This window comes from Amphibalanus amphitrite, unplaced genomic scaffold (genome assembly GCF_019059575.1).
Source record: "Amphibalanus amphitrite isolate SeventyFive unplaced genomic scaffold, NRLGWU_Aamphi_draft 000525F_arrow, whole genome shotgun sequence".
Classification (NCBI taxonomy): domain Eukaryota; kingdom Metazoa; phylum Arthropoda; class Thecostraca; order Balanomorpha; family Balanidae; genus Amphibalanus; species Amphibalanus amphitrite.
The window spans coordinates 1-286462 of NW_024882019.1; the positions used below are offsets into that span (position 1 = coordinate 1).

A 286462-nucleotide genomic window follows, 5' to 3' on the forward strand; every position below is an offset into this window, starting at 1 on the left:
GAGAGAGAGCGAGAGAGGAGGGAGATAAAGAGAGATTAAGAGAGGAAAAGAAGATAATGCCAACGTTTCCTAAGATTATTTTTGTGAGAAGCAATCTTACTGAGAAAGTTTTGTTAAACATTAGATCGAATATAAATCAGAATAAATGGCAGTAACGTCACGGGTAGCTATACATAAGTAGCTTTATCGCACAGACTGTAATGTTAGACGAGGTGCGCACAATTAGCAGCAGCACCCGTGCAGCTTATGCACAGCAATGTGCGTTGCGTAATTATGAGAATCGTAGTGAGTGAGTAACCAAAAATAAGAATCAGATAGTTATAAGCACATTAGATAAATAGCTCTTAAATCAGATGGCTATACGCACATAAGATAAATAGCTCTTTACGTGCCGAGCATGAAGTCAGCCAAGAGCGCACCTCGAATGTGCTAAGATGCACCTAAGTAACGGATGTTTTATCCGTCTTAACTTTCTGGTCGCCACCGACAGCTCTCAACGAACAATGAGCCTGCATTGCTTTCCAAGTTGGGGGACCACTTGGCCATTTCATACGAAACAATACTGTCGTAGCAAACAGCCGTACTCGGGTCGAGGAGAGGGGAGAGGAGGGGCGAGGGAGAGGGGAGAGGGATGTACAGCACCACAGGGAGACACCGGGTCTCTTCGTCTCTCCCGCGCCGCCTCCGGGGAGCAAAATCAGAGAACCTGTTTGTCCGATTTCAGCGTATTGCCTCGGCTCTCCGGCAGATCAACAATAAGATTGCAACTTGTATTCCTCTCAGTGTTTTGTTTGTCATGCTATCGCCCATTCAGTGGGGCGTATGAAATTAATTTTAGCGTTATTTGTTGATATCTATGCCAGGTACCGAATGACTTGAGCCAGGATGAAACCTTTGCTTACTGCTTGCTAACTGGGGCAGACGGTTAAAGTTATCTTGGGTAAGAAACTCAGTGACAGTACTTGTGTATAGGCATTTGAGTGTATACGTAGTACCTTTTGGAGATAATCTAGTAATATAAATTATCACCTCATGAGGAAAACGACAACGCATGATATTTTGCAATTTGTAAATCGCACCAACACCCGGCCCGCGTCGGCTTTCGCCATCTTATTCTAGCGTGATTTGATATAACTTACATACAAAACCACTGGCCTGGAGATGCGTCTCCCCCCGTCAGTCGTCAGTAAAAAACGCACTATTATCTTCCAGACGGCGTCACCGCTCTGGCAGTATCACCGACTCAGCACCCGCTGACTCCCCCCCCCCCCTCCCCACCCCAACCTCTGCTGACGTCATCAGGCCAATCGCCACCAAGCAGCCGGCCGGTCTCGGCAATCTTCAGCGATCAGCGCAATGTGAACGCCGTAACTAGGACGACCCCTCCGCGGGGGGGGGGGGTGCTGACAGGCACCGGCTCAGTATATGTGAGGGCATCGGCTGCTGGGGAAAGGATGTGGACACCCGCAGTCGTGGAGTGAATGTTCTTCATATTCATCACTCTTTCTTTTCCTCCCTCGCTCTCTTTCCGTTTTGTTCTGACTGTTCTTTTTTAATATTTCCTCTTCTTTTTATGAAATAAGCCATTCAGAGCCCAGAGGAAAATATATTTCTCTACACACTGCAATTTCGCAATTTCTGATGACAACTCAACTCGAGGACGTGGACAATTGAAGACGGAGATTCGAAGCACGGGCACGACGGGGGATTGAACCCAAATTTGGATGCCGAATTAGTAAAGCAGCCATTCGGGAGATTAGCATGCTGATTCACTTATCGGTTCATTTGAATAGTTTCTTTGATGAATTTCTATGATTATTCTAGAAATTGTTAACAACTAGCTAAATTAAGATATAAAAACTTCAGGTACCTAACGGCTAACTGACAACTAACTAAATATCACTCCATAATTTATATGTGTTTCGTACTTGACATTTTGTTGGCGGGCAATCCATTTCTGCAGTATTTCTCAGCCCGATATGCATTAAGTGTCGGATGTTCAATTTGACATTCAATCACACTGACGTGCTGAGCACTGAGGGCAAAGCTGTCCAATTCATGCAAAGGTCGCTGTACTGAGAGAAACTAACCTGCACTGCCTGGACCAGACGGAGACTGGTGTTTACTGATGGCCCGATCACAGCGTAAGTATTGGCTGGTTGGTCTGTTACGTCAACGTGCTTTGGTGCTTATGATCATTTACGTTTTTCTTTCTCACAGCGTGCCCAAATGGTGATATCTGGTTTCCCACACCCAGAAATCGGGCGATGTAGTGTAAGGCAACGAGCCACGGCTCAAATTATCGTCCTTCTTGAAAGCTGTTTCCTTGCTTCTTGCTCAATCAAAACGTGTTTTACTCCATGCTTTAGACAGAGGATCCTACGGTAACCATAACATTTCAAAATGCTTCGTCGCAGCAAAAGGCATGTATCGCCCATTGCTCGAGCACAGCTTGTTCAACGTTCAGCGCTCACGCATTCCACCGGCCTCACCAGGGCGGCCGCCTGACTACGTATACTGCGCCGGGTAGACAGGGAAGGGCTGCGGCACAGCCTACCAGTGCAGAGCGGCCCGGCGCCCAGCACCGGGAACGGAGCACGCCGATTAGCACGACGGTGCGTGAACTGCAGAACAGCCAGAGCCAGAGACAAAGGTGGCGAGATATTTGGGCGTAACGCAAGGCAGATGCGTGCTTATATTTAAAACGTCTTTTTCCCTTTTGCATATATACCAAAACATGTCATTCCTTTGAGCGGGTAAAAATCGAGAAAGTCGATATGTATAGCATCAAAGTAGCCTCGGTTCAGCCCAAGGCACCCAAAAACACTTTATCCAATATCCTTTTTTATGGCCTTAGCATGAGCTTATTGCGCACAGGCACCCTAAAAGAAAGCGTAGTAACGAAAGCCCTCTCCACCTCAAATTCCCACTAGCGTCTTCATCACCCCCCCCCCCCCCCCCAGCGCCTTGGCGACTGAGCGGCGGGCTCATGGACTGTAAGTGCTGCCGTCGTTGTTCTCACTTCGCTGGAAGAGATATGTATTCACTTCTCGGCAATACCATCAATTGCCCACCGGCCGCATCTAACTACTGTAGAAGAGTGATATACAGACCACGGTATTGGCATACAATGATCCCTAATGCGGGGAGTGAGGAGCGGCAAAGCCGGGGTAATATGATGCCCCGCTGCTATTGAGTGGTCATTGTGAAGATCATTGCCGTCCATTAGGTTATAGCTATTGGGAAGAGGTGAGGTACAAAAGGAACAGACATGCATCCCGAGCGGCACGCGAACCCGAACAAAGCTTATGCCATTGGTACCGTTACTCAATAATGTAGGCGACCAGCACCTTAGCTCCATATCACCTACCGATGGCATCGGATATTTTGAATTATTCATGCAATATGGACGTTCCCGCTTCATGTGCAGTCCCCTATTAGCATTATTGGAAGGAATAACCAGCTACCGCTTATCTATAAGCAATCGCTATACTTGCACAAATATATTTTTCTATAGGTACTTGGTCTGTCAATAAAAGTCATAACTAATTAAGGGTAGGTGATTAACGATACCTCGAGGTACATTACATATATTAACGGTACCTTATAACGCTATGGTAACCCAACCGTTTACATACAAAAATAATAAAGGCGCATGATGATCTAAATGTTACATAACTATTGTGGCTTTATTGTAGACATTATTACTTTAGTACGTTGCCTACATTTATTTCAATAATTCATATTTTATTCGAGAAGTGCAACAATACGATAATCAGATAGGTAGGCATTCCTCTCCCTCCCTCTGATCCCAATATTCAGGCATAATGAACAAAAAATAAAACAATAAATGTTGGGAATAAGGCTCATAAAAAGACAACCGGATATGACGTAAAAGTGACGTCACCTTTACCATTTTAGAACATAAGCACGTACGTCCTCGAGAATCGCTTACACCATAACCCAGGAAAAAAAAACTTGAAAATGTAATTGTTTAATTATCATTCAAACGTCTGCGAATATATGCAATTCAGGCATCTCATATGAAGCGAGATTACTGATGTCACGTTAACGTAGACAATGCAGGAGGATGCCAGCGCATCCGCTCGAGATGATGCGACACTTTCAGCCACCGGGGGTTTTCTTTTATTTATGTCAACTCAATTCCCTTTCTCAAGGCCGCCTCGGCGACCGGTATGACCTGACTGGCCGCCAGTTCAGATCTACACTGAATCTCGCCATGCCCTGTGTCCTGGGACAATACCGATTGAAGTACAATTTCCTAGTTCTTCAGTGCAGACGTTTGGTGATGGCATACATGATGTCAATGATTGAAAACCACAGCTCCGCTTGGTCAATGACGATGACAAGTATCCACGCAGTGTCGGTTTGACTAGCAACAATTACGGAACGGAAGTATAAAATAACTTCAAGCATTTCACAAAGCAATGAAGCATGACAATCAATCAGGTGCGTGATTATTGGGAAGTGGTGCCCGATTTCAGTTCCTGTTCAGACATGCTGTGCTTAGGTAGGTATCCGTATCTGGGAGTTTTCAGACAAAACCACTGCGATATTGAGCTCCGCACTCGCAGTAGGTACTGGACACCAAGATGGCTCAGAAACCCGTACGCACTTACCTAGCTAAAATGAAACATATCCCGCCCTATCTACCGTCACTCAATCTCTCCTGAAGTTCTGCGAAAGAAAGTTAACCCACGCCGTGCTAGTGGCCCGTGTTTTCCGTGTCATGCTGGGGGGGGGGGGGTGTTTTCACGCCCCCCCCTCTATCTCGGGTCCTGGGACATGTAGCGATTCGATGACCCTTTTACAGATCTTTCTGAACATTGTTCTCAGATTTGACCTCAGGTCAACGGTTTAGCCTCCATAATGCAAAAACTGTAAAAATAGCAGTTTTCTCGAACATGTTTTTCGGCCATAAATATTGACTCAGGAGAGCCACGACATTTTTTTTGGCAGCATCGTGTTCCTCTCGTCGATACGCGTCGAATGACATATACTTTGACGTTGACAGGTCATTTTGAAAATTTGACCTCAGGCCAAGGTCATGACCTGACTGGGAAGGGTCATGATGCATATCAGTTGATCCTTGTCGTCGAGCTGAACACATCTGACGTGTTTTTACCGCTCTAGCACGTCTCTATCAAAAGTTATAGTAAAAAACTGCTGGTGACCTTTCATGACTTAAGATGACCTCAGGGGCACACAGAGGGGTCACAGGTGCATTTTTACGATTCAGTGTGTCAGGTTTACCTATGAACCGATATTTGAGAGCGTTTTGAACGACATTCGTCCAAAAGAGGCGCATTCAAAATTTCCCCCATTGACTTACAATGGAAACTGCAGAGGTCCGGCAAAATTGACATGACCTTAGGTCACACATATAAAAAATACGAGATATACATTCCATACATACTGTTATTAATATCAATCGCGGAAAGTTTCAAAGAGATCGTTCAGTCGGTGTAGCCATAGCGAGCCTTTGAACCTTTTCTGAGGTAAGGTCACTTGACGTTACCTGACCTTTAACGACCCGGGTCTAAAATTTTCACAACATATGCAGAAATGATGTCTGAACAGCTGTCCAAAACGTATTTGCGAAAAACCTGAGGGGGAGCGTAACCCCCCCCCCCCCAGCACGGCGCGGGTTAATGTCCATTGACCTCTGCTGAACTGCATTGTGACGTCATTTCCATTGTCCGACAAGACGCGTATTTTGAAGGTTATATCAGAAGTCTTGTGAAACCACTCACTCAGATTGTCCGAGCGCGGAGAGTGCGTTTACAAGTGTAAACACTTTTTCAAATGCCGTCATTCGAGTGTTCCACAGCTTCCTTTTCTGTGAGTGCACCTCATTTCACGGTGCTGGAAGCCCACTGCAGCAAACAGCCGACAAAGAGGCGTGACGTCATTATACATTTCAACCAGACGTCAATGGCTGTTACGTCTTTTGTTGCACTGTTGCAGAGAGGTAGGAGTGCATCCGTGTTCTTACTGAAAATGGGACTTCACATGCTATTCACTGTAAAAGTGTGATTCAAATGACAATCCAGGAAAGTTGGTTGTAGTAAACGTCATCATCGAAGGACTCATCGAAAGTCAATATATAAAACGCAATAATGTATTGAAACAATTCATTACGGCAGACTTCAAAAGCACAGGAACATGGGCAGAGGGGAAAGGCAACGGTAATTCGGGTAAAATTCTGCTAAAATCTTTAGTGAATAACAATATAGAGCCGCGAATATTTTCGTAAAAAGTTAGACATACGAAAAGTGAGATCACATTTTACTGTCCGTTTCTTTCGTATCGCTCCTACACTCATGCTGGAAGATCACATCAAAATACAGACTTGCCAACAATATCGGCCAAAACGATTTTTAGACAGAGAACACTGTATGAGGACACACTAGTAAGAGCCATTCACGGCCTTTGATGACGTCACAAGAGCGAGGGATAAGAAAGATCATCTTAGAAAAACAGCAGAGCATCGGTGGGCGCAGCGACAACACGATGCGGTAAAACCTAGTTACTACCAGGACAGCCTATGTACAATTGGGGTGCACCAACTATACATTGTATGATGTGCATGGAAAACAGAAGCAACGATACGTCGCTAGGGAAACGAAATCCCACTTTGATACACTACACGAGTCCACTTCTAAAATCCGTCTACCACTTGAAACATCACCGATCGATCAAAGTGAAAGCTGGCAGTTGTGATCGACAAAAGCACTACAAAGACAGACACACTAAAAGGCACTACACCTCCAACACTGCGCTCCAATCACTGGGCGAAGCTAGGCTGTCCGACGGCGGGTTGGCACACACCGGCCGGAACAGCGCGCAGCGGCAACTCCATTTGTACTGGGTGTGAGTCCGGGCGTCCTGGGGGCGCCCTCGACACCCGGGTGTCTCAGAGGCGCCCTCAGCTCAGTCCGGGGCGTCTCCGGCGCCCTACCAAGGCATCCCAAAGACGCCCAAACGCCCGGGCGTCTCGGACGCGCCGCTCCGCCCGCCCCACACACGGTCGAGGTAGTGAAAAACGGCCTCGGCGGCCACCGCGGTCCCTAGACAGATGACTGGGAACCAGAGCCGAGCACAACATGCTCAGAAATCTCAGTCAGCAGACTACAAATGGGCGACATTTTCAAACAACTTCATCTAATACCGTTCGTCATAGTGACATTAGCAAGTTCAGAAATTGTGCCAACTGTGTTTTTGTCGTAGCACGCTCTGGAAGAACGCAACTTTCGTGTCGCCTCGATGAGACGAGCTAAAAACGTTTGAGCAACGACCCTAATTACTGAGCGAAGACAGGCTTCAGAGTTCCTAACTCAGAACCGTCGTCTTGGACACAGGCAGTCCAAAAGGGTGGATAACAAGTTATGATGAAAAGTCGTGGCAATTTTAACACAACTCAATATCAACACGCATCCTTCCGTGTAAAGTCTGAAAGCCTACAAGTCAACTCTGCGACAAATTGGAACTCTTTAACGTTGCCCTTCTTGGCAACAAAACGGGCTTGACTGTCCATTCACAGACATCCGTAGCCAGCCTCCTACTGACATCCTATTGGTCCAGTGACGTCACTTCAGCTAGGCGGCTTCCTGCTGTCAGTGTCACTACCAAACCAACCCGGTTGGTGACGTCACCACAGCTCGGCCGCCTCCCGCTGATGATAGTATCACTAAACCAATAGCGTCATAGTTCGACACTTGCTGATGACGTCACCACCGAACCAATGACGCCACAGTTCGACACTCCTACCGATGACGTCACCACTGGTCTTATGACGTCACTACAGTTCGGCTGCCTCCTGCAGACAGAGGAGGGGCTCCTCGAACGCCGCCGAGGAGCCAGGCTGTGGCATCATCTCGTCCTCGGTGTCATCGGCATCGGTGCGGGACGCGGCACCCTCCCGCGCCACCTCTGTCGGCAGAGGGCAGAGGTCAGGGGGTTAAAGGTCAGGGGGTTAAAGGGTTAGAGAGTTAGACGTTAGAGGTCAAGGGGTCAGGGGTTAAGGGATTTGGGGCTAGGGGTCAGAGGTCAGGGTAGGAGCATGTACTCTGTAGTCAGAGGTCAGGGCTCAGGGCGTTAGAGTCTAAAGGTTAGGACTCAGAGGTTTAGAGGGTAGGGACAGAAGTTGGGATTTTATGGTGTTGGGTTGGGGTTAGGGTCATTGTTAACGCAAGGCTAAAAATGCTAGAAATTACAAGGATATAATTTTCAACGCGCGATTCGCAATGCACGATTTTCAACGCAAGACACCATTTTCAAAGCACGCCCTTTCAAAACCATCTGTCTGCCCCCCGTCCCGCGCCGGGCGCTAGACTCCATCAGGCACAGTGCGCTGTCGACACTGCATTACACGTGGCTTTGATGGGGCAGCCACATCGCCGCCTCGCTGCGCGAATGATAAACACCCCGCGCCGTCCAATATTGAGGAGGACGCCACGAGCCCGCATCAGAGGCCGGCCCAAGGACGCATGCCCGGTGTTGACGGGAAAACCGGCTCTCAGTTGGGTCAGATCTCACGGCAGCGCGGGGGTGGAGCAATATATATCGTGTCTTCAGCCTTCAGAAGTCTATATGCATTGCGGTCGATGCGTCCTGAAAGCCTTACCGCCCACAAAGTACACTTTGGTCGATTCGAAATAAACTGACAGATGTGTCCACACCTATTGAAGTTCACACAGGAATGTTTCAACTAAGACATGCCTTAGAGCTGAGTTATCTTAACCCGCGCCCCGCTGGGGGGGGGGGGGGCAGAATCTGCCCCCCCTCCCGTTTTTCGCCAATAACTTCTAAACGCGTTACGCCAGCGACGTCAAACTTTCAGTACCTTATCATACATCAATTTGACACGTTCCCTGAAAATTTGAGCGAAATCCGTCGGAAATTGTTTGAGAAATTGACGTTTTAGTGACGTCATGTTCGCCATTTTCGCGCCAAAAACGGCTAAATTTCAAACGCCGCTAACATCTTCATTTTTAAAGGAATCAAGACGTAACAAAAAAGGTTATACGTGATTCTACTTTGTCTATCAAATGGCTATCTCGGATTTTTGAAAATTTTGGATTTTGGTCCAAATTTTTTAAAAAAACTGACTTTTTTGGGAAAATAATTATAAAATCCAAAATTTTGAGTGTATCGAAAAAACCGGAATATATGTCAGAGAAGTGGTCTATGTGCACCTACATACCAATTTCTAGAAGAATCGGTTCAAAAATGTGGGAGTTATTTAAAATTTTATGACGTCATGACGCACAAAAATTTTGAAAAATGATTTTTTGAAAGTTCTAGACCTCGTACGTAAACAAAAATAGCACCATTCGATTCGCCGTGAAAAACTGCATCAGATAGACACCTTTTTAGGCCTTAACAACCAACTTCAAAATTTGACCTCACTTGACCTGACCTTGACCTGACCTCGACCTGAAATTTATCCAGAGGTGGTCCATATCACTTATTGAGTGTGCCCATTGAATTCTATGAGTAAAATGACCCATAAAACATGTGTCGCACATGCCATTTTCTATATTTTGTTTTTGGTGACCTGACCTGACCTGACCTGACCTTGACCTTGACCTTTGAATGACATTGTATGCAACGAATATTGTCTTGGTAGTCTAAGAACCCGTTTTGGGCAATCAGTCTCAGTCCATTCTTCGGCAACTACGGTGCAAGGCCGATACTGTAGAAACTTGCATTTTGTACCCTTGACCTGACCTTGACCTGACCTCTGACCTACTTAAGCAAAACAATTTGGGCTCTTAAGATCCGCCTTGTTGAGAGCTTTCGATTGCCGTTTTCCCCGTCTTTCTACGACCATCGGTTCGGAAGTTAGACAGGGGGGGCAGAATCTGCCCCCCCCCCCCAGCAGGGCGCGTATGGCTGAATAGCCCAGCGGGGCGCGGGTTAACAACGTTCTTCACTGCCGCTAAGCCTTGTACTGATGTCAGTACACCAGTAAGCCATATTACACTCCTCAGACAGGTAAATCCCGTCGTACACCGCACCTCGCCAATGTTCAAAGCGAGACAGTCAGCCTAACGTTAATCAGTCACCAGTTGTACAATCCCACCCCAATCACCGTCCCGTGCGGCCCGGCGCGGCGGCGCACAAACCCCGGCTTCGTGCTGTGAGGCGGCACCTATCTCTTCCAAGCCGGTGCACAGTCTACAAACAACGTCTCCTCCCCCTCCCTCCCCTCCTCTCTTTCCCCCGTCATCAGCAGGGCGGGCCTGATTGTAAACGCTCCACGCAGGGCCACAAAAACGCTCGGCGCAATTGCACTCCGCGGGAGGCCGTACTTCACACAGCGGTGGACGAGATGAGGGCACGCCTCACGCACACGCACGCGCCGGAGGGCGGGCGGGGGTGGTGTGGTTCGTGTCTCCATAACCCCGCACCGGCTCCGCCCCGTGGCTCTGCGACTCCGTGGATCCGAGGCTCCACGGCTCCGCGGCTCTACAGCTCCGTGGTCCAGCCGCGGCGCCCTGCTGAGCCGGCAGATATCCGCCGCCCCCCGCAGGGGTCACGTCACGGTTCGACACCGCACTATCGATCGTACCGACGTGGCGGCTCTGTTTTGGGCGGGCGCGCCACCGTCGTCTCCGCTGCGCCGCCTCTGCCGGCCGGCCGCTGCGTCTCCAGTAAGCCGGTTATCGGTGCGGGCAGCCGCCGCCTACAGCGCGGTCACAAACACGTACAAATAAACACCGTCAGAGGCGCGGCCGGCGCCGGTGAGCGCCAATGGTGCGACGTACGGTGGCTGGTGGGCGCTGCGAGGTGTCGGTACAGAGTACGGACACGGTATAGGGCTATAGGCAGACAGCACGGACAGAGAAAAAACTTGAACGGGGTTTCCAATTCCAGTGATCCATGCGAGCGAGCGAGAGCGAGAGAGGGAGAGGGAGAGGGAGAGGGAGAGGGAGAGGGAGAGGGAGAGGGAGAGAGAGAGAGAGAGAGAGAGAGAGAGAGAGAGAGAGAGAGAGAGAGAGAGAGAGAGAGAGAGAGAGAGAGAGAGAGAGAGAGAGAGAGAGAGAGAGAGAGAGAGAGTCCAGGAAAGCTTATCAAGAAAATGTTAACTGTTTCATTAACTTTGTTCGCTCCCATAATTCAGCCGGAGGACGTTGGATTAATGAACTAACAACTCCAATATAGCTGGCTAGCGCAGCTGTATTCGGTGTGACTCGAATGCGGCCAGAGTTATAGCTACCTATGTACATGGGCCTTAAATGCATGTAATACATTTCTTTACGACTTTATCAGTATGCATACCCACAGAAAACGGCATTGCCGAGTGAGCTAGCGTCAGCCACCGGCTAGTAACTAGGAAAAGTGGCTCCAACTAATGGCGCTATTTACAATTAAGATGAAAAACAACATCATCAACCAGTTTAGCGGGACATACTAGCACAATAATTTGGTCAAATACCCCAGCCTAACAGCTGAGCGAGCATGCACCTCGAGCGAACATCTCCAGCCCAGCGACACCCACCAGCCCATTCACATTACCCGCGCGATCATTGGTCCGTGCAAGACGGCCAGCCGAGTCGGCCATCGGTGGGAATCGCAACACCTGCCCGTAACGACCACCTCCAGCGAACAAACGGCCACAAATGATAGCCGGAATCGCACAAAAGACAACGGCAATCGACCAGTTCCGTGCAGCGTGCGTGTGCATGTCCGCCAGCCATCGGTGGGCCGCGGCGAGCGCTCACACCTCTAAGTGTCACCTGCTGTCCGGGCCGCCCGGACCACACAGTCAGCCGATCCATACAGCTGATCCATAAACGATCATCGCTCTAAGCAAGACCCATTCAAACGTCTAACACAGCACCTGCCACAAAAACCCGCAGCGGCAGGCGCATTCAGTCGGTATTCAGCATTTTCAATCAGATGATTTATTATTATCAGTTGATTCATCAACGTAATTGCATTTTCGTCTACTCAAAAGCACGTACGATGAAGCACTTACAAGCACCTTCGCCACGAAAAGAAACAGGAAAACAGACTCACGATCGAGGAAGGCAGCGAGTGGCGGGGGCAGCATGCTCTTGGCTTTCTGCAGGTCGGCCTCTGTGCTGGTTCCATTCTCCAGCCCTGTAACAGCAGAGGCAATCCCATCAGCCCGGCGGGGCGGCTCTCAGTCCCGTCCGACACCTGTTCCCCTCCCCCAGCGGGTCTGATGCCACAGAACGTCATCACGCCGACCGCAAACAGAGCCGGTAAACAGGGGAAGCCTGTCAGACAGCGACACACACAGACAGACAGACAGACAGACACACAGCGGGGGATACAGGGAAGCCGCGCGGCCATCCCAGGTCATTAAATACCGCAGCCGACCGTGTGGCCTACATCACAGGCCGGCACCTGTATATGAGGTGAGAGAAAGGGAGGGAGAGAGAGAGGGAGAAGAGAGTACGAAGAGGAGGATGGAATATTTCCACTGGTTTCCATGGACGGTTTCAGGTAGCCTGGTTACCGCGCCAGGCGTTGTATAATGAGGTCACCCTCAGACAAGCGGAAATACGCTGTCAAAGGACGGCCGCCGAGGTTTGTTGCTGTCGGCAAGTAAATGGAACGTGAACCCCGGTGACAAGTTCAGGACTCGCACTGATTCACGGGATATTATGAGCCGACTTTACCGTGAAGCTTTCAGAGGGATCGCTGGCTGAAACTTTTGCCTCGTCGCCTTCAATCGAGGCTGCTCACTGATCCTGTTCCGACTAGTCAGCCCTGATATAGATAGATAAATCGCCTGATCAGCTGGCGCCGCACGGAACTCCGGTTTGCAACGCGCCCAGTCACGTGGCGCGGTGCATGTCGTGACAAACAACTGTGTGAACAGTCAGTGACCGTCACAAGTTCCTCGACGAGCGCACCTTTCATCAATCCCACCAGTCAGTTTTCAACAGCCACCAAATACCCGTCGTCAGCTATCCACCAAACGTCCACGAAACACACGGGACAGCAATCAGAACCACACTGAGTCCACTCATATCCAGAGAACAAACACTCATTAGATCCGCGATAATATCCGCCAAGCAGATATCCACTCAATACCCACCCAGTACGAGTACACACTGACATCCACTCGATCCACCAAATAGATTCACATTCAGATCCATTGAGCACCCACCCGACCCGACAACGCACTCGATCCATACTAACACCCACCAGACCCACCCAACACCCACCAGATCCACCAAACACCCACCAGATCCACAGTGACACGGCTCCGCCGTCGTTCACCCGATCCACCCACTCGATCCAGCCGCTCCCATGTCGACACGGATGACACCGTTCCCGCGCCATTCGGCTCCGTCGTACACGACGATCCATCGGCCGTGCCCGCCGTTCGGCCGACGCCGAAATGCGCCCGCCGCCGAGTTCATATCATTCCCGGCGTTCATGGTGATGAAAATTGCCAGCGTCGCCGCACAGGCGAGTTGAACCGTTTCTCGGCGACTATGGATAAAGTTGATCGGGCCGACGCGAGGTCGGCGATCGATCAGACTTACTAATGCCTGGCGACTCGGACTGATCATGCTTTTACGGCGCGCCCGATGTGATTCCGAAGTTGGTGCTAATAAGTGTCCGACAAAATGACGAGCGATGAGCCAAGTTCACGGCAGGGGCGCTACGTCGCCGACGGCCGCCGACGTATACGGAAAGTGACGGTCTCACTTTTCGCTCTAAGGAAATTATAAACAAAAGCCTATAGCAAAACCAGGGAAAGCCATCGTTAATTCGTTACGCATTACATAGCTGGCAATGATTATCCACACAAAAACGATGCAAAATCGCAACAAAATTCAATGGTGTCCAATCGTTGGATATTTAAGACATTACCACAACGAACCGGCACTTGCGAAATAAGACGAACAGACCAAGCACACACTAAAGCCAAAACACTTCTCAAAGTTGGCCCCTTGGCGTCAGTCACATGCGAAACTTGTGCTGACATCTGACATCTTAGGCTGTCAGCGAAGGCGGCTGGGGCGAGACAGACCAAAGGCGGGTGTCGCGCCAGCGCTATACGCGCGCCTGTGTTGAACATCGCTCAGATGAAAGCGTTCCACATTTCAATTAATGTGAGTGCTTGCAAATGTTTCGACACAACAGAAAAAGATGAAATTGTGATAGCACGCTGGGCCGACAAAGTATGCGCGCAATAAGACGGGTGACGCTTGTTTTCCCCAGCACCCTGCAGCTGTCGAATGGAGGCCCGTCTAATAACGGGTTGACAGGCCGTTTCAGATCTAGCACGGGCATGGTGGCGACAAAAGTAAAAATGTTGTTAGGCGTCACTAATTGCTAAGCATATCTGGTTCACCCCACGACTGGTAATGTTGCAATCTAACTAAAAGGAAAAAGAAATGTTTCATAATTATAGACATCCTCATATTTCATGATCGTCATCGAAGCAAATCTTGGTTCCCATAAATAAAGTCCCAGCATTCTGCACTCAGCATCAGCAGCGCTAAAAGGCAGCAGTGGCTCGCAGTAGCAAAGCGACCATCGTGACCGCTCGAAATTCGACAAAAAAGGACACAAACACACCTAAAGCGGTATGGCAATCGGTAGTCGGTACTACCAGACCACTAGACAGTGAATAGTCGTTTGGTCTAAGGACCCACTGTGCAGCCGGTCCAACTCCGAGTCCTCCGACCCGGCCATCTCGGCCCAGTTTTACATTCATCGGATCCAGGATTAGGCTCGTATGAATATGCAACGCCAGTGCGAAGCGGCCATGAATTCCGCCAAGTCGGCCGTGCTCGGCTCTGAAGGAGTTCAGGATATTGGATAAGGAGAGCTGAGGATGACGCGGAACTTGGACCAGCTTCTGACGCGCTCATAACGCAGGAGATGTGGGCAGATAATGCTGGGAAGACGTTAGTCGCATGAGCAAGCAGCAGCTGCACTGTACTAGCTGATGACCACTAAAAACCATTCGTTAGCTGATCGTAGCGAAAAAAAGAACAGCTGTAAATTTTCAGCGTTTAGCACTAAGTACACTACAAAGAATAGGTACCTATACAAATAGCACACAGCTTCATTCCAATCATCCTCGGCCGAGATAACTGAGCCACCAAGGCATTCAGTCAACTTACTGCCCCAAAATACCCGCTACTACGCCAAACCGCCTCGTCCACCGACTAACCCTCTCCCTCCACCCTTCCCCAGAGTTCCGGGCCCCGGAGCGAAGCCGAGGGGAGGGGGCGGAGGGGGGAGTTAGTGGCACTTCTGACGGTCATATCCGACGTTCATCATCATTCCGACGTGCACTGCAATACGGGCTAATGGCGGAGGCCGATCGCTGCGCCGATAATGAGTCTTTACGGCTCGGTTTCACGGCCGGACCGCGTCCTTCTCTGAGCTGTCCGGTGCGGATGGAAAGTCCCGGGTAGGAGACGGGTCAGCAGGGGAGCCGCCGGGGTCAGCGGGAGAGCCGCCGGGGCAGCGGGTATTTTTGGTTCGGCCGGGCGACAGGCGGGTGGCAGAGATACTGGGAAACGCAGCTGGCTGGACTGGTAGACGGTGGAAGAAGATATTCAACTGGTAGAAACAGCCGAGGAGGTGCATGTTTGTGTAATGCCATATCAAATGCCGAAGCGGTGTGATCCTTATGATTTGAAGTTTCTTTTTAAGCTCATGAGGAATACAAATTAAGAACGAACAAAATTCCTAATTGGGATCCTAGTGAGTATAAACACTTTCTTTTGTGTTTCGTTGCAAACAACAGTAAGCTAGTAGTTTATTACAGAGGACGACACCAAACAACCATGATTATCATTTATCAACGGCCAAGCGGGATCCGCGAATTGGTGGTGCCAGACACAGAAGGGGTCATGTGAGGCTCTTTGTGTTGGTTAGCCTCAGCGTCATTGGTCATGGGTGCCAGCTTCGCTGTCATAGCTTGCAGTTGATTTAACGACTCAGCCCCGTCAGCAGCAGCACGCTATGGGAAAGTCACCCTTGGGCAAAGAAAAACACATGACAAAGTGAAGACGTGAAGTTAATTACAAATACAGTTCTGTGTATTTATTCTTATGTAATTATGTGTAGGTGGAGAGGAATAGGTACCGTCGCGGATAATGTCAAGCTATCTTTTTGTTTTCAAACCCAAATGGGAATCCGTAGCAAGAGTTGGCCGATTCTATCATTTGGAGCTCGAAACACCCTTATCACAAAGTTGATTTTCACTTATGACACCAATTACAGCTAATTCACTCCAACGAATCCATTTCACAACTCGGGTAGTTTCCTGGACAGCCAAATTGGCCTAATTACCAGCGGAAATCGGTCTACCCTATGGTCGCCGCACTGTGGTGACCAATCGGGACTCCATTAAACAAGATTAACTGTCTCCGGTCATAATTCGACAGGCTTTTCGAATGGCTCCAGCGCGGCCTTGACACATGGCCGATCGGGCGGCCGATGGCAGAACTCGTTATACCGACTGTCCGAAATGCAGTCTGAATTCTGAAAGTGACCCGGCCCGGCGCCGGGTCCGGCCCGGCCCGGCGCCGGGTCGAACCATGCCGTGCCGATGGGTCGGTGAGAAGTGGTGGCTGGTCACGAAGGTGGGAACAGAGGGTGTCAGGAGGGGAGAGGGTAGGGGAGAAGGAAGAGAAGGGGACGGGTGTGAGACTCACCGAGTGCCATCCCCATCCGCTGTAGCACCTCGATGTCATCGTGGATCTCGAAGGCGTCGTCGAAGTTGAACAGGTACTCGGTTCTGAAGGGGAGTGGGGACAAAGGTCAGTGACGTCTACTCTACTAACTGACCTATCACTGCGACACTTGTCGGGGTAAAAAACACACAGGGCATGAACTGACTGTCATCGATAATAGCAAGCTGCTTAGTACTGGTGCGATTAAGTCTTTCGCGCCAAGCTGGACTAAAAAATACAGCGTGGATATAACTTGAACTCACGACCCTCGATGACAAACATGACATGGTATATCAGAGACAACCTGAAAAGTAGGCTCACACGCATTTATGAAACGACACATTCAAAAGCTTCGACCATTAGCGACAAGCTGACGGTACTGTTCATACAGAAAGTTTCTGCATATATTTGAAAAGTTCTACTCCTCTTCTATTTCAGACTTGTTTCAGACACCCACGTTGGCATGAGCACACTTTGCAGGACGGTCTCCAGTGCAGAAGGGACCAACTTTTCACCAGGAAGTTCACATTTTCGTCAAAATTAAATAGATCCCGGCATGGGCGGACTTGCCTGACCGTACTTCTGAGCGTCATATCATTTCCAGGAGGGTTACATAATATCTCGGATATCGACCCTCGTGTCAGTAGCAGCCGGTATTATCCGAGATAAAGTGTGCAAATCTGGTAAAGCTGCAACAAACATTGCAACACATGTGCGGACCCATTGCTAAAAGCTCAGCCATCGAGAGCTCTCGCCCGACTGCTGAAACGAGAACCGGTCTGATCTTGTCTAATCTTGAAGTAGCAACAAATAATCCTGAGCGCTCGCCGTTTTCCAACTTTCGTCAGCCAGCCAAAGTTCAAGCCGCCAATGGGCTAATGAGCGCTACGTTAACGAGCCAAGCGAAGCCGCTCTCCGTCCGCAAAGTGTCTCGTCCCAGCGAAAAAAGCGTTCGCAGAAGTTGGGCTCCAGCCCAATTGGAGTCAGAAAATCGCAGCTGTTTACGACTCGACCCAATCGGATGGCGCATATTAGCATCGCTTCAGGACGAACGCGATGAATGCTGCCGAGCGGATGAATGGTCCCTCGCGCACAAAGCCCCACCTCACCGTCCCCATCCCCGCGTCGAGCGTTCAAAGACCCGAGTTACCCTATAGCCGACTGAGGAATATCAGCCGAGCCTGGCGCAGCTAGAAAGCTGTTTAATCTTTTATCAGCATTCAATTTTGGAAGTGGCGACGTGCAAGAATATTAATGTTGCTACGCATCCAATTAAAAAGTTTATCAAACACGGGTAAAAGTAGTTAGCTCCCCCAAACACAATTCATTTCTTTCACACGTTCAATTTACCACAATGACGAAAATTATATATCATTCTGGTGACACAAAACAATTTTAGCACTTAACACTTTTCGACACTTTTTTAACGCCGGGTAAAACAACTGTGGTGTTCCTGTCCCCGACTCCCCGGTGCATTTTCCGCCGCGTCGCCCTCCCACAAACAGCCAACCGTGACTCGGCCTGTCTCGCCGCCTCTGTGAGGTCGGTTCTTCAGGTCGCAGCGGGAACCAGCGCTGGCCGCAGTCGTTCCCTGCGCGGCCATTTATATATCAGCGACAAGAAGTGGGTCGGCAGCAAGCCCCTGCGTCCCGGCGGGGTCCGTGTCGTCTGCCGAGCGCGACACGACGACACCACACCCTGCGGTCACAGTTTCACAGAGCTGGCTGTTTTTCCGCCGCCGCCGACACCGCCGGCCTCACCACTGGCGCCGCAGGTCCCGGTGAAAAATTGCCGACACTCCAGACAGTTCCAAATTGGCGCGATGCCAACTTTTTCGATTTACGTCACCACCGGTCGTTTGATCGCCGAGTTCGAGGTCTGAGCCGGCCCGAGTCAGCGCCGAATCAGCTGCCGATTGTGAACGGACGCCGAGTGTGCCCTCCCTTCCCATCGTCCTCCTCAGGGAGCCAGCCGGAGAGTGGAAAAAGCGGCGCACAAGTCGAACGGTTAACTCAGCAAAGTTCGAGTGGCCGACCGGAGCTCTGTTGGCCGAGAAGAGTCGCAAATGAGCCATAAAGGCCGCTTTTTGTCGGCGCCAATCGCATCTCCGCGCTGGAGGCTGTCGGACCACGTGAGCATCCGAGCGTATGGCGCCAGCCGCCGGGTAGCGGGAGATATCACCAGTTATATCTCCAGCGCCGGGTACGTGATTGAATAAAGAAAACTCCACTAAACCGTAAAAAGGATGAATGGATGATCAATGACAAGGACACTTCTTGGAAATATGTATTACTGATAGCACGCACATAAGTAATGGTCATTGGTCACGGATAAATCATTTCTCGCAAATATTCCCCTAAGCGTGAAAATTTACACTCTTGGAGAGGACAAGAAAACTGAGATAAATCACCCTCTAATTCACAGCCGCCTTGAAGACTCCGTTCATCGCATGCTCTTTTCCGGCCAAGCTCAGAGTCTGGAGCGTTGCGTCATCATTGAATCATCCAGCCGATTGTGCCCCGATGTCCCAGTCTAGTCTAGTTTAGTCAGCCCTCACGAGATGGCACTAGGCGCACTACCCTGCATGTGTATGCTGTACCGCGAAGCACGATACTTCTTTACGAGCACCGCCGCGTGTTCCTGCGGAATCATAGACAGCAGACACTATATGGCATCAATTTCTTACCATCATTTCAAGATTCTGCACAGACACATTGCTCCGTCTGTCATAACCCGATCACCGTCTGAACGGCACTGTTTCCGTGACCGTCTCAGTTCCGGGCTGTGGGCGTAGCCGAGCCCTGTGAGAGCTGGCCAGGTGGTCCGCCACTCGGCACGCGGGCCGAGCCATTCTACCCAGGGTTCTCTTCTCTCTAACCCAGGCCCAGCTGCACCGGATGCCGCAGAAACTCGCTGAAATTACCGCCGCCAGCAATAGGATTGTCGTGAGCCGCCGTCATCCGCCGTCCGCCACCGTCGAGCGAGCTGAAACACTGCCGCCGACCTATCTGCCGGATCTATGGCGCCACGCGCACGACAGACGTGGTCGCGCCGCCCGCTTCCCCGCCCGGCAGGCAGCGGGTGGAGACCGGTTCCAGACGAGAATTTGGTGAATTGTAGCGCGTTTTGAAACATAATGCGGAGCTGTTAAGCGCGACTATGACGGATTTCTTGCTTGGACGTGCGCCATTCAGCAGCGCCACCGGACGAAAACAAAACAGCTGGGCACATTTGAATGCATATGAGAGGATATTCTATGATACGCATGCATACAAACAACCCATTCCACTAATAATTCTGACCATTATTTCAGGAGGTAAATTCAAAAGGAACATATGCAGGAAAATGTGGTTATTCTCCGTAACTTCTCTTCAATTAAGCTTCTGATTTTTTTATTACAGACATAGCACTCGGCGCGCAGTGCGCCGCTGCTAACGCGTTTTAGCGAGGCCCGCCACCGAATCTGATTACCCGGCCAGTGGGACAGCTGGAAGGCTGGATCAGAATACAAACTCGGAGGCCGGCACGAAACCGGCCCAGGACACCCGTGAAATCAATACAAGCGCATCCACGAAAAAGAACGCGCACCACGCAAGACGAGATGAAGGACCACAGCCGAGCGATGATTTGTCAAAGCCTGGGTACGAAAGGTTGGGATTTCCAATGAAATAGAATGCATTGGTTAACAGCAAATGTGTACGACCAATCTGACTGCATAGTGCTGTATAGTGCATATGCGATGCCTTGATCTTTGCTGGTTGCATTACGTGCAAAACCAATGATATCTGCCATCTTTGACTCAGGATTGGACGGGAATTCACATAGCTGTCATGTTTTTTTCGAATTGTGTATAAAATGCAGCATGATTTGAGATTAAGAAATGAAAACCTAAAATGAATGCCTATAAACAACAGAAAAAAACGAGCATACTGCATATCTTTGAGCGTTATTTCTATTTCTCGTTCTAATTCTTGTTAAAGGTGGCTCAAATTTCGAAATTTTGGAGGCGTGCATTCAACCCCCTCCAGTCTCTATTAAATGCTGGCTTACATCCGGTCAGTGCGGTAGCGGTTCAGTCCAACATAGAAAACAACTTTCCAGCTGATTCTAGCATTGGAGCATTTCGCAGCTCAGCCGTAGGTATACCCTTTAGAAGGCTGGTTCAAGATTTATTTCACGCAGCATCGATTGGAGCCAATCACTCAGTCGAGCTGAATTACGTACAGACTTCGCGGAAGCGATCGGTCCAATAGGCCACCCATCACCCCAGGTTAATCGTAATGCCAGTCCACTTAATCATAGTAACATAACAATGAATTGATTTAGCTTGTAATTAGCCCGACGCAAGCAATGCAGCATTACGCAATACTGGCCAGATAATTATTTATATTATACAAAGTTACAAGAGTGTGAGAGACTCCTATAACATTCATATAATATAACATACAATAATTCAAATCGATGCTAAACTCTTGCCCGATTTCCACTGAATGAACTGGACTACATAAATATCAATTCAAATAATGGATGTCGCATGAGCATTGAGCGATGATAAATTTACACGATGTGAGGAATATCTAAAACGCACTGATAACTGAAGGGGCATCTCCCGCACTTAAATGCGGCATAGTGAAAGATTTTCTCTCGCATAGCTTCAATGAAAATATTTCGTAGTCTGGTACAAACCATTGAAGCAGATATGATATAACATGTTGCTAAAAAGCTGATGAAAAGAGGAAAGCCATTAAGAACACCTACCCTCATAATATCTGGGGCAGTGTAGTGAGAACTTCATGGGGTAAACACTAGCATAACAGCATATTCGAGTTCCGACGGGACCGGCTATGCTGGATCAGGAAGGCCATTGCAGGGCTGGGGCACCAACACGACTATCTCAACTGATGAGGCGAATGTTTAAACGTTAGGGAGAAGCAGCCACTTTAAATGCTTGCTTTCCCAACAAAACGGTCACTCCGGTATCGAAACCGTCCGTCTGTGTAGCCAATCCCGATAATGTAGGAACGGGAACACTCGCAATGTTTACAAACGCCGCACCGGAACCCTAGCCCGGCGCCAGTTGAGCCGGCGACAATACATTGCAAATTGACAAAATTTGCCGGCGGCCAGCGACTTCCCGCTCCGACCGGTGCGGATTTCCAGAGTGATTGCCACACTTTGTTTGCGGAAAGTTTCCGGGGGAGAGCGGCCGTGGCGGCGTGGCTTGCCGCAGGCACGCTAACTTGGTCTGTTCGTTGCGGTCTGAGGGAGAGCGGACGGGTGCCACTGCCGTCCACCGACGACAGGTCAGCAGGTCAGGCGCGCGCTGCCGAACGGGCAACGAGGGGACCGACGGCCGAAGGAGGAAATGGACAACAGGCATCCCAACACATGCTGCTGCAGTTATAAATTACCCTGACAACTGATGATCCTTTTGAGCTGAGCATCAAAGCACGATAATATTGATAAAAATAGCCTAAGGGCAGGAAAAAACGCCACCAGGGAGAACACAACTATCCACGGACGTAGCACCACATACTGCATTAACATATTGCCCTGCCCGAGGAAATAAAAGAGCCGCAGGCATTCGGTAGATGATTAAATTGCGTAGGATTAACAAAGGTAGAACAAACGCTTGCGAGCAAAACGCGCAAGCATTTAACGGGAGAATGCATAATGCACGTCCAAATCTGCCAGGCATACCGCCAAAAGTCAGCAAATACTAGTGCATTGTTGGTTTTGTATGATCAAAGAAATCCCTAAAACCACTGTGCGATGTGTTATCCGTAAGAGCAGCAAAACAACCGCGTTGCGATGGGCGGTGTGAATGAAAAGGTGATTTTTGAACGATTCCCCTAGATCCAAGCACAATAACAGAAGGTAAAAATTACATCTCTAGCATGCATCCCGCATCCGGTTCGTTATTCTAATGCCCTGTGTGATTAAAATAACAAAAAAAGACGACGATAACAAAAAAAAACTCAAAATACAAGCGTTGAGATTCGGTGTCCGTCCTGTATCACTACCGCGAGTCGTAACTGACCCGTGCCGGGTCACCGGGCCACCGTCCGCTCGGCGACCTCAATACGCCTCGGGCATTTCGGCTACTTAGCCTTTGGCCGCACAGTCGAACACTCCGAGCCCGCGTATTGTGCAACACAATACACAGCAACTGTACATACATCTGCATTTGACTGGGTGCATCAAAAGTTCTCTCTCTTTAAAGTTTGTTGGAATAAACCGGATCGAGCCAGGTGAGATTCAGACACATCTGGACCAGTAACTGCGCCTTTGCCATGAATAACCTAGTTAAACGACACTTGGACTGCCTCCAGAGCAAGGAAGAAGATTCCGGGTCGAAGACTGAGTTAGTTGATGAACGACATTGACATCAAGACAGAACGTCAGAGATGCCGGTGATGACCTACATAGACAAAAGATACGAACAAAGCTCCCTGAGGGCCTTCCGAAACAGTTCGTCTGTGTCACTCACAAAACTGAGCAATAGTGTGACCAACGTATCCAAGCAAACAAGAATGATACGCAACTGTCCAGTTGAAAAGACAACGTATCCAAGCAAACAAGAATGATATGCAACTGTCCAGTTGAAAAGAATGTGTACATCTCGTCATTGAACTACAAATAAGGATGTATGTTGCACCAAGGCTCAAAACGAAGCATCAAATCATCCACAATAGACCAATGCTACCTACCTCAAATCACGACATGTCTCTTTCCAACGAAACCGAACACCTCTCAGACGGGGCGCTATCTGAGACAGAGGGACAAATGAGCTCGATGGTTAGAACTAGTGTGGCTGTGGCTTCTCAGTTCGCTCATTTTTCCGCATTCTAAGTCTATAGGAAGCTCTTACATCAGTTGAGGGCGGTGGTGAAAGGAGCCCATATTACTACAGACAATTGATTATATCCCTTCAGCTGTGGCACTCACTTGTCGTTAGACATGCTGCAGTCGATCACCGTCTTCTTGTCGGTGTTGACCACGATGAAGGGCAGTTGGACGGACGAGCTGGGCTCCGGCGCGCCGTGCGTCTGCTCCAGCTGAGGATAGACGGTCTGACGTCATACACAGACAGTCTGACGTCATACACCGGCAGGCGTGTCACAGACATCGGGCGTCACCAACAGCCGAATGACGCTACAGCTTCTCTTTTTTATAGTTTTTTTTTTTAGTGATACATTTGAAAAATAGACATGGTATAACCAGACACATAGCAAAGATCCGTACTTACATCACCTAGTTAAGGACAATCTATACGTAGTGTCTTCCCTATTCTTGGCTAAAACATTTCAACTTTGGAGCGAAGCTCACCACCACCCTACCAACCAGCAATGACTGGGCCATGAGAAGCCTCCTTTGTGGGGACAGTCTTACGATTAAGCTGCCGTTTCTGAAGGCGGCCGGCCCCTTCCACTACTCTACATACATATCAGAATTTATGGAGAGCCCATAAGTCTGCAATCTCCATAGCTGAGCCCCGGCTGGATCTCCCCGAGCCAGAGAAAGGGTAGGTCCGGCCGGCTCTCCGCTCTCAGTACCGACAATACCGCCGAGTGGCATGCAAACACACACACAATGCTCCACACAAGCTGTACATACAGTGAGACAAGGGGTAGGTTAATTAGGTGTGCTAGTTCACGGAAGGAGGGCCTTACCACAGGTCAAGTCGAGTATCGACAACAAACTCTGAAACAATTTCCATATTGAGCCACCAACGATTCTGTTCCCAAGGAAGTGAGATTCCATGCCCAAGAAGCAATAAAATGCGCTTTTAGAGCATTGAATCGAGAGAGAGAAAATGTTGGGAACTTTTCTTGCCTTATTTTAAAGCTAAAGCCATCCTTAATCGCACTAGAATCATGCTGGCAAGGAACATTCGTGGTACCCGGATGAAAAGCCACGCGCTCACCAACAGTATTGTCACATGAACGCTTTTGTTGCCAGAAACACAATAGCTTTGGAGTTATCCCAGTAGCGTCGTATGGTTCGAAGGACTTTTCTACAGACTACCAGCTGTTCAGCGCGGGGTCGTAACCATGGCAACACGAGCCGATTCGCCGCGTGCTCCAGTGACCCAGTGCACTTTGAGACAGCCGGCGCACCGCAGGACGCTGCAGCCGGCCGCGTCGTAAACCGAAGCCAGTCCGATGTACCGGCGGCGAACAAAACAATGGGCGAGCGCACAGCCGGGAATCGGATGTCGGGTCAATTTGGTGATGCATGAGGAAAAACAGGAGGCTCCCGAGGCGGCCGGGATTCCTCGATCGGCGGACGGAGACGCTGTTCAGATTGCTCACAAGCCGTGCTCTTGTTACCCCGGACGGCTAGAAAAACGCGTGCAGTCAAAAGTGCCAGAGGTAGAAAAGCATCCAATACCGGAAATATGTAGTGCACCGCCCTGACGACCTAGAACCGAGCATAAGATCAATATGCGGGGGAAAATACTGACCGGATTCGCCAAGAAAATCCCATTCGTTGCCATGGTTAAAGTTGCTTTTTGTCCAATTCACCCTCAAAACTAAATACAAATAACAAATATGGACAAAATATGTATTTTGTACCCAAAGAAATACTTTAAAGTACAAAACATTCCCCAAATAATGTTGCATTTGTACAGGCGTCCGCGAACAATAACGCCAGTAAATGAGCCAAAGAAAACAGTCTTCGAGAAAAATATGTCTTGATACAGATGTGCGGACTGCGGAGCATTGTAACTGCAATGAACGTATTCATAAAGCGTCTTTATTCCACACAATCATCGCCTATTTATGAAAGTTTTTTCTTTCGAGTAATCGACGGTGCCTAAATAACTAGCGCGTATGATTGGCGATCAAAACATTGCTGATTGGCATATCTGCAGCTCGATCTGGTCCACACAGGGGGGCGACACGGCTATTCGCGCAATGTATTCAGTTATGGGCCGCGCGGGGCCTCGCGATGACGCGGCTGGAGGCAACTGCTCAGCGCGCTAGGATACTTCTGGCGGGGCCGGGCGCTGAACGGCGTGCAATGCAATGAATGGGTTATGGGCGGGCAGACAGAGATGAGGTATTGAATTTGAATTGACATCACCAATCGGGTGGGGAAGGAGAACGTTTCTAATCGAGCTTGGGATGGGGAAAGCCGAAAATGTCATGATCGGCTCGAAGCTCCGTCAGGGCCGGGTGCCGTACCATGTGTAGTATATTTAGGCGGGCAGACAGAGATGAGTTAGTGGATTTAAATTCACCTTACCATCGGTTTCTGGTGGGGTTTGAAGACGTTTTTAGTTAAGCTCGGGGCATGGCAACCCACTGGCGGATCCAGGGCAAGGCATTTGGGGCCAACCGAAATCGCTTTTCGAGAATAAAAGAAAACTTCACAACTTTTCTTAGGAAATGTTGGTTAATCACACTGCACAGCAGTATGCAAGGAATCAAAATCCGTGTTTTTTAAATTAATTCGGAGAAACTTTTTTGGGGTAAGCCCCCGCAGTGTCCAAGACCGCTTCCTGGATCCGCCACTTGTGAATAAGTCACGGTCGATACCGAGCTTCAGAGGTGGACAGACACCTAACCCCACATCCTACTGCTATACCCGTGCTTCTGTGGGTGAAGCACTGAAGCATCACGGACCGCTTTGGCCGCCGGGTACTGCAGCTCCCTGGAGTTGCCTGGGACCGATGGTAAAACAACAGCTCCGGCGGTGCCCCTATGGGCCGTAGTAATTAGTGAATTCCCGTAATGTAGAGATCATATCCTCAATAGTCTCCATTAAGATTTTATATTCCTTAACAATATGACAGACCAATTATGCTTGCCTACGTTCAGGCATTACCTCTGTCCTCTGATGGTTATACGCCCAGCACAACATGTGTTCGGACGGGGTGATCTTTCTACGAATGTACGCACCATCCAGGCCTAGGATGCATCGAGGTTTAAAATAATGCAGTCTGTAGATCAATCAACATAACAAATGTGGTATACAACCACATTAAAATATCTCCCCCGCTCCCGCAGCGTTCCAACGCCCCTCCGTTATGCATTCGCCTTATGTGTCCGCCGAGCCGGCTTGCCTCCAATGACGTCATCGGCCGGCCGGCGGCGTTCAAGGTCAAACGGCTGGTGTCCTTACCTGGAGTTTTATAGCCTTGGGTCCACATCCCAACACTGAAATGAACGTAATTCCGTCGGTGCCGTCTCTTCCAGCGCGTAAGCCTGGTTAACAAGGCAGCGTGTATGTCTGACGGTCATTATCCGTCTGGTGAGGCCGCGGCCTCCGCCACCACGCCGCTAACCCGCGTCCAATTTATCGAGATCAGAGTCGGAATCGGCTCAAAGAAGACGCCCTTTGGCCTGTTGTAGCGGCGGCAGCCCGCGCGCCGGTCGGCCGGGCGGGTGCCCGCAGCCGTCCGTGATTGCCAATCAGCCAGAGAGGTTTGTGCAAGCCGCCACGGCCCGAGACTGGTCCGTCCCGGGGCCGATGAACCGGCCGATATAGCCTCGGCGCGGCCGCCGCCAGCCCGGCCCGCCGCTGTCGACGGCCAGGTCAACAAGGTCAACACGGGGGCGGGCGGGCGACACGACTGGAAATGACATTGGCCCGGCCCGCTGAAATAGCCAGTGACGCGCTTGGGGCCTGAGATGCAGCGTAACTGTCCAGTGTCCCCACGTCAAGAGTTACAAATGAAAACCAAGATTCGGAAAATAGCAGCATCCCACGAAACAATCCTTAGCTAATGTCCGATGGCCACGGTCAATGGTCAGAGATATGGGGGTTGGTCTTAAATAAATAATGCAGCTAACCAATGGACGCCAAAATTCAACAATGATATATATCTAGCTCAATCGGCAGTATCAACGCAATAACATCACTAGCTAAGCCCGATGAACAAATGATGAGCACCAATAAATAACAGTAAAGAGCAGCACAAACTACCGGAAAGGAGTAAAACTTGGCAGCAGCTACAATCAACACGCGGCAATGTCCCAAAATTTGTCGATTTGGGTGGGAAACGACATCCAAATGAAATTCATTTTCCACTCTCACCACCAATTTTTAAGAACAATTTTCCACTCCTAACCAAGAAAACCGAGAGTTTTTACCTATAGAAAGAGCAGTTGTGTGGATGCCCGGTTTAGCATCAAGCATCCTACACCTTAGAATAAAATGCATGCTTTTTGTTGTTTTTCACTCTTTTTGGATATAATCGAATCAGCAGTTTTTCACTCTCTCCCCTCTTTTTGGTGGGTAATTTTCCCCTCTGACACCCAAGACAAAACTGAATTTTGGGACACTGACACGCGGAAACAGCAACACTCAGGTCTGACCTTTACCGTTCCTCGTCCACTGGAGGATACTCAGGAGCCTCCGCATTTCTCCTGAAGAACCCGCTCCCCAGTGACCTCGCCGCACCACGGCATTCTGTATTGCTGGGTGAGCGGACCACTGCGAAGGTTCGTATTTTCACACAAACCTACCACTGCTGTTTTCATGAGAAAAACATCTATCGGATAGATACTACATTTCAGCTTCATCACATTGTCCCAACCTCTCGTCTCATGCAAGCCAGCATCCTATTCTCTTTCACAAAGAAGCCATCCTCTCACCTCAAAGCCCCCCCCCCCCACATCCCCAGCGGCCCGACCTTTGTCCCCCGCTCTGACCTCTGTCCTATACGGCAGGTCCGGTCACGAAGCCTCAGCTTTGGAGCGGCCGGGCACTTCCAGCTCCCGTAGCTTCGGAGGCGCGTGCTAGCGGCCGGCCGGGGCGCCGGCCTTAGTTCATGGTCCAGACATGTGCCTCATAAAGGGCCATTACCTCACAGCCAAGGCACCAGATGCTTGGGACGTAACGTGACCGGGGTAAGTGCGGAGGACGGGGTGGCTCCACTAAAAACTACAGACTGACGAAAGAATGTCAGCTTCGATCTACTCAGAATTGCTCAGAGGCATCATTATCAAATTAAAACGAGAGCCATGGTTCAAAGTCAGCATCAATTCTGCGCGGAATAACATAAGTTGCATTCCGCCATGCTTTCATCCATTTGATTCCAATGACACTACCTTCTCCCAGGCGCTCGCTAGATGAGCATCCATATATAAAAGCTGACCCGTTCGCACATATCATATGGGACATTTTCATTCGCCACTGAGCACATATTCTACGGGAACGAGGCCGCAGGAAGCCGACTAGACACCACCGCAAATCACGGACTGCATTAGATGGGCGCCGCGTTCGTCCGCCTTATTTGGCCCACTAATGCCGCGCGATTTGTCCACTGTGCACTTTAGGGAGCCCGGTGGCACATTGAGCGGTTATGCCGCCATCCCGGCGAATTTAGTGCCGCCGTTTGATGGCTCCCGAGCCACCGAGCCACAATCGCGCCGGCCATGAGGCCAACAACAGATCGCAGCGCTATGGCTGCCGTGCGGACATTAGTTCCGATTTCAGGGCGAAATTGGCGTGGCGGCTCGCCATTTCCGGCCGCAAATACTTGGCCAAAATGTGGGGCGGTCGTACGGGGTAGTTACACAGTGTGTAGTAACTAGGTCAGGAAAGAGTGGATAGAGGGGGAAGTGCCCTCGCATCTCTTCATCTAGCTGGGGTCGCTCGAGTAATTACTTAATAGCAATTACTCTGTATTAGAATACGTGGGAATAGGATGTCCTCACGCACACACCACAAAAAAAAAATAGCAACGCGTCAGCACGCATTATCGTCCATAGACTGAGACACCATGATCTGGCGAACACAGCTCTAGGGCGATCCGGTTGGTCCCGCCAAACTGGCGAAAACCAGCCGCCAGTCCACTGAGACCAGGGACCTGTGGGGACGGAGTCGCACCGTGCCCACACCGCTGCGGCAAATGGAGAGGAAGGCGCACCGATCACAATCCTGGTCACGCGCACAGGGGCGCTCTGTCGCCCACGGCGCCCCTTGCCCGGGGAGAGCGCGCCGCGCCGGGATCCGCGTGCCGGCGCAATACGAAAACGGCCCGGCGAATACCACGCGCCGGGAGCGAGGGGTCGGCCCAGACGCTGGCGAGACTGAATGTGCATTGATTCTCTTCAGATTGGATTACCCACGCTACCTGGAAAGGGTTTCATCTCCACGTCGACTTCAGTGACCAACACTAACAGGAAATAACAAAGTTAACGATTTAGCGCGCGATGCGGCAGCTTTCCTGGTAAAGTACATTCAGTAAGCATTTCAGCATTAGGCGGAGTCTAAACGAAATGAGAAGGCCCAGATTCGTACAGCTTCTCTCGCTTTTGACGGCAAATAAGTATCTCGAGAAATGCTTTTACGGGAGATGAGTTCGCAGTCTCAATCTTCGGTATTTCTCCACCGGTACTTACAACGAACGTTATCATTCGACCATGGCCGACCACTAAATGGACAATGGCCGATAAAACGGACAATAAAATTATGCCATCTCCGAAATAAAGAAGTCCAAAGAGCGAACTTTATATACCTTTCCTGATACCGCCATCACATATTTTACCCGGCTGAGACCCTGCGAACGGGCCGATAGCATTGTGCGCTGAATGAGTGCCTGAAATAAAGTGACCTTCACCCTGCCGATAAGAACTTCATAGTTCATTCAGCAGAACTTCCGAGCGGGCCGCCTGGAAATCGGAAAACGCTCGCCAGGCGCCACACAATCAGTCTGTCCAAGACGGAAGTCGGCGGCCGCTGTTGTGCCCCCCCCCCCCTCATCCAGCCCGCTGCCCCATCCCCGGCAGCGCTGCCAGCTCCTTACCCTTCTGTTGCGCTCCACGAGGTTCTTGAAAGCGATCTGACGGAGCACCAGGTCCTTGAGCTGCTGTGTCTTTTCCTTGATCCTCTGACGACAGGCGGCTTCCTCTTCACTGTTATCAGGAGGTTCCTGAAGCAAAGGGAACGGCCGGGGTCATAGAAAGTCACCGCACCAAACTATCCATCAAACATTGGTGCATAAGCAGAGAGAGTGGCGCAGATTTTTCCGTGGCACTAATGCACGGTTGTTCATAGCTCCTGACCTGTAGCTGGACTGTCCCAAAGCACCGAAAAGGTCATGGATGTAGTTACCTATTTGCGTACTACATATTTGCGTGACAATCTTATCAACACACAATCGTTGATCAAAATTATAGAATATCAAGTACATCCGTACCCGTAAGAAATATGAATTTAAAACGTCAATTTGCTGAATGCAAACTACAGAAACATCAAATTAAAGGTCAAAATTTCCTTAAACAATAAGGTAATAAGGTAACCAATCACAGCCTATGGCAAGGGTCATGAGGTCGATGTTGCATTGTCCCTCGGCATATTCACGTCCATTGAGCAAGACAATGCTATTTTGTATCGCGAAAGCCGGGCATTCAGCGGCACACAACAATATCACAGTGTGTTTAGGGTTGTTAAGCTTCATTTGTGTGCATAAAGACAAAATATGCAGCAATTTCACACGAAAAAGCAGCAGAGTACTGACGATGTTTCAGACATCAGCCGCTTCCATGGAAAGCATTTGCCGTTTACGGTCGGAGTCGCCGTTTCCGACCGGTCCCGGGCCCATGTCGACTGTCGTTCTGCAGACCAATGCAGCCATTATCCGGCTCAGCACCGGAGACCAATGCCGACGACACACATAAAGCCACAGGGAAGGAGGAGGAGAAACTCCGGTGCTACAGTCGCTTCCGCTACCGCTGCCGCTGCCGCTGCCGCTGCCGCTGCCCCTGCCGCCGCCACCGCCACCTTCCCCATCCCAGAGAAGCACTGAACATTTTGTCCCCGTTAGTCTGACAAAAGGTTCAGTTTTCACTGTTCCGTATGGTGACAGTATATCCAGACCCGTCCGTCGTCTCAGCCGGTGCCAAACTCGCTCGCCGAGTGTCCTGTCCGTCCCCGGCGTCCACTGTGGAGCACATAGAGCCATTCGGGAGTTCCGGGGTCGCGCAGGGTTCCCCGGGGCATCATTGAGTCACCGGAGCGTCCCGAAGGCCGGCCCGTAACGGCCGGGTCGCCGGGGGTCAGTTCAGTGGGCAGAGTCCGCGCTGGGGCCACGGTACCGTCTGCTGGACCCTGGGACCGCGGCCCGGCTCGGCCCGGCGGACCTGCCCTGAAGCCGGGGACCGCGGTCCGACCCGGCGGAGCTGACCCGGACCCGCGGACTGTTGTCTTAGAGAGGAGGCACTGACCCAGACCCTGGGGCCGCTTACTCGGTCTGGCGGCACTGATCTGGACCCTGGGATTACTTACCCAGTCTGGTGGCAGTGGTCCGGACCCAGAGATTACTGTCCCAAACAGGAAGCACGGACCAGCCCCCAGGAGTACCGTCCCAGGGAGAATGGGCTCGGCTCAGGGATCTCGGACAGCCGTTCTGACCCAGCAATGGCTCTTAGTCGGCTGCAGCATCCTATTCCGTCCCTTCAAATGCATGCCAATCATGGTATCGTCCAGAGAGCCGAGAGCGGCAAGAGAGAACATAATGGCCGTATGAGAACCGGAAGAGAACAAGCGTGATACGACGCTGACTGAGTTCTATTGAAAGACACGCAAACGCAAGCAAGGGCGCTCATATTTAGCATAAACACATCAAGTGAGAAAGCGCTCTGATAGGTAGCAGCTTCGCCAAAGTAGGTACCTTACTGAATGAGGGATAAATGGCTTATCAAAGAACCTGCTTTATATTCATAGCCCACGAAAGAGATTCACGCAATACGTGAGAAAAAATATGAAACGAAAAAGTAGAGCGAATTAGAGACTCAAAATAAAAACAGGTCTTGGAAAGGTAGGAAAGCGCTGCTGACTTTACTAACAAAACGCGGCACATACCGCTAGTCAAGTGCAGCCAATGATCCGACAGTAAACATTGGATAATGAACAAATAAGGATGAATCACACACTACTGAAGTTTCTTTAGCCTGATTCAACATGGGTGTGTACCAAGAGGTAATATGTGACAATGGTAGGTACTAGGCATGCATGCCATGTCACAAATTGCTAACATTTCTCATCTCGTTTCATGCCAACCAATAAATAAATCAATAAGAGCACGCAAAAAGCGAGAGCCAATCATCGTAGAGACCATTCTCAAGAACCACAAAACACAGAATATAAACGGCACTCATAAATGAGAAGCCTGAAGTCCCACAGCAGATGGTTCCATGAGACGTGGCTGGCATCCAAAAGAAGAGATAGGAGCCATAAGATATAAAATCCGCAGGAGGCACTTGCCATAAACATTCCCCAGAAGACCGAGCAGAAATTATGGCCATTGGAACACACAAAGAATAACTGATGCATGGCTTATGGCGAATAGGCATTTACAAAAAGATTGAGGAATGATTGAGCACTATAGACAGTGGACCATGGGCATACAACAACTCAGTTTCATACCTAGGTCGTTCTGCTTAACGCAGTGGCGTCTTTAGTGCTCGACAGAAACAAGCCAGGCCGTCTTTTACACAGCCCGCTATTTCGTTCCACATCCGGTATGCATGTGCTCCGCCCTCGTATCGCCGTAAACCTGTCCTGAGTGTTCAGACGTGGGCTGCGGCACCGGTCCGAAAGGCAATCCTTTTCTCTGGATCGTCTCTCCCCTTATAACCGGACCCGGGCCAGTCCCCGAGCGGGTCCGAGCCAGCACCCGAGCCTCCCCCGCGTGGGTTCGAGCCCGCCCCCCAGCAGAGCCCAGTCCACCCCGTGGGTTCCAGCAGTCCCCGAGCGGGGCTGACCCGATCCCGAACCATTTCCAAACCGTCTAAGACTCTCTCCGACGAATCCGAACCCCTCCACAGCTCTGTCTGAGCGACGTAAACCGCCTCGGGCGCACATCCGTCAGCCGAATCTGCGGCCATCGTGCGGCCCATGGACGAAATGAGCGGCCGTTTGGGCGGCCGTCGAGCCCCAGCGCCGCCGGCAACGTGCAGGAAATGTGTCCATTGGCTAGACGATGTGGGTGGCGGGAGAACGGCCCGAGCAGACGGCTTCCGGCTCATCGGCATGCGAGCAGAACGGAATGGCCAAACATGGAATTGAGCCTCTGAGATGGGCCCGTGAAAATGGACCGTAAGATGAGAGACCGATGAAGGATGGAGACGGAAGCGGTTTTGTGGCATAGAGTTGGCAGGAAAAATAGGCTGTTCACAGTGACGGATACCGGTACTTATTAGATTATTGCTACCTGTAAAGCATGTGAGCAAATAAACACTTTCCAAAAAGACGTTCTGACTCATGACAGTCTTACAAAATGCCATCATCTAGCCTAAAGCCCAGGAACTGTCTGCTCATGGCGCAAAACCGTACCGTACAATGTGACGAATTAGGAAGATCACCAGCGTGCGACATATCTTGATTACGCTCGACATTACATCCTAATGGACGGGGAGAGATCATTGCTATAAACATAGACTCAGTCAGCTGTGACGTCAGTGCCGTAACCTACGGCGGTGGACTTCTGGGAGAAAACGCAGGGCTCCCCACCGACATGTGGTATGGATACCTGACGGCATCGCACTGTGCTTAGAAGAGACCGCCGCTGCCTTCTATGAAAGTAGAAAACATAAAAGCGTAATTTTGCCGAGATGGCAACAAAACGGAGTGCCTACAAAAGATCGTCAGCGAATTCACACTTCCGAGGCCGACTGGAGAAAGAACAGATTGAAAACGGAAATGCTGTAAAAAGTCCAGAACCGGTTCAATGATGGAGAGGTATTTGAGGCCGTTCAAAGTCGTTTTCACTCCCGGCCGAATACGGAGCGGATGAGGCCAACAGCCGGGTATTTGGTGGCAAGTAAGCCATCTGCCGTGAAATCCGTCTCTGTTCCATTCGACGGGAAATGGAGTGCTACATAAGGCAGCAAAGCAGCAGCTTTCAATGAATAAATTGCAATAGTATTTACCAAGAAGGCGCGGAACAACAAAGAGTAGAACTTATCACTTATTCAAAGGTTAAGAACATCTTTCAAATACCACAATACGAGGAGCACAAAAGCCTGAATTCATTTAATATCAACAAAATGTATCAACAAAAATATCAACAAAAATACAAAAATATCAACAAAATCACAAGTGATCGCGGTGAGTCCCGCTGGAAAATGAAAGTTCCCCAATCGTATTACATTCCTAAAAACAAGCGATCATAAATAACGATACTATACTACCAGCATGTCAGACAGCCTGTGATCCGAAATAGCAGAAACTGCGTCACAAAGCGCCACCGATCACGATTGCCAGCGTCCGCAGGTCACGCCAAACAAATTTGTTATCCCGATTATCCGTTTATCCGATCGGCTGGACACTGCCGATGTCGGCTGACGATGCATCAAAGCCCAGCCGAAAAACAACGGCCAAATGAACTCGCAAATGGAGCGATCTGATTGATAGCACTGATCTCTCTGAGGTCTGACAAGCAGCACATCATAACGTGATGCCACTAAAAACAAAAGTTCATAGAGACAGCGACGCGATGTCAGCCAAAATAACGTACGTTGAATGATACCGAAATCGTTTGATGAAAAAATTATGCCAACGACATTAAAACGTTTGTGGTAACGACAAATCACGCACAAAAGTTCAGGAAATGGAATACGTCAGGACCAGGAGCCCGAACATCAGGAGCTGAAACTTCATTGCGCCGCAACTCTCTTTGAAAACTACATTTCGTATTTGGCCCTTTTCACTTTTTATGCATCTAAAAGCCCACGAAGCCTTCAAACACCTTCAAATTATGTTCATCAAAAAGTTCGCAAAGCTTGCAACATCAGAGAAAATGTACCGCACTCCGCAGGTCGTGTACCGGCAAACAGGCACAGCATACGTTGCACGTTGTTTATGCATATCAAACAGCCGAGACATCCATTATTCATTGTTGTCATTGCAGGGCGACCTATAAGTGGCATCACCCCGCGGCGCTGTGCAGTGTGCAGCCTGCCGTCGGACCAGCGCACCTAGCCGGGCGACCTGCCTCAATGGTGCTCTATGGAAGGTCTCGCTAATGGTGCACTCCCGGACAAATCGGCGTCTGAAACACTCGGCGCAACAGCCGGCAGCCGCTCCTCTGCCATCAGTAATGGGGCCGAACCGATGGTTACCTCTCCAAACACAGTAAATCACGCACACGGTGAATGGTAGGTGATTATTGGAGGGAGCTATAGCTCGTCAACTGCAGCGCAGCCGATATAGCAGGCCTAACAGTTAAAAAGTTGGGCTATGGAAACTTTGGAAAATTATGATGATTGTATCTGTTACAGGCAATGTGTGGAATCAGGCATTCTATAGAATGCCTAGGCATTCTATAGAATGCCTGACCGACCAGGCATTCTATAGAATCCCTAGGTATTCTATAGAATCCCTGACTGCTTAGGCATTCTATAGAATGCCTGGCTTAAGCTCCCAGGCATTCTATAGAATGCCTAAGTATTTTGATTGTCCGAAACACACTTCGAAAATTAGGGGGTCAGTGGCAGTAATGCTATTTGTTTACCTAATTTTCAGACCATTTCAGGGCAATGAGTTGAGAGGAAGCGAGGGAGAAATTGGGCTATGCCGACCACCAAATTGTGCGCCGCAAGCAGCAACTGATCCAATCCCGTTGGCACGCGAGAGCCACGGCGCAAGGCACCCGGGAGAGCCACAGGCCAACCAGTCGCTTCAACGGTTACCCTCGGAGGATTATGCTGCTACAGATACGAAGCTGCATTAGAAGAGTGTTGGCTGGGAGGGTGGACCGTAGGCTTGAATCGAAAGTGATTGCGAATGACGATGGCTTTGTTCTGATATTAGAAATGAAGGTGAAGAATACACCAAAGGTCACATTTTATGTCCTCATAAGCACTTCGTGTAACGACTCTCAATATACATGGACAATGGACAGCTCAACCCACACTGTAATGGCAGGGAATAACCTGAATAAATGGTTCATTATTCCACGTCCGGGCGGTGGCCCGGCCGTAACAAGAGCCGGATTAGGTGTTGTTCGATCTCCCCTTCCAGCTTGACTTCTGGGCCATGCAGTATTCGAAAGGTCGTCAAAATTATGAAATTTTACTCCAGTTCTTTGGCAATGTTCGAAAGGATGCCATATCTAAAACAAATAGCTAAGCCATTTTTGGGTCAGGCCAATTTTTGTCCATTTTTGGCTCGTATCCGTTTTCTCCAGTTTGACCTTAAATCAATTCCTTAGAAGGCAAACACCTCCAAAAAATGGACGATTTGTCAAACTTTTTTTCTGTGTATTTTTTTTTTTTACCAAAGGCGTTTCCGATATTGACATTACCACCATCGTCTTTCTAGCGTTAAGATAAATACTCTGTACTCTCAGAATGAAATCCTGATACAATTTGACCTAATAAGGTCAGATTGAATACCTGACCGGAAAATTTGACTGAATGAACATGAATAACTGAATGAACATTTGACTGAATGAACATAAATAGCTGACCGCAAGGTATAGCCTGGCAGAAAATAGTAATGTTACATGTCGGTCTGTGCTCATAATCTTATACAACATACACTGATATGTTGGAAAGATTCGTGTATTTCCTAGGCATTCTATAGAATGCCTGAAAATCAGGCATTCTATAGAATGCCTAGGGATTCTATAGAATACCTGGTGGGTCAGGCATTCTATAGAATACCTAGGGATTCTATAGAATGCCTGGTCGGTCAGGGATTCTATAGAATGCCTAGGCATTCTATAGAATGCCTGATTCCACACATTGCCTGTAACATATCCACAGGTGTCATCTTGACGTTGCCGGTCGATGGCCGATCGATTGCCACACCTAAACATTGGTTACCTAAACCAAAAAACAATGTCGTACACAATATTTATCATATGTTTACCACATAATACATCAAGACACATTCGTCAACCTCGACTTTACTGCATGGCGATAGAGTGAGACAGGCCGCGAAGAAACATCAAATATCGATCCGATGCCCCCACTAAAAAAAAAAAAAAACTTTGCAGCTTGTGCACAAAAACCATAGATCGGCAGTTCAATCCCTAGCACTGCACTCAGGGACCTCATCTCAAAGTCAGTGTCTAATAACCCTGGTAAACTCATCACACCATAGCCTGGCGACAGGCTGACCCCGCCACCTTTCGGTCCCAACACCCGACGACCCCACTTTATTCAACCTCGACACTTCCTACCGGATCCGACCCTCGCCCAAGCGCGACTCTCCAGCTGCAACGCAAGCCAGCGCTTCTCCGCAGGGTGCTTATTTCAAACAGATGTGTTTTTCAGCGTCATTCAGCGAGCCTGAGCCGGCCGAATTCAATCAAAGACCGATTGCCTGAGAGGCGCAGGTCGGCCGGCCGGCCGGTGGCGTCTATTGGGAGTCGCGCGCGGCGCTGGCAGTGCGTCCATCATAGAGTCGAGAGGGGGGTCGGGGTCGGGGTCGGGGTCGGGCCACCGGCCTGTCCCGGCTCCAGCGCCGACCATCCATTGGCCGGCGAAATATGACGGCGTCCCACGAACAGCGCCGGCCGCCCTCCGCCACAGATAACTTAGAGAAATCACGACAGCACGGCAAAATGGAAAATGAAAATGAAAAATCACGACCGGTGCGATGAGAATGTTCATGAAGCAGCGCCGGGCCCCAGACGAAACCAAAGCACGGTGGTTTCCATCAGACAACACGACAGTTTTAAAGAAATATAAAACAAACTAAAATAAGCGGATGCAGGTAAAACTTGAGTCACAGTTATACTGCCATAGACTAGTTTCCGAAGGGTATACAGGATGACTTTTCGGGTTTAGAGTCACCGTAGCCTGAAAGTTATATGGCGGTTTATTCCATTTGAGCGTGCCATTCCTCGCCACTATTTTATACGTTCCACCTGTACTGCATAGTGCATTGGTCAGTAGGACGGAAGCTTATGCGCTCCGAAACTGGGAATTGCCAGCTACGAACGGGACATAAAATAATATTTGAAGTCCTCGTGCTAAGACGACGTACGACCAAACTCGGTCATAAAATGAAACCCGGAAGGAAGGAATGAAACTAATAGCGAAAGTCAAACCGTTCGATAGCAATTTATGTATGAGTATGAAACCGTTTCGAATGTCTTTTCAAGAAAAACTGTCCAAGTGTCCAGCTGTCTGATTACACAGCTCTCAGACCTTGGTGGCACGCTCTCACTTCCCACACAGTACACCATTTCTGAGGCTTACGTAAAGCTTCACTTGCCTTTCTACGCTTGAGGATGCAATTAATGGCAGCTTGCATAGTCCCACTTCTGAGTCTGGCGGGCAGATTCCCGTCATTTCTTACCAGTGTCATTTCTCACAGTGCGAAGTAGCAGTGAGTTATACCGGACGGGTATTATTATATCGCCATGGGCAGACACGATGACGCTGAAATTAGACTGTGTCGCAACGCACGAGTGAGAAAACTCTGAGTACCATACACTTTAAGCTTCTGAGATGGTGACGAATTCTGAATTGTCCTCCCACGATGCATCGAGAGCAAAGTTCAACAATGACGCATGCAGTACCCGAGCACGTCCCAAACTCGCCATACGTGCAGACGAAGGAGATCTTGTTTCAGACAAATTTAAGCAGCCTTCGTCTGCATTCAATAAGCGATTGTCTACCCTTTACCTCACCACCGCTTCAGCCACCGACAGATTTCAGTTTAAAAATAAAGTGCGCTGATTCATGGGTAATACCCCCGAGCCGCTCTGCGCTCAATCTAGCGGTGTGTCACCGGGAAAGCCTACAATAATTGTAGGCCATGCAGGTGGCAGAAAGGAGAAGACATATTTATCGCTGCAAGAACGTAGAGTAGCAATCGAGAGAGCGCGATGGTGCACCTAGTTTGTGGTATGGAACAACTACAGTAATGGGCTGAAGTACGTAGATATATCGATATATCTACGTACACAAATAAATAACAAATGTGTTCACAAATAAAAATAACCATTTTATCACTAAAAGAACCTTGACTACAAGCCTGGTACCGATTACGGCCACTTGATGCCTAGCCGAGATGATTAGGCACGAAGTAAATATGAGAGGAACCGGACTTCAGGAGGCAGATATTGGCTTGACGTGTCACAAAGCCAAGGTAATTATTAAACGCGTTCGCAAAACTGCAATGTCACATGACTGAATATTGCAGTTCCTAAAAGGATTGACGACAACAAGCATTGAGCTTCAAACGAATACGCACAAAATGCAACGGCGAGTTACAAGCATTGCAACTTCTTTGAAGCATGCTGTAAAGGTCTGACATCAAAAGATACGCCTCGTCACGGTAATGCATAAAAGAAAAATGTAAATGCAATGCTGGTTGTTGCACCAGTTATATTAATGAAATATTTTAATAACTACGGGAAAAGCTTTTGCATTTTGCCCAGGCAATATAAAAAGGCCCTTTCGCGTGTTGCAAAAGGCAAGCCCGTGGTTTGACCTCGCAAGACATCAAAGGCACTTATCCCACAGCAACGGTTCGAACAAAAAATAGCAGTCCGAAAATACTTGCCAAAAAATACCGCTGGCTCACGCGGCGGAAACAAAACACGTTCTTTCTATGAAAGTAATTGTCTAATGCACATACATGTTTTAAGCCCAAATAACCCTAATATATCTCACAGGGACTTTTTCCAGGGGTGTGGACCGTGAGTTATTGGCGTCAATACCATTAGAAGTAACATGCAGAATTGCGGACATAAGACAGACGATGATCCTTCCGTCCACCTGCCAATATGTGTGATGAATCGGCCCAAAAGGCAATATTACACAAAGCAGTTCATGCCAGCGCATATTAGTGTTTTCAACGATCCAGCCTTATGTCATTGAGTTCAGGGTGGCAACTGCAGGTCGATAGGTCCATTTTAATGGATAACCCCTATTTCAACCCTCGGTGAAAACTGAATTCAGCTTTATGCAGGATTCTCAGAAATATGCAGCCGACAGAATTTTGTACAGCCCTTAAATTAACATTAATTGACGTTGTTTTTTTTTGTCAAACAAGGAGGTAGCGTAAAACCGCATCTTTGACGTAACCAAGCCATGTCCAGTTCCACGGTGCCAACCCATTGATCTATTTCACGCGTGTGCTCCTCACCTCCACCGGAGCCGTCATGGGCGCGAGGCCGAGCCACTTGATCTGTTTCCTCTCCTTGCTGATGATCTGCATGGCCATGAGGACGTTGAGCGCATCATAGACGCGCCGTCGGATATTTTTCTGTTCATACTGCTGATCGGGCGACGTGCCTATGATGGCGCCGGCCGGCGGGCACAGCTCGGCCACCAGCTCGTCTGCCACCTGGCGGTAGAGGCGTGAACTGAGTGCGGGCGGCGCGGTGACACAGTGATAGGAGGGAGGGCGTGTGGACACAGCTAAGTGCCGCGGCCGGTCGACCGGACTGCTCCGGCCGTGAAAGGCCCCGAGGTGACGGCCTGTCACACGAGCCGTGCGGACGGGTTCGCCGGAGCCGACCTCGCACCGGTCAACACTCGACAGAACGGCCAGGCAACAGGTTTCAAGTGGCACTTTTGACGAGGAGATTCTCGAGTTCCGTCTTGGCAGTCGGGCGGCTAGAAGGGGTGCGAAAAAAGGATGGAGCGCTCGCTTCAAAAGTACCCGTCGCAGCAAGGCGAGCGAAAAATGGAGATATGTCAGTGGTAGCTGCCGGGCGTCGTAAATGCTCCGGACAAGGCCCATCGACCGAGGCACGCCCTGTCTGCCTACGCTGTACACAGACCGAACACACAGGCGAGCGCCTAGAGACTAACCACAGTGTATGGGCGGAAATAGCATCTGCATCGACGTAGTTATAAACGTACACATGCAAATACAATTATTACATCTAGCTAGGTGATGAGCAATCAGCAAAATGGCATCATCCTTCACTTCCATCTTCTGCTTTACATTGAGCAGCATGCCACTTACGCGTCAATTCTTTATCCATATTAATAATCACCCATTATCTAATCACAAATAGCACACGCACGTTCTAAATAACCCCATACGATAGCCAACACGTTTCGATGTCAAGTACACCCCTTTCCCCTAAGCAAACATCCTTCTGCTACGTAGATATAACCCCTGCCCCTGTCACGGTCGCCGGGCGCCGCGTCCAGACCTGGACGGCTACTGCAGCGGCTCACTGCCCGTCCTGCCCGGCCACCGGCCTAAGTAGGGATCATCGTATCCTCATCAAACCGGGCCGAGCCGTGTCAGCGCAGAAGCGGATCGGATCAGGCCCGGTGAACGGGGCTCATCATTTATCACGGCGCAGGAGAGGGAAAAAGGAAAGACGCGCGGAGTGGGTGTCTAGAGAGGGAGAGAGTGTAAGAGGGAGAGGGAGAGGGAGAGAAGACGGGGACAGAGTGGCGAGAGTGGTGGGATCAATGGGAGTGGGTGCGACCGTGATGCCAAAGATAGTCGATACGCTGGTCAGGACTATACATACAGAGGATTCTATCTCTGGTGCCAATTGATTGATGACGCATCAGCTCTTAGTGCCTGCATAGCGAATGCCACTATGACAACGTATTCGTACCACGTGCAATGTGTATACCAGCATAAGATTTGTTTGACCAGCTGATACGCAACTACAATATGGTATATGTTGGGTAAGAATCTCAGCACATTCGTACCTCGTTGTAGGTAGTGATGCCCTTTTCTCGGACCTTCTGGCACACTTTCATCGAGAAGTGACGCAGGCCCTTGGCATTTCTGTCGTACCGACGGCGTTTGCTGCAATAGAACACTCAGTGTCAATGACGTGTTGCGGAAAAGTCGCTGGGAATACACGTATTTCATTGATATTGCGTAACGCAAAGACGACCATTCTGATGAAATGCACTCATCCAAAATCTAGTTTGAGACGGAGAGAGACAGAAGAACGTTGTTAGGCAGTGCACGCCCAAACAACACACCACTTCACTGCTCAGTGGACATATTGACGTTCATATAACATTACATTGCATAAACATTGACATACTCATATAAATACACATAAACCAAAAATTGATATCAGGCAAGCGATGATCAGGCAAAATTGGCGCTCGTATGAGATTTCATGCGAGCAGTTGCGTGAGAGGTGCTTAATAAGAGTTCAATGGAACACAGAGAAAGACCAGCCTCCAAGATCAGATCCTCCATGTATTATTTCCCGCCATGTATTATTTTCTACAAATTATCATTCATCATGTAAATTTGGTATAACGTGTCAATTCAGGGAGATGTCATTCGTTCCCTTTCCAGGTCAGCCCTCAACGACATAGGACATCCACTCGTCAACGGTTACCAACGCCGAAAGCTCACTCTTCCAATTCCTCCCACCTCACCTGCCGCAACCTAATTTGTGCTAAAGTTAAAGACGTTAAGAGAAACCCACGAGTGTCTTTCAGAGAAGTTTAGGAAAGGCTTCAACAATCGACCACGAACTGTATTACGTTTCCGAAGACAGCCAGAGTCGTTCAAAGAAGCCCCGAAGAATTAGCTCTACTGTGCCACGACGTCCCGACATTATCCTCATTCGTCGTTAGCTGGGAAGTGAATTGGGGTTTGCAAGCGCATCGACTGCGGGATCTTTTACGACAGTGTAACACAAGCTTGTGTTGATTTGCGCCTTGCGGTATCTTACCGTCGCAGCGGAGTCGTACCCACCTGTCAGACCAGGAGAGGTGTGGCGACTGGGCGGAACGTTTGCCAGCAGAGGTACCCGGCGTGGGGCGCGCAGCCGGGGTGGCTGGGGAGCCTCCGGCCGGCAGAAGGAGACGTCCGCCGCCAGTCTGAGACGTTAGAAATTACGTTAGATGTGCGTTACATTGGGTAGAAGGGTGTGGCAGGGAAAGGAGCAGCACTTACATGGGTACATTAATGATTCCTGGTGTCGACTACTGAATAGGTAAGTCACTTTTCATGGTTCGGTGGCACAGAGTCGAAGACTGGAAATTGTTAGGCCTGCAATGTTCTATTCAGTTAGTTGCAGTCACCCATAATAGAGTTGCACCAAATTTTGGGGAACTGAGACGCCATTAGCGCGGTATATAAGGCACGTTTTCGGTCTCCTTTCATACCGTTGAACTGTGCACGGGAAAAAACTGGTCGGGTGAAGGGGGTGCTGTGCTGCGCAGCAAGCTCTACTAAACGAGCAGCCGTGATCGGAGCTGTGTGAGGGATGTAACAATACAAAAGACTTACGAATACGACTAGCCATGGTGTCAAAAAGGTACACATACAGTAGTCAGTATTCATTATTCAATATGGAAAAAATGAACACTTAAAGTACATGACGTCATAATGATACAGCCAATCGATGTACTCAGTGGGTGTCTGAAAATTTGGAGATTCTACGGAGAATGGTAAATGACGTTTAAGGATACATTATGCACTGTCATCCCCGATCGTACTGCAGGTAACGGTTGTTCCGACTTCAATCATGTTGTTAGCGGTGTGTAACAAGAGGCGCACAGTTGCGTCATTTCGTGCGAATCGTGCGATCATCCGCTATTTCTCAATAAATGGTCCATGGAACTAAGACCAAAAGAGGAAGATAGCACAGCATCATATTACTAAGCTCGTCATGCGCAATCATGGATCATATACCGTCATTAACCATGCCCCGACGCTAGTTTATATACGATCAGAGGAAATCAAATGCATAGCAGCACACGAAATCAGCTCGTAGTACAGACAGATATTTACCTATCACACAAGGAGAAAAGCACATACAACATCCATCGCTCACCCGCCCACCACTCACCCAACCTCAGTACCTCGACTACCCCAGACGCTCTCCTGAGCACCTCCAAAGGGGACAGGGCGAGTCCCAGTGACGTACCGTAGGTGTGCGGTGGATGGCCAGCTGCTGCTGTGACCCCGGCCTGCCCGGTGTTCCTAGACCGGCCATCTGACGATCTGAGAACAACGTAAGGAGGGGTGAGTTAGTTTAGCGGCACCACTGCGATACTCGTGGTATTGCAGGGATTTGCTGGCTAAATTGGCTAAGTATTGTCCGGGGGGAGAAGAGCATGAACTAAAAACACAATTGAAACATTGTAAAATAACAGCATACAAAACATTCATGCATGCATTCATCGTTCATCATGCATCACAATTCACATTAGGTACATATGTCACCCTGCATCTAGCCACCTAACTCCGCCTATATCTGGCCACCTTACTCCCTGTCCCAATAAACTCACCCTGCATCTGCAGTCGGGCGATGGGCGAGTTGACCGCCGTCGACGAAGTTGACGGTGTCTCCTGAAACCGGTGTGCATTTGTGAATAGATAGTACATTTAGATGTATGTAATACTGCGCTGAAAGTGATAAAAATCATATTCATGACAGCTTTAGTAGGCGAGGAGTCATCAACAAGCCATTCAACAAAACCACCCACAACAATGGCTAACAATCCCCATCGAGATACAACTGAGGTCTGAGAACATGAATCAATGAGACTACTCATCAAACTCGTACTTCGTCCCTCCCCCCCCCCCCTTACTCCTTCACCACCATGTAGTAGTAAGCTGTGTAGCGTTCAACTTCACCAGCATAGTGTAGTGTCTGCTCACCATTTTGACGACAGTGGCGGACGGGGCCGCTCCGGCAGCGGCCGGCTGAACCTGGATGGTCCTCTGGACCACACGCACGGCGGGCGCGCGAGCCGCGGACGACACACCGGCCGCACGCACCACCTGGGCCTGACCGAGCCCAGAGCCGGACGGACGCGGCACGAAGGTCGGCTGTAGGACCCGCGGGCCGCCCGAGCTGGTGGAGGCAGCTGCGCCGGCGGAGGCCGTGTTGACGATGGCGCGGACGACGCCAGAGCCGCCGGCGGCCCGAGCACCCCCACCGCCGGCCGCCAGCGGCTTGGTGGGGGTGACCTGGAGCACCCGCACCTTCCGGGACACACCTGGAAACAGGGGCGAAACAGTAGGAGTAGCAAGATGAAATAGAGATGGCTGGCCTGAATGAGTGGACTTAATCTAGAATGATGACTTTAATATAAGCTTGCAAGGTGAATATTCAATACCTGCTATATTCTCTTCAGTAGCAAGAAATATAGCCATTAAAATAAAATAAAGCAAGAGAAAGACAGAGAAAGAAAGAGCTAAAAAAGAAAAGAATGAGAAGGGAAGATGGGAGAAGATGGGAGCTATGGAGGGGTGAAGGGATAAGGGGGGGGGGGGCTAGGGAGGCAAGGAGAAAGACGAATAGAAAAGGTGAGGTAAAGAGATACAGCTTAAAGAAAATAGAGAGGGATGATGCAAGAGGGAACAGGGGACAGAAAAAGTCAAGCATACAGAAAGGAGCATACAGAAAAAGACCAGGATAAATTGCAAAGAGTTAGTTAAATGGCAAAAATTAATGAAATCCAACTAACATATGTATTTAGCTACAGACAATAGAAAATGCATTTAGTACTTTCCTTATTTACATTGAAGTTTTCTGTTGAGGCAAAGCTTATTGAAGCAACCCCAATAAGGAACCTTCCATGAGAAGACAACACAACATTTCATTGATTTCATTTCCATTTATTTATTTTTTATTTATAGATGGAAATCAGGAATCCATTAAAAAAACAAAAATTTAATCAAACATTGACAGCTAAGAACCCAAAATGACCCTAGACTTCATTAATGTATAATGTAAGATTCACATACCATTGGCATCTTCAATCCAAACAGTTCCAAACTCCTGCTTCACCTCATTCTTCACAGCAGGAATTTCAGATGGGTTTGACATCACTGGAAAGCTGTGACACTGGGTTGAACTCCAACAGATGCACACTTGACCAATTTCTGGTTAGAACTGAAAAGCAGAAACTTTTAATTAGCCACATAACTTAAGATGCAAACACATCAACATAGGCAGCTTCAGAGAAAAAGTGTTTTATCTTTGTTCTGCAATCATTAATCTTTGCTCTCTTTACTCTGTAATCTTTGATCTCATTACAATTAGATTTTTTGTTGGCTTGATGACAAATTTCAAGACCTAAATGTTTAAGTTTAAGTTTAAGTTTAATATAGTGAGCTATGGTAGACAGGGTCTATTCGGTGCTCACTTCGAGCATTAAACTGGGCCAGACTGGGTAACTTAGGTACTGTGGATGTTAAAGAGAGAGGATAGCGCCGTAGTGGTCCTGAGCTTGTCTAGCCGGTTCTTGAAAGTGTTTGTGTTTTCAGACATTATGATCTCCTGAGACAGCTTGTTCCATGCTGAGACTACTCTGTTTGCAAAGAATTTTGCTCGAGCTTGGGTCCTGGACCTCCGTATCTCAAGTTTGAGCTGGTGACCTCTGGTCGTCCTTCCGTGGTGGCTAGTGAAAAATTGACCTGGGCGTACGTTCAATTTCCCCTTAAGAATCTTAAATGTTTCTATCAAATCTCCTCTTCTGATCCTTTCTTCCATACTTGTCATGTTTAGTACTTTCAAACGTTCTTCATATGGTACTCTTTTCAATCCATGGACTAGTTTAGTGGCCCTCCTTTGTATTTTTTCAAGTGCTTGCATGTCCTTATTCAAATAGGGACCAGCCGCTTGCACACAGTGCTCAAGATGAGGTCTAACATACACCGAAAAAAGGGTTTTGAATTTCTTCACTGTTAGTTGACCAAAGGTCAGCCTCAGTACCCTGAGGGCAGACATGGCCTTGTTTGCTGACTTAGAACAGTTCAATGAAGGTTTCAGTGTGTTGGTAATGTACACTCCAAGGTCCTTTTCTACAAGAGTTTCCTCAAGCATTTGTGGCCGCCCAGTTACTGTTTTCATTGTGTAAGTGAATCCAGGATTTTGGGAGCCGCAATGCATTACTTTGCATTTTTCCAAATTGAATTGCAACAACCACTCTCCAGACCACTTGGTGAGTATATCCAGGTCAGCTTGCAGCTTTAGAGCATCACTTTGATTACTAACAGGTCCATACAACTTGGTATCGTCTGCGTACATTTTAATCTTGCTTCTGACCAGGCTTGGTAGTTCATTGACATAAATGATGAATAATACAGGACCTAACACCGAACCTTGGGGTACCCCACTTCTGACTCTGGACCATGTGGACAACTTGTTACCAACCGAAATTCTCTGGGTACGGTTACTCAAGAAGTCTGATATCCAAGCAAGGACTTCTCCCTTGATATTATAACCTTGCAGCTTCACACAGAGTCTTCTGAGCGGCACAGTGTCAAAAGCTTTCTGATAGTCCAGGTAAATTATGTCAAGTCCTGCTCCCTCATCTACTGTCTTGGTCCAATCCTCGAGTGATTCTAATAAATTCGATTGACACGATCGGTGTTTTACAAACCCATGCTGGTGAGGTGATATAAAGTCATTCTCTTCTAAGTGGTTGATGATGTGCTTCTTTACTATTCTTTCTAGCATTTTGCAAACTTGACTTGTAAGGCTAATGGGCCGATAATTATTGGGTCTTGCTCTCTTTCCTTTCTTGAACAATGGAATGATGCATGCCTGTTTCCAATCACCAGGGAGCTCGCCAGCAGACAGAGACTTCTGGAAAAGCATGGTCAGAGGAGAAACCAGTACCTCAGCACATGATTTTAGCACCACAGCTGGTAACTCATCAGGTCCACCTGCTTTGCCTGGTTGCAGCTTTTGTAGCTCGCGTAGAACTTCTTCGGAAGTGATTGTGATGCTGTTCAATACAGATGAATCACTGACGGCCTGGGTAAAGTTTGGGATGTTTGTCATATCCTCATCAACAAATACAGTTTGAAAGTACTTATTCAGTTCTTCAGCTGTTTCATAATCGTTTTCAGTTAACATCCCATCATCCTTTTCCAGGGGTCCAACCTGTGCTCTCACATTTGAACGACATCTTACATATTTGTATAGCTTACCGGGGTTTGTTTTCAAGTCTTCAGTAAGTTTTGCCTCATATTCGGACCTCGCTTTCCGCAACATACAAGTAGTTCGGTTTCTCTGCTTAGCATATGCTTTGTACTCTTCACTTCTCTTGGTTCTCGCATATTCCTTCCAGGCTTTATGCTTTTTCTTCACTTCTTTGGTCAAAGCTTTGTTCCACCATGGTATCTTCTTCTTTCTTGTCTTCTTCGTGAAAATGGGCACATACTTGCTGATAGCCAGGTGCAATTCCCTTTTGATGAAGGACCAAGTTTGCTGCACATTCATTGGGCTTATCACACTCCATTCTGTCCTTCTCAGGTGATTTGACATATCTACATAATTCCCTTTGCCGAAGTTGTATCTCTTGAAAAATTCACATGCCTTCATCTTGTCATGCTCTTCGTAAATGCAATTCCAGGTAATCACAACATGGTCACTTTTACCCAAGGGTTGACTAGCTTCCAGTTCATCTACTAAGTGTCCACGGTTGGAAAATATTAGATCCAATGTTGATGGAGATTGACCGATTCTGTAGCGAGTTTTAAAATTAACATGCTGCTGAAGGTACAGATTTTGCATAGTTTCAAAGAAAGTTGCCTCCTCACTATCCCCTGGCCCTTCAACGTATCCATCTTCCCAACATATACGAGGAAAATTGAAATCACCCATAATAATAACATTTTTCATCTTCATTTGCATGGCTTCTTTAACTAGTAGTATCAACTTGTCATTGTTTACTTTGCAGGAGTTTGGGGACCTGTAGCACACCCCTACTAGAAGCTTTTCAGCATGAGACAGATGTATAGTACACCACACTGATTCTTCAAAGCCAATTTCATTTAACTGAGAACATTCAGTAGTCTGAAAACAATCTCTTACAAACAGCATGACTCCCCCACCTTTCTTATTTGCATCTCTGTCATGCCTCAGTACTGGGTGGTAACCATTCAGCACATAGCGATCCTTCAACCACACTTCTGATATCCCTATAATGTCGGGGCTTTTCTCTTCCACTAGGCCCTCAAACTCATCAATTTTGTTTCTTAAACTACTGATGTTTGTGTACAGACACGAGACCACTTTTGGGCACCACTTTGCCTCGAAAAATGGTGTGTGTCCCCTTTCCCTTTTGCAGGAGTTCTTCCCTCAACCTTTTCTGAGCCTCTCTTTCCTCAGGAGACAAATCTTTCGTCAAGTACACATTCGGATATCCTACTTCTTTCAGTTGTGTCCGTCTTTTAATGAGCTGGTTCACAAGATCCCTGTCTTTCAGTTTTATCATCATAAGCCTTGGTTTCTGACTGGCATTGGACCCAGATGACCCCTGAGTCTCCTGCTTCTTCCCCAGTCGAAAAACTTGGGCTATCTCAACTTTCACATCCCCTAGAAGGGAGGAGACGACACCCTTGAAACTGTTTGTGTCATGTTGCTTACGCACATCGGGATCTGGCGACATACTCTCAGGTATGTTATGTAATATGATATTGCTTTCCCTCTCATCTTTGTTTTGAGCCTGCACTATCTTTTTTATCTCGGCCGCACTATGTTTAAGCTCTTCTGTATACCGAGGGACTGTCTGTACTGCCTCCTTTTGTTCCTTCATAAAAACTTCTGTTTTTGCCTGTTTTTCACAAAGCTGTGCCACAGCTTTCTCTAAATGCCCAATTTTCTCTGTCAACAGTGCTCGACTTTCATCCTGTGTCTGGTCCTTGAGAGTATCCAAAATTTTCTTCTCGGCTTCAGCTATCCTAGACTCTAAATTGTTTCCTAAATCCAGAAGAGCAGTGACCTTGGGCCTGCATGCCGAACACAGCCACAGGAAATCATATTCTGACAGGGCTATAAATGCCTCCACAGACAGGCCCTGGCACTTTGGATGAAACCATTCTTTGCAAGCATCGCACATAATGCTATCTTCTTTGCTAGAGATAGATAGTCCACATACCTTTTGTCCTCCTTTGCACGTGTACCTTATTTTCCTGGACTTCCTCGCTGGACTCCAACCCTTCTTTTCCTTCCCACCTACCTCTTCACCCTCGCTTGCCTTGCTTTTTTCACAATCACCGTCTTCATCTTTTGTCTGTTCCTTGGTCTGTTCCACAGTTGCCTGCGCCATATTTGTCCCGGCCCGTTTTGGCGGCATTTGAAAATCTCCACAAGTGCTTTTGAAATAATTTTAATCACCTTTTTTCTTGTTTTTGTATCTTCTTTTTATATTTTTTTGTCTCTTTTCTTTTGTTTCTTATTCTAAGAAATGTTCTACTTCTTGAAAACACACCGGCACTTGCTGTGACCTTGGCTGTGAGGAGCTAATCTGGCGCACGTCCAAACAGGGCGAGGACCGGGAAGGAACTGTTTTGGAAGGAACTGTAAATGACAAATTTCAAGACCTAAATGTGCGTTGGTTTCAAGTATTTTTATTTCAGGACTGTATTTGCTTTGAAAATTGAAAGGTTTTAGCTGCACGCTACTGATAGAGCTCGAGATTGGGGTATTTCAAGTTTATTGATGCTTGTGCAACATTTTGAGATTAATTCAGATTGAAATCACACTTAGATATTTTTACAATGTTATCCTAGACAAGATTTACGCCTGACCTTTTTCAAAATACGAGCACAAGCCAGGAGGATAGATTCATAGGCATTAGGTACTTCAGTGGCTAAGATCAAGATCCTACTGATTTGGAAATTGGAATACTCCCCATTGCAATGCCCTTGAAACAAAACATTTCAGTATTGGTATTCTTATGGGCTATAACAATAAGAATACCAACAGTTCCATAAAATAAAATAGTTGACAGCGCCAGCTTCAAATGGGAAATATGCTTCAATTCACAAACTTCGCCGAATTCACACAAAAATAACTCAAAAGCACTTATGTGTACAAAATAACCTTGAGCAAGCACAAAGTAAACTTGGCATGGCGATGCAAAAATGGCGCTGCGATATTTCAAGTGTTTTCTACTTCTGTCATCGAAATGAAGAAATGAATATTACGATCGCTGATTCGTCTTCTTCTGTTAGTAAGGGAACGGAAAGCAATTTTATTGGTGCAATCTTCTTGTTTTCATTCAATCGAACAGCATAAAATATTTCGACATTTGTGACGCGGATGCGAGTTCTTCGTCGTCATACGTCTTTACCCATTGCCCTTGCCCATTGCCCATTGCCCATTCAGTCCTTGATTCAGTCATCAGTGGACGCGGTAGGTTGAATAGGTAATTAATTTTATTTCTATATTTTCATTTAAGCTTGTTGCTTCTTCCTATCTGTGCAACCTCATTCCAAATATCGTTTCTGCTGCCTTATGGAGTAAAAAGTTCATTATCATTGTATTTTAGACAGCTCAAGCTTGAGCTGGGGCCTGTTCAACTCACCTGTTGGGTTTCCTTGACTCACCAGTGCATGAGGAGAGGCAGGAAACCGTGTAGGAAAGAGACGCGCCAATTCCCCTGGTTACGCTGGGCGCTGAGAGATGGACCGCAGGGGATTGGGGTAGTGCGTCTGCTTGGAGTTGGGGGAGGAAAGATTCTAGATGTGATTAGCTGTGCGGTATCAGTTCAGTACCGGCTGTCACGGTACTGTTTGATTCGCTCCTTCGCGGAATCTGGAGTGCGCGGCGATGATCAGTAGCACCTTGCAGGAGAGCTCAGGCGATGTAGTCGAACAAACGATCACCAAGAACCTTCAGGAGTGATGACTTGAACTCGGCGAGGGAAGTGGAGGTGACCGTCGAGTCGGGCAAGGCGTTCCACTCGTTCACGACGCGTTCCGAGAAGAAACGTGATCTTGTGTCCAGTTGGCAGCGCCGGACTGTGATTTTGATAACGATTTGTCTTTCAATTTGCTGATTTTTGTCATTACTGTTTAATTTTGATCATGATAGCCTCAATCACCCATTTTACATTTAATTTTATGTGCAGATCAGATACTTAAATTCAACAGTCCTTGTCTGTAGTTTGGTTAGCCTGAGTGCTGTTCACGGGCACCTGCGGTGACTGCGGTAGCTGCGGTAGACCGCAGGCTGTAAGTCACGCCCACTTGTGTATACATAGTCACCGTGGTGTATACGTCATCACGTGTTCGTCTGCGGCGGCTGTGTCAATTTTGCGCCCAAGTAACACGAATGTGCAACTGCCGCGCCACTTTGTATGACAAATGGTTCCTGCGGCCGCTGCGGTCGGATCGTTTCGACCGCAGGAGACGCAGGCAACCGCAGCCGTATGACGTCACACCACCCGCCCCATCCCCACTTTCTGTGACCGTGACGTCATTACCCGGCTGACCGCGAAGCCGCAGCTACTGCAGGTGCCCGTGAACAGCACTCTGGTGAAGGCTGCTAACGTGGACAGAAGACAGTTGCTTATTTTTTGGTGGTTGGTATGAGCTTTCAGCTTTATCTTTTTTAGGTATCGTTTTCTTTGGCCATTCTAAAAAGCTAAAAATATTTTTAGTGAACAATCAGCAGTGCATTCATGTTTGTACATGTTGTGCCTATGGGTGAATAATCAGGTCAAGAATATGGTACCTATTCATATTAGCACTCCATTGATGTGACATTTGTTTGCACCATTATATTGGTTTTTCTAGTCAAATATATCTAGTTTCTGTTTGGCACTGTTTAATCTTAAGCCAGCTGAACTAATGCATCTGCTAGTTTTTTCAGGTTATCTCAGGCAGCTTATTTGGTATTAGTAGAGCAGACATCACACGAAAATGGTTTTCCAACCAAGGAGAGGCGCCATACCCGGAGGTGCTTCTTTCTAGGAAAACCTAAACAAACCTAATGTAACCTACAACTTACAACCTAAAAACCTACAACCTACAAACCTGCAAACCTACCCTACAACCTACAAACCTACAGCGCCTCTCCTCGGTTGGAAAACTTTGTGTGACGTCTGCTCTACTAATGCCACTTATTTTGGGTCACCAAAGAGCAGAGGGGAGAAGTGAGACAACTGTGGATCATTGATTCAATTCAAGCCTGGCTTCTGGGCCAGGGGACTGGAGTGCTTAAATATCCTATTCCTGAAGTCCAATCATTCTTCAATATGCACATGTCTTAACCCTCGCACGACCAGGCCATTTCTCATAACACGAACGACCAGGGGGGGGGGGTTGTTACGACCCCCCCCCCCTGGCGTTTCGAAACGGAAGGTCGTAGAGCTTAGCGGAAAAAACCAACGGATTGCTCTCAACGAGATCTCGCGATTGGTGGTATATTTTTTGGTCCTAGGTCAACATTTGACCTACTTATGACCGGTCAAAGGTCAAATTTTCCGAAAAATCAAACTTTTTCAACTTTCCGCGGCGATTGCGGCAAAACGGTGGGAGATATCGACTTGAAACCTTCACTATCGTGTTCCTTGATCAATTCTCTATCGTTTGGTATGTATTTCGTTTCCCTAGCTCTAAAAATGGCGCGTTGGGAGCGCCGGAGGTCGGCAAGGTCACAGTCGGCGGCAGAAATTCGAAAAATCAAAATTTAAATTTTTGAAATCTGATTGTATTTTTGGATTTGGGAGGTCCATTTGCTCCCTATAGAAGCTAATATTGCTGCATATTCCCATTGAGGTGACAAGAATTAGCAAAATAGTGGTTCGGGCGCTTTTCAAAAATAGTACCGGACGCTGTTCCTCTTGTGACGTCATAGCTCCGTGACCTGACCTGACCCGGTCAATTTTCTTGCACCACACGATAGCCAATGCTTGCCCCAACATGCATGGGAAGTTTCATCATGATCCATCAAACAATGTGGGTATCACCGGCAGAAAACCTAGGGATTCGGCGCACACGTTTGGTAACTGTCGGCCGGAGGCTGTACCTCTTATGACGTCATAACTCCGTGACCTGACATGACCCGATCAATTATTTTTCGGCAAAAGATGCGCAAAGGCTGCCCCAGAGGGTATTGAAAATTTCAGCCCGCTACGACAAGCCGTTTAGCGTGCACTTCGAAAAAACCTCAGGGGGGGGGGGTTGATACAACCCCCCCCCCCTAGGCGTTCTAGGGTTAAACATTAAACATATCTGCTCTTTATTATTTCCAGAGGTTTTGACAGACAAGCTGAGTGTCTCTTAAAAAGTGTTGGTTGCCTTGCACCATGACTGTTCTTACAAAGGTGAAGGTCAGCAAGAAGGAAGATGAGCCAGCACAGACCCATTTGGTTGAGCACAAATCTGAGGACAAGTTAGAGAAAGGGGTAAGTGGTTCAGAAAGATTACTTGGTCAGTGATAATATAATTTGCTGTTTTTGCGTTTTTTTGTGTTTATGCTGCTGCGACGCTTACCATTGTGGCTGCCAAGTTCCTAGGGGTGGGGGTGTTTGTGGCTGGGAAAACACTGCTTTTTAGTAGGTGACTTCCGGACATAAAGGGACAATTTTTTTGAAGTTGTGAAATTTTGCAACAGTGCAGACTGGGGAAGGGAGGCTTACATATGATGTCATAGCTCAGTGACCTAACTTTACTTTGATTTGAGAATGTGGTTAATGCCAAGATATTTAGCTTGGCAACTTTCAGCTGCGAGACCCTGCGAGTCATCGCAAAAAAAAAACGTCAGGTGGTCCCTTTACTCACTCTCGGAAGATAATAGAATCGAGTATCTAACTCCGAGAGGTATCATTATCATTGCACAGCTATTTTCGGACGCCGTCCATCACCCCCACTCCTTCCCCAGCTGGCGGCGGCCGGTGATGGCGAGGACGAGGTAGATGCCGACACGGTGCGCTACATGGTGCTGTCGCAGCGCGCGCGCCGTGTCAACGGCTCCAGCATCTGCGTGCTGACCGGCATCCTGCTGGTGTTCTCGGCCTGCCTGCTGTTCGGCCTGTTCTACTACCGACAGTCGCACCAGGTCAGGGTTAGTAGACGTGACAGAGACGGAGACGGAGCGGGACGACGGGACGTGTAACGCTGTGTGTCGCCTGTTCTGATTGAGCGGGGACGTGTGGGAAGGGATTGGGGACCAGTGGCCGTATTCACGTCGATCATTTTCGTAATAATTTTCTTAAGTTTGACCTACTTTTTAAGTATTTTTTTTTTAATCACGTTGAACTCCGTCGATAAAAACCTATGAAGTGTCGGCGTGAATACCAAATTAGACTTACGAAAAAAATCGACTTACGAAGTCGACGTGAATACGGCCCCAGGGTTGTTTGCGGGAAGGTAGGATATTGCAACTTTCAATCTTTTGTAGTGACCCTAGTGATGCGACTAGCATTTTGCGATGCTTGCATTTTTTACCCTCGTTAATTTTCTGCATCTACCTACGTTGATTTCGCTCTTCAAGCATACATACTCAATTATGATCAATATAACAATAATACTCAATGTAAATTACAATAATAATCGTTTGGTGATATCTACAAGCACAAAATTCCTAACTACCTTTGTCATATTTCATTTCACGTTAGCGCCAAGTTGACATGTTGACAGCGCCAAGACAATCATGTTGCAGAGTTTGTCGTTATTTGCGTCCCTTGTATATGCCGCATGCCTCTCCCTTGTGTTGCAGAGTGGCCGCCTGCACTCGTGGTGCAGCGTGCCGTTCCAGGTGGACCAGCCGACACTGCCTTCCAGTGAAGTCGAGGTGCTCTTCGACTCACCGGTACGTCGCAAAATTAGAGGGGCGTTTAGAGAATCGTCACGGGAGATGGGTGTCGTCGAAAGTGCTGAGAGAGTGTAGACCGACGGGATTCCCCTTGGTCAAACACGACGAGTTGTTTGCCTGGGATCGGCTGCGGCGTTGTATGTTGTAGATAAAGGGGATTTCCCATGGGGAGGGAAACCCATGGAGTTTATCGATCGCGATATAGGTACGTTTTCTGGCGTGCCGCCCGATAGGCAATCGATGAATTAACGACTGACATCGCGTAGGTCGGGAACCTAGTGTTATCTGTTCGGCGTATTGTATAATATTTCCTCAATCACACTTGACATTAATTGATATCCATTCAACTTTGACTTTGACGGCAAACTTTGCCCAATTATTCATTCACAAAACTAATCCCCAATGTGCACTCTGATATCAGCTATCATATAAGCTATCGTTGGCATGTAAGATTCATCGTGCATGTCATATAGTTGACGTTGCGTTTTCCTTGATATCTAAATGGCATTCGTGAACGTCTCGTTGCGCCGATGACCACCGCAGTCCGGGCGCCCCCCCCCCCCAACTTATTCGCCTGAATTATCTGTTGACCGCCCCCCTCCCCCTCCCTCAGCCCGGCGCCGAGCCTCGCACTGGCCCAGAGCCCATCCAGGACATGCAACCCATCTTCCATGAGGAGTTTGACATCGACTTCGAGGCTGACACCGAGTCCATGTTCGTTCCCAACTTCGAGCTCGGCTCCGGCGCTCGCTTCTTCAATGACTTCAAGTTTGTGAGTGTTGAATGCTTGAGAATGAAATAGGAGGCGTTAGGAGACGATGTGTTGGGTTGAGTTTTAGCATGATAGGTATTTTTGGGAAATGTGTCTACGATTGATGAGCAAGAAATGAGTAAAGCACTTGGGCGTTGGCTGATATGTCTGAATGTATTCTCTGACTGATACCTATACCGTGAGTGCGTGACAGCTAACGTGACTGGCATCTCCCGGCTCCACTGTGTGTAAAAGTGTCCATCGCACCACCACTTCCACCACAGTGTAACTGTACACCCGGCTCTAGTCTAACGCCGCGATGCCGCTCCCCAGACGCAGACGGCCATCATGCCCGAGGACCGCGACCTGTTTCCCGTCTGCCTGGTGATGGAGCTCGATGAGACCATGTTCCTGCGGCCGCGCCCGCTGGCCGAGCGCGTCCGCCTCCTGGAGCAAGGTACGTACGGAGGTTTAGGGCCAGCGGTGGGCTGATATCAGCCGCTTACATTTCGGTGGCTATGACTTTTTTGAGATTTTACGCGGTCTATTTAGGCATCTGTTTTACTTAGTTTTGCATGTCTGTGAGGAAGTTTCTGGTAAGTAACAGCATCAGGATTCCTGTAAGTCTTGTTTTTTTTTTTTTTGTATGTTTTAAAGGATAGAGCAACTAGCAAGCATAAAAATGTGTACTGATATGTCGCATATGATCGGCGTCAATTCAAAAGCAGTTGTACTATATGCGCTAAATTTATCATAATGGGTAGCTAATTTGGAACCGGTAGGAACTGTTCATTTGCCATTAGCATGACGCATGTTTAACGCTCTACCCGCTACCTGACGTGCCTTCGTAACATAAAACTAGAGTAAAGGGCTTGAGTCAGGTTTCCGCGAGGTCGTTACTTTCACCGGATCAAAATAGTTCGCTATTCGTTTTCGGCTTGGTAGAGCCAGAACCATCCGCCTGCTCGCTATGCCGTCTCAATCTAACATCGACACATGTCCTTTAGACACACTCTTCCCCACCTGCCCGGTTGCTGACATCTGACCTCTTCTCCCGCTTCCCGCGGGCCTCAGGTCTGGACGCTTCGCCGCTGGAGGTCACCCAGGAGAAGCTGGTGATCCAGTTCCCCGCTCTGACTCCTGAGTCCGGCCGGCTCAGTCCGGCCATCAGCCGGGCCTGCGACGGCGTCTCCATCTTCAAACTGGAGCGTCGTGACGGTAAGGAGCGGCTGCTGCATCATGGAGATGATGTGTCTCGGAAGGCAGTCAAACGCAGTAAACGTAACACGTATCAATTATGCATTATGCAATGGATGGACACTTTTGGGGGAAAAGTACTGGTTCGAAGATTTTGATCGATCGTTGACGTGGAATAGCTGCCAGCTGCATCGCGATTTCTTATTTCGACTCTAGTTTTATTTATCTAGTATTTTTGTCCGCATACGGTATCCACATTTTGCACACTCCGCGGGTGTGAGCATTTCACGTTTGTTTCATGGTGCATATGAGTGACATCTTGATGGCCATATCTGACCCCGGTTCCGTTCTGTCGCAGTGTTCAAGCGCTCGACGGAGGCCGAGGCGGGCACCCACTTTGCCGTGTTTGGCGGCAAGTCGGTGGTCCGATACACCATCACCAACCTGTCTGAGCTGCTGAAGAAGGAGTAGACGGGCCGATCGGCGGGGCACCACCAGAGGTCACCAGTGGTGTCAACGGTCACCAGCGATCACCAGCGGGTGCAGTCGGAGCAGACGGCACCCGCTGGCTGGCTGCCCTGGCGACGGCCGTCCGTGGAGCCTGCCCTGTAAGCTGTGCCCCGCCCGCGCCGGCGGCGCTGCTAGGTTATTACTCTGGTAGGGCGCTGCTAGGGCAGCCGCCGTCAACTGGCGGCCCGGCTTCGAGGCGAGCGGCCGCTACTTCTGTGGCGCCGAGCGTTTGCCGCCGCTTGTCTCGCAAGACAAATGTTTAGTCGTTTGCTTTATGCTCCCCGGGGTCTGTGTCCAAGTGAGTGCATGGGTTGATTAGTCACAATTTACTGGTGTCCGAGATCAGAAACATTCAGCATACACAGTCAGTATTGGCACTGAACACATTATCATCGAAACAGAAATATCAATAAGTGAAGATTGGGTCGCATGTCAAAACGCGATCTCAAAAACATGTATTGTTTCGAGCGTATAATGCACTCACTTCGGACACAGACTCCCAAGTTATAAATATACATCTTATTATACGAAGCCATCATATACCGCGTATGTTTCTCGTTAGTTAATGATCTCCCGTAGCAAGCGTGGCTGTGTGGCGTATACTTTCCCACTGTCTGGCTCGCTGGCTACCCGTGGATGCTTTGCGGGAAGTCTCTAGACTATGGCCGTTGTCTAATCATGTTTTGGGCATCGCAAATCATTGTCATGTTTATTCAAGCGGGGTATGGCGTGTTAAGCGCTAAAGCTGGCCGACCGTGACGAATTCGTTCAATTGGGTCATTCTAGCCAAGATTCATTTTGGTTTGGGTCATTCAATGCAGGTTTTATTCCGCTTTTCGTGTTGTCCTTCGACCATAGGACTGGGATCACAGGGGAAGGGGAAATGCTATTTCAATTACTTCTTGCTAATGATGTGGATATATTTTCGTCTCTGTGACTCCGTCTCCAATTGTCCAGCTGATAATGGTTCTTCATCAGGCATGTAGTGAATGACCCCATTCGGGGTAGAGTTGTGCACGGGAGAGTTGTGCACTACCTGTTTTGGGTATGTGTTTTGAGAGGCAGTTACCAAAAGGATTGGGCTTGCACGGAAATTGTGCGAATGGTTGCTTGGTGCTTCAAAGCTTTCTTCAATGTTCTATGTAAGCCGGGCTTACATGTAGTTAACAACATATTTTATCTTAGCACACATACATGGCTCGAAAATTGTCTCGTGTGTCCAGGATGTACAAATGTTATGCATTCTTTCGGTTAAAAAGCTAACGTGACTGTTGTCGACACTAATTCGTACAGGGCTGTGGAAGCACATGCACGTTAGGGTTAGCAACACTTAAATCGTAGTCAAATTGGACCATCGTCATTGCAGCGCCGTTTCACATTATTGGATGTTATTAATCATGTCTTGCGGTCTGTCTCAGGGCGATGAGATTTACGCACATTTTATCTTCATTCGGCTCTTGCTTGGTTCACCGCCGTTGCTGTGGAGTATCTGATCCGTGGGGATCTGTAGTAGTAGATCCGTACAGATGCCCTTCACAGGAGGTGATCGTATCGTTTCCGACGGTGCGAGAACTCCCGAAAGGTCCGAGTATCTGCGGGACGATGCCTCCGCCTAAAAAACAACGGGTGTGCCCATTGCGCGCTGTCAGTTATCACCAAATACAGACAACCCTACTGTCGCCGGCGTTTGGATTGGATTGTTCGCTGATGTGTTAGATGATGAATTTCGGGCGTGTGGAAGTGTAGGGCGAGTGATTCGCTTTAGTGGGGCAAGGGAATTGCTCATATGAGATTGAGTCAAGACATGTTTGCAGTTTGATGCGATTTGGTCATCCTCGCCTGTCGTCTGGTTCGGGTCTGGGCCCAAAAATTTTCAACTTTTGCCACCTCGAGGTCTGTCCCACTCAACTGACATCAATTGGCTGCAGCTGCTCCCACCAACGTCACCAACCGCAAACTGCATAGGTATCGTTCCTTGTTGCAAGCGTGAAGGGTCTTTGAGGGGATCCGAACCTGGGCTCTCATCACCAGCAGTCGAAAACTACTATCTGTAGTACAGTACTGGCTTATGTGAAATAATTCTGAATTATTTAAATCAAAAAACGTCCATTAAAACAACTGAAATGTGTTATTATGCCGTTATCTGCGCTGGGAAAACACAGCTTCACCAGCACCGTTTTATTTGGCTGCCGAGACCTTTTGTTTTGACACGTCGTGCGCCACATATGTATTTGTAAAGCCGGCCCGCTTGCATTTCAATTTTGAGAACAGGCCGGTGCTGAATTTTTACATAAAAAGTAATCAAATATCATCAAGATGAAGGTCATATGCTGCTTAGCTTTGCTATTCGCAGCTGCATATGCCAACAAAAACACCCTTGTGTTACTGGATAGTCTCACTGCGAAGGAAACTCATTCTATTTTCTTCAAATCTCTGAGTGGTAAGTCAGCGGATCAGGATTTTGATTTTGATTTGGGTCTGGGTGTGTTGTAAATTATTTTGCTGTTTTAAAAATATAAGAGCAATTGATTACATCTTAAATTTTATGAAGTCTTAACAGGATAGCTCTCAGTAATTTCATGACAGCGATTTAACTCTTCAGTTTGGTTACATCATGTTTGCGCAAATGCGAAGAAATGAATTTGAAAGCAAAATGTGCTACCTGCTTCAACTTTGCATGATTCATCACTGGTTTCTGTGGAAATGTTATCACCACTAGCTCTTAATTTGTATTTGTTATCTGGCTGTGAAATGTGAAGCTTTTTTCAATTATCACAAGAAGATAAAGATAATATCCTAAACACTAAAACGGGAATCTGAATCTTCAGGCTAGCAATTGATCTGCTATTTCCTAAGATCTCTGTTAACTGACAGTTCAATCACAAGATGCAATTGCTACTGAAAAAGTGCAACCTGTTGAAGTTTTACAACCTTTTGTGGGTACTGAAATTTATGCAAATTGCCAGATTGAAAACTCACTCTCTCTCTCTCTCTCTCTCTCTCTCTCTCTCTCTCTCTCTCTCTCTCTCTCTCTCTCTCTCTCTCTCTCTCTCTCTCTCTCTCTCTCTCTCTCTCTCTCTCTCTCTCTCTCTCTCTCTCTCTCTCTCTCCTCTCTCTCTCTCTCCCTCTCCCTCTCCCTCTCCTCTCCCTCTCCCTCTCCCTCTCCCTCTCCCTCTCCCTCTCCCTCTCCCTCTCCCTCCTCCCTCTCCCTCTCCCTCTCCCTCTCCCTCTCCCTCTCCCTCTCCCTCTCCCTCTCCCTCTCCCTCTCCTCTCCCTCTCCCTCTCCCTCTCCCTCTCCCTCTCCCTCTCCCTCTCCCCTCCCTCTCCCTCTCCCTCTCCCTCTCCCTCTCCCTCTCCCTCTCCCTCTCCCTCTCCCTCTCCCTCTCCCTCTCCCTCTCCCTCTCCCTCTCCCTCTCCCTCTCCCTCTCCCTCTCCCTCTCCCTCTCCCTCTCCCTCTCCCTCTCCCTCCCCCCCTCCCTTTTTGTCTGTCAATGCCCCTCCTCAATCCTCCCCTCTTCCCTCCCCCTCCTCTTTCCCCTCTCCTCTGTCTATCAGCTCTCTCTCCCTCTCTCTCTCTCTCTCTCCCTCTCCCTCTCTCTCTCTCTCTCCCTCTCTCTCCCTCTCTCCCTCTCTCTCGCCCCTCTCTCTCCCTCTCTCTCTCCCTCTTTCTATCCCTCTCTCCCTCTCTCTCCCTCTCTCTCCCTCTCTCCCTCTCTCTCTCTCTTTCCCTCTTCTACTCCCTCTCCCCACCCTGTCTTTCTCTCCTCTCCCACTTCTTATTCCTCTCCTCCTCACACTTCCTTCCCCACTTCCTTCGCTTCTCCTCCCCTCTCCCTCTTCCCATTTGCACACTCAACCAAGTTACTGGGATAAGAATAGTTAGGTACTTGTGGTTATAGGCACAGTAAGGTATCTACCTCCTAGTCATTATGGTTGCATGTTTATGTCAGATCTATAATTTTAGTACATCCGTCCATACCTAACATAACATCGTGCCACTATTCCAGAGCGTGGATACAAGTTGACTTTCAAGACCGCCGACGACCCCTCTCTGAGCCTGTCCAAGTACGATGAGTACCTGTACCAGAACCTGGTGATCTTCTCGCCGTCGGTGGAGGAGTTCGGCGGATCGCTCAGCGCGGAGGCCGTCATCAACTTCGTGGATCGCGGAGGTAAGGATCGGGCTGGATGATCAGCAGGATTCAGCTCTTAGATGGATGTCCCATAGTCCATGCTATACCTCATGATTGCCATCGGACCTTTAGACTGTGGTTCAGTGTGATGCATTCGACTGAGGTGTTTGAGCTGCCGATTCGAGCTGAGTTCTTCAGCGTTGTTGATGCTGTACTGTTCATGTCGCTCATCTTTCATAAGCCTTTATAGCAATTATGTTTTGACTATTACAATTACTGCCAGACTAGGGTTTTTATTAAGTTTCTATCGTGATAAAGAACAGCCTTGCATATCTGTGAAAGTGAGATTGATGGGAACCACTCGCGCAAAAGAAAAGTTTGTCCTTGAATGGTGCATGTCTCAGCATTAAAATTGGCGCGTACGACTCCACCGTGGCTTGGAATTATGTCAGCATCTCCGTCTGGTGCCCTCATGATATGCACACCCACGATCGACGATCTATTACGTGGGCCGTGGGCGTGAATACATAGACATCCTTGTCCTTGTCTTCACAGTCATGATTTACGTCGCTAGTAAGGGTACAAAAATATCCGACTGTGCACTGTCTGGCATTTCTATTGTTAATCATAGTAGGGCATGGCATTGCGATAGATAATAACCGAGAGATATCAACGCAATATATGCAATGGCACAATTCATCCAAATTTTGCAGTGACATTACTGAAACGTTTATCACCTTATGCTTCATAAAACACAAATATAAATTGAGTTATTTAGGTCTCTCGGTTTTAGCCAAACCGATGCTATCCGGATGAAAAACAACTAACATGAATTTTTAAGATGCTGTTATTATTGTTGTTTTGGCTTCTGGCGGATCAAATCAATGCACATTTTAATCGTCGGTACCTGTCATCAATCATCATTGATCAATTTCAGCCTGTGGTTTTTCACATCGCTGATTTAATTGGAGCTTTTTTCGACTTGAATTTAAACATTGTGGTCGTCAGTGTATGCTCCTTCACATAAGCTGTCATTATTCCGATTTCTCCTAAACGCAAAAACAACGTCCAAGATGCAAACGTTGTGAGCCTGGGATGTAAGAACCGATAGTTAATCAAACGCCATCAGCGCTGATTACGCAACCATAACCGATGGCCGGAAACGGGCTTCTTTTAGAGACGTTTGTCATTTTCAATTTACTTTAGAAGATTGTCGTCGTTTTAACTCTGTTTTCTAGATAGGAACAAAACATATATGATTTGTCGGTATTTTTATTTCACTCTCGTCCCTGAGATTTACAAAACAGACCGTAGTGATTAAAACAAAGGCACGCGGTACCTATTATAATGCACCCGTCCACTGCAATAGTTTTCCTTAGTCTTCCAGGACTACTCATCTCAATTCATGCGTCGTTCGGGCGAATCAAGCATCACTCCCAGTCCAATTTTCATTTTCATTCATTATTTCATTAGCTCCAGCGTCCATCGCCCGCATCGGATTCTCCCGCCTTCCCTCTACCGCCGACACCGACCTGCTAGTCGGTGGGCACGACCTCGAGCGCCTTCTGACAGAGCTCGGTCAGGCGCCGCATGCCAGGCGCCGAGTGGCCGTAGAAGACGCACGGTGTGTACACGACCACCCCAAACAGCAGGAAGCACAGCACGTACACGTACTCGAGCTTGGGCGCGTCGGCGATCGGGCCGACCACCAGGTACATGGAGACCAGCAGCACCACCACCGGGATCCAGAGGTGGACGCGGTACGGCCGCGGCAGCTCCGGCTGCGTGCGGCGCAGGATCAACAGAGCCAGCATCACCAGTCCGTAGAAAATCCACACGCTGAAGCTGAAGAAGTCGATCAAATTGTCGATGTTGCCGGCAGCGATCATGCCCGATGTGAGCACGGCGTTGAAGAGCAGCGCGGGCGCCGGCGTCAGGTGGCGTGCGTGGATAAAGCTGAGGATGTCCACCATGTGGCCCTGCCGCGCCGAGGCGAAGCAGATGCGGCTGGTGCTGAGGATGGTGCCGTTGAGCGCGCCGGCCACCGAGAGCGCCACGCCGACTGGGATGAGGAACGCCACCGGTCCTAGCACGCGGTCGGCGAACGTGACGGCCACGGCCGGCGAGGCGAGCAGCTCGCGCGGCGAGAGCACGCTCAGGTAGGCCACGTTGATGAGCAGGTAGCAGATGGTGACCAGCGGAAGCGCCACCACGATGGCCAGCGTCAGGTTGCGCGCCGGGTTGACCACCTCCTCGGTGAGGTAGTTGAGGTTGTTCCAGCCGTCGTAGGCCCAGAGGCCGCTGTAGAAGGCGGTGGCCACGTCGCTGGCCGAGCTCGTGCTGCCCTGGAAGCCGGTGGCTAGGTGTCGGGTGTTGCCCTGGTAGAGCGAGTACACGCCGCCGGCGACCACCAGCGCCACGGCGCTCAGCTTGGAGACGGTGAAGAGGTTCTGCATGCCAGTGCCCATGCGCACGCTGTAGCAGTGCGCGATGGTGATGAGCCAGCAGGCTGCGGCGGCCACCAGAGGGATGACGGCTGGCGGCGGCGGACACTCGACACTGAAGAACGGCTGTACACAGTACTCTGCAAACGCCAGGCTCAGGATGGCCGTCGATGCCGGCTTGGTGATTAGGTTGATGCTCCACGATGCCAAGAAAGCCGGTAATGGTCCGAAGAAGCGATGCAGCGGTCCAAAGCCGCGGAACAGATACGAGAACTCGCCGCCCGACTCTGGAATCACGAGGCCGAGCTCAATGTAGCAGAGCGCGCCCAGTGTGCTGAGAACTCCGCAGCCGAGCCAGACGAGCAGCGACAGCGCCACCGAGCCCGTCCGCTCCAGCACGCCCTTGGGCGACACGAAGATGCCGGAGCCGATCATGGTGCCCACGATGATGGCCGTGCCTGAGAAGGCGCCCACAGTGCGCGGGATGCGCGTCTCGTGGCCGGAGTCGGCAGCAGACGGTTGGAGACCATCTTTAGCTCCACTGCCCTTGCCTCCCTGCCTGCTCCGAACTCCATCGTCAGCCGTGAAGGCCGGGTTGTCCATCGCTGCTGAGCTGCACAGTAACGCGCCGTCAGCAGTGACTCGCGTCAGGCGTCCACCTGCAGTCCTTGACTAAGCTGAAATGACACCACTAACCACCGGGCTGTCCTCCGACACCTCTGGTGTCCGCACCTGCACTGGCGGAGCTGTCTGGCCGAGTGGGTGCGGTGCTCCCTCAGACGTGCTGGCGGTATTGTGCTCTCGCCGCCGATGTGACCGGGTTTGCCGGTGCACGTAAAGCGTGACTGTCGCTGCATTCGCCGGCCGCTAACGCCGCCTCATCACAGAGGCAGGAGTCTGACTGGGGCCACAGCTGGGGCTCTGCTCAGTATGGGCTTGAATAGACCATGCGATAGTCTGTCAAAATATGGCTTTTGTTTGAACAGCTGTTTACGGTGTCAGTATCTTCTATTCGTTGAATTTAGACGAAACTTTATGTAATAATTTCCAACATGTAGCCTGAAATCAATTATAATTGTTAGAAAACCCCCCTCTCTGACCTGGTGGGCTTCATCCCTCTCTAACCGTCATCCGCTGCACGCGAAATGCTGCTGCGTATTCAAAACCGGTTTTTGACAGCAGGAGCACAGCACCCAAACGTTATGGCGCAGGTACAAGTTCATGGCCAACGCCGTTCTTTTCCGCTGTACCCTGTATTGGTCTAGTCATGTAAGAGATATGCACTGAATGTCAGGCCCGTAAAGCTAGGTTCACAGGAATGCTGTAAAGAGGGTTACCCATTACCCAGTTGTTAGGGAATGGACGACAGGCCAGATGTTGAATCCAGCTTGGCCGTGACGTGATGATTCCCGGAGACTCGTGTTTAATCGTCTGTGCTTCAATCATGTTAGGTGACAAGGCGTCTTTTGAGTGTTGTTACCCGATGTCTGTAACATGGCGTAGGACAAAATTCTGCTGTTTCACTGGGATGCGTCGATGTCCAGCTATTCATTCGGCTAGTATTCGCCAGTTTTCTTCTCTAGCAAATAAATAACATAATAAATCGAATCTCGGCTGCCCAAACACCACCCAACAGCCTTACCATTGACCACCCGTCGCCCCTCTCCACCAGGTAACCTGCTGGTGGCCGGCAGCGCCAACTCTGCCGACGTTCTGCGTGAGATCGCCTCTGAGGTGGGCTTCGAGCTGGACGAGGAGGGCGCCAGCGTCATCGACCACCTCAACTACGACGTTAAGGACGAGGGTCAGCACACGCTGGTGGTGGCCGAGCCGGAGAACCTGGTGAAGGCGGTGCCGATCGTCGGCAAGCCGGGCACCGCGCCGCTGCTGTACCAGGGCACCGGCATCCTGACCGATCGCGAGAACCCGCTGGTGATCGAGGTGCTGACCGCCTCCAGCTCGGCCTATAGCTACAACCCCGACAGCCACGTCACAGAGGTACGAACCGGGGTGCTAGTGATGGAGAAAAGGGCTGTTTAAGTGAACATTGTGGAATTTAGGTTTCGGTAGACACAAATGGGAGCTGTTGCTACGAGAGTCGGATAAAGACTAGAAGCAGGATGGATCCGTTTGGGTTATTGATGTTTTTGTTGAATATCTGTGATTGGGTTTGATCCCCAGGGGAATAGAGGGTGAAACGTTTAGGATTTGTAGATGAATAGTGCCTTAGCGACATCTTTGTTGACGTAATTTTCTGGCGTCCTGTTTCAGTTCCCGCACGCGGTCGGCAAGTCGACGGTGCTGATTGCCGCGCTGCAGGCCCGCAACAACGCCCGCGTCGTGTTCTCCGGCTCCCTCGACTTCTTCTCCGACAAGTTCTTCACCTCTGCCGTCCACAAGGCCGTGAGTTGTGGCGCCGAGGCCGCGGGAGTGACGTAAATTCTGCGATACCTGACACGTTTGGTGTCTAGCTGTGATTTATAAGCCCTTTCTAGTAAAAAATAACCAAGTTTGCCGCTGTTTCATGAATTCAACAAGTTGTTAACTTCCTCTGCAGAAGTGTGACCTTTTCACCTTTCTCGATTATGTTGAATAATTTTGCCATCGACTTGCTAGCCACTGCTGGACGTAGTTTCCCCTCTGCCCCTCTCTCTCACCTTGCTCCTTTTGCTGCAGGGCGGTCGCCAGTTCCTCAAATCTGGAAACGAGGCGCTGGCTACGGCGCTCTCCAAGTGGGTGTTCCATGAGACGGGAGTGCTGCGCGCCGGCAACGTGAAGCACCACAAGAAGGGCGAGACCCAGCCTCCGTCCGAGTACACCGTCACCGATCAGGTGGTAAGTGACGGGGGCGGGGAACAGCGCCGGGACTGGGCAGGTGGGGCAGAACGTGGGAATGGCGGGATGGGTGGAGGAGGCTGGGAGGGGTTAGTGTGACGGTCGGGAGTGGGAAAAGAAAGGCAGGGCCGTTGCTGATGCTGATATATAATTTAGAGAACTGCACACAGGAGTTGGGATTCCAGGAGTCCCACCCGCCATGAAGATATTGTGTTTCCAAGTCTAAAAACAGCTAACTTTCGTAAATCATTAATCGTGAGGATATTTTGTTAGCCCGTCCCTGGCCGGAGTTGACGTAAAGCAATTAAACGCTTAATTTATTATCGTGCCGCGGAAGAGTAAAACCGCGTCACTCGACTTTCTCACTAGCAGTGACCTCTGCAGCTGTCCGTCTCCCGTGTGCCGTCCGCCAACCGTTTCCCTATGTCCGTCCCCAGGTGTACAGCGTGGAGCTGGAGGAGCTGATCGCCGACCAGTGGGAGCCGTTCACTGCCTCCGACGTGCAGCTCGAGTTTGTGCGCATCGACCCGTTCGTGCGTACCGCCCTGAAGCCGGGACCGGGCAGCATGTACAGCACAGAGTTCAAGGTGCCCGATGTGTACGGCGTGTTCCAGTTCAAGCTGGAGTACCAGCGGCTGGGCTACACGCGCATCTACAGCACCACACAGGTGAGGGAGAATATGGGGTGGTGGATTGACAATGAGTGGGCGTTGTGATGAAAGTGGGGCAGGGGTACAGAAGAAAGCACGATGAAACTGACAAAACGATGAATATCGGGGATCGTTGTGACTCTGCAGTCTGCTTAGTCACAATAATCCCTTATGCACGCAGAAGGGGAGTTTTTTTTTTGCGCACAAATTTGAATATCCATTAAGCATCATTTCGTTGGTCGTCCTGTTAATCGTGCTTATGCTGTAGCCATCGCGCCTGAATAGTATATGTGGATTATGGAGTTATTCTAGCAGCTGATAATGCTGCGTTTTCTACCACTTTTCTGACCAATCATGCCCGACGTTCGCAGGTGTCGGTTCGTCCGCTGCTTCACACGCAGTACGAGCGCTTCATCCCGTCGGCATTTCCGTACTACGCCAGCGCCTTCAGCATGATGGTCTCCTGCTTCATCTTCAGCTTCGTGTTCATCCACTTCAAGGAGGAGCCGGCCAAGTCCAAGGCCGAGTGAGCAGGGAAGTCTGTGATGACGTGCGTTCCCACTGCCTCCTAAACGGGACAAGGGCAAGTGCTGTTTCGAGTGAGCGCTTGTGAACGGGGATAGCACAGTTGTGTTGCTTGTATGTGAGTTTGTTCGTTTTGTCCAGGTGAGAGATTCCGCGGATATGTGGTGGCTTTGTCTTTGAGGAAGATATTTGATTGGGGGAGGGGTTCTGAAATATGCGCTTCGGGCACTTCCTGAGGATGAGACGATGTTTGCAACTAAAAAGCATTTAGGCCTGTTGGCACGCTGGTTTGGACTGATGTGCATATTATCAGCTTTCGGAACATACATACAGTTGACAGCATTGAATCAACTAGTCATTCGTATTTCGTGGTATGGCTATGAATCGAAGCACCAGTGATGATTTTTGAAACACCTCGAACTTGTCATTCCAGCGCGTGTGGTACTAGAAATAAAGAAAATTTTACTCATTGAAGTGTTTTCTCGCTGCATTGGGCGATGTCGTAGGTGTTAAGGTGGCATTCAGACAGCGATGCAATTAAATGGGGGGGGGGGAGGAAAATAAAAAATGGGAGCAAGGAGCAATCGCGGATGGAACTCTACTTTGATTGGGGGAGGGGTTCAGGTTCAGTGTGATAGGGCGCGCTCTGCTACATCGACGTGCCTGAACCCGACGTGCCTTGGAAAAGTAGCCCATTGGGAATAATTCAATGTGATATGAACGGCCATCTAGCGGTACTTGGCACATACATGCAAGTAGTGTGGTGATGCACCAACAGTTGCCATACCACTGATAGTCAGGACGTGTAAAAAGCTATCTGTGATAGAATTGTTAATGATACGGATACAATTGTAAAAACACAGACTGCCTATATTTATTTTGGATCGACTGCATTTTTTTTTTTGTTACACGCCTCAGACGAACGTGACGCAGCATGCAACGCCTTAATTCCGAATGAGTAGAGGCCTAATCAGTATTCAATTCAGGCACCAAGGTTGCCTCCATTATGACGGGTTAGCGGACACGGTGAAAGCGGCGACCGCCAGGCTTTACGTGCACCAGCACCCGTCCGCAGTGGAAGTGAGAGTATCATGACGGTAGCACGTGTGTGGCAGCGTCTCCCGGCGTGGCCGTCTGAACAGACGTGACCGGACCGCGGATGCGTGACTCGGAGGACGGTAACGGTCGTGGCTGGTGTGCTACTCGTATGGGCCACATAGTGCAGGTTTCTTGAGCTACTGCTCACAGCGCATTTCTGTGCAAGTGCGCCAAGTGAGCATCGATGGACAACCCGGCCTTCAATGCCGACGATGGAGCCTCTCCTCGGAGCAGGCAGGGAAGTAAGGACAGTGGAGGTAAAGATGGTCTCCAACCGTCTGACGCCGACTCCGGCCACGAGACGCGCATCCCGCGCACGGTGGGTGCCTTCTCAGGCACGGCCATCATCGTGGGCACCATGATCGGCTCCGGCATCTTCGTGTCGCCCAAGGGCGTGCTGGAGCGGACGGGCTCGGTGGCCCTGTCACTGCTCGTCTGGCTCGGCTGCGGAGTTCTCAGCACACTGGGCGCGCTCTGCTATATCGAGCTGGGCCTCGTCATTCCAGAGTCGGGCGGCGAGTTCTCATACTTGTTTCGTGGCTTTGGGCCGCTGCATCGCTTCTTCGGACCGCTGCCGGCTTTCCTAGCCTCTTGGATCATTAATCTTATCACTATGCCGGCATCGACGGCCATTCTGAGCCTGGCGTTTGCCGAGTACTGCGTGCAGCCGTTCTTCAGTGTCGAGTGTCCGCCGCCGCCAGCCGTCATCCCTCTGGTGGCCGCCGCAGCCTGCTGGCTCATCACCATCGCGCACTGCTACAGCGTGCGCATGGGCACTGGAATGCAGAACCTCTTCACCGTCTCCAAGCTGAGCGCCGTGGCGCTGGTGGTTGCCGGCGGCGTGTACTCGCTCTACCAGGGCAACACCCGACACCTGGCCACCGGCTTCCAGGGCAGCACGAGCTCGGCCAGCGACGTGGCCACCGCCTTCTACAGCGGCCTCTGGGCCTACGACGGCTGGAACAACCTCAACTACCTCACCGAGGAGGTGGTCAACCCGGCGCGCAACCTGACGCTGGCCATCGTGGTGGCGCTGCCGCTGGTCACCATCTGCTACCTGCTCATCAACGTGGCCTACCTGAGCGTGCTCTCGCCGCGCGAGCTGCTCGCCTCGCCGGCCGTGGCCGTCACGTTCGCCGACCGCGTGCTAGGACCGGTGGCGTTCCTCATCCCGGTCGGTGTGGCGCTCTCGGTGGCCGGCGCGCTCAACGGCACCATCCTCAGCACCAGCCGCATCTGCTTCGCCTCGGCGCGGCAGGGCCACATGGTGGACATCCTCAGCTTCATCCACGCGCGCCACCTGACGCCGGCGCCCGCGCTGCTCTTCAACGCCGTGCTCGCTTCGGGGATGATCGCTGCCGGCAACATCGACAACCTGATTGACTTCTTCAGCTTCAGCGCGTGGACCATCTACGGGCTGGTGATGCTGGCTCTGCTGATCCTGCGCCGCACGCAGCCGGAGCTGCCGCGGCCGTACCGCGTCCCCCTCTGGATCCCGGTGGTGGTGCTGCTGGTCTCCGTGTACCTGGTGGTCGGCCCGATCGCCGACGCGCCCAAGCTCGAGTACGTGTACGTGCTGTTTTTCCTCCTGTTCGGGGTGGTCGTGTACACACCGTGCGTCTTCTACGGCCACTCGGCGCCCGGCATGCACCGCCTCACAGAGCTCTGTCAGAAGGCGCTCGAGGTCGTGCCCACCGACTATGGAGCTATAAAGGGGCCATGCTGATGTCGGCTGTAAACTGAGAGTCTAGAGAATAGAGATGGTCTCAGAAACTGAATTAGAGGTGGGAGCAATAGGCACTAGGCAGAGGAGCAGCAGGGCTGCCAGTTGGCAGCTTGTTTTACTATTTACAGGCTGTCTTTGCTTATCTCAGGGTCGGGATGAGTGCTAATAAATATCACGAGTCGAGACCGCTCCTTAGACCCGGCTGAGTTCTTCAGTACCGCCGTGAAAAGGCAAAAAGAAAAAAGGCAATATACGGATCGCTTCTCAATGCGACATAGGTGTGATTTTACCTGATTCTTTGCAAGTTAAAAGGCGCGATGTGTGATAAATCTTGCAATATTGTCTAGGAGAAGCACGTTGAACATCAGAAAACGCGTTGCTTATTTATTGCCGAATACCTGACCTAACTTTTCTCTAACTAACAGCTGACTATTTTCTAGAGATCGTGGGCTTTCGATGTATCGTTTGGACAGTCACGGGCAGACGGCTCCCGCCACTACTCCCCTGTTATTTCCTCCCCTCCGTCCCGGTAGGTTTACTGGAGCGTGGTTCCGCTCCGGGAGGCGGGGAGGGCCGGACGCCGGAGGCCGGGAGGGAGTGACTCCCGCTCTCTCACCTCCCTCACCGCGACGGTGGCCCACGGGCTACCTATCCTCCTCGCCAACAGTGACAGTGAAATTTGAATGGCAGCCGCTAAGCCCACTTTCTTTCTACCGCTTTGTTTGTATACCTAAGTGCCACCGGTTGACGTTCTTCAATGCCTTTCACGAACGAGCTGTAACAGCAGCGAGAAAGAACGTCTTGTCGCTGGTCGGACTAGAGCTTATCCGGACTTTCACATGTCCCGACGAACCTGACAATGTATACTGTGTAGTATTTTCTGCTAACAAAAAAGGTAAAAAAGGTATAACTTATCTATTTTGATTTTCAATTTGATCATGCGAAGGGTTTTCAAGTTTGCGTCGACATAAATGTCGACTATACATTCATCAAAATTTTGTACTCCCAGCGTCGATAATTATCCAAGCCGTCCTGATACCATGGTATCTGAGAAACGTCATTGCAATGACCATTCTCAGTGCCCCATTTGATTTTATTCGTAAAGTTCTCACCTCCACCCAGGCACCCACCTCTCGTTCACCGTACCGGCAGGGGGTCAGCCTTCGACCTTTCTGCTGCACCGGACGTGCCCTGTCGGCAGGTGGCGCCACCGACGGCGTCCATCGGCATACCCCGGGGGCATCCGACGGCCGACCCGCAGTGTACCCGGCGACACAGACCAGCGCGCCGCGCTGGGAAGGCCGAGCCGTCGAGCGTGGCGCGTGCCCCGAGCGAGGGTGGCTCCTCCACGCGATCAGCCGAGCTCGACAGTGCTGCGTCGGCAGGCGTCAGGGAGGGTGGCGCAGAGGCGATACTGGCGGCGATTGTGGCGAGGAGGGGTGACGCGTCACGATTGTGATGGAGTTGTGATGGGGGTGATGGAGAGAGGGACCTCGTGCTCGGGACGGATGTGTGCGATGGGGCTGATGGGAAGGGATAGGAAGAGACGGACCTTGAGCCGGTGTTGGACTCAGAAGGCACAGCTGTGTCCCAATGTGCGGTGGCTTGGACTGCTGGGATTCGTAGTCACAATGCTTCCCGGAGCTTTCAGTCAAGGTAAGAACGACCTGATTTGTTCGCAAAGTTATGGTTACGTGTCGTTAATAAAAATAGAAAGATGTGTCAAATTATATCGGTATGCCCGATGCCGAATCATTCTTTTCTTCTAGCTGCCTTTGTAACAGCGTCAAGCTTGGATGCACCTTACAGACGTGTGCATAATACTGTTGGTGTGTCCATAATACCTTTAATTACCTATGGTAAGGCAACAGCTTTTTTAACCCTCGCCGGCACAGGGGGGTCGATGCAAACCCCCCTAAGGTTTTTCGCGAATAACTCGCGTCAAAAGCAGCTGATCGCGACGAAACTTACAGTACCCTCGCATTGCTCAATTTTACACCTACTCTGAAAATTTCATGACCCTGACCCAAATGACCTTTGACCTGTGACCTCTTTTCCGAGACCATGTTTGCCCGGAATCACGATTCGTATATGTCGGCTCGCATTAGCCGCGCGTTTGCAAGCTTTTCGTGGTTTCAAATGCTCAAACATGTGATTTGGTGTTGCTCCCATGCATTAGGGTGGGTGTCAAGGTCACCTGAAGGTCAGGTCAGGTCATTGACCTTTGGTGACCTCGGTTCACTTTTTCGAGTTTTACATGTTTCTAGGCTAGTGTTTGGAGCTGAATTCGAATTTAGCAACCATTTGAACAAGTACGAAGGAGTTTTGGTGCCTTCGTAACATGTTACGCGAATCTGTCAGAGGCGGATGACAGGTACTGCGAATACCCGTCACGACCCCTACTGGTTGACCTGACCTGACCTGACCCGACCTGGTCTAAACGCTTAACGACATCATCTGTGATCAAAACTAACACGATATTCGTGATCAGCATCCCCGAAAATCCCTAAACAGCCACACTTTACGACTTTCTAACAGGTCCCGATATTCCCGATTTTTGGGTCATTGACCTGACTTGAAAGGTCAACTGATGACCTAGGACCCTAAAATTGGGTATCATTGGCTTCCTCTCGTGACGGGCAACACGCTCGTTTTTTCCGCGAAGCTCTAGCTCCATCAGGGGCCAAACGCGAGGGGGGTCGTAACACCCCCCCCCCCCTCTTGTGCCGTCGAAGGACTCAAAATGGCCTGTGCCGGCGAGGATTAAGCTTACCCCTTATGCTAGTAAATTGAGGATGCACATGTTATTGCATTGGTAGGTATGTTTCAACTATCTCACTGATTTTTCACGACTTCCCCGATTCATTTGGAGTTTCGAGGGGCCAATTCTGGCACGGCATCCCTTCCGGCCATTGGATCGACCACCGAAACATCCATCATCCAGATTCCAGTATCATTCTTCATATCCCTAAGTTGCTATCATTGGATGATCGGGCTGCCTCGCTTATCTCTTTGCTGGGACATAGGCTGTGCCGCACTACATCCATGCGTTGCGGCACAGCATGCTACTGCATTCTAGCGGACCAATGCCGCAATGATCAACGCAATTTAGCCAGTTTGCGTTCGCAATTACCTCTCACTTTTAAGCAACATTTCCACACAAGAGCCGCAAGGCCTGAGGTGTTGAAAGATGAAGTGACGCTATATCTAAGACGTCTGCTATCTAGCGTCTAGAAAAGAAACATTATGTACCGATACGATGGTTTAAGGCTGCATTGCATGCCCAAATGACCCTTGACTTGTGACCTGTTTCCCGATACCATTGCATGCATTTATGATTTACACTAAAATGGCAACCAATATCGTTTGCCTGTCAACTTCAATGAGAGCACGCGGCCTAAAGATATACTCGAAATCAGGCCATTTTGGTGGGCCAGCGGCCCAGCTGACCAGAGCTATTCGAAAATGTAATGTTTTTTACACTAATCCCTGAACGTCTCACTCGGCTGAGCCGGCACTTTCCTCTGCGAATAGTCAGTCCTGATGGTGATAAAGTGGAGTGGGCGCCCCACTCGCAAGAACCCTAACTCAAATGACCTGTGGCTTGTGACCTGTTTCCTGATACCATTTCAGGCCAGAATGGCGATTTGGCAAATGTCAGCGCACATTATCCAAGCGTTTTCAGACTGTTGTCTGTTTGTGCTTAGAAACACGCTAACATATGAAATGACGTTTTTCCATGGTTTATGATGGGTGTTGAGTTTAGTGAAGGCCAGGTCACGGCCATTGACCCTGATGGCCTCGGTTGAACCGAGGTCATCAATAATAGCCACCTGATATGCCTCAATTATATTCTTTCTGCTCAATTTGTAACGAAACGACGAAAGGAATCGTATAGCCCAATTTCCTCTCGGCCTAACGTCCGCATGTACGAGTATGTTATAGACTAGTAAGCTTTGCGAAAATATATAACACAATTTCGGAACAGATAATTCCTTATATGTATGAACATGTTTTGTTGCAAATCTGATACCGAGGTTTCACTTCGTGAAGCATCATAGCAGTAACTCTGTTTCACTTCGTGAAGCAAGCCTACATTTGCCTACATTAGTGCCTTTGTTTTATGCGGTTGCTGTGATCGTGGCCTGTAATTACAATAATCATAGCCATCTCAGCCGTCACTATCGCACACCCCGGTTGATGGTGTTTGTAAATTACACTCGGTTACCGTCGGTGATTGTCGACATTTTCTCTAATACCGTCGCCACGCGCCGCCGCTGGCGCCGGCACCTCCACAACCACGACACCACTGAGCACAGACAGTTAGCGAAACCGCAAGGTCTCGGGGAGCGTGGTGCAAAACCGCTCGTCTTGCCTGCGCCTGGCCATCACACGATAGAGTACCAGAACAGCTCCGAGGCTGGCGTGGCGTGAGCTCGAAGATGACACGGTGCAGGCCCCAAGATGACACCCTGAGGTTTGGAAAGTGACACAGCAAGGTGCTGAGATGACACGGTGTGCCGATGCGACGCACTCACCGGGACACGCCTGTTCCGACATACCGGTGGATCCGGTGGGTGTTTTGACGAATCACGCTTTGCCGGAACTAGACGAATCACGGCACTCAGGAACCGGAGAGCACCAGGCGAGAAGACGAACCGTTCTTGATCTGTCAGCTATTTTATGTTTACATTTAAACCATTGAAGTCGATGAGCCATTTGCTGTTATTGTGACAACAACCAACGTGACGAATGCTTGCTTATGTAGAATATCGACGTCACGTTATTTGCCTACGATCCTACCCGTCACGCCTCTGTTGATTGGCTTTCTGGACCGTGAACAACAATTGACATACCACTCGAACACGACTATACCCTCGGCCACGGTGTCCTGGCGGGCGGTGCACACTGCCCTCCGTCCCTCCCCATCCCGCCCTCGGCGGCCGCAAACGGCAGCGCAGCGAGCCATTCGGGGACACGGAGCGGGATTTTAATGAGCGGAACCGCGCGGCGCGACAGGGTCCAGTTAGACCGCCGTCCGTCGGCTGTGACGACGACGGCTGCCGACGACTTGCCGGCGAGGAGCTGCAGTCAGTGAGACGGATTCCGGCGCGCGGTGAGGGCTCGGGCCGCAGGTCAGACAAGTGGGCGGTCGTGTGGTGACAGTGAGATCCCGGAGTGGACGACGGGGAGTGAGGGCCGAAAAGATGCTTCGAGAGAGGGGCAGAACGTCCTTCTTCAGAAGTGATGACGTACAGAGGGACAGAGGACGCAGGAGAGAGTGGCGGAGGGATAGGGATAAAGGTGAGAGAGATGAGGGCATTAGCGGTGGAACACATTCAATTAAGGGGGGCACTACCGACTTTTGGTCCCATTCTTTCCATGCAACGCCCATAGGGCTAATGTTAAAATGCCAAAATCAAAGAGGGGCACGGTGCCCCGGTGCCCTCCCCGTTCCGCCGCCTATGGATGAGGGGACGTACACATATAAATATGTGACCAATGATGCGCGTGATGATACTGTTGAAGATCCGATTCGTGCTGATTGAAAGGTGAATGAGACAAAAGCACGATATTTCCCCTTTAGTTCTTTTCCTACGCAATCAACAGTGTAGCCGTAAGGACAGATTGACGTGATCCTAAATCAATGAAATGATACTTCCATTGAATGTCCTCTTCAATAAGTTTTATTTTGTGCGCACAAGGTCGAAAATTTAAGTACAAATTACATTCGAAAGGAAAAATATTATTTGTCTTATTTCATGGAACATGAAACATATGTGTTTTGGTAAACATGTTTACCAAAACACATATGTGCCCAAGTGACCTCCATGAAGTATGTAACCGAAGGTTTGTTGTCAATAGTTAAAACACTATTCTTTAGAATTGTGTTTTTCTATTGAAAAACAAATCTGAGTTCCCTGACAACTTGGCAAAAGCTGCCTGAGATCATAAGCTGCTGGCCGCTTATGCGGTACCTGGGCTCTAAGAAAGCTCAACGTAGAGCCCAGCTACGAATATAGTGTTCTCAATGTCAAGAAAAAATATGAAACATGGCACCGGCCCATACCTCCCGGGCCATGGCCCATACCTCCCGGTGTATTTTGATTGATCGAAAAAGCGCGTGATTTATTTAAAGTTATCTCGAGACAAAATAGTTGATCCCAGATGCCTAATATCAGGCATACTTTACAGGCGAAAGGCAATTTCATGTACACAGAGTGAAAACCCCGGGTCTAGCCAGTGCCCACTGGAAGAAAATTGCCCTTTCACAAAACCGGCGCATACCTCCCGGGTCTTCCCTAATTCAATCTTTGCGTCAGGACTTGAGACTGGAATTGAAATTAAAACTGGAATGAATCGAAACTGGCATAGTAGAAAGTGCAGTAAGTACATTATTTCGCTATTGTTTTCAACTGTATATTTGTTTTGTGGCCTAGAAATATTGAAAAGAATTCACTTTTTCGTCTGTTCGGATTTAAGCAGTGAGCAAGCACTCCAATCTTAAACTTGCATTTTGAACATTTGATTCTGTGGAGAGTGAAGTAACTTTTTCTGTTCGTAAATCTTTTTTAACGGCGAAAGGCACCCAAATGCCGTGTTTTATTTATTGCCAATAAGATATCGGACACAAACACGTAGGTACAACAGTTTATAGTTAAGTAATCTCGTAAATCTCTATCTATATTCATAAATCTCTATCAAACATACATACATAGAGCTTACAAAACATCAAATTTGCATCGCGGTTCTCTCCCCTGACAATACATGTGTTTCATATTGATAAAGTTGGTAAGCAGACATGTGCACGGAACCAAGAAAATGGATCGGGATCTGGTCCATGGATCTTGATTTCGGATCCAGTGGGATCATAGATCCATCTCTCTGATTTGTCGAGGTCCATTGGCATTATAGCCACTAACCTATTTTTTTGGAAAGAGTTCCGTTGAAATCATAGATCCTTGCTCACTTCTGTCAACATGTGAATATTCATGGATCGCTTGTCCCAAATTGCAGTGGTTCTTCTTCAGGGATTACATATCGTAATTCATCGATTTGAAGCACTAACTGACGTGAAATCACATGGAAACATGGTTTCACAGGATGCATATGATGGGATCCAATCAGATCACATATTCCTGTTCTTGATTAGTCGTCAGATCCTATAAGATCATAGATCCAGGATATATTTTCTACGTGGGATCAGTAGAATCATAGATCATAGTAGGTATGTCGTTTGCTTTGCTTTGAGATCCACTGAGATCGTAGATCCATCACTCGGATGCATGAACGTGTCTGGTGGTAAGGCTCAGCAGTGAACAAATCTGTACTTTACTAATGATCAAGAGTGCATTTGGTTATGTACAAGGAAAATGTTATAGGAGAAAGAAAAATCAGATTTTCCAGCACCTTTAAACAGCTTTAAACAGAAGTCATAGCTTCATTGCGAGATTACCCGATTGTATTGAATGGGATTACCTATTTGAAGTTGAATCCTATTGGAACAGTCAAAACGAATGCCAATGATAAGAAATTACAGAACAAATTTGACACCATACGGTGCGCACTTTGCAAAATGCCTTTGATAAGGTGCAATATGACCTCGAGACAACTGCTGTAACCCAGAGGGCATAAGCCATAAAGATCCGGTTAGGCCCCAGAAATCATGCAACGCTGCCCACGCCTTTTCCAAACAATGCCTCACATTTGCAGTGGACACTGCACAGAGTCACGCGCTGGCAGCTAGCGAGTTATTCACATCCATTGTTGTGCATGACCTTGGCAAATATGACTCTGACTCGTTAGCTGCAATGCGTTTCAAGATACGGATTGTGTAGAAACTGCCAGATGTGCCTGGCCCGTATTTGAATACAGTAGCTCATTGAGTTGAAAATAAAACAACTATATAGTTAAAATTGGTAATTGTAGACCTGTTTGGGTACCTGTGCAATTGTGCATTCTAAAAAAAAAACTGAACAATTCACAATTAAGGCCGTCCGAGTCGGGTGTTATTTTTATATGCAAATTATTTCATTTTTACCCCCTCCTGTCCTACTTTCCTACCACTGCTGTCTACCTTCTTCAGATGCTCTCCGTGTATCGTTCTTAATGCCAGTTTTGTTACGGTATCATTTTTCGTTTCCATGAGACATCATAAATCAGAAGATCGTGATCAGTTAGTAGAGATGATCACGGGGCCTACCTTTACCTTACAGATGGCCCGGAGTCCATTCGTTTCAGCCTCCGGTACATTGCGCTGCTGATGAAGGCGTTAGCGCCTTGCGGTTGGCAGGAGCAGCCGCAGCCCGCAGCTAGTTGAAGTCAGTGAGGGAGACATGCTCTCTCTGGCTACGTGACTCGTATAAACCCGTAAATTATCTGCCCTTTCTTTATCAGATCATGTGTATAGGTACACACAAGAATGCATAGTATTTAGCCCGGCAGGCGGTGGGCCTCCCGGCCACCTTCCGCGCGGTGGGGGGGGGGGGGCATTTTATGCCCCCCCGTGCCTCCGAAACTACTGGACGGATCCGTAAAATTCAAAGGGCATTCGATAGCCCTGTCGCATTTGTTTGAAGGAACCAAATTTCATTGACCTCGGGGTCACCGATGAAGTCACAGGTCAGGTCAAATATAAAATGCTTCACCGTTCACGGGTCTTCTAGGGAATGCGCTATAACACCGAGTAAAACGCATTTTGTCGAAAATCAGCGATAGAGTGTCAGTTGCCTAGTACATATGTTGCTATTAGAGGTCACTGATAATACTAGGTCAGGTCACAAGTCAGGTCACCAAGGGTCAGCACATGAACCCAACTTTACTAAGGTTGTGCGATGCATGTTTTATGGCCAATTTTTCAGTTCCAACCCAATGGTGTTGGTTAGAAGACCATCAGGTACGGTTTAGGTCACTTTCTGGTGGAGGTCATGTCACGGTCAGGTCAAAAAAGGTCAAATTTCAAAGTTAATAGTTTTGCATAAAAGGGTATTGATTCGATGCAGCTCGTCACGGGGAGTCTAATGGTGGTCTTTTCCTTGCACTACGAGGTCTAGAATTGCTACAAATTGAGTTTGAAAATTTGACGTCATCAATTTTTGAGCAGTTTTTTCGCTATAACTTGGCCAAAAAAGAGGTTTCGATCTCAAATTTGGTATGTGGATAGAAGGGTGTAGGGAATATCACATATGTTCCGTTTTTTCGAAATTCAAAAACTTTTTGGATTTTTCGGCTATAATATTCAAAAAAACTTTTTTTGGGTCAAAATCCAAAAATGTCAAAAAATGCGAGATAGCAGTTTTGTTGCCCTGTTAATTCTACACCTCTTATGTCGATACATTTTTCTGTATCTCTAAAGCTGCAGGCCTGACAGCTCTTGCCGCGAAACTTTTTTTTTTGGTCGAAAATGGCAGAAATGACGTCACTCTGACGTCATTAGCGGCCAATCTATCATAGCCTTTGGAAAAAGTTTTGGTCACAATGTGCAAAAGCTATTCACGGGAGGGTACTGAAAGTTTGGTGACGATCGGCGCGGCGATTCTGGAGATATATAAAAAACTAAGGGGGGGGCAAAAAATGTCCCCCCACCTCCTGGAAGGCTTAGGCATAATAATGCCGCCAGAGTTCAATTACGCACACCTAAAATCTACAGGAGAACAGCGGGCAAGACGAAGGTGCGGAGAAGACAAGCATGATAGTAGACAAAAGGAACGGAGTCGGCCATAGAATGACTTTAATAAGAAAAACACATTCTTTACTGCTACTGCTCAGCCTCAGCATTGATGACAACGTCTCTACTTCATCAGCGTTCCTAATAAGAAAACGAAGCTGCGACCAAGCTCGAAGATTTTCCTCAAATCTTTTGACCTTCATTCGTTCACTCAACGTGCCTTTTCTCAGTTCAACACCAGAATTGCTACATTCAACCCCACTTTGGCCTCTGCATCCGTCACTCGGTTCGAAATGCCGTCGCTCACCGCACCACACCGGGGGTTCAGTGGCCCCAGACATACCTACCCGACACCGTGCCCGTCCGAGATTTGTGGTCGACCCGGGCCGACTGGTTCATAGCACGTGCCAACCGGAGCTGAACAATATAGTCGGAATGTGCCGCGGTGAGGGGTTGGGAGACTGGCGGGGCGGGACAGGTGCACTGCACCAGTACCCGATTCCGGTTGGCTGGTGCAGCATCTTATTCAGGGGGATGTGCTCAGGTGTTTTGCTTGGGGGGGGGAGGAGATAGCACATCTGTACTGGAATCCAACAATTGTTGACATTCTATGCACTTCGATGGATTGAGCTGGAGCGAGTATGGTCCCCACCGCACTGGGTCGTGTCGTGCACACACCCACTCCGCACCCGTCCAAATCTCAGTCGCACCACTCCACCGCAGTCTACTTTCCCACGTCCACCATTCGACGGTGGCGGTGGCGGTGCCTTTTGAGGCAGCGGGCGGCGTGTGTCGCGTGCCGCAAATAAAATAATCACCGGCCGAAGACGCCAGAAGCGGCGGGTGGTCGAGCGCGGCGGCGCGTGGCGGCCACTTCCGCCGCCCCCGCCCCCGCCCGGGGGAAAGTGGCCGACTCAGCGCGTGCGGCGCGGTGGCAAGGTCCTCAGACTTGACCTCCACCTGGTCTGATGAAAACGGATATAATGCGTCGGGATCCGTCCACACCGCTTAACTGAGATAGGAATATTTTAGTAGCCTTTCCGTTAAGAGTGGTTTCACGATTATGCAGTAGATTCGTGGAACGTTTCCGGATGAAAGTTCACACGGTGACTGAACTAGAAATAACGTGAGCTGATCTCTGCCTGTGCCATTGTTCAGAATCACTCGGTACCTGTCACGGCTTTGATTTCTGTTCGCCGTTTTTCTCATAAGATGTACGCTACTTAAGCTGTCTCACGGAAATCCCACGTGCGCCAGTTTACTAACTGTTTGGTGCTCCGTTTGGACCGACCCAGATTTGGCTTTAGGCTGTGACTTGTTATTGTACTTGTTATCTTTGCTGCGCTCATTGCCCGTGGTTTGTCATTGTTAACATAGCGTGTCGGTCGCCACTAGCCTTATCCGAGCAAACCTGACATTTTTAAGTGCTCATAGTTGCTGTCTGTGGTTTTGGACGCAGTAACATACAGGGTGTCCCCCAAAAATGTACCTCATTTGAAATTAAGATATCTCATTGTCTGAGCATACAATGATCCTAAATTTGGTACCATATGAAAGCTCATTCCATAGCATTTTGTTTGATATTAACTATTTTACTGTACGTTACGTGAAAGCCGAGTGATAACGAAAGAGCAAAACCCTTGCAATTTCGCACTTGAATTACTGCCACAAGTGTTTCTAAATTGTGTCTCATGTCAACTGAAGATATCTCAGAAAATACGCACTGATGATAGCTATCATATATTTTATTAAAGCTAATTTCATGGCAATTAATGCTTCACAGCTTTCATTTTGCACTTGATTTTGCACAAATGGGCAGCTGAGCAAGGAGGAAAGGATTCAAGTTGCAAAACCCTACCTCCAAACCGGTTCTGTGGTGCAAACACAGCGGAAATTAAAGGCCCACTTCAAAACAAAAAAGAGGTCCTCCCACAAGTGTGCAAAAGTTGTGTGAACACCATCAGCCTCCAATGGCTACAGCAGGACGGGGCTCCTCCACACACTTCCGAGATCAACGATGGTCTGGCTCAACGAGCGCATGGGTGATCGGATCATACCCCAGCGTGCCAACGTTAGCCGGCCGCCACACTCCCCAGACCTATCGCCCCTTGACTTTTATCTGTAGAGGTTCCTCAAGAGTGTGGTATACCTACGCAAAGAATCCTCAAACTCTGGACCAGCTGAGGAACTCGGTCCGGACATGCATCCGGAAAATCCCGCTTGAAACATGTGCCCGCGTAGCCCAAGAGTCCTAAAGACGCTCCGCCATGTGTGTCGAGCGAAAGGGAGGGCACTTCGAGCGTTAGCACGGCTAAACCTTTAACTGGGATGTGATGCGATGGGTGTTTGTTATGTCAGAATGCATGAATGAAACCTAGTTTCAATATTTCTAATGATTTTTGTGTTTTGTTCTGAGTTGCTGAAAATATCGGCAAAACAATTGATTTTTTTTTCCAGAAACACCCGTGGAAATAGTTGAAGAGCGAAATTGCAAGGGTTTTGCTCTTCCGTTATCACTCGGCTGTCACGTAACGTACAGTAAAATAGTTTATATCAAACAAAATGCTATGCAATTAGCTTTCATATGACATCAAATTTAGGATAATTGTATGCTCAGACACTGAGATATCTTAATTTCAAATGAGGTACATTTTTTGGGACACCCTGTACATACAGCACATGCCTCAGTTTATTTGCCTACGATTTTACCACACTTCTTTGCTTTCCACAAAAGTGCAAGCATATATTAGTTTAGCAGCTCTGAAGTCAGTCTTATTTGAAGTTTATTGCACTTATGTATGATGTCCAATGTCTCCAAAGCAACGTTTTCCTTGGATTGCATGCTGCTGAATTAACCATATCTACCTTTGATGCCACTTGCTGATGTGCATTATGCCCTGCAGTCACTCAACATCTCTCTGCCTAGCCTCCCTACCTTGCCGCAAGCCCGGTACACTACCCAATCTACAGCTCCACATCTTCATTGTAATGGTGTGCCTTCACCTTCTTGCTGTTGTTACCGTGGTATGACACAAACATAGCTGCCGCCCACCCCTGGCCTCGGTCCAGGGAGGTTCAGTGACACCGATGGTCGCCGCGTGTGACCACATCATTATCAGAGGCAGCCGCGTGCCCTCCCCACCCTGCCCGCCCTGTCTGACCGTCTGTCAGTCGCCCGTGACTGTCAGTCATTCCGTCTGTCCGTCTCTATGCATACTTGTCTGTTCATCGGTTGCCTGCCCATCCTATGTCTATTAGTCCGTCCATCCACCTCCCGTCCATCCGCCTTCCGTCCATCTGTCCGTCCGCCCAGCCCACTGTCCGCCCAGCCCACTGTCCGTCCGTCCACTTGGCCGTCCGTCCGTCTATTCGTCCGTCCGCCCGTCCGTCCGTCCGTCCGTCCGTCCGCCCGTCCGCCCGTCCGTCCGTCCGTCTGTCCGTCTGTCCGTCCGCCAAGCCCACTGTCCGCCCGTCCGACCGTCCGTCCGTCCGTTCAGGTACCGCCTCGGGGCGATGACTCACTGCCCCGCGGGCACGGCCTCAGCCCATCTGTCCCACATGCTCACCGGGCTGCGGTCGGTGGCACGTGCCTCGTGAGACCCGTCCAGACACTTTAGTGACGTCATTGGGAACATAGAGTGTAGGTGAGACGCCAGACGGTAAAACACGGCCGGCTGGGGTGAGAGTAAGTGAAGTGGCTGTGAACGGGTGATGAAGGAAGTGGAGTGTGCGATGATGGATTATGATGAAACGGACTGATGGACTCTTGATAGACGGGAGGAACGTTTTATCAGAGCATGCGACAAGCATACCATTATACAGCATTTAGCGATAGCACGTAATTTATGGACAGGGATGTAATTTGCATATGAAGCTGCTGATTTCAAGTAGGTACCCACAAGTACTGCCCTTAGGCGACTTTTAGATGCTGATTTAGTTAGCTGGGTGTTAACAGGGTGTTCCATAATGAATGTTCATTTTAAATAGGCTCAAAATCTAAGTTATTGTATTCATAACACATAGAGCGATATACCATTGTATTGGCGAAAGAATGGCTTTTTCTGTCGTGATGGCTTCAGACACTTGCATGCTTTCAGTTTTCGGCACTGGCGCCGTTTCTGCGGAGGCAGATTTCGGCCCTCCTGCGGACATGCCGAACCGCCTGCCTGACGTCCTCTGGCTTCAGCCCACGAGCAAATGCATCCACGGTGTTTTGCAGTTCCAAAAGTGTGGTAGGAGGGTTGCACCGTGATTCCGTAATGGTACGTTATGCTTTTCCTTAAAATGGTACCCATACCTACAGCGGACCGCAGTTATGTTTCTCAGCCTACCATATTCTGCGACTGCCCAAACTGCCTCTCCTTGTGTGAACGGCGCAGTGCATCGCATCTGTGCTGCTGACATCGCGGCAGATGGCGGCCATGAGACTAAATGCTTTGGGATAATTTTTGCACAGATAAAAAAGCCAATCTTTTTGCAACAACGCTCATATAAAATTATCGATCATTGCTTTATTTAAGATCCTCCAATGGTTCATTTAAAATGAACACTCATTATGAAACACCCTGTATGATTTCGATGCTCATTTAGATAGCTGTTTTAGGTATGAATGTTTCTTTATATTTTATTTTATTTCATTCAATTCAGCCATGCAAAATTATACAAAATTATATTATACAAAATAAAGGAGTTATGGGATTATATCGATAGAGGGAATAGAAATAATCAAGCGAAAAATAAGTAGGTATGTAATGGTAATGGTAATGGATTCTCGAAAGAAAATAAAGCCAGTTGGATACAGGTAGAAGTAGAAATTAAATTGCACTGTGAGCATTGATCTTCATTTTTAAGCAGGAACTATTACGATGGGCCCTCAGCGCTCAGGCTTGTTTGCCCTGTTCATTGGGCTCCAAAACATTAACAGCTGCCGAGCTGATTCAGCAATGCAGTTCAAACCACACTACCCATGAAATTCGCCCCCAATTACCGTCACTATATTGTCCATCCCTCCCCACACCGCGCGCCGGATACTAGTTATTGTTCCACCCCGGCTGTGCCTGTCCTCACTCCCTACCCTCCCCCCCCATGCTGGCTGCTGCCCAGTGCCCATTCTATAGCTCACCTGCAGCCGCGCTTTGACCGAGGTCACGTGATCGGAGCACAGATGTAAATCGCGGTCACGTGATCGGAGAGGCACGGTCAGCTGTCTGACCACATTTGGGCTGCCGTGGGTCGTCGGTCGGCGGGCTGAGCTAATAAGACAAAGACGGAAACGAGGATGAAACGCGGTTTTCGGTTCACTAGGCTACGGTGGATTATTAAGGTCGCAGTGGAATGGATAATCATCTTTTCCGACAGTTTCGGACTCCAGCCATATCATTATATCCATGGAGCATCAGCTGTGCTAGAAGCTAACGAAGCGCATCCACTCCCAAACGGAAATCCAGCTTGCACTCGTAGTTTGGTTAGATTATTAATAGTTTTTTTTTTTAACATGGAATTTACGGTTTTTCGTTTTAGTTTGGGTTCCGAACCACGAGTATGAAAAAGGAAACAAACACCTGCCCACGCATACCGAACATCTGTCAAATGTTACACGCCGACGCCGCCGTACGTGACATGCCCAACTGGCATGTGATTGACGCTCACCCCACCGGCCTCCCCTCGCTAACCCTCGGTAAAATGCACCGTAGGCTTCAGAGTGGAGGCGTGATTGTGAAAAATGCCGCGGGGCTTCCGTGATGGAAGGCGCCCCGAAACAAAACCCTAGAACGTACTTATGCCGATCTTTGAGAGCCAAACATGAACCGAAGGCAATGAGTGGGTTTTGGGACTTATCGATACATTTTCTTGTTTCCAGATTCAAGGTGTTATTTACCAGAGTCTAGTTCGGTGGCCACATTTTTCGTCCCTGAAGACCTGCCCGTCGGAGCCGTTATAGGTGAGTGCAGACCTACCGTTGATAGAGCCTAATTCTGATTTGCTAACGTGATGATACGCATTTCATGGCACTATTCGTAGTTTTAAAACGTCCATACTGCTACACATCGAGGCACCTTATTTGATGCTTTGGATTAGATAATAGTTTGGTTTTTGTTTAATCTTTTTATTCAATCGATATTTAATTCAGCATGCATGACGAGTGACGAGTGACGACTACCTGTATCGAAGCCTTTCCAATTTAAATCATCACATATGGGTCGTAACTTCGACTGAAAGAACTTCCAACATAACAACTGCTTATTACCAACTCCAAGCTGGTCAGGTGTTAGTGTCTTTCTTTCTCTGCAATAATGTCGGTAAGCTTTTTGCTGCTCCCCTGGGTGACATGCCCCCACTTTTGTTGTCTGCAGGTTCTCTGCAGGTGCAGGGTGACCCGTCGGAGCGCGGTGACATCCGACTCAGTCTGGACAGACAGGACTACCCAGTCACCATCCAGCCCGGCACGTCCAACATTACACTGACCAGCGCACTAGACAGAGAGGTGAGCACTCTTACCGAGTTCATCTGTAGCTTCGTGCAAGGGATAGCGCGTCAGTTTTAAGTCTGACCGCTGCGGCGTGCACTGCGGATAAACGCTTGGTTTTAGAGGAAATATTGAGTCGACTTGAACATCATAATGCAAAATAATAAGCTTCACCTAGCTATACATTCTGGGGTGAGTGGATAGAACACGTGGATGCCAGAGTGGGCTGCGTTATATGCCCGTGACCTGTCGGCCTAAACCACCCGGTGAAAAGCGTGGCCGACCTCCTCGTCGTTACCGTTATACGATCCGAGTAAAACTAAACGATGCCATTGTGTGTTCGCCGCTCATGCCCACCAAACGTCGACAGTCACAAGTTAGGGGCTGTGATATGAATAAACCACATGGTCGTAAAGCGGACCCACGCTGCACCAATCACCCGTTTGCAGTCAGACTGGCGTGTGTTCATTCGTGTTCGATGCGGATTCCCAACGATTACCGGCGTGCTTTATTCTTGTCCGCTAGCGCCACGCTAATAACCCACTGATCGATTATTGAACAGCGGTGGCGGCAGAGCAGTGGTGGACCGGACCACCCCAATCAGGGCAGTGTGTTCAGTCCGGTCTGCGGACGGTGGTAGCGAGTACCAATCAATGTCCCCGTGCTGCTCAGGTGCGACCTTGACTGTCGGCGTGTCGTAAAAATTAGCCCCGACATGCGTGGCAAACTTGGGAAATCAGGCCAGTCTGCCCCCGAGCGAGACCTCGGGACCACACGGATCGATGTTTGGTTTTTGTTCCCGTGGCGGCACGCTGTTTGGCAGGCAATATTGGTCTGTTGTCTGAGCAACTTTGATCAGATGACAGCCAGCTCCTGCTTGAGACCGAATCTCTCTGTCAAGACGTAGGTCAGGAAAATGTGACTTGGAAGGTGGAAGTGGAAGTGTAGTTACTCTTTGATTGGTACAGCATGGAGTCTGATAATACCAAGACTACAAAGCTTGCTGTTGTTTGTGCTGGCGAATTGCCCTTTGCAACTGTCTCTAAATTAACTTGTTGCATGCAATTCGTGACTTCCCAAACACGGGCGGGCCTAAACCGGTTTATTTACGGTTACAAGTTACGCTGAGCTGCACCAGCATACGGAGACTCTCATTACCTGCGATGACGCCGAGAGCTCAACATGGTTTCACGCACACGACCTGCCCCTTTTCCGGTTGTTTGTTCCGGATACAGACCGGAATTGACTGGGGCACTTCCGTTAGGGGGACGGGGACCGTGCCACGTGATGGGAATATGTGCTGGTGACCAGCTGACTGACCAGTTAACATTGGTCATTGATGAGTGGACGATTATCACTCGTCATTGCCCTTACAGAGGTATACCTCTTCAAGGGCTTCTTTGTAACTTTTGAGGATTTTTTTTTCTTAGAGATACAAATCAGAAGTATTCTAACTATTCCTCGACGACGGACTACCGCACTTTATTTATTTTACCCTGGCTGCATGCTTTCAAGAACATATTATTATTGAGATAATGGTCTTATCTGAGTCTATCGTCCGTATACCTTTCATTTTTCAATACAGAGAAACGGGTAATATTCCTGAGGATTTTCTCACATGCTCTCGATAACCTTTTACAAGAGCAGGTAGCGGCAGGCCTTGGTGGCGCATGCATGTTCAGTATTCACTCCTTCTTGACGCCTATATTCACTACTGTGCTCAATACTTGACATGAACAAATATACGATGGGTGGGGTAGGGAGGATTGTGCCATACATGTCCCAATATACTTTGTCATGATATATTAATGGATTATTGCTGGAGTCGTAATGGTCACCATTTGGTGACTGCCATTCCTGTATCTCGATGATTTATGACAACGGGCAATGGGCATCCAGTCATAGAATGCAACACCGCGCCCCCTCGAGTGACATCGCAGCCCTGTGGTCATATTGTAACATTGCATGATGCATATCATCGGAGAATCGATGCAATATGAACAGGCAGTGGTATGAATCGCTTGGCTGGAAAAATTAACGTCAATACATGCAATCATAGGGGAAGTTTATACAGTTCAGTTGGATGTGTGGCTGCGTTCCAAAATCACGATCTGAGCCTGCCGAATATGCGTTTCGCCATTCGTGTTTCCTTTGCGTTCATCAGGAACTGCCACCTGATAATAGGCATGTAACCTCTGAAACTCTGCTCTTCATCTACTTCCAGCATAATGCTTGTTTTGTTTGTGAACTTCTAACCGAATTTCCAGCCTTCACATCTCTCTTCATTCGTGCTGTGCCGCCTATCTGTTTGGTGTTAGAACTAAGTGTTATGCTTGTTACTGTTATGTGTTTCGGACGAACATTTGGTTGATGTGGTTCGTTTGTTGTTCCTTGACGTGACGTTTCCTGGTGTTCTTTGTAACTTATGCTTCGATGGAAACATTTCTGAATAGCATGGTCTGTATTTTTCAGTCGGAAAACCTGGATGTGAGTAAGCCCTCCTATACACTTCAATCGCATCAATCGCTGAAAGCTTTGCAGTGCACTTGCTTACGCTACGTTTGCTTCTCAGAGTTGTTGACTTTGTGCTCATATCTGACCTTGTTTTCTCACCATATCTTCACCCCTACTGATGCATGGTGTGGCCGCAAAGTGGATGCGATATGCGTGTGTATATCACGCATGCCTTACATCCATTCCACCAACTGACAGCAGAGATCACCTTTTTACCAGCACGAGTGACCAAGCAGCACCATTTTGGTGCATGTGAAGACCGCATTTTTCAGCACCATTATTTGTTTTCCTCGAACGAGTTGTGCACACACACCAGCCATTCATATCTTTGAAACGATTTTGAAATGCGTACGAGAGGATCACCAACACTTTTTTGCCCAATGCAATGCCCAATACTCTTTCTAATGGTTTTGTCTAACTCTATCATCAAATTGTGCTTTATTTTAATACTTGATACATTAAACGGCTCTGGAGGATCTTCTGCAATCGTTGCAAACACCTATCAAAATAACTGTTTCGTTATTCTTTTGTAATCTTGTTGTATTTTAAAGGTAAGTAACTACGATGCAAATGCGGCAATTGACCATACGCCCGTTCATGTCACTCTCTGCCATATGCCCTTTTTCCAGCGCCCAAGGAAGCTGACTGTTCAGTCAGCATCTCACAGATCTGGCCTGGTTTCAGGGTCGGGACGGGCCGTCATCTGTGGCAGTCAGCGTGATCTGCGAGAGGAAGGGCACCACAGACCCGGTGAGAGTCTGAACGCGCCGCCGCGGTCCTTCCAAAAACCGTGCCATCTACCCAGCTCATGATCCACTCATCCAGAAAACATCCACTTCCCCGACGCTTCCGACGGCGTGCCCTGAGGCTAATTCGGCGCACGCTGCGACCACTTCGGCACGCTCGTGCAGCTCAGAACTCGAGCTGCCGCGAGCGACTGATTTTGCAGGCCAGAAAATATCCTCCCGAAACGTTCCATCGGTTTTACGAGAAGAGAAAGCGTTTCGTGAATGCAGGAAGTTTCATGGATGGGTGGATCACCAGTTGGATAGATGGCACTGTTTTTGGAAGGATCGCCGGTCGATGCGTTTTATTATGAGTGCTGGAAAAGCCAACCAATCACGAACTAGTTTTGCTGAAGAGGCAGGTTCTGCAAAACGAAATTATGATGGCATGTCTAGTATCAATAAAAGGACCGTGGCTCAGACGAGTCGCTCGGTCGTAACTCAGAACTCCAAAGCTTTGCACACTTCAAGAACTCCAAGCAAGTTGACAAGATCCACCATTTTAGTCAAGTTTTGAATAAAGATTTCGAAGAAAAATCAAAATAAATTCTGGTAGAAACTGGATACAATTTCATTTATACGCTCCATTGATTCACACGCTCCTATGCAGTTATTCACAGCGATTAATCTAAATGCAGCGCCAGCTCTAACCTAATGGGACAATAACTATGCCTACGAGCATAAGTCCGCCATTCGCCCTCGGACTGACAGTTCGGATGGCCCAGCCGCTCGAACAGGTCAGAACTGTTTCGGACAGCGGCGCCGCTCGTGTGAAATCGATGAAAAATCTGACTGACTGCTTCCGACACGCGAACCACGGGTGATGGCTCGATTTCGGACTCGATGCTTCCATGCCTCGCAAAATGGTCAAAGGAAACTGCGGAGGGGAGGCGTTGTATGTTTATGACCAGCTATATGTTACGGCCGTGTTCGGGAGTGGGTCTAGTTTGAAAGGAGAGCAGTGTGCATGAGTAGAAAAATTGGGGGACAAATTGCATAACGTGAGGAGAGAGAGAGAGAGAGAGAGAGAGAGAGAGAGAGAGTGAGAGAGAGAGAGAGAGAGAGAGAGAGAGAGAGAGAGAGAGAGAGAGAGAGAGAGAGAGAGAGAGAGAGAGAGAGAGAGAGAGAGAGAGAGAGAGAGAGAGAGAGAGAGAGAGAGAGAGAGAGAGAGAGAGAGAGAGAGAGAGAGAGAGAGAGAGAGAGAGAGAGAGAGAGAGAGAGAGAGAGAGAGAGAGAGAGAGAGAGAGAGAGAGAGAGAGAGAGAGAGGTTCGAAGTTGCATGATGCAATGCAAAAACCGATTCGCTCTTACGAAGAAAAAAGGGCACAAACCCTGGAGTTGTAAGAGCCCGGAGACCTTGTCGCTCCTCACTCGCCATTCCTTTTCACTTTTGTCCTTGACATGTCTCTTGCCGGCTGGTTTTGCAGTGTCACAACTCACAACCGTCAAAACAGCACTGTCCAAACACAACACCCGAGGCTACTTATCCGGTGACATTTCTTCACATGTTAGGCCTTGCATGCCTCCGAGGTTCGCCAGCGAAAGTCTCTGTCATGAGAGGTATTGTTCAAGGGAGCCTGACCAAACGACGTGAGACGGGAGCTCAGTGCTGGCGGGGGCGGGGGCGGGCCGCGAACCGCGACCTGCCGCCCCAGCCCCCGCCCCAGGCTCGTATCGCTGGGTCACGCGCTGGCTCCCACGGAGCGACGACCGCGATATACGCCGTCCGGAATTCGGCGGTACATGCAACCTGACATGCAACGGAGACCGCCATGTCGAATGGTCTCTCTCTTCACTTCAACGCAAGCGTGAATGGAAACATAGAAAGGGAAGCTGAAGAGGCTTTATTAAAAATGAAGTTTTTTTTTGTCTTTCGTTTATAAGTTGGTGAAAGAGGACACCGAGGTTGTTGCTTTTGTTTGCTTTTGCCGCAACTTACAGTCGGATGTATAACCATTTGTTTATTGTAGATATGTTCATTTGGTTGGATATCACTTAAAAATGATAGTGACGGACTCACGCGTGTTTTATGTAATCGACTAACAGTCTGTCAATGTGTTTCAGAGTATCGTCATTCCGGTCAATATTCGAGTTCAAGATGTCAATGATAACGCGCCCAGGTTCATCGGAGACCCGTACACATTGAACATATCCGAGGTAAGATATACACCGCAATTTAAGCGCAGTCATATAGCATCATATAAAGCACTGTGTCACGTTGAAGGCAATGTATGACCACGTCATGCGTTCTGGAGCGACATATGGCCGATTTGCTCACGCAAGGATGATCATTGATCGCTTATCACAAACGCGACGCCGCTTGTAGATCATTTTGAACGCCATCACGTTGCGAACATCTAAAAACAGAACAGATCCGAAGTATGCCACCCCGTGTCGTGAGTCACTTCTATGAATCACAATGCTTTACGACAGGCACCACCACGGCGTACCAGCCGTTCCCCGTCTCTTGCATTCGATCTGTGCCGCCCCCATTCAATGCCAAAAGACGCGACCGTAATTTGCCGCCATCGAGAGAAAGCCGGTTACCGACCGAAAGGAATACGCCACCGCCACTGGTGGCGACGCGCTTCATACTCCATTTCTATCGGCGCCGCGGCGCACGCGCTCCAAGTGGGGCGTGATCAGCGGCGCGGCAGAGCGCGGCGACTCGGGTGTTAATGGGGTCACTACAGCATCAGACAGCGGCTAATGACACCCAGTCGAGTCGTATTTGCCCAATCAAAACACATTTTGGTGATATGCTGGGTCGCGCAATGTCAGTGAGGAATAAGAAATGGCCTGGAACGATTTTGTTGTACGACACCGTTGTGCTTTGACAATGCTTTTCACGCTGGAACTACTAGGTCAGCCGCTTGGGGTATCACAGGTGCTAACCTGCGAAAAACTGCAACAAGAATGCTCCTCGCTCGTCAGTTGCAGCAAAGTTACCACATCCCAACGACAAACGCCATGGCCGCAGTGTGGACTGTGGACCCTAAATCACGGCCACTCGCTGGGCCGACCCCACCGCCGTCAACCCCTCCCTGGCGCGGTGATGACGTCACGTCCGGTCGGGGGAGGGGCGGCAGGTGACGCCGCCGGCTTCGCGTCGCCGGCGGCGGGCAGGTGCCGCCAGCGCCGGCGGCGACGCAGCGGCCGCCCAGGCACGCGCCGCCAACAGCCGCGTGGGAACCGCTGCCGCCCCCGCCCCCGCCGCCGCCGCCGCCGCCGCGCCGCGCACCTTTGTCCTCCGGCGGAAACGAGCGATGATACCGGACACGGTGTCTAATGTCCCCAGTCCGGCCCCTTCCTCAGTCCGGTCATGTCCGTTCGGGTCCGGTCCACATGGGTCGTAGCCCTCAGGGGGTGAATCATTGATACATGATACCGTACTGTCTTGACATACTATTGCCGGTGCAACTGACTGACGTTTCTTCATGTAAGGCTTCTCACAAGGATGGTGATGGCTAGACTGTTTCAAAGCTGATTTGGTGCTGGATGACGAAGCCATGATATAGGTTTAGCTCGGTTGATCTAGGTACTAACTAAAAATGCATTCTTTTATAATTTGTCCGAGAGTAACGCTAAGCCTGGTCAGGAAAATACAGAAGAAAAAGATGTTCACAGTTCAGCCGTCTAACAGCTAAAAGAAACCTGCTGGAACATCCACCTTGTTTGTAACGATAGTGTCATAGGGCGGGTGTGGTAACAATTACACGAACACTTGGCACTTAAACTTTTACAGACCTGTCGAAACGCGCATGCAGTTCACTGTATACTCCAATTACAAAACACATATTTCTTCTGCGGACAACACAATGTGATTTTTTTCATTTTGGGCGATTGCGCACTAAGTTGCAGCGTAATGAATGGCCAGGGTGTTCATGCAGCCATGTGATTAGATAGGATGACGTGTCACTGAATATGTTACTCACCGTGGTGGTAACAAGCATCACTCATGGTACTTTTACCCAAACTTTCATCGTAAGTCATAGCGAACTATGCATTGTGGTACCTAAAGTAAAAATGTAAACTCTCTCTCTCTCTCTCTCTCTCTCTTTCTCTCTCTCTCTCTATCTCTCTCTCTCTCTCTCTCTCTCCCTCCCCTTTCCTCTCCTCTCTAACCGGCAGGTAACCGTTCCGGGCACGGTGGTTCTTCAGGGCATCAAAGCCGTGGATGCCGATCAGCAGGGTCCCTTCTCTACCGTCCACTACTCCGTCATCGAGGGAAACTACGCCGTGAGTGTCGCTCACAATCTCAAAGAAGGCGCTGAGGTTGAACTATCTGTCTCTCGGCCCTCGGGATGGTTAACTGTCTACAGTTACAGTCTGCTTTTAGTTTATGAGAGCCAGAAAATTATGGCATACGTTTGGTGCTTACGAGTCCACTGGGAGATATGTGACTCACTCTGTTCACTGGAGAGGCCCTTGTCTTTGTGACACCGGTGTCACGCTCCGCGGCTGATGTGTCACGGCCCCGTCACGGCACGCGTCACGTCCTGTGCACGCGCTGCGTCACGAAATGGCGCACTCACTACCCAGCCAGGACGCTGTTTGTTCACCGGTTGGACAGAAGGGGTACCACTCTGCTGGCGTTGTTAAGTGTAAAGTAGCCTGACTCTGACTCACAGCCCAGTTAGCGCTAAAGCGATCGTCTTAAACGTGATTATATTTCAGCATCGCCTGGGTTACCACTTTTTAACTAAAGCGTAATATAATATCAAAGCAGCGCTTTGATATATCAGCGCTGCTTTGTATCAAAGCAGCGCTGATGAGACCTTCCGGTCTCATCAGCGCTGACCATTGCCCGACCCCTCGGCCGGTCAGCCCACTCCTCAGCCAGTCCGGGCTGTGCCAGGCACTGCCGCACCGATCCGGCTCCGCAGTATGGATCCGCGATTAGGCTGGCCAGTGGCAGTGGCACGCTATTATTTGTCATTACTAGTGATTGCTGGACTCCCAATGTCAGTGGACGGCTGGGGTAATTGTGAGGGAGTGTCGTGCGCTATATGACACTGCTACGTCTATGACACTGCTAGTCCCAAACAGAAAGGGAAGACCAGAATTGTCATCAGAATGACACTGAACTGTCAGCGGTAGACAAGCAAGGAAACTTCATGTTTATTGTACATAGACGCTGCTAAATTTGTGATGCACGTAACGCACGAGTGTGTCTATGCTTTAGAGCTAGAGCACCAGATAATCTTGAGTGAACCCAGGTCACCGAACAGCTCATGTTTGCCTCCAGACAATGTCACAGCCAAAAAAAGCAGCATTGTTTCATGTGCAGTTGTTGACCCTAGCGAACTGGGCTGAATCGGCCGGGGCTGGGCCATTGTTGACAGTAGTCTCGTGGCCCGCAACCCTTCCCAAGGACGGTGTTTTATTAGGGTGGTCCATAACGGCTTGCTGGATACAATGTGACGAGTGCTGGCGGGTTGTAACGACGCCGTACAGTTACGTCAGTTGAGATAGTTAATAGCTACGGAGCGATGCATGCAAACGAAAAAGCAAACCCACGACGGTATACGAATAGGTACCTGCACATCAAAAATGATATTTGATTTGTTTAAACTTTACAGGGTGTCCGGAAATTGATTGCACACTGTCCATATTCACGTATCTTGCACGTGCTCCCGCCAAACCGCTTAGGGATGTTCGCGACCCCGCCCCCGGGCACCCCAGCGTGTCAGGTGATCACGTGACCCAGCAGGTGACCTGACCCCAGCCGCAGTGAGTGGCCACTGGTCGCTTTCCGAGAGGTAGTCTTCGCACGCGGACCACATATCAGGAATGGTGAGGGAGCACACTTTGGCGACGCGCCACCGCGCGGTTGGAATGGTTGAAACCGGGATGACGGTAGGTGCAATGTTGCCCGACAAGTGGATGTATCTCGCCGGACCCTTCATTACTGACTGGTTCTCGACCGCAGCGGTGCAGCACTGAAGAATCGCAAGGGCCGTGGGAGAAAAACTGTGCTGAGCAGAGTGGCCAAAATCGTGCTCGCTAAGGCCGTGCTGAAAAGACGCCAATCGACGCGGAAACTGGCCAAAAAGCTGACTGAGAAGGGTCAAGCGGTGTCGAAGACCACTGTTCACAACTACATGGCAAAGTGCCTGGGTCTCAAACCGCTCAATCTGCGCCGGCAGCCAAAACTGGCCGAAGCCCAGAAGCTGAAGCGTCTGGTATTTGTCCGGGAGCAGAAGAACTGGACCATTCAGGACTGGCGGCGCGTCTTGTTCAGCAATGAGTCTGTGTTCGAGCTCATGCACCCGCGCTGAATCGCCAGAACGAGCGCGTCTGGGCGCACAACAGTGCTGAAGTACCTGCCATCGACACGGTGAAGCAGCCGCTGAAACTCATGGTCTGAGCCATGGTGAGTCATTGAGGCCTGTCAGAGCTCCACATCTTCCCCCGCGGTCAGGCCGTGACGGCCCAGTACTACGTGAAGGAGTTCTGAAGAAGTCTGCAGCTTCCGCGATAAGCAGAAGAGGCAGACGGGGGCGCCAACACAGGTCGAGCTGCTCCCGAAGATGTCCGAGGCGATCTTCCAGCAAGACGGTGCTTCAGCTCATCACGACGCCAGCACTCAACGGTGGTACTCATAGGCGGCGGAACGGGGGGGGCACCGGGGCACCGTGCCCCCCCTTGAATTCTGCAAGGGGGGCACCAATAGCAAGGTGCCCCCCTTAAATTTGATGTATTAGTACCAGGGGCGGATTCGGGAAAACTCTAAGGGGAGGTTCATGAATCGAAGTGGTGCCCCTACCTATGCCCAAAATTAAAACCTCAACGGATTTCGGCCACTTAATTTTGGTGGTGCCCTATTTTCAGTTTTTTTCTTTATTTTTGGCTAGTCATGTGATGACTGGTGCCCCTGCTAAGCCGCTGGTGCCCCTGGAAAGACTGTGGTACCTACCTACCCTGCCCCCTGACAAGCCTACGGTGGGCCCTGACATGACTTAGGTGCCCATGGGCCCTGACAGGCCCGTGGTGCCCCTGACAGGCCTGTGGTGTCCTTGCTAGGCCTGTGGTGTCCCTGGGCCTTGGCAGGTTTGTGGTGCCCCTGTTAGAACGCAGGTGCCCTTGACAGGTTTGTGGTGCCTCTGACAATCCTAAATTGCCAACGACAGGCTTGTGGTGCCCTTGACAGGCCCATGGTGCCCTTGCGAAGCCGGTGGTTCCCCTGCGAAGCCGATAGTGTCCCTGACAGGCCTCTGGTGCCCCTGGCAGGTCTGTGGTGCCCCTGGAAGACCTGTAGTGCTTTTGCTAGGCCGATGGTGCTCCTGACAGGCCTGTGGTGCTACTGACAGGCCCGTGGTGCCCCTGCTAGGCCTTTGGCACCCCTGGCGGGCCTGTGGTGCCCCTGTCGGCTGTCAGGCCTGTGGTGCTCCTGGCAGGCATGTGGTGACCCCAGGCCCTAAGTCATGACCCATGTGACCTCCACCCTGGGATTCGCCACTGATTAGTACTGCGATGGCTTCTTGGGAATTATACATGTAGGATAAATGGAATTTATCAAACGACAATAAGGAAGAGACAAACACATAGGTACTTGAGGATCAGCTTAAAGTTAACCACACATACGGGCAGGGGTGTAATTTTCCTAAAATGATTGTGGGTGCCCAGCTGTAGGGGCGCCCGGCGCCAGGCCGTTTTGGGGCGCGATAGATATTCTTTATGTGGGAGCCTAAATTAACACCGAATTTGATAACATTGCTAGCCGAATGGCGCTTCAAGTGACGTGTCTGACTAAGCAAATACACGCCTAAAAGTGGAAACTGACCGTAAGGACGTAAAAAATATGTAGAGAGGCGCCATCCAGTAGGAGGGGCACCAAATGTGGAGGCGCCAGACGGTTACGACTTACGAGGGCGCCGTGAGACGATGAAAAGGGCGCCATTCTCTTAGGAGGGCGCCGAGTGATTGAAAACGCTATGTGGTCCAGGGGCGCTAAGAGGCCAGAAGGGCGCCGCACAGTCAGTAGTGCTACGTTGGTGGGGACGTGGGGGCGCCAGATGGTTACGAGGGCGCCTTGAGATCATGAAAAGGGCGCCATTCTCGTAAAAGGGTGCCGAGTGATTGAAAACGCTATATGTGGTTCAGGGGCGCTGAGAGGCCAGAAGGGCGCCGAATAGTCGAGGGATGCGCGGTGAACAGAGACCATAAGGACGCGCGACGGTCAGGAGGGCGCCGTTAGACCATGAGAATGGCGTGGTGCTGTCAAAAGTGCGCCGTTCTCCCAGAAGGGCGCCGAGTGATCAAAACGCTATCCATGAACGCGAGACGGTCAGGAGGACGCCGTTAGAGCATGCGAAGGGCACCGTGCTCTCGAAAGGACGCTTGCAGCCTTGTAAAAGACTTGTGGGTGCCTTTTCATCATTGTGGGGGCATACTTCAGGATTGTGGGTGCATATGCCCCCACAAAGAGATATAAAATTAGGTACACCCCTGCATACGGGGGTGAACTGCCATTTTCGTTTAGTAAAAAAAAAAAACAAAAAAAAATATCGTGTCAGGGCTGTGACGAAAAATAAGTGGCCTAAATCCGATGAGAAAACAGGATTTGGGGGTACCCTAGGTTTGGCTCCTTGAGCCATGGTGCCCCCCCTTGTCTCAAATCGTTCCGCCGCCTATGGTGGTACTGGGACAACCTCCCAGGGCTTTGGGACAAGGGTGTGTGACTGGGCAACAGCTCTGACCCGTCTCCCATCGAGAACTTGCGGCTATCGTGCAGAGCGAGCTCGACATGATGGAGCCGGCTATCACCGAGCAAGCGCTTATCAGGAACCTCCAGTGAGCGTGGCTCAGCATTAGTGCAGAGACACTGTATAACCTGATGTGTGGCATGCACGACCGTATGAGGGAGTGTGTGCGATTGGGTGGAGGGTATATCGGTAAATAAACCATGACCCATGCATGTTTTGTTTCCTTGTTAAGTGGACTAGAAGAGTGCGCAATCAATTTCCGGACACCCTGTAAAGAGAAAGTACAATATGGGGAATGCGAAGATAGCCAGCAGTAACTTTATATTTTAGGGACTTTATATGAGTTAGATAGATAAAAGGAAAGTAATATGGGGATCAGTCACATGATTGTGTACGGTTCTGACGACAAGACTACCCCACAGGAGTATATTGACTTTGCGAATGGATTGGACGGTACCCTGCGACTGAAGCAGCAGCTCGACTTCGAGACTGTACAGCAGTTCCGACTCACCCTGCGTGCTGAGGTGAGGAAATGCTTCCACCAGTTCCAACGCTTTCACATGTGATGTCAGCATCTTGTAATCTTCAGTAGATTGTCACAACAATTCAACTGCATTGAGATCCATATGTGCCGAGTGAAGCAGTTCAAAAAGCTTTTGTTTTTGTTTATGGCCGAGCTCTATATTGAGCCAGGTGTTGACGTTATGTAATCTTGTTAATAACTTCATGCTGATCGATCGCTCCTCTAGATCAATGATGACCCTGCCGTGATACCACATCTCTGTCGATTCAATTCCACAGGACCAGGGCGACCCAGTCCGGTCCACGGAGGCCATTCTGACGGTGAACGTGATCGACGCGGACGACCAGAACCCGCGCTTTTTCGACGACCGCTACGTCACCACGCTGCCCACAGAGCCTCGCCAGGTGGGTGTGGATCAGGGCTGTGGGAACGAAGGGCTCATGGTTTTCTTACTTGCTGAAATTCTGAATGTTTTTTCATAACTCGAATTAATAAGAGCAAAGATCGCAAAGGTCACATGACTTAAATATCTACTGTTTTATACATACCTTCATCCACTGTTCATCGCGATATAAAAGTCCTGTTTCCGAGGCCAGCTAACAGTGCATGTTTTGCCTTACACCTCGAGGTCCCTCTATAACCAACGTAACTCACCATTTGGTGCAACCCAAACTCAGTTGTAATGATCCGGTCACGTGCAAACGCGAAATTAGTAAACACTAAACGCCCCTTGTGTAATAACAATTTTATACGGTGACCTGTAATCACTTCCACGTTCTGGGTTTTGAGCAAGTGGAATTCATATCCAGTGCTAGTTTTACCTGCCCAACGTTTACATGACAATGATATTCACAACGTGTGTGTGTGTGGGGGGGGGGGGGGGGTTGGGGTTGGACTGTTCATGCAATCCAGTTTATATGTATGATTACAATTAAAACATCGTTGGGTGGGACGTCAATGAACAGGATTCACGGTCAGTGCTATTTGTGTTTTTACTTCTTCCTTACTTCCTGTTATTTCCGGTAATTTGGCGCGCCATTTGGTGTTTCGTATGTCGTTTCTGTCCCCACTAGCCTTGGCCTGACAGTTATAATTGCGCGGTACCTAATAATTGCTCGATTCAATTTCAAAATGTGTTATTGGTCGTGTTTACCCCCAGGGTGACGTGCTGACACTTCGACCACGGCGCCTGCGGGCATTTGACCAGGACATTGGGATCAATGCGCCGGTCACATACGCTTTCACATCAGGTAAGGCGACTGTCGGACTGATGCGGATGTGCTACGCTGGCTAGTTCAATATAGATGCGCAATTGTTGTGTTTTCTTTCTACAGCACTGCATCGTCTATTACGATTGCTATAAAATATAAGAGCAAATATTTTTTTTTGCAGTAGAATTATAGCGTAGCATAAATTTTCAGTGATAGACGGTTACAGTTCGTTTCAAGGCATGACGATTTGAATTAACATTTAACCACCTGTCACAAGTACATGCTCTACCATATCTGGCATAACCGCGGTCAGTTTTCGACCGTCCCCTAACCACGGCCACGGTCACGCTGCTCTGACCATCTGTGTACATACGCTGACGTCACCGTCTCCATGACAACCCTCAGATGGCGCCGACTCGCATTATTTCGCCATTGATCGAGAGTCCGGAGAGATCTCGATCGCCGAGACCATCCCAGACTCGGAGCTGCTCCAGCCCATCACACTTGTTGTCAAGGTAACCGGGTCACGGCTGACGGCGTTACCATAACAACAGCGGTCACCTGAACAGACGCCGGTTTTTATGACAGGCTGGAGAACAAGGGTGGTCGTCAAGGCCCTATATAGAAGGTATGCTCATTAGGCCGAAGCAGCGATTTCCGTGACGTCACAGGTACGAAGGGTCGGACGGCTGTAATGCAATCCTATGGAAAATGACCCAACTTTAGGGCTCTCCCACATAGCTGCCAATTTCGACACTAAGGTAAAAGTTATATCACATAAAAGCTCAAATCAAGACGAACAAGAAACCTATCTGACGTTTTTAGTATTACTAACGGCTTAGACTCTATTCAAGTATATTCAGAGCTCTGCATTACCTCACTTTTTCTGCCGTCAATGCCACTACAAATGTCTAGTCGGCGCACGTGCGCTTGTCGAGCGGGGACCACCAGTCGGGCGATTCAGAGCTGCCGCCCAATCAGAACGCCGCAATGCCGTGACGTCATTGGTCGCACACGACACGTTACGGAGATAGGGATGAGACAGTCCTGGGTGGTCGTAAATGAAATTTTGTTTGTGCTGTAAGGATCGGTGAAAAATGCTGTTGATACATGTAGCTGAACGGTGCCTGAGTAGGTAGAGCACGTATGTTGTTTCGAAAGGGCCATGAGCAAGTGCTTGATCGATGTAAGCGCAATTCGTCGTTACCATTTACCCTTTACCTAGAGTTGCATTATTTGAATTAGCGCACACATTCAATAATACTCGTAAAAACACCTCAAAGCGGATCCGCGTACCTATAGCGTAAAAGAAGTTGAAAATAACATCCTAAACAATCTATATGGATTGAAATATCAATTCAATACCCTTCGCAATAGACATAATATTTATTATGTTAATAGACATAATATTTATTATGTTACAAGATAGCGCAAGGCGGTGGTGCGCTCCGAAGCAGGCATGTCTCTGGCTCCTCTTTCTAGATGTCGCTAGTGACCGGCGCCTGAAAATATGCTGTGCCGTATGGCATCTATTTACGGCTGCCGTCCCTAGATGGCAGCAGCGGTTGACACCTGAATGTATGCTGTACCGCATAACACGACTAAAAGCCTACGCGAAGATTTAGTCGCATATGATGATTTTTGGTTCACTGAGATCTATAATTCCAAGTCCAGACTCATGGAGAAACCCTTCCGTAGGCTTATGAGTAGGTTATCAGCGGGTTGAAACAAAATCCTGGCTGATGAATCATGTAGGGGAAGGTGGGGTAAGACGGCCCAGCGGGGCAAGACGGACCACCAGCCCTCCCGGCTGAACCGCTGCTGGTATCTACTGCTTTATGCACTCACTATGTTTGTTTTCCTTCGTAACAATGGCCACCTTGAGCTCATGCTGCTAGGATGGATAGCTTTTGAGTTATTGAGAAAAATGTTGTTTTTCGTCAAACCGATCTAATATAAGAGGTCTACGGGTGATTCAATTACGGCACCTTTCTTGCATGATTAGTTTCTATTTTGCACTTAGCTGTGAAGAACAAAGTTATAAACTTAGTTATAGTCGCACTTTAGGAAAGGCAAGGTTTTGCAATGTTGGGCTATTTGACATATACGTCATGATAATGACAGAATTTAGATTTGGGGCAAGACGGACCACTGTGGTCCGTCTTACCCTGTGGTGGTCCATTGCACCCTGCATATGGAAAGTTCTTTTCCAAAACATTGACACAAGCTTAAGTAAGCTAATTTTTCAGGAAGGAATCTTTGTTGCATGTGAGCCATGCATGCAAGTGCTCAGTTAGCATGCATTCATGCCAAACGACAATCAACACACGTGTTCCCAGCTTTTAGCTGCACTGCCATCACACATGAGTAAAGAATAAAGGCTCATTTTGTTATTTTACCATTCTGGTTACTTTTTCTTACAAGAGTACAGAGCAGAAGTGTAACACACATGAACGGATAGCAGGCACTGCTGGGTGGTCCGTCTTACCCCACATTTTTTCTTGTCTGAGTTTTTGACATGTCCCTCTTTAAGAGCATCCACCACCTAGATGTCTTTAATTTGAAATTTAGTCTTTACACATATCAACAGAGGAAGGATTGAGCATTCCTAAGACTATAAATAATATGAATTACGAGAGCAGTGTAGCAAGATATGCGGCCTCAAACCTTAGCTGGTCCGTCTTACCCCACCTTCCCTTAGGTATGCGAACGATGATCAGCTTGCAGATACCTATGCGTACGCAAACAAGCTGCATAATCTAAAAACAAACTATTTGTCTCACGTTTTGGGATTGCCTAGCATCGTGATCACTGACTTCCTCAGCCCTCTAGCGGTAAATCTCTGACCTGCGACCTCTGACCTGCCCTCAGGCGACCCAGGTGGACAACGCCGACCGGTATGCGCTGACGACGCTCACCGTTCGCCGCGAGGGGGTGTTCACCGAAGATCTTCAATTCGTGCAGGCCAACTACGTGGCTAGCGTGCTGGAGAACCGACGCGTCGGATCGGTCATCCTGACAGTCATCACCAACCGGCTCAGCGACCCGGTTAGTGACGAAAAGTGACCCACTATTCGGTCTATCCAAGACCCCGTGCTTTACTATCCAAGTCAGTTACCGTCAACCGTGTTCATTTGTGACAGAAAATCCGCTCAGTAGAGGGCCAATGGAAGCTAGATATGCGCAAAGATAGGACAGCCGGAAATGATTTGGAGGTACCCAACTGCATGCAGATAAAATACGAACATACCTCGCTCAATTGAACACCTGGCTTGGCGAAACTTTCCACGATGGTATTGGCATAACACTGACCCTGCGCTAAGTTCGAAGGTGTATCGGCTGCTCTGTCTCACCTATTTTCTTATTAGACCAAACACCAGCAGCCCTGTCAACCCCTATCCCCGTTGCTCTCCAGAGTGTGCGGTACTACATGCCCGAGCAGCCGAGCCAGTTCAAGATCCAGCGGAACGGCGAGGTGGTTCTCGTGGAGCCGCTCGACTACGAGACGCAGGACCGGCTCAACTTCTCCGTGGTGGCCACCAACGGACGACAGGTGAGGCTGGGGCGAGCCCTGGGCTGCTCTCGATCAGTCACTAGACAGGGTTAGGCTCAAGTTTTCGAATGTGGCAGTAGATGGCAGTGAGATCTGTATGCCTGGTTACACTGCACGGCTGAGGACGTCCTGTCGACGCCGCTGGTATTTTCCGATAGAAGACCTATAATAGTTAATGTTCCATATACAGTAGGCATCGTGCTTTCAATTTTGATATTTGCATTTATTTATTTATTCGAAAACAAGGTTTCTTACCTCAACTCACTAAAAAATATCATCTTAGATGGATAACAGCAGCTTTGTTTTAATCACCAAACGGTGATTTTCACACCTATTATAATGCTTACAGCCTCATACATTATAATGATAAATAATAATAATAATAATAATAATAATAATAATAATAATAATAATAATAATAATAATAATAATAATAATAATAATAATAATGTTTATTTCATGCCATCAGAGGCACATAACAATTATAATAACTCTCTGAAAATCTCCTGAAATTATAATAAGCCTCTGCCTTTTTGCCAGACGGATACTGCAAACATCTCCATAATCGTGCTGAACGTCAACGACTGGGACCCTCGCTTCCGCTACCCGAGTTTCGACTTCGCGGCCTCGCCGAGCGCCCGACCCGGTGACGTGGTGGGTCGTCTGACGGTGTATGACGGAGACCGCGGCGACCGCGTCTCGCTCGGACTGATGGGACAGGATGCCAGGTAGGTGGGAGGATGGTGGAACGGGATGCTAGCTAAGAGGAAAGGTAGAAATGTTATATGATGGTTGGAGAAGTCGTGAAACAGGACGCTAGGCTGGGCGCAAACCAGGTGGATGAGGCATTGTGAGATGAGGTGCTGGATGGGAAAAGGGATGATTCCTTCTGAAATATAAAAGCTTAGGTATCAGCTTAAAACAAATTATATCTTCCACAATGTGTCAAGATTTATAATCTTGCATAGTTGATTACGTTCATCCCTACGCCTCAAGCGAGACTCCTTTGCGAAGTCCTCCCAAAAGAAGTATTGCGAATCTTGATGAGAAGACTATCCTACAAATGCACGTCTGCACCACAGGGGTTTCTCGGTGACCAAAGAGGGTGACCTGGTGATCCGCGATGTCAGCGTCCTCAACTCGTCCGTGGCACACCTGGTGGCGGTGGCCAGAGACAGCGGAGTGCCTCCGCGACGGGTGAGTGATCCGCATCTCTCTCTCTCTCTCTCTCTCTCTCTCTCTCTCTCTCTCTCTCTCTCTCTCTCTCTCTCTCTCTCTCTCTCTCTCTCTCTCTCTCTCTCTCTCTCTCTCTCTCTCTCTCTCTCTCTCTCTCTCTCTCTCTCTCTCTCTCTCTCTCCTCTCTCTCCTCTCTCTCTCTCTCTCTCTCTCTCTCTCTCTCTCTCTCTCTCTCTCTCTCTCTCTCTCTCTCTCTCTCTCTCTCTCTCTCTCTCTCTCTCTCTCTCTCTCTCTCTCTCTCTCTCTCTCTCTCTCTCTCTCTCTCTCTCTCTCTCTCTCTCTCTCTCTCTCTCTCTCTCTCTCTCCTCTCTCTCTCTCTCTCCTCTCTCTCTCTCTCTCTCTCTCCTCTCTCTCTCTCTCTCTCTCTCTCTCTCTCTCTCTCTCTCTCTCTCTCTCTCTCTCTCTCTCTCTCTCTCTCTCTCTCTCTCTCTCTCTCTCTCTCTCTCTCTCTCTCTCTCTCTCTCTCTCTCTCTCTCTCTCTCTCTCTCTCTCTCTCTCTCTCTCTCTCTCTCTCTCTCTCTCTCTCTCTCTCTCTCTCTCTCTCTCTCTCTCTCTCTCTCTCTCTCTCTCTCTCTCTCTCTCTCTCTCTCTCTCTCTCTCTCTCTCTCTCTCTCTCTCTCTCTCTCTCTCTCTCTCTCCTCTCTCTCTCTCTCTCTCTCTCTCTCTCTCTCTCTCTCTCTCTCTCTCTCTCTCTCTCTCTCTCTCTCTCTCTCTCTCTCTCTCTCTCTCTCTCTCTCTCTCTCTCTCTCTCTCTCTCTCTCTCTCTCTCTCTCTCTCTCTCTCTCTCTCTCTCTCTCTCTCTCTCTCTCTCTCTCTCTCTCTCTCTCTCTCTCTCTCTCTCTCTCTCTCTCTCTCTCTCTCTCTCTCTCTCTCTCTCTCTCTCTCTCTCTCTCTCTCTCTCTCTCTCTCTCTCTCTCTCTCTCTCTCTCTCTCTCTCCTCTCTCTCTCTCTCTCTCTCTCTCTCTCTCTCTCTCTCTCTCTCCTCTCTCTCTCTCTCTCTCTCTCTCTCTCTCTCTCTCTCTCTCTCTCTCTCTCTCTCTCTCTCTCTCTCTCTCTCTCTCTCTCTCTCTCTCTCTCTCTCTATCTCTCTCTCTCTCTCTACGGTCTAGATAAAGAAGGCCATATTTCACTCTCACTCTCCAGGAAAAAAATATAATACATCGTGTCATCTTCTCACTATGTATCGTCCTATGTTTTAATTATGGTTGTACTTCAGAATAATATATGATACAAATAAGAACCTTATATTTGGCAAAGTGCCAAACTTATTGCTGTTCTGAATATTGATGGAAGCTAGAAACGGAAACGGCTGTGTGAGAAATTTCTCTGTCCAGTCTAGACGATGAAAATCAATACACTCATGTTCCCTGTAAAATACTATCGGTCATGTTTAACAACTCGATTAAATCAGCATTATAAAGCTCTCACGAACATTTCCTATGTTAAACAAAACATGTCCTAGAAGTCGGGTCAACACAGTTATGTGAGCCGCCTACGTCAACGGCTTCATCGGAATTAAACAGTGTGAACATGATGGTTACCATGGGTCAATGAGCATTAATTGCATAAAACATCGGTCACTCAGACTGGAAATATGTGTCTTCGATGTCATTTCCCGAGGCCAATTAAGTGGAGCGGAAGCGAATATCACGATTCGGCGGCCTTCCCGAGCGTCGGCGGGCGATACTTTGAACAATAAAACGACATTGTGCTTATGGTACAGCTCTTGACTGCCTCAACCTTCAGCATAAGGCAAAGAAGTTAACACCGTGCTCTCGGAAAATGAAGCGACAATACAAATTGACGGCGACCGGCTGTTCTGTGACAATTGAGTCACGGTAAATCGCCAGTGAGGTCTACATTGCATTTCACTTTGGACAGGCATTGCCATAAGCGAACTGGATGGAGCATGCATGAAAATGAACAAAACCTACGCTAAGAAAATTGAGTTAAATATTACAAACGCTGAATAGTGAATACAGCCCTAACGACGCGCGTTGCCAACGCCAGTCTGTCTGCTCAAATCTGGTATAGCTCTGCTGTCTGCTGTTGCTTCGGATCCAATGGAAAAACGCCCAGACCCGAAGTCTGCCATCAGCCCCACTGTCCCTCTAAGTTTCAGAAATCAGTAGCTACCATTCCGTTTTTCAGTCATCAGTCATGTTTAACATCGGGCCATGTTTTGGTCGCCAGTGACGCCGCCACTATGTGATTCAGTCAGAAACACCGCTACTCTATGTGTTTCAGTCTTCTGTACCGGTGACGGTTCGTTTCCCACAAGAGCTACTCGGACCCAGCACCCGGGCTGAGAGCTCACTACTGCTGATGATCATATTCGGAGTGCTGCTCGGAGTCCTGATTCTGGTCATCGTCACACTCGCTCTCTACATCTGCAAATAGTGAGTACCGCCGAGTCTCGAGAAACATGTAAGTCAGAAAAAGTCAATAGGATAATGGTTGTCGTCTTGGGTTGTTCCTTCAGCGGGTGCATGAGAATATGCAGTAACGGGAAACACCCGATGTTTCCCGGATTTGTGCATTCTGTAATGATGTCAGTTTTCGTGTACCACTTACAATGTGTTGCTTGGTTATGCATTGCTAAGTCATGATATAAATGTGCAATGCGTTCTGTAAGAAACTGCGGAAAGCAGCTTACATACTTGTCATTTAGCCGCCAAATGCAACAAATGCAATCCCCAATCATACGAGCCGCGTTTTTCCCGGAAGATCATACAATAGCAAAACAAATGTAACATTTGCGTGGATTGCTGTAACACCTTTGCCGTTCCTTTTAGTAAGAAACAATCGACGCGGGACACGTTCGTCTTATTTTTAGACAAACACACAGGGTTTGTAACTACTTGGGTAAATCCTGAATCTGTCGAAGATGCTAAAAATCACAAAAACACCTGTATTTGTACAACTACCATAACCAAAATTCACTGCAATAAATACTACATATCCAGGACATTTTAAAAAGACAAAAGCGACATACAAAACATGACAATGCGATTATAATAGTATTTAATGAGCAATTTATATTTCCGACAAATGAGCGGCCATGGAGAAGGTAACGAGACGTGTCCAGTGTCCACTCCCAATGTGAAACACAAAAGCATTGAAAAGTTGGTGCTATCCGTTTACCTTTTGAACATGATGGATAAGTGTGGTAGGATACATCGCTGTAAGCTTATGAATTCAAACATAAATGAATAAATACTACCACAGATAACAATAGTACTACTGTTATCTGTGATAATGCGTATGTTGCGATGCCTTAAAACATTTTAGGGGTGGAAAAATCAACGTATAGGTATGACCAATCTGTTTTTCCTTCAATAAGTACACACAGATTCGAATACGCAGCACTGTCCTTGAACATATCCTGCAATCAACAAATAAAAACGCACACTTACAGTCGGTTGGGAGCCAAATTATTGTTTCTCATAACACAAAGAGTGTTGGGCCTCCCGTCCGTATGCGCTGAAACGATTTTCCTGCGGAAGCCGCCTGACTATATAGTTTGCCGTTATTTCCTTCTTGACGCCAGAATGTAACCTTCAAAGATGAAAGAAACTCTTTCAGACTACACACAATGCGCTTTTATAGGGCCTATGAGCAACCATTACTGGAATTGAGGTGTTCCTAAACGGTATGCATGATAAAATGAACAGCCTTGATTGGTTTTTAAGTGCAGAAGTTTATGTCGGTAAAATATTAACCAGCACCGAACGCATGTTGGCTTATAAAAAGAGCAATGATGACCTGAAATTAAGAGGAAACCACCTAACTACCTAACCAGTATAACGCCTTTGGGGGCTTGTTTTGGGCGACTAACGGAGCGAGCGAGAGAGTAGGCCTTGCACGTGCGAAATTGCGAGGGGGTACCTCCAACTGACTTGTGCACGGCACCCTACTAACCGGTCTCTAGCGATGTGCCAAATTTGGGCACAATCGGCCCAGCCGTTCTCGAGATCTGGAAGCGGCACCCTGCACGTGCGCACGTGCAAAATGGGTCCCAACTGACTTGTGCACGGCACCCTACTAACCGGTCCCTAACTGTGTACCAAATTTGAGCGCAATCGGTCGAGCCGTTCCCGAGATCTGGAAACGACCCCTGCACGTGCGCACGTGCTGCAGCACCCCAACTCTGGCACATGGATATGCAGTGCCTAGTGGGTGCCTACCTACCTGCCAACTTTCAGCGCAATCGGCCAAGTAGTTACCGAGATATTGCAACAAATACAAAACTGACACCTCTTCGTTTTGCACGTGGCACGTGCATAAGGGATCACCCACATGCATCGGGATAGTCCAATACTTGGTAGAAGGAATGAAGGTACCCTACAAAAATTACCGCATGTAAATCGGTCAAGTGGTTGCTGAGATATAAGCCTCGCAAAAGCGTCCGCACGGCCGGCCGGCCGGCCGCTCATACTCAGAAATTTCCGTTAATCTAAGGAAAGACTACGCTCGCTTCGCTCGCTCCGTAATAAATGGTTTGCATTGCGTTGATACCTACCAGTATAACGCCTTTTGGGGCGACTAACGGAGCGAGCGAGAGGGTGGGCCTTGCACGTGCGAAATTTCGAGGGGGTACCTCCAACTGACTTGTGCACGGCACTCTACTAACCGGTCTCTGGCGATGTGCCAAATTTGAGCACAATCGGCCCAGCCGTTCTCGAGATCTGAAAGCGGCACCCTGCACGTGCGCACGTGCAAAATGGGTCCCAACTGACTTGTGCACGGCACCCTACTAACCGGTCCCTAACTGTGTACCAAATTTGAGCGCCATCGGTCCAGCCGTTCTCGAGATCTGGAAACGACCCCTGCACGTGCGCACGTGCAGCAGCACCCCAACTCTGGCACATGGATATGCAGTGCCTAGTGGGTGCCTACCTACATGCCAACTTTCAGCGCAATCGGCCAAGTAGTTACCGAGATATTGCAACAATTACAAAACTGACACCTCTTCGTTTTGCACGTGGCACGTGCATAAGGGGTCACCCACATGCATCGGGAATAGTCCAATACTTGGTAGAAGGAATGAAGCTACCCTACAAAAACTACCGCGTGTAAATCGGTCAAGTGGTTGCTGAGATATAAGCCTCGCAAAAGCGTCCGCACGGCCGGCCGGCCGGCCGGCCGGCCGGCCGTGGTCACGCTTTTGCGAGGCTTATATCTCAGCAACCACTTGACCGATTTACACGCGGTAATTTTTGTAGGGTAGCTTCATTCCTTCTACCAAGTATTGCACTATTCCCGATGCATGTGGGTGACCCCTTATGCACGTGCCACGTGCAAAACGAAGAGGTGTCACTTTTGTAATTGTTGCAATATCTCGGTAACTACTTGGCCGATTGCGCTGAAAGTTGGCATGTAGGTAGGCACCCACTAGGCACTGCATATACATGTGCCAGAGTTGGGGTGCTGCTGCACGTGCGCACGTGCAGGGGTCGTTTCCAGATCTCGAGAACGGCTGGACCGATTGCGCTCAAATTTGGTACACGGTTACGGAGCAGTTAGTAGGGTGCCGTGCACAAGTCAGTTGGGACCCATTTTGCACGTGCGCACGTGCAGGGGGCCGCTTCCAGATCTCGAGAACGGCTGGGCCGATTGTGCTCAAATTTGGCACATCGCTAGAAACCGGTTAGTAAGGTGCCGTGCACAAGTCAGTTGGAGGTACCCCCTCGCAATTTCGCACGTGCAAGGCCCACCCTCTCGCTCGCTCCGTTAGTCGCCACAAAAGGCGTTATACTGGTGATACCAACGATCATGAGCACGGTCCATATTCCGCTTCACTTTCAATGACCATTTAGCGTATGAAGTACACTGGTATGTACAGGTCTCGCGGGTTTTAGCGGTAGATTTTGCACCTAGAAAATTAAGTGTACTTCAGGCTATATCTTCGCTCGTCTTAAGCTTTTAAGTGTTGAAGATGCGATCGACTTGTTGGTTCACAAGCCGGCCATGATTGTATAAAATGGCTTCATCGTAGATCGATTAGTTTCTGAGATATAACCGGAAATGTAAAAGTGCAAAACCTACCACTTAATCTCGCGAGAGCCGTAGCCCGTACATACCTAATGGTGTGCTAAGAGCAAAAGATATTTAAAAGTTAGCATACATCCATGATCCATTATATGGCTAATGAAAGGTATTATTTATCGTTAAAAGAAGTTGGCGGCAATAGCCGTTTTCACGACGGGCTATCCGGCGAATGCACCTGATTTGACCAAATCTGCACCTAATTCCTCTGCAGCAAATATCTTCATTTTATGAATTTATTTCAGTACTTATAATCGATGATGCTCTCTGATAATATGACAAAGGCATATAAGCAATTAGTGCAACCCTAGCTGATAGCTGCTAAGAGACACACTGAACCTGATTTGACCAAATCTGCACCTAATCTGTACCAGATGTGCACCAAATGTGTACCAGATGGCCGTCGTGAAAACGGCTAATGTAGACTGGACATAAGTATACTAAAGGGAGACACGCTTAGCCTGTCAACCAAATCTCGCCTCTGCAACATCGACGCTTCAGCCGCCTGATGACGTCGAGGTCTCGGTGCGTTGTTTCCCTATTCTGTTCGGTACCGTCTTCCTTTGCTGTTTCCTGTATACCACTTAAAACGTTTAAAAGTTCCGTTCCCAATGTTTGGCGACATGTGTTACGTGACAACGGTATTAGTGCCGAAGTAAATCTCCGCAAAAGTCTTGCTTTGATCCTGTTATGAGCGCCACATTTCCCCAACATCAAGAATAGTAGGCCGTGCGTGTGACCTTGGCGTAGCCTCCTATGCGTCCCCCGGAGGCGCGCGTATGCTACGGTACCGTAATAAGACCAGTTCATGCCGCCCATTGAGCCCGCACACAAAACGGGGAAAGACCGCCAATCCTGTTGGCTGAGCGCAGCGCGGTCAGTTGTTCGGTCGTAACACTTCGACTAGGAACATGGAATGAGGGGCCCTTCATTAGCGCGCAAGGTTCCTCGTCATTTACTGTCCAAAAACTTTAAAAATTAAAGAGACCCGGCCACCTTACATGAACTTAACAAATATCAGCCCCAAAAAGAGACTGACCAGTGCTCAGTGGTCACATCATTATAATTCTTTATTGGAGTATTTCAACAGCGATAATAAGTGGCTAGGAATATTGTCGCATTCGCTATGCCGTTTATCAAGCCTATACCGCCGAATATATTTTTTTTCTTAATCTAGTCATACTGCTGGTAAGCCAGCCACAATTGGCCTATTGTTGAATGCCATCGTTGATTCAGTTCTGTTTCTGTTGTGCCTCGTTTTGTCCTTCAAAACATCGGTATTGTGCACTGTGCATTCCGAACTGAGCTCGTATAACCCAGTCCCACTCCGTATCCGCAGTAAGAAGGATCGTGCGCGGAACCGTCGCACCTCGCCCGCGCTGGGGACCAAGGTGGCCAGCTACGTCAACAACTCGATCCCGCACGAGAAGCTGGACGGCGGCGGCAGCGGCAGCGGGCCGGACTCACCGCGCTCCTCGCACATCGGATCGAACCTGGTGGTCGACCTCGACACCGTCAACCTCGACAGTGAGTGGGGACAGTTTCAGACCATCTGGTGACTGATATTGGTAGCACAGAGAAAGATGTCAAACGTCAATCTAATTGTAAAACGATATAAAATCGAAGATGGCTGCTAGACGACTTAAAAAACATAAGAATAATTGTTTTTCCGTGAATGAGGTTGATGTGTAAAGCAACGCAAACACCGTAGCTTTAGAATAACGTGTGAAAATAGGGCAAACAATTAAATAAGACGACGGCGGATTATTTTACCGACATTGACCGGTCTACAACTGTGCGTTTTTCGGTAAACTGAGCACAGCCATAGTCGGACCGGTCAAAGTTTCCCGGCGCATCGGGCTGTTCCAAAAATCGATAATGAGTCATCGACCCGCCTGTGAACCGGAGTGCCGCTTCTTCCTGTCATTTCTTCCTTCTCCCTGTGACCTGTGCCTCGGCCGTCCGTTTGCTGTCGCGACTGCCGACAGAACATTACTGGACTCTGAATATCCTGTCCGCAGTTTTCCCCGATTGAGGTCTGGCTAGTGTCACCGTGTCGTCCAGTTCAGGACGTATAGCAGTTAGTGGTGGTAGTTCTAGTGACAATTGAACCGCAAACATTGGCGTAATTGAGTGGTTTAGCCATGGTAAGGCGCAGTTGCTCAAGAAACTGCAGTCGTTAGCGCTAAATGCTAACAGGCGTGGGGCTTCTCCACCACTTGATTCCATGACTTTCCTTTTAGTGGAAAGTCCACACATTCCGACATTTGCTGTCGCTGTTTGTGTCCCGTAATTAGCGAACCATTCATCCACTCACCAACCCCACGTTTTCAGGATCGCTGGGCGGCACCGCCACCCTCTCCCGAAGCAGTCGCCGTTTCTCCAGAGGAGCCTCCGCCAACGGCAGTCTGCGCAATCCTCTGGCGACGGGAGCTGACCTCGGCACGGCCACCCTGGCGCGCCAGGCGGCCGCCGTCCGCGGCTCGCAGAGGTCACTGCAGTCCAACGCCAGCTCGACCTTCCGACCGGGAGGATCAGTCTCCGGCTGGCCAGACGGCAGTATACCCAAACGGGTCAAGAAGCTCAGCTGGGAGGATGAACAGAATCGGGTACGGGTACGGGACAGATGTACTGACTGTGAGGAACGCTGAGTCTTGGCACCGATGGTTTGGTTGAGAGAATGTGGTGAGCGTATTGTTGATCGGACTAACCAGTAACCAGGTCGAGTGGTTTTGCTCCCGTGTTTACTCATTGTGAGTGCGTTACTCATCGCGACGTTTATTGATTGATTTTTTTTATAATGAATCCGATTATAAACAGGTGGTGAAGCTGCTGCCCAGAAAGGTAAAGTTCCCGGCAAGTATAAACCCAGTGTTGATGCTCAAACCCCCGAGGATAATCCCACGGATGTGAATTTACCCGTCACCCGACCAATAGCCATGACCGTGACTGCCGTCTCAAATTTGCAGTCACTGCGGTCGGTGAAGTATCCTGACGGCCACGTTAAGACTCCGCTGGAGCCGATCATTCAGGAGGGCTCCTCAGGAGGGGGACAGGATTACCAGGAGATCACTCTGCCCGGCCGCCTGCCGCTGAGCCACGAGAGCAAGGTGGTGTGGCCGCCGCTGATTGTCGCATCCGGGACTCCCTTCTGTCTGGTCTGGCTCCGTCTTCGTCTCAGGCAGCCTGCCATACTTCTATACCAGTTTGTCTCCTGCAATCTTCCGTCTGTCTCTGTCTGCTGTGGTCCCGCCTTCTTTCTCTCGTCTACTCAGTCCCAACTTCTGTCTCAAAATGTCTCTCTGGATCTGTTTCCGCTCTATTTAGAAGGTTCGTTCATAAAAGGATAAACTTGTGTTGAAACTGCTGAAACACTGGTGATATTCACGGTTCTTCCATTTCTCTTTTAATTCCCAACCAGATGACTTCGGTACGTTCGACTTGGACAATGAAGGCGGTTCATTTCGGTGGGTTATCTGTTCCTCTTTGCAGATCATGCAGCCTTAATACAGACTTGCAGGCAATTGATTCTTCAGCATGTGAATTCCCTCCAACAGGACACTTTGGTTGGATTTTTCCAGCGCTTTTGGTGGCGGCGGCAGAGTGGGAAGGAAACCCGAGCCTGTAGCGTGAAAATGGACTTAACGGACTTGTGTGTTCTATTCTTCCTCTTGCCAGGCCTGTCGGTATCCCTGCTAGCGGTGATGGTATATCGCGGTACTTTGTGCGCTGCTTAAATGAGGCACTGTGCCATTCGCGTGGACAATGCCGCTTTTCGCTGTTTGTCGTTCACATGATATTATATTTGATTTTTGTTGATGGTGTGTTGTCAGTTGTTGTGTCAATTATGACATATTCTAGCTGTTAGGCGATGTAATTGTCTGAGAACGCAACCCTACAAGTCAAGCTTTAAAGACTTTGAAGTGGAAAAGTGCAATCCTTGTACTTAATCACTAAATCCGCATACCGTGATCAGAAATATGTTGCAATGATATGTAATATTGTTTTACGGTTAGTAGTTGATCGTAATTGTATAAAGTCCGTTTGTTTTCCCCGACACAACAAACTGACCAAATTAAGTAGCGGCTGTTATCAACAGATCATTCGAGACTCAAATATTGCTCATTTGCAGATCCAGGATTTCCGTGGCATTTGTCCCTTCCGCAGTGTCCGAAATTGACCGAGTTTGTCGTTTTCTTTGATCAGAAAAAGTTTTCCATAAATTATGCAGCATCACATAAAGACACGAACTCGTTCTTTTTTAAACGCGCAACTTTTTGGAAGTGTGCATTACATAATACCTCTTTCCTGGACCAGTCAGTGCTATTCATCACTATCAACGATCAGAAATGCCCACCGATTGGATTTTAAATCTCGATTGTTGACACTATGTAGATGCGACGAATATTTTAATTCCGTGCGAATGGTGACGTTGACGGTGTGCACGTTTCTGTTTCAGACGGAGCTGGATCCTGACGTTAGCGTTACACCGCTACCCAACACACCGTCAGTGGAGATGGAGCAAAGCCCTGTGGCCGTCTACTTCTAACTAAGGCCGTCTAGTTCAACTACAGCCACGGACAGTGTGCTATGGTGACACCCCACTCCGTGAGGGGTGGCAAGGACAAATACCTCATGGAGTAGCACAACTCTGGAGGCGACAGTGGAACGGTCAACCTGTGCAGTGATTGAGTGGAGCCGACGTCAGATGAACTTATAGGCGGGATCTCCGCCAATCAGTGCACAGTTCGTAACTGGTGCGACCAATAAACGTTCAGTGTGTGAGATATGCCAATAGGCGCGCAGAGAGTGGTCAGTTCACCAGTGAGAACATTCCGAAGAGCTAATTCTTGTTATACAGTGAATTTAGCTGGTTAAATGTAAATGTGAACATGTTTCGGTGAGGCTGGCCTGTGTATGTATATTTATTGAGGACGAATGAGATGAATGCCGGTAGTTGCACAATGATGTGACGTTATTGTAAATAGGCACCTATATGTTGCCTATTGACTTGGTCCGTCCTTCACCACCATGTGAAGGACGGACCAAGTATGAAAGCAATGTTGTATCGGTGCACAGAGTCTGTTACATTTTCGACACCCTGAATGTTGAGCGTAATGTTATTGTGGAGTCAAGCCAGTCTCCCATTATTGGTATTTGAGATGTTTCTGGATGGTCAAAAGGCGGCATATGTATCAATTTATTGACACTGTCCGCCAAAGGTTCCTCACTCCTTCTTACTAGCCTCTTCCGTTTCTTGTGTACAAACTACAAACATGTCGACTTTTCCAACGAATGATTGATATTCCGGTTCGAAAGATTTGCATGTCGTGTAAACTGACGTCAATGATGTAACTCACGGCTTCCAGACTCGCAGTCTCTAGTGTTTCAGCTGACAGTTTGATCGGGTCGGCATCAGGCGTGCTGAAAATTGTGTATTTTTGTAAATTGTTCTGGAGACGCATGTGGTCTATTTGTTACCTTTTTAAATAAATGTATACGGTATAAAGAATTGCCAATTATATACGGTATAAAGAATGACAAAAAATATCTTAGCTGTTTTACGATATACCGAGAACACAAACCACCAACAGTATCTCTCGCAATATTGGATGGCATTTAGCGTGACGCATGACCCGACATTATCTTGCCTCTCATTTAGTTTCTGAATCTAATTAACTGTGTTACATGATGGGGGATGACATTGGGCTGTTTCATTACATATTCGTTCAAAATGGACTGCGTAACCAATTATTACCATACGAGTTTCACAGCAAATTACCTACATGTCTCCAGTGCTTCCCCTTTTGACAATAGCACACGTCTTCTAAGCATTTTTTTTTTTCACTTGTCCTGTACCACTTTACCGTACGCGATCTAGCTGCTAGCACGCGACACCATGATCCGTTACAATAATGCGGATTTAGATTACAAGCGTCGGGGGTAAAATATGAAAGGAAAACCAAGAAAAACAACAGCATGTAGTAGGTAGAATAACGGATATCTCACCCTAAAATATATTCCTACAGAAGGTATAACGCACATGATAAAAACAAATAACATATGATAGATTTCAGTGAAACACCTAATTACAACACTCGAACATGTTAGATTGCAGATCAAATAGAGCTTAAGTATACCTGTACCTACCTGTAGCATCCTATATTGGTACGAGCATTTCTATTTTCTCAACTTTTTTTTTACTGAAACGCTTCATACCATTTGCCACGATGTAGTGAGGGTAAAAACATAGCTTGTTTCAGTTTGCCGCAGTGGTTGATCAGTACGAATATACAGGTAAACGGCCGTTTATCGTCCTTCCATATTAGTGATGTCAATCACAGAAAATCGGTATACCGATACCAAACCAAATACCAACCAAAACCGTGAGGAAATACCGAAACCGAACCAACTTGAGAACATGAGGGAAATACCAACTTTTTACCGATTTCTAAACCTCTTTTACATTAGTGAGGGTTCATAATACCAACAAAATACCAAAAACATTCAGATTGAAATACCAAATACCAAGTTGGTATCGGTTTGGTATCGGTATGCCAAAAAGTTGGTATCCGATTGACACCTCTATTCCATATTCACCAATTAATAGCTTCCCATAGGGCATGGGTGGAGCTTTTAAGGTGATAATTGGTTGGGTAAGAAGTTGTCAAACCTGCAATGTCCGATTGTCAAGTTTCAAGTTGAATAAAATGGTACGTACACTGAAGCCACTCCTATCATTACAGAGATAGACTTTCGCATTAATGTATTTTTGGGAAAGTTCAACATATGTAGCCATCAGAAAGAGTTCGTTATTTTAGGTCAGGTATTGACGAAGTGTCATTTCTAATCTTCCTCAGGTAAATGATAGTAATTCGTATTCGTTTCGGGCTACACTGAGGTAAAAAATTGTTAAAAACCAAAAATTGTTAAATTGGTTTTTAACAATTTTTTACCTCAGTGTAGCCCGAAACGAATACGAATTACTATTTTAGGTCATTGATCGGTGTCACTTGCATTTCCATTCACAAGTGCACCGTCGTATTCCGGATGGAGTCGAAAAGCACGGGTGGAGAATGTTTGAAAAAGTTACCCCGGCCGGCGACCGAAAGTCAGAAAGACGATGATGCTCAAATATTTGTCAACGGTATCAACAAACCCCTATTCTGTGGCATAGAATAATGGATGTCTGCCGTTTGTACGTTTTTAGGGAAAACTGCTGTACGCAGGTGCGGAAGATTTCGTAATTGTAACAATTTTGCAACACGCCTTAAAATTTCGGACGCATGTCACTAGTGCTAGGTCAGGTCATCAGGTCAAATTTGCTGGATGATCGTGCTAAAAATGCCATCATGCCCCCTTTGGAAAGCTTATTCCGTGGAAGTTGCAACCTTCCCACACAAAAAAAATGTCAAATTTGACCGTTTTGCATGACCCTTTATTGATTTGAGCTCGCACCTGAAATATTATTCGCGACCGAGCCTTAAACGAGTAATCGAATGCTTTGTTTGCAGTGTTTAAGCTCCGTTATGTTCATGAACTGTGAGAAAAGTTGTCGGAGAACGCTAAAATCAGAGAAATTTGGCTTTTGATGATCTATGGTGATTTTATTATTGAGCTTGCCTAAAACATGACTTGATTTCTCTGATCACGTTTCTCGCTCTTTCAAACGTCGTTCCGCTTCTCGCCTCGTAGCCCAGTAACCGAGTTAGAAGGAGCGTGAAAAGCCCACCTCTCGACTCAACGTGTTACGATAATGCCACCACCCTGGCGCAGGAAGTTGGGGGAGCCTTGAGCCCCAGCAGTTCGTCCTTCTATCTCACTGATATTACCCTCGTCCTGTCTTGTGATGTTATTACAGTGCCATCTTAAGATAACGGCCCTTAAATATGATTTACTTCTGTGTGATGAAACATGTCGGGCTCCGCGATGAAAAGACTTAAAAACATAGAAGCTCCAAAATGATAATAAAGTAATTTTCAAGAACTTTTCAAGGTAGATAAGAATAATGAGAGACGCTTTTATAGATGGCAGTTTTTTCGTATGGAGACAGCTTTTAGGATTTACAAAAGTGGAAAAAGTTACCCCGGCCGCGCCGGGGTCGGCTGAAGGTTACCCCGGCCACGGCCGGGGTGGCCGGGGCAGGTTCTCCACCCATGTCGAAAAGTATGAACAGCTTTTTGTCCAAACCTGGCGCGGAATGACGTCATGCTAGTAACCATGACTTATACTTTTTTCGACCAAACAATTGTGTGAGAGACGATGCGATATTGGTATATGTAGAAGGTTGAGAAAGTTCATGTGATCGCAAAATACGTTCGCGAGTTACCACGCATAGTGTCAAACGAAGGAGATGGGGATCCTTAAACGTCACCATTTTCATTGAATGACGGGCTAAGTTTAAAAACTCACTTTTAGCCTAGGCATCCTTAAAAAAAATGTCTGAAGTATCTAGAACTCACGATAGGTAAATCAGCGATACAGAAGATGCATAACTATGTAGCCTTGCATAATAATAATGTATAATTAATGATCACATCGATATGTTTTATGACTATATCTTTTTGAAGATAATTTCATACATTCAAACAAAATTTGTCACGGACGACGTAGACGACCGCTCGGCCAGCTGGCGGTCCAGCTTAGGGCAGAGTGGGCAGTGGACTACCGCCAAAATTCATGATCAGACGTCTGCTTCTTTCCATGCAATGCAATAGACGCAATGTTCAAATACCTCCTAAGGGTCTCCATAGCCCTCACGCCACCCTCGGGTGCGGGGGGCGCCCCCTCGCGGCGCCGGCCGTTATAAGCGGCGGGAGGCGGGGCGCGCGACCGCAGTGGGCCGGGCCGACGCGCGGAGTCAGGTGCGGAGCGGGAGGCGCGGTGTCGTGCCGTGTGTGAGAGGACCGCACCCGGCGGGACCGGGCACAGCTCAGCACCGAGACTGGTCAACCGCGCGCCGTACAGCAGCACGCCATGCGGCGACTCTGCGCCGGTGAGTGGGCCCACGGAAGTAGTTACACCCATGTAACAAAGTCTTGCAATCCATCGAGTGGTCCTAGGTTAGGTTAGTTTTTGTTTTTCTCTATCCTCAGGTCCAAACAATCCACAACATTGTTCACATCACTCTAGTTTGGACAGACGAGCTCCCCTGCATCCTAACATCGGATAAAGTAATCCCGGAAACTTTGTCAGAGGGACATATCCCTCCGGGGTGACCGTTTGGGTTTCTTGGTGCCTGGTGGCCGTCTTACTACACCAGTGCCTTCCTGACATGACAGGCTCAGCAAATAGACTATTCCAATGTCGCAACTCTATAATGACATCGCCTCTTCCACCTGAAATGATTTCCTTGGACCCAAAGGGGTCGCCAGAGATTTTCGGTTGAGGGGGGGGGGGGAAATCAACTTTTGCGTTAAATCTTGCCTTTCCCCAGTCGTTACTCACTCGTTTTACATATCATTCGACGCGCAATGGTGCGAGGAAGCCGATGGTGACTAGGTTTTCCTTCTAGCTATGCCATGTCATTTTTTACAGAAAAATTCGAAATTTTTGAAATTTCTGGACAAAAAACGACTGGTAGAATTACAGCGGCTGCGATTGCCGACGCACTGCAGAGGGCCCCTGTGTAGACGCTCGTCGCTCATGATCATTACCAAGAAAAAGGTCAAAAACGCTCCATTCACTGCCCTCTCTGCCCTCACGGCACTGTAAACCTCCATTCAAGCATGCATGTAGAGGTTTTACGTGAAATGCATAGGGCTTATCCCAGCCGTTGATTGTAGCTAGGCTTGGCATTCGGCGGAGACTAAGAGTGAATGTCGGAAGTGTGAATCGGAAGTAATTCATCTTTGCCCCCGTGAGAGGAAGTGTTTTATTTTCCAGCCATTCCATCTCCAGCCATTCCAGCGACCGTTTGGCGGTGTGAGGTGGCGCCCCGTCCTGTTGAAACCATTCTTCATGGTGACGGAGGAGCACTTTCCTGACCGCCACATCAGCTTGAAAAGAGCGGTGGAATGGGCTCCCCATGCTCGCCCGACCTCAGCTCTCAGATTTTTTTCTTGTGGGGCTTTCTCAAGGACTGTGTGTACGCCGGCAATCCAGGGTCGACCCAGGAGCTGAAAGACGCCATCAGCGACGAGATCCGTCGCCTTCCTTCCCACATGGTTGACCAGGCGATCACCCACCTCCAGTCTGCCGGCGGTGGCCCGACGCAAAGGGGCTCACATAGAGCAGTTGCTCTAGACGGCACGCGCTGGTCAGCAGAGTGCCGAGCACAGTTGAGAAGCAAAGCAAATGTTTTGTCATTGCCTTGGCTCTCAAACGAAGGCATTTGATTGACAGTGTGATGTGTTTAAGATAAAATATGGAGAAAAGTCTGGGTACACTTTTGAAGTGGACACCATGTACTTTCGTTACCCTTTCAAGGAAGGAAAGCTCTAGTATCCATCCCTACCAATCGTGAATGTTGTGCAACAAGCCAGATCTGCAATCCAGTACAATGGTTTTGTTAATCGCTAAACCTCCATTTTGGTGTCATGCTGTCCCATGTGGTTTGGTAATTGGGACAAATCCACAGTAGTGCAGAGGTGACAAATCCGTGGTATAATCTTATAATTAGGCGACAAAGCTGAACAGAGGATGAGAAGCGTCCTTCAGGCACATTTAACCATTTCCCTCTCTAATTCTGAGGCCTCTTGCACTTGTGTTTCCACTGAATTTCACAATTACAGCCTGCGACTCACAGGGGAGGGGGCTATTCATAGCCTACCGATGATTCGATGATCTATTCTAATGATCTACCCTAAGAAGTTATCGGCCGATATCTTCAAAAATACAGGTTATACGCTATGTACGAGTATATATTGTACCATTGTAAAACATTTCATATCCATTGTTCAGTACGTTTTTTTTACATCGTACACCAAAATAAATAGCAGCATCGTGCTTCTGAGCTAAAACTGCATCTGATAGTCACTTTTTTTTGCTGAAAAAATCTCAACCTCAAAATTTAACTTTTTAGGCTGAAAGTGACCTGAACTCAGCTGCATTCAGCTGAAATGACCTCAAAGGACACAGACGACACTGATTTTGAAATCTATGGCCTAGTTGGACCATAAAACATGTCACATGACCGATGCATGATATAAAAATTCCGTGACCTAGGATGACCTGGCCCTGAATTGAAAAAAACATAGTACACTTTGATTCCCCCAGGGTATCTAAAGCATCAATTCACGAGTGTGTAAACCAAAAATAAGCCTGATCTGACATGTTAGCCGGCGGCCAGAACACAAATCGTGAACAAGCCAGAACGTTGATAATTTTTAAATTGGCCTGACCTGTGCCGTCATCGGTGACCTTGGGATCAATGAAATTTAGTTTCGCTGGACAGTTTTTTCCGGGGCTATCAGAAGCGGTTTGAATTTTGACAATAAGCCCAGTAGTTTCGGAGTTAGGAGGGGAGGCTGTGAATACCCCCCCCCCCAATGGGCGTGTTACAATACATGCCCTGCAGTTAGGCGCGGTTAAGAATAGCTAGTAAGTAGGTATTCAAATATACTTGATTCGCAGTTTTCTGGGATAAAAAGTCACGTTTTAATACAAAGTTCCAATGCCCTAATGGTTCTTCGAATAAATTCCTTTCGTATCATAACGCATAAGCTCTAATGAGTTAAGAGCCCTCCTGTGGGTATTTCCATCCATGGATGGAATTACACACAGGAATTCATTATTTTTTTTTTGCGAGTAAAACTTATCAAGAATGTCAATAAATTCAAGGCACCTTGCATACTTTATATCACAATATAATGCATTTCACTGTACAACACACTGTAACTCGGTACTGAATACTGTTCCGGTACGGAAGTGATCGTTTCCGGCGCCCCTGACACCGTCTGTCCGCCCTGTTTCAGGCGCCGTGCTGGCGCTGGCCATAGGCGCCGTGGCCTCACAGTCGGTACGGTCACGGCAAACGCCCTTCTATCAGCTGCTCCACAAGGTAAGGCAACCAGACTGACAGCAAATGGAGCTCGCTAGCGATGGAGAGAACGCCTTGAGTGCGACAGAGAGTAGAATATGATCAAAGAGCGCTGCGGAGTGTGGGATGTGTTCGCGAGAGTGCTAATGGTGCAGGCTCAATCACGAGGAAATAGGCTTATAATAGTGTCAGAATAGCAGGAAAATAGCTCAAGTTGTCAATTTTATCTGTTGCAATGACGCCACCAAGCTCATGTTGAAATTATTCAGAGAAGAAATCGCATTAGCCATTCTGCTTTTCCACTCAAGGCCTGTTTTGATCGGGGACCATTTCACCTCATTCATTCATTTCAACACTAAGAAAATCCCAGTTACCCGAACCTAGGATGAGATCAAGAGCATTCGAATAGGATGGCAACTCCCAATAACCAGAACCAAATCAGCTCACTCATCAAAGTAATCCGCTCTTCCGAAGTCAAGTATTGTTAACTATTACCTATTGGATTATTTATTGTGGTTGTCTGGGACACCGTAAGGCTATCAACGGTCCGGCCCTAGTCATACCTAAGCAATAAATTGTAAAGAAGTCCCTAATGAACCCAGGTTTCGTCTGAACGGCATTATGTTCCATCGCTTTACTCTTAACTCTTGTATGCCAAAAATGACACGGTCTGGGCAGATTTGAAAGGATTGGAGAAACAAGAAGGCTCTGTCATGTGCGTACGGTTTTCAGTTGCCATGGGGAGCCAACGTGGACCTCTCACTGGCGGACGATGCATTGACTACGACATAGTCAGTAGCGCAAAGAGCTGACCAGTGACCACCATATCGACACCTTTTTTTTAAACCCCACATCTGCTCTCCCGTGAATTTCCGGGAGGCAGGAAAGATCTCCTTTTAAAAGTGTCCAATCGTCCGATCCTGATCAAATATGGGTGTTCGTAGGCCTGTTCTGGTATTGCTTTATCTGCCAAGACAGACAAACTTGAGAAAAATCGAGTGATTGTACCTTTTTTGAAGGTCTCTAACCAACTTGTCTGAAATTCACCGGAGAACAAATGTGGGGTTTAAAAAAAGGTGTCGATATATTGTGGTCAGCTCTTTCTTCTGTATATGCTGAATTGCCCATCGGAAATCTATCACTATCTGTCACTAGACTGCACCGCATGTGCTCAGCTGCTGAACAATGCACAGGCAGGGTATCTCTTAAATATCTTTAAATCAAGCCACAATCGACCAAATATTCAATAAAAACAGCCAATAAAAACAATCTATTCATTAATTAAACAATTAAACGATAAACGATACGGATGAAATGGAAGCAATCTTTTTAACCGTTTAAAGTGTTTTGAACACGCGAGTCTCACGGCGCTTTTGGTGGTAATAAGACAGAAAGATATAGGTAGAGATGCCTCCACATCCGGTTAACCCAGTTACAGCGCTACGGTCTACATAATTCCTACGACGATCGCCATGTTCTACAGGAAAAATGTAGCTTGGCACCATGTCGAAGAAAACTCAATCTGATTGTCAAGGTTCAGTTGCAAGAACAGCTGTAAACCCACTCTAGAAAATCACAGTCGATCACACAAGACATACACATTACACGCAGGATTTGTCAGAATCTGGTAATGATTGTACACGGCAGGAAAAAGTAATGTCACAACACGCAGCGAACAACGGTCATGAGATAGTGAAGAGCTGCTTACGGAAACAATTATGATAGTCCATGAGCATAAGGTTGATGTCATTACATACGTTAAGTTTAACTCCTAAAGTCAAAGAAGAAATTTCCTAGAATCCAGCGGGCGATTTGTAGGCGTACTAGTGCTGTGATATTTGTCCCTAGGTGGCAGCACCTTCAAACGCCTGAATGTAGACTGTACCGCCGAACCCAGGAGCCGCAGCTGAACGTTTCAGAACTCCCGGCTTACTGGGCTTGAAAGTTGAACCGAACCGAGGCTGAGATATGTTCAACTAAGTCAGCGCACTACTATACAAAGTGTGTTTTTAATGGGGCCAATTTGTTAGGAAATGAGTATGTATTTCTTTAGATTTATTTACCTGGCTCAAGCTAAAAATAACCAAAAATTAAGACACAATACGCTCTCAGAGCAAATTCATAATTCTGTTGCGTGAAGCTATAAGCGGTTGGGTAATTAAGTGAAGCGACGTAATAAGTGACAATGTTATACTAAACACCACCCCGGGGTCACGGAAAAGTTCATACCAGTCATACTGTCCCAACACGAACACTGCACATAACATGCTTTGAGAGGTTACTACTGTTCAGTTTAGGTAATTACAACATGGAAAATGTGTTTGAGAACGTCCTTGCTATCATTCCGGTAACGCTAGCAAGCGACATGAGAGAATCAATTCGGACGCAGTGAGCTCGGGGAAAACAGTCATTTGTTGTGTTTCCAGTGAGCTCGCTATTTATTCACACATATCGGTTCAAAATGAGGTGCTAAGAGGAAACTGCCAGGGTGACGGCTTTTAGCTGCGGCATGCAGTTGACTACGACAAAACGGTTTACCGTAAACAATGTGGGTCTATTTTACCGCATCCACTGCACAGCTGCCAGATTGGACCGGCAAAAGTTGTAGACAGTACAGTGTATTGGAGCGGCAATAGTTGGACACAGTCCGGAGATGATTCGATTCAATTTATCTATCAGGACTGGGAACCCAGCTCCTAGCATCCAGAGACACCATCCGGGGTGAGATCGAAGGAAAGCACTCGTCTGGGATGGTGAATTAATGATAAATAAATCGCGTAGCTAAAACGCTTTAGAAAATCAACAGTCTGGCATATAAGCAGTACCAGCTAAACCCTGCGTGGGATATGAAGTTTGTCTGACCTGAATGATGGCGACCATGACCATTTCCCAACCGATTCATTGGGTGGACAATGGAACGGATACGTTATACTTCACGCGTTGAACGAACAACCTTTGACCTGTATTTCTAAAGGCAGGAAATCAGGCCAGGGCCATAATCCTCCATGACTAGCTGCGACTGGGAGTCTCCAATTTTTACCATCTTTAGGAAAGATCGTGCAAGTAAAACACCAATCAAATGCAAGGAAACAGTCATCAAACATCCTCAGAAAAGCCACTTACAACGAACTAACAATAAATTTACATATAGACTGGAACAGTTGGTATGGTATTCATCCTTTATCCGCAACTGAGCTCATGTGGCTAAAAAAAGTCCATCAGCCATTCTGAAAGAAACAGTCTACGGTATTGGTCTTAGGGGATATATTTTTGCACTGCGTCGATGTTATAGTTCGTCTCAGATCCCAAACATTGTCCAGTCATAGCTTTCATAATATTCTTCGGAGGGGAAAACGATACTATATCGACTGTACCTTCAAACAAATCTCTGTGTCCTTTCGTGAGTTTCGGGTGTCTTTATCAGACTTATGACTTCCGACTCCCCTCTTGCAGACGGTCAGCGGCGCCACGCCGGGCGCCGCCAACATGGTGTTCTCGCCCTACTCGGCATCCACGGCGCTCACCATGCTGCGCGAGGCCACTGTGGGCTCCGCCGCCCAGGAGATCACCGACGTGCTGGGCCGGGGCCACCAGCAGGCGCCTCAGACGAGCGTAGCGCAGCAGGGCGTCACACTACGCCTCTGGGACGCCCTCTACTACGACCAGTCGATCGCCGTCGAGCCGAGCTATGTGCGCTCCGTACAGCAGCTGGGGGCGGCTGTGCTACCGCAGCCCTTCGCTGACCGACCCGAAGAGGCAGTAGCATCCATCAACGCGGATGTATCTCGTGAAACGCTGGGCGCGGTGCGGCAGCTCCTCCCCGAGGCCGACCCAGACATGGTGTCCGTTCTGGTCAGCGCCGTCTACTTCCGAGCTGAGTGGAGGACGGCGTTTGATGTGGAGAGAACGCGATCGGCCGGGTTCACCACCACGGACGGCCGCAGGCAGAAGGTGGCCATGATGGAGGCGGAGGATCAGTTCAACTTCCTGCGCAGCGAGCAGGACGCCTTCACCAGCGTGGCCATCCCGTACAGGGTGAGTAGGCATCAGCTACACCATGCAGACAGAGTGTGAGGTCCGTTCTGTTACCGACGGCGTCAGGCGTACACATGTGGTAACTAACCGAGGCCCGATCTGGTACAGACAGTAATATGTGGTGGCTGTCGGTGGTGAGCGGTGACGTATGTAAGCGCTGGCTGTTTCGTTCGATTGTGTACAAGACGAGTCTCTTGGGAAACACAGGTTTTTGGGGGAAAAAAACTCGGGCGTCTGGTCTCTTTCAGTTAACCCATTAGTTTTCTCATTTGTTTCTTCTTAATAATATATAATGCTCGCACCAACAGGTAATGCGAAAAACGTCATCTTAGCAGATGCACAAAATGCTACTCATCGCATCTATTCTGGAGAACTAACGCCCTATTTTTTTCCTATCCACAGGAGGAGCGCTTCCAGATGATTCTCGTCCTGCCAGACGAGGGGACCAGCATCAACGACATCATCAGCCGCTTCGACGTGGACCTGATGTACAAGGAGATGCGGGTGCAGCGCGCCATCGTCAAGTTCCCCAAGTTCAGGGTGCAGAGCAAACTGCCACTGGGAGACATCCTCAGAAGTGTGAGTCATAATCCTCAGCGGTAGTAGGTACAGTGAATCTTCTAACCAGTCAGGATTTAGAGGAGGCGTAAATGCCAGGTGGATATTGTGCAACAGAGTCGATTATTTTCCTTTGTAGGAGAATAACAAGTTTTCCGAATGGATACGGACATAGAACCTGTTTATTTCGAAACCATAGTAGGCGCTGCTCGATTCAAAAGCCTTCTGCTGATCTTCGAATCGCCACCATAGCCTTGCTGTTGGCCCAGATTACCAAACGAGTCTATGTTTGTTGACAATCGGTATACCTCAGCCTTGCCAGTAAAGCTCAAGCACAATCGCTGTGAACCACACGAGCAGAATGTAATCATCCGGACAATGTCTTCCAATGAACACAAACATTGCAACACACACGCCGTAGATGTGTCTTTGTGTCTCGCCCAGCGCGCTGACCCTGACACCGTTCGCCCACAGCTGGGGGTCCAGCAGGTGTTCACGCGCCACGCCGAGCTCGGCGGGATGTCGCCCGATCCGCGACTCTTCGTCAGTTCCATGCGCCACACGGCCACCATCGAGATCGACGAGGCGGGCAGTGAGGCGGCCGCCGCCAGCGCCGTCGGCATCAGCGCGCGCAGCTTCTTCGCCCCGCCGACACCGAGTCTGATCGCCGACCGGCCCTTCCTCTTCTTTGTGTACGACACGACCACAGCTAATGTGCTGTTTAGCGGTCAGATTGAGGACGCGGCCGAGGCGCAGGCGGCGCAGAGCGCGCCCCAGCCGCAGCCGGCGCTGCTGCTGGACCTCGAGCCGGCGCTGCTGGTGGATCTGGAGCCGGCGCCGCTGCTCGACCTGGAGCCGACCCTGGAGTCTGGGCCGTCGGGACCGACTCTGGAGTCGGCGGCGTCGGCGCCGCAGCCCGTGCTGCTCGGCCAGGACCCGGCACTGGACGCCGCGATCAAACTGGAGCCCGAGAGCGCCGTGGAGACGATCGGCGACCCAGCCAGTCTGCAGGAGGTGCTGGGTGAGCAGCGGGCCGGCCGGGGCGGACGGAGGGGCGGCCGCCGCGGCCGGGGGCGCGGCCGGGCGCTCACCGGACCGTCCGGCATCTCCGGACCGTCCGGGATCTCCGGTCCGTCGGGAGTCTCCGGACCGACCGGGGTATCCGCACCGACGGCTACCGGTACCGGCTACACGGCCCCTGCACCGATTGGAGGCCGGCGCCGCGGCGTAAGGAGGAGGCCGGCGCGGCGACGCTTCAACAGACGGCAGAGAGTACAGCCGCCGCCACTCCCACCTCCTCCCCCGCCTCCCCCTCCACCCCCACCGCCGCCCCGTCGCAGACGGCCCCCGCCCCGTCGGCGCCCTCCCCCGCCGCGCCGACCGCCCCCACCGCGCCGTCCGCGGCCTCCCCCTCCTCCTCCAGCCGGAACCCGCTTCAACGCCGCCTGCAACTGCTACGACCCGCTGTACCCGACTGTGCCCACCCCGCGCCAGGACCGCGTCGTCAACATCAACATCAACAAGCACCCCTCGCCCCTGGTGACGGACATTTGGGCCGCAGCGCCGACGACCTCCATCTGGAGCGCCTCGGCGACCACCGACCCGCTGCTGTGGGGATCCACCAGCAACCTGTGGACCGGCGGCCTGTGGACCAACCCACTGGGCACATCCAGCCTTATCGTGCCCTAGCGCCGACCTGGAGAAACCTGTAGGCCGTACCGGTCCGTACAGGGAAGGGAAGCGCCCGCCCAGCGCCAGATGTGTTGTACTGAACGTGTTGTAGACATCGGCGTTGCCACAAGAGTATACGATGTGTAAATTGTAGGCATGGAATGGATATTTGTTACATATACGACGTGTAAATTCGGAGCTGTTTGATACGGTTAAGTTTGTGTTTAATAAAAGGGCATTTATTACGCGAACTGCGAGGGGAAGCGGAATGAGCAATGTGAGCAGGAAGATGTACGGTTTCCGGTTGTGCGACCGTCGCACAACAATTAGTCCGGGGTCAAATAAAATGTTTGATCTCTGGTCGAGGACAGAAGGGTTAAGCTTGATATCTAAAACATCTGTGAAAAATAACTGAAAACTTTGCGCACTACGCAGTACGCAGCCTTGCCCGACATCGCCCAAAGACAGGAAATCCCAGGACTGAGGATACTAGAACTTTAAGGCCTTGTAGACAAACTCAAAACAGTGTCACAAACACAATAATCTATCGCATTAATTTAACGTTAAAATACACATTCATCGAGCATTTGAAAGCCATACGTTTCCCTGCTCCTCTGTTGCTTGACCAGAAGAGTTCAAAGGCAGATCACATTGTCAAAATTTTATGCTGAAGTAAAATAGTGGTTCTGAAACGATCTTTCAGCGTCCCAAGATCATTATGAGCGCACACATGTCAGGCTAGAGAAGTCAGAACGGCACAGTACAAATGACAAACACAAGTAGCAGCATCAAAGGAAGCCCGTATAAAGCACAGTACACCTAACAATGATGCTCTGGTAGGAAATAGCCAGACGGCTTCGGATGACGCATTACCACAGAATCAAATGCGAAAGACCAGAAGACTAGAATTCACAACCATAGACTAGTCTCACTCCAGCTTCGAACCACCAGCGAAGACAGAGACAGCGAAATAGACATGACAAAATCCCCGCATGATAGGCGGCGTGGTAACAATGATACCGACACAATCAATCAGTTCCGGTATGTCAAAGGCCATCCAAGTTCACATTCCACAAAAGAAAAGGACAGAACAGAAACGTTAAACTCCTCAATATCTCAGTGGGTAGGTACTTGAAGAGCTAGACATTTTTCACATGGGTACGTCTACAATTTTTCACAACAGCCAAAACAGACATAAAATCGTTGCCTGAATAGGATGTCAAAGTCAGTAGAAAAATGCCTAAACTTTAAAAATCGTACATAAAGAGCTGATAAATATTATACCTAAAAGCTGAATCCATCAGAGCGTATTTTAATCATCGATCACGCAATTACCAGAGCGCCTGTAACACGATCAAAACCCTGTCATGAAGCACACGCCGCCTCCCGATGACTTCCTCCCACCCCAGATCACAGCCGCTCACGGCCCTCCCTCGCGCTGCTGACGGAGCCGGCGACCCAGGTCGATCAGCTGGCTCTGGAAGCCCGGGTTGGGCCTCACCCGGCGCACTGCGTTCACCTGCTGCAGCCCCTGGGTGAAGGTGAGCCCCTCACGTTCCATCAGGTACGCCACACAGAGTGACGCCGAGCGTGACACCCCTGCATTACAGTGCACCAGACAGCGCCCACCGGTGGCGCGAGCCGAGTCGATAAACTCAAATGCCGCCGGGAAGGCAGTCTCCAGCCGAGTCTCGGGTAGATCCAGCAGAGGCACAGACAGGTAGGTCAGCTCGTCCGTGAACAGGTTGTCCACCCTCGTGGCGCAGTTGAGGACGTGAGTGACCCCGAGCCGGCGCAGCAGCGCCCGATGGTGGGCGGCGTCCTGTGAGCCTACACACAGCCAGCCGCGGACCTCGCCCACCTGAAGGTCAGGGCTGGGGTCGACCACGAACCCTGCCGCGGTGCCGGCGGGGCGGAGCTGGACGCGGCCGTCCGACTGACGCGTCTCGAGCGTCACCCGGCCGTCGGCAGAGGTGACGCGACTCTCGGTCGGAACCAGACGCCGCCGCTGGAGCTCCAGTCGCGCCTGGAGGTCCATCAGCGGCCGGCCGGTAGGATGCGGTACCTGCCGCCGGCGGGCGACAGGGTCAGGCAGGGGGCAGGCGGTGATGATGATGATGATGATGATGATGATGATGATGATGATGATGATGATGATGATGATGATGATGATGATGATGATGATGATGATAAAATGACCTAGACTTTGGCACACCGATATCTATTTCCGACTTCTATGCCTTTGTCAGGAGAATGTGATGAAATTCGAGGTCTATGATGATAATAAACCGGCCTGACTAGTAGGTATGTATCTCACTGCGTAGCTGTCTTAACTACAAACGGAATGGACCAAACCATTTCGTCAGGATTGGGGATAAAAAATTATCTTCCTGCCCTTTTGAGCCAATCCCTCGAAAATACGTCGCTTAGCCGAACCCGTAATCTCCTCTTCCAATATTAAGAACCTACGTAAAATAAAAACCTTCCAATATTGACCACAACCATTTTCTCATTATCAGTCAAATGCAGGTCACGGAACATTTGTTTATTAAAAATCATACAAATCTGGAAGCAAAGGCTCGTACAAAAATGAAAGATCGACGTCTGACGACAAGTGGCCATGTGGTCCGTGATCAACGCTCTCACGTCATTGTTTATCTATGCCAGAACATAACGCAACTCTCACATGTGACAAGCTTATCGACTCATCGACATGTCTTAGGCTTACACCCGCCTACCGGAAATCAGTAAAAATCACGGCTCAAATAAACCAATTGGAAGCAATTGCACATCCGCTACAACGAGAACATTCACACAAACAAAACAGAATCCTCATATTGCGAATCAAACAAGAGACCAACACTCATTAAAGGGACCCTCCCACCTTCAAAAAAGTTTATGAATTGGCATAAAAGTGATGTCGCTCGGTTCAAAAAGAGCGAAAACGAATATCTACCAAATTTCACCGAAAAATATTCACCGGTTTTCAAGATATTAGACTTTTACTTTTGTTTACTTTTTTGGGATCTCCGCTGTTTCTAGCGACTTTATTTTAGAAGTGCGGCGTTTGCGGCAGATGTTGCGCGCAAATAGCATATACCACCGCGTGCTACAAAACGTTTTAGTCAAACATTTAAAAATCGTTAGATATATGCGCTGACGTCACACATTCAGAGGGGTATTCCTAAGCATTAGCCCCTCTGAATCAAAATGCTGCAATTTTGAAATTCAATATTTCCTATTTAAGGCATTTCTCGATGTTGTGAGTGCCGAAACCGGTAATTGTGAGCCAGGGACCCCATTTTGGCTATCTCAACTCAAATCTAATGTTAAGGTGGGAGGGTCCCTTTAAAGCCATATCGCACAACAAACCTGAACGTATAATATAAGTCAGTGATGAAATGGCCATCAACGAATCACAAGCAACTTCCTTGTTATTCTCGCAAAAGAAATCACAGTGGATAGACTAGAAAAAATTACATCTGTACAAAAATAATTTATCAATGTCTACCAACGTCATAAAGACGAGCTAGTGAAAAACATTGGACACATTGCGTTGAGTTTGTATCACAAAAGTTAATGGAAACGGAAAGTGCGAACGGTGCGAAACAATCAACTAGGTACCATTAACCAGCATTTTGTGCGCTTTAAAATCAGTGCTGGTAAAGCCTGCCATTCATCATGTGCACACTAAACACTTCACATCGAACTGAAGTTTACTTGGACAGCCACCCGAGGCAAAGCACAATATTTCACTGAACCAACAACTACTTGGTGCTTACTGCCTAGTGTTTAGTGCACACGATCTCCGAAAAGTGAGCACACAAGAAACACAGATGAATACCGAAGCATGACGCCATCAAATGAAGATAAAAGCCAGGATGATGCGTTTCATGGAAGATCACAATAAGAAATGGCTCCGTATATGGACCACTGGTCGTTTATCAGTATCGCGCATGAGAGCTACAGCATACAGCATGCGATCTAGCAGGGCAGGATATAGACAACATTATAGAAAAACTTGGACGGATTCTCACACTGAACAGTGAACATGCAAATTACATACACATACGACTTCCTTGCCTCCTTCTCAAATCCCTTAGGCCGCAAAAGCTCAAACGATTTCACGGAAAACAAACTGCGGAGATGACCAGACTGAGTTTAGTAAACATGCACGCGATAACTTGTCTACACCTCATGACCCTCCCGTGATACTGTTTATAATCACGGCTGTAAAATCAGCAGATCGTTTACCAAAACTAACGAACAGACGTGCAAATGGAGCGGCCATTTCGATTCGTTTTCGAGTGCTGATGGTTGCTGTCAGACTAGAATGAATTACCGGATTAATCACTGGATGACCGAATTAATAAGGTAAACAGCCATAAAGGAAAACCTTGAGCCAGTGATGTTTTACAGACAGCAACTGAGTCATTGGGTAATTACTTCAGCGCAATTTACTTGAACAGCAGAAACATCGATCGATAGTGATGCAAGTGTTAGAACTGAGAGGGAAACGGCTATTTACAGCCTTAGCTCTGTTTGACATCTGGCTGTCATTGACTCCGCTCATTTTTCCTCATTTTCCGATAAAAATGTCACGCAATGAGATGATGAAAAGAAGATAACACAATTAAAAGCGCGTATAGAAAGCAGCGACAAAAAAAAACAAAACGAAACGATGCGAGAATTTCGATTAAAACCCATAACATGATCGCAGCTTAGAAAGCTGCCAAAGTATGTATGAGAAAAGAAGGAAGGATCCAATTATTATGAATAAGATGGATTTGATTCTGGTCCACTGACCTGACGTCCTACTGCGGGCGGCACCAACCGAGCTGGCGACCTCACGCCCTACTGAGGGCGGCACCAGTCCTGACGCCCTACTGCGGGCGGCACCAGCCCAGCTGGCGCACCAGCCGCGCCCTACTGCGGGCGGCACCCACCGCCCATCCGCCCTACTGCGGCCGGCACCAGCCGAGCTGGCGCACCAGCCGGCCGCGCAGCCCGTCAGCCCTTTTCTCCGCCGACAGCGTGACAGCGTCCCCGACCTTACGCGGCCCTCCGTCGGCCAGCTCGGCCGCCACGCTCGCATCGAACGTCAGCCCGGCCACGCGGCAGAACAGCGCGTCCACGTTGGCGCCCGTGCGAGAGGAGACCAGCCACAGCTCTGCGCCGAGCGTCTCGGCCATGGAGACCGCCGTCTCGCGCGCGTGCTCCAGCGCCGGTCGAGAGGCCAGGTCCTGTTTGGTGCCCACCAGAAACAGCAGCGGCGGTACCGGGTTGGCCTCCAGCACGTCGTGGCACCACTGCGCCGCGTGAGAGAGAGACATCAGATCGGTGACGTCGAAGCAGATGACGGCGGCGCGGGCGCCTCGATAGTACGAGGCGGCGATGGATTTGAAGCGCTCCTGTCCAGCTGTGTCCCATACCTGGAGGCTGAACGGTACACCCAGCACGTCAAAGCGTTCCACCTCGAAGTCGACGCCCACCGTGGCTTTGTAGTTGCTGTCGAACACTTGGTGGCAGAAGCGGTTGACGAGCGACGTCTTGCCTACGCCCGAGTCACCGAGCACGATCGCTTTGGAGATTTTCAGCGTGCGCCGCACGGCCGCATCCCGCAGGCAGGCATCCAGCACGCGCGGCTGGAAGGTACGCCGGTGCGGCGAGCGGCCCGGCGCTGGCGGCAGGTGCGCCAGGCAGCGGTCTAGCTCGGCAGCTTCCCGAGCCGGCCGCACCGCAGCGCTACTGGTCACCATGGCGGCGGCTGCTTATACAGATGGAGCTCCAGTCGGTGTGACAGAGGGCGCTGGCATCACCCGACAGCCAGCCGCGTGGGCACCAAGCAGCGAGGTTAGCAGTTAGCAAAGCATCCGTCGACATTTCAGTAAATACAAAAGTTATGGACATTTATTCTGGTTAGTAAGCAATTAATATTCGACAAGGAATATAAATAGACCCGAAAAATCGAGCACTTAATTAGTGGCATGCAGCACAACTAAGAGGGTTAGACTAGTTTGTAGTCTGCCAAAGGTTTATGCTATTTTAATAAGGGTAAGACTCACAAGTGAGCCATACATGCATGATCATATTATATTTAACACTCTTTAATTTGTATCCTTCTGTCCACAAATACAACAACTGCCATGCCATATACCTTCTTTAGCTAAAAGGTACTGATATCAAATCCCATCAAATCCATCACTGATCACATCAGCATGCATTCTGCCATCCAGTGGCAAAAACCATTATGTTAGGTCACAGGTCAATGTAACATAATGGGTTTTGCCTTTGGACGGCAGCATTACAACTGATATGCCTCAGATAAGCATGCATGAACAGTCTTCAGTCCACTGTTTTCTTAGCACATCATTCATGTTGATGTGACCTGTAATGTGCATATAATTTTGTTTTTGTTTCATACCTTGTCTTGTGACTTTTGTCTTCTGGTCAGGTTAGCAATTCTTGGCCCTTGGCTTCAAACCTCATAACAAACTATATTTTGAGCTTATATATAATGCTATAATTTAAACCTATAATTGGGACTCTGGATGTGATGAATATGGTCATCATATGATCATATGCTGAGCTTCTGTTTGATCCTGTAAACAGTAAAAATCTCCTTGCACATTGATAAGGGATCATGTGGCATGATGCCAGCATGACAGCTTACCTGTGGTCTATGGATGAATGTGCCAGTGATTCAGCCAACTTGCACTGATCACTTCCTCTAGCTCAATTCACTTTGTTCAGCAATGGACCTGTGACCGGTATTCAGTATAGCTGAAAGTGTTAATAAAGAGGATCAGTTTGAGTAGTTTCTGACATGCATATACACCAACTTAAAACCACAATTCCATCAGCACTGGCCACTGAGCACTCTAGATTTCTGATTTCGTCAAAACATCAGTTAAATTTAGCATATTTCAATTTCCTTTCCCCCTTCAGGCTTCAACCTCACCACCTCAAAACTGAAAAGCTTCAAAGATCAAACCAAACTGAACTGTGAATACATCCAGTAGCGGTGGAACACCTTCAATTAAGGGGGAACTCTGCCGACTTTTGGTCCTATTTTTTCCATGCAACGCCCATAGGGCTTATGTTAAAATGCCAAATCAAGGGGGGCACGGTGCCCCGATGCCCTGCCCGTTCCGCCGCCTATGAACACATCTCCACTCCCTCGCACTTTTTCACGTATGTACCTTGAACTGAATCGCCAACATCACTTTCTAAACATGGCCTTGCATCACTTCCATCCTGCCTCAGATAATTACGATGCCCCCAACAGCTTACCCCCTGCCTTGCTTGCCCCCAATCTCGGATGTCTCGTTCTCGGGGCAATTTGTTTTGGAATGCTTTGTTTTGTTTATACTGCTTAGAGAAACGAAAAACTCATGCCTAAATTTCATGCTATACAATTATTAGCAGCTTATTTCATATATAAGCATTGATAGCATGGTAAAATAAATTAAATGTTTTAAACCTTTTTGAAATTTTAAAATGTGCCAAAAATATTCAATTTATTTTTGTTTGAACTTATAAATATAATTGTGATTTTTAATTTTTAAAACCTTCTCGAGTACAAAGTTTCAATACTTTTCACGCTTTTCACCACTAATTGTTCTGCCATCTTGGCTGGCTAACGTGTCTGCGCTTGGATTTCGAGCTGCATTGCTGTTTTGCCGATTTATTTGGCGATCAGGTAATAACAGTAGTATGCTGAATCATAAAGCCACATTCATGGAAAGTACTGAATCCATCTGCAGTAGCGTATAGATGAGAACGGTTGATGACTTTGGGTGGGGCGAACATGGCGCACCCTGCGCTGTTTCTGTAATCACATGTCCGTATGTCGCCTAGCGTAGCTAATTATAATTTTTATTTTATAATTTGGTTGTTAAACGCAGTAAGGCTTAAAGTGACCATCCCACCTTAACATTAGTTTTGAGTTGAGATAGCCAAATTGGTGGCCATAGCCTGAAAATACCAGTTTGGGCACACACAACATCGAAAAATGCTTTAATTTGGGGATATGGCATTTCAAACTTGCGGTTTTCGGATTCTAAGGGGCTAATGCATTGGAATATCCCTTAAGAATTTGTGACCTCAGTGCAGATCTAGCGATTTTAGATATTTTACTAAAATGTTTGGTAGCATGCGGTGGTATACGCCGCCCAGACTGCAAAGTATACGCCGAGATCTTGTCGGTGCGGGCTTGTTCGGCTGGTGCGGATTTTGGAGTGGTGTTGTGTGGATTTGGTCTGGCGCGGTGCGGATTTGGCTTGCACCTTGGTGCGGTGCGGACTTTGCGGTATTAGTAGGTATATATTAGGTCCCGGGTCCGAGTGGACAATTGTGACGCTGTTGATACAAATATGTAACAGCAAAAAAATTTGGTTTTAGGTTAGGTTAGGTTGTAGGTTTGTAGGTTTTAGGTTGTAGGTTTGTAGGTTAGGTTAGGTTAGGTTGTAGGTTTGTAGGTTGGTAGGTTGTAGGTAAATAGGTAAGGTTAGGTCAGGTTTGATTATGTTTTTTTCTTTTATTTCCAAGACATATAAGTATCATTTTTGGATTCAGGATGTCAAATAATGTAAGAATATGAAAACTTTATCTTTTAACAGTCACTCGGACTCAATGTATTCCTTTACTGACTTCGCTTGGTCTTCTTACCCGGCCGGGTTCCCTTGTTGACTGTTCTTTGGAAAGCCCTACAAATGCGTGCCAGCCACAGTGACACACGGTGACAGACCAAGTTTTTATATTTACTCTACAAACTAACGATTGGGGCAGAACAAATCCATTCTTGCCTCGGGAATTATCACGATGACGTCATTAGAACTAAGACTGGTTGCGGTGGTGATTGGTGATTGTGTGCTATATATGTCACATTTGCGAACAGCTGGTTTGGATTGCCAATCAGCATGCTACTTTGGAATGACGTAATTGGTTTTACTCATACAAAAGTTTGTTGGGGCGATTCATTACTCACCATACACATTTCATATAATAAGTTGTTTTTCTACCCATTTGACAAAGAATTGTTAGGCTCATTAGTGAGTCATTAATCTCCTAATTGTTGCAGTGTTTTCTTACCCTCTTTACAAAGTAAAGAAATATGTTTCATGGCTTTGGATGAAAACTCTCATTGTTGAAAATATAATGACTGCCTGCTTCAAGTGAGCAAGGTGCTGAAAAATATTTTTTGCATTAATAAGTGAGCAAACTGTAAAACAAATAGTTACATTGGTTAAATAAATGACTAATGAGCATGGGTTACAATCTGCTAATACTCTAAATATGGTGTAAACTTAAAGTCGTCCAGTTGAAAAGTCTCAACTCTTCAAAATTGTAATGTAAACATTATATATACCGCCATCCTCATATCTCTAAACTTTGCATTAACCAGCACCCTGCTGGGGGGTGTTTGAACACACCACACCCCCCTTGTGATTTTTCGCGAATATCTCAATAACGGCGGCGCTTCGCGCCGCCGTTTTTGGTACACCTTATCATACATCAAGTCTACACATTTTATAAAAATTTCAGACCAAGGTCATTCAAGGTCAGGTCACCAGGTCACTTGAAGTGACCTCACCTCATAAAAAGTTTCAATGTCTGCCATAGCTACACCAAGTGACCGATCGCTTTGAAACTTTCAGCGATTGATAAGGGTAACAGTATCTATAAAATTTATATCTCAGAATTTTGATATCGGTGACTACTGACTAAGGTCAGATCAATTTTGCGACCTCCCCATGATAATTTATAAGTCAATGGAAGAAAATTGAAATGCGCCTCTTTTAGACAAAATACATTATAAACACTCCCAAACACTGAATTACAAGTGTTTTAGATACACTGATCATGAAAATGGTGTCCGTGACCCCTATTTATGCCCCTGGCCCTGAGGTCATCTCAGGTCAGGAATGGTGTCTAACAGTTTTTCGCAAATAACTTTTTGTTACCGAGCCCAGGGTTCACTGCTACCGTTCCCCTCCTCCACGGACCCCAAATACAGGAATACTTACACAGTGGACTATATTTACTGCCCCGTTATCCTACCGCCTACTGTTCCCATCAGTAGGCAGGAGCAGGACGAACAACCGTACCCAGCGCTCCCACTGTTACCATCAGTAGGCAGCAACAACCTCACCTGTACAGAATCGTCCACTTGCCCAAGCCGCGGTTCTCCGTCCACGCACAGCTGACAGCACTCCACGGGTCACCACTCACTGCGGAGCTGAGGACACGACTGGCGCGGGCCCGCAAATCTGACCTAACATGACCTCGGATCGTAGTGGGCCGACCTCACGTCCAATCGCAAACCGGAGTCGCAAATGACGTCATAAACCCAACTCCACAAACACACGCAGACAGTAATGGCGCACGATATACAAATATGAAAGACATGCTCAAGGTTGGTAAAAATAAATCCATTCAGGCAATGTGTTGATTGGCATTTCTTTGTATAGGAACTTTGAATCCGTGAGTACTTTTGTGGTAAACCATCAGTAATCTAACTTAATTAATCCGACTGCATAACACTACCCCCCCCCTAACGTTCTTCGCCCACGAAGAAGAAGAGATAGGGAGAGAGCACAAAAAAAACGAGCCATTTCATGCACCTAGGACCGGTGGAGCCACTCGGGCAGCCTATGCAGGAGACGGTCGTACCCCTCCTCTGAGAGGTGGATCCCATCGCGGCCGTAAAAACGATTACTAGAATCGCTGACGACGTGCCTCCTTCTTTTGTAGGTTGTGAGAGCCCTGCCGACAAGCCAGTGCGTCGCCTTGTCGTGGAAGTTGGCTAGCGACATTCTCTCGGCGTGGAACGCCGGGCACTGCTCCCACGCCCTTCCGGTGTCATAGCGGAGGCGGGGGAGAGGGCCTACAATGTCCACCTCCGTGCAGTGCTCGAGGACAGCGTCGATTACTACTGTTATATTGTCTTTTAACACAGCCAGTTGTCGGCGCCTCCTCTCCGGGTCTCCGTCTGGATAAATGTCGTTACCTGTCATCCAGATGCAAACTCGACCCGTTGACAGCCTGAAACCTTCAGCAGCGCAGCGCCAGTCTTGCAGCTCCTGGGCGATGCGACGACACAGACGTTTCCAGGAATCTCCTCCTCGGGTGCGATTGAAAAGGAAGTCCGGGCTGGACACGCTCACCTGTGCATCGCGCGCGATAGAATCACCCAGGAACAGATGGAGCCTTCCGCCGTTGTCATCGGGGAAGGTCGACTCTTGTGCCGCCAGCCACTGCCTCTGGTCCGGGTCGGATATATCTAAGATGTCTTCCCAGCTGTCGACGTTTGGCCGGTCCATATGCCTGGTTATAGAGAAAAGAGAAAAAAACAGGTGCTAGAACTCTGGGGGTCTAGAGCGTTTTGCCCATAACTGTTTGACCAGACACAAACACACGCACACATACACACGTGCATGCACAGTCCCACACTATTTACATGCCTTACAGAACGTAATCGGCCAGACGTACTGGCATCCTGCGAGTTCTGGACCGTGTACTCGGGCGTGAACCACCCGCGGAACTGTTCCCTGGACCCGCGTTGTCCGTGTCCCCGTTAGCATCGGGAGACTGGACTCTGGGATCCGCTGACTGGGGTGGTTGTATATCCGCACTCTCGGAGGGGCTCGTACTGGCCACCCCGGGGACTGAGTTGTCGCTCCACGTGAAATGGGGAGACTCTGCGTGTTTCCACAATCGGTTGATGTGAACTACTTTCGCTTTCCCCCTGGCTGTCCGAATGCGATACGTGACATCGGAAAGCCGGTTGATGATCACATAGCCATCTTCCCAGTCAGACATGAGTTTAGGACAGAGTCCCTTTTTACGCCGGGGATTAAAAAGCCATACCTTGTCACCGGGTTGTAAAACAGATTGACTCGCCTTGGCATCATACCGAAGCTTCATTGCGTCGGACTTCAGCCGGAGGTGTGATCGGACCTGTTTGTGAATCTCCCCGAGGCGGTGCTTCAGCTCTCGCACGAAGTCTTGACATGAGTCATGCCTCGCATCGGTAGGTGGGGCGTCGGTGATCAGATCGATGGGGAGGCGCATCTCTCGACCAGTCATCATCTGAGCCGGAGTGTACCCCGTGGTTTCGTGCTCTGCGGAACGATAGGCCATTAGGACCATAGGTAGTTTCGTGTCCCATTCATCTTGGCCCTCTTTGCAGAACTTGGACAGTTCCTGCCCCAGCGTTCGGTTGAAGCGTTCGACCATGCCGTCGGACTGCGGATGAAGGGGCGTAGTCCTCGTCTTCCGTATCCCCAGCAACCTGCACGACTCTTTGAAAACGGCGCTTTCAAAGTTTCTTCCCTGGTCGGAATGGAGCTCGTTGGGCATTCCGAAGCGGGTGAAGAAGTTGTCCACCAGCACTCCAGCCACGGTAGTGGCTTCCTGGTTTGGTATGGCGTAAGCCTCGGGCCATTTGGTGAAATAGTCCATTGCAACGCATATGTACTTGTTGCCATTCGCCGAAAGTGGTAGGGGACCCGTGATATCTACAGCCACCCTTTCCATGGGGGCTCCCGCAAGGACGAGCTGCAGCGGTGCTCGCTGAACGGTGTGCGGTCCCTTCTTGGCACAACAGACGGTGCAGACGCGGCACCACTCCGAAACATCGTTCCGCATACCAACCCAGTAGAAGCGCTGTCTGAGGCGTTGTAGAGTCTTCTTCACACCGAAGTGCCCACCAGTCGGCGCGTCATGGTGTTCCACCATCACCCGGTGCCTGAGTTCTCTTGGAAGCACCACCAGCCATCTGCTGGTCACGCCGTCAACAGACTCCCAACGGCGCTCCAGCACGCCATCGTTGATCCTGAGCATGCTCCACTGCGCCCAGTAGTGTTTTGTGGTGGGACTTGCTCCTGATATCTCGTCTGCTGTGGGTCTTGAGCTGTCGACGCGTAGGTGTGACAGAACTGGCGAAATGTCTGGGTCCTGTGCTTGGGCACTGCGAATGTTAAAGGCACTCGACGGAGCGGTGTCCTCGTTTTCCTTTCGAGATGATTCTATGTGGGTATGTCGCGATACCGAGAGGGAATCATACTTCGTGCAGTGTCGGCAGGCACCGTGACATGGTCGCCTGCTGAGGCCATCTGCATTCGCATGCTTTGTTCCAGGTCTGTAGGCAATCTCGAAGTCGTATTGCCCCAGACGCGCCAACCAACGAGCTAGCTGTCCCTCTGGTTCCTTTAGGGTTCGAAGCCAGCGAAGTGCCGAATGATCAGTTCTCACAGTGAAGTGGGCCCCATACACGTAGTGATGAAAGTGTTTGATGGCTTCTACGACAGCTAAGAGCTCTCGTCGTGTGACGCAGTAATTTCGCTCAGGTTTGGATAGGGATCGACTAAAATATGCGATGACCCGTTCTCCTTGGTCGGAGTTTTGGGATAGCACGGCCCCAATGCCGCACGCGCTGGCATCGGTGTCCAAGATGAATGGCAGCTTTGTTTCCGGATAGGCGAGTACGGGCGTACTAGTAAGAGCTCCTTTGAGCTTCTGGAAGGCCTCTTCGCATGAGGCGTTCCATTCGAATCGTTGTCCTTTTTGTGTCAGACGGTGCAATGGAGCTGCCAATTCAGCGAAGCCCTTCACAAAGCGACGGTAGTAAGTGCACAGCCCTAGGAAACTGCGTAGTTCGGTGATGTTAGTCGGCACCGGCCACTCGCTGACTGCCCGCACCTTGGCTGGATCAGTAGAGACACCTTGTTCGGACACCTCGTGCCCGAGGTAAGCCACTTTCCTTTGGAAGAGATGACACTTCTTTGGGTTCAGCTTCAGGTTGGCTGCGCGGAATCGCTGGAAGACCTCCTTCAAACGTTGAAGCTCCTCGCTGAAGGTGTTACCAAACACGATGACGTCATCCAGGTACACTAGTAGTGATTTCCAGTGAAGACCCGCCAGCACCGCCTCCATCAATCTCTCGAACGTTGCCGGAGCATTGCAGAGGCCGAACGGCATGACTCGAAATTGCCAAAGGCCGCCTCCACACGAGAAAGCTGTCTTCTCTTTGTCGTGTTCTGCCATCTTCACTTGATGGTAGCCAGACTTCAAGTCGAGTGTCGAGAACCATTTTGCTCCAGCCAGAGCATCCAGCGTATCGTCGATCCTAGGCAGGGGGTATGAGTCCTTCAGGGTGATCTCGTTCAGGGCCCGATAGTCGACGCAGCATCTCAAGGATCCATCTTTTTTCTTCACCATCACCAGCGGAGAGGACCACGGACTGGCTGACTTTTCAATCAGGCGTTGTTGAGCCATGTCGCTCACCAACCTTTCGGCCTCCTCTCGCTTCGCCAGTGGGATACGCCGAGGAGGGATCTTGATGGGGCGGTGGTTGTTTGTTTTGATGTGGTGTTCCGTCAAATCTGTAGATCCCAAGTCATGGTCACCTTCTGAAAAGATGTCACTGTTCTCGAACAGCAGAGTCTCGACCTCTCTCACCTGTGCATCCGTGAGGGTGTCACTGCAGCGGCTGAGCAGCTCCTGGACATCATCGGGTAATGCTACACCTCCTGTATGGGTTGAATAAGAGCCGTGAACAGTAACATTTCCACATGAGACATCCTCACCTGTTCCGATGACTGTGCCCGGTTTAAGTCTGATGTGTCTGTCGGAGAGGTTGCCGATCAGTATTGGAAGGCGTGACTTGTTCCTTACCAGAGACCTTCCTACCATGATTCCGTCGGCCAAACCACTTGCACCCTCAACTAGCACTTGGTGGCCATCGATTGTGTCCAACGACTTACACTCCACCAACTGTTCTGTTCTGGGCGGGATGCGTACTTGTCTACGAACTACTACACGGTACGTTTTGGGAGTGTCTTGCTGTGTTTCCGTCAGTGGAATCGTTGAGTTGTCCACCTGAAGTGTCATTTTTTTTCAAATCCAGTTGGCAGTTGTGGGCCGACAGATAATCTAGGCCAAGGATGCAGCGTTCTTCCAGCTCTTCCGCCACGAATACTGCATGGCGTGATGTTTGTTTACCGAGGGCCACTTCAACTTCCACGGGCCCTCTCAATCCAGTGCGGCGTCCCGTTACGTCACAGAGTCCCCCCGGCACTGATGGAGGGTCCACACCGGGTATGACGTCGCTACGGACCAGTGTGCGATTCGACCCTGTGTCGACAAGTATCGACATCCGCCGGCCGCCAACCCAGCCATCCACCCGCACACAGTCAGGGGGTTCTGGTCTCCGGACACAATCGTGGGACTCTTCAGCGCCGGCCGACCGCTGCCCCTCGAGGTCGACCCTCATTCGTTTCCCTGACCACTTGAAGACCCAGAGGTTGACATCCTACTGGGTTGTCTGCAGTCTCGTCTGATATGACCCATTTTGTTGCAGTTCCAGCATGGCCCCAGTCCCACTTGTCTCCTGTTGTCCAGACGTCCTGCCGGCTTGCGGTTCGCAGCTTCAAGCTGCTGGATCCGAGAGAGAATAGCATCGAGCTTCGTTTCCAAATTCGATGGACTCTGTGTTTCCACACTGGCTTGGCGGTTGCCGAAACCACTGCTCTGGCGGCTATGTGATGATTTGAGGGAACGTCTTAGAGACTCGTATTCTAGGGCAGCAGCTAGTGCGTCGCGCAGGCTGCTTGGTTTCGCCTGTCTTACGGTCATTTGCATGTCCGTGTCTTCCAGGGCGTCAATAAACTGATCACAGGCGACTGTCGCCCTGAAGTCCGGCGGAGCTCCGGGATAAGCCAAGTGAGCAAGTCGATCCACGTCCAATGCCAACTCTTGCAGGCCCTCGTTGCCACCACGGGTTCGGTTCCTTAGCCTGGCGCGATTGAGGTGCTCCTGATGTGCAGATCCGAAGCGCTGCTCTAAGACATTTGTTAATGCTTCATAATTTTCCAGGTGATTTGGAGGCACACATGCCAGCACTTCCAGTGCCGGACCTTTGAGACTCGCGGCTAATTCAACCGCTTTCCTGTGTGTGGACCACCCGTTGCTAGCCGCAATGAGCTCGAACTGCGCTCGGTAGGCGGCCAATGAAGCCGATCCATCGAAGTCCTGGGGTTTACGCCCTACAGCGTCACCTTTAGGAGCTGGTTGATGATTCTCGCCCCCATCTTGAAGAACCCGAGTTGTTGCTGTATCAACAGCGACAACAGGATTCCTGTCCTGGCGAGATGACGCGACCAACTCCCCCAAGTCCCTAAGGATGGATTCGATGTTGTCCATTCTCTTGCCGTAGGATTCGTGCAGTTGTAATGCATGCTCGCTGAGCTGCTGTTTCACCACCTCGGATACTTGTTGAAGTGTACTGGCTTCTTCCCGAGTTCCAGTCGTCTTTGTCTCCATCTCCGCCGTTTGGCTTCGTGTCACGCGTTTGTCGTCAGTCATCATGCCAAGTTTGAGCACATCGATAGCTGGAATCAATAGGTAGGAACACCACCGGCGGTATCAGGGAGAAACAGGAAAAAAAAAACTTCTGACACCAGTGTTACCGAGCCCAGGGTTCACTGCTACCGTTCCCCTCCTCCACGGACCCCAAATACAGGAATACTTACACAGTGGACTATATTTACTGCCCCGTTATCCTACCGCCTACTGTTCCCATCAGTAGGCAGGAGCAGGACGAACAACCGTACCCAGCGCTCCCACTGTTACCATCAGTAGGCAGCAACAACCTCACCTGTACAGAATCGTCCACTTGCCCAAGCCGCGGTTCTCCGTCCACGCACAGCTGACAGCACTCCACGGGTCACCACTCACTGCGGAGCTGAGGACACGACTGGCGCGGGCCCGCAAATCTGACCTAACATGACCTCGGATCGTAGTGGGCCGACCTCACGTCCAATCGCAAACCGGAGTCGCAAATGACGTCATAAACCCAACTCCACAAACACACGCAGACAGTAATGGCGCACGATATACAAATATGAAAGACATGCTCAAGGTTGGTAAAAATAAATCCATTCAGGCAATGTGTTGATTGGCATTTCTTTGTATAGGAACTTTGAATCCGTGAGTACTTTTGTGGTAAACCATCAGTAATCTAACTTAATTAATCCGACTGCATAACATTTTGATAGAGGCATGTTAGAGCGGTGAAAGCGCCTTAGCTGTGTTCAGCTCGACGATATGGATCGACTGATATGCAACATGACCCTTTCCGGTCAGGTCATGACCTTGACCTGAGGTCAAATTTTCAAGTTGACCTTTCAAGGTCAAGTTATAGTTCATTCGATGCGTCTTGACGAGAGGAACACGATGCCGGTAAAAGTAAGCTCGTACAAGGCTTGGGTCAAAAGTTATTGCAGAAAAACTGTTTCCGAAAAAACGGCTATTTTTGCAGTTTTTGCCCCCTGCAGGCAAAACCGTTGACGTTAGGTCAAATCTGAGAGAATCACTCAGAAAGGGCGTTAATAGGGCTATCGAATGCGCTTTTCCGCGGCGCTGTAGCTCTATTGTTTCCCGAGTTATGCGTTGGCTTCCTGGAAATTGTCGACATTCGACCTGGAAATCGCCGAAATTTTGCCTTCAATGACCTCTGGTGACCTGACCTTTGACGGTTGACCTGACCAAAAAAGTGACCGAAGTGATTTCATCATTATTTTTGGCGCTCTTTCGAACGCCGCCTTCCGCGTATCGCTACGTGGCCCAGGAGCCGAGTAAGAAGGGGGGGGGGGTGTTGAAACAAACACCCCCCCCCCCACCCCCCAGCAGGGTGTGGAAATCCAGGACCCCCAGCTGGGCGCGGGTTAAGATACAAAACTTTTGACGTTACTGCATTTCAGTGTTTTTTTTTCAATGTTTTTGTGGCTGTGATCATTACTTCCGCTGTCATGGTGTCCTGCAGGACGCACACATGTTCTCCATCCTGACCGCCACGTGCTCCGGCAGGTTCACATATTCCCACGCTGACGACTATGACGGAGACGACGCTCAAGTTTGGGCCCGAGTGGCTGCGCGCCCTGTCGCACGGCAGCGGCGGCGGCGGTGGCGGCGGACCGGGTCTTGGCTCGCCACCCGTCAGTCCCGGCTCGATGGTGTCCAAATACAAAACTCCCGAACACCGGTAAGTAGGGAACCGGAAAGAAAAAGGGTCTCAGGGTTTGAAAGTGAAGGCATGATCCGTCCTTTGCACAGTCTTGTTTGTGTCACTGTTTCATTGTTTTTTTTACACTTTCTTTCTCATATGTATATGTCGGCTGTTAAAAAATCTGACCCCCGACTGACCCCACCACCTCCCCGGCCGACCTGCGGCAGCTATGGCCGCGAGGAGATGCTCGCTCTCTATGAGAAGGGTATCGTGGCGCCGGACGAGATGTCGCAGGACGGCGGCGTGTTCGTCGAAAAGTGCCAGCCGCCGGTGGCCTTCAGCAACGTGTCCGAGGAGGAAAAGGTGAGGAAGACGAGGGGGCGTGACGCTGAACGCAGTCCAGTGAGTAGCGCTGTGAGAGGGAGAGTAGTTTGGGTGTGGAGAAAAGATCTCCCGGCTGCAATATGCTTGGAATTCCAATAACTGCAGATGGAATTACCTTTCTATATTTTTTTTTTTTTGAAAGATTCGGCGTTCTATGTGTAAGACAATCCATTTTTATAGATGCTTTCTTGTTGCAATGAGGTATAAGAATTGGGAAGAAATTGACCAAAAATCGTAGCCTCTGCTTTTCAGTAGGGCTGAAGAAGGAATGATTTGCATCAGTGATGATGACGTGGCCAACAGGAACCCTTTTGACCTCTGCAAACTTTTCCTGTTTTACCGGAGTGTGGGACATAAAATACCACATCTCATCCATGCCAGAATGATCAAGCTATGGGGTCGATGGAGTTAATTTCATAGTGTCTGAGAAAAACAAGCAAAACAAGGAAATGTCGTTTTACATGGATGTTATATGGTTAAAGATTCATAACTTTTAGCTGTTGTTTTGAACAGGCGAGAAATGGGCAAAAATAATCTGGTGAAAGTTAGAAGAGGTAACAATATTCCCGACTTTATTTCGGAAATAGCTGATGTGACCTGTTAGTACCTTGGCCTGGAGCGCAATACCACCTTTTCCTAGCCAATTTCGGCGCCCAGTTATCACCGACGTCCGCTGAGTTACGACAGCCAGTGGTCACAGTCCATTACCCCAACGGTGTGTGTGTGTCGGTGACTGTATCGATTGTCCTGTGGCTGGCCGCCGGCCACAGGTGGTTGGTAAACACGTGGTCACGTGAGGAAGCCAGACAAGGGTGGCGGGAGCTGTGTAACATCTGGGTCGGATGTAACGGAGTTACACAATAAATTGGGGCTTTTATCATTGACACCAGCAGAGCTGTCACTGATAAAAAAAGATTTGTTATGAAGTGTATAAAGCGCAGCTGCTTTGGTTAAAAGGTCAAAGAACTGTTAGTGCCGTGCGTCGTGGAGTGTAAGATTGTTAAGTCAAAACAAGATAAGAAAAAGTAGTATCATTATGTCATTGTGGGACAATGCGGTGTTACGTAACATTGTTTTTGTTCTTTTTCTCGCCCATATTCCTCGGCACTGGTGCTCACTGCTTGGACATGGCAAGTGGTCAGCGCATGTACATACGTTCGAAGTGTGCCCGTGTGATCTGGTATTTCTTGTCACTCTACTTCCAACACGCGTGTCTCACGCTTTCCTTCCCTTATCCCCACCCTCAGATGGCCTGGAGCTCCGGCGTCAACAGTGAGGCGGTGCTGCGGCTGACGGGCCGCGGCGGCGGGCCGGCAGCGCGCGGAGGGCGGGGCGGCTCCGTGGACAGAGGCAGAGGACGCGGCCGCGGCGCCAGCTTCGGGTTCAGAGCCGGATACGATGACGGCGATGACATGGGCTACGGCAGGCGCGACCCAGGGCCGCCCGGCTATCTACGCGGAAAGAGCTTCGAAAGATCGCACGTGAGTTGGTGGCTGGGATTCGGTGTTGGTTGGTGTCAAGCTTGTGTTACTAGGTGTGTGGTTAATATGCGATATCTGCCCCTAAACACTGAACAAAGATATCAGGTGTCTATCTTTCAACAGGCTCGTAACTCCCACACCTCGTAAAACAACAGGTTTATGACAAAGCCCTCAACTCAACTAAAATCCCTTGTCAGATAATGCAGCTTTGAGGTCGTTCAACCCAGCTACCGACCCCGGCCACTTCACATGCATTTATACCTAACGACCCCCTCACCTTCCTTGCCCGTGAGTGCTAACTGCATCGCCCCCTGTCCCGCGCGCAGAGTATGTACGACAGCGGGGAGCGGGCCGGCTGGGGTGACAGGAACGGTCTGGACGCCACATCGCCGCGCAAGGAGCTCGGACGCGGCTCAATCTCGGATAACTGGCGCAGCCGCGAGCCGGCCGGCGGCGACGACCGGTGGAGGGGAAAGATGGCGCCCAGGCCGGCCGACAAGTGGGGTACGTGCCGGGGAGGGCAGGGGATCGGGGGGAGGGGAGTTGGACGCGAGCCAGGGCTCTGATGGAGAAGCATGGGACGCCTGCAATATGTTATCTGGGTCCTTAGTCTGGCTGCAGCCAGACCTCACCCGTTGAGTAACTGTTACGTACAAACCGGCCTAGAACGGGACACATTTTACATCTTATAACATTTTTTTTCTTAAGATCCAATTAAGCTCTCGGTTCTCAATCAGTTGGTAACGCTATTTTTAGGACTAAGACACTTATGCCCGGGCGGCACTAGTCGATTGTTGTTACACCTTTTGAATCCCCAATGCCCGCCTTCTGTTTTATTATCGCGCTACGGTAGAGTATCAACTACCCGTCAACATAATCTTGACTGACTCACTACACTGAGTGTCCCTCAGGCATGTCTCGGAGTGGCGGCGGCGGCAGCTGGCGGGGCGAGTCCGGTCTGGGGGCTCCCGGGCAGCGGCGCCGACCAGACGACGAGCGGCGCAGGGAGGAGCTGCCCGAGTGGTGAGCAGGAGAGACATTCTAGGGTGTGGGCCAGAGTGTAACCCACGTGGCGCCACGTGGAGGCTAGCTGCCAGCCATGGCGCCCGGCCTCCGCTCAGTGACTGCTGGCTAGTTGCCAGTCTGGCGCCAGCGATACCCGATATAAAGCTAACGATACGGATGTGCTTAATACTTTTCTCGGGTGGAATTCTTTACCGTTACAACTTACAGGTCTACAATATGATGGATAGGATGGTGGGGAGATGTTGTGTTAGATTTTACGGCCGTAACCGTCCAGTGTCCAGCCACTTATCAAACCACATTGGTGCATACTTTATGCATTTGCTGCAGTTTTGTGTATTTGAGATTGCTAGATAACGTTTTTACCGTGGGGATTGTGGTTTTGTGCCGAGCTGCCTGAGATTTGATCTCTGACACCTGTGTCTCTGCCGCAGGGCCACGGAGTCTGGCGGGGCCGGCGGCAGTTTCGACTCCAAGGGAGAGTTCCACGGCGACTGGGGAGAGGACCCCCTCGGAGGGCACCGGGAGGTAGGTGTCCGCTCCCACCTCTGCTCTACCACCCCGTACACGCTAAAAATAATATCCCTCGGCAATTGATAATCTGAAGAATGCATTGCAAGCGTCTGGTCTGCGATTTTTTTCGTTGGGCTCAACTGGTAATCAGATGTGACATGAAACGTTCGTCATCCGCCTAGGGATTGGAACGCCTCATTAACGGAAATTTGTCATGCCCTACACATCAGAGGCGTTTTAGCGGGCTTACTGCTGTAATTGCAGACTACACCAATCTGTTGCTTTGACTGTGTGTCCCTTTCGCGGTCCGTTGAATATTCATTGTTGACCTGCCAACCCATGACCGTCGTCTCACCCCTGAATATCGCTCTTCGTCAAACACTAACTGTGCGCGTGTGTTCGGCAGGGCTCCTCGGGCGCAGAGGAGCCCAAGTTTACCGAGTCGGACCGCAACCGGTCGGAGGCGAACGGTCCGCCAGGCGGCGGCAGCTCTTCTGGACCAGCTAACGCCAACAATGACAGAGGTGAGCCTGAGCGACCCGGCGGGTTTCAAAGTGAGATTAGCGGTTGCCATTGCAGGGCTATGAGCCGAAAGGGCGATGGGGACGAAGGGAACCCGGTGCCTAGATTGAGATCTGGGGGAGGGGTCGGGTAGCTTTACGTTAAGTGGGCGTGGCAGATCGCTTAGTGGGAAGGCGGTTTATGTCTGTTTATATCCAAAATAGAGTCAATAGGAGTATTTTGATGCGGATTGACTGATGGAGGCGTTAGAACTTGCAACGGAAATCGGTAGCGTGACGTGAAATCCTAGACTAGCGGTAAATACAAGTTACGCCAACAGGCTGCACTCCACATGTGTTCATATGTTCCCTGTGTTACATGCACCAGAGGAACACCTTAACTGACACACCGCTCCCCTGCACAGAGCCGCCTGCCGCCGAGCCGACGGGCAGCGAGGAGCGGCCGGCGCCGCCGCCAGCCGACCCTGCTCCGGCCGCGGCTCCGGCTCCCGTCCCGGCTCCCACTGCGCCGGGGCCGCCGAAGGAGCCGCCGCAGCCGCCGGCCAGCAGTGAGGCGGCCAGTATGCAGCAGCTGCAGGAGACGGCTAATAACCTGGTGGCCGGTCTGATGGAGGATGAGAAGGAGACGACGGCGGGAGGCGGGGGCGGACAGCCGGCCGCGGTGCCCGGCCAGCCGGCGGCTCCTGGGTCCGCCGTGGCGCCCGGCAGTCCCGAGCGAGACCGGCCCGAGGGCGCCGACCAGTGGTTCTACACGGACCCCCAGGGACAGGTGCAAGGTGGGTTGCATTTCCGACGGCATGGGACAGATTGGCATTCTAACGCGGCGAAGCCACATAAAGCTTGCGCCATGATTGTGTGCCTTGTATAGTTTCGAGTATTCTTAATGCTGTATTCTTCATGTTTGTGGTATCATTATTTGACATATCCGCCAACCATCAACACTAGATTCGTTCTCAGTTCCTGTATCGCCTTGTGATATCTGCTTCCTCTATTGCCAGGCTCGTTCACGTCTGCGGAGATGCTCGAGTGGTACCAGTCGGGCTATTTCCGGCCCAACCTGCTCGTGCGCCGCGGCTGTGACGACACGTTCAGCCAGTTGGGGGAGCTGGAGGCGCTCTGGGGACGCGTGCCGTTCGCGCCGGGACTGACGGCGCCGCCCATCACGGTAGGTGTGCCGGTGAAGTGTGCCGAGAGTGTCCGAGGCCGCGCTACATGATGGGTAACGGGATATTATTTTAACGGCTCATTGGTGTGAGACTTAGGTTGAGGTGTGAATTCAGTCATGGAGTGATAACGGCTGTCATTGTATTCGTTGCCTAAGTTACTTGTGTTAATTGTATGGGTATGTATGTATTGTACCTATATATAAGTGACTTGATCCCATGGAATATTAGAATAATGAATGACTCCAAGTAATGATGCTATAAATGCCTGAGTCTGCATGGATGATTTAAATGAATGAGAGGCGAATGACTGACTCCAAATCCGCTGACATGTCTGAACCGGTACGCCGGCGTGTCTCCACAGAAGGCCAAGGCGTCGGCGTCCCCGGCGCTGCCGGAGCTGGACGGCAACATGGCGGCGGTGCTGCAGCAGCAGCAGCTGCTGGTGGCACAGCAGCAGCACCAGTTCATGCAGCAGCAGCTGCGCCAGCAGGCGGTGGCGCAGGCGCTGCTGAAACTGCAGCAGTCGGCAGAGTTTCGCGCCCAGCCGCCGGCGCAGCAGCAGCAGGTGGGTGCCGGGCGGATACCGTCCCAGGAGCTGCATAGACCCGTGGTTTGACCCCAACTCGGGGCTGACAGGGGATTATTGCGTTTCAATGCTTTTGGGGATTAATGAAAACTTGCGAACTTTTTTAATATTACTTATGCTTAAAGACGCATTACATGGCGTGTGCTCTTGCCATGTTATCATCCTTTCGCTGGTTTAGCTGTCTACCTGTGATAAGCAAACTTTGCATCCTGTTTTTTTTTTTTTTTTGTTACATGGTGATTTGACGGACTGTTGTTTTTGTGTCACAGATATTGTCTCAGTACCTGATGAGCCAGCATATGGCTGAGCAGCAACAGTCGATGCTGCAGCAGGCCCCAGACTTCTTCTCTCTGCAGGTACTGATGTGAAACGTGATTTGAAACGTTTTCATTTGAAAGAGATTGTCGCACTGCACTGCTTTTTCATTAGCAAACTGTTTTTTTTTTAAACTGTGATCATAATGATTAAATTCAATTTCGTTGTCATTATGTGATAATAGTTGATCTTGAGGTCATTACAGTAATCTCCCCTTTAGCATCCTGGCCCTCCCGAGGCCAGCTGTGTAACGCCCGTTTGCCTCTGTTCTCCAGCAGAGTATGCTGGGGAAGCCGGCCGTCACCCTGGCCGGCCCCGGTGTCCCGGGTATGCCCGGCCTGGGCGCCATACCCGGCATCCCCGGCCTCCCCGCCATGGGTGTGCCGGGCGCCGCGCAGAACTCGCTCCAGCACCTACTGCAACAGATGCACCAGCAGCAACAGCAGCAGCAGTCGGCTGCCGTGCCGCCGCCGCCGCAGCCGGCCGTCAGCGAGCCGGCGCCGGCGCCCGCCAGCCGCGCCTCGGACAGCTCGCCGGACCCGATCCAGAGTCTGATGCAGCAGCTGTCGCGGGCCGGCCAGGCGCCGCCCGTCTCGGGCGAGTCGGTCTGGTCGGGTGGACAGCCGTGGCCGGGTGCGCCCGGCACCGGGCCCGCCGGCGGCTGGGCGTCGCGCGAGGACGCGGCCGCCGCCGCTGCTGCTGCGGCTGCTCAGCGACAGCAGCAGGAGCGGAAACTGCTGGAGGAGGCTGCTGCCCGTCAGCGGGAGGAGCGGCGCGCACTGGACGAGGCGCGCCAGAGGGAGGAGGAGCGACTGCGCTGGGAGGAAGAGCGCCGTCAGCAGGAGCAGCAGCTGGAGGAGCTGAGGCGACAGGAGCAGGAGCGGCAGCGCGCCGAGGAGCAGAGACGCCAGGAGGAGGAGAGGCAGAGGCTGGAGGAGCAGCGGAGACAGGAGGAGGAGAGGCAGCGGGCAGAGGAGCAGAGACGGCAGGAGGAGGCACGGCTCCTGCAGGAGAGGCAGCAGCAGGAGGAGAAGCGGAAGCAGGAGGAGGAGGCGAAGCGCGTGGAGGCGGCGCTTCGCGAGGAGAAGGAGCGGAAGAAGCTAGAGAAGAAGCGGGAGGAGCAGCGGAAGAAGGAGGAGCGGCAGGCGCAGGAGGAGGCGCTCCGACAGCAGCAGGAGGAAGAGCGCAAGAGGTGAGAGCTCACTGAACATACTGCTCGGTTTACCAGGTAACGGTTTTGCTGAAATGCTTCCTCAGTGTTGTTTGTGTTTACTGTAATTGAAGTATTGAGCCTCGGTTCCCTGTTATTTCTATCGTCTCCCCGAGTTTGTCGAATCACAAGGACTGAGTGGTGCCTCTTTTAGAGCCGCTTTTCGCTGTGCTGTTATGCGTCTGATGTTTCGGGGCATAGTTTGGTTGGAGAATGTAATCATCTTTCTCTGATGCTTTGTACTGGATTGAACGGAAAGTCAGGACCAGGCGGCTATTCGCCTCCTTATCCCTATTCTCTCCCGCTAACTCTGCTCTGTGTTTGCAGGGAGGAGGAGCGTGTGCGTCTGGAGGAGGAGGAGCAGCAGCGTCTGGCGCAGGAGGCGGCCCTCCAGCGGCTGCAGGAGCAGCAGGCCCAGCAGCAGCGCGTGCAGCCGGCGCCGCCGCCGGCCCAGCCGGCCTGGTCCAGCGGCCAGCAGCCGGACGCGCCCAGCCTGTCCGAGATCCAGCGGCTGCAGGACCGCGACCGGCGCGAGCGCGCGCACCGCGAACAGGTGGCGGCGCAGCGGCGGCGCGAGCAGCAGCTGGCGGCCACCGTGCAGCAGCAACAGCAGCAGCAGCAGAAGCTCAAGTGGGCCGCCCAGCCGGCGCCGGTGGAGGAGAGCGTCAAGTCGCTGGCGGAGATCCAGGCGGAGCAGGCGCGGGAGCTGGCCAAGGTTAGAACCAGGACTAGAGACCATTTAAGGCATGAATGAGTTGATCGTAATTCGTAGGTGTGCGATAGTACAGCGGAAATGGTACTGGCAAGCCGCAGAATGGTGGTGGTAAGCTTGAACCATAGGGTGAAAGGCACGTGTTCATAAAAAAAGAGCTGGAAAGATGTACACGTAGGTTATATTGTACGTACAGCGTAGGCCGGTCAGTGAAGGCAGATGGGCTTAGCTGTGCCTGGGCAGTAGGTTGAAACGTTTTTTCATGTTTTCAGTTGTCCTATCATGTTTTTTGTCAATGACTGGTCTCCACTAACCGATATTCCGCACCTGTTCTGTCTGCAGCGTCAGCAGCGTGCGCAGGCGGAGCGTCAACAGCAGCAGCAGCAGCTCACGTTCCAGCAGGCAGGTGTCTGGAGCGGCGCCTCCCAGAACCTCAGCTGGAGCAAGATGGCAGCCGCCACGCCGGCGCCGGCCGCTGCCGCCCCCGCCGCAGCTCCCGCGCCGGCGGCCGCCCGGGCTCCGTCGGCGGCTGCCAAGGCTTCCGACTCCGCGGCGCAGCCGTCTGCCTGGGACGGCTCGGCTCGCCAGGGCACCGCCGGGCCCTGGACCGCCGCCGTGGCCAACAACAAACAAAGTACAAGTGAGTCCACCGACGCTATGGGTTCTTGATATTATGCTTGTGCTGAAATTGCAAGAATGGCTCCAATGTAAGGTTCCCGCCAGCTCTGGAAAGGTCGTTTTATGCTTTTTTTTTTTGCTCGCGAATCGCGAAGGACTGTCAGAGCGTTGAGAGCGAGACCAGTAGTTTGGCGCAGTGCCGACAGTTTTTACTTTTTACCCGTCCACCTAAAGGGCCTATCCTCTGCCCCAGGCCCGGCGCTCACAGTTTTACTTTCCTGTCTGTGTATTAACTCCCTCCCTCGTCCCGCAGACTCGGCGCCCGCCCCCGGTGCGGCGGGATTCTGGGAGCCGGCGGCCGCCACCGGCGCCGGCAAAAAGGGTAAGGGTCAGCCGACCGGCCAGCCGGCGGCGGCGCCCTCCAAGAAGAAGGCGCAGCGCAACAAGGCCGAGCAGCAGGCCGTGATGAAGCTGTTTGTGCAGGAGGAGCCGGCCGATGACGGCTTCCACGCCTGGGCCACGGCCACGCTCAAACGCATGAAGGCTGACGTGGATGGTGAGTGTGCGTGGCGCAAGGCTGCGGGGGGTGGTGTGTTTGCGCGTGGGAGGCGGGGAGGTTCGTTACCTTATGGTGCATATATGTTGGTTACTTGCAGCTTTACTTTGTAGTACGACGTCCCGTGAATTATTTAGTCGGGTGACGCGTGACCAAGTCCATAAATCATGTTGCAACAGGCTGGCACGTTAAAATCGTGTGAAGTGTCGTTACGTGCATGGATTTTCTTATTCTCTAATTTACGGTGAGCTGTCTTCATTCCACACTGATCGTATCCAGTTGTCACTGGCTGTCGTGTTATGAATGCGGAGATCTCGATAGACTTCATGGTGTCACTTTCCTTTCAATCCCGATCTTTTTCTTTGTTTTCTTTCAAACTGATGTAGAAGAACGTGTGATTCAAAAAAGAAATGGGCTACAACATAGACCTCGACGTCTTCTTCCAGAGCCCAGACAACCTTGATTCTTGATTCTTGGTTAGGACTTTTTCTGTCAAACGTTTTAGCCCGCATACCAGCAGCTGCTTAGTACTCCCATACCATCACATATGTAGAATAGGGATGTTTATCAAAGTCACAATAGCCTTGAACGCTATGTAGCCAATGCTACAGCAGGTCGATCAAATGGGGAAGTCGGAAATGGAAATTAAAACTTGCTAAAGCTTTTAAGTTGAAAAAGAAATTTCGCCTTGCAAAACATGCTTCTGCTGCAGTCACAAATCTGTTAAGATGGCACGTCATAGTCGGTGCTATTTTCCTATGTTGGACGCTGTCTAAAAAAGAACTAATAGGCCGTGTCTGAATGACAGTTTTCCGTTCATGAATGACGGAAAACTGAACTGGCGCCGTATGATTCCACCTTGCGATGGATGCGGAAATTATGCCATGATGAGACTGGCCCCGGGTGAATTCTGTAGGTAAAGTGAAGCCCAGTCCGGTACGTGAGAACGATGCCAGCGAAGGTCATTAGGTCGAGCACTTTCTGGCAATATTGGCGACCAAGGAACGGTTTATCGATCGCGACTGAGCGGCTATTGGCTCCGCCGTTGCAAGTAGAGTGCAAGTGTTGCCCAGTTTTGCAGCACACCCTCGATTGGATTGCACTAGGCTGGTGCTAACGTGGCTGGTGCTAGGCTGGTGTTGCCTCTGGCCGGGGTGGTTTGTAATCACCGATAGTGGTGCGTGTCACCACTTTGACGTCACGCGTTACCGGCTTATCACCGGTAGCGGACGTTGGGACGTCATCAGTGCGATATGGTATCGGAACGCTGTTTGCCGGTCGTAATGCATCCTGTTAACTGTTCGGCATATTTATGGTCAATGTTTTCGCTAGGCGCTACCCATGAGGTTTATTGATGACCTAAGATGATGGGGGGGGGGGGGCTCATCTATGGTTGAGACACTGCCTCCATGGCGATACGTTGAGAGACCGAAGATGACTCACCGACTAATATTTCGTTGTGTTTCGTAAATTTACTTATATAAATCTTCCCCAGATGCGAGCATTCCAGGAACGGCTTTAGCTGGTTTATTTGGTCACTGGAGGTCTAATTGATCGCCATTTATATGCTCAGATCGACTAGAAAGTGGACAATGTTGGGACCAGACCGGACACCTTTGGACAGAGCATAGGAAGTAATATGTTGACACGATAATTACATGTTCGCAGTGCCGACGTTCATCGGTTTCCTGAAGGACGTCGAGTCGCCGTTCGAGGTCAAAGACTACGTGCTCTCCTACCTGGGCGAGAACAAGGAGGCCAGCGAGTTCGCGCGCCAGTTCCTGGAGCGCCGCAGCCGCTGGAAGAACGCCACCAAGCGGGTCGAGAGTGACGACATGTACGGACCGGCGCGGGCCGTCAACCCGGCCTCGAACGAGTTCCAGGAAGCAAAGGTGAGCTAAACGTCGGGGACGGGGGAGGCATTTTGCGTGAAATGAGCTGGTTTGTAGTAGCTGGGTTAGTTTAGTGAACCATGGGCTATTTGTAGTAAACGGGCTATGATAGCGATGGGCTAGTTGCAGTAAACGATATTGACCCGCTACGATCCCCAGGAACCGTTTGTAATAAATATACGTGTTGCGTGCTAAGCAGTTCACTCGTATTCACCGGTGTTCTCTCCATTCCGCAGCCAAAGGGTCGCAAAGGCAAGAACAAGAACCGGGCGGTGGACAACAGCATCCTGGGCTTCTCGGTGACATCCGCCGAGGGCCGGCTGAACGTCGGCGAGCGAGAGACCATCAACTGAGCCGGCGCGGCGCGCGGCTCGATCGGCTGTGGCCGGCCGACGCGGCTCAGGGAGGCGGCGCGGGCGGCCCAGGGGCGCCACTGGCCTCTGTGATAGTGCCGGTCGGAGGCGGCCGGTGGGGCCGGCACAGCTAGTCAGGGCGCGCCCCGAGCCCCGCGGCGCTGCCCGTGTGACAGGGAGAGGGAGGGAGAGCACGCGGGGTGGCCGGCAGCCAGATGCAAGGTCCAGGTATGAGTGTTTTATAATTTTATATGCGTCGAATTAGTCCTTGTTTCCCGCGCGCGTGTTACTGAAATTTTAGGGTGGCTCAGATGGTCGTGTGGGAGTGGTTGTCGGCAAGTGGAGTGTTTGTGCTGTTCAGAGACGGCCAATATTTGGCTGTAAAAGTGGTCTGTGGTTGCGAGTGTGTGCCTGTGGGATCCCGTGTGCGAGAAGCCTAGAGCTCCCACAAACTGTGAGCCAACATTGTGTGATAGAAATGAATGACTGGGCATAAGGAGCGTCTTGCCGTGCGATAACTGAACGACGAAGCGTGCAGGACGCCGGATTCATCTCAAGGACTTGTTGCTCGCGAAGGTGGAAGTGCATAAGAGTATTTAAGTATGTGCCAACTGTGACCTGAAGAGTGCTAGTGCGGGGCGGCGCGTCTTGTGACAGGGACGCTGCGTCGAGAGCGGTGCGATCTGCGTTCAACACTGTGCAACTGACTGAGTGATAGACCGCCAGCCTGCGGGCCGGGGCGGACGGGTGTTGTGCGCGCGGCGGTGTGTGGGCCCTGCTCAGTGATGGTCCGGACGGAGCGGCGCGCCTGGCCGAGGGATGCCTTAGAGAGGCCGCCCGGCGGACGGTGTGTCGGCCACATTTTGTAGAAGGCGCACGACGCAGACGCCGGGCGGCGGCGGACGTTGGTGAATAAAGGGAGACGGAGACATTCAGCCGACTTTTGGGGAAGGAACACCAATCGGGTAGGAAGCCAGACAGATTATCTGGAGACTGTCTGGAGGACTAAATATCAGGAGAACTGTCACAAAATAATGCTGTGTGCGGAATAGGATACCCTGCTGTGCGGAAGCTGGCAGGCGAGCGTTCGGTGCCGGTGTTGTGACGACGTTATGCGATATGTTAACCACAAGCAACAAAGGCTGCGTGCTCCTTTCAGGCGCACGGCACGCTACGCGATGCCACTCGAACATGTGAAGGAAGGGCGAATGGATGCCAAATACCGATGTCCCAAGATTGGAATCAATTTGAGAGTTTGACAAAGTTTATGGCGAGCTGAAACTGGTAACAGAACACCGGAACAGCATTTCAAAGATTAGCCCAAAGGGAGGGGATGATTATTATCTTCACTGCAGTTCTAGTTTTGTGTGTCATGCGGTTCCGAACGGTCACAAATGGTTGTTGCATGACAAGAGATCATAACATCGCTGTCTGATAAAATTCCCACGCATACCATGTGAAATTGCCGCGTCACTATGCAATTTCAGTGCAGTGATCCATGAATGGCGCTGACGAGCTCAGAGCTGACGTGGGTGGGAACAAGTCTTCCGCGTCCGCCATTCTTCACAATTTGTCCAATATCTATCCCACATTTCTGGGAGGATCTCTCGTGATCTCGCTATAGTCGCCTCTCTCTATTGTCTCGTCCCCGGTAGATCTGCCCTCCTTGTCCTCCCTCCGTCCCTCCCAACAGGATCTGGTCTCTTCAGGAGCACGGGACCGTACGTGATCTCGGGTGACGGGCCCCTCCGGATCGCTAACACACTCTGTTTACTACCTGTCGCCAGGATACTGCTCATGGAAATTGGCCGAAGGGCCACAATGCATCGGTAATATGTCACGCAGGGCATTGTATTCCCTCTGCTGCGGTCGCGGTCGGCGCGCAAGGAGCCATTAACCGAGCTCCGTGTGGCCTTCGTTCGTGCGGAACCGCTGCTGATTATATGATCGGTGCTTTTAGTGAGCACGTGCGGTGCTGTCTTCGCCACCACGGAGTCCAATCAGGCACGCGATCGACCGCTGCCCAGTCACCACTGAGGGTACCCCTTCCCCCACCGCCCCCGGCAGCGGCTCCTTCCAGGTCACCAACAATGCGTACTACTCGCCCTGACCGACGTCGGCGCCGCCCCTCGCGCTGGCCGCGTCACGTCGGCGCAGCTCGGTCCACCTCCTCACACCACTCATCGATCGACGAACCGCGGGCGGAGGCGGTCGCGGCGACACTAGCGCCGCGCGGCGGCCACCGCACGAAGCCCCGCCTAGCGATAGTGTTTGTTTGCGGTGCGCTGCGGCAGGTGCGGCGGCGGCTGAGTCCGTGCGGTGACGGGTCAGGTGGGCCCGCCCCCCGCTCCCCAGTCGGCCGCAGGGCGGGAACGCGGCGCCAGCGGGCGGGGCCTTACGGTGGCGGGTCCTGACAGCACCAGGGCAGCCGGGCCGAGCTGCTGGGGGCTCGGACAGGTGACGAGGTGTGCCTTGCTCCGAGAGGATTTATTTAGCTTCGTTGGTGAGTTGAAGTTTCTCTCGCCTCACCTCTTGCATTAGCTTAAAACTTATTTGTGGCGATATAAAAAAGTCTCGACAATAGTTACGATTGTATCAAGCCACATGACAGAGCTTTCTTTGTTTACCTTCAAAGCGATGACCGTTGCATGCATTGCTCATGTCCCCGTGTTTACACTAAGCTCGTAATACTGGCCGATGCAATAAGCGCGCCCGGTGGCACGTCTTCCGCCCGGCGCCGTATGAGCCTCTGAGATCAATTCACCGCATTATGACAGAATTCCATATTGACCGGACAGCCAGAGGTCGGCAATGAACGTCGGACTACCCGGGGTTCCACTGAATATGGCATGGGAAACCACGACCCATGGTCGATAAACGAAAGAAGAGAACGGTATTACTTTCATTCAAAGAAAGAAGTATTACTTTCATTCATGATGTTGTGCAAATGAATAGAAGTGTTGGTAACATGAGCGTACTGCTTTTAAAGGGTAAAGAAAAGAACACAACCGTAAAACGCGGGTCCGTATCTTCCCACTACAACCAAGTGCTCGTGCACTTGGAAGCTGCGTTGCTACCTAATGCGATTCATGATATTCACTGTTCGTCCATGCATTGTCCGGTGTTGACACTGACAGTTCTGTGTTCCTGAGTCATTGCATCTAGCCAAGGCCACGCTCACACCACCTACTATCCGTGCACTTCTGCACTCGGTCAGATTTGTGTATGACCGACTAGCGGAGAGGAAAGACATTAGGAGCAATATCCAACTGCATCCTGGCGCCATTCCTGGCAGTTGCCTCTATAACCAATCGCCATAACGTGGGCCCATGAATGTCAATGAAATTTACATTCGCTCCATTCACCATCTGGTTGAGTTTGCCGCAACCCGAATGGTCCTTTTACTCGAATGCCAAAAGGTACATATTTGAAAAAGCCTTCCAGGCGGTGGGGGGGGGGGGCATTTTTTGCCCCCCCCCCTTAGTTTTTTCGATATATCTCGAGAACTGCTGCGCCGATCGTCACCAAACTTTCAGTACCCTCCCGGGAGCAGCTAGCGCACATGGTGACCAAAATTTTTTTCCAAAGGCTTTGATAGGTTAGCCGCTAATGACGTCAGAGTGACGTCATTTTTGCCATTTTCGACCCAAAAAAGGTTTCGCGGGAAGAGCTGTCAGGCCTACAGCTTTAGAGATAAAAAAAAATATTTTAGACATAAAAGGTGTGGAATCAAAAGGGCTACAAAACTGCTATTTCGGTTTTTCGAATTTGTTTGGATTTTGACCCCCAAAAATAAAAAAATAGATTTTTTGAATATAATAGCCAAAAAATCCCAAAAGTTTTTTGAATTTCGAAAAAAACGGAAAATATGTGATAGTTCCTACCGTCTTCTATCTACATACCAAATTTGAGATCGATACCTCTTTTTTTGGCCAAGTTATAGCGAAAAAACTGTTCAAAATTGATGACGTCGAATTTTCAAACTCAATATTTAGCAATTCTAGACCTCGTAGCGCAAAACAAAGACCACCATTAGACTCCCCGTGACGAGCTGCATCGAATCGATACCCATTTTATGCAAAAAATATCAACTTTGAAATTTGACCTTTTTTGACCTGACCTTGACCTGACCTCCACCAGAAAGTGACCTAAACCGTACCTGATGGTCTTATAACCAACACCATTGAGTTGGAAATGAAAAACTGGCCATAAAACATGCATCACATAACCTTAGTAAAGTTGGGCTCATGTGGTGACCCTTGGTGACCTTTGGTGACCTGACCTGTGACCTGACCTGGTATGACCAGTGACCTCTAATAGCAACATATGTACTAGACAACTGACGCCTTATCGCTGATTTTCGACAAAATGCGTTTTACTCGGTGTTATAGCGCTTTCCCTAGAAGCCCCGTGAACGGTGAAACATTTTATCTTTGACCTGACCTGTGACGTCATCGGTGACCCCGAGGTCAATGAAATTTGGTTTCCTTCGACAAATTTGACAGGGCTATCGAACACCGTTTGAATTTTCCGGATCCGTCCAGTAGTTTCGGAGATACGGGGGGGGGGGCAAAAAAATGCCCCTCCCCCACCGCGCGGAAGGTGGCTGGTACAGGCGCGTAACCACGAGTCTGAAGTTACTGGGGACCACATGGAGAGCCGCGAAGACCAAATATTATATTTCAGGATCAGCTTTCGCCCGAGTGGGGGGGGGGGGTTCTGGCCACACCCGCCAGTTTTTTTGTTGCGCGTGTAAGGAAAACCGCGGCGCGCACCGTTGCGAAATTTGGTATAGCTTATGATACCTCAATTTCGTATCATGTGTGAAAATTTTGACCCCCGGTCACTTAAGGTCAGGTCACCAGGTTAAGTAAAGTAGCCATGCCTCCAAAAAACTTTGTGACTATGTCATTCCTACAGTTTCATCCCAGAAGTTTGAAGCTCGAGCTTTTGCGTGAGTAAATCAGTATGAACAATTCGTATATCTCAAAGTTTTTACATATTGGTGACCTAATGTATTTTCTTTAATAAATTTAGTCCGAACCTTCTGATAGGAAGGACTCACATTGCGCAATCGGAGGGTAGAGTGCAGGGTCACCGCAACAAGCTTCGCTTAGCGGTGGCTCTGTCCTTAAGCACAGAGCCACCGCTAAGCGAAGCTTGTTGCGGTGACCCTGCCCTCTACCCTCCGATTGCACAATTCCAGTTCTATGGCAGAATTTAGAGTCCAAAGTTTAACGTGCGCACATAGCCGCGCACGACCAGTCCCCTCACTGACTTCGCCTGGCTACGGCCTGCCACCAACCGCAACCATACCTATCAGGAGGCCCATGTCAAGCGCCCGTCGCGCTTCGAACCCGGACTGTTATAACCGGGAACGCGTGCTCTCACCAAGCGGAGTCTAACGCTCCACCATTTACCAACTGAGCTACGGGACCGCAAAATGTCAGGTCAGTTTTGCGACATCCATGATAAGTCATTGGGAGAAAACTGAAATGCTCTTCTTTTGGCCGAAAATACATTCAAACAACGTGACACAGGTAAACATGACACAATGAATCGGAAAATTGCACCTCTGACCCCTTCTATGCCCCTGTGGTCATCTCTGGTCATGAAACATCTCCAACAGTTTTTAATCATAACTTTAGGTAGAAACATGCTAGAGCGCTGAACCTACTATGAATGTGTTCAGCTCAACAATACCTATCGAATGACATGCAGCATGACCTTTTTCGTGGCCATGACCAGGGGTCAAATTTTCAAGTTGATCTTTTCAGTTCAACTTAGGTATACCTAGTTCATTCCACCCGTCTCGACGAGACAAACGCGATGCCGGTAAAATCAGCGTCTTGAAACTTATATAGTTTCAAGTCAAAAGTTATGATATAAAAAACTTTTCCGCAAAAACGCCAACCTGGGCCTCGTTTCATAAAGCGATTCCGTAACTTACGCCGTTTTTTTGGTCTTGTATTGCAAGTGCATGTGAAGCGATTGCGATAGTTTGAATCGTTGAATGTATTTATGTTGCAAGCAAGAACAGAAGGCAGAAGGAGAAATAAATTTATCGCTTCACATGTGCTTGTAATTCAAGCCCAAAAATCGGCGTAAGTTACGGACTCGCTTTATGAAACGAGACCCTGGAAGCTAAACCGTTGACCTTAGGTAAAATCTGAGAACATTACTCAGAAAGACCTTTGAAAGAGCTATCGAATGCGCTTTCCCGCAGCACTGCAGCTGTACTGGTTCCTGACTCATTATGCGCCGATTTGTGAAAAGTTGTCAAAATTGGGTCAAAATTGTCAAAGGTTCATTAAAATTTTACTTTTGGTGACCTTCAAAGACCTCATCGATGGCCTGATCAAAAATGACATAGGTAATTCTGAAAGATACTGAAGCGAGCTATCTGTTGCTTTTTACCGCGCCTTTCTGGCTTGCTTACTTTCCGAGATAATTTGGTGTGGCCAAAAAGCCCCCCCCCCCCCACCGTGGCGAGGCTGGCTGAGAGGCCTACACGGGCGCTGGCTAAACAAAGCATCCATAGTTTTATCATAGTGTTATAAATAACTATGGTTATTTATCACACTATGGTTTTATCTTCCGTTGACTACATATTACTCTTCACGTCGATTTAGAGACAACATTAGGCTATTTAAGCAAATTCAGGAGGTCGTCGGTTTTACTGGGGACGGTCCCCAGTATCCCAAAAGTTACTGGGGACCGGTCCCCAGTGTCCCCAGTGGTGGTTACGCGCCTGGGCTGGTAGGCCCACCGCCTGCCGGGTTAATTTTATTCGGAGTGCATATATTCGATATGCCCTGTTATAGGTAATGGTATGTCCAGAGTACGGAATTTGAACTATAGTACCTACATACGTCTCAATGCATCGCAAACACACTAAGTCGATATGACGCAACGTCTTACAACGGTTCCGAATAATTTATCGCGCTTGGAAGGCCAGTGACACCATCGTATCCGTCCGGTGGTCCTCGCCGTCTGCAATTCCTCTGTAGAACACATCACCACAGGATGTTGAGCAAGGGAACATCGGTCTTCCCCATGCAGCCGGACTAGTGATGTCAGTCACGGAAAATCGGAATACCGATACCAAACCAAATACCAACTAAAACCACGGGAGAATACCGAAACCAAACCAACTTGGGAAACTGAGGGAAATACCAACTTTTTACCGATTTCTTAGCCTCTAATACATTAGTGAGGGCTTATGATACCAACAAAATACCAAACACATTACGATTGAAATACCAAATACCAAGTTGGTATCGGTTTGGTTTGGTATCGGTATACCAAAAAGTTGGTATCCGATTGACATCTCTAAGCCGGACCGATAGGAACCGCACAGTGGTCGCAGGAGCGACGTCGGCTCCCCGCTGGGCCATGGGGTGGGCGCGAGGGGCAGGCACTCGTTCCAGTGTCCGGAAAACGGTACATATGATACATGCAACTTTGGTGCATGATAAACGCGAGAGCACATATGCCTGTATCAAACGAACTGTAGTACGTGTGGGGAACTTGTGTCGTGTCGACGAGTCACTTAGTTCTTATCACCGAAGACGAGAAGAGGCCGTATGCATCCTTCTCGAGGCCCAAGTTTCACGGGCTCTATCTTAGCACGACTTCTAAAAATAATGATACATAAAATGCATTTCCGAATGCTTCGACGTCAACTGATAATGCAATAGCTGAGTCCCTGACCCGGTCGTGAAAACTGATAAACAAAAGCATTCAGTTGTCCATCATTCCCGAACAAGTGACGCCAATGGGAAATAAACAACATAACTACATAGCTCCGACAATGGGTGTGAATGCGGGCACAGCATGTCTCTCATCCCGCGGCCAAGCTTATTGACATCTGGCCTGTCATAGCAACTCGATTAGCACTGAGGCTACTGAGCATAGGCGTCGCCAGACATTTTCGGTTGGGGGGGGGGGGGGGCAAAATCAAGTTTTGTGTTAAATCTTGCCTTTCCCCAGCCGTTACTCACTCGTTTTACATATCATTCGACGCGCAATGGTGCGAGGAATCCGATGGTGACAAAGTTTTCCTTCTAGCTATAGCATGTATTTTTTTTTACAAAAAAATCAAAATTCTGAAATTTCTGGACATAAATGACCGTTAGAATTACATTGGCTGCGATTGCCGACGCACTGCAGAGGGCCCCTGTGGCCCCCTGGCCCCTGCGCAGACTCTCGTCGCTCATGATCATTACCCAGAAAAAGGTGAAAAACGCTCCATTTGAATCGGATCACCTCGCTAAAACCGTGGCTAAAACCTCCATTCACGCATGCATGCCGAGGTTTTACGTGAAATGCATAGGACTTATCCCAGCCGCCGATTGTAGCTAAGAATTGGGCATTCGGGCGGCGGAGACTGAGAGTGAATGTCGGAAGTGTGAATCGGAAGTACATCATTCATCCTTGATGCAGTGAGAATAAGTGTTTTGTTCACTCGAGTGTGAACAAAAAGTTTCTGGTTTTTCGAGTGAAGGGAAGCGCTGCAAACGCGACCAAAAATATTTAACGGGACCAAAAGTTACGCACGGCATAGCGGCAAGGGATTTCTTAGAGATAGGCTTGCGACTTCCAGGCTATTTCAGGCCACTCAGGGTCAGTGTGGACTCTCAGAAGCCTGCTTAGGATCCCGGAGATCGGCATGGGTCACCCCAAATATTTACGTGTATATGGTGCTTTAGGGCTTTCCGAGCCTAAGGTGGGCCCGGAAAGCCCTTTAGGGCACACGAGCCCTCAGAAGCCAGTGTGGGCGGCGGGCGCTAAGAGACAGGAGACTAGGCCCAGGGTGAGCCTGGAGCCCTCGAATAACAGCGTAGGGACATATGAAACATGTGTTGCGGCCCGCAAAGGGACACGTGAGTTGTGACCCCTCAGATGCCGGGTTCGGGTTAGTAATGTCTGCCGCCTCAAAAGTTCGGCTGAACTATCAGAGGCCAGTTGAGGTTTTCAGAAATTTTCGAAGGCATCCTCAAAGATTCGTGTGGCCCTTCAGAGGTCTACGTATATGTATAAGGCCCTCAAAGATCCCTGTAATGGGCCCTCAGAGAACGTGGACACCAGTGGGACTCTCAGAGGCCTGTTTGGGCCCTCCGAAAGCTTCTTAGAGCTCAGTGGAGCTCCTTAGGAGCCTGTGTGAAAAGCAAGCTCATGAGCCCTGCGGCACTTGAACGGTACTTGTGCCTGTCGCAGACATTTGACGAGAGTTAAGAAAGATCCCGAAGATTTCGTGTCACGTTTTGAACGAAAATTATGTGTCAGCACTCCAAAACTTATGAAAATCAGCAACAAAATGTAATAAAGAACCAACTAGGAACATGGAATGAATCATAGCATTGACATTTCCGAGTCTGGAGTCGGAGTCTTGAAGATTTTGGCGAATGCGACTCTGACTTTGGTTTGAACTGCACGCTCCAACAGAGTCTGACTTCACGCGCTTTCTCAGAAAGGTACCCCCATTTTTTCCCGACTCCAAAATCTCATCGGATCTGTATCGATCTCAGGGGGTGCCCGGTCCGAGGTTGGGGGGGGGGGGGGGCAAGCTGCCCCGCTTGCCCCCCCCCCCCGTGGCAACGCTAATGCTACTGAGCTCTGGGAGCTATTCTGAAGACAACTGAGCAGTTAGTCCGTTGGTGTTCACTGTTCAGATACGGACGGTCAGTGGTCACTAACGCACCTGAATCCCATGACTGCGCTTAATTTGGTCGTACAAAATGTATAGACGTCGTATTTTTACGAGTATGCATCGTGAGCATCGTGTCCGGAGAACATAGCGCTCTACGGCCAAGCCAAATAATCCTACGGCATGTTTTCAGGGCAGTTCTTGACTGAACACTTTCAGTTCGCAGTCTCGGCTGGCTCTCGGCCAGCCCTTAACGACAGAATGTCGTCCACAATAAGATGAATCGCTCAATCTCCCGCAGCCATTGTGTCTGTGTACTGGGCCCGTGAACGGAACTTACGGCAGATGAAGCCGCAATTCAGAAGAGATTTAGGAACTTGTCTACGAGATGGTGCTGCTTTATGATCATCACAGGTTGATAGCATCTTTTTCAGGAAAAATGATGTGGTCTCCCTATTTCAATCACATATCGATACAATATTGTAGACACCGGTTGAAAATTTAAAAACGTTCGAAACGAGACATTCGTTCGAGACATTTGAGACTTTCGACACAGATGAACCGAAGTCGTGTCCGTCCAGCAGCTCAAACCCTATCGGCTGTTACCCACGTCTTGCCGTGGCTCCTCGGCTGGTGACCGTCCGTAATTCAACTGGAGAAGGTGCCGAGTCCCGTCTGGGCGTCGGCCGCCGTCGACGCCACCCGTCGGTCGATGGCTCTCCGTCGATGGCGACATTCCTGAGTGCCGCCGTCTTCCTTTTCATTGCGATCGTTCCGTCTGTGCTGAAGGTAGGCCTCCGGTCGACACAGGCTATGGTTCATGAAGGACGTTATCGGAACGCTCCCACCGCGCGTGGAAGGGACAGCTTCCGGCTAAAGGCTGGTTCCGGTTCGCGTATCTGTTCTGGTGACGATAATCACAAACCGGAAACAAGGGACGCTGTAACGGCTTCGCAGTTTGTTGGCAAATGATTGAGCGCATGAACTGAGGCGCAAGATTAAAGCTGTTGAATGCTGACGGCTTGACAGGGTTACGAGACGGAACTTATGAATGCTGTTTGCTGAGTGACGGTTATGGGACGAGTGACGGGTGATGAAAGCTGTGTGATAAGTAACAAGTGACGAGCGACGAATGCTTGACGGGTGACGAGAGCAGCGGCGTGACAAGTGACGATTTCGACACGCGGCAGTATCAGCAAACGATGTTCAATGGCAATTGAGCATGTGACCATGTCTACTCGTATGTCGTGGCCACATCACATTTATTACGGCTCATTACGGACGGTGAGGGAACTACCCAAAGTCTGTTGATGACTTGTATATTTGTCCATGCCTTAGTTCTGGTTCGACTCACGCGAGCATGATCGGACATATTTCTCCCACCATCACATCAACGTTTTCAGACATCCAACTCCAGACAAGCGACACCGTCCCGCCCCTCTGCCCCACATCACCCCACCGAATTCCAGCACAGATGTCTGAAATAGGCGGCAATTGCGACCATCACGGCGCACCCCCGAAATGGAGCTCATGGCCTCGCTGGTGCTCACCAGAGTCGCCCTCCTGGCGCGCAGCACTGGCCAATAACTCTGTCGGCAGCGGTGAGCCATTATTTCCTCTCAGCGGAATCGGAGCGGCCTTGGCGCGAGTTGGCCCCATCTGTAGGTGGTGTGGTGCGAGCGCCCTGGTCCGAGCGGTCCCCAGACCGAGCGCTCACTCAGCCGACATAAGTCTTCACAGGACGGCACTGATGGCTAAATCAGTGCGTTTTGGGGTCGTTAGTGAGTGCGTTAGGTATGTGAAGATGTCAGACCATGGGTGACACTCGGGGAGGGTACGAAATAGATCAATTCAGTTGCCCCAATTGTTAGGTCAAAGGTTTACACCATAGGTTTCAGTTAGTCAAACACATGACAGTCGCTTGAAGTACCTACAGATACTGTTTTGGGCATTTTTCCGTCATGGCTTTATGTCACGGAATTTAGATGTCATTTATAGGTCATGCGCGATTAATGTGTTCTTGTCGATATTGGCTGTATGAGTCGTGTAATACCATCGTATACTTAGGTATAGCAACCGATACCTTCTGAAGCACTTTATAGTGTATGTCAGGTCAGCGTCAGGTCAAGGTCAAATTTGGAATTTGGTACAGGCGCTTATTTTCAGTTAATGCGCATTATGACAAATGCACTTATTTTCACGCTGCACTTTTTGATAAATGCATTTATTTTCACTTTTCCACTTTGTTTTTCGAAGCGAAGCTTTGAGTGAGATGAGGATGGACGGATGGTACCTAAGGATGAGGATATAATAGGAATACCGGATAGACAGATTTTCACGTTTCCAATGGGCTCATTGGGGCACGTAGAAAATAATGGTCTCAGCCCCTCTACTTTAAATATGCTAACGCTAATTTAAAACGTTATGGAAACGCTCAGTACTTCCAATTCACAAAGGAGCAATGGACCGTCACACAATCTTGTTCCAGTTTCCACCAATTTCACGAAGCCTCTCAAACATGTTTGGACAATGACCAGCTTGCTGCGCAACACGGCACGTCCATGTTTGTGTGGGGCCGGGGCCCGTCATCGACAGGCACTCAATCAGCTGACTGAAGGCCAGCTTGGTACGTCACTGGATCCGGCTGAGTGCAATGGGAAGCCGAGCAGGAGTGGGTCCGCTTTCACCTGCTTCCGTCCGAGATGAGCTGAACACTCATGGCACATTATTGATTGTTTGTTGCAGGCTGCAGCTCACCCTGTGCCATCTGAACTGTTATCCAGCCTTATTGCTCGTATTGCTTGTATTGTTTAATGTTTATGTAAGCAGGTATTCCCTGTGTTCACACCTTTGTATCAACGAGGGATAAGTCAACAGTTCACACATGTCTTGCTTGTGGCGGGCTGTTCCCGGTTAAATTAATGCCAACGGTAGGCATTTTTAGTGGCATAAAAGATACTAGATATACCCATGACATTGAGTACCGTTATCTGTGCATTTGACTGACGCACGGCTTGCCAACAGAGTGTTCTATTCAAAAGGATCTTTGCGGTCATTGCTGAAATGGGAAATATTTGAAAAATGCGTGGAACATGTCATGAATTTTCTATGAAAATTTGTGCCAACGTTTTACAGGTACACCTGTATATTAGCCGTTTGCTCGTGACAACTTTTAATTATCTTTATATATGAACCGTTCTCAGTGTTATTGGTGGCAAGTGGAACATGCCAAATTTGAAAATTACACCACTTTTTACTAGACTGCGTATGATTTTTCATGCACATATCCGACTCGTATCTACATCCGACCTGGGTACGTGGGTACATCCGTAGGCTACATCCGACCCGTACATATCCGACTTATTGTATCTGTGTCCCTACTCACTTAGAATTCTTCATTACTGTCTGTTTTACTAGCCCTGCACGTTGTGCAATATGTGCCAGTACCTACTCGTGCGATTAACATCAAATATTTGTGCCACGTAAGGTATTAAATCATTTTTAACATTTTCAACATAAACGACCGTAGTAACGCCCTTACGAGTGTTCCGGGGCCCATCATTGGACATTTACGTCACATGTTCAGACACAAGGCTACCGGCTTGAAACTACATGTCTTAGTCTAACGCCCCACTCAAATCAAACACAGCCCTTGATGCAAGTCTAATGCGGAGTTTTCTGACCTTTCAGCGACTGCATGCACCTGACACCCAGAGCCTGGCCTAGACTGAGTCACGAGTCGAGAGAAGAGTCTTGCGTCTGGCGAAACGGACAGCTCAGGTGAACACGACGTACGATCACAGTCAGCAGTGGTGAACAGAACAAGTGGTATCGGACAACATCAGTAAACGGAGCAAACGGTAACGGGCAACATCGGCGAATCAGTGGCAAAGGGTCACGGAGAACGTCAGTGAACAAAATAAACGGTAACAATACAGAACAAACGGCTACTGAGAGCAAAAGTGAGCAAAGAAGACGGCAAACTGACGACCAGTGTCCACGCCGCTGACCCTGGGGCCAGTCGTCTAACGCCAGGTCACCAGTCAGTCGCCTTTTTAGGCAACAATCGCTCACCAGTCGGCTACCTCCCGAACTCGTCATGGCTCCAGTACAGGGCTTCTGGGGTCAGCCGACGTCGACCCTCGACTGGTGCGAGTCCAACTATGACGTCAACAGTTATATCGCCGAGTTCTGTGAGTAGCGTGCTTCATGCTCTATTATTTATCATGAGCATTGCGCACTGTAAATGTACATTCTCGTAAACTCTAATGAATAGTTTTGAACACGCCATTGTTGCTTGAAACGCTAAACTAATTCTGCAGCAGGCATAGAGTTTAATCAAAGGAATGGGCAGTTATTCTTTCATTTTTGAATAACATCGATACTCGATAGCGTGCTGGCATGTGACTTTTTCCATTTGTTAATGACCTAGCCGTGGAAATTACTTCCTCAAATTAAATCATGCGTTTCAGTTTCGTATTTCTTTGAGGTATGTTTTCCTTGCGTACTTCGCATTCGTGACGGACATGCTTGCTTTTCTTGCCCCTGGCGAAGAATTACATGAATAGTTGGTTAGCGAAGTTTGGCATAAAACGTGTAACCTTTTATCTGCACCGCACTAACTCGGGCAGCATAAAAGATGCCACAAAATGTAGATGGTTAGGCTGTACCGCAACACAGCTAGGTGTTGCGGCACTGCATTCTCTCCGTTCGGAATGGACGAACTATGCGTAACTGCGAGATATTGATATGGTTGTTTTTTTCGTATCATTATGGAATTACTATCAAAACGACGGCTGCGAAACCGTTTTATAACAATTTGTTCGTGGCTCCGTCCAACACACAGTGCATGTTGTTAGCTTATTATCTATGCGTTTTGCGTACCTACGCTTATAAATTAATTATTGCATAACACGAGAGTTGTTCGGACTTGAAAATGTAATATGGTGTGTAGTTACATCATGACTGCACCATGTGGATACTTAATTTCCCATACCTGCTACATTGCATGATTAAATCGAGACATCCAGGCATTTTAATGGCACGTGCACTGTACCACTTTTTTCAAAGTTTAATGCAGTGCTTTAACCCGCGCCCTGCTGGGGGGGGTGTTTGAACACCCCCCCCTTGTGGTTTTTCGCGAATATCTCAAAAACGGCGGCGCGGAGCGCCGCCGTTTTTGGTACACCTTATCATACATCAATTCTACACATGTTGTGAAATTTTCAGACCAAGGTCATTCAAGGTCAGGTCACCAGGTCACTTGAAGTGACCTCACCTCATAAAAAGTTTCAATGTCTGTCATAGCTACACCGAGTGACCGATCGCTTTGAAACTTTCAGCGATTGCTGAGAGCAATAGCATGTACAAAATGTATATCTTAGAATTTTGATATCGATGACCTAAGGTCAGGTCAATTTTGCGACCTCCCCATTATAAGTCAATGGGAGAAAAATGAAATGCGTCTCTTTTGGACGAAAGACATTATAAACACTCCCAAACACCGAATTACAAGTGGTTTAGACACACTGAACATGAAAATGGTGTCCGTGACCCTTGTTTATGCCCTGAGGTCATCTTAGGTCACGAATGGTATCTAACAGTTTTTCGCAAATAACTTTTGATAGAGGCATGCTAGAGCGATGAAAATGCCTTATATGTGTTCAGCTCGGCGATACGGATCGACTGATATGCAACATGACCCTTTCCGGCCAGGTCATGACCTTGACCTGAGGTCAAATTTTCAAGTTGACCTTTCAAGGTTAAGTTATAGTTCATTCGATGCGTCTTGACGAGAGGAACACGATGCCGGTGAAAGTAAGCTCGTACAAGGCTTGGGTCAAAAGTTATTGCAGAAAAACTGTTTCCGAAAAAATCGGCTATTTTTGCAGTTTTTGCCCCCTGCAGGCAAAACCGTTGACGTTAGGTCAAATCTGAGAGAATTACTCAGAAAGGGCGTTAATAGGGCTATCGAATGCACTTTTCCGCGGCGCTGTAGCTCTATTGGTTCCCGAGTTATGCGTTGGCTTCTTGGAAATTTTCGACATTCGACCTGGAAATCGGCGAAATTTTGCCTTCAATGACCTCTGGTGACCTGACCTTTGACCTGACCAAAAAATTGACCGAAGTGATTTCGTCATTATTTTTTACGCTCTTTCGAACGCCGCCTTCCGCGTATCGTTACGTGGCCCAGGAGCCGAGTTAGAAGGGGGGGTGTTCAAACACCCCCCCCCCCAGCAGGGCGTGGAAATCCAGGACCCCCAGCAGGGCGCGGGTTAATATTGCCAGCCGTGTGGTTCAAGGGGTGTGGTTAACCCGCGAGTTGCTGGGGGGGGCGTTAAACGCCCCCACTTTTTTCGCCGGGCCTTAGCATAAAAACGGCGCGCCGCAGGCGCGCCAAATTTTCAGTAACTGTAGGGAATTGATTGAAGTTTACTGTGACAAAGTTTCAAAAAAATCGGTCGGAAAATTTTTGAGATATCGAGGTTTCAGTGACGTCATGATTTCTGACTTTTCGACCAAAAACGGCATATGTTCAAAAAATCATATAAAATCACAAAATAGACATACAGACATGCCGTAAACGCCATTAGACTGCCAATACCATGAACAATCAAATGGCTATCTTCGATTATTGATGATCGTTCCGCATTTTCCAAAATCTCGAACAGAATCTCGGCAATTTCTCGTGACTACTTCACGACCATGATACATGCATTTCTTAAATTCAACTTTTTGAGCCAAACACGTACACATATGATAAAATGAATGTCACCATCGTGTTCTACGCCCCAAATTACCCATAAAACATGTGTCACAGGCTGCGAATATCAGTTTTGATTTTCGGGGATATGTGCCTACCCGGTTGACCTGACCTTGACCCTGACCTATGCTTGACTGACCCCTACATGGAGCTGACACTCTTGTAGGCCTTATATGATGGATTGTGCACCGTTTTGACAGAGTTTATGACGAGAGGCGCCCATTGCGAAGTCCTGAAGTCCATGCTACTGAAAGCCCGATTTCAGGTGTTTGACCTGACCTTGACCCGACCTGTGACCTCAAAATTCAACTTTAAAGTACTCATCTGAAGCGTCTCGTCGCGTTCTTTCGTTTGCCGCCTCGTGCGTTTCGCTGCGCCTATTGGTTCTCGAGTTATCGGCTGGGGGCGTTTAACGCCCCCCCCCCCCCCAGCAAACGGTGGGTGGCGAAATACCCCAGCAACTGCCGGGTTAAACCACTGAACTCTAATATATACTGGAAGGAGCATTGGTGACTTGTTTTTGTCTATCGATTTCCGCCATGTTGTGTATACCAGAAATATAAATTGCATGTACGGTAGCAGAGGTGCAGTTAAGTGAGAGGTACACTACTCAAAAGTGCTGCTGCTTCATGCTTGCAGTTTGATTGCAGTGATCAACTTTTCAAGACTTTGGTATACACAACATGGCGGAAATCGTTAAACATTCTGGCCCATATACGGCCAAGGCGAGTGCCTCCCACTGGGTTAAACGCGTTGAACCACACGGCTGCTGACGTCACTATCAATTATAGTTGTGAGCTTTTTGGCAGGTATGGGAAACACCTTCCAGCCCTAAGGCCGGGAATTCAATAGATAGATAGATAGATAGATAGATAGATAAGCTTTATTTCAGACTCTGGGTCCATACTCTTAAATACTGATGATTTCAGTCAGTGCAGTGGCAAGACAACCAAATGTCACACAAACAATCATTCGGGCCTGTTTCAGCACTCGCGCAGAGCTATGTGCTAAAATGAACGTACAGTTGCTGTTGCCAGTGGCGCCTCAGGCGAGAACGGTATTTTACACTCGAATTTTCAGTCTTTTTTACCAGCTCACTATCACATGTACTCAGCCTGCACATGAAGTTATAGATGCGCTGTCTGATGAGAACGGCACAATGAGGAACACGGTGCACGACACATGTGTGAGAAGAACTCTCGTACCTAGAAATGCCTAGCATAGTTTTCAATACCGTATGGTAAGCCACCATCAGCCGGCGCAACATACACTGGCGATAATTTGCCCACAAGTGTGCAGTGTACATAGATGAACAAAACGCTGTAAAGAGACGCGCCTTTGCTGCTACCGAGCACATGTGAAAACGACGAATCAGCACATTCCCCTGTTTGTACATTTGCTTACACTGCCGATCGATGTCAAGGTCATCTGAGTAAGCATGATTACTGATGATATGCCCTAAGTACCAGACTTGTGATCAGCTCAGTTGAGCCGGCTCAAAAATCAGCTCAGCTCATGAGCCGGCTCAACATTTTGCCAAATTGTTGAGCTGTGAGCTGAGCCGGCTCAGTAATGCATTGAGCTGAGCTGCTGTCTGAGCTGAGCTGAATGAGCTTGAGCTGAGCTGAGCTGAATGAGCTTGAGCTGAGCTGAGCTGAGCTGATTGAGCTGAGCTGAGCTGATTGAGCTGAGCTGAGCTGAACGAGCTGAGCTGATTGAGCTGAGCTGATTTAGCTGAGCTGAGCTGATCCAGTTCTAATTCTTTTCAGTTCATGCTTGGAAATTAACTCAGGCTTTGATGCTTCAGCTATGAGCTAGCTATGGAGTGAGCAATTACACTGCCTTCGTGATCGCACTTAAAAATATCAAAACTCTAAAGAAATCAATAGTAATCACTAATCAAGCTTAATTTCTTTCACCCATATTGCATGGAAATTGGAAGACCAGGGTCTTGGCCAATTTACAGGCTAATACAGCCAGTCTCAAGTTTCAAGTCTGACTGCAAGATGAATACCTACTGTCAGGCTTTGATGCTTCGCCTTGACACTCCGCTCCGCAATGTACAATTCAGCATTCTTCACTTTGTTATTTAAGCAGTTATTTAAATTAATTTTATCAATAAGAGTTCTTACCTCTGCATAACATTTACAATTAGGAATTAGCAAATAAAGTTCCTCTTCGTTGGTTGAATGTGGGCTAAGCAACCATATCCTATTGAAAGTGGGGTGGGGCAGAGGCGCTAACTGGAAATCTCACCTTCTGATGTCCATTATATGGGAAAAGCTCCCTTATTCACACGCCGAATATGAATTCTAATAGTGTTGACATTGCCTTGGTTGAGATCAGGGTGGTGTTATAGGTTTCACTGATAACAGCACGCTGCTATCACACGTGTCAAATGGGGTTTCCATGGAGATATAAACAAACTCTTATCTCCAAGTTCCAACACTACCCCAAAATGTAACGTCAGCTCCTGGCAGGGTGCCAAGAGCGGATGGCGGCGTGGGCGTGCTGCTCTCGGCCGTGAAACACCGCCTAGTTGAGATGATTCCATGACGTTTTTTTTTTTTCGTCGAGAAGATATTCGTCGGACAATTTTTCGTCCGCAGATTTTCGTCCGACTTTTTTCGTCTCGCATTTTTTTCGTCTGTACATTTTTTCGTCCGTGCATTTTTTCGTCGGTACATTTTTTCTGAGCGGAAACTGAGCTGAGCTGAATTGAGCGGAAACTGAGCTGAGCTGAACGGGAACTGAGTTGAGCTGAGCTGAGCTGAGCGGAAACTGAGCTGAGCTGAGCGGAAACTGAGCTGAGCGGAAACTGAGCTGAGCTGAGCTGAGCGGAAACTGAGCTGAGCTGAGCTGAGCGGAAACTGAGCTGAGCTGAGCTGAGCGTGAGCGGAGCGCAGCCGGTTTGAGCGGAACGTGAGCTGAGCTAAGCCGCGTTAAACTGAGCGGGAGCGGAGCGGGAGCGGATAAGACGAAGTTGAGCTGAGCGAGCTCACTTTTTTCTTGAGCTGTCACAAGTCTGCTAAGTACTTTACATGATCAACCTCCTTTAGAGGAACACCTTCAATGAACAGCCTTGGCAATATCAAATCTTTCATGTGTTTAGAGCGACAAGCCAGTACAACACTTTTCTTTGCATTGTACAAAATATTGCAAGTTTTTCCGAATTCTCCACACAATGAAATCAGTTTGCTCAACCCTGCAACCGACGGTGATAACAATACCACATCATCTGCGTACATCAGATGATTGATTTTCGCATCCCCTACCCAGCAACCTACATTCTGTCTATTTAACAAAGAACTCAGACCGTCCATATACACATTAAACAGATATGGGGACAATATGCCACCCTGCCTAACACCGTTCGATACCCTATAAATTTAAAGGAGATGGCACCACCCCACCGGACACACATTTCCTGACGGGCGTACCAGTACACGAGTACACGAACAATGTATATTGGGACTGCTCTGTCTCGAAGAATGTCGAAAAGCCTTTTATGCTGTACACGATCGAATGCCTTGCTTGAATCCAAGAAACACATAAATACACTGCCATTCATGGACTTGTACAGATCAATAGACTGTTTCAGGAGGTATATGCACTGGTCAGTTCCCATTCCCTTTTTGAAGCCAAACTGATTGGAGGCTGTCAACAGGTGGTCCTCCATCCGTTCCAAAAGGATTAGTTCTAGCGCTTTACTCATTACGCTAGCTAGCGCAACAGGTCGGTAGTTATCTTTTGCAGTGACCTTACCAGCTTTATCCTTGATAATCGGCACCAGGACCACCGCCATCATTGATTCTGGGAGAATGCCATGCATAAGTAGTGCTGTGAAGCAAGCGGATAACTTTGACGATAAACTTTTCCCCGCATATTTCAAGTTTTCGGCCTGTAAACCATCAATCCCACTAGCTTTCCCACACTTCATTTTTTGGACAGCATCCTGAATCTCGCCTTCGGACACTCTGATATCACCTACAGACGATTCCCTGTCCTCTTCCCAGAGCGTACCATCTGATGACGGCATCGAATTGAGAAGGCTGGAGAAATGTTGGCTGGAGAAGGCTGGAGAGAAGGCTGGAGAAGGCTGGAGAAACCCTCGCTTTTTTAGCGAAAAGCACCTCGGGCCTAACGGCCCTCGGAGTTTTCGCTAAAAAACCTCGGTGACATTTATTGAATCATCCCGGCCCCGGGCAGGAATATATTGTTCCGCGAATAAAACGTTTTCAAATCAGATCCTTCGACCTTTTTCATCTGAAATCACAAGGGAAAATCAAGCTGAATGCTGCTTCGATTGCATTATTGGGTTTCCCTTTTGAGATGCGTGTTACGGCTTTATTCTTCAGTTTCGCTCGGGTAGCCAAGACAATATTGCACCTTTCTTTGCCAGCCTTTACTGTCTGACCCAATGATGCCCCTCCCTCCCGTATGAGTGACGGCCGACGGAGAGGTGGCACCATTTTCTTTTATTGTAAGGAAGGGGGCAGGGGCTATCAGTCAGCTGAACGTGCAATTACCCACAATTTATTACCGTCATTACCACCCCACGGTGTGGCATAATTACCAAATTACCAGTCTACTGAGGCCAGTTCGGGAAATTATCGATCCACTCGTCTGCTTTATTTTGCATGCATGAAAATGAAAAATAATTAACGTGCTTGACATACACAATATAATTTTGTATTCCTGTATGATTTGGCGATGGTGCCTGCTATATCATTCCTCATTTACTTATGATATGAGCTTGAAGCCTGCTATTGATACTACATATAACTCTATTGTCAAATAATAATTGCCTTATACGTCAGGCGAGGGCGAAAATCATGTTTGTTCCAGCGTTGTCTCTTTTTCAGAGCACATCACTGAGGAGCGCAGCACGTGACCTGATCCCACTTCGTTCGCAGGGAACACACTGAGCAACCTGTCAATGATCGTGCCGCCCCTGTACGGCATCTACGAGTCGTGCAGGAATCAGTTCGAAGTTCGGTTCACAGTCTGCTTCGCTCTCCTCATCGGTTAGTCATTGCCGTAGCCTGTGCGGACTAGTCGGTATATAGCCCGGTGTTGGTTTTGAGTACAATTTTATGAGTTATTGTGGACATACGATAATAAAAAATGCCGACTTTCAAAAACATTCAATCCCAACGAAATACGGAATCATTATGCATATAGTGTCACCAAGCATAAACTTGGACGAACTCGACAGAAAAAAAAACACTCGTAAAAAATCGACTACCTACTTTTTGGTTTGCAACGTTACCATTATGTCCATAACCATATGTCAATTTCAGCGAAGCCAGGGCTAAATATTATATTGCTTATGCCTTACAATATGCTCAAAAGGCGCGGATATTTCATAAAATATGCCTCTTGTTATTATTTTAACGGGCTATAGTTTATGCGTCTATCGCTCCCTGTTCGAAAGAGTGCACGCAAAACGGTTCCAAGCCACTCACAAGGCTCACGATGTCTCGCCGACTGGGAAATCATTGACCTCCTGCCTCCATGTGTGTCCGGCAGTGGTGGGCTGCGGCTCGTGGGCGTTCCACATGACGCTGCTGTACGAGATGCAGCTGACGGACGAGCTGCCCATGATATTCTGCAGCTGCTTCCTCCTATACTGCCTGTAAGTATATCGACCACTCGTCATAATTCGGCGGCTGCTGCATCGACTATGGCATACGAGTATACGCCCATTCCAGCCCTCCGCTCTGATAGTTTCTCCCGCCGTTCCTGTGGGCTATCACCGGTTTCCCCTAGTTTTCTTTCCAATTGTCTTCATACAATATGAACCTCTTTCACCTTCTCTGCAGCCTCTCTATATCAGTGAACTTATCGCTAACCACACAGCCTACCCGAACCTTCAATTGACCTATTGGCAAAGGAAGTCAGTCCCTTGATATCAATTTTAATCCGGAGTTAGCCACCTAAGGGAAGCACAGTGCCTGTGACGCAGATGGCTCGCGTTAGCTGACCTTTCTGGTTAGGTGCGTCACCACCCGGACTTGACCTGAAAGCCGCGTCTGCCCGGCGAACTCATGACCAGTCGCGATGCTGATGGTTTGTTGTCATGGAAACCGCTCAGCGCTCGATCAATAAAGCCACAATCATAATAACGATGCGTGAATATGTCCAGAGTTAGTCGATGTTACAATGGCGCTTATAAATAGCAGACGACCTTTCCAACGCTGGGTCGTCGTCCGTTGCCCTATAGGCGCTTCGACCGAACGAAAAGTGGTGTAGTCCTGAGCCGAATATATTATTTCTTATTAAGCACCGCTTTGAGGTGAAGCCTCACTATCCTGCGCCATGGCCGCCATGCCGGTATTGGGCCTCATTTGCATAGTTTGAGAAAGAAAGAAAGAAAGAAAGAAAGAAAGAAAGAAAGAAAGAAAGAAAGAAAGAAAGAAAGAAAGAAAGAAAGGAGTATTCTGAGAAGGGGAGTGAACTCAAACTTTTTTTTAACTCAGCTGATGTGTGACCGGTAGTATTTGTTTAGGGATGAACGATTTGATTTAGGGGAAGGTGGGGTAAGATGGACCAGCTAAGGTTTGAGGCCGCATATCTTGCTACACTGCTCTCGTAATTCATATTATTTATAGTCTTCGGAATGCTCAATCCTTCCTCTGTTGATCTACTATTATAAATCTTAAAAAGTCCGCCGCCGCCCACGCCCACGCCGCCGTCGGGGTTACTCCCAAAAAGGCTTATTGCGGCGCTGTCGATGGACGCAGGAGGGTGAAATTTTCACAACTCGTGGGTCACGTAATAAAACAGGTCATATTAAACTTTGGGCACGATGCGGCCGGGGGTGCGCCCGTGGCGCGTGCTCATGTGCGCCATAGGGTTAGCATTAGAATCGCGACCGGCGCCGAGCAGAGGGCACGTGCTTTAGGCTCAGTTGTTCGCTTAAAAAACTGAGTGGAATCAGAGCCGGCAGGTCATTGACCTTTGGCAACGAAGGCCGACACAAGGCACCGCTCGCCAAGGGGATTCGCCAGTAAATACAATTAATTTGTTTTTGCAATATCTCAGCCGTTTCTCGGCCGATTTAACTGAAACTTTGACTGTCGGTGGTAGTGTAGGGTAGGGTAGGGTAGGGTAGTGTAGGGTAGGGTAGGGTAGGGTAGGGGTTGGGTAGGGTAGGGTAGGGGTAGGGTAGGGTAGGGTAGGGTAGGGTAAGGTAGGGTGGGGTAGGGTAGTAGGGTAGGGACTAGGGTAGGGTAGGGTAGGGTAAGCTAGGGTAGGGTAGGGTAGGGTAGGGTATGGTATGGTAGGGTAGGGTAGGGTATGGTAGGGTAGTAGGGTAGGGTAGGGTAGGGTAGAGTTAGGTAGGCTAGGGTAGGGTATGGTAGGGTAGGGTAGGGTAGGGTAGGGTAGGGTAGGGTTAGGGTAGGGTAGGTTAGGGTAGGGTAGAATAGGGTAGGGTAGGGTAAGGGTAGGGTAGGGTAGGGTAGTGTAAGGGTAGGGTAGGGTAGGGTAGGGTAGGGTAGGGTAGGGTAGTAGGGTAGGGACTAGGGTAGGGTAGGGTAGGGTAAGCTAGGGTAGGGTAGGGTAGGGTATGGTAGGGTAGGGTAGGGTAGGGTATGGTAGGGTAGGGTAGGGTAGGGTAGAGTTAGGTAGGGTAGGGTAGGGTAGGGTAGGGTAGGGTAGGGTAGGGTAGGGTAGGGTAGACTTAGGTAGGGTAGGGTAGACTTAGGTAGGGTAGAGTTAGGTAGGGTAGGGTAGGGTAGGGTAGGGTAGGGTAGAGTAGGGTATGGTAGAAGGGTAGGGTAGGGTAGGGTAGGGTAGGGTAGGGTAGTAGGGTAGGGTATGGTAGGGTAGGGTAGGGTAGGGTAGGGTAGGGTAGGGTAGTAGGGTAGGGTAGTAGGGTAGGGTAGGGTAGGGGGTAGGGTAGGATAGGGTAGGGGTAGGGTAGTGGTAGGGTTGAGTTCAAAAAGGGCCCAACATACAAAACATTTGAATACCCCGCAACTATCATCATCCCTTACAGTTCAATAAAAACAGCTACCCAAATCTACCCAAATAATACAGCTAAAAATACAAGTCAATCACCCAAAACTAATGCACCCGTAACATAACATAAATCAAAACATACAGTTATCGCGTAAACCTGTACCTCTAGTCTACTATTTATAAATCCTAAAAAGTCCGCCGCCGGTTACTCCCAAAAAGGCTTATTGCGGCGCCGTCGATTGAAGCACGAGGGTGAAATTTTCACGACTCGTGGGTCACGTCATTCAACAGGTCGTATTAAATTTTGGGCACGATGCGGCCGGGGGTGCGCCCGTGGCGCGTGCTCATGTGCGCCATAGGGTTAGCATTAGAATCGGCAAAAACAGGCTACTGCTCGGGAACGGTAAGGGCTACGGGGGTGAAATTTTCACGCCAAGTCGATCGCGTGCACTCATTTGTCGTATTAAATTTTCGACGGTGTGGGATCAGCGGTGTGCACGTGGTGGGGCCGCGGCCGGCGCCGAGCAAAACGCTCGTGCTTTAGGCTCAGTTGTTCGCTTAAAAACTGACTGGAAATAATCAGAGCCGGCAGGTCATTGACCTTTGACAACGAAGGCCGACACCAGGCACCCCTCGCCAAGGGGATTCGCCAGTAAATACGATAAATTTGTTTTTGCAATATCTCAGCCGTTTCTGGGCCGATTTAGCTGAAAGTTGGACTGTCGGTGGTAGTGTAGTGTAGGGTAGGGTAGGGTAGGAGTAGGGTAGGGTAGGGTAGGTAGGGTAGGGTAGGGTAGTGGTAAGGTAGGGTAGGGTAGGGTAGGGTAGTAGGGTAGGGTAGGGTATAGGGACTAGGGTAGGGTAGGGTAAGGTAGGGTAGGGTAGGGTAGGGTATGGTAGGGTAGTAGGGTAGGGTATGGTAGGGTAGGGTAGAGGTAGGTAGGGTAGAGTTAGGTAGGGTATGGTAGGATAGGGTAGGGTAGGGTAGGGTAGGGTAGTAGGGTAGATTAGGGTAGAAGGGTAGGGTAGGGTAGGGTAGGGTAGAGTAGGGTAGGGTAGTAGGGTAGGGTAGGGTAGGGTAGGGGTAGGGTAGGGTATGGTAGGTTAGGGTAGTGTAGGGTAGGGTAGTAGGTTAGGGTAGGGTAGGGTAGGGTAGGGTATGGTAGGGTGTAGGGTAGGGTAGGGTAGGGGGTAGGGTAGGATAGGGCAGGGGTAAAGTAGGGGTAGGGTAGGGGTAGGGTTGAGTTCAAAAAGGGCCTAACATACAAAACACTTGAACACCCCGCAACTATCACCATCCCTTACAGTTCAATTAAAAACAGCTACCCAAATCTACCCAAATAATACAGCTCAGAATACAAGTTAATCACCCAAACTAATGCATCCGTAACATAACATAAATCAAAACATACAGTTATCGCGTAAACCTGTACCTCTAGTCTATATTATAAATCCTAAAAAATCCGCCGTCGGGGTAACGCCCAAAAACGCTTATAGCGGCGCCGTCGATTGACGCAGGGGGGTGAAATTTTCACGGCTCGTGGGTCACGTCATTCAACAGGTCGTATTAAATTTTGGGCACGATGCGGCCAGGGGTGCGCCCGTGGCGCGTGCTCACGTGGTGTGCCATAGGGTTAACACTAGAATCGGCAACAGACTATTGCTCGGGAACGGTAAGGGCTACGGGGGTGAAATTTTCGCTGCAAGTCGGACGCGTGCACTCATTTGTCGTATTAAATTTTCGAGGGGGTGGGTTCAGCGGTGTGCACGTGGTGGGGCCGCGACCGGCGCCGAGCAGAAGGCACGTGCTTTAGGTTCAGTTGTTCGCTTAAAAAACTGAGTGGAAAGCAACAGAGCCGGCAGGTCATTGACCTTTGACAACGAAGGCCGACACAAGGCACCGCTCGCCAAGAGGATTCGCCAGTAAATACAATTAATTTGTTTTTGCAATATCTCAGCCGTTTCTCGGCCGATTTAACTGAAACTTGGACTGTCGGTGGTAGTGTAGGGTAGTGTAGTGTAGGGTAGGGTAGGGTAGGGTAGGGTAGGGGTAGGGGTAGGGTAGGGGTAGGGTAGGGTAGGGTAGGGGATTGTAGGGTAGGGTAGGGTAGGGTAGGGTAGGGCAAGGTAGGGTAGGGTAGGGTAGGGTAGAGAATGCTAGGGTAGGGTAGGGTAGGGTAGTGTAGGGTAGGGTAGGGTAGGGTAGCGTAGGGTAGGGTAGGGTATGGTAGGGAATGGTAGGGTAGGGTAGGGTATATGGTAGGGTAGGGTAGTGTAGGAGTAGGGTAGGGTAGGGTAGGGGTAGGGTAGGTAGGGTAGGGTAGGGTAGGGTAGGGTAGGGTAGGGTAGTGGTAAGGTAGGGTAGGGTAGGGTAGTGTAGGGTTAGGGTAGGGTAGGGTAGGGTAGGGTAGGGTAGGGTAGGGTAGGGTAGGGTAGGGTAGGGTAGGGGTAGGGGTAGGGTAGGTAGGGTAGGGTAGGGTAGGTTAGGGTAGTGTAGGGGTATGATAGGGTAGGATAGTGTAGGGGTAGGGTAGGGTAGGGTAGGGTAGGGTAGGGTTGCGTTCAGTAACATCCTAACTTACAAAGGGCTCGAACAACTCGCATGCATCACCATCATACTTTACAGTTCAATTAAAAGCAGTTACCCAGTTCTACACAAATTATACCAATAAAAATGCAAGTTTCTACACCCAAACTAATGCATCCGTTAATCATACATATCAAAACATACAGTTATCGCGTAAACCTGTACCTCTAGTATGTGTAAAGGCTAATTTCAACTTAAAGACATCTAGGTGGTGCATGCTCTTAAAGAGGGACATGTCAAAAACTCAGACAAGAAAAAACGTGGGGTAAGACGGACCACCCAGCAGTGCCTGCTATCCGTTCATGTGTTACACTTCTGCTCTGTACTCTTGTAAGAAAAAGTAGCCAGAATGGTAAAATAACAAAATGAGCCATTATTCTTTACTCATGTGTGATGGAAGTGCAGCTAAAAGCTGGAAACATGTGTGTTTATTGTCGTTTGGCATGAATGCATGCTAACTGAGCACTTGCATGCATGGCTCACATGCAACAAAGACTCCTTCCTGAAAAATTAGCTTACTTAAACTTGTGTCAATGTTTTGGAAATTGGAAAAGAACTTTCCATATGCAGGGTACAATGGACCACCACAGGGTAAGATGGACCACAGTGGTCCGTCTTGCCCCAAATCTAAATTCTGTCATTATCATGATGTATATGTCAAATAGCCCAACATTGCAAAACCTTGCCTTTCCTAAAGTGTGACTATAACTAAGTTTATAACTTTGTTCTTCACAGTAAAGTGCAAAATAGAAACTAATCATGCAAGAAAGGCGCTGTAATTGAATCACCCGTCGACCTCTTATAATAGATCGGTTTGACGAAAAACAACATTTTTCTCAATAACTCAAAAGCTATCCATCCTAGCAGCATGAGCTCAAGGTGGCCATTGTTACGAAGGAAAACAAACATAGTGAGTGCATAAAGCAGTAGATACCAGCAGCGGTTCAACCGGGAGGGCTGGTGGTCCGTCTTGCCCCGCTGGGCCGTCTTACCCCACCTTCCCCTACAATTGTCGAACTCGGCCCTATAAACTAGCAGTGATCGCCGCAAGTCGCAACTTTTGGAGTTTTATTTCTACTGAAAATTATGTGCGCACTTTTTAGTTTTTTAATTTGCAAACTCCAAAACTCAGGCTTAAATTTAAAGCCTCCAAAACGTTGACAACCATTATTTGCTCGTCCCTGCGAGTCTTCATAACTAATATTGCAAGTGTCCGCAATCGCATTGAGGTACAAAATGAGCAACTAATGATTTTGAATTGAGAGAATATATGAAAACTTTGGAACCGATTTGCTCAGCATGGCGTTGACATAGACAATGTATATGTGACAATTTGCTACGGTTTGACAATCCTTGAGTACAGCGGTTCATACCAGTCGTATCCACTCACTTGTCACTTTTCACCCGCACGTGATCTAGGTATGTAAATACTATCGGCTGAATTCTAAATCACCCGGCGCGGAGGGGCACCATCAGAGCGCACTATGGTCCAGGCTGCCGACAGCATGAATAATAAAATCAGACACATGAGGGGACGCGCGACCTGACGGCGAATTGTGCGTGCGTGCAGACATTGATCACGGCACACCGTTGGCAGCAGGAAGTGTCCCGTGAGACATACAAACGGTTGCTTGTCAACGATGATAAGAATCAGGAGCCCGGGGCAAGCCCTCATTGACTATAGATATATGTGTTCCAAAGGAAGTAAGCTTTGTACTAATGCACATTTACATTCGATACAAATGTTAGTCATTAGCGTTCATGTTCATATATGTTTCCAATCCAATAAGTAATAGCGAAAATCGGCAGAGGCTATTAGCACTCAAAGCACTGATTTTTTAGGGGCTGCATATCCCAGCATAAAAAGCTCGCCCAAAATGTTTGACCGGCGTAGTCCTACTTTCTTTATGTACAGTTCTGTAGGCTCCTGCTCTGTTCACCGGCGTGTGCCATGGTGTCCGCCGGGCGGAATCCGCCCCACGCCTGCCCGTCCGCTCCTATTGTCGCCGCGTCACAGCTATTTACTCCGCTCGGCCACTCGTTAGCGCATTGAAACGCCGCGCTATGTACACGGACATGCACACAGCGTACACATTACGTAACGCAGCTGGTGGAAGGCGATTTATCGGATCAGGATATCGGGAGAAGGGGGGAGGGGCTGTAGGCCCGGATATCCGTAACGTAACGGCTGACAACCCAGTTCTGTTCGAGCGGACGCAAGCCTTATCCGAACTCGGAAATATGTAAACGTAATTGTCGTGAGCGGATGTCGCTTTGCATCGGGTGTTAGAATTTGTTTGCAAATTGCAAGCAAATGTTGCGCGCTTAGAACTGTTAAAGCCATTGCGTTCTGATAACTAACGAACATAAATTTGCAACGTCAAAAACAATGTGATTTAAGAAGACTCGTGAAATGTCTTTGAAGTTAGAAAGGGAAATTAACGATGTCGTGTGCTCATGAACCTATAATGAGTTTCGCTGCAGTTGATTATATTCGTGTCGGTGCTCCACCAGAAATTAGGCTTGAAGATAAGCTAATCTTACATTATGAAAAAAGATGGCTCCATGGACATAGCCAGCCTGGAGCGAAATTCGAGCAGTTGAATCGATTAACCCTCGCCCGCACATGCCATTTTCCCATCCTATAGAACGCACATGGTGGTTGCCACCCCCCCGCGCCATTTCGTTCCTATTGGAGATAGAGCTTAGCGGTAAAGACTAAAAAGATTTTTTTTGGGAAGAGACAAATCCAACGATACCCAGTTTTACCTTCTCAGGTCAGTCATTGACCTTCCAGGTCAGGTCAAACTAAAAAATGTTGCTGTTTTGGGCTACCGTTGTATATCAAGTGCGCTGCTTACCAAATACCGATGACGATGCTGTTTTCTGGTGCCAAGCCAGCTAGAACCTCTTTGTCACACTACCCGACCAGATTTTTGCTGCTGAGGTCATTTCAGGTCAAGTTAAGTCAAGGTCAATTATATGTTTGTATGTCTGTGTGTGTCTGTGTGTATACTGATGTGTGCACCGATTGTTTTTTGGGTTCATATTACATGAAATCATGATCTGAAAAGCTTTTACCAAAAATGCAGTCAAAAAACTTCACAAAAAAGTAAATTCAGCTTGCCTAAAACGCAATTATCTTAGATGAACTAGGTTGACCTTGACCCTGACCTTGACCCCTGTACATCGTCGAACAACATGTTCCATGATAGGTGGGAGGTAAGACTGGCAAAAAAGGCCGAAATCAGGGTATCAAAAGCTCACAAGGCCCATGGCAAGCGCAAGATGTTGAGAATTGGCCATTTGGGTCATGACATGACCTAAAAAACAAGGTCATATCTCCAAAACCAAAAATCACAGAAATTTGAAATGTTCAGTGGACATCAAGAAAGGATAGAGGAGCAGCTATACGAAAAATCAGCTTTCTAGCTCCAAAAATGTTGAGTGCAGAGCAGAAAGACTACCTGGGGGGTGGCAACCCCCCCCCCCCCCATGTGCGGGCGAGGGTTAACCCGGCAGTTGCTGGGGTATTTCGCCACCCACCGTTTGCTGGGGGGGGGGGGCGTTAAACGCCCCCAGCCGATAACTCGAGAACCAATAGGCGCAGCGAAACGCACGAGGCGGCAAACGAAAGAGCGCGACGAGACGCTTCAGATGAGTACTTTAAAGTTGAATTTTGAGGTCACAGGTCGGGTCAAGGTCAGGTCAAACACCTGAAATCGGGCTTTCAGTAGCATGGACTTCAGGACTTCGCAATGGGCGCCTCTCGCCATAAACTCTGTCAAAACGGCGCACAATCCATCTTATAAGGCCTACAAGAGTGTCAGCTTCATATAGGGGTCAGTCAAGCATAGGTCAGGGTCAAGGTCAGGTCAACCGGGTAGGCACATATCCCCGAAAATCAAAACTGATATTCGCAGCCTGTGACACGTGTTTTATAGGTAATTTGGGGCGTAGAACACGATGGTGACATTCATTTTATCATATGTGTACGTGTTTGGCTAAAAAAGTTCAATTTAAGAAATGCATGTATCAAGGCCGTGAAGTAGTCACGAGAAATTGCCAAGATTCAGTTCAAGATTTTGGAAAATGCGGATCGATAATCAATAATCGAAGATAGCCATTTGATTGCCCATGGTATTGGCAGTCTAATGGCGTTTACGGCATGTCTGTATGTCTATTCTGTGATTTTATATGATTTTTTGAACATATGCCGTTTTTGGTCGAAAACTCAGAAATCATGACGTCACTAAAACCTCGATATCTCAAAAATTTTCCGACCGATTTTTTGAAACTTTGTCACAATACACTTCAATCAATTCCCTACAGGTACCCAAAATTTGGCGCGCCTGCGGCGCGCCGTTTTTATGCTATGGCCCGGCGAAAAAAGTGGGGGCGTTTAACGCCCCCCCCCCAGCAACTCGCGGGTTAACGGGCAGATGCATATTCAGCTATATCCAATTATAGTGTCATTTGGAGCGTCTGTGTCGTCAACTTTTCGTGGTGTTGACGCAGGTTTATTTTTGTTTTCAGAGCCGACATTCAGCACATGCAGACACAGAGTCACCTGAACTGGCTGTCAGTCAGCCTGGTCATCTATTCACTCATCTTCACCTTGTCGTACCTGCTCTACCCCAACCCGCTCCTTCATCAGGTGAGGGCGAACTCAACACTCGGCGAACAGTAAACAGACGGACAAACATACAAACGGATGGTCGACAGTCGACAACAAATAGACGTGCATACGGGGAATTATCATTTGTCAGATGAGTATAAGCACTGGGGAGCAGACGGATGGAGGACGAGCTGACGGGCGGGCAGACGGACAGACGGACAGACGGACAGACGGACAGACGTACGAACAGACAAACGGACCGACAGACAGCCGGACAGACGGACGGACTGATGTGGGGACTGTGAACTATGAACCATGGGGACTGAAACAGGCGATTCGTGCGGACTTTAGACAAATATACTGCACATAGAGGGACAGCCAAACAGTTTTATCGGATCAGGATGGATGATGAAAAGACTAACAGACAGACAAAAGAATATCAATAGGCTGACAGCCAGACAAGCGGGCTGAAACATGCCAGCATTAAACAGATCGGATGATAGCTATGCGATTGTAAGGGAAGAAATGTCATCATAATTCAAAACCATTCAGGTATTTATAAATGGCATCTCGTTCAGCCGGTACTTCAACATCCCTAGTGAGTGAGACTCTGACTGACCGCTCATCTGTGACCGCCCGGCAGGCCATCTATGGTCTAACCACCATCATCATCACAGCACTGGACGTTCGTCTGGTGCGCACCCAGACCGACCGACAGCTGTGGCGACTCTTCTACGGCGGCATGGTCTGCTACTCGACGGCGTTCCTGCTCTGGAACGTCGACAACCACATGTGTCTGCCCATCAGGTGGGTGTCCCCCCGTCCCCACCCCCCGACCGACCCCCCTCCCCGGCCCATGGCCGCATACGACACGGTCGTGGCTGCAGCTATTTCGGGAGCGCGCGGTACCGGACGGCCGCCGATGCGACGGGTGCGGCACCGCAGCCACTGCCAGGGTGTACTCTTGGACGGTGTAGCCGATGTGCATAGGTCGAATAATTCTCTTTTGGATAAATCTAGTAGGTATTTACCTTGGGGTCTAATATTTTCTTCAACGAAATTTGGGGAAATATATACGTTAGATTACCTATGCGAGACTTAAACTAGGGGTCCGCTGGACTGTCATTATATAATGAAGTGCTGATTCACCGGGAAATTGGTGTTGGCACTGGCTAAGTTTCAGTTCAACAAACTGACGGGCGGTAAATTGTTAAATGTGCCTAAAATTAAGTCAGTCTGTACTGGCACCTGCTGGTGTCCGTCACAGTAACGCACGGCACCACAGTTGGATGCCACATAGCCTCGTACCACTTGGAAGCTGTGCCTTCTTATAACAGACCGAGATCCTGGCCCCATCTATTGATAACCGCTGCATATTATCCGCTGTCAGGGGGTCCTAAGCACGCCTCATGCTTGTCTCTCGGGGACGTGGCATATCGGACGTTAACCCTATTCCTGGCGGGGGGGGGGCCTCAGGAGCCCCCCCCCCCTGAGGTTTTTTGGTTATATCTCCCAAACGCGTTGAGCTAGGAAGCTCAAATTTTCTGACTTTTCCTAAAAGGCTTCTACGCAACATGTCTGAAAATTTTGAGTTGATCTGACCTCAGGTCAGGTCACCAGAGGCGGTTTGGTGACGCTACCTCAGAAAAGTTTGCAATCACGCCAGAGCTAGAGTTTTTGACCGATCGATTTCTTCTCTTCAGGGTTTAGTTAGGGTACCAGTATGTGCAATTTGTATATCTCGGAATTTTGATATCGGTGACCTAAGGTCAGGTCAATTTCGCGACCTCCCCATTATAAGTCAATGGGGGAAAAATCAACTCCCTGTTTTTACCACTAAAACGGGTCGGAATGGCCCCATATACCATACATGACTTCATATACGATCAACCTTCACTACCTTGAGGTCTGTTTTGCTGTTGGGCAGCTGTGAGGTCATGTGACGTCATCAAAGGTCACCAAAGGTTTTTGGCCAATAACTCCGTACAGGAACAAGATACAGACGCGTGGATGGTCTCATTGTGTTCAGCTCGTCAAGACGCATCGAATGATATACATGATGACCTCGAGGTCACGTGACCTGAGGTCAACCTTTGACCTTGACCTTTCGAGGTCAACATATATATCATTCGATGCGGATTGACGAGAGGATCACGATGATGCCCTTAGTTTGTTCCTATCTTGACTAATTCGAAAGTTATTCGAGAAAAACTCTCTCCATATCTAGTGCCGCCATTTTGACTTTTTCGACCCCTGTGACGTCATCTTTGACCTGACCTGAAAATGACCTTGGTAAAAATTGTAGATCTTGGCCGTGCGTATCCGATGCCGTTTACCGCTTGTCGCTATCTTGCTTCGTTCTCGAGATCTCAGGGGGGGGCCGAATCGGCCCCCTCCCGCCAGTTTCTTGTCCCGGCGGAGCCCGCCAGGAATAGGGTTAAGTCGCATCGTTGACAAACTTTTATCCGTGGTCTAAATGTGTGCCCAACTAATGCAGGGGCGACCGCTTTGGGTGTCTGGCAACGGATGGATCAGGATGTTTGGCTATCGATCTGTTTAGAAAGTCCGATTGACCAATGACCATGCCAGTGAATATGCAAACATTTTATCTTTGATTACTACTATTCTAATGCCTCAGAATTGTGCTCATGCCTCAATCTAAGACGTTTTTTAAGGTTTCCGATGCATTATTATTGTATTTTTGGTGCCACATGCCATTGAGGTTAAATTGGTTATACCAAGGCTGTATAACCGTTAAAATCGTCTACCGAATAATTCACAATCAGTAACCGTCAGCGAGCTTAGAGGTGTGTCTCTGTTGCTTTTGTCCTGTCTTGTCCTGTCAGTGTCAACGCACGCTCTTTGGGCGCCAACGATTGGTGCCCTGTTCTGTTTGACCAATCGGGCCTCTGAGAAAACGCTGTCTTGAGATCGTGCGGTCTAATGAGCACGGCATATCTGGCAGAACGAAGGCACTGGCGAGCCCCTGTCTTGTCCGACAGCCGACCCCGGGCCGGTGATGTGTGATGCTGTGACCTGCCCGGCTGTGACCAGTAGGCCAGCCATTAGCCTCTGACGAGCTCCTGTCCTGTTCGGACGACCGTAGCCTCTGACGAGCTCCTGCCCTGACCGGCCGACCATTAGCCTCTGACGAGTGACGAGCTCCTGGCCTGTCCTACAGTCGACTGCTGGCCAGCCTGCCGCCGCTGCTCCGGCCGTTGTTGTGTGATACTCTGACCTGTCCGGCGGTGACCAGTGCCGTCCTGTCCTGTTCCACAGCCGACTGCGGGCCAGCCTGCCGCCGCTGCTCCGGCCGCTGACGCAGCTTCACGCCTGGTGGCACCTGCTGGCCGGCTACGCCAGCTACATGCACATACTCTTCTGGTGAGCTAACCATCTCACGGACAGACACCAGAGCATGTAGCAGTGTCACTGTGCCGTGTATTTAGTGCAGCGGTTCATTGAGCTCATGTTTTATACTTGTAGTATACTTGCTGCAACTTGCAAGTATACTTACTGATATATTTCTTTGATTACTTACTGGCTACTGCTCACTTTTTACCGGAATTATGAGCCAGTGTCACGCCAGTGTCACGATAAAGAGAGGTTAGAATGACACTGGTATCGCACGTTTAAGAGTCAGGTCAGGTTCCACGGTGCGTTCGGGGTGCCGACTGCCCCTCAACAAGCGTATCAATGGCTTGGCTTGTTAACGATTTCACGTCACGGTTTTTAAACGTTGACGACTCTCCATAGATCAGAAATCTCCATAGACCGCACATTTAAGCAAAAAGTCTCAAATTTAACGCAGTGGATTTGAGGTCTTTCAAGGTGTGACCTGTGAAGTGCTCCAATCCAGGCAGGCAATTTCGGCAGCAGCACCACTCACTAACCCTTGTTTATGATGTCGCAGCATGAAGATTTGGTACAACTTGCGACAACAGAAGGCGCACCTGACCCTGGGAAAGCTGGGTTTGACCATTCGACGGCCAGAGGTCGCCACGAACGGCTGCAAGAACGGCCACCACAAGACGCGCTAGCACAGCTACCGCCGCCTACCGGTAATCGATATAAGCTGGGCTTGTAGAATGGACCGGGTCAAAGCGCTGCCATCGCGTATGCTGCCGTTACTAGCTGCTGCCGCCGTTCCACTTGCCAATGACCGTTCTGAGATTATGGGAAAGTGCTGCAGGACATATATTCCCGAGTCGGTTTCTGTGCCTCTTCACCCAATTTTTTACACTGCTATTGTACGCAAACATACTGTTCTTTGACCTTAGCTAGGTTCATACTTTAGGTATACCTACTGTAACTCAAGCGGCCGCCAAGTCAGTAGGTAATTCATATCCTCAGGAATTAGACAACAAGGAACGGTGCATCGAGCGCCTGGCACACACAACACTGACCAGCTTCTCTCTTTATGGAACACTGTATCTACTTCCGAAATGCATCGAATTACTGCCAGTACCGAACAATGGGATGGTTTCCTTTGTTCAAGGAACCGAAGACTGTCTATCGATTAGTGAAACAGTGGAATGACATTTAACGATAGGCGAAATGGTGAACACAAATGTATGTACAGTCAAAGCGAGATGTGTGTTGAACTAAATGTTACGCGGCTAACAGCCTGTTACTGCCCCTTCGCGTTGAAGCCTTTTGGTTGGCGGGTTGGCTTGCTGATTGCTTTTGCGAATTATATGTTTCTAAGAAATGATGTGAACTGTGGATATGCTATGACAGCGGAGAACAAATTCTGTTTTGGTGAAAAAACCAATGTGTATTGCTTTTTACTCCGTACCTACTCTTTGGTCTACGTTGATGTAGGTATATTGTATAAATAATCAATATATCGACAAGTGCCTCTGCTACTCATCAGCACAAGACGGCTTTCGGCCATCAGCTTTGAACTGTTTGTACGGATATTATATTATACCTACCTACTATTTGTACCTTGCCATTGTGAACGCACTTTTGTGTACTTAGTCAAATAGCATGTAAGTGTGTGTGTGTGTGACACTGTCACTGAAATATACTTGTAATTTGTGTATGCATATGGTAACATCAAGTATGAACGGAACGCCCGAGTAAACAGGTGGTGGATACTCAATTGACGTATGAGCGTGGTAGAATCAATCACATTCTCCTCTCCATATGCACAGTGCACGTGCATGCAGGCCAGATATTAGTTAGGAGTTGGAGGAATTGTTTCCGTTAGTTTTATGCTTCCCATTGCAATGCAAACATAGTTGCCGCCTGCCGGCCGAAGGCAAAGGTTTGACTTACATAAATACGACAATCATAACCATGAGGACAGCAACCGATTGCTACCTAGTACCTACAGTACATATGTTTTTTCAATAGAAAAACACAATTCTAAAGAATAGTGTTTTAACTATTGACAACAAACCTTCGGTTATATCTCGTATTAGTATGAAGGAATAGCTGCCATTCATTAGTTTCATTTAGCTCTTGCAAATCAGCCATACTAAATAATTTACCACTGATTAATTTGCGTTTCTGGCTAAATGTACTAAAAACGACCAGCTGCGGCGAAGGCACCGCATAAGGGACTATCGCACATATAGGTGGAGATTTGGAGAAACTGCCCCGGCCAACCCGGCCGTGCGCGGGTATCGAGGCCTGCACGGCTGGCCAACGTGTTCTAAATGGTTAATCGGCTTACACGGTCAACGCGTATTCTTTTCTTTGAGTTGAAATGGTTTCGACTCGAGAGCTCGCCTCACGCCATTCATAGATTTTAATCGTCATAAGCTTTAACGTTAGAATTCACAAGAACACGAACGGCTTGGCTGGCCGTAGCTATAAATACAACGCATTATTTAGTGTCTGAATGAATTAGCGTAAGTAGCTTGAGTAAAATGAGACAATGTATTTGGGTCTCAAACACCCAGCGTGACATCACGGAACTTAGGTTTTAAACCGCGCCCCATTGGGGAGGGGGGAATAACTGCAATACCAATTAGAGTACAAGAAGAGCATGGACTTGGCCCTTTGCTGCGCAGATGAGGTAGTTGGTATGCATGAAATACAAGCTCTTAAAAGTGCACATACATTTTGTAGGCATGGAGTGGGTAGGTACATAATAACACATGTTGAGAACTAAGTGCCCATCTAGACCACCCAGCTACAAGAGCATTTCAAGGAAAATGGGATAACACTGACTCCATAAGAAAGAATGTCTGCTGATTATGGTTCTGGACAGAGCCTTCCAAAAACATAACCACAAAAATGCAATTATGTGCCATGTAGTGAGATTTATAGCTGGAAAATGACTTGCTTAACATGGAAATGCCCTGAAATCTGCCAGAAACCAGGAGTTCATAGCATCGCCATAACCGGTAAAAAGAAAAACGAGGCAACCCACCAGGCACCAGGAAGTCACGCCTTATACCGTCATCACTGCAAATGTAAATACGCAAAGCTTCACGTAGTCTTAAAAAACGAGAGAGTCACGTACCTTCAAAAAACGAGAAAGAGAGAGAGAGAGAGAGAGAGAGAGAGAGAGAGAGAGAGAGAGAGAGAGAGAGAGAGAGAGAGAGAGAGAGAGAGAGAGAGAGAGAGAGAGAGAGAGAGAGAGAGAGAGAGAGAGAGAGAGAGAGAGAGAGAGAGAGAGAGAGAGAGAGAGAGAGAGAGAGAGAGAGAGAGAGAGAGAGAGAGAGAGAGATCCCTTTATAAACAGACAAAGGTCCATAAAGACAATCAATTATGAGAGATCATAAGGCAATCAACGAAGGGGAGAAAAAGAGCGAGAGAGAAAGAAAGAGATCAGGGAATAAATGTTAAAGGTAGTGTGCCAGCTTTCCTGGACCGTATGGAGTTAATGGCCCAGATAAGGAGAACCGGATTTTTAGAACTTATCCATACCTTCAAAACTCATGGAAACGTCTTAAATTCTTCAAATTTTGAGTACCCCAGTGCGAAATTCGCCCCGACGGGTTGTCGGTCGTACCCCAACCACATTTCACACCACTATGAACAATAAATGCACACACTGAAATCGCTATTACCGATATGCTCATCCAATCAAGTTTCGATAAACCCGTTCATCATCAGCTCCTGCGGTTTCGAACACGCCTGTTAGGTGGTGCGGTAGACCACGCCCAAAGCCAGGGCCCCGGTAACGTGAGGTAGCCGAGTCAGGGCAGCGTGCGCTGACCACCCAAGCCGGAGCCGCGCGTCCTCCCGGTGTCATGTGATAGCCCGGGGCTGCCCGCGGGGATGCGGTAGACCGCGCCCAAAGCTGCGGCCCCGGCTTGGGTCAGCGCACGCTGCCCCGACTCGGCTACCTCACGTTACCGGGGCCCTGGCTTTGGGCGCGGCTTCTGCTCATACTTTGTGGTGTGGTGGTGGTGCGTCGGGCTGCGCGCTCTGACTTCGGCCAAGAAAAATGCGTCAGCTGATCATTGTCATTTCTGCCACTTGCATGTGGTGAAATGGGGTCATAACGTATAAGACGGCTTTTTCATATCAATTATTTTACATAAAATCATATTTCAAACCATAAATAATGTTCGACAGCCAAATAAAAGAAACAATACCAATACGGGCTTACAGTTTAAGGCTCGACATTGTGTTGTCTACGATTAGACAGCTGATAACTCATTCCCGTACGTCGTATGGTCGTAACACTATAATGACCTTTGCTTATTGTCACAAGTGCGCCGCATTCGCGATTGTTGCCCGACGCCTGTTTGCAGGTGAGCCCACTACAGATGTTATACATATCTAAAAACCGATAAACTTTTAGGCGAAAAAGGCACTATTCCAGGCCCATTTTTGATTTTTTTTTGCGATATTAGGTAAAAACAGAAGCTTCCTATCCTAGGAAAAATAAAATGGGAAATCTTTCAAAGGTGGCACACTACCTTTAAATGAAAGGTAAATGGCAGGATGCTTCACGAATTCATGAGCGCATCGAGTCAGTTATAATCTGGCCTGAGAAGGTCATGAAAGGTTTGTAGGGCCAAGTTATTGCAGGAAAGGATTCTGACAGAAACGTCAGCTTTGATTAGTTTGCCTTCTAGAGGACACACCGTTGATCTTAGGCCAAAGCTGAGGACGATATCCAAAAAATACAAAGAGCTATCGAACGCGCTTTTCCCCGACGCTGTTGTTCTATTCATTCCCGAGTTGTGCCCCCATTTGTCAGAAAGTGCCGAAGTGGGCGATATTCGACCTTTGACGATTTGTGGTAACCACCTGAGTAGTATTTATCGAAAGTGATTTTTCTTCGTGGTTATCGAAACCTTTTCAGCTCGCTAACTGCGTGTCGCTAACTAGATGGCCGATAAGTCGAATTAGATGGAGGAATGTTCAATCACCCATGGTGAATGTGGTGCCAAGCACCGGCCTGGCACGGGTTAATAATCCGACATCGCATTGTATGGCCAGAAGTCGAGTTTATGGTGATTACTGATTAGTGGTTATGTTCTGCGCAGTGCAGCTCACAGTCGCAGTACGGGAAAGATGAGTGATCATTTGTTTATCTCGCAGCCTGCTAGTAGGTGTTAAAGGTCACCTATGTTTAGAGTCACGACAGTGATGCTATCCGGTAGAAATATTTAATTCCGGAATACTTCGAACCCTGATAACATCTGATGATATCATCATTACGAGAATGTCATCTATAAAACAATCGAGGCGCTTCTTGAACGATTTTTGAAAGACCTTCATAAGTGCTGCTTTCCGTTGTAATAGGATGCAGGGAATGAGGAGGCGTGGCGTTTAAATGTAACTCCTTCCTCGGTACTTCGGATGGTAGGCAGTTGGCACCGCGACCACCTGCATGCAGAGGATACTGCACCGAGCTGAAGTTCACTGCATGCGGGACATTAAAGGGACCCTCCCACCTTCAAAAAAGTTTATGAATTGGCATGAAAGTGATGGCGCTCAATTAAGAAAGAGCGAAAACGAATATCTACCAAATTTCACCGAAAAATATTCACCGGTTTTCAAGATATTAGACTTTTACTGTTGTTTACTTTTTGGGACCTCCGCTGTTCCTATAGCGACTTTATTTGGAAGCAATAGTTTGGCAGCTGAAAGTGCGGCACTTGTTGCGCGCAAAGCAGCATATACCACCGCGTGCTACAAAACGTTTTAGTCAAACATTTAGAAATCGTTAGATATCTGCGCTGACGTCACACATTCAGAGGGGTATTCCTATGCATTAGCCCCTCTGAATCAAAATGCTGCAATTTTGAAATTCAATATTTCCGATTTAAGGCATTTCTCGATGTTGTGAGTGCCGAAACCGGTACCTAATTGTGAGCCAGGGACCCCATTTTGGCTATCTCAACTCAAATCTAATGTTAAGGTGGGAGGGTCCCTTTAAATGAAGATCAGAAACCTCAAACGTGAGTCTTATAATAAATGATGTATTGTAAAATAAAATCAACCCACGACGGACTTGGACGTATAGCCAAACCCATTAGGTATAAACGGCATAATGGGCTACGATCTAAATCTCTTCTAATTTGTTTTTGCAATGCATCAATGATTATGATGTTACGGCTTTGTCTTATTTGCTGTGAGTCTAAAAAGCGTTTCGGTTTGGTACAGAATTACTTCTTGGGTACGAAGATAATCAAGTAGATACTTCGTACTGAAAGTTTGTCGTGTAGGTAGATGACCGGTGCATTTGTGACAGTAAGAAATGTTTCGGGCTAGGCGTTGTTGCAGCGCGGGCAATCATTCCCAAATCATGGCGCACTGTTTCCCAGCACACCACGGCGTTGTGAGCATTGGGTAGTCCTTATTAATCGTAGCGATTTAAATCAGCATGAAGACTAGAATAGAAGCTTTGAGAATGAGAGACATTTCTCCAGTAAATTAGTTGAATTCCACACTCATGCTGTGAATTATCTAGAAATTAGCATATTGCATGCGGGGTATAATAACAGAGCACATGCTTGAACAATGCTACTTGCATGCAAGGTATTACATACACCTAATCAGCAAACCACAATGATTATGTTTAAAGTACGGCACGACACGAGTTTTGCGGCAACTTAAAATGCACGCTTTATCTGCTTTATCTAGTTTTGGCAATATAGAGACATCACGGAAGCAGGAATTGAGGGAGTGGTCCACATAGCAGTTATGTCTACAAAGTTCGGGTTAGAGGGCCTTGCAAAGTTCCATAGTTGGCACACTAGTCAACTAGCCGTCTTTGCCAATGATAATTCACATTGAAACTACCTACCAAACATGATCCCGGAAACACGGCACACGTTCATCTTCCACAGCTCAGCTAGGACTGACTTCAGCCGACATACGACTTCCCGTATATTCGTACTGGACGTTTTCATTAGGCAGCTTTCCTGCACAGCCGCGCACGAGCGCACTCGTGATCCGATCAAGAAAGCTGAAGATACAATCGGATACAATCACATCTGTAATCTGTACGAGCTGTCAGAGCATGACAAAGCCAGCTCTGCTCTGTCTGTTTTGGTCAGACAACTAGCGGAGCCCATCCGGTCCGGCTGAGGCGATCCATGACCGGGCGAGGGCGGTCTGTCCGGCCGGCCGGTGGCTGCACGTGCGGCGCAGCGCGGACCTGTCCCCCACTGACGTCAGCAGAGCTGCCACCGGTCTGTACGGGTCGGCGCCCAGTCGTGGCGGTCAGCCCCCGTCTGCGCCGGCACAGCCGGCTGCGGCACGGAGGCCGCCGAGCGCGTGTCAGGAAGCTCAGCGGGCCCCACGGCACGAGCGCTAAGGTGATTACCGCTACAAATACTCATCGGAACTGCCGACTGCGGCCTAAAAATGCGACATGCTTCCACGGGAGCCGTAGTGTGCTGCGCGTTCGCCTGGAAACCAGAAATAGCTAAACCATTCAGCTACCAGATTCAAATCTTGCAGGGGCTACCTTCCTATTCGGTCTATTGCCTGTAGGGCAGAGTTCATCGGGGTCATAAGCCAGGGCTCTCGTAATGTCAAGCTTTGGAACTATGCGGAAACTAACAACGTACCTTTGCATTGATTATTGCGACCAGAGCGTCAGCGCATGCCTAGTTTGCAAAAAAGGAACTGCAGCGGAAATCAATTGCAATATTTCTGGACATAATATGCAAGGGCGCACTGAATGTATGGCTGATTTCCAGGATCCAGTTTTTCCATGATCAATGTCTTCTTCAGAAGATTTTCCTGTTTATGGATCACTGAATCGGCTTAAACAGATAAACGTCCCGGTCCATAGTCATTTGGTACAAAGCTGAGTGGTGGCTGTCTTAGTCAAACGCCATGTCATCTTACATGTGATGGTTCATGTCCTTTAACCCGCGCCCGGCTGGGGGTCCTGGATTTCCACGCCCTGCTGGGGGGGGGGGGGTGGGGTGTTTGAACATCCCCCCTTGTAACTCGGCTCCTGGGCCACGTAGCGATACGCGGAAGGCGGCGTTCGAAAGAGCGTCAAAAATTATGACGAAATCACTTCTGTCAATTTTTTGGTCAGGGCAAAGGTCAGGCCACCAGAGGTCATTGAAGGCAAAATTTCGCCGATTTCCAGGTCGAATGTCGAAAATTTCCAATAAGCCAACGCATAACTCGGGAACCAATAGAGCTACAGCGCCGCGGAAAATTGCATTCGATAGCCCTATCAACGCCCTTTTTGAGTAATTCTCTCAGATTTGACCTAACGTCAACGGTTTTGCCTGCAGGGGGCAAAAACTGCAAAAATAGCCGATTTTTTCGGAAACAGTTTTTCTGCAATAACTTTTGACCCAAGCCTTGTACGAGCTTACTTTCACCGGCATCGTGTTCCTCTCGTCAAGACGCATCGAATGAACTATAACTTGACCTTGAAAGGTCAACTTGAAAATTTGACCTCAGGTCAAGGTCATGACCTGACCGGAAAGGGTCATGTTGCATATCAGTCGATCCGTATCGTCGAGCTGAACACATATAAGGTGTTTTCATCGCTCTAGCATGCCTCTATCAAAAGTTATTTGCGAAAAACTGTTAGATACCATTCGTGACCTAAGATGACCTCAGGGCACAAACAAGGGTCACGGACACCATTTTCATGTTCAGTGTGTCTAAACCACTTGTAATTCGGTGTTTGGGAGTGTTTATAATGTCTTTCGTCCAAAAGAGGCGCATTTCAATTTTCTCCCATTGACTTATAATGGGGAGGTCGCAAAATTGACCTGACCTTAGGTCATCGATATCAAAATTCTGAGACATACATTTTGTACATGCTATTACTCTTAGCAATCGCTGAAAGTTTCAAAGCGATCGGTCACTCGGTGTAGCTCTGACAGACATTGAAACTTTTTATGAGGTGAGGTCACTTCAAGTAACCTGGTGACCTGACCTTGAATGACCTTGGTCTGAAATTTTCACAACATGTGTAGAATTGATGTATGATAAGGTGTAGGGCGCGGGTTAAAGGAACATGAAGGGGCTTAGTTACAGCTGTATATACATAGCTGTGCAGTTGTACAAAACCTCAAACATGGCGCTGTGCTTGAAACGCCGCACGTTAATTAATGGGGAGACGTTGTATTTGGAACTGTCCGTTCACATGATAAATTCATCTGTGATCACGTGCGCAAAAATGGGTAATGGAAAAAATGTGATGCTTTATGGATGCGCAGGTTGAGGATGGCTTAATTGTATGGCTGCCTAAAACCGCTTCGAACATGAAGTCATACTTGTGTCTTTCTTTACTGGACTTACAAAATGAGATAACATCGACCGATGTTAAGGAAGTGTTCCGGAAAAGAAAAAAAAAACAGACGGATTTATCCAATTAGCATGTTGTATAAATCCTTGTCCCAACATAGAGAGCACTGAGTGCAGTTCCTACGAAAGGTTAGCCTCCCTTTAAAGTCAAAATAGGTAGGTAGTAGGTACTCTGGCATACGGGTGGTCTCCTTAGTACACCCAAAGGCTGTCCTTAGTTCGAGATCTCCTTCGATGCTCTTAGTTCGACGCATTTTTATCATTTCTATACTTCTCACACTCAAAACCTGTACGACTGATGGAATGCACAGGCTCAGCTTGTTATGAGAACCTGAAATTTTACAAAAGGATGGATGCGCATTGCTTGTCGTCAAAAAGTTCTAACTTGGGAGGCTTGCAGCTCAATAATGAAAATATAATATAAACGAAAACGGTTTAGTGTTTAACCCTCGCCGGACCTATTGGTTTTCTACATACGCGCCGGCCGAGGGGGGGGGGGCAGGTACGACCCCCCTCGCCGTTTCGCCCCTGGTGGAGCTAGCGCGTCGCGGAAAAAACGAGCGTGTGTTACGAGCGTTACGAGACGCAGAGATTGGTACCCGATTTTAAGGTCCTAGGTCAACCGGTGACCTCTGAGGTCAGGTCAAGTGCCCCAGGGTACGGTTCAGTTTTTGGTGAATAACTTCGCAAAAAACGGCCGCAGAGCCGCGATTTTGGCAGCATCATGTTCGCCTCGCTCAGGCGCGTCGAATGATATACTTTTTGTCCGGGTCAGGTCAATTTTGGGTGTTGACCTCAGGTCAAGGTCAGGTCAGCACCCCCAGGTCACGAAGTTGGTCGAAAGAGGTCATGTCGCATATCATTCGATTTGGCAGGTCTTCCTGAGTCCATTGGTGGCTTTCTCGACTCGCTAGCTCAATTTGATCAAGAGTTATTGACGAAAAACTAATATGACCTTGATGACGTCATAAATGACGTCACGCAAGGTCAACATTGCAAAAGTGACGCATCTAACCTTGCAAGGAGTGCATCAAATCACGATTCTGTGTGCTTGAGATAGTTGGAGATCGTTCCCGGCGCCAGAATAGCAGTTTTCATTTTTCCCCATTGACTTATAATGGTGAGGTCACGAAAATGACCTGACCTCATATGACCTTTAGGAAAAATCCGAGATATACAAGTTGTGGGACTCATAATGGATACTAGATCCTGCAAGTTTCATTTCCCTGTGACATCTCCTCTGGCAGTGAGGGCGTTGCGAAGTTGCGACATCTGAAGACCGTGCAGAGGTTCACTTATGACGTCATAGGTCAGTGACCTGAACTGACCCAAAAATGCGGTTGGTGTCAAAAGATGCGGCTTGGATCAAAGGTCAGGTATGCCAAGTTTCAGCTCTCTATAGCCAGCGTATTCGGAGCTATCGCGAAAAAACCCTATGGGGGGCGGCACCCGCCCCCCCCCCTCGGCCGGCGAGGGTTAAAGCGCTGTTTCATACTTTTCTAGATGTTGCAGCTTTATTAGTTACCAAACATCAGACCATACGCCCAAAAGGTGATAATCCGGCAACGATAAAGCATTCTGGTCTTCGGTGACTTGCCATTAGATCTGGCCGGTAAAATTAAAAAAAAAAACACACACACACACACACACACAAAACGAGGCATTGCTTAACCCTAGCCGGACCTATAGGTTTTCTACATACGCGCCGGCCGTGGAGGGGGGTACGACCCCCCTCGCCGTTTCGCCCCTGGTGGAGCTACCGTGTCACTGAAAAAAACGAGCGTGTGCGCTGTTACAAGGTGCAGAGATTGATACCCGATTTTAAGGTTCTAGGTCAACCGGTGACCTCTGAGGTCAGGTCAAGTGCCCCAAGGTACGGCTCCGTTTTTGGTGAATAACTTCGCAAAAAACGGCCGCAGAGCCGCGATTTTGGCAGCATCGTGTTCGCCTCGCTCAGGCGCGTCGAATGATATACGTTTTGTTTGGGTGAGGTCAACTTAGGATGTTGGCCTCGGGTCACGGTGAGGTCAGCGCCCCCTGGTCACGAAATTGGTCGAAAGAGGTTATGCTGCACATCATTCGATTCGGGGCAGGTCTTCCGGAGTCCAGTGGTGACTTTCCCGACTCGCTAGCTCAATTTGATCGGGAGTTATTGACGAAAAACTAATATGACCCTAATGACGTCAAAAAAGACATCATGCAAGGTCAACATTGCATAAGTGATGCATCGAACCTTGCAAGGAGTGCATGAAATCACGATTCTGATTGCTTGAGAAAGTATGAGATCGTTCCCGGCGCCAGAATAGCAGTTTATGTTTTCCCCATTGACGAAACTCATCACGAAAATGACTTTACTTCATATGACCTTTAGGAAAAAACGAGATAACAAGTTGTGAGACTTCTTATGGATACTAGGCCCTGCAAGTTTCATTTCCCTGTGAAAGCTCCTCTGGCAGTGAGGGCGTTGCGAAGTTGCGACATCTGAAGACCTTGCAGAAGTTCACTTATGACGTCATAGGTCAGTGACCTGACCTAACCCGAAAATGCAGTTGGTGTCAAAAGATCCAGCTTGAATCAAAGGTCTGGTGTGTCAAGTTTCAGCTCTCTATCTTAGGCGTGTTCGGAGCTATCGCGAAAAAGACCCTATGGGGGGGCACCCACTCACCCCCCCCCCCCCCTCGGCCGGCGAGGGTTTAATAACCTATCGAGCGACGACCTATCGCAGACCTAAGTGGCCCAGGCTCCAATCTATAAAAGGGTGTGCTATTCTATTCACGGCATTTGCTAACATTTACAGTGATACCAATGCTAGCAAATGCGCATCTGGGTAAGCGAAACGGTTCCTGGGACCGTCAACATACGATGGACTGAAATGCGGAAAAGAATTTTGCATATAATAGCCGTATCCTGCAGCTTAACTTCAGCCAGTGCTGTCACATTCATTCCACGGCATTTATAACCCTCGCCGGCACAGGGGGGGGGGTTGATGCAACCCCCCTCTAAGGTTTTTCGCGAATAACTCGCGTAAAAAGCGGCCGATCGCGACGAAACTTTCAGTACCCTCGCATTGATCAATTTTACACCTACCCTGAAAATTTCATGACCCTGAGCCCAATGACCTTTGACCTGTGACCTCTTTTCTGTGACCATGTTTGGCCGAAATCGCGCTTCGGCGCATGTCGGCTCGCATTAGCCGCGCGTTTGCAAGCTTTTCGTGGTTTCAAATGTTCAAACATGTGATTTGATGTTGCTCCCATGCATTAGGGTGGGTGTCAAGGTCACCTGAGGGTCAAGTCAGGTCATTGACCTTTGGTGACCTTGGGTGACCTCGGTTCACTTTTTCGAGTTTTACATGTTTCTAGGCTAGTTTTTGGAGCTGAATTCGAATTTAGCAACCATTTGAACATTTACGAAGTAGTTTTGGTGCCTTCGTAACATGTTACGAAGCTGTCAGAGGCGGTTGACACGTATTACGAATACCCGTCACAACCCCTACCGGTTGACCTGACCTGACCTGACCCGACCTGGTCTAAATGCTTAAAGACATCATCTATGATCAAAACGAACACGATATTCGTGATCAGCACCCCGGAAAACCACATAGCAGCCACACTTTACGACTTTCTAACAGGTCCCGATTTTCCCGGTTTTCGGGTCATTGACCTGACCTGGAAGGTCACCCGATGACCTAGGACCTTAAAATTGGGTATCATCGGCTTCGTCTCGTGACGGGCAACACGCTCGTTTTTTCCGCGAAGCTCTAGCTCGATGAGGGGCCAAACGCGAGGGGGGGGGGTCGTACCAACCCCCCCTTGTGCCGTCGAAGGACTCAAAATGGCCTGTGCCGGCGAGGGATAAGATTGGACCAGGTTCTGAGTTATAGGGGCTGAAAACGCTTTTCTCAAAGAATTCCGCTCAAATTACTCCTGTATTTGCGCGGGATACGAAATATGTAAATATTGTTGACGGGAAGGATACAATCTATTATCATACTACAGCCTACAGGAGCGTAAAAAGCATGCCATAACTGCTCGTCTGATTTCTGCGAACTTGTGGAATTAGCGTCAAACTTTACAGAAGTAATATGACGTTTTTCTTCTCGCTGGCTGTTATGATGCTAAGAACGCTAAGAAACGTTGACTGGCTGTAAATTGAAATTCGTTATTTAGATGTCTTAGTGGAAAGGTCAGAATTTTAACTTGATATAAAGAGTTACCAATTCGCTGGGACTTGGGTCTACTTGCAGCAGCGAGCATAATCAATCACGGACTGAACGAAGCCGGTCTCCACAACCTCATACACATAGGTAAGGTTAGCGTGGAATTACGCTCATAAACACTCAAACTTAATTACATAACAATAAATTGAAACACTTCATGAACAATAAATACGATTAATCATTCTCATTTATATGACATAGTGTTCTCTGAGTTGATGACAAACAGAAAAGTTTATCGCCGTATCGTGGAAAATGAGCATGCAATTGAAGTGCACATTTTCTTTTTTGCGTCACAAGGCAGCAAATAAATAGCCATGCCGAGTACGAATCAATGAAAAAGCTGCGTGCGAACCTAAGGCCAAAACGCAGCAACAAAGCATTCACACCTGCACCTGAAAGGATGTGGACAGTACTTCGAGCAGGTGTCCGGACAAATTGCCGAAAGGCGATTTGCCGAATGTCATTTTGCCGAATGCACTTCGCCGAATGTCATTTTGCCGATGTGCTTTTTGCCGACGTGTCAAAAAGTCGAAATGCTAAAAGTCGAAATGCCATTTGCCGACATGCCTTTTTGCCGAAATGCCAATTTGCCGAAATGCTTATTAGTCGAAATGTAAATTTGCCTAAATGCGATTTGCCGAAATGTCGATTAGTCGAAATGTCAATTTGCCGAAATGTAAATTTGCCGATATGTCAATTTGCCGAAAGGCTAATTTGCCGAAATGTCAATTTGCCGAAATGTCAATCTGCCGAATCGGCAGTTTGCCGAAATGTCGATTAGTCGAAATGTAAATTTAACGAAATGTCGATTAGTTGAAGAAATGTCAATCTGCAAACCTCGGTTAGGTTAGGTGGTACCTATTAGTTTACTTTAGGATCGATCATCAATTTACTTTTAGTGCAATCCCGGATACCCAAGTAAAAAGCAAATCACATGACATCCTTTGACCTCCTGATTTCATAACTAGGTCCATGGCACAAACAACTTTAAAAGCACCAATACAATATGGAAAATAACATCAAATTGCTCGTGGTGAAGCAGTGCAGTGCCGAAGGCAATGCCTTAGGAGAGATTACAGGCAATGGTAAGTCAAATATTTTTAGGTTAAGTGGTGATGCTCAACCACTTAACCTAAAAATATTTGACTTATCATTGTCTGCAATCTATTCATGTGAGTAACTTCTTCCTTATCCACGGGTAGGCAAAAATCAGTAGGTCAGGTTAGGTAAGGACTTTGGTTATGTTTTTTGATGTAAGTAGGTATGTATCATATCAGGATTTAGGAGCTCAAAAAATGGAAGAAGGTGTAAAATTTACCTAACAAAACTGAGTCGGTCCTAAAGCTAATACTTATACAGACTAGGTTAGGTTATGTTAGGTTGGGCTAGGTTAGGTTAGGTTAGGTTGGGTTAGTTTCGGCTAATTGGCATTTCGGCAAATTGACATTTCGACTAATTGACTTTTCGGTAAATTGACATTTCGACTAATTGACATTCGACTAATTAGCATTAAGGCGAATTGACATTTCGACTAATTGACTTTTCGTCAAATTGACATTTCGCTTAATTGACATTGCGTCAAATTAGCATTTCGGCAAATTGACATTTTCGACTTATTGCACGTCGGCAAAAAGGCATGTCGGCAAATTGCATTTCGACTTTTAGCACTTCGCCTTTTTGACACGTCGGCAAAAAGACACGTCGGCAAAATGCATTCGACATATTGACATTTGGCGAATAAGCATTCGGCAAAACGCAGTTCGGCAAATTGTCCTGTAACCCTTCGAGCACGCTTCATTATCTACTCGTTTAGTACCTAATAATAATTAATGATCTTAACTTTCATAAATGTTTCTTTGCATTTGTTGACTGTTGTATGGAACCCAGCCATGGATGCACACTGCACAGTGCACAACAGCCCGGCAGCCTGAGCGCAAGACCTAACTAACTCCTTAATGACAAAGATGTGCCTCTGGCGACGCCTGACCTTGGGGATAACCGGACGATTACAAGGGGCAGACATCATGAAGTCACGAACAATGAACATGGGTTCTTTCAACTTGCAGTGGATGTGCAGACTCTCATGAAAAGGCTGTGGGCTGGTCATGAGACAGCAGACAACCCCACTGGTTGCTGCGAGCGCGAGCATCAAATAAAAATATTTAAACATAGCACTCAAAACCCCTGCACGCTGACGTGTTTAACGGTACCTTATTAGAGGCATCTCATCTCTTCAGTGCTCATCTTCAGCCCTCCTCTTGAATCAAACCACGATTCCATGCGTTTTTCTAGCTATCATAGTTCCTGAGATAAATGCATGTTTTCTGAGAAATATAATGACATTTGGCAAATTTTGACCTTTGAAGACCTCCAGTGACCCCAATATTGCTCTAAGATGAAAAATGACCTAAATACTTTCAAACGTAAGCATTGAGAGCTATCGACTGCTTTTTACCGCGTCTTTCCAGCCCTCTTAGTTTTTGAGTTAGAGGTGGGTGGTAACATATGCCCCCCCCCCCTCACTAGGGCGAAGTAGGCTGAGACCGCCACTGGGGCGCGGGTTAAAAGTGAGTTCAAAAATTGGACGTCATCAATTTTGAAGTTTTTTTTTCTATAACTTGGCCAAAAAAGGAGGTATCGATCTAAAATTTGGTATATAGATAGAGGAGCGCACAGCTTAATAAATTCCGTTTTTGGCGTTTTTTTTCTAAAAAAAAAAAGATTTCATTTTATTTTTTACAAAGAACTTTGAAATTGGTTGTTAGCTGCAACTTTTGTGAGCGTTTCAAGATTTCATTTCTTATCATTTTTGCTCAAACATGACCTCAGTTTGACCTCAATAACTCCTGACCAAGGGTGAGCTAAGGCTTGAAATTTAGTGTGAAGGTATCAAATTGATGCCCGAGAAGATACTGAAAACTTGGCGGCGCTGCGCGGCGCGCGCCGCCGTTTTCTTGCTATTCAGGAAAAAACACAGAAAGGGGGCATATTGCCCCCCCCCCCAACGGGGCTAGGGTTAAGCATTTAGAACGAAAAAGGTTTATCACCCAGCAAAACATTATGCATGACAAAAGTTAGACCTTTAGTAACTAGGTATATTTAATAAAAAGCCCATAACTACATTAATTAGTTAATTTTCTTGACATGCACGATTGTACAGAACTTGTTTTTGTCGCATTTTAGAACAGACTGCCAGTCAGTATCAAGGAAACTTTTGGCTAACATCCGCATTAAAAAAGCGTAACAAGAAAATGACGCGAAATGTCACCCCATTGCAAAACGATGGGTTGCTTCGGAAGCAAGCTTTGTTTATTCACGGTGATCGGCGTTACGATATTGATGCGTAGGCTGATGGTTTTCTCAAAAGGAAGGATTCAAGAAATATAGCTGAAAAGCAGACGCACTGAAAGCGAAAAAAAAAAACTGGACAAATTATGTACGGTTAGATGAGCTCTGTTCTTTAGGACTATACAAACGAGGCCGGATCACGGGCTCATGACCGTGTCGCGCCGGATGATCCCGCAGCGTTCGCGGCTCAGCCGGCGGCCGCGGTCGCCCTCTGACGTCACCGGGGCCAGCGAGTGACGTCACTGGGCGAGGACCAACGTCACGGTCGGGTCATGGCGAGGGGAGGACTGGGGACGGTCCGCGGCGCCGGGGCCGCCAGCGCACTCCGCCAGACGACAGCAGCGGAGCAGGGCGGCGGCGACGGCGCCTCCCGACATCTGAGGCAGGTAAGACATCCTCGAGTGCGGCCGGTGTTTCTCACTGGATGACTGTCGAGAACTCCTGTACCACTCGGCACTCATACTCGAAGGGAAAACGCTGTTTTGAAAAAGCCAATGCTGCAGTCCAGAGCTACTACAGATACTGAGCTAGTACAGATAGCCAATATAGAGCTCGTCCATCGTAACACTGACCGAGTCTCTAAGGTGCACAGCACACGGGTGTAGCGGGTAATGTAAACAAACTGCGACGGCGGCGCGGCTGTCATTGTATGCGTGCAATGTGGGCAAATTCTCGTGAACCTACAGTCGGAGCTATCAACGGTGGTTGAGGAAATCTGAAAGAAAAGGCTATTTTTGCGTGAAATTTCAAAATTATTTCTTCTAGATTTACTCGCAGTTAACACGCGCACTGCAGGTTGTTTTCAACCCCCCCTCCTGTAGTTTTTCGCAAATTGCGAGAAAACGGCGGCGCGTAGCGCCGCCAAATTTTGCATACCTGTTCTCACAACTTTTGCACACCTTGAGTAAAAATTTTGACCCCAGGTGACCTATGGTCAGGTCACCAGGTCAGGTCAAGTGACCCTACCTCGAAACGTAAATTTCGAAGTTTGCAATCCCACCAAGCCCACAGTTGTTGAGATATGATCTTGAAACCCACAGGAAATAGTAAAGTCATCACGAGCTACAACTTGTATATCTCGGAATTTTTATATCGATGACCTAAGGTCAGGTCATTTTTGCGACCGGCCCATTATAAGTCAATGGGAGAAATTTCAACTTACTCTGAATGCCATCCTATGACTTCAATACGCTCAGGATCATAGTATTACAGGTTCCTGTTGGTGATTTCACCGAAACATATCACTTATGACCTTTGGAAGGTGATCTCCAGGTCATCTTAGGTCACCTGAGGTCACCAGCGGTTTTTCTTCAATAACTTGAGATTGAGTAGAGATAGAGACTCCGTTCGACGTTTATCGTGTTTTTCTCGTCAATGCGGATCGAATGATATGCAACATGACTTATTTCGGTCAGGTCATGACCTTGACCTGAGGTCAAATTTTCAACTTGACCTTTCGAGGTCATATTATATATCATTCGATGCGCCTTGACGAGCTAAGAACGATGGCGTTCGAATCGATCCTCTGTCTTGTGTGCAAGACAAGTTATTCAAGAAAAACTACCGCGAAATTCCTGTTGTGAAAATCGTAACATTTTGTCTTCGGTGACCTCTGGTGACCTCGTTTTTGACCTGACCCAAAAATGATCTTAGTATTTCTTGTCGATCTCATCTTAACCTATCCAACGCCGTTTACCGCTTGTCGCTACGTTGCGCCGTTTTCGAGATCTCAGGGGGGGTTGTTTTCAACCCCCCCCCCCCTGCAGTTCGTGTTCGGCTCAGACCCGCTGCAGTGCGCGTGATAACAAGTTAACGTGCACTAGCGTAACCCGCTTGCTCCGCAAACGCTAGAATACTTAAAAAAAAACGAATGTATCGTAGCAATACACAACAATGTTTTCGTCAGAGATATACTTTTTAAGCAGATACGTTATTCACCTCCAAATAGCTTTCTACCGTCCGCGATCGGGTTCGTAGTTAGCCTTGATGGGTGTACGTAAGGTCATGGGTTGTTAATTGTTTACATCAGAGGTCACCGAAAATTGACCGAAAACATTGTCACCAGAAAATGCCTTTTGGGGCGACCAACGGAGCGAGCGAGAGGGCTTGCCTTGCACGTGCGAAATTGCGAAGGGGTACCTCCAATTAACTTGTGCACTGCACCCTACTAACCGGTCCCTAGCGATGTGCCAATTTGAGCGCAATCGGCCTAGCCGTTCTCGAGATCTGGAAGCGGCACCCTGCACGTGCGCACGTGCATAATGGGTCCCAACTGACCTTTGCACAGCACCCTGCTAACCGGTCCCCAACCATGAACGAAATTTCAGCGCAATCGGTTCAGCCGTTCTAGAGATCTGGAATCGACCCCTGTACGTGCGCACGTGCAGCAGCACCCCAACTGTGGCACATGAATATGCATTGCCTAGCATGGGTGTCTACCTCAATAGGACACTTTTTATAAAAAGAAAAAAGAAAGAAATAACACAAAACGTAGTTTCAAATATTTTCCCACAAATATTGACTTTCGTTTGATTGGCCATGAGTAGATACCGAACCAGAAATACATTCGCGGATCTGGAGAGTTGAATTGAACGTTACGGGAGAGGTGGCAAACTAAATAAAATAACCAAAAAGCTCTGAATTCGCATCATTGTGCCTTACTTTGCAGGTTAAAGTACACTTTTTATTGCGTTGCTGTGCAATTTACGGAAATTGTTAAATAACTGTTTTTCTTCTAATGAAAGTTGTTTCATTTTCTTCCAAGTATTTACAAAAAAAACTATTTCTTTTAATAATTGACTCTATTGAGGCATTGGCCCGCAATGCCATTTGATTTCCCACTGCAAAATAGCATGCTCGTTAAATGCACCGAAAGGACGTCACTTAACCAACATTAATTAATTTAATAGAATATTGTCAAACCCTAAAAATTAGTAAGTTGATGGTTAGACGGAATTGATTTGTCAAATGTGTCCCCCCCCCAAAAAAAAACATGAAACGCATTTGTACTTGTTTACGAAGACCACGCTAGTCTGCGAAACACATATACCGTTATGACGTATATGGTGTATACCGCTCCATTTACTTCGCAAGAAAACTAATGTGGTTTTCACCTAAATTAAAGGGACCCTCCCACCTTCAAAAAAGTTTATGAATTGGCATGAGAGTGATGTCGCTCGGTTCAGAAAGAGCGAAAACGAATATCTACCAAATTTCACCGAAAAATATTCACCGGTTTTCAAGATATTAGACTTTTACTTTTGTTTACTTTTTGGGATCTCCGCTGTTCCTGGCGACTTTATTTGGAAGCAATAGTTTGGCAGCTGAAAGTGCGGCACTTGTTGCGCGCAAAGCAGCATATACCACCACGTGCTACAAAACGTTTTAGTCAAACATTTAAAAATCGTTAGATACCTATATGCGCTGACGTCACACATTCAGAGGGGTATTCCTATGCATTAGCCCCTCTGAATCAAAATGCTGCAATTTTGAAATTCAATATTTCTGATTTAACCCTCGCCGGCACAGGCCATTTTGCGTCCTTCGACGGCACAAGGGGTGGGGTGGGGGGGGGGGGGTGGTACGACCCCACCCCCCTCGCGTTTGGCCCCTGATCAAGCTAGAGCTTCGCGGAAAAAACGAGCGTGTTGCCCGTCACGAGACGAAGCCGATGATACCCAATTTTAAGGTCCTAGGTCATCGGGTGACCTTCCATGTCAGGTCAATGACCCGAAAACCGGGAAAATCGGGACCTGTTAGAAAGTCGTAAAGTGTGGCTGCTATGTGGTTTTCCGGGGTGCTGATCACGAATATCGTGTTAGTTTTGATCAGAGATGATGTCTTTAAGCATTTAGACCAGGTCGGGTCAGGTCAGGTCAGGTCAACCGGTAGGGGTTGTGACGGGTATTCGTAATACGTGTCAACCGCCTTTGACAGCTTCGTAACATGTTACGAAGGCACCAAAACTACTTCGTAAATGTTCAAATGGTTGCTAAATATTCAGCTCCAAAAACTAGCCTAGAAACATGTAAAACTCGAAAAAGTGAACCGAGGTCACCCGAGGTAACCAAAGGTCAATGACCTGACCTGACCTTCAGGTGACCTTGACACCCACCCTTATGTATGGGAGCAACATCAAATCACATGTTTGAACGTTTGAAACCACGAAAAGCTTGCAAACGCGCGGCTAATGCGAGCCGACATACGCCGAATCGCGATTCCGGCCAAACATGGTCTCGGAAAAGAGGTCACAGGTCAAAGGTCATTTGGGTCAGGGTCATGAAATTTTCAGGGTAGGTGTAAAATTGATCAATACGAGAGTACTGAAAGTTTCGTCGCGATCGGTCGCTTTTTACGCGAGTTATTCGCGAAAAACCTTAGGGGGGTTACATCAACCCCCCCTGTGCCGGCGAGGGTTAAGGCATTTCTCGATGTTGTAAGTGCCGAAACCGGTAATTGTGAGCCGGGGACCCCATTTTGGCTATCTCAACTCAAATCTAATGTTAAGGTGGGAGGGTCCCTTTAACTATAGGTTCATATTCGCAACATATTTGATGATTTTTAAATGAACGCTGTTCACTTTTAATAAAGCTTTATATTTATGCTACCGAATGATTTTAACCTGCCATGCGGTAGGGGGAGCATTTTTTTGCCCCCCCTTAGTTTTTTTAAAGATTTACTTCCAGAAGCGCTGCAACTGCAACCGCAAACTTTCAGTACCCTCCCGGGAATAGCTTTTACATATTGTGACCGAAATTTTTCAAAGGCTATGATAGGTTGGCCGTTAATGACGTCGGAGTGACGTCATTTCTGTCATTTTTGACCCAAGGAAAGGTTTCGTGGGAAGAGCTATCAGGCCTACAGCTTTAGAGATACATAAAAATGTTTTTGAGATAAAAGGTGTTGAAGTAACAGGGCTATAAAACTGCTATCTCCGATTTTATATTTTTTATTTTGACACTCAACAATCAAAATATAATCTTTTAAATATAATAGCAAAAAAATCCCAAAAGATTATCACTTGATTCTCCCCTCATAAATTGATTTCACTTGATCAATTTGAACTCAATCACAATTCACAATCACAATCAATCAAATATATATATATATATATATATATATATATATATATATATATATATATATATATATATATATATATATATATATATATATATATATATATATATATATATATAGTGATCAAGAGCGTCAGCCGAATGGGCTCCCGACAATGTAAGGAAGCGGATTGCAAGTGTAGCTGCAGGATGTGACAAAAATGATACTATGAGCAGCTTCCAAGTACAGGAGTTAAAAAACATCAGCTCACATAATAAACAGTAAGTAGTACAAAGTACGCTAGATGGTGTTTTATATGACATTCTTGTCAGAATTAAGCCATCCCGTAGACAAATAACACCATAAATACCATGCCCAATGCGCGCTGGAGTCTGCGCGAAGCGGTTTAGCGGCTTCTGAGGGTGCGGCACGCTCACAGCTGTGGCCAGCCACCGTGTGAGCTCAGCCGGTGAGCTGGTGAGCTGGTGAGCACAGGTGCGGCTCAGACGCACTGAGCCAGGTCGGCGGCACTGGACTGCCGGGGATCAGAGGCCGGCTCAGCAGTGACGGACGGCAGACAGCAGACGTCTGAACGGTGACGTCACGGGTCAGTGAAATATGGCGCCCCTGCACCACACGCCGGCGCTGGCTAACACTGCCATCCCCTTGTTTGTTTATTGGAGCTATAGGTTGTGCCAACTGCAGTAGTCATTTGATCCCCTATGTTGTTTGTTATCCATTCCCAATGGCGCGGAGGTTACCGTTATGACCCTTCGAGTTTGACTCTGAATTGAGACAGAGCTTCACAGAAGATGAGCTTGTTTGCACCAGTAGAAACAATTAGTACCTATTTTTAGGCGTCAGGTCAACCAATCCACTCCTATGTAGATATCAGCAGAGTGGTGCCACCCTCAAACATTTTTCCCGGATTGCTCGAAACGCGTTGGAGACATAGAAGAGCTTATATTTACCTATGCAAGCCTGACCCTGGATTCAAATCGGATCTTACGGCACCAGTGAACCGCATTTTCAGGTCACTAATTCAGGTCACTGAACTCTCCCGTCATAACTCAACCTCCGCATCATGCAAGTCGCAACTTCGCAACGCTCTCATAACCAAGAAAAGACAAACAGACAGATACGAACTCAGCCTAGGAACAGGACCATAGTCAAAACGTCAGGGTCAGGGCTGCGATCATGATGTTTGGGTTTTAGGACACCCATATGTCAGGGCCAGCGACAGGAGGCATGAAGGACGAACTGACGAGCAGCCAGCTGCTACCACCAGTTCAGTCAGCGCGCCCCTCCCGCCTTATCTGATGGACGAGATAGGATTATTCCAATTACAGAGCTTCGGCTACCACGGATAATCCCTGTGACGCAACGGTGACCTACTTGTGGCGAGGGCCCCGTTTTGAAATATAGTCGTCATGTCAACTCGTAAGAAAAGCCTTGCTGAGAGCCAGAGACGGATGAGACAGGCTTTGTGCCATATGTGTCGCTGAAACTAGTCATAAATGATTGACATCACCACATTTATCTATCACATTTGTATCCCATTGGAACGATCTGACGCAATAGGAGGTAACAAACCTTAAAGGTAGTGTGCCACCTTTGAAAGATTTCCCATTTTATTTTTCCTAGGATAAGAAGCTTCTGTTTTTACCTAATATCGCAAAAAAAATCAAAAATGGGCCTGGAATAGTGCCTTTTTCGCCTAAAAGTTTATCGGTTTTTCGATATGAATAACAATTGTAGTGGGCTGACCTGTAAACAGGCGTCGGCAACAATCGCGAATGCGGCGCACATGTGACAATAAGCAAAGGTCATTATAGAGTTACGACGTACGGGAATGAGTTATCAGCTGTCTAATCGTAGACAACACAATGTCGAGCCTTAAACTGTAAGCCTGTATTGGTATTGTTTCTTTTATTTGGCTGTCGAACATCATTTATGGTATGAAATATGATTTTATGTAAAATAATTGATATGAAAAAACCGTCTCTTAAGTTATGACCCCATTTCACCACACGCAAGTGGCAGAAATGACAATGATCAGCTGACGCATTTTTCTTGGCCGAAGTCAGAGCGCGCAGCCCGACGCACCACCACCGCACCACAAAGTATGAGCAGAAGCCGCGCCCAAAGCCAGGGCCCCGGTAACGTGAGGTAGCCGAGTCGGGGCAGCGTGCGCTGACCCAAGCCGGGGCCGCAGCTTTGGGCGCGGTCTACCGCATCCCCGCGTGTTCGAAACCGCAGGAGATGATGATGAACGGGTTTATCGAATAGAGGTGGGAAAATGTGGACCCGAGGACCCGGTCCAAAGAACCAGTCTGGACCCATCTGGGTCCAGACCGGTTCCTGGAAATTTTCTGACGGGTCCAGCCGGGTCCTACCATAAACTATACATCTTGCGCACTACACATTATTGCAAAATATGAAGTGAATGTTTCTTTGCACACAGTAGCTCATGAGTATTCCCAGTGGGAAATAGGCTGTTTACATGATGCAACTAATGATACCTAGGTACAAGTAGTTTGTATTAATTGACCTTTGAGAAACGGGTCCAACTGGTTCCGATTCCAGCTAAGACCGGGTCCGACTGGTTCCAGAAATGTCCAGCCGGGTCTGGTTCGAGTCTGGTTCCCAAAATTTTCATCTTTTGCCACCTCTATTATCGAAACTTGATTGGATGAGCATATCGGTAATAGCGATTTCAGTGTGTGCATTTATTGTTCATAGTGGTGTGAAATGTGGTTGGGGTACGACCGACAACCCGTCGGGGCGAATTTCGCACTGGGGTACTCAAAATTTGAAGAATTTAAGACGTTTCCATGAGTTTTGAAGGTATGGATAAGTTCTAAAAATCCGGTTCTCCTTATCTGGGCCATTAACTCCATACGGTCCAGGAAAGCTGGCACACTACCTTTAACGTTGTAGCACACATGGATGTTACGAATTAAGATGATATACTTTGGTCGTCCTTTTTGCATAATTTCAACTGTATGCTACATATTGACGATTGACAGCACAGAGATTGAGTTAGTATTTCATAAAAGAGGAAGTCAACTTTATTACCCATACGAAGATCATTACATAAGGCGGAAAACATCATATTTCGACACCCAAATGGTCACCATATGGTCAGAACTTCACTTAGTGTATCAAATGTTCCGTCTATGGAAGCTTTACTTTATCGGTGCGTCATCCTATGGATCAATTAATAAGGCTTCTTCAATCTTCATTGCAGTGACATCAGACACTAACCGCAACGCTCATACGCCTTGCAGCAGGATACAGGTAATACACGCGAGGGTCATTGTAAACGAGAAAGAGCCATCCCGTCGTCTGACGCCACGACAAAAGGCGTATTTGTAAGGAATCGCTTCTTCGAAGAACACCACATTAAAACACCACATCCTCCTTGACATTAAATGACAGGAGTGGATATCACCACTGGCGGCAGATCGGAAAATTAATAAAATAAAAATAAAATGGCGTGGATAAAGTTCACGGGGTTCGTTAGGTTTTGCAGACTCTCAAAATAGCAGAGAGAAAGTGCGCTGCCGTCAGGTCCAGTAGCACACCAGCCTCCTTGGCCTGGTTAAATTCCTGCAGATGCTGCAAGTGGGTCAAGGACAGAGGACAGGTTCAATATGCCGGGACACACATAACAGCCGGGGGGCGAACTCTAATGGCGCAGCATCCCTCCGCAGATCACCCGTCGAGCATGATGTTTATGTGCTACTCAGATTGTCCTGCGATACAAATCGCAAGCCCAGCAGCGCGTGCATGATAAGAAATCACAAGTCCGTTCATATGATATATATATGCTGAAAAATTCAACCAGGATAGCTGACGTTTGAGATATTCGCTGTATATGAACGGGGCAGTATTGCCAGGAGGCAAACATGGACACACGACGTTATGCAACAAAATGATGTTAAGGGATGAACGAGGTCATGTGGTACGTACGTACCTAGCCACTCGGGGTATTTGTGGGATAATTAATCAAATTGTGCGCAGCACAAAAATATCTTGCACCAGGTAACCGTGGCCATGGACGAAACATGTCCTCCCGAAATGTCAGCTGGACTTTGTTGTCCCGGCTTCGCAAACGTCGCAACTCGCAGCAAGGTAATAACGAAAATATGTAGGTATAGTTTCCAGTTTATTAATGGTAGGCACTTTTTACTCAAGTACTAAATAAGTATCAGTCCCGTCCGTCTCCGATGATAAAGAGTAATTATAACGACTTTGCGCCGTTCACGCATGTTAAAAAAGTATGGCTAAATCTTGATAGCACAAGTATTTTTTGCAGCATCGGAGGGCTGTCTCTAAACGCGCGCGTGATTTCAGTTTTTTAAGTAAAACGTCGGTATAACAGAAATTAATCCCGGGAATAATATTGTTAATCAGACTTTTTCTTTCCGTGGTGGAGCCCGAATGGTTTCACAAGAATGGTTTCAAGCTGCTCGCTGAAAAAAAGAATATTGGCCTGCATTGAGATTGAATGTTAAGTGCACCGAAGGCAACACAGAGCTAAATCAAATTCAGAGAGAGCTTTGAGACGCCTTCTTAATTTTTTTTTAAATCTGATAGGCCCACTGCTTTGTCCGATCACTCAAAGGTGATGCTCATAATGCAGAAAATGGATACGAATGGTACAGACAGCGAGAAAAAAAACTGCAGTTTGCTCTCCCAAGAGTTGGCGAACAGAGAAGCAGAAGGTGTTCCAACCAACACAAGGAAGACCCAGAAATGGGCTGTAGCCACTTATCGTGATAGGAGCAGCGCAGGCCAAGTGTCTGATAGGTATACCCAGGCACACGTGATACAGAGATGATGGAATAGATCAGAGGTTGTAAATACGCGTTTTCAGTATAAGGTTCTCACAGAAGGCGGCCCTGGGTGCATAAGTTCTTTACAAGTGCTGCAAGAGGGCCTGCATATGAATATAAGCGACTGACCGAGACATTGCACAGTCCACACATTCCACTATTACATTTCCTAATTGGCGCTATTAATTTGATTAATTAGTACACACTTCGTTATTAACCCGGCGGCCGCTGGGCCTCCGCGCCACCCGCCGGCCGCTGGGGGGGGGGGCATAAAGTTGCCCCCCCTTTACTTCTGCGACGATATCGTCGCAACGCGAAGAGATAGAGAAGCGAAACTTTGCACACATCTTCCTGAATACCTAGCCGAGGTTGTGTCCAAATTTGGTGTTGATCCCATTTGAAATGACGTCACAGTGACGTCATAAGTGAAATTATAGATTTGCGACTCTCATATTTCTCACGATACATCACATATATGGGACCTAATATAAAGGGCCGATTATTGGTCAGAAACTAGATGGAAGTGTAGTAAGATGTTTTAGGATGACAGCAGGTGCTGTCTAGTTCATTTACAGTCGAGTTTCATGCTCAGCGTCATCAGAAACGGTCCATGTCGGAAAACGACAAAACTTTATGACGTCACTGTGACGTCATCTTAGGTGCTACAACCACCAAACTTTTTTCAAACATTGTCTAGGTATTCATTTGAAGCTATGCCAAGTTTCACGTTCGTAGCTCATCAGGTTTCGGAGATATTTCACAAAACGTAAAGGGGGGGCAACTTTATGCCCCCCCCCCAGCGGCTCGTGGGTTAACAAATGATCCCCGAAAACAAAACCAAGCCCCGTTTCTTTTCCCAATCCCTCAATGTAGCCCTTTTTAAATAGACGAGCTGAGCAACGAACGGCGCAAAGTCGTTATAATAAATGTAATCGGACCGCCTCCTCGGTACACCAGGCATTATTCGGTGTGCCTAACCAAGAGTGTTTATATTTAATGCACTCGCAGGCTCGTGCATCAAATACAAAAATAACACTCATTTCATTCGTGTTATTTTTGAAAATATTAACCTCACTTCGTTCGGTTAATATTTTAGAAAAAATAATGCCCTCACTCCGTTCGGGCATTATTTAAAACACCCTTGGCTAGGCACACCGAATAATACCTGGTATATCGAGGAGGCGGTCCGATTAAATATATAGTATTTCCTATGCGAAGAAAACATGAAAATAGCAAACACTGGTGCAACAATGACCCCGAATACATGACCAAATAAATGCGTATTACGAACGGATTTTCCTATTCGCTCAGCATTGTTATCAGTTTGTAATACGCATTTACTGCGCTTACGTATCCCCCTCAGGGGATCCAACTGCGTTGCTGCCACAACATTTACAGGGGAGCCCTGTAAATGTTGTGACAGCAACGCAGTTCGTAGTAACGGATGTAGTGAATATAATAAGCAATGTTCACATAACTTGTCGCTTATTATAGCATGCATCCGTCCTACACGCTGTTTTGATGAACTTGACTGATACAATCGTAACGACCGTCGCGCCGGATATTGATCGCACAACTCCTCGTTAAAGGGACCCTCCCACCTTAACATTAGTTTTGAGTTGAGATAGCCAAATTGGTGGCCATGGCCTGAAAATACCGGTTTGGGCACTCACAACATCGAAAAATGCTGTAATTCGGAGATATGGAATTTCAAACTTGCAGTTTTCGGATTCTAAGGGGCTAATGCATTGGTATGCCCCCTTAGAATTTGTGACGTCAGCGGAGGTCTAACGATTTTTAAATCTTTTACTAAAACGTTCGGTAGCACGCGGTTGTATATGCTGCTTTGCGCGCAACAAATGCCGCACTTTCAAATAAAGTCGCTAGGAACAGCGGAGATCCCAGAAAGTAAACAATAGTAAAAGTCTAATATCTTGAAAACCGGTGAATATTTTTCGATGAAATTTGGTAGATATTCGTTTTCGCTCTTCCTTAACCGAGCGACATCACTTTCATGCCAATTCATTAACTTTTTTGAAGGTGGGAGGGTCCCTTTAACCCGCGCCCCAGTGGCGGTCTCAGCCAACTTCGCCCTAGTGAGGGGGGGCATATGTTACCACCCACCTCTAACTCAAAAACTAAGAGGGCTAGAAAGACGCGGTAAAAGGCAGTCGATAGCTCTCAATGCGTACGTTTGAAAGTATTTCGGTCATTTTTCACCTTAGAGCAGTATTGGGGTCACCAGAGGTCATCAAAAGTCAAAATTTGCCAATTGTCATTATATTTTTCAGAAAACATGTCGCTATCTCAGGAACTATGGTAGCTAGAAAAACGCATGGAACAGCAAACGATAGCTTGTGAACTCTTCTTTTGAAAAGGTCATTATCAATATTGACCTCAGGTCAACGGTTTAGCCTCCAGAGGGCAAAAACTCCAAAAATAGCTGTTTTTACGAAAAGTGTTTTTCGACAATAACTTTCGACTACAAAAAGCCACGACATTTCTATTGCCAGAATCGTGTTCCTCTCGCCGAGACGCGTCGAATAAACTATAATTTGACCTTGAAAGGTCAACTTGAAAATTTGACCTCAGGTCAAGGTCATGACCTGACCGGAAAAGGTCATGTTGCATATCAGACGATGCGTCTCAACAAGACAAACACAATGAGACCATCCCCAGCGTTCTATCTCGTTCCAATCGCGAGTTATTGGCAAAAAACTGTTTGTAGCCTCAAGTGACCTCGGATGACGTGTCTAGAGGCTATCAGCAAAAATGACACCTTGGTCATCACGAGTGGACTAAATCATTGTGAGTCTGAAATATTTGGACTGTTCCGATGCGTACACACGGATCTAGAGGCATTTTCATTTTTCTCCATTGACTTGTAATGGTAAGGTCACGCCACTGACCTGACCTTAGGTCATGGATATAAAAAATCCGAGATATACAAATTGTAGGCGCCCATAACAGCATGCAATCCAACAAGTTTAAAACCTTTCTGACAAACACTGCAGGCTGGACATGATTGCAAACTTTTTTAGGCTTGGTCAGTTAACTTGACCTGGTGACCTGACCTGACATGACCTGGGGTCAAAAATTTCACACATTGTCCAAAATTGATGTACCAAAAGCTACCCCAAGCGGCGCGGCGCTACGCGCCGCGGTTTTTTATTCACACGCAAAAAAACGCGACAGGGTGGTAACATATGCCCCCCCCCCCACTGGGGCGAAGGTTAACATCGCACTCCATGTCATCCTACACGGCACCCCTTTACTCTCAAATTAAAATAACTCGCGCTCAAATTTAAAAGGTCATATCCAAATTAAAAAAGGTCACATCCAAACTGAAATTAACAAAGGTCATATCCAAATAAGAACGTAAACTTTCCAGATCACTAAGAATGGAATTCCCAAAAATAGGCCACCATGGTTTGCCTCACGTTTTAAGTATGACGGAATACGGATGATTTTAAATGTATGACCACGTTCATGAGTGACTGGTCCGAACTGGGGGACGAGTCACGCTGGGCGCCATTTAAGTTCCGTGCGCCAATCCAACACGTGCGTGCTACCTTACAACTAACCTCATACTAAATAAGTGCTGATAGAATCTCCGGGCCCACGGTAGCCTTTAGAAGGCAGCCGGCACGCTCGCTCCTCAGCGCGGCCACGGGCCCGCGCAGTGGGCCTCTGTCGTAAAGGAGCGGCCAGGTGCTGGACCGGCTGATCACGCAACCCCCACTGCTCGACAGGACAGCTTCAGGTGGACATTTTCGGCCCCGAGCACACCCGTGGCCCGCCGGCGGACCTCGACAGATTGGCCACAGACAAGACCCTGAGCAGCTGCCCGACTGAGATCGCCCGGTGACAGCAGAAATCAACATGACAAAGAGGTAAGTGTCGTAAAATGGATGAAACGCATGCTGCTAGATATGTGCATGTCATTTTACTAGGGATTGCATTACTCACTCCATCGTGCTATGAAAAGAAAGCTCGGGATGAACATCCATAATCTACAGGGTGTCTCAAAAGTTCGCTTACAGGTACCAGCCATGCTTTTTTGTCAATAATTCTGAATCAACATGAAATTAACAGTCGAAATTTTGCATGGGCATTGGTAACAACCTTTTTTTTTAAATTTTTAGTCCGAATGGTTGAATGGATGGATGGAACCTTCCTCAAGCAGCTTCATTGTTTTCAAGCGCATTCGACCCTTCATGAGCTCACAAAAAGGGTTCACCTCTGACCATGGATCAGGCATGAAAATGGAGGTCGCATACTCGGGTCGGCTGAGAAACTCTCTGCTTCACGAGTAATGGGAATGGTTAGGTCGGAAATGACACATGGCAAAGTGTCGGCGAGGATGAGTACAACATGATGGTCATCTAATAAAAACGGTGGCTAAAATTTTTGAAGGACAAAACCATGCGAGACTAACAACGCTTTGAACGACCCTTGTACCGCAGCAGACTCGTGCTCCGGAAAGCAGCTGAAAATGCAGTCCTAACTATTGAAAACTGACTAGGAGCTCACAGACAAAGGTTACCCAGTTTCAAAAATTGCAGGTCATCATAAAATAAAGACAAAATATCATTTAAAATTGTTTATAATATATATAACGCTAAATTTTGAGGGAAAATAATGCGAAAATCGTCAATGCCGAGGACAAGTGACCCTCCAAAAGTGTCAATTAATGTAAAGTTTTATCTAACGAAGTTTCAAGAGGTGCAGATCTGGAGCAAATAGCTTTCTTTTACACACAAAATCCGGACAAAACCGCACGATGGACAGGTTTTGGCCGTTTACAAAGCAGAACCTCTCCTGAGGAAAACACTCCGGAACCCAGCGAAGGTCTTGGCATTGGGAATGACGAGCGTTCGGGATTTGCAAATTTTGCAAAATGTGTCTAAGAAACAGATAGCCGACACATTCTGCTACGATATGCTGCGAAAAATTTGCCCCTGGCACTTCCCATTTGTTCAGGAATGGGGTTGTTTTGAAAAGGAAAATGGTGCTTGGGAGGTCGGCGCCAGTCATTCATGAAGGAGTTAGCGCCAGAGAAGACCTACAAAATACTCACGGATGGTGTCGATGCAAGCTATCGGCTTTCAGGGAGAAGCGGATGTTGCCGGGGAGCTCGTCAAACCTAAATCCGACGCAGAAACTGCGGGGGATTCCCCTACAAGAGCTAGAAAGCTGGTAACCTTTTATCAGCCTCCGGCAGCTGACGGAGTGACGAAAATCGGTATGGGCAAATATTTTTGGAGATACAGCAAAGGGTTTGGTTTCCAGCCTTCCGAATCAGTTGTCAAAGCATGCATATTTGTCTAGTGTACACACGGACACCAAAACCTTAGATTTTTGGCCGGTTCTTATATGCTTTATTGACATGGGAAATGTGTAAACGAACTTTTGAGACACCCTGTACAAGGACAAAACGATAAGTCACAACATCCTATCAGGAAAGGAACACCAGCATCCCCTTTCAGGATGAGTCCTGCAGCCTGCAGGCATCGTATCATTCTGACTCTCGTTCGCCGACCTCTGGTCCTCTAAAGTGGACCAGCAGACTGACCAGAATGACGCATAGGTACCTCAGTGCTGCCACCTACAACTGAGGCCCCACTGTGCTTCCCTCTGCCGACAGAATCAGCCGAGCGCTGGTGGCGGCCCTGGTGGTCGTACTCGCCCTCGGAGCCGCTGCGCCGGGAACACATGGAGCCACAGTGCGCGGTGAGTGCTGTCAATTTCGCTCCGCAATTGAGATGGTATAACCATTTGTGATGTAACAGGCCAGTGTCGATTCCAAAAATGATATTTTTCAATCCAGCAAAGTTAATTTATTGAATTTAGAAACATGCCAGGGCAGAGGAGGGATATTAGGGGAAGCCGGGGTGACCCCGGGCGCGAGGGAAGCCTTTCAAATCACAAAAGTGATAGAACGAAGCGGATATATCCAGTACTTTCCGAATTGAATATTTTCCCATAGACCAGGGGTCGGCAAATGGTGGGGCATGCCCCCTTTGGGGGTAATGGAGCCCTTTCAGTGGGGGTAATGAGGGATTCTGAGAAAGCCATCTTTTTAGAGTTTGTAGCTCCAGTGATGGAGCCATCGTGACTGTTGCATCCCAGGGTTCAAAGATTAGCCCAGGCCAAAGGCACAGCAGTCAGCACACATTGATTAGATACCAATTTTCACGTACCTGCTCGCCTCACCATCTCACCCCTCCGTACAGTCGTACAAAAGCAGCTGCAACTTTTGACCGTCGCCCGTCTGTTGGCGTTTCAACAGCCGCTAACGTAAGGGGGAGGAGTCGTTCGGACCCCCGCGGCCTCTCGGACTCTGATATGGAGCTGTGCATAAAAAAGACGAGCGTGCTACCCATGACAATAGGAAGCCGCTGCTGCCCATTTTTAAGGTCCTTGGTCATTCCGTCTCATTCAAGAGGGCAATGACAAGTGTCGAGAAAATCGGGACCCGCTATAACTCCTTGAAGTGAGATTTTATGGCTCAAGATGATCTCCAGAAAAAGCTCATAAGCCAACGGTCATTATGAGTCCAGAGGCCAGTTTTACCAACAGAAAAATAGCCGCCTGCCGGAATTTTTGCCTAAAGATCGTTTCACATATGGAGCGTAAACGGTACAGCCCTATCCGCTTACGAGCCCATCGCGTTTACGCTCCGTATGTGAAGCGGTCTTGAGGCAAAAATTCTGGCAGGCGGTTATTTTTCTGTTGGTAAAACTGGTCTCAGGTCATGATATTTTCCGGGCTGGTTAAAAAAAAATATGATGGGCTCGAGGGTACAATTTGGTCGTGATCCAAGGCCTTTTACGTGAGCTTTTAACGAAAAACCACCCGCCGCCCCTATACGTACAAGGGTTAAATGGGATATAGCATAGGCGGCGGAACGGGGAGGGCACCGGGGCACCGTGAACCCTTTGATTTTTGCATTTTAACATTGGCCCTATGGGCGTTGCATGGAAAGTATGGGACCAAAAGTCAGCAGTGCCCCCCCTCCCCTCCCCCTTAATTGAAGGTGTTCCGCCGCTACTGGGATATAGGCATTAAATGTTTTGTAGAGGAAGTGTCATGTTTTAAACTTGATGCATTGGAAATGCACAAATACCCAAAGAGTTCCAGGACGGTATGGAATTTCAGTAAACTTGGTTGTGTCAGCAATGGGGTCTGGTAGGTGGGGGTAATGGCCCTGCCTGGCGCCCAAAAAGGGGGCACGACCCCGAATGACCTGCCGACCACTGCCATAGACTTATCATTACGACGTAATGACCTCTAACTGATCTCAGGTCAGTGACATCCCAAAAAACGAACTATATGCTATACAACTCGGTGAACTTAACACATCCTGAAAGTTATAAGGAAATCAGTCCAAAACTGTGAGGTGGACAGGTACATAAAGAAAATTGATATTTTACCATGACCTTGTACCGGTTTTTCTAACCTGGTGACCTGACCCAAGGTCATCCGGACCTGAAATTTTCAGGTCATATGTAAAAAGGCTGCTCCATAGGCTGTACCAAATTTGGCATCTTCGAAAAAACTTAGGGGGAGGGGTCGCATCGACCCCCTCCCCCTGCCAGTGCGAGGATTAAATTGAAAAAAAGCAAAAACCGAAAGTAAAAAAAAAAACACGAAACAAACCAATGCAACAAGGTCTGCCAAATGGTCCGAACCTATTCATATTTATTACCTACCAATAAAAGTGCAAATACTGCATAAAATAGGCACAAACCATAACAAATAAATGTTTGTAGATAAGGTGAAGGAAAAAATCAAACATGTGTGAATATATGACGTGAGTATAAGTTGCCGGCCGCCGCTAGTCCATGGAACCTATATAGCTCTTCTCGGAGTTCGGACCTCGCCATCAGACAACGGGGTTTGCATGTGAACCAATGTTTGTCCGTGTCACCGACAGATGGCGCGCACTCCATTCACCGCCGAGCCATCGCCACTGGAAGCAGTCGGCCGCAGCTGTCGCCCCATCTCTGTCTCAGCAAGGGCTGCGTCAAAGCCGGTACGTGTGTGTCTCTACAGTAAGATATTTCGCATTTTGGCACTATGCAAAGTATTTACAAATGACAGAGCCTTAAAGGGACCCTCCCACCTTCAAAAAAGTTAATGAATTGGCATGAAAGTGATGTCCCTTGGTTCAGAAAGAGCGAAAACGAATATCTACCAAATTTCACCGAAAAATATTCACTGGTTTTCAAGATATTAGGCTTTTACTTTTGTTTACTTTTTGGGATCTCCCCTGTTACTAGCGACTTTATTTGGAAGCAATAATTTGGCAGCCTTAAAGTGCGGCAGACGTTGCGCGCAAAGCAGCGTATACCACCACGTGTTAACGATGGTTTTAGTCTAAGATTTAAAAATCGTTAGATCTCCGCTGACGTCACAAATTCTAAGGGGGCATTCCAATGCATTAGCCCCTTAGAATCCGAAAACTGCAAGTTTGAAATTCCATATCTTCGAATTAAAGCATTTTTCGATGTTGTGAGTGCCCAAACCGGTATTTGCAGGCCATGGCCACCAATTTGGCTATCTCAACTCAAAACTAATGTTAAGGTGGGAGTGTCCCTTTAATTTGTAATGAAGCGACATGTCAACAACTTCCAGCAATAAAAATCATGACGATGCCAATGGCCGTTTCAGCGTTCCACGTTCTGGACAAGATGGACACATCGGTCGACCCGTGCGACGACTTCTACTCGTTCGCGTGCGGATCGTTCATCGACCGCACCGTCATCCCGGACGAGAAGAGCTCCGTGTCGCAGTTCAGCCTCATCGACGACGAGCTCAACCTCAACATGAGGAAGCTGATCGACGCTCCCGTCCAGGCGCAGGATCCGCCAGCGACAGTCACACTGAAGAAATATTTCAGCAGTTGCATGGATAAAGGTTAGACGGGAGTCAGGGACATTCCCCAGATTTGAGATTAAACGCATTTATACGAGTAGGTATGACTGTAGAGTTGAGGTCTCGAATAAAGAGTACCTAGGTCGCGTACTGGGCAGACTTGTGCTTCTTCTCTGATTTCGCTTGTACTCATTTTGAGCGACTGCCTTGCCCTTAGGACAGGTATGACTTTCCATATAGAATATGCTTCACTAACGTTATTGCAATGTTTTTTTTTGCGGTGGATTGACCCAGGGGAGAGGGCTAAAATGAAGTTTAAGTTTTTGTCGAGTATGACCAGCCCAGCAACGTCTGCGTGTCTGACATAGATAGCTGAACAAAGCAGTTGGAAGCTCGCGACACTTGTCCGCTGAATTAGTTACCTACTGACAAAACCACCCACTTCGCAGACGGCATCGAGAAAAAGGCCCTGGACCCGATGAAGAGCATCCTGAAGAGAATGGGAGGCTGGCCAGTGTTGGAAGGTGAGGCACACGGCTGTGACGTTAACAGTAGCGGCGGAACACCTTCAATTAAGGGGGGCACTGCCGACTTTTGGTCCCAATCTTTCCATGCAACGCCCATAGGGCTAATGTTAGAATGCCAAAATCAAAGGGGGGCACGGTGCCCCGGTGCCCTCCCCGTTCCGCCGCCTATGACGCTTAAATCTGTTTTGCTTATGCTATATAAATGTGAGCTGATTAATCGAGCCGTTTTCATTAGGGACTCGAGAAGATATGCTTTACCTAACGCCAAAGGCAAAATCATGGCTGTTTTTATACTAGCCTGCAGGAACTAGCTCGTTACCCTATAAAGTAAATTTGCTGACGTTCTGTGCTATTCCGCAGGTCTTTCGTGGGACGAGAGCTCCTTCGACTGGGCCGAGGCCATCTACCGGAACCGAGAGCTGGGCTTTCCCAACAGCTACGTGTTCAAGTTCAGCGTCACAGCCGACATAAAGAACTACACTCGCCGCATGGTGAACGTCAACGACGCCTCGCTGGGTCTCGGCAGAAAGTACCTCATCAAAGGTGGGTGCTCAGTGGATGTGAAGGCCCCTGAGAATGTCTACCACGGCGTCAGACAGAGGCAGTGATAGCGCTACAGAGAGGATGTCTCCTATTCAAATATTGATCAATTTCGCACAGACCAGAAACCCCACAGGCTATATTGAGATTTTTAGTATGGAAGCACATCACTCGTGCACCCTATGATCGGCAGGCTTCAACGACTCCGACGTCCAGGCCTACTACAGCTACATGGTGGACATGGCCGTCCTGCTCGGCGCCGAGCCGGAGAAGGCCAAATCCGAAATGGAGGACGCCCTCCGCTTCGAAATCGAGCTCGCCAACGTAAGTGAAGAGTCTTTGCGGATGTTAGCAACTCAACAAGACACCAATATCCATAAAGTGGACAGCAAACATTGGGCTGGAGCGGTGTTACTTGGCAGACCGCAGGAGAGCATTGCTATCTATTTTGCCGAGCATGATCTGCGACGACAAAATTGTGTTCTTCGCCCATAGTTACACATCTGCGTTTTCGTGCCCAATGTCACATCATCTACATACATTCCAACCCCAATAACGTGATCTGTGCGGCAGATTTCGCTGCCGGCCGAGGAGCGGCGCAACATTTCACGTCTGTACAACCGGCGCACACTGGACGAGATGAGCAGGGTGGCGCCGGGCATCCCGTGGCTGACGTACACCAACCGTCAGCTACAGCCGGCCGGGCACACGGTGAGAGGCGCTGGATGGGGCAGAGGGAGGTCACACAGCCGGCCGGGTACACGCACTATGGTTGGAAACGGCCTCACGGATGGCCGTGGGTCAACGCGAAAAAATGTTTTGCCCATAACTTGTTAATGCGTAGACCGACTGCGATGAAACTTTGCATAGGTATACCAGTGTCTTTCGTGCATCATACTGTAACTCAGAAATGACGAGGTCACGTCACGTCACGCGTGTGTGACGTCATCATTACAAGTATGTTATAAGTCGCCTATGTCTTTCGTTATGTTATCGATATCGCGAGGCATTTTCAACATGTTTTGAATACTGCTATTACTGAATGGATATTGTTGTTATGCTTTAGGGCGAGAAATATCAACGTAGTGACGCACAGTGTCTTACTATTGGTCATAAAGGGTCAGAAATTTGGAGAAAGAGTATTTATGATTTTTTTTAGATTGGGCAAAAAAGTAAGAAATAAAATGACGATCAAATGACAAAACATGGCACATGCGTCAGATTAACCCGGCAGTTGCTGGGGTATTTCCCCATTCGCCGTTTGCCGGGGGGGGGGGCGTTCAACGCCCCCAGCCGATAACTCGCGAACAAATAGGCGCAGCGAAACGCATGAGGCGCGGCAAACGAAAGAAGAACGCGACGAGACGATTCACATGAATACTTTAAAGGGACACTCCCACCTTAACATTAGTTTTGAGTTGAGATAGCCAAATTGGTGGCCATGGCCTGCAAATACCGGTTTGGGCACTCACAACATCGACAAATGCTTTAATTCGGAGATATGGAATTTCAAACTTGCAGTTTTCGGATTCTAAGGGGCTAGTGCATTGGTATGCCCCCTTAGAATTTGTGACGTCAGCGGAGATCTAACGATTTTTAAATCTTTTACTAAAACGTTTGGTAGGACGCGGTGGTATATGCTGCTTTGCGCGCAACAAATGCCGCACTTTCAAATAAAGTCGCTAGGAACAGCGGAGATCCCAAAAAGTAAACAAAAGTAAAAGTCTGATATCTTGAAAACCGGTGAATATTTTTCGATGAAATTTGGTAGATATTCGTTTTCGCTCTTTCTGAACCGAGCGACATCACTTTCGTGCCAATTCATTAACTTTTTTGAAGGTGGGAGGGTCCCTTTAAAGCTGAATTTCGAAGTCACAGGTCGGGTCAAGGTCAGGTCAAACACTTGAAATCGGGCTTTCAGTAGCATGGACTTTAGAACCTCGCAATCGGTGCCTCGCGTTTCGCGTTTCGATTATATCGTCATCAGTTGGTCCTAAATAAATTCAGTCATCAGTTGGTCCTAAACAATCTGTCACAACTGTCACAACCCTTCATATAAGTGCTAAAAGAGTGTCAGATCAATGTAGGGTCAGTCAAACATAGGCCACTGGCCAGGGTCAAAGTCAGGTCAATCAGGTAAGCACATAACCCCGAAAATTAAAACTGGTACCTATTCGCAGCCCATGCATGACACATGTTTTATGGGTACTTTTGGGCGTAGAACACGATGGTGACATTCATTTTATCATACGAGTACGTGGCTGGTTGAAAAAAGATCAATTTCAGAAATGCATGCGTCATGGTCGTGAAGTAGTCACGAGAAATTGCCAACATTCAGTTCAAGATTTTGGAAAATGTAGAACGATGATCAAAAACCATAGATAGCCATTTGATTTGCCATGGTATTGGCAGTGTAATGGCGTTTACAGCATGTCTGTATGTCTGCTCTGTCGGTGGATATCCATATCCATACTCCAGGATATCCATACACGTTTGCACGATATCCATACTCCAGGTGCAGGGGCGAGCAGTTACTTCTTACAAGGGGTGCGGAGTCGAAGTCAGAGTCGGAGTCAGAGTCGGAGTCGGAGTCAGAGTCGCCCAGAGTCGTGGCAACGAGCCAGGAGTCGGAGTCGGAGTCGGTCAGGAGCCCGCAGTGGAAGTCGGAGTCGGTCCGAATCGGAACAGCTCCATCACGACTCCGAAACACTGGCAGGGGTCCGGAGTCGGAGACAGAGTCGGCCGGAGTCATGGCAACGAGTCAGGAGTCGGAGTCGTAGTCGGAGTCGGATTTGGCGCCACCACGACTCCGCAACCCTGCTTCTTACCATCATTTATAAGGATAAGCGTTGCAAGACTGACGAGCCGACCTGGTGCTAACGAAGCGACGGGTAGGTACGCCTCGGGAGATGAAGCTTCACGGACGATTTTGCGCACAAGTGCGCAGTCTGCTTTTACGTTCCCCTTACGCAGAATTGAACAGAGATTTATTCTGCCAAAAAGCTCAATGGAGGTCGATGGAGAACTTTTTGTATGTCCAATGAAACATAAACGTAATTTTGCAAATATTGCTGTGGTGACACTGCAAACAGAATGCAATGCCGTTCCTGATTTTGAACACGCATGGGAAAAAGAGTCACTCCACTCGATAGCCAACATAACAAGGATTATTTTGATATATAATAATCCAGTTTTACAACGTCATGGAGGTACTCCACATGCTATCACCAGCGCGGTTGTTTAAACCTTTGACGGCGCACCAAAAAAGCCACTATCAGAAACTCCCGATTCCACGTACAATAATGGAGACTAAATGCGCAACTAAATAATTTTTTTCTGCCCAATTCAAAACATTTCATCAATTTCCAACAGAATGACACCCCAAATATACATATATTCCGAAATTGCCCACGGCCACCCGTGAGGCCGTTTCCAACCATAGTGACACGGTGAGAGGCGCTGGATGGGGCAGAGGGAGGTCACACAGCCGGCCGGGCACACGGTGAGAGGCGCTGGATGGGGTAGGGTAGGGAGGTCACACAGCCGGCCGGGCACATGGTGAGAGGCGCTGGATGGGGTAGGGAGGTCACACAGCCGGCCTGGCAGGCGCACGGTAAGCAGGGCTGGATGGGGTAGGGTAGGGAGGTCACACAGCCGGCCGGGCATACGGTGAGAGGCGCTGATGGGGTAGGGTAGGGATAGGGAGGTCACACAGCCGGCCGGGCACACGGTGAGCAGCGCTGGATGGGGTAGGGAGGTCACACAGCCGGCCGGGCACATGATGAGCAGGGCTGGATGAGGTAGGGAGGTCACACAGCCGGCCGGGCACACGGTGAGAGGCGCTGGATGGGGCAGAGTGAGGTGACACAGTGACACCGTAGGACGGAGTGAGGTGTAGAGACTAGAGAGGTCACCCAGCTGTGCCGAACGGGATAACTGGTCACAGGGAGGTCCTGGTCCGGGTGGAGAGAGGTAGCGATGTCACACTAACGGTCCCGGATGGGGTATAGATATAAAGCGGCACTGGACAGGCGAAAAGGTCATCTGCGGCTGCCGCTGGGATGGAGAAGCTTCGCGTGCCTGAATTTAATTAACATGTGCTTCGTTGTTGTAGGTCTTTGGAAACGAATCGATCAACGTCGAGTACATCGATTATTTCAAGAACTTCAACGCCCTGCTGGAAACTACACCAAAGAGGTGAGCGATTAGAGTTCCTCTTCTAAAGCGCCACTTAATAACTTCAGTGTTTTGCCAAACAGCATGCACAAGTCAGTTCTTGAAAATGTTGTGACGAAAAAGGCAAGAAGTGACACAACGAAGACAAGGAAACCGAAGATGCCAGGTCCTCGCTGGAAGGCAGCCAACCAAGGACGCCAGAGCCCAATGAGGCTGTGGAGTGTGCGCCCTAACCCTAGACCAAGACCGTGATCGTCTCCCCATCCCGCACTGACATTCTTCTGCCCCCTACAGAGTACTGGCCAACTACATGCTGTGGCGGGCGGTGCGCTCTTCGGTCGACAACCTCAACATGGCGGCACGCGACGCACGCCTCAAGTTCTTCGCCCAGGTGTACGGCAGCACGGAGCACAAGCCGCGCTGGAAGGAGTGCCTCGAGGACACCATATCCACGTAGGGAGATATAAACAGTAAACACCCTCCCCCATGCATATGTAATAAGCGCCGGCCGCAGGAGTGATACACTTGTGGGGATGTGAATGGATTCTGCTGAGTTACGATTTACGGGAATATTACTGACAGCAGTCCGGTATTAAATTTGGGCGCTGATGTCTACTAAACATGACACTCCTTCAAAGTCCGAGACATGACAATGTTCCACATCACACGAAAAGCTTTTCCCACATATCGTCCGCAATGTCTGTAACTGTGCCTGTCCAATACCTACATCCCATATAGAGTGCCTGACGAGGACCATTTCGCCGCAGGATGCACATCGCCGCAGGCTCCCTGTACGTGAAGAACCACTTTGACGAGGATTCGAAGAAGGCCGCCCTGGAGCTCGTGGCGGACGTGCATCAGCAGTTTAACATGATGCTGCAGGAACTCAGCTGGATGGACGACACCACCAAGTGAGCCGAAATAGCACCCTAGTCGACTCACTTGCTATTGGGGCATTCCACGTCAAATCAAACACCGAAATCCGTCATCCCCTTCGATTTTTCTGAAAATTTGTAGGCAGACTGGGCATGGTTCAAAACTGAGTTACGTATAATATTTTCGAAATTTGATAACGTATCGCTGAGATATAGGTCATCGAATATAGCGAAAAATGCCACACATCAATTTTTTAAATGGCTATAACTCTGGTTCCTTTTCTGGTATCAAAATGATATTAACAGGGTCTTATAGGCAATTGATAAGGCTTTGATTTTTAATTATAAAATTAAATTGAAGTGACTTTGAAATGCATTTGACCTTGAATTAAAACAGAAAAATTTAAATAGCAAAAAACACGTCACCTTCGATTTGGGTAATTTTTACATATTATGTCCGTCACAATGTTCCTAACCATCTGTGAAAAAATTGGAGTGGGCCATTCATAACTTTCGCGGCAAACGCCGTTTTCATGCATCAACATCACGCAACCGCGCGTGACCTTGAAAGACAGAGTCAAGACATGCTTGCTTGTGCACACTTTCTGAAATGAATGATTGCTGATTAGTGATATCCCAAACTCTGCGAGAATGGAAATGCATAGTCATAGTAGTCAAGCATTCACGTTCCATAGTAAAAGTGTCTCAGGCAAACGGTATTTTGCGGTGAATTTTGAGCCGTGTGGAAATGCATCATGAAGTAAATTCAACGAAAACATTATCATGCAACGATATCTTCACGTCTTTTGATCTTCACTATACGAAAGAACATACATTTTTTAGTAAGTATGGGGAATTTCTAGTTAATCCAATAATAAATATGGCAGTTAGAGGCCTGCTAAGAGTAACATGTCGCCGGCTGAGGCGGGCTCGGCCGATGCGGGAAACGCAGCAATCACAATTTTGTGTTTACACGTTCATATTTCAATTGTTTACCAACCGATTTTCAAAATTCTTTCACCATAAGATTGCCTGTACATTTCTTAGTCTTCTCACAAAATTTGACGCGAATCGAACGTAATCAGCGGAAGGGAGCGCGATGTAAAGACGGAACCGTTCCGTTCCGTCCCGGCACAGTCTACAATTCAGGCGGCGCGTAGCGGTCGGCGCCGGCTGCCGAGTCGCCGCGTCGCTGCGGCGACAGGATGTTCAATTTACACCGCTATTACTAGAACAGTTGTGAACCGATTTTCTTATTGCTTGCACGATGAGATGTCCAATTCAATTCTTGACAGGTAGCCATAATTAATTTCGCATTAATCTTATGAGATATTGGCGAAAAACAGGAGGGGTGGGCGAAATTCGCTCTTCCCCCTCCACTGCGCGTGCTAACATACGTTTGCATATGTGCAATTTTCTCCAAAACTTATGAATGGCCCACTCTAATTTTTTCATAGGTTGTTAAGAATATGGTAGGCAATAAAATATATGAAAATGAGCCAAATCGAAGGTGACGTGTTTTTTGCTATTTCAATATTTGTGCTTAAGAACAGAGTTAAGCAAATTTCAAGGTCATATATTTAAGTAGGTGCAATTCTAAACAAGTGCTTAAGAAATTACCTAAACATTAAGGTTTATTTCATTCAAATCAAACAAGTACAACCAAAGTTATGGTCGTTCAAAAATATAAAGATGCAACATTTTGTAAAAATTTGATGCCCTATATTTAGAAGACCTGTGGTCAGAATGTGCAAAAAACATCAATGTAATGTCAGGGGCCACACAGGAACTCGCTCACAAATTTATAATGAAATCGCTGATGGTAAGGTGCAAAACAGCCGATTTTTGTTCGATTTGACGTGGAATGCCCCTATTGTCACTTGGTAGACTTGGTAGAGCAAAACGACATGACATGTAGATCTTTGGATACGTTTTTGGTCAACTAAGCATTTCTGGTTGAAGCGTAGAACGGAGTACAAACCATTGAAGCGGAGCATAAAAACTGCTAACTTTAGCAGCTGCTCTAAGAATGTATCAAAAATCTTATTTTAACAGTGCCACAGTCCGATGAGTCCATATGAGGGAACGTTGAGGAAAGTGAAACCCCTTCGACTACTCATGCACATTTAAGTACCGTGCTGTAAGTGATGATTGTTTTCCTTGCAATCTTTCAGACAGCGAGCGATGGAGAAGTCTGACGCGATCGAGTATTACATCGCCTACCCCGACAAACTACTCAACGAAACACTAGTCGCCGAATACTACGAGGAACTGAGCGTCAGTGATGACGACTACTTCCAAAACACTCTGAACGCCCGCGTCTTCTTCACAAACAAGTCATTCCAGAAACTACGTGAGCCAGTAGACAAGAAAGATTGGAAACGTCACAGCAAGACTGCTGTCGTCAATGCCTTTTACAGCGCGCAAGATAACAGCATCAGTGAGTATAGGCTAGGGCTATATACGTCACCGAGAGGTCCAAAAGCCAGTACTGAGATAATAACCACTTCTTGATGTTTTACATTCTGCCATGTCGTTGATTTGTCATGATTTAATTTTATCGTTTCAGGTTTTCCGGCTGGAATTTTAAGAGGCGTGTTCTACGGCAACGATCGACCAAAATATTTGAATTATGGAGGCATTGGGTTCGTCATTGGTCACGAAATCACCCACGGATTCGACGATCAGGCAAGCAATTCAAGGACCAACAGTCAGTGCCGTCGCCAGACGGGCGACGGCACTGCGAAGTCAGTGCAGTTTCAATAGACTTTGTAGCTAAGTGAACCCAGCCATCAGTCATTATAACGTGCCGCGTGCCTGTCTGCAGGGTCGTCAATTTGATGCTGAGGGAAAACTACAGGAATGGTGGCAGCCGGAGACGCGCAACAAGTTCCTCGACGGTGCCCAGTGCATCATCCAGCAGTACGGCAACATCACTGTCGACAAGGCCAACATGAGCGTGAGTGAATGCTGGTCTGATAGCGCTAAACGCTTATTTTTCTGAAGACATTGGCAGATATAGAACCTAGCATCCAAAAGATGTGGTTGAGGGCCACGAAATGATCAGACAAACGATGCTTCTGTGGCGGACCTACTATTGTGGCCGGTATAGCAACGCATCGTTGGGACGTTAGGACGATTAAAACATTCCGCAGTTTCTCCGTCTCCCATTCACACCATCCCCTCCCCACCAGGTGAACGGGATCACCACTCAGGGTGAGAATATCGCCGACAACGGCGGCATGAAGATCGCGAGGCGCGCCTACCAGCTGTACCAGCAGAAGGCGGGCCGCGAGCCGGCGCTGCCCGGCCTGCAGCACTTCACCAACGAGCAGATGTTCTGGCTGGGCGCCGCCAACGCCTGGTGCTCCGTCTACAAGGAGGAGCGGCTGCGGCTGCTGCTGCTCACCGACAGCCATGCGCCCTCGTTCGTGCGCATCAACACGTCGCTGCGCAACACGCGCCTGTTCGCCGAGGACTGGCAGTGTCCGGTCGGCTCGCGGATGAACCCCGCAGACCGCTGCGGGGTCTGGTAGCCGTCGCCGAGACGGGCCCGACCGGCGCGAATCGCCGGGAAACTCGCAAACGCGGGGTCGCACGCGGGTGAGGGATTCTTCGCTACTTTGTTTTTTATACATTTATCATCATCGCGCTGAAATAAATGTTTGTGTCTATTGGAAATGTGTGATCGCACGACATGAAGAGATAGGTAACGCTGAACGCATCATCTGGAGGTCACGTCCTGTGCGCCTGAAAAAAAAAACAACAAAAAGCTAAATATCCCTGGTCAATATATTTCAATTAAAAAAATTAACGACAAAAGTCTCACAGAGAACATCAAAGCACAGGAGCAGCCATCACCATCAAACAGCCGGTGTCATTTCTTCCCTTCCACCATGATGATATGATAGCCGAACTTGGTCTTGACGGGAGGGTCCGTATAGTTGGGGTTCGCTATTGTGGACGTGGGCAGTGCGAAGGCCGCCTCCTGAAAGGGGCCGACCATGGAGCCGCGGGTCATCCAGCCGAGGTCGCCGCCCGAGCGCGCCTTGTCCTCGCTGTAAGTGGCCGCCACCTCGTTGAACTTGGCGCCGGCTCGGAGTTTCTCCAGCGCCTCCAGCGCCTTAGATTGTTTCTCACAGAGGATGTGGCGCACCTACACGGTGGAGCCGTGGTCAAACATACCTGACGGGCACACCCTGTCCCCAGTCCCCACCCAGGAAAACCGCACGCCGGGAGAAAGAGAGAGAGAGAGAGAGAGAGAGAGAGAGAGAGAGAGAGAGAGAGAGAGAGAGAGAGAGAGGGCATGAATCCCTAGACAGAAAATAAGAAAGAGGATATGACAAGACTAGAATCATGAATCGGAAAAACTAATAGCTAAAGCTAGCGTTGCAAGCAGCACCCAACGATTACAATATTGAGGGTTACAGCGCTAAAAAAATGAGCTTTCGTCAGAACAATCCTCTGTAGTGGATAATACAGATCAATTTCTTAGTTTTCAAGCTGCTACACTAAAACTGTAACAATGATGACATCCACTGCCCAGACTCCAGAGCTAAATAGGATGAGAAAGTATATCACAATCTAGCTGCTTACATCGAAGCTATGCATATTTGAAGTAGGTAATTGATAAAGATATAGGCCAATACAAAAAGTATCAGCCTTAGATTCTGCTATAAAGTACCCAACATTTTATAAATTCCGGAAGCAGAAACAACCTTCAATAATGGTTGAAGGAAGAATGGAGTGTTTAGAGGTTAAAACACACAATGGTTGAAGAAAGAATGGAGTGTTTAGATGCTAAAATGCATAGGTAATAACAATTTCTTAGAATTTAAAAATTAAGCGTATTTTTTTGTTTCCTGTGGTTCAACTTCATCACTAGCAATTCATGGGTCGCAAGCACATAAGATGAAGAATATGGCTGATGCATATTTGTGCATTCTTGATCCAAGCAAGTAGGGGAAGGTGGGGTAAGACGGCCCAGCGGGGCAAGACGGACCACCAGCCCTCCCGGCTGAACCGCTGCTGGTATCTACTGCTTTATGCACTCACTATGTTTGTTTTCCTTCGTAACAATGGCCACCTTGAGCTCATGCTGCTAGGATGCATAGTTTTTGAGTCATTGAGAAAAATGTTGTTTTTCGTCAAACCGATCTAATATAGGAGGTCTACGGGTGATTCAATTACGGCGCCTTTCTTGCATGATTAGTTTCTATTTTGCACTTAACTGTGAAGAACAAAGTTATAAACTTAGTTATAGTCACACTTTAGGAAAGGCAAGGTTTTGCAATGTTGGGCTATTTGACATATACGTCATGATAATGACAGAATTTAGATTTGGGGCAAGACGGACCACTGTGGTCCATCTTACCCTGTGGTGGTCCATTGTACCCTGCATATGGAAAGTTCTTTTCCAAAACATTGACACAAGTTTAAGTAAGCTAATTTTTCAGGCAGGAGTCTTTGTTGCATGTGAGCCATGCATGCAAGTGCTCAGTTAGCATGCATTCATGCCAAACGACAATCAACACACATGTTCCTAGCTTTTAGCTGCACTTCCATCACACATGAGTAAAGAATAAAAGCTCATTTTGTTATTTTACCATTCTGGTTACTTTTTCTTACAAGAGTACAGAGCAGAAGTGTAACACACATGAACGGATAGCAGGCACTGCTGAGTGGTCCGTCTTACCCCACGTTTTTTCTTGTCTGAGTTTTTGACATGTCCCTCTTTAACAGCATCCACCACCTAGATGTCTTTAATTTGAAATTTAGTCTTTACACATATCAACAGAGGAAGGATTGAGCATTCCGAAGACTATAAATAATATGAATTACGAGAGCAGTGTAGCAAGATATGCGGCCTCAAACCTTAGCTGGTCCGTCTTACCCCACCTTCCCCTACCGTAAAATGGGATGTTAAGGGACAACGGGGTGATAAGGGACAGTTGTGTGGGAAAAACTTTGAGTCATATTATGTTCCTAATTTGAGAAGCTTAAATAAAAACTTGAGTGTGGTAGTTAACAGTAACACTGTTTTATTCTCGACAATACGACAATATGGCATGGTTTTTCATGCAAGTGATTTGGTTCAAAAATGGTTTTGAAAATCATGCTACATTTTCACAAAATTGAAACATCTCCAAAACTCTGTGTGTGCCACAGGTACCTAAACTGGTAGGTGTACAGGGAAAATGAATGCATAGGTGTATTGTCACATGTATCAGTATTGCACATGTTTCCTGAAAAACTTATACAAATCCACTGATTCATTCATCATCCTCTTCCTCTTTTCCGGATACATGCATATTTTTAGGTGGATGTGGGGTGCTAAGGGATAGGGAAGAAAAAATAAAAATAATATCTAAATATAATTTCATAAAGTTTTCTTTCAGTGGGCATGGAAAACACCGAATTCCACATAAAATGCTGGCAAGTTCATGCTTTTATGTCTAACACATCTTAAGTTATATAAAAAACACCTCAAAAATCCCTTAATGCTCTCTTTTACAATGATGGGTCCCCGACGGTCAGCGCCACCGCCGGTCCGCGGTGGCGCTGACCGTCGGGGCGCGGCTGCGGCCGAGAGGTTTTGTACAACTTGTGATTTTCCGGGAGCGGCGATCCCTCCCGTGAGCTGTTACGTTCATGGCTCTGCCGCTCTGGTTTTGTATCGTGATACTCATTATGTACCGTATTGTACGTGCCCTAATAAATGTGTCCATGTTTTGAAAGAAAAAATGATGGGTCAATGAAGAGTGATGTAGGTAAATGTGATGTCATCATAAAAAGGCCAAAACAAAGAGGGCAACATAATGAAAAGTAACTAGCTTCAAAATGGGTTTTTTGTTGATGACAGAAGGGTACTTTTTGGTTCTGTTACCCTTATAATTAGCACATTTTCCAGAAGCGTAAACTGCATATCATGTAATTGGCTAAAAAGACCATTAGTGGTGAATGAGCCTGACTTGTTTTGTGACAGAATATGCAAAACATTTCAATAAATAAATTGTGTGCCCTTTCACACTCCAATTGTGGGCATTTGATGACCATTTCTTGGAATAATATAGGTGTCCCTAACACCCTATATTGGGGTGCTAAGGGACAGTAATGAAAAATAATAAATAATATACAGGGATATGTTTTTTAAAACTTAAATGCAGCAGGCATGTAAAGCACTGAATTCCACATAAAATGCTGACAATTTGATGCTTCTACCTCCAACCATTTTTGAGTTATATAACAAAACACCTCAACATTGTCCCTTAACACTCCATTTTACGGTATGGTGATTATTTTTTTTTTTCTAAGCCGCCACCCATGATCAGGTGACCAGGAGTGCCCCCTCCCTCTATCCCAGCGACGCACAGAACCTTACGTTAACACCAGAATAACTTAAAATTTCAAGTCGCGGCACTCCCAGCTAGGAAATGAAAGAAACATAAAAAAGCAGTAAAGAGAGAGTCCATGGTTAATATGAATGAATAAGAAGCAAAGTAGTCGACACTGTAAACAGTGGTGACTGCCCTCTACTGAAAGCCCATCCTCATTCACTCACTCACATTCGTAACATTCATACACAGCATCCAATACGAGAAAAAGGCATAATCGCTGGGGAAGGTTGGTTAGGGGGTTCTCTCATCAAAGGCAAGATCATCATCATAATACTCTGGTCTAGGCATGCATGTGGGTCCGTCAGCCCAGACACTCGGAGCACCCCACGAAGCAAGGCTTGTTGTCGGGCGCTCCAAGTGCCCGGGCAGGCAGGGTGACATTTAGCAAAACACTAAAAATGAGTAAAATACACATACTGCATATTACACATATACCGGACGGATACATACACCTATGTATGCCTACACAAGCATACATACACATTACACATACAACTGTCACATACAGGCATATCAGCGTTTGGTAGGTACCTATGGTTGAAGTACCTATCTTTGAATTATAAGATGTATCAAGCTAAATTAATCAGTATTGATTGATATAATGATTTTTAACTAGCTTTTTTATTGTGCTTTTGGCAAATGGCACAGACTGAACGTGAGGAAAGATCGAGGTCATGACATTGTTCCACACTCTAGGACCTGTCCATGACAAAGTATGAGTTTTATATTTTTTGAAAGTGAATATTTCTTCGAAGTGTTTTACATTACGAATGTTTCTGAGTGAAGGATGAAATCTAAACAATTGGTCGAATCCATGTGGTAAATTGTTGCATATTTTTCTATGCAGGATAAGTATCATTTGCTGATGTGCCACATCCTTAATTTTAAGGAGTTTTAGTTTTTTGAAAATTGGATCCGTATGAGCCATCATTGGCTGCCCATCTATAATTCTGACAACTCTCTTTTGAATCTTTTCAATTTTGGATAGAGTTGAGGTATAAGTATTGCTATATATATAGCAACAATAATTGACATATGACAAAAATAGAGAATTGTAGAGTAATAATAAGTGTTCAGTGTTTGAGCCTGTTATTGCTAGTGTTACCTACCTTGACCTGGGATGATCCACCTCCCTTTTGCTTTTCTTTCCCACTATCAGCATCTCCTCCAGGCTTGGCTTTTCCTCCTTTGCCTCCGGCACCACCTTTTCCACCAGCATTCCCTTTTCCTCCACCTGCTGCCTTTTTTGGCCCCATTCTGAAAGTGTTACAAACCATGAGAATATGGACTGAGGCAAAGTACAATGGAATAATTAACTACTTATCCTAACAACCCCTCCTCTGCCATGAGTCTCAAGTGCATCTGCCTTTATCAAGAGTTTGAGTCATTGCTTGATATGCCTTGCCTTGTTGCACAAGTCTCAGTCCCCATTTAGCTTTTAGATTTTGTTGGGTTAGGCTCTTTCGGTCCAATGAGACTATTGCAGAACTGGGAGGATAATAGGAATTAGGGGGAGACATAAGTCTGGGCAGACACCCAAGTGAGTCGCCACCACCGTCCACCAGGGCTCAGCCCATCTATTGGGACAGGCTGACCAGCCCCCAAAGCACTCACTGCACCCAGCTATGGGTGTGCTTTCTTGGGAGCAGCGGTGCAGGTTCAAGCGAGCAGCCCACATGAGATAAAGACGCCTGTCAGTCTGAAGCGAGGGTTGTGGCGTGGAGAAGGATTTGAACATCTCAATCTACCATCCTTAGGATGGAAATGATGGACACCTGTGTGAATCAGTCTCTATGAGTCCTGGTATATGTAGCTCCTCTGAACTATTCAGCTATCCTTAAATTGACATCAGCTATCACTTCCCTCATCCTGTGCTATTGACATTATGTGGTGGAATCTGAAAACAGGGCGCCGGAGCCCGGAGCGCATATGAGTCACGTGATGAATGTGAAATTCTGTCTCAGTCTGTCCAAGGAACTGTCCAAGAACTGTCTGAGTTTATACAGCCCCTATATTTTATCACCCATAGTTTGCATGTATTGCAACTTGCATGCTAAGAACAGTAGGTACATGTGTTAGCCTAGGCCAAGGTAACGCCAAGGCAAGGCTCCGGCCCCCTCAATATACCCTGCCGGCCCCGGCCAAGGCTGATAGCGCCTGTCGTCCTCTTGTCACTGTGACAGCCATTCGCAGCTTGAGCTCGCTTCGCTCACAATGAAATACACAACCTCACATATAAATCAATATGAAAACGAATTTATTTACCTCAGTTCTCCAGTATACCAATGTGTAATATGTAAAGCTGAAACTACAAAAAATACTGTACTTCTTACATATCAATAAACCCTACACACTCAAGGCCCTTACACACTAAACGACGCGGCGGCGCGTATTTGGAATTTCCGACCTCGACGAGCGTCTGTGGTAGAAAACCACCACTTTGGTAGGGGAAACTACTGCTGTCTGCTACAATTTGCACTGCATGTCAAGCTATTGTAGCGACATCTATGCATATACATTTCCGACCCCGACGAAAATCTCGCGGCGCTTCGCGCCGAGGCCGACCCACGCCGCCCATTCATACTGGAGACCAAAAGAGATTATGAGTTCAGAGTTGTGACAAATACCTAAAGCAACCACTACGTATGATGTATATGTTACAGGCCGTATGAAAACTCAGTCCGTTTGCAAACGGCCTGGCCCGATTCAGGCCGTTTGCAAACGGCCTGGACAGCCCAGTCAGTATGCAAACGGTCTAGGCCGTATGACAACTTTCCAGACACCAGGCCGTTTGCAAACGGTCTAGGCATTTTGAAAACAATCTGGTCTGCATAAAGTTACTGCTGGACAATGTTGAGCTTGTTGAAGCACGACCGTTTCATGACATTACATGGCACCATGAAATCCTGAGGTGCATTCGGCATCCGGAAAGATATTGTCACTCGGATATTCTCCGTCGGAAAATTATTTTTGAGCGCCTATCTTCAGCATGTCTCGTTATCGCGATACCATTTGTAATCCCCGATGATTCTCGCTAGTTCCGGAAAATCATCCCTGATTTTCCCGATGAAGAATGCAGGCCTGGTCAGAGAGAGAGATTAGCAGAACTGAGACCCGGCCCGTATACATATATAGCAACCGGTCGACCCGTGCTTCCCCCCGAGTTTCGCCTTCCACCAATTACTTACTTACTTCCTCGGCGGCAGCTTCGTGGGCGAACGGGACCCCGGGTGAAGCATTGCCGGCGTACGCCAGCCGCCGGCGGTCGACCGGGCGCGGTGAGGACTCTAATGTGAACCAGTGGCGCGGGAACTTCTTCCAGACTGGGGGGGGGGGGGGCTGAACCATAATAGAGATCAACCTCGGGTACCCCCAAATCTAGTTTTCTCACCGGTTTTAGGCCACTTATTTTTCAGACCTTGGCCTTTTCACAAAAAAACGAAAATATTTGCAAAAAAGTCAGGCATTCCGTCTCAGCTGAGTGAAGAAACTAATGTTTTGGCAACCTGGAATAAAGGTTTTAATCTGCCAAATGAGTTGCCGAGCCAGTGAAAGAGGTGGATTTTTCACTTACATGCTTTCTTCCTTTGTGACCCACAACCCCTAATTTGGAGAGGACAAGCTGCCCCAACGGTTCCTGACCTCATGAAAAATTGTGGGGCACCGCCCCCACGACCCCAGAGCTGTGGGAGCAAGCTTCCCCCACTGCCCCCTCCCCCGGTTCCCGCGCCTATGCATGAATCTATGAAATTATGTTGGTAGATTTCCGATTTCGATTCCTCCAGCTGGGGGGGGGGGCTCAAATACATTACGAGCCCCCCCCCCCCCAGCCGAAAAGCTGGAGGGGCTCACCGCTCAGCCCCCGCTAGCCCCCCCCCCCCGGTTCCCGCGCCACTGTTAACCCGCGCCCCACTGGGGAGGGGCTATTTATAGCCCCCCCTCCCGTTTTTCTGCAATAACTTCCAAACCGCTTGACGGATCGACGCCAAACTTTCAGTACCTTCGGCTGCATCAATTTGACACCTTGTGTCAAAATTTAAACTTCGTAGCTACCATAGGTCGGCCGGAAATGACGTCAGAGTGACGTCATGTTCGTCCGATTTCGACGCAAAACATTGAACCACGGCAATCGCTCCCAAGAGCTCAGTTTTTAAGCTAGATCCAATTTCTTTGCATGAAAGGACTCAGAATTGACCGCGCTATCAAACTGTTATCTCGGATTTTCAAAATTTTGAAAATTTCGAAAATTGTATATAACAATATTCAAAATTTATATTTTTATATTTTTTCAAATAGTTTTTGATTTTTCGAAAAAAACCGGAATATATGTGACAGAATGCATGAATATGACTAACTCTAGCAAGTTTTAGCTAAATATCTTCAAAAATGGCCAAGTTATACGCATTATTGCAAAAAATTCACAATTATTAATTTTTCAAATCAATTTTTCAGTACGTATTTGACATCGTACACCAATATAAATGGCACCATCGTGTTCCTGAGCTCAAACTGCATCCAATAGACACCTTTTTGTTGAAAAATTTTAACTTCAAAATTTGACCTTTTTTGACCTGAAAGTGACCTGACCTAAGCTAAATTCGACTCAAAATGACCTCGAATGACACAGACGACATCAAATTCGAAATCTATGGCCTAAATGGACCATAAAACATGTGTCACGTGACCGACGCATGATATAATATTTTCGTGACCTGTGATGACCTGACCCTGACCTGAAAATCAAAGTACAAGTTTGGTACCCTCAAGGTATCTAGAGCATCTGTTCACGAGTGTGGAAACCAAAAATGAGCCTGATCTGACTTGTAAGACGGCGGCCAGAGCCCAAAATGTGAACAAGCAAAAATGCTAATAATTTTTACTTTGACCTGACCTGTGACGTCATCGGTGACCTCGAGGTCAATGAAATTAGGTTTCGCTCGACAGTTTTTCCGGGGCTATCAGACGCCGTTTGAATTTTGACGATCGGCCCAGTAGTTTTGGAGTTAGGAGGGGGGGCTATGAATAGCCCCCCCCCCCCAGTAGGGCGTGTTATACACAGACCCCAGTGGGGCGCGGGTTAACTCTGGTGTCCATTGCGCGCTCCGGCATTTTATGCCACAAAATAATCGGTGCGTCTTGTAGTGATACGTTTCACCAGACCTCACCATGTGTGGTTTCACTTGGCTTCACCAGGCTCCATCAACTGGATGGCCGTAGGGGAAGGTGGGGTAAGACGGACCAGCTAAGGTTTGAGGCCGCATATCTTGCTACACTGCTCTCGTAATTCATATTAATTATAGTCTTCGGAATGCTCAATCCTTCCTCTGTTGATATGTGTAAAGACTAAATTTCAAATTAAAGACATCTAGGTGGTGGATGCTCTTAAAGAGGGACATATCAAAAACTCAGACAAGAAAAAACGTGGGGTAAGACGGACCACCCAGCAGTGCCTGCTATCCGTTCATGTGTGTTACACTTCTGCTCTGTACTCTTGTAAGAAAAAGTAACCAGAATGGTAAAATAACAAAATGAGCCTTTATTCTTTACTCATGTGTGATGGAAGTGCAGCTAAAAGCTGGGAATATGTGTGTTGATTGTCGTTTGGCATGAATGCATGCTAACTGAGCACTTGCATGCATGGCTCACATGCAACAAAGACTCCTTCCTGAAAAATTAGCTTACTTAAACTTGTGTCAATGTTTTGGAAAAGAACTTTCCATATGCAGGGTACAATGGACCACCACAGGGTAAGATGGACCACAGTGGTCCGTCTTGCCCCAAATCTAAATTCTGTCATTATCATGACGTATATGTCAAATAGCCCAACATTGCAAAACCTTGCCTTTCCTAAAGTGTGACTATAACTAAGTTTATAACTTTGTTCTTCACAGTTAAGTGCAAAATAGAAACTAATCATGCAAGAAAGGCGCCGTAATTGAATCACCCGTAGACCTCTTATATTAGATCGGTTTGACGAAAAACAACATTTTTCTCAATAACTCAAAAGCTATGCATCCTAGCAGCATGAGCTCAAGGTGGCTATTGTTACGAAGGAAAACAAACATAGTGAGTGCATAAAGCAGTAGATACCAGCAACGGTTCAGCCGGGAGGGCTGGGGGTCCGTCTTGCCCCGCTGGGCCGTCTTACCCCACCTTCCCCTACACAGGCGGACCGTGTCCGTGAACTTGTATGATTAGTAATATTGTCGTAAAACAGCCGGGCCGAGCATCAGCACAGTAAGAAAAATGTTCGACGTAGGACTAGGTATGTAGACGAGTCATTCGGCATGGAATACGCAAGCATTCACATGGATGCAACCTGATCATCGACCAACCTGGATCCATTAAGTTCAATCTTCAGAGGCTGTTGTACTTCGCCAGACCGTTTGAAAACTGACTAGGCCGTTTTCAAACTGTCTAGGCCGTTTCAAACTGCCTAGGCCGTTTTCATACGGCCCGATATTTCAGGCGGTTTGCAAACGGCCGGCTTTTTCAATTTTCAGGCCGTTTTCAAACGGCCTGACTGGGCCAGGCCGTTTGCAAACGGACTGGGTTTTCATACGGTCTGTAACATATACATTAACAGTTAACTATCAGATTGACGGCATGTGTCAACAATTATACCCTGATAGAAGACCGGAGGCTCTGGTTACCAGTGTAAAAATGAATACTTCAGACCAGGGGCGCGGGAACTACTTTCCGACTGGGGGGGGGGGGCACACTTTAATAAAGATCAACCTAGGGTATCCCCAAATCTAGTTTTCTCACCGGTTTTAGGCCACTTATTTTTCACCCCTCGGCTTTTTCAACAAAAAAGAAAACATTTGCAAAAAAGTGTGGTATTCCGTCTCAAAGCTGTGGGGGCACCGCCCCCACGGCCCCAGAGTTGGGGGGGGGGGGGCAAGCTGCCCCCACTGCCCCCCGGCTCCCGCGCCTATGCTTCAGACGCGTACCGCGTAGGAATTCAGCCCAGTATCGTTGAACAGATAGTGCATCGGCCTGAAAAAGTACGGTAACGATACCTAATTTTGGGTTTTTAGTCGGCCGATCCGTCCCCCCTGTCGAAAATCTGTGGCGACGCCCCTGGCAAGTGGCAGGTAGGACAAAAGTACGTACCTATCGCAAATGTTCGTACGGTATATAAAGTACGCATGGACAAAACTACGTCAAGGACAAAAGTACGCATGGTAAAAGTACCTACATACAGTATAAAGCACGAATGGATAAAAGTACGTCAAGGAAAAAAGTACGTATCGAAGAAGTACGTGGTGCAAAGTACGCATGGACAAAAGTACGTCAAGGACAAAAGCACATATCGTAAAAGTGCGTACAGCATAAAGTACGTATGGACAAGAGTACGTCAAGGGCAAAAGTACGTATCGCAAAAGTACGTTGAGTATAAAGTACGTATGGCATAAGTCCGTCAAGGACAGAAGTAGGCGTATCGCAGAGGTAGGTACGTACAACACAAAGTACCTATACCTAGACAAAAGTACGTCAAAGAAGAAATTACGTATCGAAGAAGTACGTAAATTATAAAGTACGTATATCGCTAAGGTACGTACCCTTGCTGACTTGCATAGATGTCGCAATCGGTCGCAACTACAGCGAGACATGCAGTGCAAACGGTAGCAGACAGCAGTAGTTTCCCCTACCAAAGTGGTGGTTTTCTACCACAGACGCTCGTCGAGGTCGGAAATTCCAAATACGCCGCGGCGGCGGGATGTTCAACTAATCGTAAATATAACACCACATATGTCTCCAAATTAATTGGATTCTATTTTAAAAGACTATGCATACATATATACAGATGGTTCAGTTTGTGACGGGAGGACGGCAGCCGCTGTCACATCTGACCATCATAACAAAACAAGTAGGCTACACGACGACCATAGCATATTTAGTGCTGAGTTGATAGCCATTCACTCAGCACTCAAATATGTCTCATCGAAAAACATAGAAAAGGCTGTGATCTGCACAGACTCAGCTTCATCGGTAAAGGCAATAGCTCACAGAAAAATGGAAAAAAAACGAAATCGTTTATAAAATAAAAAAGATGATTATTGGCTTTACCGATGAAAACAAACACGTCATTCTCCTGTGGATTCCGTCCCACGTTGGAATACAGGGGAATGAAAAAGCGGACAAGCTAGCCAAAGAAGGTCTTCATCTCCCATCTCGAAATCATCTCGCTCTCCCCCTTCCGGATTTTCTGTCTTCGCTCTTCCGTGCCTTCCAGAGATACCGCCAAAAATGCTGGATAGATGATCATACACCACATCTCTTCTCCATTAAACCGAAACTTTGCCATTTCTACTCTTCCCATCAAAACACAAGGATCAAAGAGAGAGTCCTAGCCAGGCTCCGGCTCGGCCACACACAACTCACCCACAACTACATCCTGGACAGAGCACCTCCACCCATATGTCACCACTGCCGCGACCACCCACGCTACACCATCTCACACTTCCTCCTCCACTGCCCACACCTACACCAACACCGCAGACATATAGTACAATACATTAACACACATGGACTCTCTCTCGACCTTCCGACTCTCCTGGGCGACACTCATCCGGATATCCACGACCTTCTGTTCGTCTTTCTCGCCGACGCTCGGATCATCAAGAGCCTTTAGCGTGTTAGGGCCGCGGCTGCCGCCCCTAAAACGCTAATCAGAGCCCTCGTCTCCCGGCTCACCCCAAACTCACACATTAATTAATCGCGGTTACAGGGCTTTTTCCCTCGCGCCGTTTTGGCTTAGGTGCGAGGTTTTTGCTCTTTGCGTTAGGCGTCGGGTTTTTTATTATTTAGGACTTTTTCTCCCGACCATTACACCCCACAACAAGGCCCCGCCGGGGGGCTGGAGCCTAGAAGGTCTTATACCTTCTGTCAGTGCGATGAAAGCTTCCCGGCTCCATTACACTGACACCAGCTCACAAGTGTTCATGTCTATTATGTATTGTTAATAAAAGTCATTCCCTCTGTTGTGTTTGCGACTCCAGACATCTCGGCTCTTTGGCTATACACGTAAGTTCCTCCCTTAGCTTTGATTCCACATTAAGATAGGATCCCACGTTGTTTTTGCTACCGGGTTCACATAAACCGGTTTAACGTAAGACTTGCTGCCCGGCGAAAATTGCCGGAGTAACTGCCCCCTGCTCGGGTATGGCACTAGGCCGACCGAGCAAAAAAAAAAAAAGGATTCTATTTTACTGCCTAGCGCTGCAGCCGCCCCATTTACAATTATTTGAAACGAAAATGTAAGTAAAGTAATTGATTAATCTTGTGCTGTGTGCATTTATATTTATAATACTTAATCTGAAGATAAAGTATTATACGCCCTGGTGGGGTCCGTTTATAACGCGACCTCTGTCCTGGTTGGGGGGGGGGGCTATTTTTTGCCCCGTATCTCCCAAACTACGGGATGGATCCGCAAAATTCAAACAGTGTTCGAAATCCCTATCAAATTTGTTAACGGAAATCCAATTTAATTAACCTCGGGGTCACCGACGACGTCACAGGTCACTGGTCAGGTCAAATATAAAATGTTTTACCGGTCACGGATCTTCCATGAAATGCGCTATAACATCGAGTAAAACGCATTTTATTGAAAATCAGCGAAAGGGCGTCAGTTGCCTAGTTCAAATGTTGCTATAAGAGGTCACTGATAATACCAGGTCAGGTCACAGGTCAGGTCACCAAGGGTCAGCACATGAACCTAATTTTACTAGGGCTGTGTGATGCATGTTTTATGACCAATTTTTCATTTCAAACTCAATTGTGTTGGTTATAAGACCATCAGAAACTGTTTAGGTCACTTCCTGGTGGAGGTCAGGTCAAGGTCAGGTCAAAAAAGGTCAAATTTCAAAATTGATATTTTTGCATACAATGGGTATTGATTCGATGCAGCTCGTCACGGCGAGTCTAATGGTAGTCTTTGTTTTGCGCTACGTGGTCTAGAATTGCAAAAAAAAAATGAGTTTGAAAATTTTACGTTATCAACGTTTAAGTTTTTCCCCAATAACTTGGCCAAAATAAGATGTATTGATGTAAAATTTGATATGTAAATAGAAGTTGGTCAGGGTTATCACATATATTCCGGTTATTTCGAAATTCGAAAAACGTTTGGATTTTATGGCAATTATATTAGAAAAATAATTTTTATTGATTTTTTGGGGTCAAAATTAAAAAAATGAAAATTCCGAGACAGCAGTTTTGTATGTAGCCCTGCTCATTGTTCACCTCTTATGTCCTAAACGTTTTTTTTTTTTTGTTTTGTTTCTTGAAACCTATAGGCCTGACAGTTCTTTCCGCGAAACCTTTTTTTGGGTCGATAACGGCAGAACATGACGTCACTGATCACTCTGACGTCATTTACCGCCAACCTATCATAGCCTTTGGAAAAAGTTTTGGTCACAATGTGTAAAATTGATGCCCGGGAGAGAACTGAAAGTATGATGACGATCGGCGCAGGGTTCTGGAGATATATCAAAAAGTCTGGAAGGGGGCAAAAAATAGCCCCCCCCCCCACAAGGACGCGGGTTAAGTCGCCTTGACAAGCTTAAAAAGTCAGCTTCATACTTTCCCATTGCCATGCATTGCACCCGTAAAGGAAAAATCCAGCGCGAGTATATTAGTGAGGAGCGGCGGGCCGGAGTAGGGGAGAGTGGGGTAAGATGCCCAGGGTGGGAAAGACGCCCCACCCCCTCTAGCGGCGAAACAAAGAATCGAACCTGGAAATTAATATTCTTAGCGTAAAGCGGAAGCCTGCCTTGTTAACTGCACAAAAATTTGCGAAACTAAGTTGGGCAACGGCTGGCTGGAGATTGCATGTTTTTTTATTTGCTGCTTTCAAAAAATATTTTGGTGTCAAAACATTGTAAATATCAAAGAAGGTAGATAATTTTTGAGTCCCTTGCTATAGTCGTGATACATTAACATGTGTGTACTGTCTCCCGAACAGTTTGTTTCAGAGTGTAGTTTTATGGCTAACAAATTGTACTGATTTAATGTTGCTTCGGTACCTTGGGGTAAGATGCCCCCTGTCCTGATGGGGAAAGACGCCCCCCTAAATCCGTAGGCTGTCCTTCAAGCAGCCCGTCAAATCATTTATTACATACTTGTGATGAGAGACAAAAGCCGATCTGGGACTATTGAGAGTCCAGTACGGTCGGGTGCTCCCCATGCCGGTCTCTCGGCACACACAGCGACTTTTCGGGCGGCATCTGACTCTGAGAGCCCTCACGACGGCCTCTGTGGGCCCCATTATTGGCTCCAGGGCCCCTCACGACATCCTTTGAGGGCTCCCACGTTGGCTCCACGGGCCGCGCTGGCATCTGAGGTCCCCACGATGGGCTCGAGGGCCCTCAAGCATCATGAAGACCTATAAGGGCCCCACAGTGGTCTCCGAACGCCACCACGGAGGCTTGTTTGGCCGCGCTGGACTATGATGGCCCTAACGATGACCTCTGAAGCCCCTTACGACTACTTTTGAGGGCCCTTACGATGACGTTTGGTGTCTACTGCAGTCTCGAAGGGACTACTGATTCGTTCAGGCGATTCACGTGCCCATTTATGCCACTTATAGTGCAGGGGGCATCTTCCCCAACGCCAGGGGGCGTCTTTCCCACCCTGTGGGGTAAGATGCCCCCTTTCACTTCTTCAGGAAAATGCTTAATAGCAAAAAAGTTATCATATTTCAGGCACGAAAGTGTGATATTTTTGGAGAAAAATGATGTCGGCTTCCGTTGAAACTCCAAGTTTTTGCTTTCCGATCGTCATTTTCGAATAATATATGACAAAGTAAAACCCTGGGCATCTTTCCCCACTCTCCCCTACCAGAGCGCTTGTAAGGCCAGTGAGTTTGCCTCCGGCGAAAAAGGCGTACCCGCCGGTTGAAAGGCAGCGGCTGGCCCGCACCTGGGACTCACGGGCCCGTCTCTCGTGGCATTTGCCTGGCGGGTGTTACTGTCGTCGGGGAAGCATATTTCGGTAGGTAGGTAAACGATCTTTTCTCCCCCCCCCTAAATTAATGCCTCAGCGCCCAGGCACTGCTGCAGTCTCGACATACGTCCTGGATTTAATTTGGCTTCCGTCCCGCAGCAAATAGTGGTGGGCACTCCCGTTTATATCCAGGACGGTCCCATCTTAACCCGCGCCGGGCCGGGGGGGGGGTGTTTGAACACCCCCTGCGGTTTTTGCGTTTATCTCAAAAACGGTGGGGCGCGGTCGTGCATCTTGTCCACACATGTTCTCCACACATGTGTAGTCATTGTTCTCCGAAGCTACCTCGACCAAGGGCACTTCCCCGTACGAGTATATATGCTAGCGGACGAGCGAGGGCTAAGATATTTTACATAGTTAGTTTCTGAATTTGCCAATAGAAATCAACTTTTGTCACCTCATATCAGTTTTTCTATGGCGGTGCGATATGCCATGCCCTAATGGACAACTAATGGAAAGCAATTTGCCGTGACCTGTGGGTTACTGTTGAACTGGCGTTTATAGAAGATAATGCCTATCTACAATGCACGAGACCGAACTAGTGAACTCGGTCTCTTTGAAGACACCCCATGCCCTCGTCTTGCATTTGTGCTTTGCCTACATCACGTCATGTTCGATGAGTAACTTCATGCTGAAGACACATTGTGTCTCTGTAATGGTTCACCCGTGAAACTGTCACGACGTCCACCATTTCCGTGATGTCAGTGGCTGTCATGGCAACGCTGAACACTGCTGACAGTATGTTGACATTGCATCAGCACACTGCACAGCATCGGGAAGCTTAATGTGTTGGAATGAATGTCCTGTGAAAGCTTTTGGGGCTCAATTGTTGGTGGTGGCGTCGGTAAATTGACATCGGTGGCGCTGACGTGCTCCGAGAGATATTTAACAGCTGAAGACGGATGTCCCGGGCGTGCTGCTGCTATCGAGGCACCAGAACCGGTAAGTACCGTAAGTGACCCGAGTAAACGAAATTTATATTTTGCTTGGGTGTCGGAAAGGGATATTCCAACCCTAATTCAATATACCCTGGCTCCAACCCAAAAATATATGGGCGTTTAGAAGAATTGGGTACAGGACCCGTACAATAATTCGAGATAAACATGTTGTCCCAACACCTCATTTTTTGTGTCCCAATTCAGCCTCGTGTCTGTCCCTTTTCTCCTGCGTGTGTCCCTATTCTCCCCAAAATGAGTGTTTTTGTTTTTCTCCACACATATGTAGGTAACCAGTAACCACACCACTGCATAGGCTCAGTTTTTTATGATGGTATGCTGCAGAGAAATGGTCTGTCTTTTATTGGTGCTGCACAAAGCAGCTTGGCAACAATACTTTTCAAATAATATCTCAATAAATATGGCTTGAGAAATAAGTCGCAATCCTCCCGCCTCTCCCCTTCTGGACGTTATATCCCACTAGTGTGGGCGCTACGCCCCATAAGTGGGGAAGACGCCCGATTTCGCAGTCCTTTCAATTAAGACGGCGTAATTATAAAAAAACGACGCATGCTACAATGCTACATAATAGTGATCCATTATTCGATGAAAGACGAATTATTCGGCTATCAGGTAAGGTATATACCTGGTTGTCCTTTAGGTAAATTAGCAAAATAAAGAAATATTGGGCCTGGTTAAAGGTAGTGTGCCACCTTTGAAAGATTTCCCATTTTATTTTTCCTAGGATAAGAAGCTTCTGTTTTTACCTAATATCGCAAAAAAAATCAAAAATGGGCCTGGAATAGTGCCTTTTTCGCCTAAAAGTTTTTCGGTTTTTAGATATGTATAACAACTGTAGTGGGCTCACCTGCAAACAGGCGTCGGGCAACAATCGCGAATGCGGCGCACTTGTGACAATAAGCAAAGGTCATTATAGTGTTACGACCATACGACGTACGGGAATGAGTTATCAGCTGTCTAATCGTAGACAACACAATGTCGAGCCTTAAACTGTAAGCCCGTATTGGTATTGTTTCTTTTATTTGGCTGTCGAACATTATTTATGGTTTGAAATATGATTTTATGTAAAATAATTGATATGAAAAAGCCGTCTTATAAGTTATGACCCCATTTCACCACACGCAAGTGGCAGAAATGACAATGATCAGCTGACGCATTTTTCTTGGCCGAAGTCAGAGCGCGCGGCCCGACGCACCACGCGTATTTGGAAATTCCGACCTCGACGAGCATCAGAAGCCACCTAACAGGCGTGTTCGAAACCGCAGGAGATGATGATGAACGGGTTTATCGAAACTTGATTGGATGAGCATATCGGTAATAGCGATTTCAGTGTGTGCATTTATTGTTCATAGTGGTGTGAAATGTGGTTGGGGTACGACCGACAACCCGTCGGGGCGAATTTCGCACTGGGGTAGGGTAGACCGGGGCAAGTCGCCCCGCCGAGGTAAAACGCCTCACCGATGTTTCTCGGAACTGGCAGAGTTCTGGGGAAACATCCTCTCTTCTATAAAACGTGCACTATATGATCATTATATGAGCAGACTGGAAAGAAATTGTGTTGACTCTTTCGGGAGATATAGCCAAAAATGTGTTTTTTGAGTGATTTTTATGTTTTGTTGTCAGATTATGCATCGTGGCGTTCTTTTATGGTCCACATCAGGTTAACGACTTTTATGTATTTTGAACAACTATTGTCTAACGCTTATCATGCCGGGTTGGTTCGTGTTAAATTATGTCTTGCTGGAGTGCAAAGCGTTGTTCTCTGACCGAACTACGTGATGGGGTAAAACGCCCCAGTAGGTCGCGGGGCAAAAAGCCCCATGGGGCGTTTTACCCCATGTGTTGTTCGGGCTACCCACTTTCTAATGTTCGGTAGCTGGCTAACAGTAAGTTTCTATGCCTTTATGTGTATTTTTCTCAGCAACTGGATGGCAAAGGAAGTATTCTGTAAACATTTGCATTGCAATAATTTATTATTTGGTCCTTTGAGGCAGGTGAAAAACCTGCTCATACAATAGTGTCATAGCTGAACACCTGACAGGATGGAATGTGCTAACTTCAGTGCCGTGCCTCCAGAGGTCTAACGGACCTCTCATATAAGATTTAGCCAACTACCATGTTTAATCTTTAATCTAGAGTATGGGGCTTCTTGCCCCAGGCCGTGGGGCGTTTTGCCCTGGGGCTGGGGCAAAATGCCCCATTTGCAGTTGCTTCACAAATCGCTTCCTAGCTGGGAGTCCGATCATAGGTGAAATAATTTGAGGGGTGGAATTTAAAGAAAAATGTCCAAAGAACGCATTGAGCACAAATTTAGCCTTCCAGGTCATGTGGGACAAAAGTTATGTAGCAAAATAAATTATCTGGGGCGTCTTGCCCCAGGCTACCCTACTCAAAATTTGAAGAATTTAAGACGTTTCCATGAGTTTTGAAGGTATGGATAAGTTCTAAAAATCCGGTTCTCCTTATCTGGGCCATTAACTCCATACGGTCCAAGAAAGCTGGCACACTACCTTTAAGATGGACGCTTTGCCCAACCCTACCCTAACTACCTATAATAACTCTCGCCGGCCGATAGTTTTTTTTTCGCGATAGCTTTGAACACGCCGGCGATAGAGAGCTGAAACTGGGCATACCTGACCTTTGATTCAAGCCGGATCTTTTGACACCAACTGCATTTTCAGGTCGGGTCAGGTCACTAACCTATGACCGGACGTCATAAGTGAACCTCTGCATGGTCTTCAGATGTCGCAACTTCGCAACGCCCTCACTGCCAGAGGAGCTTTCACAGGGAAATGAAACTTGCAGGACCTAGTACCTATCCATTAGGAGTCTCACAACTTGCATATCTCGGATTTTTCCTAAAGGTCATATGATGTCAGGCAGTGGCGTACCCAGGAATTTGCGAAGGACCAGGGCATCGACTGGAGGGGCGCCAACACTGGACAGAGGGGCGCCACCCACCATCATCTAGGAGCGCGACGCTATCGATTGGAGGGGCGCCAACAGGGGCGGATCCAGGAATTTCCGGGAGGGGGGGGGGCGGCAAGTCGAAATAGGGGCGACCTGGCAATCCGGGGGCGCTCCATACAAAGGGGGCGCCAAACCGTCAAAATCGGGAGCTAAAAGCCCGCGCCGTGCTAGGGGGCGTTATCGCGCTCCCCCTCAGGTTTTTCGCAAATATCTGAAAAACGGCTGCGCGCAGCGCCGCCATTTTCAGCATACCTTATCATGCATCTATTCTTTTTTGCACATGTTGTAAAAATGTCTGACGCGGGTGATGGAAGGTCAGGTCACCAGGTTATGCCAAGTGACCTAGCCTAAGAAAAAGTTCAAATGCTTACCATTGCTATACCGACTGAACGATTGCTTTGAACCTTTCAGCGATTGATGAAAGCAACACTATCCATGAAATGTATATCTCGGAATTTCGATATCTGTGACCTAAGGTCAGGTCAGTTGTGCGACGTCTCCATTAGGTAGGTAGGTATAATTAAGTCTTTGGGAGAAAACTGAAAGGCATCTCTTTTGGACGAGCGCCATTCTAGACAATATCAAGCATTGGGATACATATAAAATTAACACGCTGAATAAGAACATTGCACCTAGTGTGACCACTCATTATGTCCCAGAGGTCATCCCATGTCATGAAAGGTCCGCAGCAGTTTTTTTTTAATAACTTTTGATAGATTCAAGCTAGAGCGATAAAAACACCTCAGCTGTGTTCAGCTCGACGATACGCATCGACTGCTATGCAGCATGACCTTTTCCGGTCAGGTCATGACCTTGACCTGAGGTCAAATTCTCAAAATTACCCTTCATAAGGTCAACCTTTAGTTTGTTCGACGTGTCTCGACGACAGAAACGCAATGCTGGCAAACGTAATGTCGAGACTCTCTTGAGTCAAATGTTATTGCAGGAAAACATTGTTCGTAAAAAGGCCATTTGATTCTTTTGCCCTCTGAAGGCTAAACCGTTGACCTGAGGTCAAATCTGAGCGCAGCTTGCAGAAACACCTTTAAAAGGGCTATCGAATGCGCTTTTCTGCGGCGCTATAGCTCTATTGGTTTCCGAGTTATGTGCCGCTGCTTCGAAAACGGAAAAATGTTGAAACAGGCAACATTTTACCTTTGATGACCTCTGGTGACCTGACATTCGACCTGACCTAAAAAATGACCGTTTTGTTTTCGTCCTGTTTTTGACGATCTTTCAAATGCCGCTTATCGCGTGTCACTACGCGGCCCAGGAGCCGAGTTAGACGAGGGAGTGTGCCCCCCCCCCCCCCTCCCCAGCAGGACACGGAAAACTCAGACCACCAGCACGGCACGGGTCGTAGATGGGCACCGCTACCCTAGCAAAAGATATTAGCAAAAAGGTGACCTCCATTTACTGGTGCAGTCCTCCTTCTCCCGGTGATGTCCCCTCCTTTTTCTGGAAGCGTCTCACTTATGCTGGTATGCCTCACTTCCCGGGGGCGCCCAACCTCTGCTTGGATCGCCTAATCCATTATGGAGAGACCCACTTTGCTTAAGTCGCCTCATTTCTTCCTTCTAAGAACGACCAATTTGCTGTAGGCGGCCTACTTATCTGGGACGCCCATCTTCTGCTAGAAGTGCCCCTCTTCTTCCTGATGCGTCCCACTTCTACTACGAGTGCACCTTTTCTGTTAGGGCGCCCCTTTGCTGCTGAGGAGTCTTTTCTACTGTGAATAGGGCGGCCCTCTCCTGTTTGGCGACCCCAAATTCTGCTGGAGGCGCCCCACTTCTGCCCAACTTTTGGTGGGGTGCCCCTCTCTTGCAGGGGGCACTTCTCTTTTGCTGGAGACGCCACTCTTGTGGGGGTGCCCTTCCACTGCGGGGAACGTCTCTCTTCTGCCAGAGGCACCCCTTTTCTTCTTATGGGGCTCCTGTTTTTTTTTTTTCTGGGGCGAGGCGACCCTCTGCTGCTCGGAGCGGGGCACACCTCTCCTTTTACTGGGGCACCGCCCCTCTGCTGGGGTTGCCCTTCCGCTGTCGTCAGGGGCGCCCCTCTTGGTAGAATATACTCCTTTTCTTTTTGTAATGGGGCGCCCCTCTTCTACCGGGGGCGCCCATCTGCTGCTGGGGCGTCTGTCTTCTGCCGGATATTGTCAATGGGGCGCCCATATCCTGTTTGGCGGGCCCAACCTCTGCTGGAGGCTGCCTATTTCTGATTAACTTTTGCTGTGGCGCCTCTCTTCTGCTGGGGCGCCCCTCTTCTGCTTGGGGCGCCCGTCTCCTACTGGAGACCCCTCTCTTCTGCTGGGGCGCCCCTCTTCTGCCAGTGGCACCCATTTTCTTATTATGGGGCTCCTTTTTTGCTGGGGCGCCCAGCTGCTGTCAGGGCGCCCCTCTTCTCGGAATGGGGGCGCCTCTCTCCTTTTGCTGGGGCGTCGCTCCTCTTCAGGGGGACACGTCTCCTGCTAAGGGTGCCCTTCCGCTGCCAGGGGCGCCCCTCTTGAACAGAAGGTATTTTATATTCTTGTAACGAGACGCCCTCTTCTGCTGGGGGCGCCCATCTGCTGCTGGGGCGACTCTCATCTGCTGGGAATAGGCAATTGGGCGTCACTCTCCTGCTTGGTGAGCCCAACTTCTGCTGGAGGCGCCCTATTTCTGCTGAACCTTTGCTGTGTCGCCGCTCTTCTGCTCGGGGCGCCCTCTCTGCCGCGGGATATGGGCGCCTTTTTCGGATGGCGGGGGGGGGGGGGGGCGGCCGCCCCCGTCGCCCCCCCCCTGGATCCGCGCCTGGGCGCCAATACTGGACAAAGGGGCGCCACCGGCCCACCATATCGTCTAGGAGGGCGCCACTATCACCAGAGGAGCGCCAATACTGGACAGAGGGGCTTCGCCATCAACTAGAAGCGCGCCGCTATCGACTGGAGGAGCGCCAACACTGGACAGAGGGGCGCCAGTCACTGAGGGCGCCGGGGACGATGAGCCAAAGGGACAGGGCATGCACGGAATGTCCTGTATGTGCGTACGCCACTGATGTCAGGTCATTTTCGTGACCTCACCATTATACGTCAATGAGGAAAATTGAAAACTGCTATTCTGGCGCCGGGAACGATCTCCAACTATCTCAAGCACACAGAATCGTAATCGTGATTTCATGCACTCCTTGAAAGGTTTGATGCGTCACTTTTGCAATGTTGACCTTGTGTGACGTCATTTATGACGTCATTAGGGTCATATGAGTTTTCCGTCAATAACTCCCGATCAAATTAAGCTAGCGAGTCGGGAAAGCCGGCAATGGACTAAGGAAGGCCTGCCGAATCGAATGATATGCCACATGATCTCCTTCGACCAATTTCGTGACCTGGGGGCGCTGACCAGACCGTAACCCGAAGTCAACACCCTAAGGTGACCACACCCAACCAAAAAGTATATCATTCGACGCGCCTGAGCAAGGCGAACACGATGCTTCCAAAATTGCGGCTCTGCGCCCGTTATTTGCGAAGCTTTTTACCAGAAACTGAACCGTACCTTGGGGCACTTGGCCTGACCTCAGAGGTCATCGGTTGACCTAGGACCTTAACCCTCGCCCGTATAGGGGGGTCGAACGGACCCCCCCATGGTTTTTCGCGAATAACTCGCGTACGAAGCGGCCGATCGCGACGAAACTTTCAGTACCCTCGCGTTAATCAATTTGACACCTACTCTGAAAATTTCATGACCCTGACCCCAATGACCTTTGACCTGTGACCTACTTTTCGAGACCATGTTTGGCCGGAATCGCGATTCGGCGTATGTCGGCTCGCATTAGCCGCGCGTTTGCAGTCTTTTCGTGGTTTCAAGCGTTCAAACGTGATATGATGTTGCCCCCATGCGTTAGGGTGGGTGTCAAGGTCACCTGAAGGTCAGGTCAGGTCATTGTCCTTTGATGACCTCGGCTCACTTTTTCGAGTTTAACATGTTTCTAGGCCAGTTTTTGCAGCTGAATTCGAATTTAGCAACCATTTGAACATTTACGAAGTAGTTTTGGTGCCTTCGTAACATGTTACGAGGCTGTCAGAGGCGGTTGACACCTACTAGGAATACCCGGCAGGACACCTGCTGGTTGACCTGACCTGACCTGACCCGACCTGGACTAAATGCATGAAGACATCATCTGTGATCAAAACTAACATGATATTCGTGATCAGCACCCCGAAAACCCCGTAGCAGCCACACTTTACGACGTTCTAACAGGTCCCGATCGATTTTCCCAACTTTTGGGTCATTGACCTGACCTGCAAGGTCAACCAATGACCTAGGACCTTAAAATTAGGTATCATCGGCTTCCTCTCGTCACGGGCAACACGCTCGTTTTTTCCGCGAAGCTCTAGCTCAATCAGGGGCGAAACGGCAAGGGGGGGTCCAACGGACCCCCCCCTTATACGTTCGCGGCTGGAAAAAAACACCAATACGGGCGAGGGTTAACCCTCGCCCATGTAGGGGGGGTTGGTGCAACCCTCTCCCCCCCCCCCTGAGGCTTTTCGGAAATAGTGCAAAAACGGCGGCGCGCAGCGCCGCCAAATTTTGGGTACCTTATGGGGCAAACCTTGCGCATCTTTTGATAAAAAATTTGACCGGGTCATGTCAGGTCACGGAGTTATGACGTCACAAAGGGAACAGCCTCCGGCCGGATTTTCACAAACTGAGTGCCAACGCCCGAGGTTTCCTGCCGGTGGTACGAACATCGGTTGATGGATCGTGATGAAATTTCCCATGCATGTTGGGGCAAGTATTGGCTATCATATGGTATAAGAAACTTGACCGGGTCAGGTCAGGTCACGGAGCTATGACGTCACAAGAGGAACAGCGTCCGGTACTATTTTTGAAAAGCGCCCGAACCACTATTTTGCTAATTCTTGTCACCTCAATGGGAATATGCAGCAATATTAGCTTCTATAGGGAGCAAATGGACCTCCCAAATCCAAAAATACAATCAGATTTCAAAAATTTAAATTTTTAATTTTTCGAATTTCTGCCGCCGACTGTGACCTTGCCGACTTCCGGCGCTCCCAACGCGCCATTTTTAGAGCTAGGGAAACGAAATACATACCAAACGATAGAGAATTGATCAAGGAACACGATAGTGAAGGTTTCAAGTCGATATCTCCCACCGTTTTGCCGCAATCGCCGCGGAAAGTTGAAAAAGTCTATTTTTCCAAAAATTTGACCTTTGACCGGTCAAAAGTAGGTCAAATGTTGACCTAGGACCAAAAAATATACCACCAATCGCGAGATCTCGGCGAGAGCAATCCGTTGGTCTTTTCCGCTAAGCTCTACGACGCTCCGTTTTCAAACGCCAAGGGGGGGTCGCACCAGCCCCCCCCCCCCTGCATGGGCGAAGGTGGCAGATCGCCGTTTACGGGCGAGGGTTAAAATCGGGTATCAATTGCTGCGTCTCGTAACGGTGCACACGCTCGTTTTTCTCGACGCGCTAACTCCACCAGGGGCGAAATGGCGAGGGGGGTCGTACCCGCCCCTCCACCCCCTCGGCCGGCGCGTATGTAGAAAACCAATAGGTCCGGCGAGGGTTAAGGCATATACGATTGATCCCATATTGCGATAGCATTGATATGCATATGATCCACGCAGCTATTTGGGCTTTTGACCACTAGGATCACCCGTGCCATGGCGTTCACTAGCCTTCACATTGTGATTTAATTAGAGCAAAAGCAAAGTTCCTTCCCTTTTTCTCCGCTGCCTTAATTGTTGTTCTTTCTGGCTGCGTGTGTGTGTTTTAGCGTAATTCCGCATATGCGTTTCTTTTCAGATTGGATTCCTAGCCATCGTCCAGAATGAGAGCCTGAGACGCTGGAATGAAAGTCTAAGACATCAACAGCGACCATGTCAGCTAACCAAAAGCCTCGGCAGTCGGCCAGGTCGGATCAACACACCGTAGTTGCAGTGCGCTCCAGGAGTGCCGTTCCTTCCAGCTTTCAAAAGAATCCCAATGAAGTCCATCCAGCCCGGCACATCCCGAGTGATGTCGAAAAGCCGGCTGATGATTCTTCCGATGACGTTATCGGAGACAGTTTCCACAGGCCCGGAGGGGGATCGGGAGAGACAACATCAGCTGACAGGAAGACCACCAGAAGAGCTCTGCTCCGTGTGCTGATTCCAGTGTTGCGCTGGCTGGTACACCTGGCGCTTGTGATCTTCCTCTGCCAGCAGCTGTACTCGCAGTACGAAGACTGCTCTCAGCCCGTCACCACCACCATCCAGAGCCGACTGGCTCCGTTCCCGCGCATCACACTGTGTCCAGGCTCGTCAATCAGAGACACGACAATCCTTAACGACGCGGAAAAGAATCTCACAGAAGGCTACATCACATTGGATGAGTTCTATAACATGACAACGTTGGAGTTGCTTGAAGTCGACGATAATTATGATAATTATCTAAGGCTTCTCTCGAGCCTGACGGTGCATTGGTATGTTTATCGTCAGGTTTTTCCAGCTCCAAACAAACTGGGCCGTTGGCGAGCGAAATACTATCTGACACTTACCGAAAACGGTAAAGAGCTGATCCCTACACGCTGCCTCACTTTCTATCCAAGCCAGGTAGTGCTGGACAGTGCCAAGAAAAAGATAAATCTGGAGATACTGCTGAAGGTTCCGCCTATCTTCAGCAGCGAAACACTCGCGTACCGCTTGTACGTCCATCACACTGAGGAACCGAATATCGGGGAACTGCTACCCAATGAGCTTGGCCGTGTGCAACAGACGGTATCAGTCGACATGCTTGTGCAGAAAAACCGCTCGATGCGCCTCACCGCCCGTCTGTTTAACTCCGCCAACGTTTGGCGCCGGCCGTGTCGGGAGGAGCCCGGCTACTCTGCCATCCAGTGTCTGAAGGAGTGTCTGTGGCATCGTCTGGCGGCCAACATCTCCTGCCGGCTGCCGCACATGGTCGGCGCCGGGGTGTACCTGCCAGACATGAGCGGACCGCTTGACCACCTGCCGCTCTGCACAAGGCCCGTGCAAATGTACTACAGCAAGGATAAATACAAGCTCAGGTTCTGCGAATCAATAAATAAAGAACAGTGCATCTTTGGCAACCAAGTATGGTACAGACCGACTAACTTTGAACCAAACGAAAAGTATGACATGTGGAGCTTTTTGAGCAAGCGGGAAACACTCTTTACATCTGTTACAAGAACCATACCCAGAAGCAAAAACCTTAACCACGGCGCACGCAGCAGACAGCGAAAAAGTGCAGACTTGAACGACCGTAATGGCAATCTTCCAACGCGATGTCCTACCCCAGAAGGCCTGTACACAATCATTGACGACGATATTCTGACCAAGACACAAGGCTGCAACTGCCCACCAGCTTGTCACCAAGCAATCTACGAGCTATCCGACTGGTCGCTCGGTTCTAGTGACACCATCGAAATAAACAGTTATCCAATGGGAGAATGTCAAACCAAGCTCAATTTGGCAATCGATCTGATGGCTGATGAGATCAATGAGGCCATCGTGTTCACGTTACCGACGCTGCTGGCTAACGTTGGTGGCACAGTCGGGATTGTAACGGGCTACTCTTTGTTCACACTAGCGGCAGCTGGCGAGAATCTGGCATGGACATTAGACGGAAAATGAAGCCCAGCATGTCACATCTGCGGGTCGGCGAAGAGTCGTGTTTCTGTCGTCCAAGGTGTATTTAGGGCCTTGGTCCAAGGGTTCTTGTCTTTGTCCACGGGATATCGTGTCCGCCTTGTTCCTGAATTGTGTATTTGTCGCTATCGGATCGTGTCTTTGGCGAACATCTTACTTTAGTTAACTACGTCTCTTTTGTCTAGGAGGCGTACCTTTGTCGTATTGCAATCGTGGATTTGTCTTTGTTGTGTAATCATGCACTTTCTGCATTGCAATCGCGCATTTGTCGTTCTCGGGACTTTATTCGTGTCTTTGACGTTCCTTTTGACGCGTATTTGTTGTCCTGGAGTCGTGTCTTTGTTGTCCCGGGTTTGTGTAGTGGGACGTCCGTACCCGTTCTGTGTCTTTGTCGTTTCTGGGACGTATATTTGTCACCCCAAAGTTGCAAATGTGTCGTTGACGGGCTCGATTGTCTTGTCGTTCCCAATTCGTGTCTTCGTCGTTCCCGAGTCATGTCCTGCCGTCTCTTGACAGTGTCTTTGTCGTCCCCAGTTTGTGCATTTGAACGTTCCATGGGGTTTCATGGGATTTGTGTCTTTATCGTCTCTGGGTCGGGTCTTTGTCGTCCCCGGTTTGTGTCTTTGTCGTCCCATGGGCCCTACTTGTGTCTTTGTCGTCCTGGGTCGTGTATTGGTCGACCCAGAGTTGCGTATGTGTCGTTCTCGGGCTCGATTGTCTTATCGTTCCCTAATTCCTTAGGCGTGCCCTTGTTGTCCACGAGACCCGAGTCGTGTGTTTGCTGTTCCCAGTGAACGTATCTTTGTCGTTCCTAGACGGTATCTGTGTTTTCACCGAGGTTCGCGCATGTGTCGGCCTCAGAAAGTGGCCTGGGCGCAGTCGTCTGTCGGGTTCTGTGTCGTTGTCCTGTTCCGCCGCGGGCCCTGTAGTTGTCGTACCTGGACCGTGTCTTTGCCGCTCCCGGACCCGATTTGTGCCGTTGTCGTTTTGTCTTTGTCGTTCCCGAGTCGTGCCTTTGTTGTCCCCGAGTCGTGTGCTTGTCTTTCTGTGATACGTATTTGTTGCCCCGGGACCGTGTCTACGAGTATGTCGTCTCCGAAGTTCGCGTCTTGTCGTCCCCGGATCATGTTTTGTCGTCCGCAAGGTTCGTGTCTTTGTTCCGCCGGGAGTCCTGTAGTTGTGGTACCTGAACCACTTATTTGCCGCTGCTTGGCTCGATTCGTTCCCTTATCGTTCCTAGGCGTGTGTTTGTTTGTCGTTTCCTGTATCGTGTTTTTGTCGTTCCCTGATTCATTTGTAGTGTCACTGGGTCGCATGCTTGTCGTTATCTGGGTCATTTGTTTGTTGTCACTGGGTCGCGTGCTGTCGGCTCCTGGGTCGTGTCTTTGCAACGCACTGCCGACATATTATCCTATGATATACTAAACAAAGCTTCCAGCACCATTCCTTTCCTCCAGGAAAATAATTAGGAACGTTCCCCGTGAAGGTAACATGCATGCAATCCCTTTTATTTCGGTTCGAGAAGGTCTTTACTCAGTACGACCTATCATTGGGTCCTTGTGTCAGCAAACACATGAGTTTCGCGAAACTCGTGGACGCCTTGATAGTAATAACTGCACACAGTGATTTTCCTGTTGAACTTAAAAGTGTGCTAGCCCGTTGCGTGTTGTATTGCTCTTTGTATCATTACAAACATTCATGTTTACATTTACAAATTTGCATTTAATGGATATGAACAAATGGACATTTAGAGTGGAATATTCTGGAGAGCCAGTCAGGCATAGGAAGTCGTTTTTTTTTTTGCTTTGGCTCTCAGTTATATCGAGGACGCTCACCGCTCTTAGGGTAGTACAGAAATGCATATGTTCTTGTTGTCATATGCCCTAATGCCGTAGTCGACAGCATTACCTGATGGAACCCGTTTGCGACAATACTGCCGTCGCTGCCGACCGAGACTTTCGATAATTGAGCGGGAAGCGAGGTGGTGGCACAGTGTGAAACGCCTTTTATTGGACTCGGCAGCGACCTGTGATCATTGTGGTGGACCGCCGAATTGGCAACGACAGACCATCGAGTTGCAAACGGACGGACTTCAACGCGCCATATGTAAGGAGCACGTCGATTGCTAAATGCCAGTGACTAATAGGACCCTTGAACGGAAAGAGGCAAGTCTTGTCGAGCCAGTGGCGCAGCCAGGATTTCGTTTCGGGGGGGTCATCGCTTCCAAAGCGGGCCCCCTAGTGTGCGGGCCCCCACCCATTTTTCAGAATCTCTCCATATTTCATACGCATTCTGCTGGGCGGGCCCACTTTACCTACCTGCACGATAACCCTGAGGTAGTTTGAATCAGAAAATTTGCATAGAACAGTAGCTCGATAGTCACCTGGTCTTCACTTTTTACGCAAATTGACCACGACAGAAATATGTTACTATGACGGATGACTTCGTATCTTTCGAGTCCGAAATGAGCCCCAATTCCGCAATATGCATAGCATATTAACAACAATCGGATATGCATAGCATATCCGATTGCATAGTTAATAGTTATATGCAATCGGAACTGTTGCTTGCTTCTGTCGCACAAGATTTAAAAGTAGTCCCATGTGCCTGTCCGGGTGCGTATTATTTAGGCCAGGGTTCATAATGTCCAGGGCACAATGTGTCCAGTGCTCGAATTGGCCAGTGCCTTGAATTGGCCAGTGTTCAAATTGTCCAGGGATTACATGGTCCAAAAGTGGCCAACTGGCTGCAGATAGGGTAAATTCAAAGAGGCCAGGGTTCATAATGTCCAGGGCACGATGTGTCCAGTGTTCAAAATGGCCAGGGTTCATAATGTCCAGGGCACGATGTGTCCAGTGTTCGAAATGGCCAGGGTTCATAATGTCCAGGGCACGATGTGTCCAGTGTTCAAAATGGCCAGTGCCTTGAATGGGCCAGAGTTCATAGTGTCCAGGGATTACATAGTCAACCCAACCCAACCAAACCAAACCTAACCTAACCTAACCTAACCTAACCTAACCTAAGGGAATGATGTTTGCCTACCAGGGATAAGGAAATAGTTTCTCGCATGAATAGATTGCAAGCAATAGTAAATCAAATATTTTTAGGTTAAGTGGTTATGCATCAGGCTTCAGGCCTTCGGCCTGAAGCCAGATACATAACCACTTAACCTAAAAATATTTGATTTACTATTGCCTGTAATCTCTCCTAAGGCATTGCCTTCGGCACTGCACTGCTTTGCATTGAGCCGATTCCGTGTTTTTTACATAATGACGTCACTTTCAGTGACTATGTAATCCCTGGACATTATGAACTCTGGCCCATTCAAGGCACTGGCCATTTTGAACACTGGACACATCGTGCCCTGGACATTATGAACCCTGGCCATTTCGAATACTGGACACATCGTGCCCTGGACATTATGAACCCTGGCCATTTTGAACACTGGACACATCGTGCCCTGGACATTATGAACCCTGGCCTCTTTGAATATACCCTATCTGCAGCCAGTTGGCCACATTTGGACCATGCAATCCCTGGACATTATGAACTCTGGCCCATTCAAGGCACTGGCCATTTTGACACTGGGCATAGCGTACCCTGGACATTATGAACCCTGGCCAGAATGAATGCTCCCCGCCTGTCCTAAGTCATAGATATTGGCTGCTGTAGTAGATTGTGCCTTTATTCTTCTTCATTACGTGAATTCGCTCGTAAGAAGCTTTAACCCTCGCCGGCACAGGGGGAGGGGTTGATGCAACCCCCTAAGGTTTTTTTTCGCGAAGAACTCGCGTAAAAAAGCGGCTGATCGCGACGTAACTTCCATAGTGCGCTGAAATTCGCGCAACTTATAGAACAAGGATGGGTAACGTGCCTGTGAAGGGTCACAGCTCGATCGGGCCGGTGGTGAGCACATGGCGCGTGCTCAAAAAGTGCAAATTCGCGTCATAGACTTTACATGCATAAATCGGCTTGCAAAATTGGGCGACAATGGCTCAACTTGCCCGACACGGGTCCGATCCCCGTGCAGTATCTCGGTAACCGTGGGTCCGATCGGCACGAGGAACACAGTATCGTGCATGAGAATCGAACGGGCTATTGTATGGTGTGCGGTGCAGGGATGGCACGCGCCACGTGCACCCGTGAGGGCACTTATGCTTGAAAAATTGACGTTTTGGACGGATTTTGGACTTAATGCTATTTTTGGGTGACTGTCAGACGGAGCGGGTTCAAACAACGCTTGTTGGCAAGAGAAATGTACCACTACCTACCGCCTCTCATGGGAAAATTGTGAAAAGCTAATTGATCAAAAACAAGGTGGAACAAATTGCTGGAGAAAATAGCATTTGCTTATGACTTACTTAATTACAGGGGTTTTGCTACATAACCTGGTATGTTTGACAATTGAAATGGGCATAGATTGGAAGAGCATTCAAATGTGACCAAGGTCCAATCATCGCTTTTGCATGACGAGCAACAATGTTCTTAAGAATATAAATGTTTCAAACCTCTACATAGTAATTCATCGATGGCTTTCACTCTTCAATAACCTACGCCAACCTATGTCATGAAATACACTTGGCATGTTCTATAGTAGAACGCATGGTTATTATCAGACACGAGCACCTCGATGCGATGGATATTTTTTCCCAAAACCAAAATGCTTAGCCGTCAAAAGGCAATCGACCGAAATGGATACATAACCCACAGACATAAGACCAACCAAACGCCCACCGATCGAAAATACCCCTTATTCGCGTTGCGAAGCAAGCGGGTCACCCTAGCGGGCCCAATTCACCCGGGGGCTCGGGCCCTATCCACATGGGGGACCAAGCCCTATCCATACGGGGGCCCGGGCCACGTTCACCTGGGCTCCGGGCCCCGTCCACCCGGGGCTCCGGGGCCCGCCCACCAGGGGGCCCGGGCCCCATCCAGCCGGGGGTCCGGGCCCCGTCCACCCGGGGCCTGGGGTCCGTACTCCCGGGGGCCCGGACCCATCCATCGGGGGGCCCTGGCCCCATCCACCTAAGGGGCCCGGGCCCGTTCTCCCGGGGCCCGGGCCCCATCCACCCGGGGGCCTGTGCCCTATCCACCCAGGGGCCCGTGCCCTATCCATCCAGGGGGCCCGGGCCCGTTCTCCCGGGGCTCGGGCCCCATCCAACCGGGGGTCCGGCCCCGTCCACCCGGGGCTCAGGGCCCGTTCTCCCGGGGGCCCGGGCCCCATCCACCCGGGAGCCCGGGCCCCCTCCACCCAGGGGGCCCGGGCCCGTTCTCCCGGAGCCTCGGGCCCCATCCACCCGAGGGGCCCGGACCCGTTCTCGCGGGACCCGGGGGTCCGGGCCCCGTCCACCCGGGGCCCGTTCTCCCGGTGGCTCGGATCCATCCACCGGGGGGCCCGGCCCCATCCACCGGGGGGCCCGGGCCCTATCCACCCGGGGCCCGGACCCATCTACAGGGGGCCCGGGTCCCATCCACCCAGGGGGCCGGGCCCGTTCTCCTGGGGGCCCGGGCTCCATCCACCCGGGGCCCGGGCCCTGTCCACCTGGGGCCCCAGGCCGACCCCTCACCCGAGGTGTCGCAGTGGGCATTTCTCGAAGCGGGCTCGTCCGATTAGATTAGGACCTCTCTCTCTCTCTCCTCTCTCTCTCTCTCCTCTCTCTCTCTCTCTCTCTCTTCTCTCTCTCTCTCTCTCTCTCTCTCTCTCTCTCTCTCTCTCTCTCTCTCTCTCTCTCTCTCTCTCTCTCTCTCTCTCTCTCGAGCGGGCCCCTGACAAAAATTTCGGGGGGGTCAGCTGACCCTCTGACCCCCCCCCTGGCTGCGCCACTGTGTCGAGCTCAATGAGCCCTGCACAGGCGATGAAAGTTAGTTGCATAATGTGTCCGTGGAATAGGCGCATACCAATATAACAATATTACACTTACTGTGCATCTGGTTCCAGGGCAAATAAATGTACCGCACTTGACTCGCAATATGCCACGGTGACTGAACGCACCAACTCACGACTCGTGAAGTTTCGTTGAACAGTCACCTGGCAGCTATAATCGTTAGGTGGATAGCTGCCGTGTTCCTAACGATATCCTTGTAATTAGACGCACTTGAACGCAATAAAGTGTCGCGTGTGAACGAAATATTTAACTTAACCCGCGACCCGCTGGGCTATTCAGCCATACGCGCCCTGCTGTGGGGGGGGGGGGGAGGGGGGGGGCAGATTCTGCCTCCTGTCTAACTTCCGAACCGATGGTCGTGGAAAGACGGGGAAAACGGCAATCGAAAGCTCTCAACAAGGCGGCTCTTAACCTTCCAGGTGGTGGGGGGGGCATTTTTTGCCCCCTTTAGTTTTTCGATATATCTTGAGAACCGCAGCGCCGATCGTCACCAAACTTTCAGTACCCTCTCGTGAATAGCTATTGCATATTTTGACCAAAAATGTTTCCAAAGGCTATGATAGGTTGGACGCTAATGACGTCAGAGTGACGTCATTTCTGCCATTTTCGACCTAAAAAAGGTTTCGCGAGAAGAGCTATCAGGCCTACAGCTTTAGAGATACAGAAAAATGTTTCAGACATAAAAGGTGTATAATTTTAAGGACTACAAAACTGCTGTCTCGGATTTTTATAATTTTTAGATTTTGATCCCTAAAAATCAAAAAATAGATTTTTGAATATAATAGCCGAAAAATCCACAAAGTTTTTTGAATTTCGAAAAAACCGAAAGATATATGATAGTTTCTACCGCCTTCTATCTACATACCAAATTTGAGATCGATACCTCTTTTTTTGGCCAAGTTATAGCGAAAAACTGTTCAAAATTGATGACGTCAAATTTTCAAACTCAATTTTAGCAATTCTAGAACTCGTAGCGCAAACCAAAGACCACAATTAGACTCCCCGTGACGAGCTGCATCGAATCAATACCCATTTTATGCAAAAATATCAACTCTGAAATTTGACCTTTTTTACCTGACCTTGACCTGACCTCTACCAGAAAATGACCTAAACCGTACCTGATGTCTTATAACCAACACCATTGAGTTAGAAATAAAAAAAAAAACTGGTCATAAAACATGCATCGCACAACCTTAGTAAAGTTGGGTTCATGTGGTGACCCTTGGTGACCTTTGGTGACCTGACCTGTGACCTGACCCGGTATGACCAGTGACCTCTTATAGCAACATATGTACTAGACAACTGACGCCCTATCGCTGATTCTCGACAAAATGCGTTTTACTCGGTGTTACAGCGCTTTCCCTAGAAGCCCCGTGAACGGTGAAACATTTTATCTTTGACCTGACCTGTGACGTCATCGGTGACCCCGAGGTCAATTAAATTTGGTTTCCTTCGACAAATTTGACAGGGCTATCGAACGCCGTTTGAATTTTACGGATCCGTCCAGTAGTTTCGGAGATACAGGGGAAGGCAAAAAATGCCCCCCCCCCCCCACCGCGCGGAAGGTGGCCGGGAAGCCCACCGCCTGCCGGGCTAAGAGCCCATTTTTTTTGCTTAAGTAGGTCAGAGGTCAGGTCAAGGTCAGGTCAAGGGTACAAAATGCAAGTTTCTACAGTATCGGCCTTGCACCGTAGTTGCCGAAGAATGGACTGAGACTGATTGATTGCCCAAAACGTGTTCTTTGGCTACCAAGACAATATTCGTTGCATACAATATCATTCAAAGGTCAAGGTCAAGGTCAGGTCAGGTCAGGTCACCAAAAACAAAATAAAGAAAAGGACATGTGCGACACATGTTTTATGGTTCATTTTATTCATATAATTCAATAGGTAGGCACACTCAATAAGTGATATGGACCACTTCTGGATGAATTTCAGGTCGAGGTCAGGTCAAGGTCAGGTCAAGTGAGGTCAAATTTTGAAGTTGGTTGTTAAGGCCTAAAAAGGTGTCTATCTGATGCAGTTTTTCCCGGCGAATCGAATGGTGCTATTTTTGTTTCCGTAAGAGGTCTAGAAATTAAAAAAATTGTGTGTCGTGACGTCATAAAATTTTGAATAGATCCCACATTTTTGAACTGATTCTTCTTAAAATTGGTATGTAGGTGCGCATAGCTACCACTTCACTGACATATATTCCGGTTTTTTCGATACACTCAAGAAGATGTTAGCGGCGTTCGAAATTTTGCCGTTTTTTTAGGCGAAAATGGCTAACATGACGTCACTAAAACGTCATTTTCTCAAAAAAAATTTCCGACAGATTTCGCTCAAATTTTCAGGAAACGTCTTAAATTGATGTATGACAAGGTACTGAGATTTTGACGTCGCTGGCGTAACACGCTTAGAAGTTATTCACGAAAAACGGGAGGGGGGGGGGGCAGATCTAGAATTCTTCATGGCTGGCTCCGATTGCTAGATATGATAAGTAAACCTTTGCACTAGTCTGCACGGTTCTAACTTGTCACAACTTCGCAATTTTCCTGGTACAGAGTTATTTTGCCCTACGAAGGCAAAACCGTTGACTTCAGTTCAAATGTGAGGACGCGCTGGCAAAAACACTTAAAAAGAGCTATGGCATGTTTTTCCATTGAGCGACGCCGTAATCAAGTAAAAATACAGCAAAATGAAAATGGGACCTTTGATCATCGTTTGTGATGTCGTAGGTAGTTTTACTAGGTAGTATTTTGTCGATTCTACCTAGCTAGGTATTTTGGTGCAAGAGGCCTCAGTACTTATTCTTTTAGAGGACTTTTTACAAGAGGCAACTTACAGCCGTCGAATAAAAATGTATGAAATTTACTACATTTATTCACTTCAAGAGCATCTCGCTCTCTACTAAGGAGAATCAAAATTCATCAAGACGACAGCGTCCAGGCTACACCTGGATTTGACAGAGGAAGGGGTGCTCGTGGCCGCACGAGTCGTGATAGAGGCCCGTCTCCCTAACCACCAGGCACATGTCGCTCGTGCATCCAGTGTCGCTGGCTGGGTCAAACCAAGTCAGCGGAATGGAGACTGTGGTCGCCGCTGCGATGCTGGCGAACGACGAGTCGATGCAGTTGATGCCGAGCATGGTGTTCGTATTCCAGGCTTGTAGATGAGCCTTGTCCTTCAGGAAGGCGAGCGCCGTCTCCGTGACGGGCACTGCCAGGGTGGCTCGTGGGTCTAGCGATTGGCAGTGCTGCTCGGCCGTCGAGCGATCCATCAGCGTGGGCACCATCAGATAGGCGATGTTGTCCGGTCCCATGACGAAGTCACTCGGCGGCGGCACCGGCGCGAAGTAGGCCGCTGACTCGGAGATGGACCCCGTGGAAAACAGGGCACAAGTGCCGGTGTCTTGTGTGTACCTCCAGACGAAGCACTCAGAGCTTTTGGAGCAGAGGAAGCCGCAGTGCAGGCGGGAGCTGACCACCCGCCTGATGTGGGCTACCCCAGCCCGTGTACCAGAGCCAAATCGGTACAGGTCAGAGGTGTCGCAGCCGTCGAGCGCGGCCAGCAGGCCGAGCAGCAGCAGCGAGACGCGCGCAGGCCTCATATCTCAGTTCGGTCGGTCCGTGTACCCGACTGGCTGCCGACTGAGCAACCGGCGGCATACCTGACGCACCTGTCTCCGGCGCGACCGGGCCGGACATGACGTCACTCACTGGTCCAATGAGTAACGGACTAATGCACGCAATATACCCAGTGCCCCCCCCCCCCCCCTCCCAGAGGACTGTTCTATAATGTCCCGTGTCATACAACTGCTCTGCTGCCTTCTGTTGCTAAGATGTTTGGATTAAAATTGCCTAGAAGATGAGGGAAGGGAAGGGAGTGATCAATGATTCAATGATGCAGCTAACAGCCCTCGAAGAGTTATTGGTGAATGGTGACCTATTAACCCTCACGGTTACATGGGAGGAGGGTATTTCACCCCATGAAAAATATTTGCGATAGCTCCAGAACTCCCGGAGATAAGGGCGCGAAACTCTCAACATCTTTCCCCATCAATGCGACATCCTCTGCAGTAAAATTTGGATCTTTTCCTCTTGATTATGTCATAGAGTACCTACATTTTCTAGACCCTTGCACGGCAAAAAGCTGTCAAGAAATTGAGTTTTAAAAACGAAGACAAATTGCGGGCACAGGTGTGTATTTGATAGCCCTATTAACGCTCGTTCTGAGTACCTAATTCTCTCAGATTTGACCTAGCGTCAACGGCTTTGCCTGCAGGGGGCAAAAACTGCCAAAATAGCAGATTTTTTTCGGAAACAGTTTTCCTGCAAGAACTTTTGACTCAAAGTTCAAACCTTGCACTAACTTTCTTTTACCAGCATCGTGTTCCTCAAGGCGCGTCGAATGAACTATCATCTGACTTTGAAAGGTCAACTTTAACATTTGACCTCAGGCTAAGGTTACAAATCAATCGATCCGTACCGTATCGTCGAGTCAAACACAGCTAAGGTATTTTCATCGCTCTAGCATGCCTCTATCAAAAGGTATTCGCGAAAAACAGTCAGACACCGTTGGTGACCTGAGATGACCTCAGGGGCATAGAAATGGGTCACGGGTGCCATTTTCATGTTCAGTGTGTAAAAAATACTAGTTACGGAGCGAGCGAAGCGAGCGGAGTCTTTCCTTAGATTAACGGAAATTTCTGAGTATGAGCAGCCGGCCGGCCGGCCGGCCGTGCGGACGCTTTTGCGAGGGTTATATCTCAGCAACCACTTGACCGATTTACACGCGGTAATTTTTGTAGGGTAGCTTCATTCCTTCTACCAAGTATTGGACTATTCCCGATGCATGTGGGTGACCCCTTATGCACGTGCCACGTGCAAAACGAAGAGGTGTCAGTTTTGTAATTGTTGCAATATCTCGGTAACTACTTGGCCGATTTCGCTGAAAGTTGGCATGTAGGTAGGCACCCACTAGGCACTGCATATCCATGTGCCAGAGTTGGGGTGCTGCTGCACGTGCGCACGTGCAGGGGTCGTTTCCAGATCTCGAGAACGGCTGGACCGATGGCGCTCAAAGTTGGTACACGGTTAGGGACCAGTTAGTAGGGTGCCGTGCACAAGTCAGTTGGGTCCCATTTTGCACGTGCGCACGTGCAGGGTGCCGCTCCCAGATCTCGAGAACGGCTGGGCCGATTGTGCTCAAATTTGGCACATCGCTAGAAACCGGTCAGTAGGGTGCCGTGCACAAATCAGTTGGAGGTACCCCCTCGAAATTTCGCACGTGCAAGACTCACCCCCTCGCTCGCTCCGTTAGTCGCCCCAAAAGGCGCTATACTGGTACCTATTTCAGTGTTTTAGAGTGTTTTTAGTGACTTCCGTCTAAAAGAGGCGACTTTCAATTTTTCCCATTGACATAATGGGGAGGTCGCAAAATTGATCTGACCTTAGGTCACCGATAGCAAAATTCCAAGATACCTATACATTTTGTACATACTGTTGCTCAGTGCTCTTATCAATCGCTGAAAGTTGTAACCCGCGCCCCGCTGGGCTATTCAGCCATACACGCCCTGCTGGGGGAGGGGGGCAAATTCTGCCCTCCCTGTCTAACTTCCGAACCGATGGTCGTAGAAAGACGGGGAAAACGGCAATCGAAAGCTCTCAACAAGGCAGATCTTAAGAGCCATTGTTCTTTGCTGAAGTAGGTCAGAGGTCAGGTCAAGGTCAGGTCAAGGGTACAAAATGCAAGTTTCTACAGTATCGGCCTTGCACCGTAGTTGCCGAAAAATGGACTGAGACTGATTGCCCAAAACGTGCTCTTAGGCTACCAAGACAATATTCGTTGCATACAATATCATGCAAAGGTCAAGGTCAAGGTCAGGTCAGGTCACCAAAAATGAAATATAGAAAAGGGCATGTGCGACACATGTTTTATGGGTCCTTTTATTCATAGAATTAAATAGGCACACTCAATAAGTGATATGGACCACATCTGGATGAATTTCAGGTCGGGGTCAGATCAAGGTAAGGTCAATTGTGAGGTCAAATTTTGAAGTTGGTTGTTAAGACCTATAAAGGTGTCTATCTGATGCAGTTTTTAACGGTGAATCGAATGGTGCCATTTTTTGTTTCCGCACGAGGTCCAAGAACTTCGAAAAAACTTATTTTTCAAAAAAATTGTGTGTCGTGACGTCATACAATTTTGAATAACTCCCACATTTTTTAACCGATTCTTCTAAAAATTGGTATGTAGGTTGTAACACCCACTTTAATTTTACCGTCTTCATCCGCTTGTAATGTCAATGTTATTTTACCGCCTCTTTTTCGTTTTCATATCGTATTGCCATGTCTCTCGTTCAGCACCGGCCGCGCGGGGCCGACTTTGCCGACTTTGCCGACTCTCCCGAGCTCCGGCTGTGCTGCGCCAACCCCGCGTGCCGCACCGCCGCCCAAGGCACGTCAGTCACGATGCCGCGCGTGCCCATCTTAGGAGGATTTAGCGGCGCGCGCTATTCAACTATCTCGACTCCGGCGGTTACTGTACAAATCCTTAGATCTACCCTTTTACATACTTGTCCATCATAGTTTAGTCACACTTAGGCTGGGGGGATCCATGTGATCGCAAGGCACCTCGCAGTTGCGATCAAACGTAAGTTGAATCGGAACAGATATTGGAGGGATCCATCACATCGTAGGCTAAGTAGATACGCAAGTTGTATCGCAAATGGTGAAGATACGAACTAACTTTACGAATCTTCTCGGTCGATCGGAAGGCCGATCGTAGCGAAGCTTTACCTCTTTCTCAAGAGAAAAATATAATAAATTTTCAAAATTTTCACAAAACCGAAATGTATGTTAAACAAATATGGTTGATGAACACGTGTGCAAAATTTGAAGTCGATTTCTTCAAAAATGGCTGCGCTAGAGCGTTTTAAATTTACACGTTGAAAACGGTCACTTTCACGTCATTTTTGTAATGTTTTTTTCAATTTTGAAATTTAAAAAGTGTGTTGGGCAATTTTTCGCGTTAATTGCGAAAATCTGACCAAAACATGTATCGCACCATCAATGATCCGATACGCCATCAGAGGCCGCGCCGCGGACAGGTGGGCGCGGCGATACCTAGGCCGCGTGGGGGTTACACTGGTGTTCGGGAAGGGCTATGTCAACGCGAGGCAGGCCGCGGGGGATCCGGTTGCGGCGCCGGTCCGTATTTGTCGGCGCCTAGCAGTGCAGCGGTGCGTTTATGGCGGAGGGAGGGGAGCGGTGTAGTGTCGGCAAGGCCGCACACAGGAGAGGGCACACGGGCCTCCCCCCCATTCGAGTTGGGGCCCCTAATCTTTAGACCGCCGAAAACCATGTAAAATGAACTGAAATAATGATTAAAAAGACCGGGAGGGCCCATCTCGTTCCCCAGCAGGCCCATACGAGTCCATAAATGCCCAGTAGCGCAGCCAGGGGTATTGTGGTGAAATTTCAATGGCCCTCAAAAGACCTCAAAGGGCCCACAGATGGGGGCACCGGGTCCTCAGATGGTCTCGAAGGGCCCTCGGTTAGCGTCAAATGACCCTCATCTGGTGTCAAAGGGCCCTCAGATGGCCAAATGAAGGGCCACAAGATGGCCTCAAAGGGCCCTCAGATGGGTTCAAAGGGCTCTCAGCCAACGTTAAACCTACCTCAGAAGACCTTAAAGGGCGTCAAAGGGCCCTAAACCTGCGTCAGAGGGCCCTGAGCTCGCGTCAAACGACCCTCCGAAGGCCTTAAAGAGTCCTTAGCTTGTGTCAGAGGGCCCGGCCCAGCTGGTGTCAGTGAGCCCTCCTCAGCTGGCGCCAAAAGTCCATCTGAAGGCCTCAAACGGTCGTCAGCTGGAGTACAACGGTCCTCAGATGCCGTCACGCGGCCCTCAAAAGCCTCAAGGAGCCCTTATAAGGTCTCAAAGGGCCCTCATTTGGCCTCAAAAGGCCCTCCGCTAGCGTTAACCGGACTTCAGAAGGCCTTAAAGGGCCCTTATCTGGTGTCAGAGGGCCCCCAGCTAGTGTCAGAGGGCCCCCCGGCCCTCAGTTGGCGCAAAATGGCCATCAGAAGGCCTCAAACGGTCCGTAACTGGAGTCCAACCGCAACAGTCCTCAGGTGGCGTCAAGCGGCCCTCAACAAGCCTAAAAGGCCGCTTAGAAGGCAGCAAAGGGCCTTCATATGACCCCAAAGGGTCCTCTGCTGGCGTCAAACGGACCTCAGGTCTCAAAGGGCGTCAAAGGGCCCTGAGCTCGTGTCAAATATAAAAGCGCCCTTAGCTGGTGTCAGGAGGCCCCCAGTTGGTGTCAGCGTGCCCTCAGCTGGTGTCAGAGAGCCCTCAGTTGGCATCTACTGGCCATCAGAAGGCCCCAAACGGTCCTCAGATGGCGTCCAACGGTCCTCAGCTGACGTTAAGAGGCCCTCAAAAAGGCCTCAAAGACCCCTCGGCTGCTGAAGAGGCCCTTAGCCTCAAAGGAAACTCAAGAGACGTTAAACGGCCCTAAGAAGGCTTGAAAGGGCCCTCTGCTGGTGGCAAAGGGCTCGCATATGACATCAATAACAGCTTTGTCAAAAACGGACCTGAGAGACCTTGCCGGTCCCTGGTTAGAAGGGACTCCTGTCTCTTGCAGTAACCTGAGTGGCCCACGTTTACTGAGGGGCCCCTGGTTATTGAAGGAGTCCCTGGTTACTGGAAGGACCCCTGGTTATCAGAGGGTTCCCTGGTCACCTGGTGGGTCCCTGATCAATTGAAACCTCCCGATCATCTGAGCGCCCCCTGATTGCCTTGGTCTTGGCGTTGGCGTACAGTTTAAAGTCGTCGGCACACTGCGGCCTCCTCTTTCTCAACAAGTCCCTCTATTTCTTCTGCAGCGAGGGCGATTTCGTCAAAATACTCCTCCATCGCGAAGCCTCGTGCGCAGACGCAGTCTTCGGGGCGCTCGCTGCGCCAACTCTTGACGCCAACTGACGGGCTCCAAATGGAACAGATGGACTCCGAAACGAACGTGGGAATGCCGACACATGATCCCTCCAAATTTACAGAGGAGGAGATGTCCCTGACAGCCCATTTGCAATAGGGGTCACTTTTACACTATAGACGTATGGGGAATTCGACCTTATCGACATGGTACTACGAGGTCAGCTGATCTGCTTGGCATTTAAATCGTAGTAAAACTGGCATTTAAACGCTGCGAAACAACTTACGTACAACGTAGCTCCGATTTGCCGCTCTTTCTTTTTCATCCCTCCGATTTTCTTCCGATCAAGAGAAGTTTCGTACCGAGAGAAGTTTCGCAGCCACGTCCGATATAACTTACGATAGCACGGATCCCCCCAGCCTTAGTTAATGCCAGGTGCGCCTCGGGCAGTACATCGGTGTAAACTCCGCCCCGTACCCATTTTTCTAGCCACTAGCGTACTGTAACGTTTCATTTCCGTTCATCGCTAACCACTAAGATCGTAGTGCGTGGGATGCCCGAGGTTAGCGCGGGACATTCCCGAGAGTCCAGAGGCAGTCTCCGGCTGGCTCTCAAACTGTGCACTTCCAGTGAAACTCAACTCTTGTGACCAGTGGCCCAGTGACTGTTTACTGCTCTTCAAACTGATCTTCGCTCTGCTCTGCTGTCGACAAGAAAATACAAGAAAATATAACTCTCTCCAACGTCTTTTCTTCGCGGGTCAAACACACGTCGGCCGAGCCCGACCCAGCACGATAAAACCGGCCGCCGTTACAAGGTGCACATTGACCACTTTTCTGACATATATTCTGTTTTTTTTTTTTTCGATAAGCTAAAACTTTTGAATTTTATAGGTAATTATTTTCCCAAAAGTCAGTTTTCAAAAAAATTGGGCCAAAATCCAAACCTTCAAAAACCGAGATAGACATTTGATAGACAAAGTAGAATCACGTATAACCTTTTTCGTTACGTCTTGATTCCTTTAGAAATGAAGATGCTACCGGCGTTTGAAATTTCGCCGTTTTTTTAGGTAAAACTGACGTCACTTAAACGTCATTTTCTCAAACATTCTCCGACGGATTTCGCTCGAATTTTCAGGAAACGTGTTACATTGATGTATGATAAGGTACTGAAAGTTTGGTGTCGCTAGCGTGACGCGTTTAGAAGTTTTTGGCGAAAAACGGGAGGGGGCAGATTCTGCCCTCCCCCCCAGCGCACAGTGGGGATTTTTCCGATCTAGCGCCTATTAATTCAAAAAATATTTTTTGGATTTTTGTTTATTTTTTGTGTCAGTAGGGCTAAGAAATGTCTGAATTTTTCATATATGGCATTGTTTTATCTGTATGTCCACAGCAAAACTAGGAAAAATGCGCCCAAAGTTCACACTCATGCGTGATTACTCAATGGGCTCAGCAAGGCCCGAAAGTATAGCTCAATTTCATTGTCCTGTCCTGTTGGTTTTAATCTTGCGAGGTCTTAAAGTTGCATATCGTCTGAAAGGCACCTTTATTAGGAATGGAATGGCAAACAGAAAGTATGCCACAACCTTACTAAGGTCACAGAAATGCCCTTTACAAAAAACCCTTACAGACACCATATTGAAGGAATGGTATTCTAAATAAATGTAGGAAATCAACAATGTTCTCCACACTTTTCCACTCCGAAATATATCCTATCGAATTCGCCACTTTCTTCTGCACAAGACAACGCCTAGTTTGGCTGCCGAAACTTGCCTGAACACGGAATATTCACATTAGAGTATCTTAACACCCCACTCGAGGAGCGCTAGGGCAAACAGCACGATATAGGTATGTTCCGGACATAGGCGAATAATTTTACTTCGTGATTTATATGATGCATATTTTCTGAGACACATTCATTAGGAATAGGATGACAAGCGTAAATTATACATACCGTAACCTTATTAACCATCGCACTTGTGGGGAGGGGGAGGGGGAAGGGGTCGGATAAAACCCCAAGGTTTTCCGCAAATTACTCGCGCAAAAAGCGGCCGATCGCGCCGAAACTTTCGGTACCCTCGAGATCATCAATTTTACATCTAACCTAAAAATTTCATGACTCTGACCCAACTGACCTTTGACCTGTGGCATATTTCTCGAGACCATGTTTGGCCGGAATCGCGATTCGGCGTATGCCAGAGCATTTTCCGCGGTTTCCAGTCTTTTTGTGGTTTTAAACGTTCAAATATGTGAAATGATGTTGGTGCCATGCATAATGGTGGGAGTCAAGGTCACGTGAAGGTCAAGTCAAGGTCATTGACCTTTTGATGACCTTGGTTCACTTTTTCGAGTTTTACTTGTTTCTAGGGTAGTTTTTGGTGCTGATTTCGATTTTAGCAGCCATTTGAATATTTACGAAGTAGTTCTAGTGCCTTCGTTCCATGTTACGAAGCTATCAGTAGTAGGTGACACTTCTATGGATGGCCGGCAGGACGCCTACTAATTGATCTAACGTGACCTGACCCGACCTGGCCTAAATGCATAAAGACATCGTCTGTGATCAAAACTAACATGAAATTCGTGATCAGCACCCCAAAATACCCCGTAACACCCTAACTTTGCGAAGTTTCAAGAGGTCTCGATTTCCCAATTTAAGTTGGGTCATTAAACTGACTTGGAAAGTCAGCTTATGACCTTGGACTTTGAAATTGGATATATTCGGCCTAATTTCGTCATAGGCAGCACGCTTTACTTTTCCGCGAAGCTCTAGCTTGATCAGGGGCCAAACGGCTGAGCGGGGGGTCCAATTGAACCCCCTATACTATGTTGATTATGCACATTTACAGGTAAAATTCTCACCAGGACACACCAGCCAACATCTGTGCACAATCTGGCTACAATTCTACCTATGGTTTGCCCTCTACGAATAAATAGGTGCTAGATCGGAAAAATCCCCACTGTGCAGCGGGGCGCGGGTTAAAGCGGTCGGTCATTCGGTGTAGGCTGTAGCTATGGCAGACATTAGGGCGCGGGTTAAAGGTCAAGACATTATTATTTGTTCGGTCAACGGAGGTGAAAAATTCAAAATTGTTATTTTTGCCATAAAAAGGCTTCTTTAGATGCACAATTTCACCGAGAGTTCAATGGTGCTATTTTCATCTTCCTGTGTTGCATACTTTGGTAAAAAAATCGAATCTGAAATTTTTTAATGGACATTTTCGAAGACTTTGACGATTTAAAACTCACTTTTGAACCGATCGACTTGAAATTTAGCACATATAGGTATATGTCCATAAATGCATGCCAACTTTTTTACTTCTTTTTTAAATTACAGTTTCTAACAATGTTAGGTATGTGTTTTTCTATACATTTTGTTGTTGTTGAGAACTTGAAGTTCAAATCTGCAAAATTTTGGAAATTTGAGTTTTTTACAACTAAACATTCTGCGTCTTGTGATGTTATCGTGAGTTATCGTAAATATCCAGGAGGGGGTTAATATTTAGGTACCCCCTCCCTATTAGTAAAGTAATCTTGCCCCCTCCCCATGCGCCGCACGGGTTAAGGAACTTTTGAGCGGCCTTTGGCCGCATCAAATGCCCCCCCCCGTCCCCAATTCAA

General features: G+C 48.4%; 12 protein-coding genes across 29 annotated transcripts; 8 read left to right on the top strand and 4 right to left on the bottom strand.

Annotated features, from left to right (window-relative positions):
• Window positions 1–6126: 6126 nt before the first annotated feature.
• On the bottom strand, window positions 6127–51626 carry LOC122393232 (transcription factor Dp-1-like). Of its 7 annotated transcripts, none has more exons than XM_043389073.1 (13): window positions 51615–51626; window positions 46335–46482; window positions 45243–45583; window positions 44870–44930; window positions 44506–44582; window positions 43329–43453; window positions 42314–42413; window positions 40776–40976; window positions 30472–30597; window positions 23658–23767; window positions 16692–16774; window positions 12049–12132; window positions 6127–7953 (listed from the first exon to the last, which is right to left on the bottom strand). In XM_043389073.1, the coding sequence occupies exons 2-13, from the start codon at window positions 46414–46416 to the stop codon at window positions 7823–7825; spliced, it is 1521 nt and encodes a 506-aa protein (XP_043245008.1). In that variant the 5' UTR covers window positions 46417–46482; window positions 51615–51626; the 3' UTR covers window positions 6127–7822. The 7 variants fall into 7 exon arrangements, with proteins under 7 accessions (XP_043245008.1, XP_043245003.1, XP_043245007.1 ...); XM_043389068.1 differs by lacking the exon at window positions 51615–51626 and adding an exon at window positions 51427–51496; XM_043389072.1 differs by lacking the exon at window positions 51615–51626 and adding an exon at window positions 51390–51428.
• Window positions 50907–60282, top strand: LOC122393235. 6 transcript variants are annotated; one of them, XM_043389081.1, is made up of 8 exons: window positions 50907–50930; window positions 54584–54736; window positions 55213–55395; window positions 56050–56142; window positions 56759–56917; window positions 57230–57353; window positions 57971–58114; window positions 58452–60282. In XM_043389081.1, exons 2-8 carry the CDS (start codon window positions 54638–54640, stop codon window positions 58562–58564), a joined length of 915 nt encoding a protein of 304 aa, XP_043245016.1. In that variant the 5' UTR covers window positions 50907–50930; window positions 54584–54637; the 3' UTR covers window positions 58565–60282. The 6 variants fall into 6 exon arrangements, with proteins under 6 accessions (XP_043245016.1, XP_043245013.1, XP_043245014.1 ...); XM_043389078.1 differs by lacking the exon at window positions 50907–50930 and adding an exon at window positions 51448–51552; XM_043389079.1 differs by lacking the exon at window positions 50907–50930 and adding an exon at window positions 51650–51751.
• A 288-nt stretch (window positions 60283–60570) lies between these two features.
• On the top strand, window positions 60571–69659 carry LOC122393234 (dolichyl-diphosphooligosaccharide--protein glycosyltransferase 48 kDa subunit-like). Its single transcript, XM_043389077.1, has 7 exons — window positions 60571–61043; window positions 62611–62775; window positions 66853–67178; window positions 67452–67583; window positions 67857–68015; window positions 68453–68683; window positions 69037–69659. Exons 1-7 carry the CDS (start codon window positions 60920–60922, stop codon window positions 69193–69195), a joined length of 1296 nt encoding a protein of 431 aa, XP_043245012.1. The 5' UTR covers window positions 60571–60919; the 3' UTR covers window positions 69196–69659.
• On the bottom strand, window positions 63993–66235 carry LOC122393233 (b(0,+)-type amino acid transporter 1-like). The gene has a single exon (XM_043389076.1). It carries the CDS (start codon window positions 65781–65783, stop codon window positions 64272–64274), a length of 1512 nt encoding a protein of 503 aa, XP_043245011.1. The 5' UTR covers window positions 65784–66235; the 3' UTR covers window positions 63993–64271.
• An 813-nt stretch (window positions 69660–70472) lies between the features above and the next one.
• Window positions 70473–72014, top strand: LOC122393250 (b(0,+)-type amino acid transporter 1-like). The gene has a single exon (XM_043389111.1). The coding sequence runs from the start codon at window positions 70473–70475 to the stop codon at window positions 72012–72014; it is 1542 nt and encodes a 513-aa protein (XP_043245046.1).
• Window positions 72015–73213: 1199 nt separating this feature from the next.
• LOC122393236 (protocadherin Fat 3-like) lies at window positions 73214–118237 on the top strand. 3 transcript variants are annotated; one of them, XM_043389085.1, is made up of 19 exons: window positions 73258–73670; window positions 87542–87622; window positions 88035–88165; window positions 91346–91411; window positions 93511–93603; window positions 95578–95685; window positions 100577–100678; window positions 100956–101081; window positions 101837–101927; window positions 102294–102403; window positions 104760–104936; window positions 105304–105441; window positions 105982–106169; window positions 106524–106638; window positions 108925–109076; window positions 114065–114252; window positions 115060–115334; window positions 115695–115835; window positions 117185–118237. In XM_043389085.1, the coding sequence occupies exons 1-19, from the start codon at window positions 73484–73486 to the stop codon at window positions 117272–117274; spliced, it is 2559 nt and encodes an 852-aa protein (XP_043245020.1). In that variant the 5' UTR covers window positions 73258–73483; the 3' UTR covers window positions 117275–118237. The 3 variants fall into 3 exon arrangements, with proteins under 3 accessions (XP_043245021.1, XP_043245020.1, XP_043245022.1); XM_043389086.1 differs by lacking the exon at window positions 115695–115835 and having other exon boundaries at window positions 73214–73670; XM_043389087.1 differs by lacking the exons at window positions 73258–73670; window positions 87542–87622; window positions 88035–88165 and adding an exon at window positions 90404–90634.
• Window positions 118238–121557: 3320 nt separating this feature from the next.
• LOC122393238 (leukocyte elastase inhibitor-like) lies at window positions 121558–131220 on the top strand. Its single transcript, XM_043389090.1, has 5 exons — window positions 121558–121720; window positions 124641–124726; window positions 128159–128740; window positions 129143–129319; window positions 129773–131220. Exons 1-5 carry the CDS (start codon window positions 121702–121704, stop codon window positions 130985–130987), a joined length of 2079 nt encoding a protein of 692 aa, XP_043245025.1. The 5' UTR covers window positions 121558–121701; the 3' UTR covers window positions 130988–131220.
• Window positions 131221–133499: 2279 nt separating this feature from the next.
• Window positions 133500–138319, bottom strand: LOC122393239 (ras-related protein Rab-34-like). 2 transcript variants are annotated; one of them, XM_043389092.1, is made up of 3 exons: window positions 138263–138319; window positions 137643–137752; window positions 133500–136778 (listed from the first exon to the last, which is right to left on the bottom strand). In XM_043389092.1, exon 3 carries the CDS (start codon window positions 136726–136728, stop codon window positions 135928–135930), a length of 801 nt encoding a protein of 266 aa, XP_043245027.1. In that variant the 5' UTR covers window positions 136729–136778; window positions 137643–137752; window positions 138263–138319; the 3' UTR covers window positions 133500–135927. The 2 variants fall into 2 exon arrangements, with proteins under 2 accessions (XP_043245027.1, XP_043245026.1); XM_043389091.1 differs by having other exon boundaries at window positions 135681–136778; window positions 138172–138304.
• A 276-nt stretch (window positions 138320–138595) lies between these two features.
• LOC122393237 (GRB10-interacting GYF protein 2-like) lies at window positions 138596–161238 on the top strand. Of its 2 annotated transcripts, none has more exons than XM_043389088.1 (18): window positions 138596–138671; window positions 148841–149015; window positions 149207–149342; window positions 150611–150844; window positions 151171–151348; window positions 151756–151867; window positions 152302–152395; window positions 152787–152904; window positions 153306–153677; window positions 153900–154066; window positions 154429–154632; window positions 154923–155009; window positions 155244–156160; window positions 156506–156893; window positions 157233–157530; window positions 157822–158064; window positions 159733–159956; window positions 160193–161238. In XM_043389088.1, exons 2-18 carry the CDS (start codon window positions 148867–148869, stop codon window positions 160307–160309), a joined length of 4038 nt encoding a protein of 1345 aa, XP_043245023.1. In that variant the 5' UTR covers window positions 138596–138671; window positions 148841–148866; the 3' UTR covers window positions 160310–161238. The 2 variants fall into 2 exon arrangements, with proteins under 2 accessions (XP_043245023.1, XP_043245024.1); XM_043389089.1 differs by having other exon boundaries at window positions 155247–156160.
• A 1337-nt stretch (window positions 161239–162575) lies between these two features.
• On the top strand, window positions 162576–196938 carry LOC122393240 (alkaline ceramidase 3-like). The gene is made up of 8 exons (XM_043389094.1): window positions 162576–162812; window positions 173649–174151; window positions 181638–181748; window positions 182254–182359; window positions 191813–191933; window positions 192538–192701; window positions 195174–195278; window positions 195808–196938. Exons 2-8 carry the CDS (start codon window positions 174058–174060, stop codon window positions 195932–195934), a joined length of 828 nt encoding a protein of 275 aa, XP_043245029.1. The 5' UTR covers window positions 162576–162812; window positions 173649–174057; the 3' UTR covers window positions 195935–196938.
• A 15338-nt stretch (window positions 196939–212276) lies between these two features.
• LOC122393241 (neprilysin-2-like) lies at window positions 212277–240742 on the top strand. Its single transcript, XM_043389095.1, has 16 exons — window positions 212277–212555; window positions 225821–225961; window positions 227716–227801; window positions 230008–230106; window positions 230745–230990; window positions 231398–231472; window positions 231836–232018; window positions 232209–232339; window positions 232589–232726; window positions 236130–236212; window positions 236486–236644; window positions 236959–237102; window positions 239241–239506; window positions 239636–239754; window positions 239894–240025; window positions 240261–240742. Exons 2-16 carry the CDS (start codon window positions 225951–225953, stop codon window positions 240600–240602), a joined length of 2214 nt encoding a protein of 737 aa, XP_043245030.1. The 5' UTR covers window positions 212277–212555; window positions 225821–225950; the 3' UTR covers window positions 240603–240742.
• Window positions 240743–240844: 102 nt separating this feature from the next.
• Window positions 240845–246876, bottom strand: LOC122393242 (peptidyl-prolyl cis-trans isomerase NIMA-interacting 4-like). Of its 3 annotated transcripts, none has more exons than XM_043389097.1 (3): window positions 246729–246876; window positions 245573–245720; window positions 240845–241222 (listed from the first exon to the last, which is right to left on the bottom strand). In XM_043389097.1, the coding sequence occupies exons 2-3, from the start codon at window positions 245717–245719 to the stop codon at window positions 240944–240946; spliced, it is 426 nt and encodes a 141-aa protein (XP_043245032.1). In that variant the 5' UTR covers window position 245720; window positions 246729–246876; the 3' UTR covers window positions 240845–240943. The 3 variants fall into 3 exon arrangements, with proteins under 3 accessions (XP_043245032.1, XP_043245031.1, XP_043245033.1); XM_043389096.1 differs by lacking the exon at window positions 246729–246876 and adding an exon at window positions 246591–246645; XM_043389098.1 differs by lacking the exon at window positions 246729–246876 and adding an exon at window positions 246534–246631.
• Window positions 246877–286462: the final 39586 nt, after the last annotated feature.

What these genes read in the sequence shown, in the direction of transcription:
- LOC122393250 (XM_043389111.1), top strand. Translation starts at nt 70,473, where the DNA reads ATGGACAACCCGGCCTTCAATGCCGACGATGGAGCCTCTCCTCGGAGC.
- LOC122393238 (XM_043389090.1), top strand. An exon ending in TCTATCAGCTGCTCCACAAG is followed by an intron (nt 124,727 to 128,158) that starts GTAAGGCAACCA and finishes CCCCTCTTGCAG; the next exon opens with ACGGTCAGCGGCGCCACGCC. An exon ending in TGGGAGACATCCTCAGAAGT is followed by an intron (nt 129,320 to 129,772) that starts GTGAGTCATAAT and finishes GTTCGCCCACAG; the next exon opens with CTGGGGGTCCAGCAGGTGTT.
- LOC122393242 (XM_043389097.1), bottom strand. Translation starts at nt 245,719, where the DNA reads ATGGGGCCAAAAAAGGCAGCAGGTGGAGGAAAAGGGAATGCTGGTGGA. An exon ending in GTGGATCATCCCAGGTCAAG is followed by an intron (nt 241,223 to 245,572) that starts GTAGGTAACACT and finishes TCCACCGTGTAG; the next exon opens with GTGCGCCACATCCTCTGTGA.
- LOC122393234 (XM_043389077.1), top strand. Translation starts at nt 60,920, where the DNA reads ATGAAGGTCATATGCTGCTTAGCTTTGCTATTCGCAGCTGCATATGCC. An exon ending in TTTCTTCAAATCTCTGAGTG is followed by an intron (nt 61,044 to 62,610) that starts GTAAGTCAGCGG and finishes CCACTATTCCAG; the next exon opens with AGCGTGGATACAAGTTGACT. An exon ending in ACACCGTCACCGATCAGGTG is followed by an intron (nt 68,016 to 68,452) that starts GTAAGTGACGGG and finishes GTCCGTCCCCAG; the next exon opens with GTGTACAGCGTGGAGCTGGA.
- LOC122393241 (XM_043389095.1), top strand. An exon ending in AGGCTGGCCAGTGTTGGAAG is followed by an intron (nt 231,473 to 231,835) that starts GTGAGGCACACG and finishes GCTATTCCGCAG; the next exon opens with GTCTTTCGTGGGACGAGAGC. An exon ending in CCCACGGATTCGACGATCAG is followed by an intron (nt 239,755 to 239,893) that starts GCAAGCAATTCA and finishes GCCTGTCTGCAG; the next exon opens with GGTCGTCAATTTGATGCTGA.
- LOC122393236 (XM_043389085.1), top strand. Translation starts at nt 73,484, where the DNA reads ATGGGGGTGATGGAGAGAGGGACCTCGTGCTCGGGACGGATGTGTGCG. An exon ending in GCGGAGTGCCTCCGCGACGG is followed by an intron (nt 106,639 to 108,924) that starts GTGAGTGATCCG and finishes TATGTGTTTCAG; the next exon opens with TCTTCTGTACCGGTGACGGT. An exon ending in GCTCTCTACATCTGCAAATA is followed by an intron (nt 109,077 to 114,064) that starts GTGAGTACCGCC and finishes CCGTATCCGCAG; the next exon opens with TAAGAAGGATCGTGCGCGGA.
- LOC122393235 (XM_043389081.1), top strand. Translation starts at nt 54,638, where the DNA reads ATGACTGTTCTTACAAAGGTGAAGGTCAGCAAGAAGGAAGATGAGCCA. An exon ending in TCTTCAATGACTTCAAGTTT is followed by an intron (nt 56,918 to 57,229) that starts GTGAGTGTTGAA and finishes GCCGCTCCCCAG; the next exon opens with ACGCAGACGGCCATCATGCC. An exon ending in CAAACTGGAGCGTCGTGACG is followed by an intron (nt 58,115 to 58,451) that starts GTAAGGAGCGGC and finishes GTTCTGTCGCAG; the next exon opens with TGTTCAAGCGCTCGACGGAG.
- LOC122393240 (XM_043389094.1), top strand. Translation starts at nt 174,058, where the DNA reads ATGGCTCCAGTACAGGGCTTCTGGGGTCAGCCGACGTCGACCCTCGAC. An exon ending in CAGTTATATCGCCGAGTTCT is followed by an intron (nt 174,152 to 181,637) that starts GTGAGTAGCGTG and finishes CTTCGTTCGCAG; the next exon opens with GGAACACACTGAGCAACCTG. An exon ending in CCAACCCGCTCCTTCATCAG is followed by an intron (nt 191,934 to 192,537) that starts GTGAGGGCGAAC and finishes ACCGCCCGGCAG; the next exon opens with GCCATCTATGGTCTAACCAC.
- LOC122393233 (XM_043389076.1), bottom strand. Translation starts at nt 65,783, where the DNA reads ATGGACAACCCGGCCTTCACGGCTGACGATGGAGTTCGGAGCAGGCAG.
- LOC122393239 (XM_043389092.1), bottom strand. Translation starts at nt 136,728, where the DNA reads ATGGTGACCAGTAGCGCTGCGGTGCGGCCGGCTCGGGAAGCTGCCGAG.
- LOC122393237 (XM_043389088.1), top strand. Translation starts at nt 148,867, where the DNA reads ATGACGGAGACGACGCTCAAGTTTGGGCCCGAGTGGCTGCGCGCCCTG. An exon ending in AGAGCTTCGAAAGATCGCAC is followed by an intron (nt 150,845 to 151,170) that starts GTGAGTTGGTGG and finishes TCCCGCGCGCAG; the next exon opens with AGTATGTACGACAGCGGGGA. An exon ending in TGACGGCGCCGCCCATCACG is followed by an intron (nt 154,067 to 154,428) that starts GTAGGTGTGCCG and finishes GTGTCTCCACAG; the next exon opens with AAGGCCAAGGCGTCGGCGTC.
- LOC122393232 (XM_043389073.1), bottom strand. Translation starts at nt 46,416, where the DNA reads ATGTCAAACCCATCTGAAATTCCTGCTGTGAAGAATGAGGTGAAGCAG. An exon ending in CCATCCACCGCACACCTACG is followed by an intron (nt 43,454 to 44,505) that starts GTACGTCACTGG and finishes CTAACGTCTCAG; the next exon opens with ACTGGCGGCGGACGTCTCCT. An exon ending in TGCAGCATGTCTAACGACAA is followed by an intron (nt 16,775 to 23,657) that starts GTGAGTGCCACA and finishes ACTCCCCTTCAG; the next exon opens with AACCGAGTACCTGTTCAACT.